At 32.9% G+C, this 240,177-nt stretch overlaps 26 protein-coding genes, 1 non-coding gene and 1 pseudogene across 56 annotated transcripts; 9 read left to right on the forward strand and 19 right to left on the reverse strand.

Annotated features, from left to right (window-relative positions):
• Positions 1–17,202: 17,202 nt before the first annotated feature.
• Positions 17,203–19,437, reverse strand: LOC123916773 (protein XRI1-like). The gene is made up of 5 exons (XM_045968302.1): positions 19,067–19,437; positions 18,789–18,973; positions 18,599–18,686; positions 18,062–18,238; positions 17,203–17,719 (listed from the first exon to the last, which is right to left on the reverse strand). Exons 1-5 carry the CDS (start codon positions 19,179–19,181, stop codon positions 17,406–17,408), a joined length of 879 nt encoding a protein of 292 aa, XP_045824258.1. The 5' UTR covers positions 19,182–19,437; the 3' UTR covers positions 17,203–17,405.
• Positions 19,438–22,153: 2,716 nt separating this feature from the next.
• Positions 22,154–25,357, reverse strand: LOC123916774 (histone-lysine N-methyltransferase ASHR2-like). The gene is made up of 2 exons (XM_045968303.1): positions 23,738–25,357; positions 22,154–22,555 (listed from the first exon to the last, which is right to left on the reverse strand). Exon 1 carries the CDS (start codon positions 24,973–24,975, stop codon positions 23,758–23,760), a length of 1,218 nt encoding a protein of 405 aa, XP_045824259.1. The 5' UTR covers positions 24,976–25,357; the 3' UTR covers positions 22,154–22,555; positions 23,738–23,757.
• Positions 25,358–30,467: 5,110 nt separating this feature from the next.
• Positions 30,468–33,583, reverse strand: LOC123918833 (protein NRT1/ PTR FAMILY 8.3-like). Of its 2 annotated transcripts, XM_045970989.1 has the most exons (5): positions 33,404–33,569; positions 33,047–33,149; positions 32,714–32,931; positions 32,123–32,628; positions 30,621–31,823 (listed from the first exon to the last, which is right to left on the reverse strand). In XM_045970989.1, exons 1-5 carry the CDS (start codon positions 33,452–33,454, stop codon positions 30,986–30,988), a joined length of 1,716 nt encoding a protein of 571 aa, XP_045826945.1. In that variant the 5' UTR covers positions 33,455–33,569; the 3' UTR covers positions 30,621–30,985. The 2 variants fall into 2 exon arrangements, with proteins under 2 accessions (XP_045826944.1, XP_045826945.1); XM_045970988.1 differs by having other exon boundaries at positions 30,468–31,823; positions 33,047–33,583.
• A 357-nt stretch (positions 33,584–33,940) lies between these two features.
• LOC123918834 (protein NRT1/ PTR FAMILY 8.3-like) lies at positions 33,941–36,281 on the reverse strand. The gene is made up of 4 exons (XM_045970991.1): positions 36,179–36,281; positions 35,860–36,077; positions 35,207–35,739; positions 33,941–34,778 (listed from the first exon to the last, which is right to left on the reverse strand). Exons 3-4 carry the CDS (start codon positions 35,338–35,340, stop codon positions 33,941–33,943), a joined length of 972 nt encoding a protein of 323 aa, XP_045826947.1. The 5' UTR covers positions 35,341–35,739; positions 35,860–36,077; positions 36,179–36,281.
• Positions 36,282–37,042: 761 nt separating this feature from the next.
• LOC123918832 (protein NRT1/ PTR FAMILY 8.3-like) lies at positions 37,043–41,139 on the reverse strand. 2 transcript variants are annotated; one of them, XM_045970987.1, is made up of 6 exons: positions 40,513–41,139; positions 39,759–39,864; positions 39,460–39,677; positions 38,809–39,365; positions 38,577–38,677; positions 37,043–38,488 (listed from the first exon to the last, which is right to left on the reverse strand). In XM_045970987.1, exons 1-6 carry the CDS (start codon positions 40,573–40,575, stop codon positions 38,367–38,369), a joined length of 1,167 nt encoding a protein of 388 aa, XP_045826943.1. In that variant the 5' UTR covers positions 40,576–41,139; the 3' UTR covers positions 37,043–38,366. The 2 variants fall into 2 exon arrangements, with proteins under 2 accessions (XP_045826943.1, XP_045826942.1); XM_045970986.1 differs by lacking the exon at positions 38,577–38,677 and having other exon boundaries at positions 37,043–38,576; positions 40,513–40,969.
• A 1,384-nt stretch (positions 41,140–42,523) lies between these two features.
• Positions 42,524–47,180, reverse strand: LOC123918830 (protein NRT1/ PTR FAMILY 8.3-like). The gene is made up of 5 exons (XM_045970985.1): positions 47,021–47,180; positions 46,057–46,162; positions 45,762–45,979; positions 45,082–45,638; positions 42,524–44,159 (listed from the first exon to the last, which is right to left on the reverse strand). Exons 1-5 carry the CDS (start codon positions 47,078–47,080, stop codon positions 43,337–43,339), a joined length of 1,764 nt encoding a protein of 587 aa, XP_045826941.1. The 5' UTR covers positions 47,081–47,180; the 3' UTR covers positions 42,524–43,336.
• Positions 47,181–50,186: 3,006 nt separating this feature from the next.
• Positions 50,187–55,225, reverse strand: LOC123913726 (protein NRT1/ PTR FAMILY 8.3-like). The gene is made up of 5 exons (XM_045964562.1): positions 54,631–55,225; positions 54,050–54,155; positions 53,749–53,966; positions 52,692–53,248; positions 50,187–51,283 (listed from the first exon to the last, which is right to left on the reverse strand). Exons 1-5 carry the CDS (start codon positions 54,679–54,681, stop codon positions 50,461–50,463), a joined length of 1,755 nt encoding a protein of 584 aa, XP_045820518.1. The 5' UTR covers positions 54,682–55,225; the 3' UTR covers positions 50,187–50,460.
• A 10,168-nt stretch (positions 55,226–65,393) lies between these two features.
• On the forward strand, positions 65,394–68,636 carry LOC123915807 (glutamate decarboxylase 4-like). Its single transcript, XM_045967055.1, has 6 exons — positions 65,394–65,596; positions 66,595–66,799; positions 66,915–67,330; positions 67,426–67,679; positions 67,779–67,831; positions 67,934–68,636. Exons 1-6 carry the CDS (start codon positions 65,511–65,513, stop codon positions 68,366–68,368), a joined length of 1,449 nt encoding a protein of 482 aa, XP_045823011.1. The 5' UTR covers positions 65,394–65,510; the 3' UTR covers positions 68,369–68,636.
• A 116-nt stretch (positions 68,637–68,752) lies between these two features.
• LOC123916689 (protein NRT1/ PTR FAMILY 8.3-like) lies at positions 68,753–72,187 on the reverse strand. 2 transcript variants are annotated; one of them, XM_045968203.1, is made up of 5 exons: positions 71,937–72,187; positions 71,364–71,469; positions 71,054–71,271; positions 69,990–70,546; positions 68,753–69,812 (listed from the first exon to the last, which is right to left on the reverse strand). In XM_045968203.1, the coding sequence occupies exons 1-5, from the start codon at positions 71,988–71,990 to the stop codon at positions 68,987–68,989; spliced, it is 1,761 nt and encodes a 586-aa protein (XP_045824159.1). In that variant the 5' UTR covers positions 71,991–72,187; the 3' UTR covers positions 68,753–68,986. The 2 variants fall into 2 exon arrangements, with proteins under 2 accessions (XP_045824159.1, XP_045824160.1); XM_045968204.1 differs by lacking the exons at positions 71,364–71,469; positions 71,937–72,187 and having other exon boundaries at positions 71,152–71,265.
• A 3,729-nt stretch (positions 72,188–75,916) lies between these two features.
• On the forward strand, positions 75,917–80,989 carry LOC123917902 (SWR1 complex subunit 2-like). Its single transcript, XM_045969814.1, has 8 exons — positions 75,917–76,264; positions 76,355–76,660; positions 77,375–77,453; positions 77,560–77,679; positions 77,797–77,865; positions 78,775–78,817; positions 79,573–79,638; positions 80,379–80,989. Exons 1-8 carry the CDS (start codon positions 76,040–76,042, stop codon positions 80,566–80,568), a joined length of 1,098 nt encoding a protein of 365 aa, XP_045825770.1. The 5' UTR covers positions 75,917–76,039; the 3' UTR covers positions 80,569–80,989.
• A 2,150-nt stretch (positions 80,990–83,139) lies between these two features.
• Positions 83,140–85,636, forward strand: LOC123917904 (pentatricopeptide repeat-containing protein At1g62914, mitochondrial-like). 3 transcript variants are annotated; one of them, XR_006812620.1, is made up of 4 exons: positions 83,140–85,125; positions 85,252–85,274; positions 85,356–85,409; positions 85,499–85,636. XR_006812620.1 is itself a non-coding variant. In XM_045969822.1 (2 exons), exon 1 carries the CDS (start codon positions 83,140–83,142, stop codon positions 85,123–85,125), a length of 1,986 nt encoding a protein of 661 aa, XP_045825778.1. In that variant the 3' UTR covers positions 85,499–85,636. The 3 variants fall into 3 exon arrangements, 1 of the variants encoding a protein (XP_045825778.1); XR_006812619.1 differs by having other exon boundaries at positions 85,252–85,360; XM_045969822.1 differs by lacking the exons at positions 85,252–85,274; positions 85,356–85,409.
• Positions 85,500–92,322, forward strand: LOC123917906 (SWR1 complex subunit 2-like). 2 transcript variants are annotated; one of them, XM_045969826.1, is made up of 9 exons: positions 85,500–85,587; positions 85,910–85,983; positions 86,406–86,460; positions 88,592–88,670; positions 88,804–88,923; positions 89,041–89,109; positions 90,027–90,069; positions 90,797–90,862; positions 91,605–92,322. In XM_045969826.1, the coding sequence occupies exons 4-9, from the start codon at positions 88,631–88,633 to the stop codon at positions 91,792–91,794; spliced, it is 528 nt and encodes a 175-aa protein (XP_045825782.1). In that variant the 5' UTR covers positions 85,500–85,587; positions 85,910–85,983; positions 86,406–86,460; positions 88,592–88,630; the 3' UTR covers positions 91,795–92,322. The 2 variants fall into 2 exon arrangements, with proteins under 2 accessions (XP_045825782.1, XP_045825781.1); XM_045969825.1 differs by lacking the exon at positions 86,406–86,460.
• Positions 92,323–93,958: 1,636 nt separating this feature from the next.
• Positions 93,959–106,401, forward strand: LOC123917903 (pentatricopeptide repeat-containing protein At1g63330-like). 21 transcript variants are annotated; one of them, XR_006812606.1, is made up of 6 exons: positions 94,030–95,864; positions 103,907–104,832; positions 104,959–105,116; positions 105,205–105,293; positions 105,615–105,688; positions 105,819–106,015. XR_006812606.1 is itself a non-coding variant. In XM_045969815.1 (3 exons), exons 1-2 carry the CDS (start codon positions 94,382–94,384, stop codon positions 104,830–104,832), a joined length of 2,409 nt encoding a protein of 802 aa, XP_045825771.1. In that variant the 5' UTR covers positions 94,030–94,381; the 3' UTR covers positions 104,959–105,342. The 21 variants fall into 21 exon arrangements, 6 of the variants coding, with proteins under 6 accessions (XP_045825774.1, XP_045825771.1, XP_045825772.1 ...); XR_006812607.1 differs by having other exon boundaries at positions 104,959–105,067; XR_006812613.1 differs by having other exon boundaries at positions 103,907–104,244; positions 104,350–104,832; positions 104,959–105,293.
• LOC123917905 (SWR1 complex subunit 2-like) lies at positions 97,068–101,531 on the forward strand. Its single transcript, XM_045969823.1, has 7 exons — positions 97,068–97,199; positions 97,843–97,921; positions 98,055–98,174; positions 98,450–98,518; positions 99,428–99,470; positions 100,218–100,283; positions 100,816–101,531. Exons 1-7 carry the CDS (start codon positions 97,113–97,115, stop codon positions 101,003–101,005), a joined length of 654 nt encoding a protein of 217 aa, XP_045825779.1. The 5' UTR covers positions 97,068–97,112; the 3' UTR covers positions 101,006–101,531.
• Positions 106,402–106,991: 590 nt separating the features above from the next.
• LOC123914597 lies at positions 106,992–110,940 on the reverse strand (annotated as a pseudogene).
• An 820-nt stretch (positions 110,941–111,760) lies between these two features.
• On the forward strand, positions 111,761–117,458 carry LOC123913743 (tobamovirus multiplication protein 3). Its single transcript, XM_045964586.1, has 11 exons — positions 111,761–112,257; positions 112,340–112,430; positions 112,532–112,584; positions 112,698–112,790; positions 112,898–112,969; positions 115,195–115,267; positions 115,378–115,423; positions 115,973–116,036; positions 116,142–116,195; positions 116,278–116,355; positions 116,972–117,458. Exons 1-11 carry the CDS (start codon positions 112,087–112,089, stop codon positions 117,062–117,064), a joined length of 888 nt encoding a protein of 295 aa, XP_045820542.1. The 5' UTR covers positions 111,761–112,086; the 3' UTR covers positions 117,065–117,458.
• Positions 117,459–123,773: 6,315 nt separating this feature from the next.
• On the reverse strand, positions 123,774–127,567 carry LOC123914345 (zinc finger CCCH domain-containing protein 17). The gene is made up of 3 exons (XM_045965465.1): positions 127,130–127,567; positions 126,024–126,134; positions 123,774–125,891 (listed from the first exon to the last, which is right to left on the reverse strand). The coding sequence occupies exons 1-3, from the start codon at positions 127,253–127,255 to the stop codon at positions 124,035–124,037; spliced, it is 2,094 nt and encodes a 697-aa protein (XP_045821421.1). The 5' UTR covers positions 127,256–127,567; the 3' UTR covers positions 123,774–124,034.
• A 12,286-nt stretch (positions 127,568–139,853) lies between these two features.
• Positions 139,854–143,950, reverse strand: LOC123916843 (remorin 4.1). 2 transcript variants are annotated; one of them, XM_045968407.1, is made up of 7 exons: positions 143,528–143,884; positions 143,374–143,444; positions 143,161–143,290; positions 142,174–142,740; positions 140,659–141,148; positions 140,327–140,408; positions 139,854–140,227 (listed from the first exon to the last, which is right to left on the reverse strand). In XM_045968407.1, the coding sequence occupies exons 3-7, from the start codon at positions 143,252–143,254 to the stop codon at positions 140,015–140,017; spliced, it is 1,446 nt and encodes a 481-aa protein (XP_045824363.1). In that variant the 5' UTR covers positions 143,255–143,290; positions 143,374–143,444; positions 143,528–143,884; the 3' UTR covers positions 139,854–140,014. The 2 variants fall into 2 exon arrangements, with proteins under 2 accessions (XP_045824363.1, XP_045824362.1); XM_045968406.1 differs by lacking the exon at positions 143,374–143,444 and having other exon boundaries at positions 143,528–143,950.
• A 4,028-nt stretch (positions 143,951–147,978) lies between these two features.
• LOC123917077 (putative pentatricopeptide repeat-containing protein At2g02150) lies at positions 147,979–151,585 on the forward strand. 2 transcript variants are annotated; one of them, XM_045968698.1, is made up of 3 exons: positions 147,979–150,730; positions 150,821–150,977; positions 151,092–151,585. In XM_045968698.1, the coding sequence occupies exon 1, from the start codon at positions 148,159–148,161 to the stop codon at positions 150,382–150,384; it is 2,226 nt and encodes a 741-aa protein (XP_045824654.1). In that variant the 5' UTR covers positions 147,979–148,158; the 3' UTR covers positions 150,385–150,730; positions 150,821–150,977; positions 151,092–151,585. The 2 variants fall into 2 exon arrangements, with proteins under 2 accessions (XP_045824654.1, XP_045824655.1); XM_045968699.1 differs by having other exon boundaries at positions 147,979–150,726.
• A 1,150-nt stretch (positions 151,586–152,735) lies between these two features.
• On the reverse strand, positions 152,736–152,840 carry LOC123919170. Its single transcript, XR_006813084.1, has one exon. It is a non-coding gene; the product is annotated as a U6 spliceosomal RNA (small nuclear RNA).
• Positions 152,841–153,480: 640 nt separating this feature from the next.
• LOC123917399 (uncharacterized protein At2g02148) lies at positions 153,481–157,117 on the reverse strand. Its single transcript, XM_045969100.1, has 7 exons — positions 156,673–157,117; positions 156,253–156,588; positions 155,935–156,097; positions 155,381–155,504; positions 155,039–155,095; positions 154,379–154,633; positions 153,481–153,934 (listed from the first exon to the last, which is right to left on the reverse strand). Exons 1-7 carry the CDS (start codon positions 156,929–156,931, stop codon positions 153,833–153,835), a joined length of 1,296 nt encoding a protein of 431 aa, XP_045825056.1. The 5' UTR covers positions 156,932–157,117; the 3' UTR covers positions 153,481–153,832.
• A 1,102-nt stretch (positions 157,118–158,219) lies between these two features.
• Positions 158,220–162,233, reverse strand: LOC123917425 (V-type proton ATPase subunit F). Its single transcript, XM_045969133.1, has 5 exons — positions 162,076–162,233; positions 161,528–161,599; positions 159,850–159,931; positions 159,235–159,317; positions 158,220–158,614 (listed from the first exon to the last, which is right to left on the reverse strand). The coding sequence occupies exons 2-5, from the start codon at positions 161,588–161,590 to the stop codon at positions 158,450–158,452; spliced, it is 393 nt and encodes a 130-aa protein (XP_045825089.1). The 5' UTR covers positions 161,591–161,599; positions 162,076–162,233; the 3' UTR covers positions 158,220–158,449.
• Positions 162,234–164,452: 2,219 nt separating this feature from the next.
• Positions 164,453–166,037, forward strand: LOC123917410 (protein SLOW GREEN 1, chloroplastic). The gene has a single exon (XM_045969113.1). It carries the CDS (start codon positions 164,655–164,657, stop codon positions 165,612–165,614), a length of 960 nt encoding a protein of 319 aa, XP_045825069.1. The 5' UTR covers positions 164,453–164,654; the 3' UTR covers positions 165,615–166,037.
• A 2,644-nt stretch (positions 166,038–168,681) lies between these two features.
• On the reverse strand, positions 168,682–185,027 carry LOC123914598. Its single transcript, XM_045965798.1, has 14 exons — positions 184,896–185,027; positions 184,269–184,814; positions 182,731–183,951; positions 182,286–182,613; positions 177,253–177,508; positions 176,948–177,164; positions 176,508–176,860; positions 175,894–176,430; positions 173,777–174,977; positions 173,334–173,690; positions 172,804–173,041; positions 169,546–172,154; positions 169,307–169,443; positions 168,682–169,207 (listed from the first exon to the last, which is right to left on the reverse strand). Exons 1-14 carry the CDS (start codon positions 185,025–185,027, stop codon positions 168,949–168,951), a joined length of 8,391 nt encoding a protein of 2,796 aa, XP_045821754.1. The 3' UTR covers positions 168,682–168,948.
• A 3,145-nt stretch (positions 185,028–188,172) lies between these two features.
• LOC123914599 (putative F-box protein At1g33530) lies at positions 188,173–188,697 on the reverse strand. The gene has a single exon (XM_045965799.1). The coding sequence runs from the start codon at positions 188,695–188,697 to the stop codon at positions 188,173–188,175; it is 525 nt and encodes a 174-aa protein (XP_045821755.1).
• Positions 188,698–191,665: 2,968 nt separating this feature from the next.
• LOC123916414 lies at positions 191,666–200,614 on the reverse strand. The gene is made up of 12 exons (XM_045967868.1): positions 200,149–200,614; positions 199,521–200,060; positions 197,994–199,208; positions 197,545–197,872; positions 196,848–197,103; positions 196,543–196,759; positions 196,066–196,418; positions 195,462–195,986; positions 193,919–195,086; positions 193,482–193,835; positions 192,923–193,160; positions 191,666–192,059 (listed from the first exon to the last, which is right to left on the reverse strand). Exons 1-12 carry the CDS (start codon positions 200,281–200,283, stop codon positions 191,794–191,796), a joined length of 5,595 nt encoding a protein of 1,864 aa, XP_045823824.1. The 5' UTR covers positions 200,284–200,614; the 3' UTR covers positions 191,666–191,793.
• Positions 200,615–204,079: 3,465 nt separating this feature from the next.
• LOC123916542 lies at positions 204,080–217,659 on the reverse strand. Of its 2 annotated transcripts, XM_045968016.1 has the most exons (14): positions 217,352–217,659; positions 216,716–217,255; positions 215,187–216,410; positions 214,747–215,059; positions 214,059–214,314; positions 213,748–213,964; positions 213,308–213,660; positions 212,699–213,229; positions 211,014–212,214; positions 210,573–210,926; positions 210,120–210,357; positions 205,205–207,819; positions 204,957–205,087; positions 204,080–204,778 (listed from the first exon to the last, which is right to left on the reverse strand). In XM_045968016.1, the coding sequence occupies exons 1-14, from the start codon at positions 217,481–217,483 to the stop codon at positions 204,466–204,468; spliced, it is 8,418 nt and encodes a 2,805-aa protein (XP_045823972.1). In that variant the 5' UTR covers positions 217,484–217,659; the 3' UTR covers positions 204,080–204,465. The 2 variants fall into 2 exon arrangements, with proteins under 2 accessions (XP_045823972.1, XP_045823971.1); XM_045968015.1 differs by having other exon boundaries at positions 204,957–207,819.
• A 4,293-nt stretch (positions 217,660–221,952) lies between these two features.
• LOC123916544 lies at positions 221,953–234,454 on the reverse strand. Its single transcript, XM_045968017.1, has 14 exons — positions 234,126–234,454; positions 233,473–234,036; positions 231,879–233,096; positions 231,426–231,753; positions 230,742–230,997; positions 230,440–230,656; positions 230,000–230,352; positions 229,391–229,921; positions 227,545–228,745; positions 227,102–227,455; positions 226,674–226,911; positions 222,958–225,548; positions 222,714–222,844; positions 221,953–222,567 (listed from the first exon to the last, which is right to left on the reverse strand). Exons 1-14 carry the CDS (start codon positions 234,261–234,263, stop codon positions 222,258–222,260), a joined length of 8,430 nt encoding a protein of 2,809 aa, XP_045823973.1. The 5' UTR covers positions 234,264–234,454; the 3' UTR covers positions 221,953–222,257.
• Between the last annotated feature and the right edge of the window lie 5,723 nt (positions 234,455–240,177).

A 240,177-nucleotide genomic window follows, 5' to 3' on the forward strand; every position in this document is an offset into this window, starting at 1 on the left:
CATGAACCCAACTTTAAAGTAAAATTCCACAAGAAAATATTGAGGAAAAAAATAGCGGAATAATTATTTCTCTAGTCAAATAGTGCTAGTGAAACTCTTTTTTCATCAATGCTACGTAATATTCATTCTCTATAATTGTTGAAATGTGTCTTTTTTTTTTCATTAGAGAGTGTGTTTAATAAAGTGTTGATAGCATGAATTTCTTTAAATTTTATATTAGGTCTAACTCATTTAGTTCTTACAAAATCAGTGTTTCTATTTATAAAACTTTTATAAGGTTTCATATATTTTATAGGTGGAATTTAAGATTTTTCCAATACACTTCTCATCCGACACTATTGAACTTATTCATGGATATAAATGATAGATAGTTTGATCGGTTGACTATAATAATACTATAATACAATTCTTAATATATAACTCATCGATATATAAGAGAAAAGTGAAATCGTTGTTCAGAAATAATTTGTCTTAGCTAGTGATGATTCAGCTAGTAGGAGGGTTGAATGGTGATGATGAGATGATTTCTTGGTCTTTATGGGGGAAAAGGTACCGGCAAAAATGTTAGTACTCCAACCATTGTTTTTAAAACCGGACCGGACCGGCCGGTCGGACCGGTCCGGCCAGGAACCGGTGATCAGTCTGGGTTGGTCTGTATGTACAACCGGTTCAGTGCCAAACCGGCATAAACCGCTTTGAACCGGCCGGGTCTATGGTCGAACCGGTAAACCGATGAAACCGCGCCGTGAACCGGACCTGAACCGAGCCCGGTTTTAGAGATTCACTAAATATTTCAAAAAATATTTGAAATTAGCTCCCAATGAGGATTGAACCACGTTCAGCTGGATAATAGTACTGCCCACTACCACTAGGTCATCTTAATTTTCTGTATTACTATTACATCTTAATATTATATATTAGTTTAAAACAAATGAGCTATATAATCATGCGTTGTCACATATATAACCATTATGATAAAATTCTTCCCCCATTTTTTTTTTCTTTACAAAAGATAAAATGCATTATTAATTAATTTAAAAAACATACATTATCCATTTGGATTTTCTTATATATATATATATATATATATATATATATATATATATATATATATATATATATATATATATATATATTTGACTCAAAAAATATTTTTAAATAAATTATAATATTATATGTTGTATATATGTGAATCAAAATGAAAACATAATTTTTTTTAAATGTAGGAATTCTTATTAATTTAGGTCATGAATATTTTTAAGTTTTTTTATAGGCCGGTTTGACAATCAGGCGGTTCGACCAGTGACCCATTGGTCCGACCAGTAAACCAGTAACCCACCATCTTGACCGGGTCAGTCACCGGTCCGGGTTTTAAAACTATGTCTCCAACGCTCAAGTCAGTATTTGAAAGATGTAAAAGGAGTGTGGAATTGGAGGCGCGGATATTTCATACATAGACATTGATTGATGTATGAATGCTTATATATAGGAGAATATTAGGGTTTACATTGTAGTAGAGTCCTCCGTGTGTAGATGATCTGCCACATATAACACATGAATTGACCTTTGTTTTGGGAGCACGTTTGGATATTGAGGGCGTTTGGCCTCTATCCGTGCTCATAGCTTGATACTGTGGACATTATGCCACATGATTATTCTTATCCCATTATAATATGGGTCTTGACGTACATTGGACTTTTAGTTGGTCCAGGACAAAAAGTATAGAAATGTAATGAAGAAATATTATTAATTATTTGACAAATTGATTAACCATGAATACAATTTTTTCCCAATTGATTTAGAAAATATTATTAATTATGAACAAATTAAACTTACTACCTCCACGCAACTTCTTATAAAAACTCAATTTAGGATGTCCACCTAAAAAAGAAAAACACAATTTAGGATTGCGTTTGGGAGTTTGATTCTCATCAAACCTCAATTTTCCATAAATTAGTGTTAATTAGTGATTGAGATTGATAGCTAACTCCAACCTTAATCAAAAGTACTATCATATAAGTGGAAGACTCAGACGGTATATAAGTGGAAGACTTGACTTGAGGATAGTAATTAGTAAAGGAGTAAGATATCGCTTGCTTAAATTCCACATTCCTATTGAGTGAGTCTCACTTCTTAAATTAATCCAACTAAAAAGGACCCATTACTACAAGAAATTTAATTTTTGTCAGCGCCTTTCTTATTACAAGTCGTTGACAAAACTACTAAAAGCGCTGCCAAAAATTAAATTTCTTGTAGTTTATAGTGGTTTATTCAAATTCAAATAAAGCATCCTACACAAACTTATTCACTGAGTTGTTTTTATGGTTTACTCCCTCTATCTTATACTGAGCATCACTTCTCCAACAAAAAAAAAATCTCAAAATAAGGGTTGTTTTTATTTAATTTTTATAGTAGTAATTATTGTATTCTTTTGTATTAGATGTAACTGACACATAAATAAAAGATTTTTAATTAAGCTATGTTGAAGAGTTTGGAGAAAATAATGGATCAATGTTTCGGATTCACAAGTGAATGAGACATCACATCTTCAACCAAAAATATGTTCTTCTCATTCATAGTTAATGTGAGATTTAACGGCGTACACTTAAAATTCAATGTAATTGTCGTATTCTAATTCTACCCCAGACCCAACCTATATAAAAAAAATTAAAAATCGAACCGGAGATCGAATTGGTGTGACCTCCGAATCATGATTCAATGGGTTCAACCGGTCCAACCGCTATTGAGCCGATTAAACCGAATATTAAATAAATAACATGTTTAGTACTAATATTTATACATAATTATTTAAAATATTAACAAAAATGACCAAACAATTTTTAACAAGATTGGTAAATTCTAAAAATATACATTTTGTACCTTGAAAAAACGTTTTATGTTAATAAAAGACACAAAATTATTTATTTTTATTATCTTAAGTCCTTTTTTTTATAAGCTTATTATCTTAAGTCTTAATAGGCCTTTATGAAAAAACTTGCAAGGCCTATGGTTCAAGAAACAGCACAAGCCCAATATAAGATAACCTTAAATTTTCTACCTAATAAGTAATAACAACTCAAAAAACAACACATTTTCTCTTCTTTCACAGCAACAACAACATGCTGCTATCACCTCTTCATTAACTCCTACTTTGTTATTTTACTTTCTTCTAAAACATTGAGAGAGCAAATTGTTGCTTTGAAGATGGTAGTGAATAGTGGGATATGGTTTGATTGCAGTGAATTAAACTGCATGTAGTTATTCATTTTCACCACCGATCTTAATCGAACTTTTCAAAGTTTAAGTTCAGATTTTGATTAATTTAAAATATAAATTTGTGTAAAATTTAGACTGTCCGATTTTAATCAGACGACTTAAAAGTTATTGATTGCAGTGCAGATTGGGCGGTCCAAAATTTAAGTTCAAATTTTGGTTAATTTAAAATATAAATTTGAGTTTAACATTTAGACGGTCCAATTTTAATCAGACATCTCAAAGGCGGCCGACTGCAATGCAGATCGTACAATCCAAAGTTTAACTTCAGATTTTGGTTAATTTAAAACATAAATTGGAGTATAACATTTCGATCATCAATATCCGTTAATAATGATGATTAATGAGCTCCTAATCCTACGACACATGCAAGAAAAATTCAACATCTCATAAATTCAGAGATTTGAAGGGTTTTTTATTTTATTTTTTTCTATTGTTGAATCTGAAGCGAGAAAGAAAAAATAGAAAAAAATATATCATTTTTGAACAATATTTTTTGGACCATCCAGTTTACCAAAACCGCGTCCAATTCGCCGGTTTGTTCCAATTTTTTTACCGATTTTGTAAGAGTGTCAAGACCGATATCTAGTCCGGTTCACGGTCTAACCAATTGAACCGATCAGCGTTGTTCGATTTTTAAACATTGCTATATACATATCCCCGATCAGCCAATTATTCCCATTAGTGTCTTTTGGCTTAAGTAAGTATCACAAGTGATTGAATTTGACATTGTCAATACATGAAATTCAGTTCTTTCTTTGCTCCATTCCATTTAGTACTTTTATTGTTGTCAAAATTGATGCATGGATTGCATGCTTAATGGAGTAAATGACTTGTTGATTAGTCAAGTTTAGAGTAAACATAAACAGAGAGTAAAATTCATTTGGTCGGTGAAGTAGTAGTACTGGTAGAATAGAATGTACTGAGTTAGTAGTGTCCAGCTGTTTGTTTTGTCTTGTGCCCCAAACATGATCCCACGACGAATCAACCACCAACACTGCTGCTAAAGCATAGTCAAACAATAGCAACAAATTAAACAACAACAATATATAATTAAAGCTTAGTTAGTAAAATGGTCCCTTAAAGACATTTTTGTGTTTTAGATTGGTCCCTTAAAAAAAAAAAAGGTCCAAATAGGTCCCTTAAAGAAAAAAAAAGTCCGAATAGATCCCTTAAAGACATCTCCGTTAATCAGTTTGGTCCTTAAAAAGAGGTCTAAATAGGACCAAACTGATTAACGGAGATGTCTTTAAGGGACCTATTCGGACTTTTTTTTCTTTAAGGGACCTATTTGGACCTTTTTTTCTTTAAGGGACCAATCTAAAACCAAAAATGTCTTTAAGAGACCATTTTACTAATTAAGCCTATAATTAATTAATAATTATACTTTGCTTTTATTTAAAATATAAAATATATACTCTCCCCGTTTCAATTTATAATAGAAAAAACTCACTTTTAATGTCTCAAATTATAAGTAAAAAAGATTAATTTGTATTTTTTTAAGAATTGCTTTTACTTATTATTCCTGAAAAATCAAATGTAAATTGTATTTAATTTGTTTTCTCCCTCATTTTCGCTTTAATTTTACATCTTTACATTGAACTTAAGCCAAAGAAAAGACAAAAAGACATGCTTTAAAAAGTTAAGGCTTGGCGAACTAGATGCTTTTCTGCATCGTAGGTTTCTTAGGTTAATTCATGGTCACTTGTTTGTTGTTGTTGTTGTTGTTGCAGTGAGTTGTGATGAGTGGATTTGTTCTCCGTGTTGACGGTCGGTCTCACACGTTTAATGATCAACTAAAGTTAATAGTAGTATCATAGTTGATTTCGAACCGTTCTTAATATCCCTATCATTTTCCGCTTTGATATTGGACTGATTGTCTCGAAAGAGTAATTGATTGATTGTTGTTGTTGCAGGGAGTTGTTGGTTTTTGGACTCGGTTTATGTTGATGATCGATCAATTCACCAGTTTCTATACTTTTTATTCTGTGTTAGAATGAAATGTTGAATTTTTATGGATAACATTAACTAATTAAAATTTAACATATTATATCAATTATGAATCGTTGTTGAACTTAGGTGAAGTATATATTGAATATTGTATGACCCATAATGGGTTGAGTCTTTTGTTTGGTTAGCTCATATGTCCCTCCCTCTACCGGTGGCTATATAAATTTTGGCTATCCCATTGGGTTAGTATCATTCACATGCATAATATCAACCATCAGGATTATGGCAGAAAGCCAAAAACTATCATACTCAAAGTCAGGTTGATTTCTCTTTCAAGTCAATCTGTGTATGAGAAATTAGCGGTCTACAAATGCGTTTTCGGGAGCAAATACAAGGTACTATTTTATTCTACAATATGCTATACACATATATCTATGATTTAGGTTCACTATTAATTTTCCAACATGAAATAGAGGCGACTTGACATATGTTTAAGTGTTTGTATTACCAGTTTGTGTTGACCTTGTGTAGCATTATTGGGTTAGGTTTTATGTAGGCGACTTGAAATAGGTTTTAGGTTTTATGTCCCCCACTTTATTTCTCTTGTAATTTTTTTTCTTCCTATTTATATTATATTATTATGAGAATATGTTAGACTGTTGTAAATTGCCTTGAAAACGAGGAAGACAGCAAAAATTACTGGTTTGGCGCCTCGGGCGAAAAATGGTGCCTCAGGCGAAAATTTCAGCAGAGAAAGAGCCGACTTGCTATTTTTCCGCCCCAGGCAAAAATTCCTGTGCTCCGGGCGGAAAACTGTGGAGTAATATATATATGTGTCACATTTTCTGATATTTGTAAGGTGATTTTAGAGTTTCTAAAGCCAACAAAAGACTATGGTTTATTAGAGAACTTCTCTTTGGCATACTCTAGGGTTGGGGATTGATTTTTCAACATGTAAACACTTATTGATTGAATCTCTTGGTCACGGAGAGAGATTCGGGAAAATGGTAGAATTTAGGATCAAGGCTAAATTCTTGCAACTCTTGTATTGAATCTTTGTAATCAAGCTTTTCATTGATAGTGGAACGGAGAGTGGCTCTCTCCCCCAACTTTTCATTGATAGTGGAACTAGTTGGAGGTGGAGTTTGTTCATCTTGGAGACGGGAAAGCTTAAGGTTCAAGGTATGATTTTCAATTTGTCTTACAAGGTTTGACAATTGTGGTTGTTTCTTTGTTACATGATGTGAGGTATATTCTTGAACTTAAATGCAAAGATAGTTGGTTCTACTATTGGTTATGCATTTATTACTAGTTGTGATTCTCATGATGTGAATAAGTTGTAGAACTTCGGTTGGTTGTTAGTGACATTGGTTGGTTTTAGTTGGACTAGTGGAATGAAGTTTACTAGGTGGTGGAACTAAACCGGAAAGTGTTGGAAACTAACAATGACTTGAAGTGCGTTTTGGAGTAGTTGAAAAGTTTTACGTTATAAAATGGAAGACATAGTGGATATACCGGTTTGAGGCTTTGGTGGAGAAAACTCGGTTTGAGGTGGAGGTACACCAAAGTGGTATGGCTATGGAGATCTTGTGTGGAAGCAAAGCAATGGTGATCAAACTTGGTAACTTGAAGGACTATTGGAGGTAGTTGGATGCAAGGAGAGTTTGATATTGCGGCTTGTGGAACCACCTAAAATTTCAAGGTTGGTTAGAGGCAAACAAATCTTCAATAGTACGGAAAACTACAATCCGGGGTTTGAAGAGGGTATGGTTTAGCTTGTGGATTGTCCTAAAAATCCAAGGGCAATTGTTAAATATGATTGGATCTGATTCCCAAAAGTTACCTCAAAGGGTGAGGTTACCCTCACATATTTATACACCCAACAGCCCGGAAACCTAAGCAAAGCAATGTGAGACTTCAAACAAATTCCAACAACACAAACTACATATTCAATACCCACCCTCACGCCTAGCGTGCCCAGGTAAAATGTCCAACATTGCAGTCTTTAACCCGACTCTGATACCATGTTAAAATATGTTTGGATCTCACTCCCAAAAACTTAAAGAGTTACATATTTATGCATGCAACAATCTGAAAACCTAAGTAATGTACAAACTACATATGATCAATATCAATATACTATTTGACATTGTACTCCTATCACCTAACCAATCCAATACTAATGTACTTAAAAGATTTTAATTATCTGCTTATCAAGTCAATAGATAAAAAAAAAAAAAAATATCGTGTTGATTAACATAATACCATGTTGATTGTTAAGGAGAGAGAAGAAAGAAAGGCATGAGCATGACTTGTTCAAACCCCACCCACGTAGTACAAAACAAAGGAGACCGTGTCGTTCCATAATCATTTATCGATGAATAAAGCAACCGAGTAGTGACTTTAATTTGGTGGAGACACAAAAGCGTTAATTACCCAAAACATCAAACAGGACCCATTCAAATAAATTGAGCTCAAAGGCAGAGCAAGAAAAACATAGGAGGGTATGGTCCTACAGACTCCTACTCCTACTACAAGGATTAAATACCAACCAAACTAACATTGTACGTACTAATAATAATGATTGAAAGAAGAGTCTTCCTAATTTGTACTGGAAGGACATATGTTAAGAAATTCAAAAGCAAAAGTTTTGCATTGAGAAAAACTCTCACACCTGTATTATTGGTCATAAACGATGGATAGTCTGATAATGAAAATCTAGTAACATATAATCCAAAAAATCTTACAAGAGACTAATATCATCTCAAAATTTGAGCGGGACTTAACTCGACTATATTGTGGAATTAGATCACCTCCGGCCACAACACTACAATGTGTAATTTTATGTGAGTGAGGAGAGAAATCAAATAAAATAAATAAGTAGATAATCATGTGAGAGGAAAATGATGAGAGAGATAAATACATAAAAGACCAACAGGAAGAACATAAGGGAAAATGACAACAGATAGTTCAAATTCCTCTATTGTCCGCACTTACAAATATACTGTTAAGTTATCTTTAAACTAATATGAGACTCTTAAGCGTTAGCGTCATCTTTTAGAAGAAAATTAAAATGGACATCTTGTTTGGTAAATAGAAGGACTTTAGAATGGGTCGTCTTGATCTTACACATGACATGAATTTATATTTATTTCCAACTCAACTAATTTCTTCTCTAAGTCCTCTTCTAGACACACACACGCTTGAATTCTCGTTACTCGGTTTACGCGGTTCTAACACATTACATTATTTAAACTACGTCGGCACTAATCAACATTCGCTCTCACATTATTATTCACTTTCTCATCATCATCATCATCATCATCAACAACAACAACATCATGGCTACAACTTCAACACCACCAAGATTGATACCTCAACGTGGTCGTGTTCTAAAAAGGGTCCTAAAAATAGTGCTGTCTTATGTCTTATGTTCTGCTTCTGCAACCACCTCATTTCCCAATTACCATAATCTCAAAACAAAAACAAAATCTTCTGTGTTCCCAGAAGCTCCTTGATGCATGAATCATGATCACTTATAGATAATAAATAACTCGTCAAAATGGAGAATATTACCACCAAGTTTAATTTTCTAGTATTCTTCAAAACATTTTTTGTCTGCATTTTGTGTGTTTCTATTTTTGTACTTGTGACCCCCAAAATTTTGTTTACCATTTTGTATGTTATTGTGTTGTAACAATATTGATTGATAGTCAGGAAAAATTGTTGTTAGTTGCAAATATGAGTTTGTGGGGATAATTGGGATTGGAATTGCATGCAGTTAGGACGATTTGGTCGTCCTTTAAGATCAGATGGTCCAGATGTAAATCAGTCATACAGTTGATTATATTTTCTTTATATCTGGACCGTCCAATCTTAATTGGACGACCATATTTTTTTCCGACTGCATGGAATCCATATCCGAATAATTGAAATGTGCTCAATAATTGGAAAATGATTCTGTCTCTCGAGTGTTTTTGTTGATTCAAGCTACATTTGAAAGTTGCAGTTGACTTAATAAATTAATTAATTATGTTGAACAAAAAAACCATTTTAGAGTATAGAACACACATTTTCATTCTCCTATGATACTATTACTAAAGCCATAACATGAATATAAAAATATGGATGATTTTAATTTTATAATCCAAGGGAACCCACTTACAAGTGAGATGCTAATGATTGGTGGGGAAGAGATCCTCTCCGGTGTCTAGTTGAGTTCAGTGAAATCTGGACCACATATTTATTTTTGTTACAAACTGTCCATCCAATTAAAAATGCATTGAAGGGCCAGGATTCAAACGTTAATCCCTTCCGTTAAAAGTACACGGGAGAGGATCCTTTCGCTGATTGGTGGTAGTGTCACATTTGAGCGTGACATAAGTCTTTTTAAAATATAAAAAATAAAAATAAAAATGGGGTTGATGTATTTTGATAGTGAGAATTGTAAATAAACAAAAATTAGTGAAAAGTTCAACAGAGACAATCTAGTCTCTCCAATTCCATTCCAATTCAACTTAGGACCTGTTTGGATTAACTTATTTTCAAGCTTATGTAAATAGCTTATATAATTTTTATGTATTATTATAAGTTTGTCAAGGTAGTTTATAAAAAAATAGTTTATAAAAATACAATTTTCACTAGTGTGAACTTATAAAATAACATAAAACCTAATTTATATTACATAAGTTGCTTGCATAAGCTCAAAAATAAGTCAATCGAAACATGGCCTTAATTAATTTGATCATGTCAATTGATTGAACATGGAGATGGATTCTCTCTTGTGAATAATATCTTTAGCGTAATAGTATAGACAATGTAATGAAAAGAGAGAATAAAAATATATAAAAAGTGAAGGGAAATAGAGTTTAAATTTTAATCCATGTTTGATTGGTAGTAGAAAAGTTAGTAAAATGTGTCCTCGTGAGCTTAGCTCAGTTGGTAGGGACATCACACTATATGTGCGGGAACAGATGTTCGAACTCCGGACACTCCGTTTATTCACCTTTAAGGTGGATTTTCTAGCCACTAAACTACTTGAAAAAAAATAGTAAGATGTTTCAAAAAAATAAGGAAGCTATGATTATAAAATAACAAAAGTATTCTTGAGCCAACTACAAAGTGAAGTCAATGGATAAAAGTATAGTACTTTCTAATTTCTAATAAAAGACCTTCCCATAAAGCTTTGGACTGAGTCACACAATAGGTTTCTTACCAATATAACTAAAGGATCGCGTATTGTTTTTAACCGTCCGATCTAAATTGATGTTTGAGATTGTTTATAGTTGATTTTATTAATATGTAATTTGAGTCGTTCGATTATAAATGAACGATCAGGATTCAAAACAGTGTGAAAATGCATGATTTTTTTTACAACAGACAATCATGAACCCGAGACAATCATGTTTTTAATTTTAACACACATTATTTAGAAACTACTGGGTTGAGTTTATTAAGAGACAAACCAATAAGATCGTTCATGTATATATTAGCAAGAGAGACAATATCTTTAACTAGTTTTTACATTTTCATTGATGTTCTCCTTTATATTTATGATATTATTATAAATGAAATGCAATACATATTTTACTTAAAAAATTAAAAAAAAACATTGTCATATCATATTTGTTTTCATGAGATGTTCTTAAAATGAAGCGTTTTGAACAAGATGAAAATATGATTCTTGTGTGTTTTGAAAAGAGAGTATTTCAGGAGAAAAACTAATTGATTTATTGTTCAATGGCATGGCTTGGCATGTCCAATAAGTTGGGCCAATATATTAATCTTACTATCTTAGGGCTTTTTTTGGAATCAGCAAATTGGGCTCATAACGTTTCAGTGAAGAGAAATGAAAATTTCTTTTACCACCCTTTCAATTTTCTCACGCTTCCTACCAAAATATTTATGTCCGCTACTTAATTAGTAGCAGAAGTTATAAAAATGAGAAATTTGAGATAAAAATACCTTCCTAACATGAAAATTTCAAGATTTTACACGTTCTCTACTTAAGTAACGATAAAATAGAAAACTAAAAGGATGCATAGTAGGGTGACAAAAAAAATTCACAAGAGACAAAGAAAGTCCTGAACCAATTCTTAGACACAAAGAAAGTCCTTTTGTTATTTTGACAATTTTTGACACAAAGTCTTGAACCTTTGACTGTTTTTTAGTCAAATAATTTAGTGATTAGACTCACACTTTTACGTATGAGAAGCATTCGTCAAAAAAAAAAATAAGAAGCAAAAAAATTGGGTTCAAATGCTTGCTCTTAATATTTATGATAGCTATCAACTGACAAACACAACTCAATGTCATCAACAACACCGAGCCTCCAAATTTTGAGTACTCAAAATTTTGTGGTCCTACAATATATACTGTTAATCTTCGTTATATATATATATATATATATATATATATATATATATATATTAGTGGTAGACTATGATGCTTGTTTGCACAAGGTAATTGGTTCAGATATCAACATTGCCATTTTTTTAGGAGAAAGCTAACATATAGAAATATTCGCCTAAAAATTCGTAAATTCAACTTTGTAAAAGTCAATATATTACTTTTATAGATGTATTTTTTACACTTTTAAGTTACTTAACATGTGCCCTAAGTCCTTAAAAAAAAACAGTACACCCTAAGAGCACATGTTAGCAAGATTTTTGTTTTTTTTTTTTGTAATTTTAGTTAGTCTTTTCAAATTAAATTAAAACCATTAAATTCAAATTCAATCTGTCTAACCAATTTAATCTTTGTAATTTTTTATAATATTTACTGTTTAAACAGAGGATGATTTTTAATTTTATATATATATATATATATATATATATATATATATATATATATATATATATTTTATTATAAGTCTATTTTTAATATTTAAATATGACCATTAAATACTCAAAGTTATCCTACCAACTAAGCTATGTACACGGGACTTGAAATTTGACATCAATAAACAAATGTGTAATTAATTAATTTCAAAAGGATTGATTTTGTCATACAAAAAAGTCTCGTTTGTCTTTCACTCATAATTATTTTGAAATATATATACAAAAGTTTCCAAAAAAAAAATAATAATAAAATAAACAAATAGCAAAATCAAAATTTAAACTCTAAATTTTATTCTTTCTGTGAGTGACGTGCATGTAAGACGTTTCACACGTCATTAAGTCATTAAGACATTTTTGTTTCTTTTTATAAAAAACAAAATTTGGTTAATTCTGGAGACCATTATGAAAATCAAAAGTGAATGAAACCATTTTCCACCGCTAACGCAAAGGTTCTGAAAAAGGAAAAGCTATAACATTCTCACATATATTTTGGATTTTTCTTCGACAATTAATTTTTTTTTTTTTACCAATTCCTTTCCCATATATTATATTATATTATATGTGTTCACACACTGTATGTATAAAGAGGACACCAAAAACTAAATGTTAGGGAAATGGGAAATGTATTATTAAAAAAAAAAAAGGAAAATGGCAAATGTGACTATATAATACTACTATATATTACAAATAAAAAAGCTAAGAAAACTCCTGATGCTGCAAATGTGTAATTTATTTTTAAAAGCTGTTCAAAATAACTTATATATAAACACTTACATAATAAATATTTATAGTATATTAAAATATGAGTCAGGATCCGTTGACACCAACTAGTTTGACACCAAATGTTACACCTCTCAATAACGTTTTAACCGATATAAATTTTATAAAATCCACCGTTGGATTGAAAGTTCACATCATATAGATTATTTGTGTAAAATTTCAGACAAATCCAAAATCATTTGATATGTTATTGAGATACATAAAGATTAACGGCATTTAAAAAAATACAAAAACCGTTAATTTTGATGTATCTCAATAACATATCAAATGATTTTGGATTTATTTGAAATTTTACACAAATGATCTATATGATGTAAACTTTCAATCCAACGGTGGATTTTATAAAATTTATATCGGTTAAAACGTTATTGAGAGGTGTAACATTTGGTGTCAAACTAGTTGGTGTCAACGGATCCTGACTCTTAAAATATATACTGTATTAATTGTAAACTAATATACAATTTATGTACAAAAATTATAATACTAGTACAAATACTTTTCAATGTACGTGGTTCCGTTAAATTAATTTTTTATGTAAAATGAAAATTATATAGCAGATCGGTGTGTAAAAGTCATACTACTATAATCTGTTAAATTGAACACCAATGATACATAACATGGTTGGTTTGCATTCTTTGACTTAAAATCCTAGAAAAGCTGCAATTGTCAAACAATTGAATCCTCACTTTTTGTCCACCAATGAGTTTGATGGTTGATTCACCAAAGTGATATTACAACATCATCATAACTTCAACGACTTTTAAATTTCAACATGAACGTGCAAAAGCATATTAAATTTTTTTCTAACTTTCTTTGTAGCTATATAATGTTTAAGTTTTTAAAAAATTATTATAGCTAATATCATATAATTTTAAATGTGTATAAAAAGCCCAAGTCTATCATCATATTTGCCATGCGATTACTCAATTAAATTATATGACGATGACCAAATAATTGTCTCAAACATAAGGACAAAGGATTTTTTTTTTTTTAAGACGTCGATTGTTAGAATTTTTAAATAATAATTACCGTGCACCGTAAATCTCGCTTTAAACCCTTAATGTACTTTCTGATGTCAATCTCGAACTGAGTACCATAAAATTGTAGTATACAAACAATCAAGTGAGCTCTCAGAATTCTGGCAAAATAATATATAACATTTTCCTTCCTAGCCTATGTTAGAGTTTGCAAGCCGAAGGTAAGAGAAAAAGTTGAGAGATTGAGAGAGGATAAGGGAAAGTTTGTAATTGCATTCATTACCTTAATGAGAGAGGTGTTACACCGTTAGTTATATACAAAATTATGTTACTTGCACACTAAGTAACAACTAACTAACAGACACAACTACTGTAATCGTAACTAATTTTTCTAAACTAACTTCCCTAACTGTCATAGACAATTATTAACTGTGAACATGTGAATTGCACATATATTAAACCATCTTGTATGACATTCAGATTATGTACAAATATTACATCATCTGGTAGAACATTTGAATTACATTTCAACATAATAAACGAAAATCACAAAATTTCAAATTGTGGTAATTAATCTAATTTTTTAATTTTTTTTATAAAATTCACATGACAAAACGGTCCAAAAATTGCATAAGAATGGTCCATGAAGAAAAATATAAAGGGTAAAAGTTAAGACAACTTTTTTCATCTAAATAATGACAATATATGGTTGCTATAGGAGACAAAACCATCCATAATATCTTATAAATAAATAAAAACCATACATAATATATGTCTCTTATTCAATGACTCAACAATCCCCACCAAATACATATAAAGTTCTGATTAGATGTTGAGTGAGAATACTTTTGCCGTACAGTGTGTTCCTCTCAATTGGGGTAGGTCTACAACTTGAGGGTACCACTAATTATTTGTATGTGCCATTCAATTTAATTTTGCAGCACCCACACTACCAAAAGAATATACATATTAAATTACATGTATAGTGATGAATCTACACAGCATGAAGAGACTATGATTTGTGAGTACATGCATATACAAATTTGATTTTGAAATTAGTACTAATAATTCAATTATTTTTTAATGGGGCCCAAGTTAGATACTCTAAAATCTACAATGTTTAAAAATTTAGTTAGTGTTTGACCTATGAGGAAAATGCCACAACATATCAAAACAAAACTAGGCATGAAAAAATTAATTTGGTGCATTTGTGGTAACCACTACATATATGATATAATTAACATATTGTTTACTAGATTCAGTGAAAGAAACTATTCTCCTTATTTGTCATATATTGTTGTTCTCTAGTGTGAACATATATATTGTGAGAATCTATGTCAATATCTTTCACTAACTATAATTGGATTATACTAATACTATAGCAAGTTTTATAATTTAGCTTAAATAAGAAAGATTAATTCTACCAACATGGTCCAAGTGGTAAGAGACTTAATCCCTTAAGTATGTATTCAGTGGTTTGATTCCTGACTTATATGTATGAGAAAATTTGGTTAGGATGAGAGAATTCACCTTGTGTATCCTACAGGTTCCCTGATGGAGATTAGTCTTTCTAACAGCGGTGAAAACTTCGTACCAATACGATCATAACTATATATGGTGTTAAATTTAAGTTTTAGCTTTAATTTCTTAATTAAGAAAAGGTAAAAGTCTTATGGTAGCTATAAGTTGTCTTTATATTAGAAAAAGTCAAATTAAAACCTTTGAAGTTGGTAATTAAGTATAGGTCTGCGCATTATAAATTTATAATAATCTCTTCTGTCTGTTTGTATTGTAAAAGTAGTATTAACATATCAATAAAGATTAAAGAGAAAAGAAAGAAAGGAAAAACAAAAAAGAGAAAAGAGAAAGAATACTTGCTTCTATGTTCAGCAATCATTTATTCTTGTTCCTTGTATTTTTGGCATTTTGTTAGTGTCACACTGAATCTCTCTTATTTTTTAAGTGTTAATTTGTATGATGTATTGATTAAAACTATGTTATATTTGGCTAGTCTATTATTTCAAAATATTTTACCATAGTTAAGATGTAAATGAATTACACATTTCTATACCTTACTTTAAATTCAACCATATAATATATAGTACACATATTTACCTTCCAACACCAATAATAAAGTGAGTGTACTGAAATAATGCCACCAAATGCCACCAATTGGTTATGTCTTTATCAAAGTCCTAAATAGTGGCAGAAAAGCTTAACTTCATTGTGCTATCTTGTATGTTTGTGTTATTTTTCTCCATTTCTCTTTTTTATTTTTTGCAAAAATCCAAGTGCTACATTCAAAAGAGATAAGACTTAATCGTTTAAAATGAGTAAAGAGTGGTATTCATTTCCTTACAAAACAATTTTGTAAGAATGAATTCAAAACAGGTTAAATTTTAAGATGATATTACTGAAAATCTATTGGACCACATATTATCGGTGAAAGAATGTGTTAATAACTCTACATTACATGTGATAAAATCAAAAGTATATTTATAAGTGGTTTGCAGTTCTCACCTTACAAACCAGTTTTAAACACAGTTTTAGATCTTAATTATTTTCTCCAATATCTATTGTGGCAAGTGTGAGGTTAAGTCTCACGTTGCTTAGAAAAGTGGAGGTTGAACACTTTATAAGTGAGATAACTCATAAACCTAATGCCTTAAGATTTTAGGTTAAGATGTGATATCCAACCCACTTGTATAGTTGTTTTGAGTCCAATGTGGATGATTCTCCGGTTGGTCTTCCTGACAAAGGTGAAAGTGATCAAGCGGTGTGTCCCGTTGAGTTCAGCGGCAACGATAACACAAGTATATGGATGAAGATGGATGATTCCTCGACCGTCCCACGTGACCCAACATTGTCTTACTCTTTAACATTATTCTTATTATTTATTTCCCATATACATATGTTACTTTTTAAAATTTCCATTTCCTAGCTAGACAAAATGAAAATAATCAGCTGAGCTAAAATACTTTTCCATACATGTTTGGTGTGACCCTCTTATAAGTTATACTCCCTCTAGTCCTTATTATAAGAAGAAGTTTACATTTTAGATTCATAAAACGTTGGAGGTATCTGCTTTAGCAAACATATATATTACCTCCGTCCTTAATTATAAGATCATGTTTGACAAAAATGTATTATTTATTTACCTTGTTTTGACCGTATTTTCTTAATAATATATAAATATAAATATTAGCATATAAGATCTTGTTCAATTTGTTTTGATGAGTATTTTCAAAATATATTTTTATAATTTTTACTAATAGACAATTAAATATATTAGTGATCAAAATTGTGCATTGGCGTACGTACAGTGGCCAAACAAGGTCTTATAATTAGAGACGAATGTAGTATATTAAAGAGAAGTATATACATAAGATTAATTGAACTATAATATTTTATACACATGATGTATATAGCTAGAGATAGAATACAAAAATATTATACATCACTTTCCATCTTTATACAATTTAGAAGGACATGAAAACAAAGCAATAAGTCTCAAAAAAGCTGCTACACTACAATACAAGTAACATAACAATTCACAAAGAGTGTGAATTTATGAAATATTTAGAAATTAGCCTTTGGTTCTGATAATAGTGATAGTGCCTCTTCTACCTTGAGTGTGGATTCTAGTAAGGGCCACCACTGCTTTCCCTGAAAGGCCTGGACCTGTTGCAGATACGCATGGCCGACATGCAAAGTCACCAACTGGATGCCTTACTGGCCTTGTTGGTGCCATTAGTATCCTCTCATTTATGTCATTCAATGTCACATCACCTTCTTCACCTCCTGGTTTCACTAGTGCAAATGGATATACTACTCTTGTTCTTCTTAATTCCTTCTTTTTCTCAATCATCTCTTCACTACTACTACTACTACTTCTTCTTCCTGTTTTCAATCCACATCATTAATTAATCATCACATAATATTAACAAGCATATAATATATAGTTTTAAATTGCAGTCTGCAGCCGTAGTTGTAGTAACAATATAAATGCATGTTTGATATCACTGTAGAGTGATTCTGGTAAATTCACCGTGATATCAAACATACATTAAGAGTATTAGAGGTTTTCGCAGTGCCTTTGCGGTCTACAATTGCGGCCACCGTATAACGGTTTTAGAAGTGTTCGTAGTGGAACTGAAATTGTGGCCGCATCAGCTACAACTGTTTGCATTGTGACAGTAACTGCAATTTAAAACCATACATAAAAGGGGTGTATAAAAGTACCAAGTGGGGTGTCTCTAGTGGTTTTGGAACATGTCACTGGTAATAATTCATTGTATGAAGATGAAGAGGAATTTGGAGATTCAGAGGCTGATATTGTTTCTTCTGTTGTTTTAGTGTCTTCTAGAAGAATACTTGGTTGGACATTGATGCTACTCCTCAATGTGCTTATATGCTCATCTAAATTATATCATCAATCATGTGCCAATTAGCATAATTAAAATAATAACAACAACAAAAACAAAAAGAAACAATATTAATCATTAATTATATCAACATTGTACTTTTCCTTTATTCTTTTCTTTTTATTTCTTTGGGATCCTTTTTCAATTCTCAATTAATTTACAAAGGAAACATTAACTTTTTATGTTTTAATTGCAAATACAATCTATGTAACACTGACACTTCATATTAAAGACATGTCCGGTATCTGATACGACTATAACACATATGTCAGTATCATGTCCAATGTCCCTTTCTGTCTGTGTCAATGCTTCATACATAACAAAATATAAATCAAATTCATCAAATCATATATACCTGAAAATCCACAAATCTTTTCTATCTGGTCCATGCAGTAGAAATTCTCCACTGGTTGGTGCCAAATGAGGTTGGAATTCCAGAAATTCTGAAGTTACATATAACAATGAGTCTCATCTCCAAGAACAACTTATACAATTTCAAACATAAAGCTAAAATGAAAACATATAATTCTACTATATATATATACCTTGTCAAAATCATCAACGGAAATAGTACTCTTGCTTTGCTCATCATCAGTAGAAGCATCAGTAGTATATGGCAGCAACCGTCTTCTTTTTGAACTTTCACCAAACTCAATCAAAGCATCTTCTAGATAACCAGTTGAAAAATCAGACTCTTGAGTTGAAAAAGAAGCTGCACTTGCATCCATAACTGTCACAAAACATAATTGAACATCAACATTAATCATTATGGAAAGAAATAAATATACTATATAGTATAAAGTGTATGGCTATAGTATAGTACTTAAAGACATGTTGTCTGATGCATTGAAATTTTGAAGAGTGTGATAATCCCAAACTAGGGAAGAACCATAGATAAGGCTATTAGTATAAGCTAGGGAATTATGAAGATCATTCATTTTGTTGTGTGTACAGTGTGTTACAAAAAATGATGAGAAAGGGTCTATTTATGTACAAGTTATGGAAGAAAATAGAAAAAGCATATGGAAACTTAGATGAGTATATAGTTGGAGTCAGTCAATGCAGGCCAAAGGATAATAAAAGTGAATGTTTCTAGGGATTCTGAAAATTTAGTGGTAGTAGTAGGGAATTGGATTTGCCGCAGTAACAGCAGGACACTATATTTGATTTGGGCCGTCCGATTTCCAATAGATGGTTGAGACCTTTTTACAGTGTAAAATTGAAATTTAAATATGAACCGTCTGATCTAAAAATCAACGACCGTGATTGATTATGGTACCTTGTAGTTGTAGTACTATGCTAGTAATATTCACTTTATTTTTTAAAATTTATTTGATTTGGTTACATATGTGGGGGACTAAATAATTGCTATGGTTATCATATTGTGTTTCTGGTCTAAATGTAAAAGTAATATATATACTATTAAGTGTGTCAAAAAGACATAATTCAAATTTCAGCTTTTTCTTTTGTGTTTTTTTTCTTCTTCATTGATATGGACCCTTTGTATGGTATATGGTTACCAACTGTTTCTCTATTGGACCTTGCTTTTCTTTTTTGTTTTTGTTTTTGTTTTTCAAACTGTCATTTTCAATTTTCATATTGATATTAATATTTTTTTTTCAATTAATATATTATCTAATTAATATTTTATACATCACTCTCAATTTAATATATTTTATTTTATATTTATCATAATGGTAAATACATCAACATCAATATTTAATAAGAATAATTTAGTAAAAATAAAATTTTATCTCTTTCGCTTATAGAGTGTATATATTTTTTTTAATCTGTATGAAATAATTAAATAGATCAATTATTATGCGATTGATGAAATATAATTTTTCTTGCATGTTTTCTCACTCATGAGTGAAAATCATATATGCTAATCTAGTTTTCTTAATCAGTATGAAATAATTAAATAGATAAATTATTATACGAGAAATCAAATATAATTTTTCATGCATATTTTCTCAATCATGGGTGAGGTCATATAATAAGCTAATCTATTTTCCACCACCACATGGAAAAATCTTCTTGGTGGGTGCAAAATAACAAAAGGTCCCACACTAAGATGGCATGCTATATTGAGGGGCCCATGTAAAAAGATGACTAGAAGAAGAAGAAGAAGATGGAATAAATCATGGGTTTTGGTTTTAGGGACCATCTTTTAGATTCTTGGGGTTTGAATTTGTTTAATTGTGTGGAATTTTGTTACTCACAAACAGGCATTGTAGTTTGTGAGGATATTGATTGTTGCACTCACAATCTAATGCCAGCCTATGTCTAAAATCTGTGTGGTTCTTTGTGTCAAAATTGATTGAATTCTAACAGAGGATTTCTGTTGTTCAGTGTTCTGTTCACCATAATAATAATATAAAGTCTTTTGATTCAATTGTGTGAAAGAAACTATTATTTTTTGGATAAAAAAATTAGAATAGTAGAGACACAAAAACCGCAAAGTCACTAAGACTTACAAACATCAACAATAATTTAGATGTAGTTTAAGTATAATAATCTACTAACAAAAGGAATTCTCAATTATAACATGAGTTATTAGTCAAATAGTGCGAGCAAAAAGTCCAACCAACTATGTCAACTCCATGAAAGGAACATTAATGTTTATGGTTTACTGATTAAGAGAATAAATGATATAGTGGAAATTTGAATTCATAAGTTTCAAAACTGCAATTTCTATTTACATTCATAGCAAGACTTTATGAGTGCTTAGATAAAACAGGCAAAAATTTATGATGTTCATGAAAAAAGTTTAATGCTTCAATGCAGGCAGGAGACATCATGGGTTGGTAGATTATGCTAATTGAATTCAAAACGCGGAATTATTTTTGGTAGACAGAAGAAATGACAAAGTCATTATAGAAGAAATGACAAAGTCATTATAAACTTAAACACATAAGTAGAGAAGCTGGGATTCGAACCTCGTTCATGACATTCGAGCTAACAATTTCAACATTTTTTGTCGGTTGAGTTAGGACTTGTGGACTCAAAACGTCGAATCTAGCATAGAAAATAAATCTTAATTGCTTACAATAATAGAAAATAAAAGAATAATTTCTTTAATATCCATTTTCATTAAAAATAGTAATTCATTCATATCATGTAAAAAAAAAAAGAGACACTCTACACTAAAAACCCTAGAGTCCTTTAAATAAACCTAAAAAGGTAAATCGCATGCTATAGACTCTCATGAATAAGCACTCAACTCATCATCTTAATTTTTAAACTTTTTCTTTTAGAATAACCTTTAAATTAATAAATGCATGTACATCATCTCAATTTAGTTTTTCTTTCATAGTTTTTGACCTAATATGATGATAGAAATGATGGGTCAACATATGAATAGTGTGACCTAGTTATAAATGATTCTATAATTAAATATATTTAAAAGATTTGGTATCATTAAAGTAATGCTGATAAGTTGCTTTGTATTAATGCAGTGGTAATTTTTTGAAATTATATTAAGTCATTAATCAGCAGGGAATTAGAATTCAAGTGTAAGTTTGGTTAAAGTTAGTTATAGTGTCCTAGTTGCAGGTATGATTAATGTTGATTTCCTACCAGGTTCTTATGATTAATGTTGATTAAGGTTTACTTAATGTGTAAGGAGGGTTTTCCCTTCAAAATTTATACATCTTGGTGCAATTTTTTTTATGTGAAAATATAAAATTTGAAAGGAAAAAAGCACATATTCCGTAAACTTTACCAAAGATATGCGCAAGTGTCCATTAATCCACATCCTTTTAAAAAAAGAAATTAAAATATCTCATTTATCCAAATACTTTATTTTTTTGAAATTAAAGTATCTCATTTATCTACATCCTTTATTTTTTGGAATTAAAATAGGAGTACCTTTTTTATGAGGAAAAAAAAGGGAGACAAGTTAAAGATAGAACCAATCAACCTGTGAAGAATTTAAGAAGAAATTTTAGTATAGTCTACAACAGAAGAACTGTTAAAACACACTCAAATTAACAAATTAACTTAACTTATCTAAATTACGAAATAACATAAAAAAATCACTATAAAACATTGTCCTCAAGCAAGAGACTATTGTGATCTAAAATAAAAGTACATTTCAAAAATGGAGATCCTGATATTTTGCCGGCAAAATTTTAAAGCAGAATTTCGAATAAAGCAACAAACCACAGCATAGAACATACCATTACACTCTTAAAAAACATAAGTAAAAGTATAATTTGATTCCTGAGCTTTAAGCATTTGTCTCAGCTTGTAAATAGTGCAATATGCAGAAAATCTAGGAAGAGTTCCCTCCATCTGCATGCAACAATGCCTGCAAATAACCCCATGACCCAATTAGAGAAAATGGTGAACCATACATGTATATAATTGAACAGAGACAAGTAATGGGACACTCATCACGTTCAAAGAATATGAGGACACAAGCATAATAAAGAAGAGATAGAAATTTTAGCGATAATTTCAAAATTCTAAATATAACAGATAATGAAAACGGGTTGGTAGGTGTGATAAACAAGCCACTTATGAAAGGGTGTAAAAGGAGACAAACCAGACAACTTTCTGTTTGAATTGATTACAACTATTCAACAAAAGGGTTACATTTCTTTTATTTTTTGGCATTGGCATGTATACCAATTCTTTTTATTTGCTACTCTGCATTTCTTCCCTTGTTATGATATTTGATAATCAAGCATCGTGCATTATCTTTCCCTTAAGACATGACTTGAACAGAGACCAAAGATTAATGGTTTGACAGCAATTTTCGTTAACTAATAACATAGGAACAAAACCAGACCAGAAAGACTAATCATTGTTTCTTTCTTCTTTGGCAACCAATAACTTCATATCTTAAATAACTAAGGTAGATACATTTTATATGAAAGAGAAAAGAAAAAAAAAATGCATCAAAAATTAAACGGAAAAAACTTTCAGGGAGTAAAGATAAAGAACATGTTTCAATTTCCTAAAATATGTTCTACAGTTGTAACAGTTCCATATGTTTTCCGCAACTGCAAGAAAACCTAAAAATTCACTTGAAAAATACTGCAAAACATTTAGCAGATAAATCATCTATTGCAAATAGTTTAGGATTTAAATCCTCCAATTCAATGAACTCGCTATAGAATTAGGGATAGGAGCTATAGTCATTCTTTGGAAAATCAACTGGTGAAATTTAAATAACCTTAGCTTATTATACATGTGTATGCATCGTTAGTGTCCCTACATTCTGTATAACTAAAATCCCTATTATTCAGATCTGTTGTATAGTCCATATCCTAGGTCTCCCTTTTTAACAGACATTATGACAAATTTTTAGGGAAACCAGAAATGATACCAAAGACCAAACAGGGGCACCATCTCTAATGAATTATTTAAAAAAATATATGTGTATGCATATGGTCACAATAATAACAACCCAATAATTTCAGCAGGCCAATACAGAGTTGTAGAAATGACAAAAAGATGATGCAATGAGGAATTCAGGTAGACTTACAAAAGCATCATTGTAACTGCTCAGTCCTCCATGGCAACTCCATCTTGCCTTTTATCATCAATATTCACGTCGTCATCGTCCCTCTTCAATTTACCACAGACATTACATTCCATAACATTAGATAATGCATCACCCTGTGGCGGTAGAGGAGCCAAAGTACCCCAGCAATTTGTTCTATCACACATGTATTTTAAAAAGAAATAAGCATGTGGGAAATCATTATTGTCATTGTCTGATGGTTCCATATTTTCATTTTGCTCCTCCTCCTCATCATCATCCATAACCATAACCTCTTGTCCATCATCCTCCTCCACATTTCCTTCAACGCTCTCATTATCCGACCAATTCGATTCAACAGTACATCGATCACAATTACACGCAAAACCATAGTCTTCCAACAATCTCTTCTGCCTACTAGAATAGTTTTCATTAACAGGAAAATAACTCAAACAAATCTCCCTACCTTGAGGAACATCATGAATCATCCTTATAACAAAGTCAGTATTATTAAGACCGTCGGCGTGATAAGGTGGATTAACATCAACATAATCAAATCTACACGCATTGGGAAGACAATCATGGTTAAAAAAGGATGCATAAGGGTAAATGCCATAAGCTCTAACAGACCTATTCTCATCATTTTCAGAGAAAGGATGCATTAAACCAAAAGCATTGAGCTTATCCTTAGCAAGGAGCGAAGACGTGAGTTGCAATGAAAACAACTCATTACGCGGGTATGAACCTGAAAATAGGGATGAAATAACGGAGTGTAGGAACTGAGCTGCATCATCATTATCATGAGAACCTTGTAGAGATAACAAAATTTGAAAATTTGACGGGGCGGTAACAGCAAGATTGTAAGCAGCAATAAGAAAACGAGCTTGTAGTTGGCGTTCGAGGGGTTGTTGAACAAGAACCGAATTGGTTTGGAGTTGAGATAATGATTGACAAACCCATGTTGAGTGCGAAGAACCGAGAGCTTTCGAGAGACAAATTGAATTGCAAAAACGATATTGGTGACACGAAGGACACGAAACAATTGAAGATTGATGCTGCAATGATTTGAAGCAATGATCACAAAAGGAAGATGAATGTGGAGTAAAGGGGGAAACAGGGTATAGAAGGATTGGTGAATCTGTGAGGATGATTTGGCCAGCTTTGAGAGGTTGAGATGCAACTATTCCTCTTCCTCTACCTTGAATTTCTTCTACCTTCAAAACTGAACTTGGAACAGCCATAATTTTTTAAAACAGATGATTCCTAAAATTAAATGCTACAATTTCATATAAGTTTCTACAGAATCAATCTGAATTTGAACAGGAATAGGATCAAAAAGAAATTGTGCAAGAAATTAGGGTTACAGAGTTAATTAATAAAGACACTGTAAATTACTACCAACTACGCCATTTTTTCTGTTCTGAGATAAATTCTATGTTGTGAATCGCAGCATTCCAGATAGAGAAAAAAGAAGGAAAACCTGGATGGGTTTGTCACTGTTGCTGGTGGACGACGAGAATCTCCGGCGCCGACTCCTATCTGTTTCTGATGCAATAAGGTGATGGAGTGTTGCTGAGTTTTGTTGATTTAGGGTTTTACATTTTTGTTCACAAATGCTTTAGGGTTTTACTTAACTAGAACATCGACCCGCGGCTCTGATTAATTGTAAGATATATAATGATTAAATAAGATATGATAATTCCAATAATGTAAGGTATATGAAAAAAGTTGAGTAGTATTAAATGATAGTTCAACAATAATTTTGGATAAATATTCATAGAAAGAAAATTATGTTATATTACAAAAGACTTCCTTATAGACCACATTTGAAGTCTTAGTCGTATCTTCACTGTCGTTATCGATGATCAATATTTTTAATCTTTTTCTAGAAGTAACTCTTGAAATTGCAACATACAACTGACCATATGAAAACACTGGCGACAGAAGATATATCCCAACATGCTTTAAAGATTGTCTCTGACTCTTATTAATAGTCATCGCAAAAGAAATCATTATAGGAAATTGTCTCCGTTGAAATTTAAAAGGAATTCTCACGTCAGATGGTATCAGAGAAAATCTAGGTATGAAAACCTGATCACCAATATTACTTTCTGAAATAATTTTTCCTTAAAGAGCACGTTTCCCAATCTCGTAATAATAAGTCTTGTTCCATTGCATAATCCTAATTTTTTATTCAAATTCCTTAATAGCATAACTGGAACTCCAACCTTAAGTCTCAACTTGTGATTTGGAAGTCCCGACGTAGAAATCGTGTTGAAAAATTCAGGAGTATGAACATCATCCACTGTTTGACTGTCTACATTTTGTGTGAGTGAAGTATCATAACTCAAATATGTTTTTTCTTCACCAGGAATTAAATCCAACATATAATCATATAATCATTTATTATGTCGACTATTGAATTTTTCTTCATCCCATATAATGAGCTTTGCTTTTTGTATTAATAGCGCTAAAGGGTTTTTAGGAACTATGGTACATGTTGAAAACTTGTCAATATTTAGAGGAATATACAAAACCTTGAATGTGATGTTCTACCGCCAGGTATAAGCAATGCAGCGGTCCCACTTGAGGCAACTGTTAAAACTATATCACCTTTTGAGCGTAATGCAGTTGACATGGCCCTCCAGATAAATGTCTTCCCTGTACCGCCATAACCATAAAGAAAAAACACATCAGGTTTGTTTTCGTTAACTCTTGTCATGATTGTTGAAAACTCGTCAACATTTAGAGGAATACAAAACCTTGAATGTGTTGTTCTACCGCCAGATATAAGCAATGCAGCGATCCCACTTGAGGCAATTGTTAAAACCGGGAACCGGGTTAACCCGCACGCGTGAACCGGACCGGTTTGAAGAGGAAATCAATTATTTCAAAAAAATTGTAAATATGTTGTATATGAGAGTTGAACTCAGGTCATTTGGATATAGGAGCATCACTACTACCACTAGGCCACTCACATTTATGTGATATTCTAAATAACTGAAATATATTTAATACTACTATACTACTATATTAGTTATAAAACATCATGGCATGTATTAATAAATACATTGATCATTTTTTTCCTTATTATTTTTAATTTAATATATATTCACTGTTTTATTTTAATATAAAATATTAAATTATGTATTATTTTTTTTGGACTTATAAATTATGTTGTTCTAATTAAAAATTATGATATGATAATACTTTTATTGATTAAATTATAATATTATACGGATAGATATGTGAATCAAAATATAAATAATGATGAAATGAAAAGCTTTTGTGTGTTTTTTTTTTAAATATATGAAATTTTATTGAAAAAAGTTTGAAAGAAGTTTTTTTTTTATTAAATTTTATTGTTATGAAATTCAAGTTAATATATTTAAATTTGTTATAAAAGCCGGGTCAATAGTCATGCGGTCTGACCAGTGACCCACTGGTCTGACCAGTGAACCAGTGACCCAGTGCTTTGACCGGGTCGATCACCGGTCCGAGTTTTAAAACATTGGTTAAAACTATCTCACCTTTTGAGCGTAATGCGGCTGACATGACCCTCCAGATAAATGTCTTCCCTGACCGCAATAACCATAAAGAAAAAACACACCAGATTTGTTTTCGTTAACTCCTGTCATGATTGTGTCATATACTTTACGTCGCTCTGAAGTCATAGTTGACATCAATCTAACATGTTCCTCAGCTAATGATTGTCTGTTATAATTCAATTCTTCGTGTATTAAACTATTTTGTATATCAGGAACTAATGATGTGTCTGCTCTAGGCATTGGAGGATAATCTTTTAAACTCTTCCCACAACTACGTAATATCATCTCAATATCTGCTAGTGCATATTGTATAAATTGATCATCGGTTAATATTAAATCTACAATGTTAAAATCAAAATAATGAATGTGATTAGTGACATGACTATGGTTGTGTTTGGTTGTATTGCAAAAAAAAATTGATGTAGCAGAATTGAGTTTGATAGATTTGATTTTGGTTAAAAGTGAGTTAAACATAATTGATTTATGTTTGGATACATTAACGTAAAAATAAAGGGTATTTATAAAAAATATCAATTCTTTTTTCCTTTTTTTTTGACAAAATTCTTTTTCCAATTTTAAGAAACTACAATTTAATAAACTGCATAATAAATAATTTAAAAAGTGATATAAGCAAGGTTACATAATGACATTGAAATGTGAAAGATGTTTTTTTTTTAATAGATTTTAATATTATTGAAGGTGTTATAGTATGAGAATATATATATATATATATATATATATATATATATATATATATATATATATATATATATATATATATATATATATATATATATATATATATATATAACTTTCCAAATCACAAGTGATAATAACTTTTCAAATCTCACATGATAATTATTCTCTAAATTTATGATCCGATAGAAAAAAAAATCATTGATCAGGAAAGTCATAAAAATATTTCGTGATGAATAATATAGTCAACAATAATTGATGGTGCTTATCAATTATTGCACATAATTTTAATCACAATTGATATATTTGTCATAGTAGTTGGAAATATTGCCTTGCATTGAAGGGTTGTGGGTTCCAATCTTAGTCATGACAAAATTATATTATTTTTTAATAAAAATTGCCTCATAAAATGGAGGGAAAACAGGAAAAACAAATTAGGGTTTAGAGTTTGGTTGTGTATACAAACTTATAATATAAAAGATTGTTAAAAAATAAATTAATAATACATTTTTTCCTGTCAAATAATTCTTACAATATTAATTAATTAATTAATGCAAGAATAGCCGGGAACAAAATAAGAATAATTAGGTGTATAATGAATAAAGAATAATCGATCGTTAGTTAGTTTAATGATTGGTGATTGACGTTGAACTTGGTAGAAAGGATCACGATTCGATCCCCACAACTGCGATTAAGAGGGTGTTGGAAGCCTAGAACCACTATATAAAGTTGACTTCACATGAGAATATGCCTTATGCTTCAAAAAAAAATGGTTATTATACTTTGAAACATAAATGTTGGAGTTATTTCAAACATGACATAAAAATTTCTCATGGGCGTAGCCCTTAATGGACTTAAAAAATTCAAGGCCCCATTAAAGAATCAAAGGAGCACTCCACATCTACAAAAATGCAGGGTAAAAAAATCTAGCATATCTCACTCCTACCAAGAGAAGAAAATTGCTTTTTTCACCCCCCATGTTCCTCTTAAACCCCCCAAAAATCCCAAAATAACCTTAAATTTGGGGGGTTCAGGAAGCTATGGATTCTAGGATCCGAAATACATTATGTGCGGTTTGTGGGATCCGAAACAAGGCAATTATAGATGGGAACACGTTTTTTTTTTTTGGGGGGGGGGGGGGGGGGGGGCGCAAAAATTTTGCTTATACGTTGGTTTGGAGTCTACAATCCAAACCAAATTATGTTTGGCCTCTGCGCTCCAGAAACGCAAACGTTCGGATTCTACAGTCCGAAGAGGAAATATATAAAAGAAATTTGCGTTGAAATTGCTTGGACTGTTTTAGACCGTCTAGGGTTTATCTGAAGCGATTACTTGGTTCTCTCAATCCCTTCAATTCTCACAACTTCGATTACTCGGTTCTCTCAATCTCAATCTCAATCCCTTCGATTCCCTTCCATTCTTACTCAAGTCAGACGCTAGTAGGGGAGTATTTGGATCGTAAATTCCAAATGAAAGACATTATAAGTAAGTTTTGAATCCCTTTCATTCTCTCAATCCATTCAATTGATGGTGGTGTTCGTTTGTGATCGAATCAATTTTCGTGATTCATTTTCTGTCTTAACCAAAATATTTGCGGGTTCAACTACATTAGGTTGTGCAATGTCGGGTTCATCGATGTTCGGTTTCATTTCAAACGGAGGTTCAGCCATCACAAACCCTACCTATCACAATAAATTTCAAAATTTTAAAAAGCTGTCCAGTTTGGCATGTGGGATCCGAAATGGGTTCGGATTGTATGAGCCAAACGCGACTGCGATTATAAAACCATGAAAATTGAAAAAACTAACGGTTTAAAGTGCTTATTACCTCTTGTATGACTCCGATTGAGTATTGCGCCCCTCTTTGAGTGAATAAACGTTGCTTTCAAGTCTCTGATACGCCAAAAAAATTGCCCTAGCTCCAAAGCTCCCAATTGAGTGTCCAAGAGGTTATGAAAGTGCAACTTCTGAAATATAGGCTATATAGACTCAATTCGGATCCTACACACCGAATATGAGCGTTTCCGGTTGGTAGAATCCAAATTGATGCAAAATTTTAAAAATCAAAGCATTTCGGATTGTACAGTCCAAAATCAAGTTTTCCTAGGCAAACTATCAACGATGTACAAGCCAGGCATAGCCAGTCAATGGCTTGTTTAAACAGGTTTCGGATTTCGGATTGTATGGTCCATATCAAACAAGTTTCGGCTTCCATACTCCAAAACCGTAAAAAATAAGGAAGTTCAGATTGTACAGTCCAAACCCAGGTTTTTCTGGCCAAAACATCACGTACAAGGCAGGCATAACCAGCCAATTGCTTGTTTAAACTGATTTCGGATTGTATGGACCATAAAAAACAAATTTCGGATTCTATAGTCCAAATGCATTTATAGGGTCAAAATGGTCATTTTGGGGGGCCTTGGAGGAAACAATGGGGGAAAAAGCAATTTTCCCAAGAGAAAAGGACTAAGGAAGATATGTAAAGATACATTTTGGACGAGTCATAAAACACATGAATTTATTTCCCAGTTGCAAGGCCTTGTAACTTGTGCAAGTTGTCACACACTTGAAACAAATATCTTCTTCATTTGTGGACAAACTATGGCCTATCCTAATCTCTGTTCCTTATTAACTAACTTCTTAAAAGAAATATTGTCTTGAGTTATTTAACATAAGATAAAACAATTTTAAAAAATATCACAATTCAAATCTTCTTTCTTTCTTGTGACATTTATTTACTACTTCAAGAGGATTCCTTCCCAAAGTTTTACTCCTCATATTCAAGCAAACAAACAAACATTTTCTACATCACCCTTATTTAGAAATTCTAATGGCTCTCAAGTATGATTCAATTGCTTTCGTCTTGCTTCCAAAGAAAATTGGAATTTGATCACAAGACCACAAGTTATATCCATCAAGGTCACTAACCTATATTATAGCCATCAATGTTACTAGCTTACTCTAGTTACACAAAAAGAAGTATCCCAAAAGCAAACACCACCCTACCCTTAAGGAAGACTTGTGTGACAAGCCTTCTTTGGTTTGTACTGTCTAGCATAAACAATGTATACAAACATATTCAAGAAACTAAGTCCAGCTAGAAGCCAGAAAAAGTAATCAAGATGACCCTTATTCAAATTATCTGTTATCCATCCACAATTTCCATCTTCTGTTGTGATGTAATAAACTATAGTGAGAATCAATGAGCTCAGATAATTCCCCATAGAGATTGTTAAAAGTCCCAATGCGCTGCAAAAACTGCGCATTGTATCCGGTGCTTGCTCATAGAAAAACTCGTGCTGTCCCACAAAATAGAATACCCCAGCAATGCCGAGCACAAAATATTGAGGTATCTGCCATAATATACTAAGTGGTACAGAGACATTTTCATCAACTAATCCATATTCTTTTGCAATTTGCAATCTCTTGGTCTCGACTAATGCAGCAGATGACATGCAAATAATTGAGAGAAAAAGACCAAATCCCATCCTTTGCAATTCTGTGAAACCTTTTACATCGTTAGTGATTTTACTTGCAATCGGAACAATTCCTTTTTCGTAAATTGGAACCCAAATAATGACAGCTATCATGTCAATAGCTATAAGAGAGGCTGCTGGGATTTTAAATGAAGCAATAGTTGTGTCCATCATTTTTCCTTGTTCAACAAACAATGATGACATTTGTGCATAAACAGTGCAGACGATTATTCCTGATGCCCAAATTGGAAAAAGACGGATCAAAATCTTCAATTCTTCCACCCGTGTAACTGTACAAAGCCTCCATGGACTGGTTGCTTCGGGTCTCTCTTTTTCTGCATCTGATATTACTGCAGCTTTATCAAGGAATCTGCACAAAGTAGAGAGTAATAAGTCATTTTGTAGGCATAAATAAAATGACAGAAGTTTCTCCCTCAATGTGTGAGACAATGTCACTATAGTCCTTGAATGTATTGAAATTAGAAAAACATCCCTGAGCGTGTCTTCTGATGGTAATTTTATGGATCAAACCGACTAACTAAAGACACATCAGAGAACAAAACTGACCTACGGAAGACATGTACGAGGACCAAATTGATTAAAAAAAAGACACATTAGATATGAAATGTATAACTAGATATGAAAAGATGTTTGAAGCTATGAAATAACCTCAATCCATCAGTATGCTCTAGTCTAGAACTTCCTTCAATGGAGGAATTTGTCACTCCTATTTCAAAGAGGAGACAATTGTCCTGAGGAACCTCCAATTTCCACTTGAATAATGCAGCCGAAATCACCTGACAAATTCTTGTAAGAGAACTTCCCGTCGGCCTTTGAAATCTATAGATTGGTGTGCCTAAAAAGAAAATTATGATTCCAATACCAATAAACAATGCAGAAATTCCATATCCAAGGCCCCACCCAACATTTTCTTCAGTCCATACCAATACAGTGGCTGATAAAAGTGCACCAATGTTAGCAGCAAAATAAATCCAATTAAAGAATGATCCTTTACTTTCTTTTTCCTTATGATCTGTATCATCAAATTGATCTGCTCCAAAGGGCACAATACATGGCTTTATTCCACCAGTCCCTAGTGCAATCAAATAGAGTCCAAGGAAGAACACAGCACTTTGAGCAGGAATGGTTTCCGAAAGAAACAATATGCATATTCCCTGGAAAAAAAAATTTATCACCTAAAAGTACTATTACGGAAGCTTTAATATGAGAAAATCATAAATAATAATTTTTAATTTTTACAATGAGATAGATTCCGTAGAGAACTGCAATTGTCCAGTATCTTCCCAAGTAAGCATCGGCAAAGAAGGAACCAATGAGAGGTGTAAGATAGCAAGTTCCTTGAAAAGTGGTAACATTTTTAGCGGCAGAAACAAGTCCTTGATGTAGTTTTGTAGTGAGATAAGTCACAAGATTCGTAGCAATCCCATAATACGCCAAACGTTCACAAAAGAGAGTACCTGTATTAGATATCATGTAGATATTTCACATGTCAAACAGAAAGAAAAAAAAAATGTTGGTTACATTACATGACATAAGCTCAACAGTCAACACATTTAACAGCTAAATAATCACCTAAAACAAAAAGGCATGATTTCCATGATCCAGTTTCTTTCTTGACAGCACGCTCTCCGTTTATGTTTACTGACCCATCTCCTGTGTGAAGACTGTCTTCAGACTGCAAAAGATAAAATAAAGTCAAAATGTTTCCATATAAGCTATAAGCTGTTTTCATAAGCTATTATGGAGAGCTTATAGAAATGAGTTGAAAACAGCATATGGACAACATATCATAAGCTGTTTTTATAACCTCTCTCAAATTGTCTCACAAGTGTTTATGCTATTTAGATAAACTCAAATAAATCAATCTAAATAGCCTCTAAAAACAAGTTGCATGCCATATGATGTTCAACTGATAGGCTAATTAGGAACCTGAAGAACATCTTCTAGAAGTAATCTGTTAGGTTCCTCTAAATGTTCCATTCTTAGTCTCCAGTGTCTCAAAATTGATGGTTCTAGTTATGAAGTCTCTTGAGAGTCACTCATTTACATTCTATTTTTATAACCATGATACCTACAAAAAATGGTAGGTAAAATTGTCGGTACCTACCTTTCTGAAATTTCCCTTTGGTCAGTTTGAAAAGTAGTTAGGAGTGCTTTTTCGCTTCACATTTTATGGCCTATAATTACCATAATATAGAAAAACCTGTTTAAAAGGCATATTTTGAACTGAACATAGCTTATAAGGCCTTAATGAACACTGTAGCACAGAAAAGCTATGACTTTGAAAAAGTGATATAAGTTTTTCCGAGTCAACATAAGTCAGTAAATACACTAAAGATAAATAGTACTGTAAGAAACATTAACTACAATCTTCATGGATTATATAGCCTTAAGAAAGTTTTGAATTCTACACTTGGAAAATAAAAATTACTATATGAATTCTACTGACAGTCACAAACACTTCCCTTAAGAATGACTTGTGTGACAAGCATTCTTTTGTTTGTACTTTCTAGCATAAAAAATGTATACCAACATATTTACAAAACTAAGTCCAGCTAGAAGCCAGAAAAAGTAATCAAGGTGACCCTCATTCAAGTTATCACTTATCCATCCAGAATTTCCATCTTTTGTTGTAATGCAATCAACAATAGTGACAATCAAAGAACTCAGATAATTCCCTAAAGAATTCGTTAAAAGTGCCAATGCGCTACAGAAACTGCGCATGGTATCCGGTGCTTGCTCATAGAAAAACTCATGTTGTCCGACAAAAGTGAACACTTCAGCAGCACCAAGCAAGAAATATTGAGGTATCTGCCATAATATACTAAGTGGTACAGGAACATTTTCATCAACCAATCCAAATTCTATTGCAATTTGCAATCTCTTGGTCTCTAATAATGCTGCAGCTGACATGCAAATAATGGAGAGAAAAAGGCCAATTCCCATCCTTTGCAATTCTGAGAAACCTCTTACATTGTTAGTGATTTTTCTTGCAATCGGAACAATTCCTCTATCATAAATTGGAACCCAAATAATGACAGCTATGATGTTAAAAGTTGAAAGAGAGGCTGCAGGAATTTTAAATGAATCAATGGTTGTGTCCATCATTTTTCCTTGTTCAACAAACAATGATGACATTTGTGCATAAACAGCACAGAAGATTATTCCTGATGCCCATATTGGAAAAATGCGGATCAATATCTTCAACTCTTCCACCTGTGTAACTGTACAAAGCCTCCATGGACTGGTCGCTTCGGCTGTTTCTTTATCTGCATTTGATATCACTGCTGCTTTATCGAGGAATCTGGATAAAGTAGAGTAATAAGTCATTTTGTAGGCAAAAAATCACAGAAAAGGTTCTTTCTTTACAAATATTTGAGTAATAAGTCATTTTGGTCCCTAAATGTGAGTCAGCAAGCGTGTCTTCTGTTAGCAATTTCATGGATCAAAGTGACTAATTAAAGACACATACGAGGACAAAACCGACCAATGAAAGACACTTACGAGAACCAAACTGACAAACAAAAGACACATTTGTACGGGTTTGTATTTTGATACATTCAAAGACTAGGGATAGTGCCTCATATATTCAATGACCAGTATGATTATATTCGCCAAATATTTCGGTATACATTATGGTTATTACACAAATAAAATTCTCTATGCATTAAGAAGAAATAGACAAGAATGGTATAATTGGATATGAAATGATGTTTGAAGCTATGAGATAACCTCAATCCATCACTATGCTCTAGTCTAGAACTTCCTGTTTCAAAGAGGAGACAATTGTCCTGAGGAACCTCCAATTTCCGCCTGAATATAGCAGCAGAAATCACCTGGCAAATTCTTGTAAGAGGACTTCCCATTGGCCTTTGAAATCTATAGATTGGTGTGCCTAAAAAGAAAATTATGATTCCAATAACAATAAACAATGCAGAAATTCCATATCCAAGACCCCATCCAACATTTTCTTCAGTCCATACCAATATAGTGACTGATAAAAGTGCACCGATGTTACTAGTGAAATAATTCCAATTGAAGAATGATCCTTTACTCGCTCTTTCCCTATGATCTGTATCATCAAACTGATCGGCTCCAAAGGGCCAAATACATGGCTTTACTCCACCGGTTCCTAGTGCAATTAAAAAGATTCCAAGGAAGAATACAACATTTTGAGCTAGAGTTGCCGATGGACAGACATAATTCACACATTCCGTTGGCTTCAATGCAGAAATGGTTGCTGAAAGAATCAATATGCAGATTCCCTGTAAAAATACTATTATGTTAAAAGACAGAAACAAATAAACATATAATACAGATAAAGAATGATAAAAACTATCAAATAAAATCCATGAAAAAACATAAATCGTTGTTTTAAATTTTACTATGAGATAGATTCCATAGAACACTGCAATTGTCCAGTATCTTCCCAAGTAAGCATCAGCGAAGAAGGATCCAACGAGAGGTGTAAGTTAACAAGTTCCTTGAAAAGTGGTAACATTTTTTGCGGCAGAAACAAGTCCTTGATGTAGTTTTGTGGTGAGATAAGTGACAAGATTTGTAGCAATCCCGTAATACGCCAAACGTTCACAAAAGAAAGTACCTATATTAGATATCATATAGATATGTTACATGCCAAAATGAAAAAAAATAAAAAATTGTTGGTTACATCTCATGAGAACAACACATAGAACAGTTAATCACCTAGAATAAAGGGGCATGCTTTCCATGTCCCAGTTTCGCTCTTGACAGCAAGCTCTCCTTTTATGTTCACCGAGCCATCTCCTGTGTGAAGACTTTGTTCAGACTGCAAAAAATAAAAATAAATAAACATGATAACACTCTGAATTAGTTACTACTTATGCAGATGATAAGCTAAATTGGAACCTGCAGAAGACTATCTTCCAGAAGTAATCTGGCAGGTTCCTCAAAATTTTCCATTCTTGTCTTCTTGTTTTCTACTGTCTAAAAGTTGATGAGGACAATTTTAATGTCTCTTGAGAGCCACTCATCTGCATTTTATTTTTATAATCATAGTGGCTACAAAGAATGGTAGGTAAAAAGTTGATACCCACCGTTCTGAAATTTCCCTTTAGAGAGTTTGAAAAGGAGTTGGGAGTGCTTTTTCACTTCACATTTTATGACTTAAAATTAGGAGAATCAATAAATGTATAATGAGGATGCTAAAGCATAGAAGAGAATATTGCTTTTAGCAGCTAAAGTAATCAAACATATCCTGTGGTAAAAATACAACAGTTGAGACCAAAATCAGAAAAATAATTTTTCGCACATAGACAATGAGTCCTACACAACTAGTTATATTCTATAAATTGGAATCAATCAATACATGTAAAATGCATAGTATTAGCTTTAAGATTTGATTTGTGTATGCTTGATATTTCATATTTTGTTTCTTTGTAATTAAGCAATTAGGACAGATTTACTAGAGTCTATATATTTGTATCAATGTTTCAAATTTGAAATAAGAGTACTTCCAAGTTTCCTTTTTCTGAGTTGTGATTACGGATTACCCTCTATTTTATTTATTCCTAGCAGCATATATATACCTTTTTGGATAAGGAAAATATATTAACATATATGAGTACAATAAAGGGGTGCCCTTATCCATATACATCAATTTGTGTTCGATTGCATTCAGTTGTACAGAATGGGAATTTTCTTTGCTTCGACGCGCCTTAGACACTCTTCTACCATTATGTAGCGTAACTGTGCTTACACCTGACCCAACTACAAATAACATTTTTTCCAAATGCAATGACACGTTACAAGTAAAGAATAAATGATCTGTGAATTCTACTTCGCTCTTGCAAAACACACACCAGTTTGATCAGCCAAGACTTCTCTTCTCAATAATTAAAAGCATGGAGTTTTTGAGGAGCTAAACTGAACCATAAGTTGTTGAATAGCTTCTTGTCTGCTCGATGATCGTGCATTTGAATGAGCTTATAAGCTTATTTTACTCAAAAGAATCTGCTTTTCAATGCCATAGGTTTAGCTGATCTTCTACTATAGTTGCACAGCTGAGAGCGCTAAGCATATTTCTCACTTAGCTCTTCTCCCATAAAAATAATTATCTACAACATGGTAAGTTTGATTCCATAACTCGGTCTCCAAAAACCCATATTATCCACCTTCCCAAACTCCATTTATAATTAGCATATGCATACTAAACTAAACATGCAGAAGAATATCCACAATGAAAGAAGGAAATATGGGAACATGCTTCCGCTCTTAAGAGCAATACATGCTTGAAAAATCTTAAGAAACCTACTTCTGCTTGTACATTTTTGCAGCAATTATGTACAGCAACATATTTAATAAACTAAGTCCAGATAGAACCAGAAAAAAGTAATCAAGATGTCCGTTGTTCAAGTTATCTGGAATCCATCCAGGCCTCCCACCTTGTGTAGTAAAGTAAGTTACCATAGTAAGAATGAAAGAGCTCAAGTAATTCCCCAATGAAAAATTAAGGAGCGGAAGGGCACCGCATAACGTCCGCATAGCATCTGGTGATTCGTCGTAGAAGAACTCAAGCTGGCCGATGAATGTGAATACCTCTGATGCGCCTAATAAGAAATATTGAGGTATTTGCCATAATACACTAAAGGGTACGGCAACGGGTTTATCAACAAGGTCAAGCTCTCTTGCAAGCTGCAAACGCTTAATCTCCACAACAGCAGCTGATAACATGCACAGCCCGGAAATAAAAAGGCCAATTCCCATTCTTTGAAAAACGGAAAGGCCGCTTTTCTTGCCTGTAAATTTCCTTGCAATAGGAACAAGTATCTTGTCGTAGACGGGGACCCAAAAAACAACACTTACTACATCAAAGGTTGAGAGAGAAGCTGGGGATAATTTGAAGGAACTAATATTAGTGTCCATCATAGTTCCTTGCTCCACAAACAGTGTTGACATCTGGGCGTAGACAGCAGAAAATATAATGCCTGAAGCCCAAATTGGAAACATGCGAATCAAGATTTTCAATTCCTCCACCTGTGTCACGGTGCAAAGCCTCCATGGATTAGAATAGTCACCACTATTGTTCTCTGAATCAGACACTACAGCGGCTCTATCAAAATACCTTTATTTAAACAAAGAAAGAAAAAAGAAAAAAGGAGTTTTAGAAGGTCGTGAAGAGGAAGCCCTGTTGTAGTTGAAAGCACTCTCAAGCTGGGGAGGATACTTCAGACATTATCAACAATAGATTATTAGTAGGAAGAAAACTTTACAAAAAAATGGCAAAACTTCAAATTTTAGCATACGATTTCACAGTGCAATAAAGACGGTAAGAAAGCTTGAAGTAAAAACATTACTTGAGATCATCATGATGCATCAGTTTGCGACTTCTTTCAACTCCGGAATTCTTGTCAGGCATCTCATACAGGAGACTACTATCCTCAGGCACAACCAAATTATGCTTCCGGACAGATGCTAACACAACCTGGCACATTCTTGTAATAGGGCTACCCCTTGGTTTTTGAAACCTGTAGAGAGAGGCGCCTAAAAAGAAGCTTCCAACGGATAACCCCATAAATAAAGCAGGAATGCCAAATCCAAGACCCCATCCTGCATTATCTTGAACCCACACAATGAAGCTACATGACACAAGGGCACCTAGGTAGATAGAAAAGTAATACCAGTTGAAAAAGGAAGCCTTCTTGGCCTTTTCCTTGGGATCAGTATCATCAAACTGATCGGCCCCAAAAGATGACACACATGCTTTTACACCGCCAGTCCCTAGTGCAATTACATAGAGACCAAAGTAGAGCACATAATATTGCATAGGACTAGCCGGAGGACATACCGAACCCAAACACTCAGCTGGCTTCAACGATGGAACAGATGCAGAAAGAGTCAAGATACACATTCCCTGCAAGAAACAACCATATCAGTATGACACAATAAAACAAACATTTAAAGACTATTACTGACTAGGAGAAGAAAATGTATCTTAAGTATATTACAACGAAATAAATCATAGAGAAAACAGCGATTGTCCAGTATCTTCCCCAGTAACCATCTGCCAGAACAGCTCCGATGAGAGGTGTAAGATAACAAGTTCCTTGCCAGATGCTGACATTTCTGGCAGCAGAGGCATTTCCTTCATGTAGTTTGGTGGTAAGATAGGTAACAAGGTTTGTTGCAATGCCAAAGAAAGCCAAACGTTCACAACATTCATTACCTGTGATTTATATACATAAATATGATACAAATGAAAATGGATCATTTAAAACATAAGGTCAATGTAAAAAGGCAAGCATACCTAGAATAAACGGACAAGCTCTCCAATTGCCAGTATTGTGCTTAATAGCAGGCTTCCCTCTAAAGTCAACCGAACCATCTCCTGTGTATTGTTCGGTCGTTTCATCCTTAAGAATTAAAATAAATTAACATATCACAAAGCAAAATACCACTTTTATTGGTCAACTCAGTTTCAACTAAAAGCAATTCAATCAAAATCAATTTTTCTCGTCCACAAATCCAGCTCAACCGGTAGATATGCCGAAATTGCTAGGTTGGACGCCATGAATAGGGTATGTTTCGTTCGGTGTTTTCCCACTCATTGTTGCTTTCCAAGGCAATTAAAAGGTCAATATGTAGAAGCTATAAATTGATGCACCAGATTAGACGCACGTTAACTAAAATTTTCAACTCCGAAACAAACATATACAAAATCATGGTAATTTAATTCAACGCAGTTGTCTGTGATTAATAATATTATGCTCAAGCTTCAGTTTGTGAGTGAGTGATATATATTTGTGATTCACATAAAGTGACATAGTTTTAGGCTAATTAAACCTAACAAGAAAATAAAGATATTATCACCTCTAATTAACATCTTGAAAATACATAGTGAAAGTGAAAACAAGCATACACTCATGAAACTAGCTATTAGGTGGTAGTTCTTGAGAAGGAGATGTAATTATTAAGCTAATTAAGCAGAGAATAAAACACATTTATCTTATCTATTTATGGAAAAAAGAAAGAAAAGTATGAATTCAGAAGGAGAAGAGAACCTGAAGAAGGCCTTGTTCTTCCAGTTGAGGAATATTGTGATCAACATCATCAATAGAACCCATGAATGAACAAATGACTCTTACTTCCCTGAGAAGTAGTGCAATGCAATGTATATATGGAGGGAGAGGGAATATAAGAAACAATATCAATTTTCAGTTATTATTGCTTGTTGGTACTTTCAAACCTTCTAGTCAACTTTTTCTAGAGACAACACTTTCAGCAGTTCATATAGTTATATAAGTAGATACATAAATTTTTATTTTTATTCTCAGAAACCACACAATAAATTACTGACTAGAAAAGACACATTCATCTCAACAAATATTTGTGAAGATAATCAAATTTTTTCTAATTCTTTGACTTCTTCTTTCTCTCAAACTTGTGACTTGTCAAGGTAAACAATTTTCATTTTCAATTATTGGATTGAATAATGTAACTTGTCCCTTTCTAATATGGATTACTTGTTATTATTGTATAATGTAACTTGTCCCTTTGCATATAAAATATTCCCTTTTTTTCAAACACTTATTTTTTTACGTCACGGCACTTTCAACTTGTGGGGTCGACCTGTTGGAGAGATGGGCATATCAATTTTTAAAGATTTTTTATTAGCTAAACAAAAAAAGTGAAAGCTGCACTTGTATGTCTTGGGCAGCTTATTTTTAAGCTTATGAAAATAGTTTATATAAATAATTAAAATTTTATGTTAATTCATAAGTTTTCACTAAAAAAATTGTATTTTTATAAGTTGTTTTTATCACAAATTACCTTGAAAAGCTTATATATAATGCATAAAAACTGATTTATTTGCATAAGTTGTTTTACATAAGCTCAAAAATTAAGTCAATTCAAAAGGACCCTTTTATGGTTTAATTTTTTTCCTTATAATTTTACGCAACAAGGTATTATCTTTTAGAAAAAATGTTTAACCAATTTCATCCCTATACAAGACGAGGGATTTCACCCCCAAATAATTTGAACTTTCTAATTTATTTATGAAAAATGTTAAACAGTATTCCCGAACACTAGTTAAACATACTAATAAGGAAGTTTTATCTTGAAACTTGTGCATTTAATACCTTAGAAATATAAAAAAAATTATCTTTCTAGCATTAACTTTATCCTTAACTTCTTTTTTAGGTATGCTTAACAATATGTGTTTATAGCATTTCATTACTCAAAATGTAGCCATCTTGACTAACTTACGGCCTTATGGGCAACCTCGTTTGTTTGTCTACTCAAATTCTACACGAGTTTTTATAAAAAGTAGAGAAAATTTGTTTGCAATGATTGATAATGTCTCTGAATTCAGTAACTTCCTATTCAAGCAACTTCTTCAAATCAAGTTCATAATCCACGGGTCCGTTGTAATTCATAAACCAAGTGTTTCTCCAGTATATATCTCGCATTTAGAAGTAAACCATTCAGTTTTAACCAAAATAAAAGCGCCAAACTATCTCTGGTATGTATACCCATACTTCCTTTATTATCATGGGATGAAAAAGAGACATCATCTATGTTGCAGTTTACTCAGCCAGCTGCATGTTTTTTCCACCTGGTCGTGCTAATTCCTCTGCATTTCGTCTCTGTCATGCTTGAAGCAGTCTGAACTGAATTTCAGTCCAGCAACAACTTTGAGCGCATATAAAAACAAGATGTTGTGCCTCAACAGTATTATTCCAGAGCTTACTATTACGTTGCTTCCATATACTCCACAACATACAAGCGAATAGTGATGCGTCGTCTGTAGAAAGCTGATGCAGACCTTGAAAATTTTCCTCAGCTGCAGAATTTGAACTAGCAGCCACGGCAGTAATGGTTCGTGAAAAGGCACACATACTCCAGATGTTTTTGCTACTGGGACATTTGAAAGTTGAAAAAGATGCAAGTGTTATCATCCTCATCATTTGCAGTACAAAGAGAGAGCACAGTTAGTAGGACAAGTATCTCCCTTATCGTGAAGCTGTAACTGTATTGGAAACACACCTTCGACATATTAGTCACAAAAGATTGTATACCTTCGAAGGAGCTTAAATCTTCCAAATCAATTCCCAATTACCCCATTCAGAGATGAGATGTATCAGCCAAATTTTGAGCACAAAGTCAATAAACATTTCTAACGGTATATTCTCCATTTCTCTCCACGCACCAGATTCTTTTATCATCTGTGACAGAGGGTTGTAACGGAGTACTAACAATCCTAGAGGATAATTGAGCTTTGATTGAGGTGTACAACAGAGTATTCTCCGTTTCTAAATTATGTTATTCATAGGATAATTGAGCTTAATTGTCATAAAGGCTCTGTTTGGTAAAATAAGCTATAAGCTAGTAAAAAAAACTTGTTACCAAACACCTCTAATTTTATGAAACAAGCTTATAAGCTACTACAATAAGCTATAAGCTAGCTTATTTGTGTTACCAAACACACCCAAAATAATTTCAAGAAGATCAAACTGAATGGATCTTTTATACCAGTGTGTCTTTTTTCTCAACTCTTTTATAAAATGACATAATAATAAAAAGAAAGAAAACTGATTTGGAAATTGTATAAAATAATAAAATATAATGTGGCTGCCAAATAATTGAAGTGTATAGTGTCATGCCATTTAATGAAATGCTAATAATAGGGGGGGACCAAAATTTTGTATTTTTTTTTTAAATGAGATAGAGGGACAAAAATTGCGAATTTAATAAATTAGGAGACCAACATTTGATCCTAATTATCTAGCAAAACTAGGTCTCCAAAAACCCATACAGAACAATATCCACAAAAAAATATGAGAACATGCTTCCACTCAAAGAGCAATACCTGCTTGAAAAATCTTAAGAAACCTTTTTCTGCTTGTACATTTTGGCAGCAATTATGTACAGCAACATATTTAATAAGCTAAGTCCAGATATAAGCAGAAAAAAGTAATCAAGATGTCCATTGTTCAAGTTATCTGGAATCCATCCGGGCCTCCCACCTTGTGTAGTGAAGTAAGTTACCATAGTAAGAATGAAAGAGCTCAAGTAATTCCCCAATGAAAAATTAAGGAGCGGAAGTGCGCCGCATAACGTCCGCATAGTATCTGGTGATTCTTCGTAGAAGAACTCAAGCTGCCCTATGAATGTGAATACTTCTGATGCGCCTAATAAGAAATATTGTGGTATTTGCCATAATACACTAAAGGGTACGGCAACGGGTTTATCTACAAGGTCAAGCTCTCTTGCAAGCTGCAAACGCTTAATCTCCACAACAGCAGCTGATAACATGCACATCCCGGAAATAAACAGGCCAATTCCCATTCTTTGAAACACGGAAAGGCCGCTTTTCTTGCCTGTAAATTTCCTTGCAAAAGGAACAAGTATCTTGTCGTAGACGGGGACCCAAAAAACTACACTTACTACATCAAAGGTTGAGAGAGAAGCTGGGGATAATTTGAAGGAACTAATATTCGTGTCCATCATAGTTCCTTGCTCCACAAACAATGTTGCCATCTGGGCGTAGACAGCAGAAAAAATAATGCCTGAAGCCCAAATTGGAAACATGCGAATCAAGATTTTCAATTCCTCCACCTGTGTCACGGTGCAAAGCCTCCATGGATTAGAATAATCACCACTTTTTTTCTCTGAATCAGACACTACAGCTGCTTTATCAAAATACCTTTATTTAAACACCAACAAAAAAAAAAAGTTTTAGAAGGTCGTGAAGAGGAAGCCCTGTTGTAGTTGAAAGCATTCTCAAGTTGGGGAGGATATTTCAGACATTATCAACAATATATCGTTAGTAGGAAGCGAACTTTAAAAAAAATGTCAACTTCAAATTTTAGCATGCAATTTCTCAGTGCAATAAAGAAGGTCTACAAGAAAAGTGTTGACAAAATCTATCCTACAAAACTGTCAAAGATGACAATGTTCTTTTAGTGGAGGAAAGGAGAAGCAAGAAACAAAGAATATTATTAAATACACTATTTCATCAATAGTATGCAAGAAAACACATACAATCATTTCTAGCAGTAAAGAAAGGGAACCAATTATATGCAAAATTGAGTCATTAAAGGAAAAATATCATTTTACGCACACTTGCATTCTCATGACTTAAAAAAAGTGATACAATACATGATACACAACTGGCGATCAGCCGTCTGCATTAAAATATATGCTTCCCTCCTTCTGCATCAAATGCTTATAAGTAATGTAAACTTAAATACAAAGTGAAGTGAAAATATTATCAAAAAAAAAAAAAGTGAAGTGAAAAACACAGAAGCATCTTTAAGCATGTAGATATCAAAATCACTATAATTCATACATAAATTAGGTTCAGTTATCATGTAAAGGAGGCAATTGGTTGTGGCTGTCAAATTAGAGCCAAACACAAACAACTCCTATATTATTGGAGCCAGTTTCACATCTCACATATTCCCTTAAACAACCAATTCCACATTCGGTATCAGACAAATATCACATCAACAAGAATACTTGGTAGAAATTGAATTTATACGAATTACTCCTTTGCTTAAATTGGAACAATGAAGAAAGCTAATAACAATAGGGTAGAAAAGAAAACTTAAAAGTAAAAGCATTACCTGAGATCATCATGATGCATCAGTTTGCGACTACTTTCAACTCCGGATTTCTTGTCAGGCGTCTCATACAGGAGACTACTATCCTCAGGCACAACCAGATTATGCTTCCGGACAGATGCTAACACAACCTGGCATATTCTTGTAATAGGGCTACCCCTTGGTTTTTGAAACCTGTAGAGCGGGGTGCCTAAAAAGAAACTTCCAACGGATAACCCCATGAATAAAGCAGGAATGCCAAATCCAAGACCCCAGCCAGCATTATCTTGAACCCAGACAATGAAACTACATGATACAATGGCACCTAGGTCGATAGAAAAGTAATACCAGTTGAAAAAGGAAGCCTTTTTGGCCTTTTCCTTGTTATCAGTATCATCAAACTGATCTGCCCCAAAAGATGGCACACATGCTTTTACACCACCAGTCCCTAGTGCAATTACATAGAGACCAAAGTAGAGCACATAATATTGCATAGGACTAGCCGGAGGACATACCGAACCCAAACACTCAGCTGGCTTCAATGATGGGACAGATGCAGAAAGAGTCAAGATAGACATCCCCTGCAAGAAACAACCATATCAGTATCACATATTAAAACATGTTAAAACAATTAAACACAAAGACATTTATATTGTTGTTCAAAAATTATTGAGTAGGGGAAGAAATATATGTAAATGTATTACAACAAAATAAATCATAGAGAAAACAGCTATTGTCCAGTATCGTCCCAAGTAACCATCTGCCAGAATAGCTCCAACGAGAGGTGTAAGATAACAAGTTCCTTGCCAGATGCTGACATTTCTCGCAGCAGTGACGTTTCCTTCGTGTAGTTTGGTGGTAAGATAGGTAACAAGGTTTGTTGCAATACCAAAAAATGCCAAACGTTCACAACATTCATTGCCTGTCATTTACATACATAAATACGATACTAACGAAAATGGATCATTTAAAACATAAGGTCAATTTAAAAAAACATACCTAGAATAAACGGACAAGCTCTCCAATTGCCAGTATTGTGCTTAATAGCAGGCCTCTGTCTATAGTCAACAGAACCATCTCCTGTGTATTGTTCGCTTCTTTCAACCTTGAAAATTAAAATAAACAATCATATCACACAAAGATACCACTTTAAGGACCCGGATTTGCTGACACGCAATTGCTACTGTCAATGGATCTCAGTCGTTTGATGAAGATTAGCTGACTCGTATTTTGAATTCGCCAAATCAATGTTAGAATACAAGTAAAAATTTGAACTGTCTTCATCCAACGGCTGAGATCAGTGACAACTGAAACAGCGACAAGCATCCAAATCCCTTTTTAAGGGTTCAGATATAGGAAATGACTGTAAACTACCTCTTTTTTATTCCAACAAATAAGACAATTATGAGAAAACCACAAAGTATATCAAGGGGAAAAAGTCAAAACAGATTGTTGTAAAAACAACTAAAAGTGCATTTCTGAAATCACATTTAGCAGAAAAGTGATTCTGAAGACTTAAAATTGATTTTTGTATGTATGGAGGTTCTTGATTAGAAATTATTTTTTTTTAACTGCAAATATATTAATAACCAGGTCTCTGCGCAAGACGAACAAAGACAGGTAAAACAAGGAACTACATAACAGAGGGTATATATGCGGAACACTAGAACCAAAACAAATTTACTGTTCATCTCACTTTTACCTTAAAATCAATGAAAATCAAAGCATATATACTCTCATGAAACCAAAACAAATTTGAAAGTGTAGTTTTTGACAAAATCACAAACACATCAACAATTCAAAGCATGGCAGTTGACAGACATTAATATCATGCATATATATATATACTCTCATGAAACTAATCACAGTGATTTAATTATTAAGATAAGCAAACAAATTACAATTAAAGACGTTTAACTATTTATGAAAAAACAGTGTTAGTAATTAGGAAGAAGAATAGAACCTGAAGAAGGGGTTGTTGTTCTAGTTCCGGAATATCATGATCAACATCAACAGAACTCATAACTCTTTCTCTGCACACGTGAAAATGAATTAGTAGTGCAAAGCGTATTATTGAAGTAGGGTTTAATTGGATTAGAGAGAAAGATTTTCAAATGAAGTACGATGATTTTAAATGCAACCATAAAGGTTAAATCAGTAAAATAACATAAAATAAATTATTAAAAATAAAATACTATTAAGTAATTTTTTTTTGGCTTTAATGCAGTTTTGGTCCCCCTATTTTCAATTTCTTGAAGTTTTGATCCCCCTATTTTAAAAACCAACTTTTTGGTCCCCCTATTTTAATTTTTCTTGAGTTTTGATCCCCCATTCCATTTTAGGGTCAATTTTGATGACATGTCAAGGTCATTAATGACATGACATTGCACACTTGGCAAAAACATTATCCATGTCATTATTTTTTTATTCTATTTTCAATAAATATGTTTTAGAAATTAGAAAATTTCTAAGAGGAAAAATAAAAAACGATTATGAATTACTATATAATAATAATAATTTATTTTTTTTACAAATTGTTATGTAAAAAAAAACTCATCTCAAATTGTTCATACCATATTATCGTTATCTTGAGAGAATCATCATTGATTCATCATCTTTGTCATTACTTCTAATCTTTGTTATTCAAATTAAAAAAAAAACCCTAATTGATTTATTCTCAAATTGATCTATTCCCAAATTGATGTTGAATCTAAGAAAAAATAAATCTAGAGTGAATGATGGTGTTGATAGAAAAATATGATGAAGGATGGCAATGGTGTTGAATATGATTAAAGAGAGAGATAAAAAATATCAATCACTAATTAATATATTTAACTTTTTTTATAAATTTTTTTAATTTTTTTAATATTTAAAATATATTTATTGAAATGTAAGAAAAAGTTTAATGACATGGATATTGTTTTGGCCAAGTATGCAATGCCATGTCATCAAAATTGACCATAAAATGGAGTGGGGGACCAAAACTCAAGAAAAACTAAAATAGGGGGACCAAAAAGTTGATTTTTGAAATAGGGGGATCAAAACTTTAAGAAATTGAAAATAGGGGGACTAAAACTGCATTAAAGCCTTTTTTTTTCTTTTCCTTATTATAAAAAACAACTAATTTTTTAGATTCATCAAAAATTTGATTTATTTGGTCCATAATACTCTCTTTGGTCCTATATATAAGAAAAAGTTTGATTGTTAGATTCATTATAAAATTGAGGTATTTAGACTACAATGTTGTCTAACTTTATAATAAATCTAAAAAATAAATTTCTTCTTATATAAGATTGGAGGGAGTACTAAATTTATTAATTATCAAATAAATCTAAAAAACCAATTATTGAAGTAGGACATGTATGGAGCAATGTAGAATAAAGAATAAAGAATATACATTTTCAGAGTTATTTATTCTTGGTTGGATTATATAGTTGCTGACACAATAGTTTATTTATTATGTAAAAAAAAAATTGTTTATTTATTAGTATTAATTTATTATTATATAATATATTGGATTGGATAAATTGAAACGTGTCCCCCTTTAACTTCAGTTCCAACTTCCAACTTCCAAACTTTTTTTTATAGAGTATAGTGTTATAAAAACCGGACCGGATCGATCGATTGAACCGGTTAAATCGGGAACCGAAGGTAAATCAGTCTGGTTTGGTTGTTGGGCTGGACATACTAATGAATCGGTGAAAATCGGAATGAACCGGAAAAATCGATGAACCGGCGGTTTTTTGAAAAAGGCTACTTTTCTTTTTAACAAAACTAGGTAAATTAATGGCCAAAGTATAAAAAAGCTACTTTTCTTTTTAACCAAATAAAAAAAAAATCAAGTATATTTGACATACAATTTTTTTTGTAAAATATACAATTATTATTTATTCTTTTAAAACCTATAAACATAATTTATTTGTATATGACATTCTTTATATAAAATTTTATTTATTATTATTAATGGTATATGTCCTTGTTTTATAGAATTTATGGCATTTTTTTTATGAAATTTTCATATTTTTTATACTTTTTTAAAGACTCGAGTTATCTGATTCAACCGGTTTAATAACTATATAGTCCTATCATAAATACCGGTTCATTCCACTGGTTTAATTCAGTTTTATCTTATTTGTCATGCGGTTCGACCAGTGACCCAATGGTTCGACCAATGAACCAGTGATCCAGTATCCTCGTCGGTTCGATGACTGGTCCAATCAGAGAGTTCCAAAAGTTCCAACTTCCAACCCCTTTTCAATCACTATTTCTTCAGATCTGAATTTGGTGCAGTTGGTACTCATGAGAGCACATGCAGTTAGTAACATTATTATCTTTCGATCACGATCGGACGGATTATATTTAAATATCAAAAAAATTATATTTCAAAATATAAAAACTGCATTTATATTTAAGAACAGATGCAGTATATGTTATCAAACTGCATACGAGTCTTTTTTATGATTTTGAAAAAAATCTTGTGGACTAGTGAGAGTAAGAAAGTTTATATAGTTGCTCACCTTATTAGATGTAATTTCAGTTCGCACCATCCAAAACAAAAAAGATGCGCCACATAAATACTACTTTTCATATTTGTGATTATAATATCATTAATCGTATGAATTTGAAGTTTAAATAATGGGTCATGCTAACCGGTGCCCCCGGGACACTGGTTAAGAAAACCAAAAAAAGAAAATTTTAAATAGAAAATAAACTTTTTAAACTTTTAAAGAGTTGACTGCACAAACTCCAATACCAAATTACCATTTTTACTTCCTTAACCAGTGCCCTGAGGCACTGTTTTGCATTTTCCTTAAAAGTATATATTTAACTTAACTTTTCTCTAAAAGCATTAATGTGTCTCAGAACCTGGGACCTCTCAGATCTAAAGACTAAACATTTTAATTATATATTTAAAAAATAATTAACATTTTTACATGATAATTAACCTTTCTCACAAGTGAAACAGTCACAAAAAAAGTGGTAAAACTTTTTTAGTTTAATGTACGTCATTGTAAACTATTTTTACAAGAACGTCTAATAAGAATTAGTTATTCCTCCACATCATATAAATAAAGTGGAGTGTGGTGATTTATCGAAATATATAGTTGGTATGACATTACAATGTAAAATTATCTTACATTATGGGTGCATGTCCCATTTTCAACTTCTCTGTATCAGAAGTTGCAAATGTATTTGTTGCAATGTAGACATGAGCATAAACAGACAGCCATCAGTCCATCACGAGACGGGGCAGGGACTACTTTGAACAAGGCATAACACAGATTTTCATTTACAAGTGAAAGAAAAATACATAAAATTGCATAATATCATTATATCGCATACAGAACAATGACGACAATGACAGAGACACGTGAAAACAAGGTACCGCTACTAACAAATGCCTTAAGAAGCCTTCTTTTGCTTGTATCTTTTGGCAGCAACTATGTACATCAGCATATTTAAGAAGCTAAGTCCAGCTAAAAGCCAGAAAAAGTTATCGAGACGACCTTGGTTTAAATTATCCGGAATCCATCCAGGTTTTCCCCCTCGTGTAGTGAAGTAAGTTACCAAAGTGAGAATAAAAGAACTCACGTAATTACCCAGTGAAGTAGTCAGAAGTGACAAAGCACTGCATAAACTTCGCATGGCATCTGGAGATTGGTCATAGAAGAACTCAAGCTGCCCCACAAATGTGAATACTTCTGCCGCTCCCAATAAGAAATACTGAGGGATTTGTAAAAGTATAGTGAGGGGTACAGGGACAGGTTTATCAACAAGCCCGAGTTCTTCCGCAACTTGCAGACGCTTAATCTCCAAAACAGCAGCTGCTGACATGCAGAAGACTGAAATAAAAAGACCAATTCCCATTCTTTGCAACTCCGAAAAGCCCCTTTCTTTGCCAGTAAATTTCCTTGCGATAGGAACTATAAATTTGTCATAGACAGGGACCCAGAAAATAACACTAATTACATCAAAAGTTGAGAGTGAAGCTGGTGGTATTCTGAAAGAACCAATACGAGTGTCCATCATAGTTCCTTGTTCAACAAACATTGTTGACATCTGGGCATAGACGGCCGAAAAAGCGATGCCAGTAGCCCAAACTGGAAACATGCGGATCAAAATTTTCAATTCCTCCACCTGTGTCACAGTGCAAAGTCTCCACAGGTTAGAATAGTCACCACTTTTCCTCTCATCATCAGAGACTACAGCTGCTCTGTCAAGACACCTTCAATAAAACAAAGGAATGTAGAAAGTTCAGTTGACGAGTGTCTGAAATCTTATGAAGCAAGTAAGCAAACTTGAGCTATTATTAATAACAGAACAAATATTATTAGGACAAGCTAAATATGAGAAATTTAGCAGAAGATTTCTAAACCTACTAAAGACTTTTTCTAAAAGAAAATTGGTTCATGCCTACAGAACTATCCACGACAATAAGTCAATAACACTCTTTCAAAATGGAAAAAGAGAAGCAATAAAACAATGAATCTGCCATTAACCTACTCAAAAGAGAAACCATGACAACAGTCTAATATTTTTTTCATCCCTCTTGAAAAATAACTAAATATAGCTAGTTCATCCTATGATGATATCTATATTAGACAAGTAACGTAAGCTTGTAAAGTCATTTCCCACAATCCATACAGGTAAATTATGTGCAGAGTCGAGTAATAAATGAAAATTCTAAAATGTTCAACATAAATGTCAAAACCGTGATTAGTTAGGCAACAAATTAGGGGACACAATAACATGATAAGCAACCATTGATCAGTCTTCAGGGTAAAAATATATGCTTTCATGTGAAATGCATACACAGGCAAATGTAAGGGCAAAAGACGACAACTTCCCCCCTAATCATATATCTCAAAAGCAATGCAATTCATACATAATGTGTGTGAAAGAAACATCATAGATCCAGTGACATTTATACCATCCAAAGGGTTCTTATCCCGTCCAGGGTTCCCCGTGACATTTTAAAACAGTGTTGCTGGTATTGGGCAGAAAAATCAAAGATGGTGATAGTTTAATTAGTGAAAATCTTGCGTAAAAAACTGGGGAAATCACACCTATTCAAATTTTGGATAAGAATGTGTAAAACCAAATTGCATGTTATCGCTAAATAGTACTCCAACTTTGATGATTGTGACAGATGTAGCGTTTAATAAGGAGGTGGCAACCTATGTGTAACAATAATGGAAAGAGTCCTTTAGAAAGAAATAGAGATGCAAGAAGGGCCGTAATAAGTGGGCCATTGCTCAATAGTGTCATATGCAAATCATCTGATGAGAGTGCATGGCCAGATAATGTTCAGCTATGCGTTATGAACTCCAAATACTAGAGAAAGTTAGAAGATATTAGTTATCCTATTCTATCAGCCCTTGTCAAGTAAGACAGACAACGCTTTGACCAACCAATCGGATCCTTACATATACAACTTCCAAGTTCCAATTCTATAACATTATAGCAGGGCTCATATTTGAAATTACATTACCCTGAACCAATGAAATTTGAATTTGAGGGAAGGAGCATTCCACTTTAACAGGAATATTGGGAGTAAGTTGTTATTATTCATAGAACATACTCCCTTGTTTTTCGCAAGTGCAACTGTAAATTCAAAGTAAGTGAACACTAACCTTAGTTCATCACTATGCTCTATTTTCCGACTTCCTTCAATTGCAGAGCTCTTGTCTGGTGTCTCATACAGGAGACTACTATCCTCAGGTACAGCCAGATTCCGCTTCCGAAAAGATGCTGCCACAACTTGGCACATTCTTGTAAGAGGGCTTCCCCCTGGTTTTTGAAACCTATAGAGGGGTGTGCCTAAAAAGAAGCTTCCGATAGCTAATCCCATAAATAAAGCAGGAATGCCAAATCCAAGACCCCAGCCTGCATTTTCTTGAATCCACACAATAAAACTGCTTGATACAAGGGCCCCTATGTTGATAGAAAAGTAAAACCAGTTGAAAAATGATCCCTTCTTAATCCTTTCCTGGGGATCAGTATCATCAAACTGATCTGCCCCAAAAGATGACACACATGGTTTAATACCACCAGTCCCAAGTGCAATCAGGTAGAGACCAATGAAGAACACGGCATATTGTGCAGGAGTAGCTGGAGGACATATAGCACCCAAACACTCAGCAGGCTTCAAAGCTGGAATAGATGCAGAAAGAGTCAATGTACCCATTCCCTGCATGAAACAGCCATGTTACAGATTAAAACGTGTAACGAAAATTGAATATAAAGCATGTAGATGGAAAGGATGCACAGAAAACCTAGATGATGGGAATACTATTATACCAACATGCTGATAAAGACGCATACTATTTCCTAATATTAACCCTGTAACTTTTCAAATGCGAGAACGAATTTGAATATTATAAAGCATTTAGATGGTAAGGATGAACAGAAAAACTAAATGATGGGAGAACTATTATACCAACATGCTGATAAAGACACATTCTATTCCTAATATTAACCCCATAACTTTTCAAATGTGAGAACGAATTTGAGTATTATAGTCGGTGCTCAAGTGGAGTCCATCAAAAGAATTTCTTACTTCCATGACAAGAAACTTAAACACGGAGTAGTAACTCTACAATAAATGGTGTAGGAAATATCCAGCAGTATATCATTGGAGAGATGTGTATAGAGAAATATTTGAATAAGAGAATAATTGTTTGTAATTACAATGAAATAAATTATGGAGAATATGGCAATTGTCCAGTATCGTCCCCAGTAAGAATCTGCTAGAACTGCTCCAATGAGAGGTGCAAGGTAACATGTGCCTTGCCAAGTGGTGACGTTTCTTGCCGCAGAGACATTTCCTTCATGTAGCTTGCGAGTAAGATAGGTAACAAGATTTGTTGCAATCCCGTAGTATGCCAAACGTTCACAGCACTCATTGCCTGTGTTCCATAATATCATGTAAAAATACAATTTTAAGAGACAGTAAAATTATTTGTTACATAAATGAAATGAAAAGACTTACCTAGGATAAATGGGCAAGCTTTCCAAGTGCCAGTATTCTGCTTAAGCACAGGTCTCCCTTTAAAGTCAACTGAGCCATCTCCTGTGTACAGCTTAGTCTCCACATCCTTCAGGTAAAAAAAACCAATAGTTCATCATAGAGGAAAATACCACTTCTTCAAAATGGTGCAAACAAGGAAGAGTGAAAAAGACACGGTCTAGGAAACATTCGACGCTATTTTAGGAAACTTTGAATATAAGCAGCTAAACTCACCCTGTTACATTGAATAATAAGGTGTCTTTTTTTTCGGTGGAGCTGAGTATCGAACGCACGACCTCTAGCAAACTACCCAAACCCCTCGTCAGTATACCAAACCTGGTGGCTTGTAATAATAAGGTGTCTTTAAACCATTAAACTTTCCACTTATAACTTAATTGTATTTATTCGATTTTCCAAATCCTAATAACCATAGTTTGAATGTACTAACCTAAGTGAAATAATTGGAAATTAACAAAATATCAATTAATCCGATTAAAATAAAACGTTCTACAAAGCCTAATTTGATGGTTGAAATAATGAATAGATTAATTAAGAGGAGGAACCTGAATAAGTGCTTCTTCCAAACGCGATGAATCTTCCTCTACGGAACCCATAGCTCTCCCTCTATGCTTCTAAATTGAGGGAGCTTGCGATTATTTATTTATGGATGATGATAATGATAAAATAAGATTAAATTAAATAAAATAAAATAAATCTTGGAATGCTCAATTTCACAACTACTACGCCGTAATTCTGTTGCTTGCATAAGCATAAGCAACCAACAACGTTGCGTGCGATAAGAGAGGTGCAAAGTTGATTTTTTTTTTTTTTTGTTGAGGTAGATGCAAAGTTGAATTGAATGAATAAATATTGGAATCCGGTCTAGGAACATGGCCAACGAAGCAAATCTATTTCTATATCGGATCACCGTGCGTCAATCCTCTATCTTCAGTTATTGTTGTACTATCAAACTGCAAATGATCTCAACCGTACAATGAAGTAGTTTATGCCAACTAATTGTGATGATCTGGATTATATAAGTAACAGCCGTTGGATTTATCTTCATCATTGTATTGATGTGCTTTCTTTGCTCTGTTCTGTTGTAAGTTGTAACAACGGACCTCATTCTTCCGTGGAATAAACAACTTCTCAAAACTAACCACACATCTCGCTTTCGCCTAACCGAACAAATTATTTATTTGTTGTTTTTTCTTTGGTGAAAAACTTTGTTGATTTTTATAAGGATTAAATATATTTGTAGTATCTTTTAACATAACCAAGTCACATGAGCTATTTGTCTCGTTTTGAGTGAAAAATTGCTTTTTCTAATTAAGTCATCTAAGCCATTAACATATTCCACATTTTCCCTCTCATTGTGAAATTCAAATTTTGAACTCAGATGTTAAAATTCAATGCTTTATTACCTTCCAACTGATATATAAATTTTAGCTATCGTATACGGGATAAATTATCACTGATAAAAATTCAAAATAATTATCATATGCGAGACAAATTCTTACTAATAAAAATTTCAAAAAAACTATTTTACACTAGGTAAATTCTAACTGATATATAAATTTTAACTATCATATATGAGATAAATTATCACCGATAAAAAATTTAAAATAATTGTCATATATGAGACAAGTTCTTACTAATAAAAATTTCAAATAAAAACTATTTTACACGGGATAAATTTTAACTATCCTATACGGGATAAATTATCAGTGATAAAAAATTCAAAATAGTTATCATATGTGAGACATTTGTTCTCACTAATAAAAATTTCAAAAAATCTATTTTACACGGGGTAAATTCTAACTGATATATAAATTTTAACTATCATATACAAGATAAATTATCACTGATAAAAAATTCAAAATAATTATCATATGCGAGATAAGTTCTTACTAATAAAAATTTCAAAAAACTATTTTACACTGGATAAATTTTAACTGATATATAAATATGTTTTATGTAATTGTTTCTTTCAATTCAAATATTTATAATTGCAACTAATTTTGATTACCAAATTATAACTTAAAAAAATATCGTCGTAACATTACGACCCGTGCGATAGCACTGGTCTATTACTAGTATTTATTTTTAATTATAACTATTAAATTTTAAGAAATATTTGACTATTATTGTAATTATTGTTAAACTGAACATGACAAAATAATTCTTGAAAGTTAATTACAAACTTTATTTTTCTTCAAGTATGTGATAGTATAAACTAGATAAGATAATAATTGCATTAGTGAAATCGTTTGCTTGTAGCTAGAATAAGTTATTTCAATGAGATATCAAAGTTTGATTTCACACTTCTCTCTATGTGTATATATGTTTCATTCCACTTTTACGCAGGTTACACTATATTTCAAGGTTGTCTATGTGAGTTTTCACATTTGTTTTGTAAAATGTGTCATATTGGGTTGAAGAATATGAGTGTTGTATATAAACTATTCTTGACCTCTATTTCTAAATAATGTGAGATTTTAAGGTGCATTGATATAGTTGCCTCCAATCAACGTTAAGGGGTTAAAGGACATGTAACTTATTCACTCATTCGTGTCAATGTTTTGATCATCCTCAAATACACTACACCATGTTTTGAAGTATTGTTTGTGTTGTGCAATGTTTTAAAACCTGGATCGGGATCGACCCGGTCAAGACATTGGATCACTGGTTCACTGCTCAGACTGCATGACTATTGACCCGGTTTATATAATAAATTTAAATATATTAACTTGAATTTGATAACAATAAAATTTAATAAAAAAAAAAAAAAATCCTTCAAACTTTTCTTCAAAAAAAATTCATATATTTAAAAGAAAAAATACAAAAGCTTCTCATTTCATCATTATTTATATTTTGATTCACATATCTAACCATATAATATTATAATTTAATCAATAAAAGTATTATTATATCATAATTTTTAATTGGAACAACATAATTACATTAAAATAAAACAATATATATATATATATATATATATATATATATATATATATATATATATATATATATATTTGTGTGTGTGTGTGAAAATTAAATTTAAAATAATAAGGAAAACAAATTATCAATGTTTTTATTAATAATGTCATGGTGTTTTATAACTAGTATTGTAGTTATTAAATATTCCAGTAATATAGAATATCACGTAAATGCAAGTGGCCTAGTGATAGTAGTTTTGCTGCTCTATCTAAATAACTTGGGTTTGATTCCCATATGCCACATATTTGATTTTTTCTTTTTAAATAATTGAGCCGGTTTTAAAGCAGTTTCTGCATGCTAACCGAGCCGAGCATCTCACCGGTTCCCGGTCCAATCAGTCCAGACCGATTTTTAAAACTATGGTGTTGGGTGTTGCATCAACCCTCACAATTTTATCTTTTATAAAAGGCATCTTGTTGGAGTGAAGAGTATGAGTATTGTATATAAACTATTTTTGGCCTCGATTTTCATGCAATGGGGGCCTTTAAAAGAAAAGTATACAAATAAGGGAAATAATACGAAAGAAGATGGGGGACATAAACCTTACCCTCAAAGGAAACTAACAAAATTTATAGTAGGACAAACCAAGTCTATCTCTAGCATAATCTACTTTAATCTGTTGGGGCATAGAAGTCCACCGACAAAAATAAGAAGATAAAGGTAAAGATAAACCCATATTAGTCATCGTGTCTGTTCAGTGGTTTTCGTCTCTGAAAATATGCGACACAATAATTTATGGAAGAGGTAAGATAGATATAATTTTTCCATTTGTTTCTTTGGATAAAAGGCACCATCTTAAAAGATTTAAAAACTAAAAGAATCAACATTGAATCAATTTTAAGGCACAATTGTTTCTAAACATTTCGATGAGCTATTTCTATGACTATTATTGCTCCCACAAGATCAGCAAAGCCGGCAGAATATTTTTTTTTTTACAATGGAATATCTCTTCTTTATTTTTAATGGAATATATCTCTTTGATATTATAATTTTAAAAAAAATAAAAACAAGTGAGGTTCTTGACACGTCAACTTTGATATTAACACCCCTTATTTTAATTATACTCCCATTTCTGTTAGTTTTCTTACGATTTTCCAAGAATACCTTTCTATAAGCTTAACTTTGAAACTAGGATATTATGAGTTGGGTAAATCTGATTTAAAAGTTATTTTCATAAAAATAGTTTTATTTTTCTTTTAAATTTAATTCAAAATTCCGTTTCAAAAAAATAAAAAAATAATTCAAAATTTATGAAGAGAAAATGAGACATGCAACCACGGCTAATGAAAATTCATATGAATTTAATAAAAAATGAATGGATAAAATTATCCAGAACCAAAAATTTAATTTTGTTGATTGAATTATTGGATTTGATTATTTAATTTAAAGAAATGGCCGTACTTAGTTCAAATAAAAATCATATTTCTCTATCAAAAAAATAAAAATCATATTTGTGTATTGTGCTTTGAGAAAAATTTGAGACTCGACATCATTTGATTCTCTCACCGGACAAATCAGTAACACTCAAGAAATCTTTTGCAAAAAAAAGTAACACTCAAAAAATTCATCTTAAAATGAGTGGGAGGAAAATTATAGTAGTAATATGAGGGACGGATTCAGACCTGTTAAACTGGTGTGTTTAAAAAAAATGTGTTCATAAACTTAAGTATCACACTTGTAGATTAGTTAAAAAAGTGATTTTATCTCTAGCAAAAACGGGGAAAAATAATAAAGAAATCAAATTTTTAGTTGTAAAGTTGAGACGAAAAAGGAAAGTAAACGAATCAAACCAAGATAGGAGAGAAAAACGAGATTCAGACAAGAGGTGGGTGAGGGATGTACCTCTAATGCAAGGTTGAGTTCAGTGGCGGAGCTAGACTAAAAATATAAATTAATTATGAAAATTCAGAGACCGTTTACGTTTAAACAATGTTGCATCGTTTAATAACATCTAATTTCATGCATCCAAAATAATGTTGCATCGTTCGATAACATTTGAAATAGATTAATATGTTGTTGAGATCAATTAAAATTAACGATGTTCAATAAAAATGTATAAACCCTTAATGTTATTGATTTTCAATAACATATAAAATGATTTTAAATTTTTGTAAGTTTTACATGAATTTACTTCTATATGATTTTAAATTTATACTCGTTAAACGCCAATCTATATGCATAAAATTACGTGTCCCTCTAAAGGATGTGGATAATTTCAAGAAATTCGATGCGAAAGAGGTTTGTGTGGCAAATAACATTATTTCACTGTATGATGGTAAATGACATCCTCAATACAATAAAATATTAATTTTATATTTTTATGTTTTAGGGTGTTTATAAGAGGTTTTCTACGAAGGTAGTCGCCAATAAAGAGACAATATGCCATGGAATGGTGATAGTGTGATATGGTAAATCTTCTGATGGAGTGTCGTATTGGATTTTGAAAAACTCATGGGGAACAAGATGGGGAATACATGGCTACATGTACTTTGTAAGAGGTTCCGGCAAAGGATTATACAGAATCAACAATCATGATGTCTATCATTGGTAGTACATTGGTTTAATCAATTTTTTTTTTCATTTGTGAGATATCTATTTGAAACTAGAAATATAGACACTCTCTAGCTCTTGAATAGGAACATCATATGACGAGTTCCAATCAGCATCAAATATTTCCCTAAGTTGAAATACAATGGCAGTGTTGTATGTTCCTTACATTACTAACTACATATTTTCCATTACTGACTCTTGTAAAATCAGGGTATATATATTTTCTGTACTATTTTCACCATGAATGGCAGGTCCTGTATTGTTGAAAACTTGGAACTACATAATATTTGATCTCAAATTTACCATAACATTTGTTGTAAACTGATGGCTAGAAAAAAAGTGTTCATAAACTTAAGTTCCACGCTTGCAAATTAGCTAAAAAAGTGGTTTTATCTCTAGCAAGAACCCAGAAAAATAACAAAGAAATCAAATTTTTAGTTGTAAAGTTGAGACGAAAAAGGAAAGTAAACGAATCAAACCAATATAGGAGAGAAAAACGAGACTCGAACAAGAGGTGAGTGAGGGATGTACCTCTAATACAAGGTTGAGTTCATTGGTGGTGCTAGACTAAAAATATAAATTAAATATGAAAATTAAGAGACCATTTACGTTTAAACAATGTTGCATCGTTTAATAACATCTAATTTCATCCAAAATAATGTTGCATCGTTCAATAACATCTGAAATAGATTAATATGTTGTTGAGATCAATTAAAATTAACGATGTTCAATAAAAATGTATAAACCCTTAATGTTGTTGAGTTTCAATAACATATAAAATGGTTTTAAATTTTTGTAAGTATTACATGAATTTTCTTCTATATGATTTTAAATTTTATACTCGTTAAAAAACATTGACCGACAGGGATCGAACTCATGCCACTCTCATCAAGTAGAGAGCACTTAACCGCTGCATCGAGAAGAGTCATTGTGCTAATGATTTACGGTTATACACCATCCGTGACAATATATAAGCAAAAATCATCTTTTTAGGTTCATTGCATATTCAATGTATCCGGTCTATATTATAGGTCAGATACAGTAATTATGCAATGAACCTAAAAAGATGATTTTTACTTATGTATTGTTACGGAAGGAGTATATATATATAAGAAATATATGTATATATACCTATTAAAAACCGAAAAATTCTGGTGTGGCTATAGCCACACTATTTCTCTACATAGATCCGTCCCTCGTAATATGAAACACTTCTACAAAGTGGTTCATTATGGATTAATCGTTAAAAAAATATTTAAAATTTTATCGACGACATTCGTTGTTGTTTGGAGTAACTTATACTGGTATAATTAAAACAATATGAAATAAAGATGAAACTCGTACTGAACTGACGTTCATTTCATTATCTTTGTTGGGTCACGAGGGGGCAACCCAAAGATCATCCACATTAGACTCAAAGCAACTATACAAGTAAGTTGGACACCACACCTTAACTTAAAATTTCAAGGCACTGTGTTTATGAGTCATCGCACTTATGTAGTGTTCAACCTCCACTTTCGTAAGCAATGTGAGATTTAACTCACCTCAACCTGCGACAACAATCTCTTCCCAAGTGTAAGTCATTCAATTTTTTATGCTCCCCCTCAAGCGGAAGTTTTTTACATCCATACACTTGCACCGTCGTTGTTATTATTCAAATGGGAGAATTACAAGTAGTTTTATACACAATGATGGGTTACTTGCTCTACGGGTAACTACACTAACTACCTATTTTAGTTGTAACAAACAAAACAAATTCTCTTATACATGATTCCGACTGTCATAAACAAAATTGATACGCTCACTTCGTCAAGCTAAGCTCGCTTAGCAAGAAGCTGCTCGCTAAGCCACCACTACTATACTTTAAATTACTCAACTAACTAACTAATGCCATTAGCTTCGATCTCTATCAACAACCAAGCTAAAACACATGGGTAAAGCATGGATTACAAACATCAATCTTAGCAGTAAAGACGAAAAAAGTTGTAAGTTTTCAATTTTAAAATTATTGACCATATTAAAAAAATCATAATTTCGAATACGGATTTACAATAAAGCACCTATAAAAGTGGTCTTATGTAATACTCCTTCCGTTATACTCTCTCCGGTCCTATATATAAAAAATATTTGGCTTTTTAGATTCATTGTAAAATTAATGTATCTAGACAATAATATAGTCTAAATACATAAATTTTATAATGAATCTAAAAAGTAAAATGTTTCTTATATATAGGACCAAAGGGAGTACTTTATAAGCAAAAATGCACTTTCTAGGTTTATTCTATATTTAATGTATCTGATTCATAATATAAACCAGATACATTAAATATACAATAAATCTAAAAAGTACATTTTTATTTATTTACGGAGGGAGTATTCACCATGGTTAAAATGGCGGTGTCTTTGGTTTATAAACCAAAAAATAAAAGACAGTGTCTTGGAGTTTGACCAATGATATGGCGAAATTTTTTGGCTTTCAATTCCCTAGTGAAAGACAAAAAATAAAAAATGCAAAGAAACTATCTCAATGGAATTAGATTGCAACTTTTAGTCTTTTATAAAGATAATTGATTGATAGAGTCAAAATGATTGTTTTAATCTTGGTTCATAAGTAGGAAGTGTAGAAATAAAACTTTGTTTAATCGGATCGGTGGCATAATTCATTATCTTGCATTCTTGTTTGTAAAGTGTTGTAATAAAAAAACTTTTTAGTATCTCTTGTGCTTACATCGATTCAATCTTATGAATTTTTTAAGTCATGTGTTTTTTATTTGTACATTTTTGTGGAGCTCTTTATCAACATGTTACATGTTTTTTTTTTGAACGTATGTTACATGTTGGTGAACACAGAACACCAATTCATTATTCTAAGGTTGTGTAAAAAAAAATTGAATAAATTGATTGACCTTTTCAACGTTCTTTTGTTGAACTCATAAAGAAATTGATCCAGCTAAGCTTACTTATTCCGATTGACTGCAACAAACATTTGGTCAACGCGCAAGTACATTTGTCTCCGTACACATTTGCAATTTGCAATAGCTAAGCTTACTAATTTTTTTTTTATTACCATGACTAATTTTTTTTATTACCATGATTGTTTTTCTCATTTATAACCTATAATTTATTTTTAGATTGATTTTATTTTTGGGTTGATATGATTTTCTCATTTATAACCTCTAAAATATGATTAGCTTTGATTTTAACCCAGAATTTATTTTTGGGTTGATTTTACTTTTATGGATTCAGTGAATTTTGGATTTTTAAAATTTTCAATGAAAAAAATTATCAAAAAATAAATAAATTCTTATGTGGCTTGCCAACTCATCATATTTAATATAAAAAAGGCAAAATTATACTGCAAGTCCTTTATCTTATTTTTTTTGTAACACTTTGATCCTTTATCTTTTATTTGTAACATTTTAGTCCTTTAACTTTCAAAATGTATACAATTTGGTCATTTTCGTAATTTTCTTGCACAAAAATGATGATGTGGCTATCCATCTAGGATTATCTTATTTTCTAATTTTGTTTATTGAAAGGGAAAAAAAAATCCAGAAAATGTATGAATTCGTATTCATGTGTTCATCACCCTATTCATCATATCTTCATCATCATTTTTTACCATAAGCCAAAATAAATTTTTACTCAAATACATCTCAAGTAGCTTGAATCTTTGTTTTATGTACTCTTTAATCTCCTGTTAAACTAAAAAATCAAAATCCTCAAATTCTCAATAAACCCTAGAAAATTATTTGAGCACAGTAAAACAAAGATCTAGAATCTCAATCTTTTGCAATCCCACATAACACATTATCACTACACTTTTGCAATTCCTATTCCTTCAATGTAGGACACTCTTCAACCACACTAAGCAAAACCCATTTCACTAGCACCAATCACTTGAACCCTTCTCAAATTAGGACACACATTCGCTAAAGCACTTAACCCATTATCAATAACCTCAACAGGAAGCATATTCTCCTAACAAAAAAACCAATTATGCGAACTAGGGTGATGAATACATGATCTTATTCATACGTTTTCTGAAAAAAAAATTCCTTTCAATAAAAAAAAGAAAGAAAATAAGATAATCCTAGATGGATAGCCACATCAGCATGCTTGTGCATGAAAATTACGAAAAGGACTAAATTATATGCATTTTAAGAGATAAATGACTAAAATGTTACAAAGAAAAGATAAAGGACTAAAGTGTTACAAAAAAATAAGATAAAGGACTTGCGGTGTAATTTTGCCTATAAAAAAAATGAAAAAGGACTAACTTGTACATTGGAAAAAAATAATATAAAGGACCAATATGTTACAAATAAATAAGATAAATGACTTGTAGTGTAATTTTGTCTTTTAATTACCATACATGACGTGTCGGTATATTATTGGACGCATAACAGTTATGCATGTAGCTAGCCGTCACCGCTTTTTTTCTTCTTCTTGATCTACTAGAGAGGGGTGATTTAGGGTCAATTTAGGCCTAAAATCACCCCTCCAAATCGTTTTTCTTTCTATTTTAATTAAATAAGTGTGATTTCTACATATATATTTAGTATTTCTTTTGTTTGTTTTTGTGATTTCATCATCCTTTGTTTTGATTTGCCCGTCTTAGTGCGGCATATTATTATCCCGTCTTGGTACGGTGTTCATTTGTTTCAAGTTGAAGGATCAAGGTTGATTCAGTGCAGATCCAATCAATGACTTTTGTGCCATCAACACTACAGATCCGGAGGTATGAATATTCCGGAAACTTCAATATAATCAACTATGTAGGCTTATGCAATATGTCGTTTTATGCTATTAACACGGATGCTGTGAGTTTGTTCGCAGATTCATCCTTTTTGTTTTTGGCGATTTTGAATTTGTATTGCATCGATGTACTCTTATCAATTTGAATGAATGAATAACTTTATTTAGTAAAAAAAAAGAAGAAGTTATGCATGTAAATTAAATCCATGTTTTTATCCCTATAAATATATCACTTTATACTTTGAATACATGAAAATATAAAAAGAAAATGCTTTTGGTTGTCTTATAAAAAAAATTCGTATGTGTATAATGTGTAATAATTTTTATAAAATTCTTATTCGAATTAGTCTTATAAAATATATGTAACATTCGTATGTGCATATAAGTGTAATTTTTATACACTCATTGTTAAATATGCACATACAAATATAAAATAAATGAAAATATATGCACATACATCATATGTCCCCCCCCCCCCCCCCCCCCCTGATTTGTCAAAAAAAATCATATGTCCCCTGTTCCCATCTCCTGGATTTTTCTATTTGGCCATTTGTCAAATGATATGTCCACATTATAGGAGACTAACAACAATAAAATACTCCCAAAAGAAGAATTTGAAACAAAGTCAAGTCAAAGTTGTAGCAAATAAAGTATGGCCATCAAATGAGATCAAACCCAACAGACTTTATTAGTGTTTGGCCAATAAATTTTTTCTCCTAGTCTAATTCTCTTAAAAAAAATTCAACTATTTGACATATATATATATTTTGTTCAAAGTGCCAAAATATTTGGAAAAAATGTGTTATAGTAGTAGCATGATAGTAGTAAATTGGAGGGGTACCCTACCCACTACCCAATAAATAAAACCGAATAAATTTCTTACATTCTTTTTATTTTCTAGAAAATTCAAATAATCAAAGAAAAAAGTTTGAGCAAAGTTTGGTTCAACTTTGGAATCCAAGAACAATTCTTCCCTTCCTACCTACCATCACCATGTATAAATACCATAGCTTGGATCTTTAACCTTACTCATTCTTCATCAAATTAAACACACAAAAAAGGCCAAGAAGAAAAAAAAACCTTACATTACATTTTTTTTCTCTCTCTAAAGTATTATTATACACTTCAATTCATCATGGTTTTTCCAAAACCAGCTTCTGAGTCTGACCTTTTTCTTCCCTATAACTTTACCTCTCCTCATAATGCAGACTCTCTTCCTAGGTAATACAAAGTGTTTTTAGTATCTTTATTTAGTCTCAAAATAATATAGTGACTTAGACAAAATTTAGTAGGACTAAACTTTGAAAATTTGTGAATTTTATAGACTAAATCACCACATACACCCCAAGAGCGCTTAGATGAGATGACACATGTCTCTTCTAGCTTAACCAAGGTTTTGGGTTCCATCTAGGGTTGGGAATAGGCCAGGCGGCCTACAGGCGCCTTCGGCCTGGCCTGTTTAAGCCTGGCCTAGCCTGGCCTGGCCTGTTTATTAAACATGCTAGGCTCAGGCTTTGAAAAGAGCCTATTTACATAAATAGGTCAGGCTCAGACCTTTAAAAAAGCCTACAAAGCCTGATAGGCCGGCCTGTGTATATTTAATAATTATTATTTATATAATATTATTATTTATATAGTAATTGTATTATTGCATTCTTAATAGACTTTGTCGTAATCGTATTTGTTATTTTATTAGTTTTTAATTCTTGTGTTAATCATTTTATTAGTTTTTTCTTAATATTGTAGAAATTATAAAAATTTAAATGTGAAATAGGCTTTAAGGCCTGTTTTAAAAAGACTATATAGAGACATTTATGTAACACAGACTTTTAAACAGGCTACAAGGCCAGGCCAAACTTTAAACAGGCTCAGGCCAGGCCAAAAAAAATTGCATTTGATAGGCCATAGGCCAGGCTTAGACTTGAAGAAAAATCGTAGGCCAGGCTCAGGCCTGTCAAAGCCTGGCCTGGCCCGGCCTATTCCCAACCCTAGTTCCATCCCTGACTTGGGCATGCAGCAACGTTAAAACTCTTAATGAGAGTTTTCCGCCCATTTGGGTCCCACAAGGCTCAAGGGGATTAGTCTCTGCAGTTGTGCGTAGAGGATACCTGGTTTACGCAAAAAAAAAAAAAAACACCTACTAAATATTTTATATGCTATTTGTTTTGGTTTTGTTTTTGTGGGGAAATAATGAGTGAAGAGTTTTGGTATTGGTACAGGTTCAGCATACCAGATAACTCAATGCCAAAGGAAGCTGCATACCAAAACATACACGATGAGTTGCAGCTGGATGCTATTCCAAAGTTGAACTTGGCTTCCTTTGTCACAACATCCATGGAAGAAGAATGCAATAAGCTTATTATGGAATCCATCAACAAGAACTATGTTGACATGGACGAATATCCAGCTACTACTGACCTTCATGTACTTCATCTCTTTCCCACCTTATAATCATAGCTAGCTATATTAGATCAACGAGTTCTTTCATGACCATTCCCCTCACCTCATTTATGTTTTGTTTTATCTGATTTGCAAACAGAATCGATGTGTGAACATGATAGCACGTTTGTTCAATGTTGAGATTGGAGAAAATGAGAGCGCAATTGGTGCAGGAACAGTTGGATCGTCCGAGGCCATAATGTTGGCAGGACTTGCATTCAAGAAGAAGTGGCAGAATAAACGCAAGGCCGAAGGCAAATCTTACGATAAGCCTAACTTGGTCACTGGTGCCAATGTGCAAGTATGTTGGGAGAAATTTGCTAGGTATTTTGAGGTGGAATTGAGGGAAGTAAATGTGAGAGAAGATTACTATGTAATGGACCCTGCGAAGGCCGTTGAGATGGTAGATGAGAACACGATTTGTGTGGCTGCAATCTTAGGTTCAACTTATAACGGAGAATTCGAAGATGTCAAGCTCTTGAATGATCTTTTGTTAGAAAAAAACAAGCAAACTGGGTAAGCAAAACATATACATAAGCCACTAAATATTCGCTCTCTTTATCTATTCAAACATCGATATACTGATATGCTTCACACTTGTCAATTTATAGATGGGATACACCTATTCATGTTGATGCCGCGAGTGGTGGCTTTATTGCTCCTTTCCTATATCCAGAGCTAGAGTGGGATTTCAGACTCCCATTAGTGAAGAGCATAAATGTTAGTGGCCATAAGTATGGACTTGTTTATGCCGGAATCGGCTGGGTTATATGGAGGACTAAAGAAGACTTGCCTGAAGACCTTATCTTCCATATTAATTATCTTGGAGCTGACCAACCCACCTTCACTCTAAATTTTTCAAAAGGTGAATAAAAATCATGTATCTTGATCTTTAGTTACTTTTTCTTGCACTATATAGAGTTATGTTATTCATCAAAGAACCTAAAAGATCTTTCACTTGCAGGTTCTAGTCAGATAATTGCTCAATATTATCAGCTAATTCGTCTTGGTCAAGAGGTGAGCATATCAAATGCAGCTTAATCATATTTTTAGAAACATTAATTGGCAATTCAATTAACTAACTTGTGTATGCATATTTGATCTGATTTGACTCACTAGGGGTACCGGCGTATAATGGAAGACTGTAGAGAAAATGCAATGGTGTTGAAGAAACATTTAGAAGGGACGGGATACTTTAACATACTCTCAAAAGATAACGGAGTTCCTGTAGTGGCTTTTTCTCTAAAGGACAGAAGCCAATACGATGAATTCAAGATATCAAAGATGCTGCGACGCCACGGTTGGGTTGTGCCGGCATATCCAATGCCACCAGGTGCTGAACACATTAAAGTGCTTCGTGTGGTCATTAGAGCTGAGTTTTCACGCACACTTGCTGAACGCCTTGCGCTTGACATAAAGAATGTGTTGCATGAGCTTCAAAAACTTCCCCTCAACATTAAGGATGAGAAGTCCATGGTTGACACTGCATTAGAAGCAAACAGGGAAATCATTGCTCAAGAATCTAACAAGCGTCAGAAAATTATGGCTGCCTAAGGAGCCTCAATTAATTAACCAGTTTTTGTTCTAACTCCAACCAAAGTAGAGCCTTCAACAATATTTGCTTTACTTTTTCAAATTATTAAGCTTATTTCATTATTGTTTTGTGTAACTAGATTTTTTTGTAATCAGTTTGATGAAATTTGAATGTATTTGATAGAAAAAATTGGATATTTGTTTTTGTTGGTCTTCTTGTTCCATGCACTTCTTTGTGTTTGAGTTCAGAAAGTAGATTGATGATATTTATAAAAAAAAAATTTAAAAAGAGAATTATATTTTGGTTTTTTGCATCTTTGTAATATTCCTAATTTTATTACTCAGAATAATTTTTTCACCAATGCATTGAGAGTTATAAATGAAACTGTTGTAACGTAGAGAAAATGACGAGTAATTGCCGATAGTTGACATAAATGAGGAGCAAGCAATCTTACAACTTACATATCACAAGATCAGGAATGAACAGTTTTGAACCAGATATTTTCCTATTGTAAGTGAAAGAAAGTACATAATAATTATAGAATATTCATATGTTATATATATACGAAACAATCACGATAATGACAGAAGGAAACATTAAAAAGTGGTTCCACGTTCCTAATCAATGCCTAAAAAATCCTACGAAGCTTTTTTCTTCCTGTACTTCTTGGCTGAAACTATGTACACCAACATATTTACGATGCTAAGTCCAGCTAAAAGCCAGAAAAAATAATCAAGATGACCTTTGTTCAAGTTATCTGCTGGAATCCACCCAGGGTTTCCGCCTTGAGTAGTGAAGTAAGTTACAACAGTAAGAATGAAAGAGCTCAAGTAATTCCCCAATGAAGTAGTCAAAAGTGCCAAAGCACTGCATAAACTCCGCATAGCATCTGGAGATTGGTCGTAAAAGAATTCAAGTTGTCCCACATTGGTGAACACTTCAGCTGCTCCAAATAAGAAATATTGAGGTATTTGCCAAAATACACTAAGTGGTATTGCAACAGGTTTATCAACAAGGTCAAGCTCTCTCGCAAGCTGCAGACGCTTAATCTCAACAATAGCAGCTGCTAACATGCTAAAGATTGAAATGAAAAGGCCAATTCCCATTCTTTGCAACTCCGAAAAGCCTCGTTCTTTGCCTGTAAATTTCCTTGCAATTGGAACTATAATCCTGTCGTAGACAGGAACCCAGAAAATAACACTTATTACATCAAAACTTGAGAGAGAAGCTGGAGGAATGTTGAATGAACTTATACTTGTGTCCATCATAGTTCCTTGTTCCACAAACAATGTTGACAGCTGGGCATAAAGAGAATTGAAAACGATTCCTGCTGCCCAAATAGGTAACATTCGGATCAAAGTTTTCAATTCCTCCACCTGTGTCACGGTGCAAAGTCTCCACAAGTTAGAATAGTTGCCGCTTTTCCTCTCAGCATCAGACAGTATAGCTGCTCTGTCGAGACACCTTCATGAAACCAATAGACATTGAAAAACATGAAGCAAAAGCCACCTTAATAGACAATATTAAAAGAAAATGTTAAATCTTCTGAATCAGGGAAGGATACTTGAGGCATCATCAATAATTGAACCAATTATTATCGGGACAAATTAACAGTAAACCCAAAGTAAAATAAACAATTACCTTAGCTCATCACTATGCTCCAGTTTTCGACTTCCTAGAATTGCAGATCTCTTGTCAGGTGTCTCATACAAGAGACTACTATCCTCAGGGACAACCAAATGCCGCTTCCTAAAAGATGCTACCACAACTTGGAATATTCTAGTAATAGGGCTTCCACCTGGTTTTTGAAATCTATAAAGGGGTGTGCCTAAAAAGAAGCTTCCTATAGCTAATCCCATAAATAAAGTAGGAATGCCAAATCCAATACCCCAGCCTACATTTTCTTGAATCCATACAATAAAAGTGCCTGATACAAGGGCACCTATGTTGATAGAAAAGTAAAACCAGTTGAAAAATGATCCTTTCTTAATCCTTTCTTGGAGATCAGTGTCATCAAACTGATCTGCCCCAAAAGATGACACACATGGTTTAATACCACCGGTCCCAAGTGCAATCAGGTAGAGACCAAAGAAGAAGGAAGTATATTGTGCAGGTGTAGCAGGAGGGCACGACGAACCAAAACAGTCTGCAGGCTTCAATACCGGAACAGATGCAGATAGAGTCAAAGTACACATTCCCTGCATGAATCAACCATGTTATAGATTAAAACATGTAAGTAAAGATAATTAAAAAACAAAACATATAGAAAGAAAATTATGCGCAGATAAACATTATGACAAAGAATACTGACAAGCTGATACAAATTCCAACTGTTTCTACTATTTACCCTATAATTTTTCATATCCTCACTTTTCCAATTTTCTTTGACAAAATTCACTTTTCTTCCATATCCTTTAACCATTATCTATTCGATTACTATGACATGTATAAAAGAATTTGTACTTTCCATGGAAACAATGAATCACATGATGCAAAATAATGTATAGTGCATATTCCTTGACTTTGCGCATAAATCTTTTGCAAAGATGAAATTCTGGCATAATGCAAAGCTTGTATTTTGTTTTAGCTGTCCAAGAATTTGTGTCAGGACTCAGGACATTTCCAGCACTATAGCAAGAATGAGATCATGTGTAAGGAGAATCATTAGACTATGAGAATAAAGCCTTATAATAGTTAGTAATTACCAAGAAATAAATTGCGGAGAAAACAGCGATTGTCCAGTATCGCCCCCAATAAGAATCTGCTAGAATGGCTCCAATAAGTGGTGTAAGATAACAAGTACCTTGCCAAGTGGTGACATTTCTTGCAGCAGAGACATTTCCTTCATGTAGTTTGCGGGTGAGATAGGTAACAAGATTTTTCGCAATGCCATAGTATGCCAAACGTTCGCAACACTCATTGCCTATTATTCATATTACACAGAAAATGTTACACACACCACACACACATTACTTGATGTACATAAGAGAAATGAAAAAAACAAAGCTTAATTACCTAGGATAAACGGACAAGCTTTCCAATTGCCGGTATTCTGCTTAAGAACAGGTCTCCCTTTAAAGTCAACCGAACCATCTCCTGTGTATTGTCTGCTCTCTTCATCCTTCATGTACAAAATAACCAATTGTTCATCACAAGCCATATACCATTTCTCAAATGTTCACACAAAGAAGAATCAATAAAGGCACTTGTCAAATATGTGGTTAATGGATATACCACTTCTTAGAATTCTGATTCCATATTAGAATCGAGAGTTTGACCTAACACAACCCTACAAAACCGGTTTGTAATGTGAGGATTGTCCTCACTTATAAACATATATTCAGGTTATCTCGCAACCGACAAGAGACTTCTTGACACCACTGGTTAAAACTCATTAACCATCTATGCAATTTTATCTATGCAATTTCATTCATTAATTATTATTTATAGAAAGAAATTACCACTATTTGAACAACCTTTACAACTTGAAAAGTTGTCTAACTAAAAAAAAAAGAAAAACGTTTCTCTTTCAACCTTCCACTTATATTCAACATATCCTAAAAACTATGATTAAAGAGAAAGGGGAACCTGAAGAAGAGATTCTTCTTGTGCAAGTGATGAATCATTCTGTATTGAACCCATAGCTCTGTTGAGAGTTGAGACGCTACAACTTCCTTTTCGATGTTTAATCAATGGAAGAAACAGAGAGGTGGAACACAAAAGCGTAGTTCAATCAGAGGTCAATGTGGACTACATAAGCAACAGACAAACAAACCAGAAGAAAAAATTGTGTATTTTATAAAATATTTTTGGCTAAATTGGACAATTCTCCGGTAATTAACTTATTTATCAATTTCAAATTAGTCTATTAACTAAGAAAAGTTATAACTAATTAACTATACAAATTAATCTCTTAATTTTAAATTTTAAATATCTTTGTATCCTTTATCCTTTTCGTTAGTTTTTTCCTCAAAAAAAAACATTAATTTTAGCTCCGGCATAAGAAAGTGATTCATAATCATATCATATTTTTTAACATACGTAAGAATATTACTCATAGAAAGACCATAATGTTTTTTAGTGACTAGAAGTTTCTCTGTTTATAAGTGGGAGGTTTTGGATTGAAACTCCACCTCGCGTATAAAATGTGACATACATATTTTAATTTTAGAAAAATACTAAACATTCATTATTAGCTTCCGACTGAGATGCTGTTTGTTATGGAAAATGATATATATCGCGAAAGACGGTTTCACGAAGCTTTCACGAATGAGTGTATTTTCAATAAATCTTCGGTGCATTATACAATACATACATGCATTTTAATTGGTGTTTCTTCCTCTCCAAATAACACATGTCTCATCTCTCCTGTGTAATCTCAAGAAGTGATTGTTTTCCTTTTCCCTATCCTCTTCCAATAAATATTAGTCTTTCCCGTTAATTTTATGGGTAAATTCTTTGGTAGACATGTTATATGGATATACGTCGGTATATTTGTTGAAGTAAATGATTTTGACGAGTTTACAAATAATATTTATTAATTTTTCTATATTAAATATTATTTGTGAACAATCACAATCAACCACATAAGCTGTGTACCAGTACATATTCACATAATATGTGCACCGGAATGTTCATCTCCAAATTTGATTTTTTGGTGTATTAGAAAAATGAGGTATTTTGTTTATAATATAGACCAGATACATATTTTTTAAATGTATCAGAAAAATCAAATTTACTTATAATAATAATAATCAAAGGGAATACCATTTATGTTCAAATAAAAAACATTTATGCATTTTGCTTTTTCTGGAGTTTAGCATAGTAGTTGAGCAAAACAATTAAATAAGTGGAGTTTATCAATTGTGAATGATTTGCCAAAAGTAAGAAGCGAAATGAAAAAAGGCAAACAATTAAAAACATGTAATAAGCCATTCGAGATGTTTCGCGAGGTATTGGTTCGCTGTATATAGTATAACTCGTTTGTTATAGTTTATTTAAAAAAAAAAATCATTTTTTTACACTACAAGAAAACATAATATTACTGACCAAACTTATTGAGGGCTAAAAGCCCTCAGTAATGCATTTGTGGGATATTGAAGGCTTATGGCCGTCAGTAAGTAGTCTTCAAGAACGGAAATAATTAAAAAATTAACTATTAAGCATTAGTGACGGTCCTGGGCCGTCAGTATTGCACTGCCTATTTCAGACGGTCCCAGGCCGTCAGTATCGCACTAGCCGTTAAGCATTTATGACGGTCCTGGGCCGTCAGTAACGCATGTGATTTATGACGGTCCCAGGCCGTCAGTAAGCACATTTCCGTTGGACAATTATGACGGCTTATGGCCGTCAGTAATTGCTTGATTTTGAATTTTAAATTGTAACGGTCAATTATGACTACTCCTATATATTACTACTCCTTGACTTCATTTTTTCATTTCCATTCTCTCTCTAAATTTTATCTAACTTCTCTCTTAAATTTTCTCTAATTTCATACTTTCAACTTAATCTCCATACAAAAAGTGGTAAGTGTTTGTGTTTTACTTTTACGAATTTAAAATTTTTACTTTGTTATTTAAATGTATATGTTCTAATATTTTTGTTTATTTCGAAAACAGAATTATTTTATTTAAATAAGTATTTTTTTTTTTCAAAAAAACAGTATATTTATATTATTTTTATTTAAAAACGAAATTTTTTTTTAAAAAATTTATAAAAGAAATTTTTTAACAGTTTGTGTATTTTTAAAAAAGTGATGTAATTTTCATATCTCCATCTAAAAAGTGGTAAGTGTTTGTGTTTTACTTTTAAAGTTAAAATTTTTACTTTGTTATTTAAATGTATATGTTCTAATAATTTGTTATTTACAATTTTTATTAGCAAATTCTCGTGGTCATCGGAGGTCGTGGGTTAGGAGCGGAGTTTGTGGTTAGGAGCGCGCGCCAAGTAAGACTCTACCCGGCACCCAAGTAAGTAATATATGTAATTTTAATTTATAATATTTAGTGATAGTTTTATTTTTACCGTACACTTAGAAATAGTTACTAGCATTTTATTATTACTATGTATTTAAAAAAAGAAAAACAATTATATTTTAAAAAATTATAATATATATGTTAAAAAGTCGGTAGTTTTGTCAACTAAAAAACTTAGTATTTTTTAGATTTAATAAACCATAAACTTTAAAAATAAAATGTTAAAAGTTTATATGTTATTGTTGAGTAGACATATATATATGTCCAAAATACTTTTGAAAAATAAAGTAATAAATTTAATACATATATCGATCTAATTATATATTAATTAAACTACACAGATATGGATTTTAGCAATCGTAATTGGATGTACGATAGACATAATCCTGGAAAGAGGGGCCGGGTTAAAGAGGAATTTAAAATAGGGGTCGAAATGTTTATCAATACAGTAAAATATAATGACATTGTGATACGTGAAGGGGGAATTAGATGTCCGTGTGTACTTTGTCGATGTACAAGAATACAGAGCGAAGATGAAATTAGGTCTCATTTATATAAAAAGGGATTCCAACCTAATTATTGGGTTTGGTCAAGTCATTTATATAAATTTTAATTTTAATATTTTTTAATTATTTATTATGCAGTATATTTTTTGTTTTAAAAAATTAATATTAATTTTTTTAAAAAAAAAATTAATAATTTAATTATTTAAAAATCAAATACTGATTTTTAAATAATTAAATTATTAATTTTTTTTTAAATCGTTCAACATTACTGACGGCTCCAGGCCGTCACAATGTGTGAAAAGAACATGTCATACTGACGGCTCCAGGCCGTCACAAATGTGTGGCCTTTTGAATTGACCGGTGTGTATTATTGACGGCTCCAGGCCGTCAGTAACGTTATTGACGGTCCTGGGCCGTCAGTAACCATTACTGGCGAGCTAATTACAGAGGGCCCAAGGCCGTCAGTAATGCATGCATTTTAGACGAAATTTGTGCATTACTGAGGGCCTTTGGCCCTCAGTAAATGCATGTTTTCTTGTAGTGTTATAAAAATAATCACTTTTAATTATTTTACATCTGTTTGTTACAGATTTTTAAAATAATCAGAAGCTAAAAATAAGCAGAAAATAGCTAAAAATGAGAAGCTACTAAGAGTAGCTTATAAAATAATAGATTTTTTAGAGGAGAGAGAAAAGAAATGTCAAAAGAAAAAAATTATTTATAATTAAAAAAATCACATTTATAAGTTGTATCCAAACAAACTAAAGATTATTTTATTTAAAAAAGTGAGTTTTATTATAATAAACAAATACAAAGTAAATTCAACTTTTCTAAAAATTTCTAAAAAATAATCTCTAAATTATTTTACATCAAAATCTCTAAAACCTGAGGACCAATTAAAAATGTGAATTGGATGAATCGATTTTTGCAAATTGATAAAATTGGATGGTCGAATTTTCCATATGCAGCCGTCACTGATTAAAAATTAATAAGAAAATTTTTGTTCTCATTAAAAAAAAGGAAATTTTTGTTTTTGGAATTTGTGCATCAAATATTTTAAAATTGTAAAAATGATCTCAACATTATTACTTTTAATATAAAAGAAATTTATATTGTGCCAAAAAAATATATTATTTTGTGACACCGATAGTGGGGGCAAAGACCATTTGGCATAGGTGGCAAACAGTAAACAGAAGAAGCAGAGTGAGCAATGGAGGAGAAGAATTCAGGCGAAGATGAGAGAGCGGCTCTTCTACTCCTGGATCGCGCATCTCGAGCTACAAGAGGCAAACGTCTCTCGAAGCTTCTCGACGACGAAGTTCAACAAGACGAATTATTCTGGAGCCAAGATGCTCTCAAAGAAGAAGCTGAAGACGATAACTATCAAGAAGAACCCGAAATCGCCGACGAATTCGATTCCGATTTCGACCAAGACGTATCTCTCTTTCTCATTCTCAAATTCACTCACAACAATTAATTGAAATTAACCTAATTCTGATTTCTTATTGCTTATTGATTTTCTCAGGAGCCTGAACCTGATGATGAACAACAGCAAAAGCAAATTGATGCAGATGAAAGAATGAATAAAAGGAAGCGATTGGTTTATCCTGGGAAGACATTGGCTAAGAAGAAGAAAAAGAAGAAAGCTTTAGCTAATTTGGATAATCCTTCCAAAAATGATGATGACGAAGATGATAATAATAAGAACAAAGCTACTGAGGATCATGATGATGCAAAGGAGATAATGATTAGGAAATCTACTAGAACTTCTGTCATTGTTCGACAAGCCGAAAGAGATGCTATTCGTGCTGCTATCCAAGCAACCAGCAAGGTCAACTCATCACAACTACTCAATTTTATCTATTTCTATGTGATTAGGGTTTAGGATCTGTTTCTATAAACAGCTTAATTAAGCATTTATAGCATAAGTGTTTATCATATACTCTCTCAGTAACACTTTATAAGCAAAAATGCACTTTCTAGGTTCATTGTATATTTAATGTATTTGGTCAATATAAAGTGTTACTGACGGAGTAAGCGGTTATGTATAAGCTATTTCTAGAAAGAAAGATAAAATAAAGTAGAATTGTTTTTGTATAAGCTATAAGTTGTTTTTCATAAGCTATTTTGGAGAGCTTATGAAAATAAGCTGAAAAAGAGATTATGGACATGTCATAAGTTGTTTACATAAGTTTTACCAAATAGTTTCACAAGTGCTTGTGTCAGTAGATAAGTTATTTTTGAGCTTATGAAAAATAGCTTATGCAAATAAACAAGCTTTTATGTTAGTTCATAAGTTATCACTATAGCGAAAATTGCATCTTCATAAGCTTGTTTTTCGTAAACTACCTTGACAAGCTTATGATTTATGAATAATGCATGAAAACTTATTTATTTGCATAAGCTGTTTTGCATAAGCTCAAAATTAAGCTAATCCAAACAGACACATATTTTTAGTTGTTCCTGTTACCTATTTTTTGAGTAATTATTATGGTCTGAAAATGTTCGTTTTTTCTTTGTTTTGTTTTGTTTTGTTTTGGCTCAGCCAGTGATAAAAAGGAAGAAAGAAGGTGAGGAGAAGAAAATGTCACAAGAGGAGATGCTTTTAGAAGCTGCTCAAACAGGTTAATATTATAAACACTTAACATCTACTTACTTAATACTGTAGCTTCCTTTGCTTGGTTGTTTGTTTTAATTTATAAATTTCCTTTCATGTTTTTGGCTCTGCAGAAATTATGAACTTGCGGAATTTGGAGCGAGTTTTAGCTAGAGAGGAAGAAGTTAAGAGGAGAGCAATTGTGCATAAAACTGTCTATAATGGTCCACAGATACATTACGTTTCAAAAAATGGTTGGTTTTTTTGTTTGTTTAAATGTGGAATGAAACTGTCTTTTGGATGCTGCATTTCTTGTGCATTTAGTTTGGTTGCTGTCATTTTACATAAAGCTGTCTGTTAATTTTTTCTAGGTTGTTCGTATTTGGAGTTTACTAAAGGGGCGTCATTTCACACAGATATTGCCACAACATCTCAAGAATGTGCGTCCCTCTTATGCTAGCACTATAATTTGGTTAATTTTTATGTTGAAGAATGTGATATATCATCTGTTTCTTTGTCTGTAAAGTTTACAAATATGTGAAATTAATTCCCAGATAAGCTGTGGCATTGATTTTCACAATAAATTATTTGTTTCGCTTATTATTATTAGTTGTTGTGATAGTCAAAATTACTGGACATTAAGTTTACAAAATTTAGTTAGGTTTAGGAAAGAAGGATGGATGGGAGTATATTAAGTGTGAAAGTACCCACAACTGAGTGTTTTAGATAATTAGGGTCTATCTTACAAAAGGACAGAAAGATTGATAATAATGTCACATGTAATATCCAAACAAGACGGTTGATGTAGAGAAATGTTTCAGGTGTTTATGTGACCTCTAAGTGCCTTACACTGAAAAGAAAGCTGCACCAAATCCTAGTTAGATTTGCAATCATATATGGATAAAAAATGCTGGGAAGTAAACTGCAATAATGAGCATAGATGAAGGTTGCAGAAATGAGAATGGAGTATGGGATGAGTGGCATACTGAGATGGATAGGGTTTTAAATGATTTTGTTCGAGAAAAAGATGAATAGCTTCAATACAAAAATAAAAAAACATGACGGCTTCATTAGGTTGAAAGTTAGGGTAGCTACTAAATGGATAATGATTGACAAATCATATATCAGTCTACCACCACATGCCTTCATAGGATGTGAAGTAAAGAATGACAAGTTGGCAACCTCTTACAGATGGGTAGGGGAAGACAAAAAAAATGTGACAAGACTTGAGAGACTATTGAGAAGAATTTAAAGTACCCAACTTCAGGAAATTCTATGTAGCTAAATAACAAGTTTTTTCAATTTTCTTTTTTTATTTACTTATACGATCTATCTATATTTCTTTTCAGATCCAGAACAACCTGTTTGCGTGATTACTGGTTTGCCTGCCAAGTAAGATCCTCACTTACCAATATTGTGGTTATTGATTTATTTTTCACTACCCTGGTTAGAATGACAGATACACAGTGTGCAATTTGGAACTACTTCATGATTGTTTATTTTCCCTACTATATCTATATCTTATGCACATATATAGCTTTCGGTTTTGGTTTCCTTTGTAAGTGATTTAATCTTCAAAAAATAGACAAATTGATACAATAGATTTAGGATTTTAAAGTCATTTCAAATTGGATATTTTTGGAAAATGCTAATGGAATCTTGCTTTAGAAATTGCTTTTTATAGATGGGCCATGGGGTTATATAGTTCAAAATGCACAGTATTTGGCAATCAGACGAGTCAAGCATTAACATGTATCAGGATGAGGAAAAAAGACATTCACAGTAGCTGTGTATCAGGATTATCCATTTATACATTATACATCAAAATTTGCCTTCTAGACTTCTAGTGTGTTTGTTGTAGTCAAACTTTAGGCGTGATGTCTAGGTTACTTTTCTGTGCATCTTCTGAATTTCTAAATTTCCCCCCCTTCTATTTTCTTCTCTGCCCAAACTTGATTTCCTGCCGAGACAGCATTATGGTTTCTCTCTCATTTAAAACTTGATTCTTATTATATTATCAAATTACATAATTTGGACTCTTATCTATTGCTGCGATTATCACTGATTATCAGTAGTTCAGTTGGAAGGTTTCCTTAGTCTATCCCGCTGTACTTCACATATTGTTAAGGAGTTCTCTCTTGATATAGGTATCGTGATCCAAAGACTGGGCTGCCATACGCTACAAAAGAGGCTTTTAAAATAATTCGACAACGGTATGACCATTCTTGATTGCAAATTTTCTCTGAATGTTAATTGAATTTGTCCTATTTTCCCTTTCCTAGTATTTTTTTTATAACTTTTTTCGATGCTGTTTTCTTGCTAATCTCTTGTTTTTGTTTTCCTGCAATGGTTTGGTCTAATTTCCATAGAAGGGTGGCTGCTGACCAGTTCTAACATAATGTTATTATTGAAATACTAATGCTATCAAATTTATTTTGAATGCAAAATAGAATAGCATGAAATTTCAAACCAATGAACCATATTGTCATCTTAAGAGGGAAAGAAGTGATTGGCAACAACTTGTGTGTCATTTGGATCTTATCTTTATTTATTCTTTTTCTTTTAATTAGTCTTGAAGTCCATGGCACGTCCTATTGTTGGAAAACTAATGATGGGTGTTATGTATAAAAATCATGCATGTGCCTTCACCCAATTGCTCAACCTTTTGGGAGAGATGGTTTAGACATAGTATCGTCTAGGAGATTGTGTTTGATCCTAGTTATCATTGTTCTTATAAATGTTGAAAAATTAAATTTCAACACAATGCTCTAAGGGCTCGTGCATGAGGGGTTGGGAAATAAAAAAAGCATTCATGTGAGAGTTGTTTTATGATAGTAGGATTAAGCTCTATTTAAGAAACGTGTTGATCATTGAATATGTTAAAGCATGTAATCAAGTGATTTTTTCGTAATTAAATTTATTTGACATTAATTAATGGGGGATTGTTTTGCAGCATTGCGGATGAAAGTGCCAACTCTAGAAAGGAGACATTTATGGGAGGCTTATATGATTCAGTTTCTGGATATGGTTTTCCAACCAAGCAAAAGAGATCGAAAACGCGAGACAAAAATATACATCCACATGATCGTTCCTTGGCTCGTTTTCGTAGAATTCCTACTTTTGAAGATGAAGATTCTGACTAACTGCCTTGGTGATTTTTTTCCTCCTATTTTAAGTTAGTCTTCTTTTATTGTTCACCCTCTTGTAATGAAAATGCATGAATCGTGATTTTAATCTTAGTGCCAAATCATGAAAGAAGTCATGGCTGTGCTTCGTTATCTGGACCTCAGGTTGGGATAATAGTAGAAATAGAGTGTGACGCCCATTTCAATATTAGCAAAGTAATCTTCGGTCTCCTGTGGTATGTATTTTTAAAATTGATCCTGGTCATTTTTTTAAAAGGAGAATTCACTACACATGAGTAAGATACATAATATGTCAAAACTTGCTATTGCTGAAGTATAGGAATATAACTTTGAAGTTCAAGGATAGTAGACTGAAATTTGTGGTTTTAGAACTATGTTTGGATATCTAATGATGAGTTGAGACCGGGTACAAAAGCAATTAGGTCTTTTTCCGTTAGCCGGGGATGGGTATGTAATCAATTGCGCCATAAACTCCTGTATATATTTGGTTCAAAGACAGATTTTTTAACTTCTAATCTTTCTTAATGGTTTGATTGATAGTTTTCTTTGGTCTTTCCTCATTCAGTCATTCTCTAATTATTAGAATATTCTCTACTCAGTCTTCTCTGCTTACTAATATTGTTGTCTATCTTCTTCGTACCATACTTGTCCAGAACAATTGAATACACAGAACAATTGTTTGTATTCATTCACCTTACATGAACCTTGTTACTCACCACCGTTCTCTTGATATGGGGACATATCTTATACCATGTTTTAACTTTTGTCATGCATTGATGTTTTCATTTTTGTTTTGATCGAAGTAGTTGTCTTGTCATGAAACTTATTGTTCGAGTTATAGTTTTGCATCCAAGCTTGCAATTTCATTTCATTTTCTTGAATCGTGAGATAATCTACTTTCTCTTTACACAATTTCTTTTGGTGGGAAAAACGGAATAAAAATCCCCAACAATAAAAACAACTAAAAATCACGAGGGAAACTTATCGTAGAAGTGCGGCAATTTTTTTGCAAGAGTATCAACAACTTAATTGTCTTCATGAAGAATGTGCGACCACAAATGATCGTGACATGAGATATCAGTATCTCTCAAAGCAATTGAAAGCTAGGGTGGGAATTTGGATTTGCTATAGTTACAAATTTTATTATAAACCTGCGAACGGTTCGTATCCGAATTGCTCTGGAAGATTTCTATTCAGAGAATACTTTTTGACATTATCACATACACATTTGTTAGTGATTTAAAATAATTTATAAGAATTTGGAGGCAAAAGCTAAGAGCCCTTTCCTACAAGTTAGGCTCTGTTTGGTAACACAAATAAGCTAGCTTATAGCTTATTATATGAGCTTATAAGCTTGTTTCAAAAAATTAGAGGTGTTTGGTAACAAGCTTTTTGTACTAGCTTATAGCTTTTTTTCAGATGCTATTTCAAGTAGCATTTAAGCTTATAACTTATAGCTTTTTACACTTTATTCCATTTTTACCCTTTAATTTAATAACTACCCACTCTAAAAAATAAACTACCAACTATCAATTATGTAATTTTATATTTAATAACCACTTTAAAAGCTAATTTTACCAAACACTTTAATTTCAATAAGCTAGCTTTTCAGCTATCAGCTATAAGCTAGCTTTTCAGCTATCAGCTAGCTTATCAGCTATCAGCTAGCTTATAGCTTATTTTTACCAAACAGACCCTTAGTAGTTCTTGTCTACGAAAATCCAGAACTATTATATCGGATTTGTGTTTTATTAGTAGTTAGAATATTTTGCGTCAAAAAAAAAGTAGTTGGAATATTTTTATTAGTGTTATTAAGAGTCATAACTGGCTATAAAATTGGTTATAAATCTGATTATGGGTATATGACCGGTTATTTTTACGGAACCAGTTTAAAAGTGGTTATTTTCTTAAATTCAATAAATTCAATTTTTAATCGGTTATTTTTAAATCCATATTAAAAATTGATTTTTTCTTAAATTCAATTTAAAAAATATAAATTATTTCTCGATTTGAAAATTGGTTATTTTCAAAATTCAACTTTTGAGACCAACTTTAAAAAAAAAACTAAATTTTTTCAATATTATATAATTAAAATTTAATTAATATTATTATAGTATCCTTTTCCAAAAACAATATTATTATAAAATAGAAATTAGTTCGTGAAAAAATAAATAAAAAATAGAGATAGAAATTAATAACTAAAAAACCTGAGCAAAATTCACCAAAAGTTATAGATCTGTGGACCTTCTCCACGGATATATGCATCAACGAAAGGAACAGAAAGAATACCCAAATTGATCATACACAAGTGGAAGAGAGTGGGTAAATTTATGTTGCAGATATAATAACTAAAAAATTGGAATACTTCAATTTAATTTTGGGAGAAATTCAGGGATTCGGATCTTCAACTTCCAACATATCTGCAGCGAGCTCTGCTGCAAAATACACAGCCATAAGATCAATCCAACGGATCCTCTTCTTCTTCTTCTTCTTCTTCTTCTTCTTCATACTCTCTTTCAATACCAAATTACCAACAACACAATCTCGTTTCACTTCAAACCAACAACAATGTCATTTTCAAACTTGACCTGTAATTTGCCAGTCACTCCCAAATTTCAACAACTTCCAAACCCTAATTTCAATCGTTCAAGAAACTCAACAAAAACAAGACTATACTCTAAATTTCATCATCAAGACCAACACACTGCTCTTGTTTCCTCATTCAATCAATTGCTCCATCAAAACAATCCTAAACCACCGATAATCCAATTTACAAAAATCTTAACTTCTCTTGTCAAACTGAAACACTACTCAACTGTTATTTCACTTCATCAACAGATGGAATTAAACGGAATTGAGTCAGGCTTCGTCACTTTCAACATCTTAATCAATTGTTTTTCTCAATTGGGTCAAATCTCTCTTTCATTTGCTGTATTTGCCACTATTCTCAAAAAGGGTTATCACCCAAATGTCATAACTTTTACTACACTCATCAATGGGTTATGTCAAGTTGGAGAAATCAACAATGCTAAGGATATACTCAACACTATGGCTAAGAATGGAGTGCCTCCTGAGGCTTGGAGCTACAGTATCTTGATTAATGGATTTTGTAAACTTAAAATGGTAGATGAAGCCGTCAATCTCTTCAATGAAATGCATCATAGAAAAATTATTCCTGATGTCGTGACTTACACTTCGCTTATTGATGGTTTGTGCAAATCAGGAAGAATCGAATATGCTTTGGAGCTTGTCGATGAAATGCGTTGTAGAAACATTATTCCTGATGTGGTGACTTACAGTTCACTTATTGATGGTTTGTGCAAGTTGGGAAGAGTCGAATATGCTTTGGAGCTTGTCGATGAAATGCGTTGTAGAAAAATTATTCCTAATGTGGTGACTTACAGTTCACTTATTGATGGTTTGTGCAAGTTGGGAAGAGTCGAATATGCTTTGGAGCTTGTCGATGAAATGCGTTGTAGAAAAATTATTCCTAATGTGGTGACTTACAATTCACTTATTGATGGATTGTGCAAATCAGGAAGAATCAAATATGCATTGGAGCTTCTCGATGAAATGCGTTGTAGAAAAATTATTCCTAATGTGGTGACTTACACTTCACTTATTGATGGTTTGTGCAAATCAGGAAGAATCGAATATGCATCGGAGCTTCTCGATGAAATGCATTGTAGAAAAATTATTCCTAATGTGGTGACTTACAATTCACTTATTGATGGTTTGTGCAAGTCAGGAAGAATCGAATATGCTTTGGAGCTTGTCAATGAAATGCGTTGTAGAAACATTATTCCTGATGTGGTGACTTACACTTCACTTATTGATGGTTTGTGCAAGTTGGGAAGAGTCGAATATGCTTTGGAGCTTGTCGATGAAATGCGTTGTAGAAACATTATTCCTAATGTGGTGACTTACACTTCACTTATTGATGGTTTGTGTAAATCGGGAAGCATCGAATATGCTTTGGAGCTTGTCGATGAAATGCGTTGTAGAAACATTATTCCTGATGTGGTAACCTACAGTTCACTCATTGATGGTTTGTGTAAAACAGGAAGAATTGAATATGCATTGGAGCTTGTCGATGAAATGCCTGATAGAGCTCAACCACCTAATTTGTTAACTTACAATTCTATATTGGATGCTTTGTTCAAAAACCATCATGTTGACGAGGCAATTGCATTATTAACCAAAATTATAGAGAAGGGTATTCAGCCAAACATGCATACGTACACTATTCTTATACATGGATTGTGTATAAATGGGAGACCGGAGGATGCAAGAAAGGTTTTTGAAGATCTTTTGGTCAAAGGCTACAATCTACATGTCTATACATATAACGCTATGATCAGGGGATTTTGCAACAAGGGCTTGTTTGACGAAGCATTTACCATGCTATCAAAAATGGAACCCAATCGTTGTATTCCGGATGATGAAACTTATGAAACAATTATTCTTTCCCTCTTGGAAAAAGGTGAAAATGATAAAGCAAATAAACTTCGTCATGAAATGATTGAGAGAGGTCTATTATATAATCAAAACTAGGTAAAGTTTTTTTTCTTTCTATTTATACATTAATACTATTTTCACTTTGTTTTAGCGTCATTTCATTTATGTAGCTGCTTAACCTAATGGGTAAAAAGGCTTTAGTTATTGTTGTTTCTTTTGTAGGGAAAAGTTTGTTACGTAGTTGGGTATGGATATTTTCTCTGGTCGTTGATGTTCTTTTATGATAAGAAGGGATAAATACATACTCACGCTGTATATTTTTACAGGATTGGTAGTGCATCTTATTCATGCTCCTCGATGAAAATCAATCTTTGAAAATGGTGTAACAAACTTGTTGAGAAAAAGCACAAAACATTTGTCTCACTTTGATTTTCAATTTTTTTTATGATCAGTTTTCTTTTGCTGCTAGATTGTCTGTTGAGAGTTGGATCTGTTGCAAGCTTCAAATGTTAAACCGGCCATGTTCTCCGATTCCAATTTTCTTGTTCAGAAGATAATGTAAATACCTGTTATATGATTTCTAAAGAACAAGTTCTATTCTTGTGAATTTTTTTTAAGGAGCGTGATTCTTATACCTCTCTTTTGTTCCAGTTTCATCTTAATCCTTTTTACAAGTGTTATTTGCGGTCATCTTTTTATCAATGTTGAACTACAAAGCTTCATAAAATTATCTGTCATGCTTTTTCAGCAGTGTATATTATTTCATAGTTGAGTTTTAAAACTAGGCTTTAGCCTTTTAATGACTGCGCTGTGAAACTGACAACAATTCAAGACCTTTTATGTCACCATTCACCAACAATAATTTCAAAATTAAATGCAGAAACAACATGTCAAGCTCTTCAATATTTGCCATAGTAAAATGGAGGAAGTTGTTCAAAGGAATGCCTCTGTTAGGTACTCACTTTCCCTTAACTTGCATCATCTCCTTGTTCTTATTTTGTGTTTAGAAACTAATGGTTGAAAATAAGAGATGTACTTGATTTAATTATACTCAGTGATATCTTTGGCATTCTTCGTTGAATAGATTTCTGGAACAAAAAGCTGTAATTTCAACTTGGTTTCAATTACATGAATCATGTAAAGAGTGAAGCATTTTGTATGAGTGGTTTTTTTTTTTGGATTACCACTTAACTTTTCTTGTATTTTTTCTACCTTGTTCTTGTGCACACCTTGTGCCAATGTCGAGGTAATTTAATATATTAATTGTATGTTGATCATGAAGATTGTTAACTGTAATCTAGGTATTGATTCCATTTATGTATTATTGGCTCAAAAAACATTTGTCACCGTTACTAATCGGTGCCTTACACGAACAGTTCCACATCTTAATTTGGGAAAATTGGCTAAAGAAAGCGAGCAATTTGGTTACCGGTAAGATTGAAAGTAAAGCTGCAGTTTTTTTAATTTTTTTGAACAAGAGCTGCAGTTGGTTTTTAACCAGATAACAACCAGTTTTGGGAAAATCAATTGGACGGATTTCCAACCATTTGGAATGGATCCGGTTGATAACCTTATACTTTTATCCGGATTTTTTAAAACGGATTTGGATCTGGTTATGAGTTTGGGCCTCCTAACCGGATATTTTGCACAGCCCTACAATCCTGTGTCTGAGATCCGGAGTTTCCATGGACAATGAGTCATTTCATTCTCTTATCGGCCAAAATGTAGACTACCTACAAGAAACACTTCGAGGAATGTATACATTTGAAAAATTAAGGTAAAAGCGAGAAGGGGAAAAAAGATATGTTAAGATTGAACTACTTACTATCTACGGAGACATGAAAAACCAACGTTAATGTCAATTTTATCTTCTTTTCTCTTTTTATAATTGTTAAGTATCAATAAGAATGATCAAAGGAATGATGAAATAGAGAAAATGTAAATAGTTAGTTTAGTTTTGTAACTAACTTGTAGTATAAGTTAGCATATGTTAGATATACACTAGCTTATCATAGATCCTAATCTACACTATATAAGGATCATGTACTTGTATTAGAATTCATTCAATTCAATACAATGAATCATTCTTTCTATTTTTCCCTCTCTTTTATATCTTAACATGGTATCAACCGCCTTAAGATCCACCGTAACCGTTTTTCCGCTGCCGTAACCGTTTTCTGTTTTCTGTTTCCGATCGTCTTCTCCGACGGAATCATGCCTCCTCGCAACGCTCCTGATCCCGTTCTTGATAATTCATCACCCTATTTCGTTCACCCTGGTGATGGACCTACTTCTGTTGTAGTTACTCCACTCCTCACCGGTTCTAACTACCAATCCTGGGCGCGTTCGATGAAACGTGCGTTAGGTGCTAAGATGAAGCTTGAATTTGTTGATGGTTCTCTTCCTATGCCTGAAGATGATTTTGATCCTGCGTTTCGTGCGTGGCACCGTTGCAATCAATTGATTTCTTCATGGATCTTGAATTCAGTTTCACCTTCAATTGCTCAATCTGTTGTTTTCCTTGAAAACGCCATTGACATCTGGAATGATCTTCGTGAACGCTTCTCTCAAGGTGACTTGATTCGAATTTCTGAATTGCAACAAGAAATTCATGCTTTGAAGCAAGAAAATCGTTCTGTTATTGATTTCTACTCTGATCTCAGAGTACTTTGGGAAGAATTGGAATTGTATCTTCCTTTTCCTTCATGTACTTGTCGTCAAAGATGTACTTGTGAGGCTATGCATTCTGCACGCAGGAATCACACTCTTCTCCAAACAATTCGTTTCATTACTGGTTTGAATGACAATTTCTCTACTGTAAAGTCACAGATCTTGCTCATTGATCCTCTCCCTCCAATCAACAAAGTTTTTCACATGGTGATTCAACATGAACGCCAAGGTAACTTCACTGAACCTGATGAATCTAAGATTCTTGTTAATGCTGCTAAGTCAAGCAAGGTTGCTTCTGGTTCCAAGCCTCCTCATAATTGCACTTATTGTGGCAAGGATAATCACTTTGTTGAGAATTGCTTCAAGAAAAATGGTGTTCCACCACATATGAAGAAGTTTGCATCTGCTCATGCTGCAACTGAGGGAGCCTCATCTGAACCTGTTGCAGCTACTCCTCCTTCAATTTCTCAGGAGCAGTATGATAAGCTAATGTCACTGCTTCAGAATTCTACTCTTGCTTCTACTTCTGCCTCTGCAAGCTCTATTAAGGTTGGTTCTTCTATGATCACTGATCATACATCAGTGATTAACAAAGGTATATCTCCCACCTCTCATAATGCATGTGTTCTTGGTACTTGGATTATTGATTCAGGTGCTAGTCACCACATATGCAACTCTTTATCTTGGCTTCAATCATATATTGAAATTAATCCTATCAATATTACTCTTCCCAATGGTAATTTTGCCATTGCAAAATTTTCTGGTGTTCCTATAAATATTACTCTTCCCAACACTTATTTTTAGTTGTTCCTGTTAACTATTTTTTGAGTAATTATTATGGTCTGAAAATGTTCGTTTATTCTTTATTTTGTCTTGTTTTGTTTTGGCTCAGCCAGTGATAAAAAGGAAGAAAGAAGGTGAGGAGAAGAAAATGTCACAAGAGGAGATGCTTTTAGAAGCTGCTCAAACAGGTTAATATTATAAACACTTAACATCTAATAACTTAGCTTGTTCAAAAACATCTACTAACTTAATACTGTAGCTTCCTTTTCTTGGTTGTTTGTTTTAATTTATAAATTTCCTTCCATGTTTTTGGCTCTGCAGAAATTATGAACTTGCGGAATTTGGAGCGAGTTTTAGCTAGAGAGGAAGAAGTTAAGAGGAGAGCAATTGTGCATAAAACTGTCTATAATGGTCCACAGATACATTACGTTTCAAAAAATGGTTGGTTTTTTTGTTTGTTTAAATGTGGAATGACACTGTCTTTTGGATGCTGCATTTCTTGTGCATTTAGTTTGGTTGCTGTCATTTTACATAAAGCTGTCTGTTAATTTTTTCTAGGTTGTTCGTATTTGGAGTTTACTAAAGGGGCGTCATTTCACCCAGATATTGCCACAACATCTCAAGAATGTGCGTCCCTCTTATGCTAGCACTATAATTTGGTTAATTTTTATGTTGAAGAATGTGATATATCATCTGTTTCTTTGTCTGTAAAGTTTACAAATATGTGAAATTAATTCCCAGATAAGCTGTGGCATTGATTTTCACAATAAATTATTTGTTTCGCTTATTATTATTAGTTGTTGTGATAGACAAAATTACTGGACATTAAGTTTACAAAATTTAGTTAGGTTTAGGAAAGAAGGATGGATGGGAGTATATTAAGTGTGAAAGTACCCACAACTGAGTGTTTTAGATAATTAGGGTCTATCTTACAAAAGGACAGAAAGATTGATAAAAATGTCACATGTAGTATCCAAACAAGACGGTTGAAGTAGAGAAATGTTTCAGGTGTTTATGTGACCTCTAAGTGCCTTACACTGAAAAGAAAGCTGTACCAAATCCTAGTTAGATTTGCAATCATATATGGATCAGAAATGCTGGGAAGTAAACTGCAATCATGAGCATAGATGAAGGTTGCAGAAATGAGAATGGAGTATGGGATGAGTGGCATTCTGAGATGGATAGGGTTTTAAATGATTTTGTTCGAGAAAAAGATGAATAGCTTCAATACAAAAATAAAAAATAAAAAAACATGACAGCTTCAGTAGGTTGAAAGTTAGGGTAGCTACTAAATGGATAATGATTGACAAATCATATATCAGTCTACCACCACATGCCTTCATAGGATGTGACGTAAAGAATGACAAGTTGGCAACCTCTTACAGATGGGTAGGGGAAGACAAAAAAAATGTGACAAGACTTGAGAGACTATTGAGAAGAATTTAAAGTACCCAACTTCAGGAAATTCTATGTAGCTAAATAACAAGTTTTTTCAAATGTTTTTATTTTTTTTACTTATACGATCTATTTATATTTCTTTTCAGATCCAGAACAACCTGTTTGCGTGATTACTGGTTTGCCTGCCAAGTATGATCCTCACTTACCAATATTGTGGTTATTGATTTATTTTTCACTACCCTGGTTAGAATGACAGATACACAGTGTGCAATTTGGAACTACTTCATTATTGTTTATTTTCCCTACTATATCTATATCTTATGCACATATATAGCTATCGGTTTTGGTTTCCTTTGTAAGTGATTTAATCTTAAAAAAATAGACAAATTGATACAATAGATTTAGGATTTTAAAGTCATTTCAAATTGGATATTTTTGGGAAAATGCTAATGGAATCTTGCTTTAGAAATTGCTTTTTATATGCACAGTATTTGGCAATCAGACGAGTCAAGCATTAACATGTATCAGGATGAGGAAAAAAGACATTCACAGTAGCTGTGTATCAGGATTATCCATTTATACATTATACATCAAAATTTGCCTTCTAGACTTCTAGTGTGTTTGTTGTAGTCAAACTTTAGGCGTGATGTCTAGGTTACTTTTCTGTGCATCTTCTGAATTTCTAAATTTTCCCCCCTTCTATTTTCTTCTCTGCCCAAACTTGATTTCCTGCCGAGACAGCATTATGGTTTCTCTCTCATTTAAAACTTGATTCTTATTATATTATCAAATTACATAATTTGGACTCTTATCTATTGCTGCGATTATCACTGATTATCAGTAGTTCAGTTGGAAGGTTTCCTTAGTCTATCCCGCTGTACTTCACATATTGTTAAGGAGTTCTCTCTTGATATAGGTATCGTGATCCAAAGACTGGGCTGCCATACGCTACAAAAGAGGCTTTTAAAATAATTCGACAACGGTATGACCATTCTTGATTGCAAATTTTCTCTGAATGTTTATTGAATTTGTCCTATTTTCCCTTTCCTAGTATTTTTTTTATAACTTTTTTCGATGCTGTTTTCTTGCTAATCTCTTGTTTTTGTTTTCCTGCAATGGTTTGGTCTAATTTCCATAGAAGGGTGGCTGCTGACCAGTTCTAACATAATGTTATTATTGAAATACTAATGCTATCAAATTTATTTTGAATGCAAAATAGAATAGCATGAAATTTCAAACCAATGAACCATATTGTCATCTTAAGAGGGAAAGAAGTGATTGGCAACAACTTGTGTGTCATTTGGATCTTATCTTTATTTATTCTTTTTCTTTTAATTAGTCTTGAAGTCCATGGCACGTCCTATTGTTGGAAAACTAATGATGGGTGTTATGTATAAAAATCATGCATGTGCCTTCACCCAATTGCTCAACCTTTTGGGAGAGATGGTTTAGACATAGTATCGTCTATGAGGTTGTGTTTGATCCTAGTTATCATTGTTCTTATAAATGTTGAAAAACTAAATTTCAACACAATGCTCTAAGGGCTCGTGCATGAGGGGTTGGGTTAAATAAAAAAAGCATTCATGTGAGAGTTGGTTTATGATAGTAGGATTTAGCTCTATTTAAGAAACGTGTTGATCATTGAATATGTTAAAGCATGTTATCAAGTGATTTTTTCGTAATTGATTTTATTTGACATTAATTAATGGGGGATTGTTTTGCAGCATTGCGGATGAAAGTGCCAACTCTAGAAAGGAGACATTTATGGAAGGCTTATATGATTCAGTTTCTGGATATGGTTTTCCAACCAAGCAAAAGAGATCGAAAACGCGAGACAAAAATATACATCCACATGATCGTTCCTTGGCTCGTTTTCGTAGAATTCCTACTTTTGATGATGAAGATTCTGACTAACTGCCTTTGGTGATTTTTTTCCTCCTATTTTAAGTTAGTCTTCTTTTATTGTTCACCCTCTTGTAATGAAAATGCATGAATCATGTTTTTAATCTTAGTGCCAAATCATGAAAAGAAGTCATGGCTGTGCTTCGTCGTGATCTGGACCTCAGGTTGGGATAATAGTAGAAATAGAGTGTGACGCTCATTTCAATATTAGCAAAGTAATCTTCGGTCTCCTGTGGTATGTATTTTTAAAATTGACCCTGGTCATTTTTTTAAAGGGAGAATTCACTACACATGAGTAAGATACATAATATGTCAAAACTTGCTATTGCTGAAGTATAGGAATATAACTTTGAGGTTCAAGGATAGTAGACTGAAATTTGTGGTTTTAGAACTATGTTTGGATGTCTAATGATGAGTTGAGACCAGGTACAAAAGCAATTAGGTCTTTTTCCGTTAGCCGGGGATGGGTATGTAAATCAATTGCGCCATAAACTCCTGTATATATTTGGTTCAAAGACAGATTTTTTAACTTCTAATCTTTCTTAATGGTTTGATTGATAGTTTTTTTTGGTCTTTCCTCATTCAGCCATTCTCTAATTATTAGAATATTCTCTACTCAGTCTTCTCTGCTTACTAATATTGTTGTCTATCTTCTCTGTACCATACTTGTCCAGAACAATTGAATACACAGAACAATTGTTTGTATTCATTCACCTTACATGAACCTTGTTACTCACCACCGTTCTCTTGATATGGTGACATATCTTATACCATGTTTTAACTTTTGTCATGCATTGATGTTTTCATTTTTGTTTTGATCGAAGTAGTTGTCTTGTCATGAAACTTATTGTTCGAGTTATAGTTTTGCATCCAAGCTTGCAATTTCATTTCCTTTTGTTGAATCGTGAGATAATGTACTTTCTCTTAACACAATTTCTTTGGTGGGAAAAACGGACTAAACATCCCCAACAATAAAAACAACTAAAAATCATGAGGGAAACTTATCGTAGAAGTGCGGCAATTTTTTTGCAAGAGTATCAACAACTTAATTGTCTTCATGAAGAATGTCTTAGAATTGAGTATTGTGTCTAACTCAATCTTACAAAACCGGCTTGTAAGGTGAGGATTGCCTCTAGTATATAAACACTTAGTCAGGTATCTCTGAACCGATGTGAGACTCTTAACACACCCCCTCACGCCTAGCACTATTGGGCTTGGTGCGTGGATATAAACGGTGGATGGCCCGATAGCGGAAACCAGATAACAGGTGGCCCAGCGGATCGTTGAGAGGCTCTGATACCATCTTAGAATTGAGTATTGGGCCTAACTCAACTTTACAAAATTGGCTTGTAAGGTGAGGATTGCCTCTAATATATAAACACTTAGTCAGACCATCTCTCAACTGATGTGGGATTCTTTGGTGGGAAAAACAGAATAAAAATACCCAACAATAAAAACAACTAAAAATCACGAGGGAAACTTATCGTAGAAGTGCGGCAATTTTTTTGCAAGAGTATCAACAACTTAATTGCCTTCATGAAGAATGTGCGACCACAAATGATTGTGACATGAGATATCAGTATCTCTCAAACCAATTAAAAGCTAGGGTGGGAATTTGGATTTGCTATGGTTACAAAGCGAACGGTTCGTATCCGAATTGCTCTGGAAGATTTCTATTCAGAGAATACTTTTCGACATTATCACATACACATTTGTTAGTGATTTAAAACAATTTATAAGAATTTGGAGGTAAAAGCTAAGAGCCCTTTCCTACAAGCTAGTAGTACTTGTTTATGAAAATCAAGAACTATTATATCGGATTTGTGTTTTATTAGTAGTTAGAATATTTTGCGTCAAAAAAAAAGTAGTTTGAATATTTTTATTAGTGTTATTAAGATTCATAACCGGCTATAAAATTGGTTATAAATCTGATTATGAGTATATGACTGGTTATTTTTACGGAACCAGTTTAAAAGTGGTTATTTTCTTAAATTCAATTTTTAACCGGTTATTTTTAAATCCAGATTAAAAATTGCTTTTTTCTTAAATTCAATTTGAAAAATATAAATTATTTCTCGGTTTAAAAATTGGTTATTTCCAAAATTCAACTTTTGAGACCAACTTTAAAGAAAAAACAATATTATTATAAAATAGAAATTAGTTCGTGAAAAAAAATAGAAAATAGAGATAGAAATTAATAACTAAAAAACCTGAGCAAAATTCACCAAAAGTTATAGATCTGTGGACCTTCTCCACGGATATATGGCATCAACGAGAGGAACAGAAAGAATACCCAAATTGATCATACACAAGTGGAAGAGAGTGGGTAAATTTATGTTGCAGATATAATAAATAAAAAATTGGAATACTTCAATTTAATTTTGGGAGAAATTCACGGATTCGGATCTTCAACTTCCAACATATCTGCAGCCAGCTCTGCTGCAAAATACACAGCCATACGATCAATCCAACGGATCCTCTTCTTCTTCTTCTTCTTCTTCTTCTTCTTCTTCTTCTTCTTCTTCTTCTTCTTCTTCTTACTCTCTTTCAATACCAAATTACCAACAACACAATTTCGTTTCACTTCAAACCACCAACAATGTCATTTTCACACTTGACCTGTAATTTTCCAGTCACTCCCAAATTTCAACAACTTCCAAACCCTAATTTCAATCGTTCAACAAACTCAACAAAAACAACAAGACTATACTCTAAATTTCATCATCAAGACCAACACACTGCTCTTGTTTCCTCATTCAATCAATTGCTCCATCAAAACAATCCTAAACCACCGATAATCCAATTTACAAAAATCTTAACTTCCCTTGTCAAACTGAAACACTACTCAACTGTTATTTCACTTCATCAACAGATGGAATTAAACGGAATTGAGTCAGGCTTAGTCACTTTCAACATCTTAAGCAATTGTTTTTCTCAATTGGGTCAAATCTCTCTTTCATTTGCTGTATTTGCCACTATTCTCAAAAAGGGTTATCACCCAAATGTCATAACTTTTACTACACTCATCAATGGGTTATGTCAAGTTGGAGAAATGAACAAAGCTAAGGATATACTCAACACTATGGCTAAGAATGGAGTGCCTCCTGAGGCTTGGAGCTACAATGTCTTGATTAATGGATTTTGTAAGCTTAAAATGGTAGATGAAGCCGTCAATCTCTTCAATGAAATGCATCATAGAAAAATTATTCCTGATGTGGTGACTTACACTTCACTTATTGATGGTTTGTGCAAATCAGGAAGAATCGAATATGCTTTGGAGCTTGTCGATGAAATGCGTTGTAGAAACATTATTCCTGATGTGGTGACTTACACTTCACTTATTGATGGTTTGTGCAAATCAGGAAGAATCGAATATGCATTGGAGCTTCTCGATGAAATGCGTTGTAAAAAAATTATTCCTGATGTGGTGACTTACAATTCACTTATTGATGGTTTGTGCAAATCAGGAAGAATCGAATATGCTTTGGAGCTTGTCGATGAAATGCGTTGTAGAAAAATTATTCCTAATGTGGTGACTTACAATTCACTTATTGATGGTTTGTGCAAGTTGGGAAGAGTCGAATATGCTTTGGAGCTTGTCGATGAAATGCGTTGTAGAAAAATTATTCCTGATGTGGTGACTTACAGTTCACTTATTGATGGTTTGTGCAAGTTGGGAAGAGTGGAATATGCTTTGGAGCTTGTCGATGAAATGCGTTGTAGAAAAATTATTCCTAATGTGGTGACTTACAATTCACTTATTGATGGTTTGTGCAAATCAGGAACAATCGAATATGCATTGGAGCTTCTCGATGAAATGCATTGTAGAAAAATTATTCCTAATGTGGTGACTTACACTTCACTTATTGATGGTTTGTGCAAATCAGGAAGAATCGAATATGCTTTGGAGCTTGTCGATGAAATGCGTTGTAGAAACATTATTCCTGATGTGGTGACTTACACTTCACTTATTGATGGTTTGTGTAAATCGGGAAGCATCGAATATGCTTTGGAGCTTGTCGATGAAATGCGTTGTAGAAACATTATTCCTGATGTGGTAACCTACAGTTCACTTATTGATGGTTTGTGTAAAACAGGAAGAATTGAATATGCATTGGAGCTTGTCGATGAAATGCCTGATAGAGGTCAACCACCTAATTTGTTAACTTACAATTCTATATTGGATGCTTTGTTCAAAAACCATCATGTTGACGAGGCAATTGCATTATTAACCAAAATTATAGAGAAGGGTATTCAGCCAAACATGCATACGTACACTATTCTTATACATGGATTGTGTATAAATGGGAGACCGGAGGATGCAAGAAAGGTTTTTGAAGATCTTTTGGTCAAAGACTACAATCTACATGTCTATACATATAATGCTATGATCAGGGGATTTTGCAACAAGGGCTTGTTTGACGAAGCATTTACCATGCTATCAAAAATGGAACCCAATCGTTGTATTCCAGATGATAAAACTTATGAAACAATTATTCTTTCCCTCTTTGAAAAAGGTGAAAATGATAAAGCAAATAAACTTCGTCATGAAATGATTGAGAGAGGTCTATTATATAATCAAAACTAGGTAAAGTTTTTTTTCTTTCTATTTATACATTAATACTATTTTCACTTTGTTTTAGCGTCATTTCATTTATGTAGATGCTTAACCTAATGGGTAAAAAGGCTTTAGTTATTGTTGTTTCTTTTGTAGGGAAAAGTTTGTTACGTAGTTGGGTATGGATATTTTCTCTGGTCGTTGATGTTCTTTTATGATAAGAAGGGATAAATACATACTCGCGCTGTATATTTTTACAGGATTGGTAGTGCATCTTATTCATGCTCCTCGATGAAAATCAATCTTTGAAAATGGTGTAACAAAACTTGTTGAGAAAAGCACAAAACATTTGTCTCACTTTGATTTTCAATTTTTTTTATGATCAGTTTTCTTTTGCTGCTAGATTGTCTGTTGAGAGTTGGATCTGTTGCAAGCTTCAAATGTTAAACCGGCCATGTTCTCCGATTCCAATTTTCTTGTTCAGAAGATAATGTAAATACCTGTTATATGATTTCTAAAGAACAAGTTCTATTCTTGTGAATTTTTTTAAGGAACGTGATTCTTATACCTCTCTTTTGTTCCAGTTTCATCTTAATCCTTTTTACAAGTGTTATTTGCAGTCATCTTTTTATCAATGTTGAACTACAAAGCTTCATAAAATTATCTGTCATGCTTTTTCAGCAGTGTATATTATTTCATAGTTGAGTTTTAGAACTAGGCTTTAGCCTTTTAATGACTGCGCTGTGAAACTGACAACAACCAGCAAGGGATAATGATTAGGAAATCTACTAGAACTTCTGTCATTGTTCGACAGGCCGAAAGGGATGCTATTCGTGCTGCTATCCATGCAACCAGCAAGGTCATCTCATCACCACTACTCAATTTTATCTATTTCTATGTGATTAGGGTTTAGGATCTGTTTCTATAAACAGCTTAATTAAGCATTTATAGCATAAACGTTTATCATATAAGTGGTTATGTATAAGCTATTTCTAGAACGAAATATAAAATAAAGTCGAATTGTTTTTGTATAAGCTATAAGTTGTTTTTCATAAGCTATTTTGGAGAGCTTTTGAAAATAAGCTGAAAAAGAGATTATGGACATGTCATAAGTTGTTTACATAAGTTTTACCAAATAGTTTCACAAGTGCTTGTGTCAGTAGATAAGTTATTTTTGAGCTTATGAAAAATAGCTTATGCAAATAAACAAGCTTTTATGTTAGTTCATAAGTTATCACTATAGCGAAAATTGCATCTTCATAAGCTTGTTTTTCATAAACTACCTTGACAAGCTTATGATTTATGAATAATGCATGAAAACTTATTTATTTGCATAAGCTGTTTTGCATAAGCTCAAAATTAAGCTAATCCAAACGGGCCAAATAAGTTAATCCAAACAGACACTTATTTTTAGTTGTTCCTGTTACCTATTTTTTGAGTAATTATTATGGTCTGAAAATGTTCGTTTTTTCTTTATTTTGTCTTGTTTTGTTTTAGCTCAGCCAGTGATAAAAAGGAAGAAAGAAGGTGAGGAGAAAAAAATGTCACAAGAGGAGATGCTTTTAGAAGCTGCTCAAACAGGTTAATATTATAAACACTTAACATCTAATAACTTAGCTTGTTCAAAAACATCTACTAACTTAATACTGTAGCTTCCTTTTCTAGGTTGTTTGTTTTAATTTATAAATTTCCTTTCATGTTTTTGGCTCTGCAGAAATTATGAACTTGCGGAATTTGGAGCGAGTTTTAGCTAGAGAGGAAGAAGTTAAGAGGAGAGCAATTGTGCATAAAACTGTCTATAATGGTCCACAGATACATTACGTTTCAAAAATTGGTTGGTTTTTTTGTTTGTTTAAATGTGGAATGACACTGTCTTTTGGATGCTGCATTTCTTGTGGAAATGGATTCCCTGCAGTCACTATTTGACTGCAGGTGAATCTCAGCCATCCATCTTTATATCTGAACCCATCAAAACTTAATCTAAAGGTGTGCAAAACATGACTGCATGAATGCATGGATATTTTGACTGCACTGAATCCTGGTCCATTTCTTGTGCATTTAGATTGGTTGCTGTCATTTTACATAAAGCTGTCTGTTAAGTTTTTCTAGGTTGTTCGTATTTGGAGTTTACTAAAGGGGCGTCATTTCACACCGATATTGCCACAACATCTCAAGAATGTGCGTCCCTCTTATGCTAGCACTATAATTTGGTTAATTTTTATGTTGAAGAATGTGATATATCATCTGTTTCTTTGTCTGTAAAGTTTACAAATATGTGAAATTAATTCCCAGATAAGCCGTGGCATTGATTTTCACAATAAATTATTTGTTTCGCTTATTTTTATTAGTTGTTGTGATAGTCAAAATTACTGGACATTAAGTTTACAAAATTTAGTTAGGTTTAGGAAAGAAGGATGGATGGGAGTATATTAAGTGTGAAAGTACCCACAACTGAGTGTTTTAGATAATTAGGGTCTATCTTACAAAAGGACAGAAAGATTGATAATAATGTCACATGTAGTATCCAAACAAGACGGTTGAAGTAGAGAAATGTTTCAGGTGTTTATGTGACCTCTAAGTGCCTTACACTGAAAAGAAAGCTGCACCAAATCCTAGTTAGATTTGCAATCATATATGGATCAAAAATGCTGGGAAGTAAACTGCAATAATGAGCATAGATGAAGGTTGCAGAAATGAGAATGGAGTATGGGATGAGTGGCATACTGAGATGGATAGGGTTTTAAATGTTTTTGTTCGAGAAAAAGATGAATAGCTTCAATACAAAAATAAAAAAACATGACGGCTTCATTAGGTTGAAAGTTAGGGTAGCTACTAAATGGATAATGATTGACAAATCATATATCAGTCTACCACCACATGCCTTCATAGGATGTGAAGTAAAGAATGACAAGTTGGCAACCTCTTACAGATGGGTAGGGGAAGACAAAAAAAATGTGACAAGACTTGAGAGACTATTGAGAAGAATTTAAAGTACCCAACTTCAGGAAATTCTATGTAGCTAAATAACAAGTTTTTTCAATTTTCTTTTTTTATTTACTTATACGATCTATTTATATTTCTTTTCAGATCCAGAACAACCTGTTTGCGTGATTACTGGTTTGCCTGCCAAGTAAGATCCTCACTTACCAATATTGTGGTTATTGATTTATTTTTCACTACCCTGGTTAGAATGACAGATACACAGTGTGCAATTTGGAACTACTTCATGATTGTTTATTTTCCCTACTATATCTATATCTTATGCACATATATAGCTTTCGGTTTTGGTTTCCTTTGTAAGTGATTTAATCTTCAAAAAATAGACAAATTGATACAATAGATTTAGGATTTTAAAGTCATTTCAAATTGGATATTTTTGGAAAATGCTAATGGAATCTTGCTTTAGAATTTTTTTTTTATAGATGGGCCATATAGTTCAAAATGCACAGTATTTGGCAATCAGACGAGTCAAGCATTAACATGTATCAGGATGAGGAAAAAAGACATTCACAGTAGCTGTGTATCAGGATTATCCATTTATACATTATACATCAAAATTTGCCTTCTAGACTTCTAGTGTGTTTATTGTAGTCAAACTTTAGGCGTGATGTCTAGCTTACTTTTCTGTGCATCTTCTGAATTTCTAAATTTCCCCCCCTTCTAATTTCTTCTCTGCCCAAACTTGATTTCCTGCCGAGACAGCATTATGGTTTCTCTCTCATTTAAAACTTGATTCTTATTATATTATCAAATTACATAATTTGGACTCTTATCTATTGCTGCGATTATCACTGATTATCAGTAGTTCAGTTGGAAGGTTTCCTTAGTCTATCCTGCTGTACTTCACATATTGTTAAGGAGTTCTCTCTTGATATAGGTATCGTGATCCAAAGACTGGGCTGCCATACGCTACAAAAGAGGCTTTTAAAATAATTCGACAACGGTATGACCATTCTTGATTGCAAATTTTCTCTGAATGTTTATTGAATTTGTCCTATTTTCCCTTTCCTAGTATTTTTTTATAACTTTTTTCGATGCTGTTTTCTTGCTAATCTCTTGTTTATTTATTCTTTTTCTTTTAATTAGTCTTGAAGTCCATGGCACGTCCTATTGTTGGAAAACTAATGATGGGTGTTATATATGTATAAAAATCATGCATGTGGCTTCACCCAATTGCTCAACCTTTTGGGAGAGATGGTTTAGACATAGTATCGTCTAGGAGATTGTGTTTGATCCTAGTTATCATTGTTCTTATAAATGTTGAAAAATTAAATTTCAACGCAATGCTCTAAGGGCTCGTGCATGAGGGGTTGGGTTAAATAAAAAAAGCATTCATGTGAGAGTTGGTTTATGATAGTAGGATTAAGCTCTATTTAAGAAACGTGTTGATCATTGAATATGTTAAAGCATGTAATCAAGTGATTTTTTCGTAATTGATTTTATTTGACATTAATTAATGGGGGATTATTTTGCAGCATTGCGGATGAAAGTGCCAACTCTAGAAAGGAGACATTTATGGAAGGCTTATATGATTCAGTTTCTGGATATGGTTTTCCAACCAAGCAAAAGAGATCGAAAACGCGAGACAAAAATATACATCCACATGATCGTTCCTTGGCTCGTTTTCGTAGAATTCCTACTTTTGAGGATGAAGATTCTGACTAACTGCCTTGGTGATTTTTTTCCTCCTATTTTAAGTTAGTCTTCTTTTATTGTTCACCCTCTTGTAATGAAAATGCATGAATCGTGATTTTAATCTTAGTGCCAAATCATGAAAGAAGTCATGGCTGTGCTTCGTCGTGATCTGGACCTCAGGTTGGGATAATAGTAGAAATAGAGTGTGACGCCCATTTCAATATTAGCAAAGTAATCTTCGGTCTCTTGTGGTATGTATTTTTAAAATTGACCCTGGTCATTTTTTTAAAAGGAGAATTCACTACACATGAGTAAGATACATAATATTGTCAAAACTTGCTATTGCTGAAGTATAGGAATATAACTTTGAAGTTCAAGGATAGTAGACTGAAATTTGTGGTTTTAGACTATGTTTGGATATCTAATGATGAGTTGAGACCAGGTACAAAAGCAATTAGGTCTTTTTCCGTTAGCCGGGGATGGGTATGTAAATCAATTGCGCCATAAACTCCTGTATATATTTGGTTCAAAGACAGATTTTTTAACTTCTAATCTTTCTTAATGGTTTGATTCATAGTTTTCTTTGGTCTTTCCTCATTCAGCCATTCTCTAATTATTAGAATATTCTCTACTCAGTCTACGCTGCCTACTAATATTGTTGTCTTTCTTCTCCGTATTATACAAGATTTTAATATATTTTCTGTTATCCAAATTTTCTCTGAAATGATGAAAAAATTATTTGTATAACTATCCATTTGTTGTAACATTCTCATCTTTACAACACTAAGCTTCATTCTTTGTTTGATAAATTTTGCTTTTAATTTGAGAGATACCTGTCTGTCACATATTACACGGAACAATTGTTTGTATTCATTCACCTTACATGAACCTTGTTACTCACCACCGTTCTCTTGACATGGGGACATATCTTATACCATGTTTTAACTTTTGTCATGCATTGATGTTTTCATTTTTGTTTTGATCGAAGTAGTTGTCTTGTCATGAAACTTATAGTTCGAGTTATAGTTTTGCATCCAAGCTTGCAATTTCATTTCCTTTTCTTGAATCGTGAGATAATCTACTTTCTCTTTACACAATTTCTTTGGTGGGAAAAATGGACTAAATATCCCCAACAATAAAAACAACTAAAAATCTTGAGGGAAACTCATCGTAGAAGTGCCGGCAAGTTTTTTGACAGAGCATCAACAACTTAATTGTCTTCATGAAGAATATGCGACCACAAATGATCGTGACATGAGTCACCATAGAGTAAAATAACTTTACACTGACGGTGCATATAAATTAAATTCTATTTTTAAATCTAGTTTAAAAATTGATTTTTTCTTAAATTCAATTTAAAAAATATAAATTATTTCTCGATTTAAAAATTGATTACTTTCAAAATTCAACTTTTGAGACCAACTTTAAAGAAAAAACTAAATTTTTTCAATATTATATAATTAAAAGTTAATATTATTATAGTATCCTTTTTCAAAAACAATATTATTATAAAATAGAAATTAGTTCATGAAAAAAATATAGAAAATTAATAACTAAAAATCCTGAGCAAAATTCACCAAAAACTATAGATCTGTGCACCTTCTCCACGGATATATGCATCAACGAGAGGAACAGAAAGAATACCCAAATTTATGTTGCAGATATAATAAATAAAAAATTGGTATACTTTAATTTAAGGGTCTTGTTAACATGTGCATATAGGGCACATGATAAGGTATCTTAATATAGAAATTTAACATTTAATGATACAAGACATTTAATGCTTGAAAAGTTAAAATGCACAAATTCTAAGGCATAATTTCTATTTTTACTATCTTAACATGTGCCATATATGCACATGTTAACATTCTCCTTAATTTAATTTTGGGAGAAATTCAGGGATTCGGATCTTCAGCTGCCAACATATCTGCAACCAGCTCTGCTGCAAAATACACAGCCATAAGATCAATCCAACGGATTCTCTTCTTCTTCTTCTTCTTTATCTTCTTCTTCTTCATACTCTCTTTCAATACCAATTACCAACAAACAACACAATCTCATTTCACTTCAAAACACCAACAATGTCATTTTCAAACTTGACCTGTAATTTTCCAGTCACTCCCAAATTTCAACAACTTCCAAACCCTAATTTCAATCCTTCAACAAACTCAACAAAAACAAGACTATACTCTAAATTTCATCATCAAGACCAACACACTGCTCTTGTTTCCTCATTCAATCAATTACTCCATCAAAACAATCCTAAACCACCGATAATCCAATTTACAAAAATCATAACTTCCCTTGTCAAACTGAAACACTACTCAACTGTTATTTCACTTCATCAACAGATGGAATTAAACGGAATTGAGTCAGGCTTCGTCACTTTCAACATCTTAATCAATTGTTTTTCTCAATTGGGTCAAATCTCTCTTTCATTTGCTGTATTTGCCACTATTCTCAAAAAGGGTTATCACCCAAATGTCATAACTTTTACTACACTCATCAATGGGTTATGTCAAGTTGGAGAAATCAACAAAGCTAAGGATATACTCAACACTATGGCTAAGAATGGAGTGCCTCCTGAGGCTTGGAGCTACAATATCTTGATTAATGGATTTTGTAAGCTTAAAATGGTAGATGAAGCCGTCAATCTCTTCAATGAAATGCATCATACAAAAATTATTCCTGATGTGGTGACTTACACTTCGCTTATTGATGGTTTGTGCAAATCAGGAAGAATCGAATATGCATTGGAGCTTCTCGATGAAATGCGTTGTAGAAAAATTATTCCTGATGTGGTGACTTACAGTTCACTTATAGATGGTTTGTGCAAATCAGGAAGAATCGAATATGCTTTGGAGCTTGTCGATGAAATGCGTTGTAGAAACATTATCCCTGATGTGGTGACCTACAGTTCACTTATTGATGGTTTGTGCAAGTTGGGAAGAGTGGAATATGCTTTGGAGCTTGTCGATGAAATGCGTTGTAGAAAAATTATTCCTAATGTGGTGACTTACAATTCACTTATTAATGGTTTGTGCAAGTTGGGAAGAGTCGAAAATGCTTTGGAGCTTGTCGATGAAATGCGCAGTAGAAAAATTATTCCTAATGTGGTGACTTACAATTCACTTATTGATGGTTTGTGCAAATCAAGAAGAATCGAATATGCATTGGAGCTTCTCGATGAAATGCATTGTAGAAAAATTATTCCTAATGTGGTGACTTACACTTCACTTATTGATGGTTTGTGCAAATCAGGAAGAATCGAATATGCTTTGGAGCTTGTCGATGAAATGCGTTGTAGAAACATTATTCCTGATGTGGTGACCTACAGTTCACTTATTGATGGTTTGTGTAAATCGGGAAGCATTGAATATGCATTGGAGCTTGTCGATGAAATGCCTGATAGAGGTCAACCACCTAATTTGTTAACTTACAATTCTATATTGGATGCTTTGTTCAAAAACCATCATGTTGACGAGGCAATTGCATTATTAACCAAAATTATAGAGAAGGGTATTCAGCCAAACATGCATACGTACACTATTCTTATACATGGATTGTGTATAAATGGGAGACCGGAGGATGCAAGAAAGGTTTTTGAAGATCTTTTGGTCAAAGGCTACAATCTACATGTCTATACATATGATGCTATGATCAGGGGATTTTGCAACAAGGGCTTGTTTGACGAAGCATTTACCATGCTATCAAAAATGGAACCCAATCGTTGTATTCCGGATGATAAAACTTATGAAACAATTATTCTTTCCCTCTTTGAAAAAGGTGAAAATGATAAAGCAAATAAACTTCGTCAGGAAATGATTGAGAGAGGTCTATTATATAATCAAAACTAGGTAAAGTTTTTTTTCTTTCTATTTATACATTAATACTATTTTCACTTTGTATCAGCGTCATTTCATTTATGTAGCTGCTTAACCTAATGGGTAAAAAGGCTTTAGTTATTGTTGTTTCTTTTGTAGGGAAAAGTTTGTTACGTAGTTGGGTATGGATATTTTCTCTGGTCGTTGATGTTCTTTTATGATAAGAAGGGATAAATACATACTCGCGCTGTATATTTTTACAGGATTGGTAGTGCATCTTATTCATGCTCCTCGATGAAAATCAATCTTTGAAAATGGTGTAACAAACTTGTTGAGAAAAGCACAAAACATTTGTCTCACTTTGATTTTCAATTTTTTTTATGATCAGTTTTCTTTTGCTGCTAGATTGTCTGTTGAGAGTTGGATCTGTTGCAAGCTTCAAATGTTAAACCGGCCATGTTCTCCGATTCCAATTTTCTTGTTCAGAAGATAATGTAAATACCTGTTATATGATTTCTAAAGAACAAGTTCTATTCTTGTGAATTTTTTTAAGGAACGTGATTCTTATACCTCTCTTTTGTTCCAGTTTCATCTTAATCCTTTTTACAAGTGTTATTTGCAGTCATCTTTTTATCAATGTTGAACTACAAAGCTTCATAAAATTATCTGTCATGCTTTTTCAGCAGTGTATATTATTTCATAGTTGAGTTTTAGAACTAGGCTTTAGCCTTTTATTGACTGCGCTGTGAAACTGACAACAATTTAAGACCTTTTATGTCACCATTCACCAACAATAATTTCAAAATTAAATGCAGAAACAACATGTCAAGCTCTTCAATATTTGCCATAGTAAAATGGAGGAAGTTGTTCAAAGGAATGCCTCTGTTAGGTACTCACTTTCCCTTAGCTTGCATCATCTCCTTGTTCTTATTTTGTGTTTAGAAACTAATGGTTGAAAATAAGAGATGTACTTGATTTAATTATACTCAGTGATATCTTTGGCATTCTTCGTTGAATAGATTTCTGGAACAAAAAGCTGTAATTTCAACTTGGTTTCAATTACATGAATCATGTAAAGAGTGAAGCATTTTGTATGAGTGGTTTTTTTTTTTGGATTACCACTTAACTTTTCTTGTATTTTTTCTACCTTGTTCTTGTGCACACCTTGTGCCAATGTCGAGGTAATTTAATATATTAATTGTATGTTGATCATGAAGATTGTTAACTGTAATCTAGGTATTGATTCCATTTATGTATTATTGGCTCCAAAAACATTTGTCACCGTTACTAATCGGTGCCTTACACGAACAGTTCCACATCTTAATTTGGGAAAATTGGCCAAAGAAAGCGAGCAATTTGATTACCAGTAAGATTGAAAGTAAAGCTGCAGTTTTTTTAATTTTTTTGAACAAGAGCTGCAGTTGGTTTTTAACCAGATAACAACTAGTTTTGGGAAAATCAATTGGACGGATATCCGACCATTTGGAATGGATCCGGTTGATAACCATATACTTTTATCCGGATTTTTTAAAACGGATTTGGATCTGGTTATGAGTTTGGGCCTCCTAACCGGATATTTTGCATAGCCCTACAATCCTGTGTCTGAGATCCGGAGTTTCCGTGGACAATGAGTCATTTCATTCTCTTATTAGCCAAAATGTTGACTACCTACAAGAAACACTTCGAGGAATGTATACATTTGAAAAATTAAGGTAAAAGCAAGAAGGGGGAAAAAGATATGTTAAGATTGAACTTACTATCTACGGAGACATGAAAAACCAACGTTAATGTCAATTTTATCTTCTTTTCTCTTTTTATAATTACACCTCATATCATCTCACATGTAAATACAACTGATTATACGACTTTTTAATTTGGTCAAATCTATGTTACAGTCTCTTAGACTCTCATTGCATATTATCACGATGCTAATAAGATTCAATAATAAACTTCAAACCATATATATATCAACCGACTCTACTTTCATTTGATAAGATAATACTTTCACTCCAACTCAAGATTAATCCTTTATCTAATCAATTACTAGAACATCGACCCGTGCGGTGCCCGAGTCTGATTAGCTGTAAGATATATAATGATTAAATAAGATATGATAATTTCAATAATGTAAGGTATATGAAAAAAGTTGAGTAACATTAAACGATAGTTCATAAAAAAAATTATGATATATTACGGAAGACTTCCTTATAGACCACATTCGAAGTCTTAGTCGTATCTTCGCCGTTGTCATCGATGATCAATATTTTTAATCCTTTTCTAGAAGTAACTCTTGAAATTGCAACATACAACTGACCATGTGAAAACACTGGCGACGGAAGATATATCCCAACATGCTTTAAAGATTGTCCTTGACTCTTATTAATAGTCCTCAAAAGAAATATCATAGGAAATTGTCTCCGTTGAAATTTAAAAGGAATTCTCACGTCAGATGGTGTCAGAGAAAATCTAGGTATGAAAACCTGATCACCAATATTACTTCATGAAATAATTTTTCCTTCAAGAGCACGTTTTTCCAATCTCGTAATAATAAGTATTGTTCCATTGCATAATCCTAATTTTTTATTCAAATTCCTTTATAGCATAACTGGAACTCCAACTTTAAGTCTCAACTTGTGATTTGGAAGTCCCGACGTAGAAATCGTGTTCAAAAATTCGGGAGTATGAACATCATCCACTGTTTGACCGTCTGCATTTTATGTGAGTGGAGTATCATAACTCAAATATGTTTTTTCTTCACCATGAATTAAATCCAACATATAATCATTTATTGTGTCGACTATTGAATTTTTAGGAGCTAGTATAGCTCTATTTTTGAAATACGTTATATCGTTCATGTTTTGTAAAAGTTTGGGATAGGTGCTTTCAACGATAGAAGCAAGAGGATCACCTGAATTTGGAATCAATAAATCTGATGGAATGTCAAGTTCTAAATCATCGTCGTTGTCATCTTCAATTTCTCCATCGCCAACACCCAAAATTCATTCAGAAAACAATCTTCTTTGACCCGAAAAGGTTATGATAAATTGTTAGCAAAAGAAACAAATGTGAATCAGTGAATTTTTTTCGTAATTAATAATATAGTCACGTTGATATATATCTAGAGTCAACTACTATTTGCATAAATATCACCTTGATATATATTTGCAGTAATACGATCGACCATACTCCTCAACATGAACAAACTTTTAAGTTCATAAAGACATAAAAAAAAGTAAATTTTTCTTAACATGTTTAGTTAAAAAAAAAAACTTTTAAGTCCAATGATTTTTTTTTTCTTTTAAAAATCTTTAAAGCATACCAGTCATGCGTTAAATAAATATTATTGTTAATTCTTTCGACTAATACTTCAAATTGATTCGCAAACGGATCTACCAAAGTTGTGAAACGATAAATTTCCTGTCGAAAATCAGCATAAAACATCTTCAGAAGCATCATTGCACCCTATAAAATCAATGAACAATAGAAATGTTAGAAAAAAAGAAATTTGAGTTTTTTCCATTTAACAATGTTCTATGAAATGATGAATACTGCATATTATTTATTCCTTGTTAAGTATCAATCTAAATCTAAATATAATAGAAATCACTCACTAAATGCAAAATTGTGTCGTGTGTGAAAATCCTAATATCAGTACTCGGTATCATAATTTAATAGAAATAACATATAAAATAAAATTAAATATAAATAATTGAGAATTTTGGTGTAAAAAACAATCTATTAAAAAATTTGGAACTATACTAACTTCGGTTACGCAAAACTGAACGCAGTAGGTCCGATATCTAATTTGCAATTCATTAACCAACTTCTCCCGATCAGATAAAAGATTAGGATTCAAAGGACCTGTTTATATATATATATATATATATAAAGTTAGCATAAAGTTTTAAAACAATATCGATTTCAGGAATAAAGATAATAAATCACAAAACAGAATAAAAGTTTATACACACCTATGAGTAAATTAAGTCGAATTGCGGTGAAGTTGTTAACATGAGACATTGAAATATGAAAGATGTTTTTTTTTTAATAGATTTCATTATTGTTGAATGTATTATAGTATAATCACATGTGATAATAACTTTCCAAATCTCACATGATAATTATTTATGATCCGGTAGAAAAAAAATTATTGATCAGGAAAGACATAAAAATATTTCGTGATAAATAATATAGTCAACAATAATTTTGATATGATATACTTTTAAAATTGATGGTGCTTATTAATTATTGCACATAATTTTAATCACAATTGATATATTTGTCATAGTGGTTGGAAATATTGCCTTACATTGAAGGGTTGCGGGTTCAATTCCTAATCAAGACAAAATTGTATTATTTTTTAATAAAAATTGCAAGATAAAATGAAGGGAAAACAGATAAAACAAATTAGGATTTAGGATTTGCTTGTGTATACAAGCTTACTAGAACTTTGACCCATGCGGTGCATGGGTCTAATTAGGTGTAATATGTAATAATAAAAAATAAAATACAAAAATTCTAAGAGCATTTTCAATAAGAGTAGTATAGGGAATTTCATGGACTAATTATTCTATATTTGTTTATGTGCTTATTTTATATTTTATATATTTTATAAATAATTTTTGAACCTCATCATTTTGTTTACTTATTAAAAAAAAATTCTGATAACTAAAGGTTAAAAAATTGATGATAATTAAAGGTTAAAAAAAAAATTAAAGACGTAATCAAGAACATAAACTTAAGTAGACATCCATAAATAAATAAAAATTGTGATTAATTCCGCCGTTCAAATTTATTGAAAACAGGGTTAACATATTAGTATTCCTAAATTCTTTCATAATTGAAGCACATGTTTTAGCGGTTGAAAGGTTTTATTGTAAGTAAGAGATGCAGGTTCGATGACAAATCTGTATATTTTTAATATAAAGCTGCAATAAAAAGAAAGAGAAAATGAGGAGACAAAATTTGGTTTAGGGTTAGCTTATGTTAGCAAGCTCATAATATAAGAGATTATCGGTTTTTAATTGTTTAAATTGTGCAATGAAAATTGATGGTGCTTAATTGTCGTATGAAATCTTTCCTATGAAAGTTGATGGAGCTTAACACTTTGTGGACATAATTTAAATCACAATTGGTCTGCTAGTGCATATTATATCAATTAATCATCGGTTAATATTAAATCTGCAATATTAAAAACAAAATAATGAATGTGATTAGTGATATGACTATGGTTGTGTTTGGTTGTATTGCAAAAAAAAATGATTTAGTAGAATCGAGTTTGATAATAACTTTCCAAATTACACGTGATAATAACTTTCCAAATCTCACATGATAATTATTCTCTAAATTTATGATCCGGTAGAAAAAAAATCATTGATCAGGAAAGACATAAAAATATTTCGTGATGAATAACAATAATTTTGATATGATATACTTTTAAAATTGATGGTGCTTATCAATTATTGCACATAATTTTAATCACAATTGGTATACTTGCCATAATGGTTGGAAATATTGCCTTGCATTGAAGGGTTGGGGGTTTGAATCCTAGTCAAGACAAAATTCTATTATTTTTTAATAAAAATTACAAGATAAAATGGAGGGAAAATAGGGAAAACAAATTAGGGTTTAGAGTTTGCTTGTGTATACAAGCTTATAATATAAAAGATAATATAAAAGATTAGCCACATTCAACCGATTTCATTTACTATGATGTAAATGAGAGAAATAGTTTTATTCTAGCCCAAATAAATATGTACCGATTATTTTTTTTCAGCAAACACGAAATAATTTGATGATGCAAATTAGAGAAATAGTTTCATTCCATTTTTTCTAGAGTAAACATGAAATTATTTTATTCACATGACTTCAATGTATACATTTGAATCGATGGACAATGGCAACTCATTTTGCATGTGTCACGTGGTCCCTATAATAATTTTTAAATCCATACACGATTATGTCTTCTATTCACGTTGGCGCCCTTCTGTCTTCTCAGCTTTTGCTCCAACCAACCATCATCAATCTTATTTAGTTTTACTAATTTCAATTAACGGAGATCTTAATTATCCACTCATTTACGTCAAAGACACCCATATCTTCTACATAAGTACTCTCTTCGTCGCAAAATGAGTGAGTCATTTTGATTATATATACTATTCACATATCTTATTTTGACTTTGTTTTTCTACTAATAAATAAAAACAATTATTAACATATAAGATGTTGTTGGATTCATCTCGATAAGTACTGTATTTTCAAAATATCATATTTTTATAATTTTTACTATTATACAATTTAAAATATTAATCGTCAAAGTTATGCATTGACATGCGAGACGCAGTCAACCAGCTCACTCATTGTAAGACGGAGGGAGTATTTTCTTACAAACTCTCCCAAACTATAAGAGATCATTTTATTTAAGCTATTTTTTTTAATGAAAAATGCTAACCAGTTTTTCGCATCAGTTAAAAAAATTAAATATAATGAATTTATAATGAAACTCGTGTAGTTAATATTTGTATTGTAAAATATAAAAATGTTATTTTGAAATATAAAATTTATTATTTTTGTGTATTTGGACTGTGTAATAACTCTAGGAACTCAACTTTACCATGACTAACTTCAATACATAACCTATCGGTATCCCGTATTGTTTCTATCGACTGAACTAAGTCCGCAAATATAACTTTACTATTATTTTTTACTTCAAAAAATTATATATTTTTTAATAATATATAACTATAAAAATAAAATAAATTCAAATTTTTGACTCAATTGCATATAGCAATAAAAAGAATTTAATTTATATAAATGGACGGTGGAAACTTTTTTATACAACCATCCCAATAAATTATATCATATAGACATTTGAAAGAAATAATCATGATACTAATTTCATTTAAAATTTTTGGAAACAAATTCTAAATAAGTTGTTGAGGCTTGTTTTCTTGACTGAAAATATACAAAGCTGAGTTAATAATGACTTGTTTGGACTTTCCTTCATTAACATAACAAACCGTCCGTTCTCTCTCTCTCTCTCTCTAAATCCCAAATTATATTATTTCTCTTCTCTCTAATCTATATCGCCGGCCACAAAACAAAATCCAAACGAACAAAAGATAACAACAACACTGTTTAATATTATTTCTGATAATATTAAACGACAATAATAATTAAGATTAGAGGAATTCGTGTGTGTTGTTTCTATCTTTTGTTCAATTAAGATTATTTATTAAACAATACATACTTTAATTGTTTAATAAATAATCATTCTTCACCGATTCGATGGTGGCCAGAGGCGTACCGGAAGAAGCGGTTATGGCCGTCGTCGTCGCCGCCCTTGACTTCACCGAAACATCCAACTGGTGGCGAGACATCAACGCCTCTCCTCTCTGGCAGGACCGTACCTTCCATCTCCTCTCCGTTCTCTACGGAATCGTAGCCGCCATCGCTCTCGTATATATGCTTTTCCCCAATTTTCATTAGGGTTTTCTTTTTCAATCAAAATATTATTCATTTTTTGTTCTTGTAATTTTAGGTTCAACTTGTTAGAATACAATTGAGAGTACCTGAATATGGTTGGACCACGCAGAAGGTCTTTCATTTTCTCAATTTTTTCGTGAATGGGGGTTTGTATCATTCAAATCATTTTCAATTATTTATTTTTTTTAAAATTTTTTTTGCTTTTGATATTTTTATGAATTTTTCTTGTTCAATTATGGTTTTGCAGTTAGATGTTTTGTTTTCGTGTTCCGGCGAGATGTGCAGAAATTACAGCCAGAGGTAGGAACATCCAATTTCAATTCTATTGTATTATATAATAAATTTCACTATCAATTTCAATGATATATTATAGCATTTAATTCTAATGGTTAAACATTATTTTGTGTATGTAGATTGTGCAACATATCTTACTTGACATGCCAAGTCTTGCTTTCTTTACCACATATGCACTTTTGGTCCTCTTCTGGGCTGAGATTTATTATCAGGTAAGTTTAATTTTTTTGTGCTGGTATTATTTACATATTTAAAAAGCATTTTGTGTTGTTAATTTGTTGTTTCGGGGTCTGATTTCGTCTTTGATCATGTTTTGCAGGCACGAGCTGTATCTACTGATGGTCTTAGACCAAGTTTCTACACGATTAATGCCGTGGTTTATGTTATTCAGGTGAAAATTCTTTTTTTTTTTAGGCAGTGCAGCCTGTTATTCATCTTGTATTTCTTAGCTAATGTAGAAACACTTACAGTATGTTTCCAAGTGCTCCGTTATCATCGTTCACATGGCTCTTTTTCGTCTGTAGAGTGTAACCTTTTCTGATGGAGCTCTAAGATCCGCTTGGTTGCTTTGTCAGATCTGACTAGTAGAATCCCTCCATCTGTCCTCATGTTCTTCCCCAACCCTAGAAAACCGTTACTGCTCCGACTCTCATATTTTATCATTAGTTATCAAATAGAGATGATGAATTTTCTGGTGTATCAAACATTATCACATTCTCTGACTCTAGTAGATAATGAAGTTGTTGCTTCATGTCCAATTTAGAAGTTGCTGTTTTGAAGGAGTTTCTGTGGCAGATTCACTTGCAGTGTTGTAAAATAGCCGTGTTTGTGGCACCTGCTCTAGGATATGTCCATTAAGTATGTAGTACGTTTTACAATACTTAGGGAAAATAAGATATGGACTCAGCACACCTACAAGCTGCTAGACAACCTTTCTTGGACCAGAAAAGCACCAGCCCAGATATGAAACGCACCAAAAGGAACTAAAAACACATCAAAACAAGCCAGATTACACCCGAAAGGCTTAAATCACCATGCTGGAATGTTGACATACCATACGTCTGGTCACCAACACACCCTACCTACCACTTACATTTTTGTTTTATCAACAAAAAAAGACGAGATAAAGTACAAATAGTACTCTACCAAGAGATTGGAAAAGTACAAGGGGCACTCTAATCACATAACCAAGAAAATAAAAACATCATATCATTTCCTATGAATACAATCTATAGGATTAACCACCCACTCATAAAAATAAAAGTCCCTTGTTCTTTAGCTAGGAGCCAACTCCAAGAGACTCTCCCCACCTCTTCCACCACTTCAATAGGCGAAGAAATCTTTGAAGAGAAAATTGCATCATTTCTTGCCTTCCAAATTAACCAAACCATTACATGCCAAATAACAAGCAAGCCTCTTGTTTCGCCCACGACACAAACCCAAGAATGATTCAAGATGACTGAAAATATCTCCCGGTATTGCCATTGAAATTCCCAACCAATTGAGGATTAGATACCAAATTGCCCCCCCCCCCCCCCCCCCCCCCCCCCCCAAACTTACAATAGCAAAAGACATGTTCTTCCGATTCCACTTCCGAGACACACCACACACACTTGGACAACTCCAAGTCTCTAATGATTTTCCTCTTGAAAAGGTTCATCCTAGATGGCACCCTTTGGAGCGACACCTTCCAAGAAAACCACCACTTTTGATGGAGCCAAGCTTTGCCAAATTTGACCCAAGGCAAAACATTTTTCAATACCCAAGGCCGATGAATTCACTATTTTAGCATTAAATCCTCATAGGCTTGCTTAACTGAAAACCCTCCTTCCCCATTCATCCAAATCCACGAGTCTTTAGCCTACTACTTACGTACTTCTCTGTGTTGGAACTGAGTCCCCAGCCACCCCGTCTCTAGAACTCTGTGCATCTCCCTCTGTTAAAAAACAACATAATGCATTGCTTAGCTGCACCTACACTGCCACCGGCCTTCTAACTGATGCTATTCAACCATGAGCGCAGTTGATCACTTAGACAACTTCTTGGAACTTACTCCATAGTATGTTACGTTAAACAAATAAGTAGAATATAAAAGAGTTCTATGGAACTTAACCCAGCAGAAGGAATAGACATTGAAGTTGGATGATACTGCTCTAATAAGAATAATTATTTATGGTACTAATAAGAATAATTATTTATGGTAGTGAAGAAGGAAACGAGAGAAAAAACAACTTCAGGTGATAAACTGAGAATATAATTGATAGAGGTACAATGTTCCAATATCTTAGCTTAATACTCATTTAAATTTTATACTAATAATTTGGTCAAGTATTAATAAGTCCTAGTCCACTAACCATAAAACCATCAACCTAATCTAAAATAATCTAAAAATACTCTTTAACACACTTTTACAGAATTGATTAAAAATTATTAAACACCTGCCTGTTTTTGACCTTTAATATTTGATACCTATCTGTGGTATCAGTTCTGTTTTTCTATAATATCTATTCAGAATTTGCTAGCTGCTACTTTCATGTTGACTTTTTTGTATTGGCGGTTTCTTTTTTATATATAATTTTTTATAAACTCTTTATTATTTTATTTAAAATGTTTCAGATTGCTTTGTGGTTGATATTATGGTGGAAACCTGTCAGCTTATTGGTCATTTTATCGAAGATGTTCTTTGCAGGTTTGTCTGTTTGAGCCTTTTGTTTCTTTCTCTGTGTGTTCAAACCACGGGTTAACTATCAGGTTTTATTGATCATATCATTAATCAGGATTTTCTGTGCATGTATGTAGGGGTGTCTTTGTTTGCAGCTCTTGGCTTTCTACTCTATGGTGGGAGGTAATTGTCTATCTTAATTTTCAACTGCATAAGATCTGTTTGGACCATTGAATGAAATTAACGCACATGGGTTACAGAATAACGGTGACTTAGTAATTTGCCTTGTATGAAGTGAGAAAATGAAAAAATAAAATAAAAATAACACAATAGCATATATATAGAAGCAATGTGAGTTCTTCAAATCTATGCTGGATTTTTGAACTGGTGAAGTTCCATTATCACAAAAACATGGTCTGTATGTATAAATATTTTGTTAACGGTCACTTTCTTTCATGAAGCATTTACTACCGTTATAATTCTTTATAGCAGCTAAAGTGTAACTCCAAAAGTTGTAAATGTTGATGTGGACTCTTCATTCAATGTAAATAGTTCGTTGTAATGTGCCGTTCAAAAAAAAAAATTTGTTGTAATGTTCCATGTAGGCACTGTACAAATGTATTTCTAATATTAAATTTTAAATGATATATGTTTGCTTGCATTATGCATATACTTTTTAGTATCCTTTCATTACCATACCCACTGTACTTTTCTGAGCGTGGTCTATGACAGATTATTCTTGATGCTACAACGCTTTCCTGTCGAATCTAAAGGTCGTCGCAAGAAGCTACAAGAGGTACTTAGTTTTACAACCGAGTTTTTCCAATTCATATCTTAAGGGTCTGTTCATTCCTCCCTCCTTTCTTTTTCCCTGAGTATCTGCCTTATCTTTCTAATGCAGGTTGGCTATGTGACTACCATATGCTTTTCATGTTTCCTTATCAGATGTGTTATGGTTAGTCCCTTTTTTCTTAAAATCTCTGTTATTCTTGTTGCTTGGTTTTTAAACTGAGTTTGATCGTATTTTACTGTGACAGATGTGCTTTAATGCTTTTGATAAAGCGGCTGACCTTGATGTCTTGGACCATCCTATTCTAAACCTTATATATTACTTGGTGAGTTGTTTATTACGTTCCTTTATTTTCACTTTTTGTTTGCCATATTCCCCTACTGTTGCTCCTTGTTGTGCTCTTCAAGGTATCATTTATATATTAGGTGTTTTTTGGGCTCATAAGGTTAATGATGTTTTGAACCCAGTGTTGAAAGCAGACATTCCCTACCTGAATTTTTTCCTACACCACTAAATGACGTATTAGTTTTATTAACCTTTCTAAATTAATTCTGTCTGGCATGTGATTTGAAGCTAGTCTTGGATTCTTGGTAAGATTGTTTTCTCACAAAACCCAAGTGGCGAGAGAATTTGTTAATCATAAAATCAACTCATTGTTTTTTCAAATTCCTTAAATTCATATTCTTAGGGGGTCTATCTTTAGCAACATTCCGACCTCAGAATTTTTTCTTGTGGAAAATGACTAATTTGTGTGTTGATGTCAATTTAAAAAGGAATTGAATTGCTGTTCTTAGTTTTTAATTAATAACTGCAATTTCTCCAATGCTTTTACTCGTTATGAACATTTTGGTCTCAAGAGTAAGCCATAGAAAAGGGTGTTTGTTTTCCATGTCATAAGTCTCTCAACTACAATTTGTACTAATTTCACATTTTTGCTGCAGTTGGTGGAAATATTGCCTTCTTCTTTGGTCCTTTTCATTTTGAGGAAGCTACCACCTAAGCGGGGCATCACACAATATCACCCAATTCGCTGAAAAGATTATGGCGAAAACTAAGAGGAGGCATCATTATAAATTTTTCTGTTGGATGTTTCTGCACTCCAAAGATAATTTCCAGAGGACAGAGAAGTCAATCTTTTGTATCGAGTGAGAAAGCTAATATCTTGGTTTTGAAGTTCTCCTTTATAAGATTTGTAGCTTATGAAAAAGTGACATTTGATGGATTGTCAAACGTGTTGGCTATGTTATGTATAATAAGATATATATTTGCATTGTCTATGGGAAAACAACTCAGGTTCAGCAGTTCAACACATCAAGCAAACTTTTTTGGGAAAACGGGACACTGATATATTTGTAAAATAGTTTTGAAGTTTCAATCTCTGTAACTGTTGCAAGTATTTTTAAGCCTCAATCTAAATATTTCATTCAATTATTGTGTATCCCTACTTTCCTTTTTTGTTAAGCTGAAATTTTCCTTTTGACATAGCCTTGAATTTCTATTGTTTTCCAATATACTGTGAATTTCATGGTTGAGCCTGATTATCCCTTAAAAATTATGGTGAAAAGGCTAATGAAATTTTTTGAAACGTTTTCTCTTTTGTCTAGCTATGTTTCTGGTTCCCCCTAAAGTTTTCAGTGTTTATGTTTTCCTAGTTAAGTTCCTACCTGATGACAAACCAAGTTTGATTACTATGGAATGAACAAGATTATAAACATACCAGACAAAACAGATGAATTCAAAATCCAGAACACACTTCATCTAGAACCTTAGAAGATCAAAGGGTTCATACCTGGGGACTATTTGCTGGAATTTGATGATGAAGTTAATCAAAATTCTGCTTCTTGGTTTGATGGATCTTGAGGCTCTAACATGATGAAGGGTTGGTTCTGTGTTGTGAATTTGCTTCTTTGTCATAACATTCTGGTTTCAACTTGTATTATTAGCAAATGTCAGAAACAGTATTTGAATGTTTGGTTTGACTTCACTCAGTGAAAGAATGGTAGGTTTTTATAGTATAAGGAAAAAGAATGGTAGGTTTGAATTATTGGCCATAGACCTTTGATAGGAAAACAATAGTAAAAGAAAAGATAGTATTCTTTCTCTTATTGATTGTGTAGAACATTATTTTTTATAAAATAAATAATATAAGTCTTTCGACACACTTGAAGTGTTTACTCAATAGTAAGTGTTTATACTTATAACCTTAGTTTCATTCTCTCGAAGACGGTTGTAAAATGGTCATTACTCATTAGTGCTACTTAATAAATTTTTCCTATCTCAATTTTATTTAAAAATAGAATAAAAGTTACTGGATAGAAAACCCAAAATCCATTTTTTTAATTATTTGGTAGATGCAAACATGTGAGATCCGATTGAAGACATTCAGTAGTGCTGAATTGATCCCTCTTTATTTATTTGTTTTTGTTGGATATCCCTCTTAGTCTTACCTCATAATGATTAATGACAAGGAATTAAGCCCCCCTTCCATACAAATAAGAAGGCAAAAAATTATTGAAGTAATATTAAGCTTAAAGGTTGAAGAACTCTCTTGAAAATGATCCTTCAACATTTTATTTTTTTCATAATGTTTTTACTAGAACAGTGCTGAAGGAGCACAGAAGGCAAAATAATATGCCTTAAATAAGATTACTTTTAGTGGAAGAAAATTTAGAAAATCGAAAACAAAAAATTTACGATTCATTTATTCAATTTTATTGGTCCATATGAGTATAGGTGTTGGAATGGAATTCAAATATGTGCTTGTGCCATGTAAATTTTCCTTTTTCTATGTTTAATTTCCCCAAATTATTCCAAAATAAAAAGCCTTTAATTTTCATTTGATTTCATTTAATTAGGAGATAACATAACCGTAATTTTTTGCTTGCAAATCCCTAATGTTTATCTTTAGGTTTGTATTTGGGTTATCCCTAATGTTTAAAGACAGGCATTTTTTTAAAATTTAAGAAAAAGAGAATGCAAATGAGGTTTTTCACAGCCATATTCACTTTTAATATTTATAAGGTTTTATTTGGGTTAGTTTTCTAAAAAGCTTTTGCCTTTTGGTACTTAAATATAGGCCAGATTGAATTATTTTTTAACTTACGTAAATAAATAAGTTTTTATGCATTATTATAATTTTTTTAATATAATTTATGAGAAAAACAACTTTAAAAAATATAATTTTTGTTCATGAAAACTTATAAATTATCATAAAACTTTATTTATTTTCATAAGTTATTTTCATAAGCTCAAAAATAAGCCAAATCCATAAAGGCCCATAATATATGTATAATTTTCACCAAACACTAAAAAAAAATATTGAAAATGATAATATTATTTTTTTACATTTTTAAAATATTAACTGCATAAATTTTAAAATAATTTCCCCTAATTCACAGATTATTCATCACTTTGATCTTGGTTCCATCACCAATCCCCTACCTACATCCAAGATTAAGCACGCAATTTCTATAAACTTCTCCGAGCATAACTTGTTTTATGACCAAAGGTAGCTTCTAAAAATGATGAGTGGGGAAAGTACCTTGCTTTAAAGATTCTAGCCACCATTGTGTTCGGATTTGTCATCATATTTCACCCTTGTTTTGCCACCATTGTCATATTAAAAGCATTGAAATCACAAAAGTCTAGCCCCCCTTCCATCTTAGAACACGCCACCCTCTCTCTCTCTCGTGCCAACCACTTCTTTTCTTTGATGTTATTAGATTGTGTGATTCATATTTTTATGCTTAGATTTTTTTGACAACTGACAATTATAATTCGAGTAAAATTATATTTTAGGGTAGAAAATCTGAAAAATATTTAAAATTGACGAGGACAAATTATATAACTTGCTAGCAATACTTTTAATATATTGGAGTCCAACCGACATGCAACTCAACGACTGGTGTCATGGACTTGTCCGGAGGAAGGTATTGTGTGTCTTAATGTTGATGGGAGCATGTTGGGTTCGACACAAACCGCAGGTTTTGGGGGTCTGTTACGGAACAACTTTGGAACGTTTCTGAAAGGGTTTTATGGCGTAGCGTCGCAGTCAAGTGTTCTTTATGCTGAGATCATGACGATTATCCATGGCCTTGAGCTTTCTTGGGCTAATGGGTTCAGAAACATAGCTTGTTATTCTGACTCCTTGCAAGCAGTTTCTTTGATTAGAGACGGTGTTTCGGCATTTCACCAATACGCGAATGAGATTCAAAAAATTCGGCAATTGTTAAGTAGAGATTGGAACGTTGTCATAAACCACACCTTTCGGGAAGGTAATGCGTGTGCAGACTTTTTGGCCAAGATGGGAGCCTCCATGAACTTGCCGCTGGTATTATTAGATGAACCTCTTGCTCAGTTGTCCAGTGCTCTTTGCACGGATGCTTGGGGAGTAGCAATTCCTTTATTTTCTCCTTTTTTGCTTTGTTTTTTCTCTCTCATGTAACCAAAAAATAATAATGAAGGATATAAAATTTAGTTTCGCATCCGCACGTGGGTTTGCCGAATAGTGTATGTGATTAGAGTGCATTTACTTCTGTTTTTAAAAGACGACTTTTGTTGTATTTTGATTATCTGTATACCCGTTTAGGGCTGAATATGTGGTTTAACTGGGTTTTGGTTTTTGTCCCCCCGATTTTATGTATTATATTTTATTTTCATTTTAATATATTTAGGTAGTTGCATAGGGTTATACCCTCTGCACGCCATTTGCTTAATATATATATATATATAGGGAGGGATCAAATTACACCGGTGTAACATTTGAGTAATGTTACACCGCTCAATAACGCTTCAACGAATACAAATTTTACAAAATCCACCGTTGGATTGAAAGCTTATATCGTCTAGATCATCTATGTTAAATTTTATAAAATTCTAAAATCGTTTGATATGTTTTTTAGATAGATCAAAATTAATGGTTTATGCGTTTTTATTGAATACCGTTAATCTTGATCTATCTAAAAAACATATCAAACGATTTTAGAATTTTGTAAAATTTAACATGGATGATCTATACGATATAAGCTTTCAATCCGACGGTCGATTTTGTAAAATTTGTATTCGTTAAAGCGTTATTGAGCGGTGTAACATTACTCAAATGTTACACCGGTGTAATTTGATCCCTCCCTCTATATATATATATATATATATATATGTATATATATATATATATAATTTGGAATATTATTAAAACTAATAAGAACAAATTAATAAATTTAATAGTAATCAATTTATTATATTTTTTGACCGAATCAATTTATTATATTAGAATTAGAAAGATTTATCTTTTCATCGAAAAAAAATTGTTACTACGGGTATCATGGTGTTCTCTACTACTTGCTCAAAACCCTTCTCTGGGTGGATTATAGAGTGGACACTTTTTCTGTTTTACATAATTAAGACAAAAAACAAAAACTCTTTTTGGGACTTGGTGGATTACAAAGCACCGTAATTGTTAACGAAAATATGAATGTATTCTTGACAAAATCAAATCCTTTCTGCACAAAAAATAAATCAGATCTTTTTAATAAATTGTTTGAATCCTGATGACTTCGACAAGAGATTCATTTGAACTGGCATTAAAATAGATTATAGTCGAATTACGCGTGATTAAAGCGGCTATATATATTTGGTCTAAAAATAAAACAAAAACATGTTTTTTTTATGAATGATTATTAAATATCACCCAAGATTGTATAAGCGAAACTCTAATAAAATATTTATAATCATTAATTCATTACTAACGTTTTAAATCCTAAAACTTTGATAAGCTGAATATATGAGAATCACTCCCGGTACTATGACGTCTTGTGAGTTTCCTAGCTTCATCAACAAGGACACCTTCATTTTTAATCTCTTTTATTTTTAACGCAAAGTCACTCTTCAACTTATTTTTGTTATCATCATCGTTTGTCTTCTCTTTTGGCTTGATATCATCATCGTTTGTCTTCTCTTTAGGCTTGGAGCAACAACTTCCCATATCTTAAAATTGTTAAGGAAAAAGGAAAAAACTATGTTTTGCAATATTATAGTAAAAGATAAACTTCAACTACTTAGCTACAATTATGTGTATCTTAATCTCAATTTTTGGTTAATTTGGATTTTTCTGATAAAATATTGGTGACCCATATTTTTTTTTTATAGAGGTGAGATATACTTTATTTATATGGCTAATTTTTATTAGTTGTTAGATAAACTAACCACAATTTTTTAAGAATAGTCTACAAAACTTATTTTTTTTATCTCACTAACAAACTTTGGTAGATTTGTAAAAAAAATAAAAAATAAGGTAGATAGGGTCGGATAAATCGTTGTTGCGGAAGTGTAGGGGATTTGCATGGGACATAGAAAAATAGAAAATTGTGTGAAGGGTTTTAACTTTTAAGCAAATAATATAGGACAAGGACAAGACTGGTAACAACAATGTGATTCATCGAATTCGTGTAACTGTGGCGGGGAAGATCAAAAAAATAAGGAATCTCCGCAATCGAATTATGTTGTGTTTTTTCTTCCAGCTTGACGGCTGTCACCTGGTGTGACGATCTAACCATCATGTTTTTGATGATGTGAGTAGCGTTAGGGCAATCATTCCCGTGACGGGCGTCAAAAATAAGTCAATTCAAATGGCATTTAGGGATTTGTGTACATTAAAAATCATCTCAATTACAATTTCAATTTATTTATTTTTTTGAGAGGAAATTTTCAACTCTTTAGTATTTTTATTTTTTTTTAACAATTTGAGCTCTTTAGTCTTATGATTTTTTGCATTTATTAAAGGTTTAATTATTTCATAAATGTCTAGTTTGAAGAGTTTTTTAACCACTAAAATTAACATTAAATTTAGTCAAGTCACGACGTAATACTATTGATGTTATTCATAGTCTTGTTAAGGCGGCCACATCTTTAACTAATTTTCAAGTATCGGTTGACATATCATATTGTCTTGAACACTTTTTTTTAATACTAAAAATGACATTCATTCATCCATTCATTCAAATTGATAGAATCAATCGAATAATACAATTTCAAAATCGCTAAAAACACTTTCTTTTAATTTTTATAAATTACATATCCTTATTCTTAAAAGAAAATCTCACCACCAAAAATTTATTTTAACCAAATCTAAATTGGATCATGGAATTAACAAATCAAACACTAATGAGTACTACTAATTTGACGTGGACAGTAATAGAATCTCAAAAGTAACAAAAAAGATTGTTTATTAATCACTATTAAAATGAAATCTTTTGCCATTAAACTTACTAAAGATTCAGCTCAATCTAGCTCAGTGTGAACTAACACCAATGTCACGAGTGAAATTAAAATATGGAACACGCTTGTTTGTGGATCACTTTAATCCATTGGTAAAAAAGAGTTGTGCATCATACAAGACCTAACTTGCTTATGCATGTTGGAAAAAGCCATTATTCAAATGCTACATAATGAGAATCTATCTTTTTTTTGTTTACGATGTGACAACGAGAATTGAACCTAGGACCTCATGCATACTACCCAAATTCTCACCGGCTTAAATCTATCTTTTAAAGACTCGAGTACAATGACTTGGTAGTACAGTAACAATTAACATTAACTTGAGAATCCTGACAAAAAAAAAAACATTAACTTGGGAAATCCAAATCATTTAATTAAGAAAGTTATTATGTTTCAAAAACAATAAATTAAGCTCAGTTAAATTTATGTTTATAGAACTAACTGAAAAAAAATTGAAATACAAAGCTGCTATCATATAGAAAGAAACTGTATTGTAAATGCAAATCTTATTAACTCTCTAACGTTACAGGCTTGCACTCTGCATGAGAGTACAGCAAAATGCCCCCACTTTCTTACAATAAGAATATCCACTCAATCAGATTCAAAAACACTGTAAAAATTAATACAAAGAAAATAAATTGAGATGCCCCAATTCAGTTCTACATGCAAAAGCATAAAAATGCTGCTAAGTCATCATAGAGAGAGACATGTTTATGAACTTCTCCATAATAATTATGAAAGAACAACACCAATCTTCTTGGCAAAGTCATCCCCATCTTCATCTTCCATATATTCTTGCTCTTGATTTTCGCCTTCCTCGACTTGTTCGTAGTCGTACTCCTCATCACCTTGCTCATATTCATAGTCTCCCTCCTCTCTTTGATCATCACCTTCATACTCCTGATCTTCGGCAGCTTCGTCGTATATCATTCCATCTTCGGATGATTGACCGTGAGTTGCATCAGTATTTTCAACTCCGTCAGCAGCCTGAATCTTGGATTCGTCTTCCTTGGTTTCGGTTTCGGGCAATGCTCCGTTTTCGGTAATTCCTTCATTGTTATTGAAGGCTGATTTTTGACTCTGGGAGGAGGCTTCGCCAGCTCCGACCCCTTTCTTTTCCTTCAGAATTTCACTAAGAGGTTTTGGACCTTCAAATGGTACATCATCTTCATATTGCTGGTGATCCCTGAAGCTTTTTCTCTTTCCTAATGATTGTTGCTCATTATTATCAGTGCTCCTCCCATATTTAAGTTCAGCAAGACTTTTAGGCGCAGAGAACCCACTTCGGTCCCCCATCGATCGGCCTCTGAAGTTTCCCCTCTCTCCCTTCTCATCATCTGACAACCTTCCTCTCATTCTATCGTGGAACCTTCCCTCGGGAGGGGTTCGCAGCCTTCCAGATGATAGCCTGCTACTGATTCTTCCTCTGTCTGAGTCTCTTCCTCTCTCTATGTCCCTTCCTCTGTCTAAGTCCCTCTCTAGGTGACCGTCCCCACCATTTGGTGGAAGTGTTATTCTCCCTCGGAAACGATTATTGACAGGTCTCTCATTCGAAGGTAACCGGTGTGAATCCTTCCGAGGGAATCGATGACTTCGCTCCTCACCATGGCTCTCAAGGGCATAATCATGAGCAACGACAGATTTTAGACCATTGCCCTTCCTGCGCTTGGATAAACGGTGTCGAAGATCTGACACCTCAACACTGTCAGGAGGACTGCCAGATCTGTGATGAGTTCTTCTTTCTATATGGGCTGATGCCTTTCTAGGATCCCAACCATATGGCTCTTGCAAGTGATCATACGAGTCATAACCTTGAGGCCCACGAAATCTTTCTCGATCAATATCAGCGGCTAAACTATAATCAGAAGAATGCCCTACATCGAATTCATTCAGAGAGTCTAGGCCTCTTTCATCTTGACCTCTTGCTTTGCCAAATTCATCTTCCCCATGATAGTAATCAGAATTCCTAAGCTCATCAGCTACAAGAACATCAAACCCAGGAGACGATTCTCTGAGAAACTCGTCGCTGTCCTTACCACTATGGAAACTGTGATCATCCGGCACACGAGGTTGATGCACACGATTAGACCGGGATACATTTGGCCCGTTGGCCGGCGGTGGAGAACTAGGTGTCTTAAATCTCGAAGCATCACTATCAAACCCTGCAGGTGGCGGTGCCACACGCTTCTCCAATTTAAATATATTTTTCTGCGGAGCAGTTTCAAATTTTTGGACAGGTTTAGCTTCAGCACCTCCAAAAGTTGCAACGTTTCCTTGTGAAGTTTTCCTTTCCTGCGTATGTTTTTCAATACTGCCAAAAGGTTTCTTAAAACTTGGATTCTCAGCTCCTTGGTTGGTCAGTGAGCCCTGTGTAGCTAATTTACTGCCATTGTTAGGAATCGGTCCGTGCTGGAAGGCACATCTGTCACCTTTTAAGCAATACCCCTTTTGGAAGAAAATGCAAGGGACGGCTTGTTTACTAGAATTGTAAGGTGCATGCGCTGCAGATGTCGCTGCAATCTGTGGCGCGGGTACCGATGTTCCAGCAGGAGTGGTTGCTGTTGGTGTTCCTAACAACCCGTCAAGAGGCTGAATGTGAAAACAAAATGCCGTTAGTAAAAGCCATATAAACAAGTCAAAAACATAGGATCAAATGGAAGTAATTAATTCATAATTCAACAAAAAACTGAAAGGAAAACTAGTGCTCATAAAGAAACTCACCGGATGACGAAATGAACATTTGGGATTCAAGCAGTTACCATTCAACCAATAGTAGCAATCTCTAGGATTGACTCGAGCATACTCACTATGGCGGTACTCACATTCATTTCCCTGTTTCAATAGAGAAGAGAACAAATCAAAATGACGTCAGAAACGAAATCAAATGATGTATCAGGTTTCAATGAATAGATAACCTTATATTCTTGATAACAGATACACATTATTGTATCAAGGAAAAAAGCAAAAACTAATAATTGCCACATGATTCACACGACCGGACAAAATAAAAGCAGCATTTATTAGAACTATTCTACAAAAACGTAGTTAGTTCAAGTAGAAAGTTGAAATCTAGTTATTCAAAAAACACAACTACTAACAAACACTATACAGGCTAACCTATAATCAAGACTCAAATAATCTAGCCAAAACTTTCACACTTTCATTTTAATAAAAGATAATTCACTATACCAATTAATGTTGATTTCAGATGCAATCAGAAAGTGGACTCTAAACTTAATGAAAAGGTCATCCACTACACTATACACATGGTTTCAAATGCTAAATTGATCTTAGCTTATGATTTTGTAGCTGGATTCATGCAATTGATCTAATCTAATTAAATAACATAAATTATGGTCCTAACAATCATAATAGGGTTCAAGAGCTCGTTCATCCTAATTCCCTTACCCACTAAATGTCAATTACAAAAGAAAGGGTCAAACAGAGAGACAAAAATAACTCTCAGATAGATCCAATCCAATCAAAAACATGATAATCAATTAGGTTTTCAGATAAGATGCCAAGAAACGCAAATTCATCAAAAAACAACAAAATTCACAATCTAACAACAAAATTCTTCATTGAATATCTACAATTAAACAATTCAAGAGAATTCAGACACAAACTTTAATTAATCTAAAAAAAAACCAACCCCCTTTAATCAAAATTCAATTTTTAATTTCAAATCAATAATCAAAATCCAGAATAACCTAATCCAATTCCCCAAACAAACGAATCTGAAACCCTAAAAGATAAAATTCCCAAAAGAAAGAAAAAAAGGGGTTTTTTAATTAATAGATAAAGAAAAAGTGAATTAAAAAAAGAACCTTTTTGCATGTCAAAGGAGAAGCAAGAAAGTAAACACAATCGGTGTTCCTCTTCAAAGCTTCATCTTGAGGAGAAGGTGTAGGTTGCTGAGTCTGAATCTGAAGTTGCGGCTGTTGGGCAACCATGGCTATGAAATTGAAACCCAACCCAATAAAGAGATCGGGTGAAGAAGAACAAGAAGAAGGGAAATTGATGGATCCAAATCTCAATCTGAGAAGAGAATTAGTAGAGAGAGAGCCGCCACAGAAATTGGGAATTGGGATGAGAGAGAGAGAGAGAGAGAGAGAGAGAGAGAGTATGTAATGTAAGTGAATGAATGTGATTATTATGGGCTTTAATGCAATTTTGATTTTTTGACAAGAAATTTTAAGATTAAAGATTTACTACATCATATTGTATGTGTTTGTTTGTGTTCTGTTGTTGTACTTTTAATGGTTAGATTTGTATGTGTGGAAGATCCACCCTTAACTAAATTTTACTAATAGGACACTTGTCTTGTTTCTGTTGACTAACTTGTTATCATCTTCTTCAATTCTCTCTCTTTCTAACGGTATTATTATTATTATTATTATTATTATTATTATTATTATTATTATTGTGAAAATTTCACAATACCATAGGTTGGGCTTAACCTCAAAGGCTCATTTTCCATTTGGTTTTGGGTTTTTCCATTTGCTTTTGGATTGGATGGATAGCTCATTTGATTAAGGGGTGGAAGTTTCAGGGTTAAGTCAGAGAAAAATTAACATGTAATATACTAATAATTTGTTATTTAAAAAAAAAAAATCAATTTGGTTTTGGGTTTTTAGGTTTTGGGTCTCAATTGACAATTCATGTTTGTATATAGTAATTAATAGGCTTAATTAATAAAATGGTCCCTTAAAGATATTTTTGGTTTCAGATTGGTCCCTTAAAGAAAAAAAGGTCCAAATAGGTTCCTTAAAGAAAAAAATGTCCGAATAGGTCCCTTAACGGAGATGTCTTTAAGGGACCTATTCGGACATTTTTTTTCTTTAAAAGACCTATTTGGACCTTTTTTTTTCTTTAAGGGACCAATCTTAAACCAAAAATATCTTTAAGGGATCATTTTACTAATTAAGCCTAATTAATAAGATAGAAGTCGTTCTATTAATATTAGACGGTTCAAAATTTAAGAGTAGACTTCTTATACTAAAAAAAATGAAAATTGTATTAAAATCTGAGTTATATGATTTTGATCGAACAACTACGATTTTCTTTTAGCAATATAAATATTATTAAAAGATGTAAGAAAGTACAAAGACTACTCCGTCCACGATACAGGATGAAGTACAAACTACAAAGTGTACTCACCTCACCAAAAGAAGGTACCACCCTACACTAAAAAAAAGGAGGTTTACACAATTAGCTCAAAATTGAAAAAGCATTCAATCCATTTTCTTATGTTTACGATGCCAATGGTGAGGCTTAGAACAATATCTCCTAATAGGTACCTTCGGTTAGGGAGAAAAGAAAAATTGTTATTTGTGTAATATGCGTTACATGAAGCTCACTCTTTCTCTGCGAGACATGCTAATTTTAAATATTAAAATAATTTTTAATGTTAGAAATATGATTGTACAATTGTAATCTCATCTACCTTATGCCTCGTGCTTGCAGAGTTGTTTACTGTTTGAGCTAGTTGAGTTAAGAGTTTAAGTTTTCTGGTTTAAAGTTTTTGAGAAGAAAAACTAACATAACATTGTAATATGCTAACGATTAGTCATTCCAAAAAAAATTCATTTGGTTTTGGGTTTTTAGGTCTCGATTGAAATGCAGTTGAAATTCATGTTTGTATGTAGTTAAATTTAATTAAATATTTTTTATTAAAAAATATACACGGAACCATTATTTTTAATTGATATATAAAAATTGGATAAATATTTGTCATTGATAATTATGATCAAATTTATTCATTTAATAAGTTTTACAACAAATAGCATAATAATTTCACTTATATTTTAACAATATTATATAATAAATTTTAAATATTTTATTCCAAATAAAATGTTAACATTATAATAATGAAAATTTTAAATATTAAATAAAAGTTAATGGACTCGTATGCGACATTGTCACTTCATCGCGATCATAATTAAATCTACATCAACATTGTCACATCGTTAAATAACTGTACACGTCAGCATAAATGATCTTTTGGCTACAAATGTCTGCGGTCTAATTATATAAGGATATGAAATATGGAATATGATTTTAATTTTTTTTATCAATTCACACTAAAACTCTCATTTTCGATCTCACTATCACTACAAACACTTTTCATCGTACTAAATAAAATTTTGAATATGTGATCTCATGGTAAAATATGAAATAAGATTTTAATATGATTTGAATTTATTTTAAAATAAATCAACATAGAAATTAGACATGTAATTGAATGATTGGATAAGAGATAGTCCACACAAATTTTAGCCGAAGTGTTCACCTAATTGTTATATAAAAAATATATAATATTTAATTACGGATTAAATAAGTTTGTCATCCTTAAAAATATTACAAATTTTTAATTTACTCCCTCATAATTAAAATGAGATGTTATCATTCTTTCAAAATCTTCTATTTTGTTTTGATCCCTAATACCTTATTTTGTGTATGTGTCAAATAAAAAAATGGATAATTAGGAACAATCCATAGTATTTAACTTTCTTTAGACAACTAATATAGGATAGGATGCATCTTTCTACAACAATTTTACTACGTCAATAAAATAAGAATTAAGAATTAATATATTATTCAACTTTCAAATAACGACGAAGGTGGTTGAAGCCGACGAATATCATATTAGTTTCAAACTACCATAGCTGGTGGTCTAGTCCTTTGTTATGTTTGGGCCTTGTATGATTTGTCTGTGCTTGTATTTGCATTTCCTTGACTTTAGTGTAAACTTTTGTAGTCTACCTTGGTACGTCTTGTGCTGGGAAGACTGTTTGTGTTAATATATTCCATTTTGGCTTCTTCAAAAAAAAACTTTCAAATAAATCATCAACTAATTAAAAACATAGTTCGATTAATAGAAACATTAATAAAATAAAAATTTAGCATGGTGACTTTTGGCTTGAAACCATGTTTGGGTTGGTAAAGGCAGTAAATTTCCCAAGGCACTTGGTTCTCTCGGTAAGGTTCTTAATTTTGTTTGCCATCTTTAAATCAAAGGCTAGCTGTCTTAAAGATGAGAAGAAGATATGACTCTTTTTATTCTTCTTGTCTAGGGGCCTCAAGTCTTCTTTGGAAGATTCATCAAGCAAGTTATCAACATCATCAAGAGTACATTTTACTTTCTCGAGCCAGATTTTAACTTTGCGGGTGTTGGCAACGTTCTCTTTCTCTGCGCATTGAGCCTTGAATCGAATCTGTTGCATGTTAAGAACCAAATATGTAACGTTATGTCCTCTCAATCGCGCACAGCATTTTTCATCCACGGAATCTAGTTTCGTCATCAGTTGTTCAATCCTCTTAGACAGCTTAACTTCATCCATTTTTCGAAGGTGGGAGATACCGCTCACGCGAGGCAAGGGAAGGCAACAAATCAGCACTGTAGTAATGTGAAGAAGCAAACGCTAAATTAAATTGACATATGCATAAATGTGAACAAATAGCTGAAAATAAATTACATGAACTAATGGGAAAAAATTGTAATCAAACATGTAGTACAAAAGTAAAATAGAGCCAACAATAAAACAAAGTGAATTAATGTGTGGAACATCTAAAAAAACCCAAGTTCTGATCTTTACACGGACAAAGTTTTGTACAAGTGTTTTATAAGCTACGAAGCACGAACACATACGCGGACATCAAACATGACACTGACATGTCAATGCTTATATCATTTAAGAAAATGACATAATTCAATTAATCATAAGTGTCGGTGTCATGTTGGTGTCGGACATGCCTAATCTGAGGACAGATACAGATCCAAAATTTGTTAGAGTAAAAGAAAAAATAATAATTTTTTTAAACATCTGTCTTAGCTTTTCGACATACTATGTCATACGAATATTATAAGAGTGTCGGACACCGAAGTGTGTCAAAGACCACGACATGTCTGATCATAAAGTTGTCCGTACTTTTGCTTTCACTATCTAAAAGAGTGATAGAGGGAGTAATCACAAATTTAAAAAGTTTATAAGTCAGCCCTCTAAGGCTTCAACAGATAAAAAGCACATGTTCGTAATTGTCTAATGCAAATGCAAATTTCAATTATGGAATAATATATAACAGAACAAATATCATATCAAGAATATTTGTATAAACTTTCAACATAAACATAAATACACACTTGAACAATTTCACCGGCAAAAACAGTGGTTATTATGAAACAGTGGCAAAAAAAAAAAAAGCTAGCAAAGAAGAATTTGATCAAATCTCAAATAAAAATAAAAGTTAGTAACAGATTAGTAGAAGAACCTAGCAAAGAAGATATACTTTGAGAATGAATGTAAAGGTCAGAGGATACACGAGAGTGAGAGATATTGTGCCCAAGATACGGTGGGAGGTTGCTTGTGGTAGAAGTTTGAGCTTTCGTGAGGATTTTGAGAGCTCTCAACTTTGGTTGGTTTATAAAAATAACAGTTTACTTATAGGGTTATCTTATCTTAATTGTTTGTAACAAATTCGCCTTTATTTTCTTCATTCTAAACAATATTAGAATAATTTTAGGTTTAAAAAAAAACAATATTATTATATTAACATATTTTTAAAAATTTATATTTTGAGTCAATCTTAAACTTATATCTTATTATTTTTGTATGATTATTTTTTTCTACTTCATAATTACTACTTATCTTTTTAAAAAGATGCTTGAATCTCATCCCAAAAAACTAGCTCTAAGGGTGAGGTTGTCCTCACATATTTATACACTTAACCACCCTAGAACCTAAGCAATGTGGGACTTCAAACAAACTTTAACAACACAACAACATATTCAACAGTATCCACTTACATTTATTTGGTTAAATTACATTTTTGGTCCCCGAGTTTCAGAAAGTTGTGATATTAGCCCTCTATGTTTCAAAATAGCACTTTTGTCCCCCTATCTTTACCCGTTTTGCAAAAGGTTAATTTTGACTAAGTCAGATGTGGCAGGTCACTTAAATGACTCAGCTGCCACATCAACTTTTTTTCATCTAATAATTAAAATAAAATAAAAAAGGAGAGGAAGAGTTGCATTCCGTACCAATAACAAACCTTCATCCTATATTCTGAATATTTGCATGCCGTCAGAGATAATTCTTTTTCATATCACAGTTACAACCTTTTTTTTTAGCAGTAAAATGAATTATTATATAACAAAAACTCAAAACAATGGTATAAGACATACCAAAGTAGAGTATAGTGTTGGAATTAACTTAATAATTTAATCATATACATGCTCTTAATAATAAAGATTAAATCTATAATCTTACTTTAGTGCGGAAGCCAAATAAACACAAGCATGCATATAAAACAGGATCTACGACATGTTGATTTATCAAAGATCATAGTAATAGGAATACCTGGATAACGAATCCATTAGATGAACTAACCGTTGTAATCCTGAAACACAAAGAGAGAGACGGACGACGAGCATCCGTTGGCTTGTATGGTTCTTCCTCAACCGGTACCCTAATGCCTTGAGTTCTCTTCAGATGGGGAGAAGAGATTATTTGCTCATGTACGGTATATTGGGGACCATAGCCTATATATAAGGTGATGGCCAATTAGGGTTCCCATTATTCCGAAATGGGCCATCTTGACATCCACTCATATTGAGCCCATATCCAATTAATTAGTTAATTAATTCTAAATAGAAATCTAATTAGCCTTATAACTTTATTTGATCACTTAATCAATTAAGGCTCCTAATTGATAAATAGCTAATATAATTATATAAAGATATTTGCCCACATAATATTATTGGAATATTGTAAAATATTCCAACAATCTCCCACTTGGGCTACATATCGTTATAATTATATCATTGTTCCTTAGGCGCGCATCCGAATGCTATTTATCTTTAGATTTCAACTTTACAATCTGGTCCATCTCATACACCAATAATGGGACCACCGCGGCTGTCGTCACTGACGTATAACGTGACGGAACCCCGACGACCACCACATCAATGTACTTGACGACATAGATCTGATATGGATGAGTGGCATGGAAATTTCATGCAATGTGATCTCTATATCATGCCTATTTCCAACTGGTCCAACTGAAAACTTTAGTGAGATCAATCTGAAGTTTGCAAATTCAATATTTGCACAAAAGATACAGAACCGGTCATAATAATAATAACCTCAAACTTTATTTCTGCAGAAAACCTTAACAAAATCTGTATCAATATCAAAAACCAAAGTAAGAACATAACGAATGAGAGACTCCCACTAATCCAAGACATCCTTAGTGACAAAAATAATATGAAAGACCTTAGGTGTCACGTCTTTGATTAGTGAGTCAGCTAGCATAAACTTTATCTCTATATGTTCTATCATTCAACAACAACTAAAAGTCAACAAACTTTATATAATAGTTGCTGAAACATTATCCGACTGATGTGTGTCACAATATAACTTGAGTTGTCTTTCAAAATCTTTTACTTTATGCAACCAAGTGATATAAATACCAATAGTCATTTCTTGAGTTAGAATGTCCATTAAATATAGACATTCTAAAAGGATCGGAGTCGAACATCCTAATGATCTCCAAATTGTTAGATCTCCGATATGTGAGCACAAATTATTGTTCTCTATAACAATCCTTATGGTTGCCTATTTTCAACAAATTCAAATTATGAATTGCTCAAGTATCTGCCAAATGATCTTATTATATAAGCTATTTCCGAATGCATATAAATAAGATCATACATAAGTTTCTCAAAGCTGAAGCATATAGGAAAATACTTTATTTTCTAAATTTCCAGATTTTTCTTTTGAACAATGATTGAGACTAGATAGTCTCCCTTTATAATCAAGACAATTCCTTAGTTTATTGACTTTCATGTCAAATTTACTTTCAACTTTATTGATACGACTCTTTTGTTATACCCAAATGATACATTGAGAATAATCTCTAAGTATCAAAATGCCTAATACAAAAGAGATGTGCCCAAGATCTTTTGTCACTAAACTTTTGTTAGTGATTTTTTGGTTTCACACAACATATCAATGTTGACTAAATAAAATAAATTCGACACATTAAATTTAGAATATAAACAAACTCCCACTGAACCTGTATAATCCACAACTCTCCATAATATATATCTCAAAACCAAATGAGACAATCACCTTATGAGACTTTTGTGATACCAATAATGAGACAACTTTCTTAACAAATAAATGGATTTCTTTTGTTTGCACGTTATCTACTTTGTGCCTATTGACATAAAGTTTCATCTGATTGCACTTTATTGTGTTTCTTAATGTTGCCATTAAAAAACACTATCTTGATATCCACATTATTTAGCTACAAAAACTATAATAAATAACAAGTGTTGTGACTGTCCTAATAGAGTTTTCAAAATAAAACGAATATGATTTCTCTTTTCAGTCAATACTTTATGACACTTGATGCTTTAATTCTTGAAGGTATTGAGTTTGATCTTTATGAATTAATCTCTTAACTTAATTGAGAGAAAGAACACTAATGTCCTTATGAGGATCCAAATTTACTATATAAATAGTAACTATATGAATTGATTTAGAACCAATTCTTCCTCACTCAATTTTGTTCTTTTACCATATCCCTCCCCCAAACTCAATATCTTCAAGAGACTTTGCAATTTCTGTCTCATAATGTTCATTAACATGGGACCAAAGTTTATATTTCTCAAAATTTTCAACAATTCTAGATTGTCACAAGTCATAACTGAATTGACTATAATAATATTTGTATTTAAAAGACAAATTGAATCTCTCGATTTAAAATAATAATCAAGAATTTATAACAATAAAACAAAACTTAATTCAATTAATGATTCACCAAATTGTCTTTTAAATACAAATATAAGTTAGTAACAACAATCTAACAAATAGTTGAAAAACCATCAATCTTAACCGACTTATTTCCTCGCCAGATTGATGTGTCTTTCAACATCATTGGAAATTTGTCAGTTTAGATCAAATTTATTATTCTTTATTTGCCTTTATCCTTTGAGGTATTTACATAATGAACACTATTTTATTTTCTCTTGCTTCAACTGTTTCTTTATTGCACAGTTTATGAAATGATTCTATTAAAGAATCATTTCTAACTTTAATAGTTATAAGACTAATTGTGCAAATAGAACACTATATGCTAAATTTTCGACAAGATAACTTGATTGTCAAAATTATATCGCTTTATCAAGATTAAATAGTTACCTAATGTGCTCTTAAGATTTTCTTTGCTTAATAATCCGAATGAAATATTATCTCTCCGACGAGAGCTTATTTTTCGCTTTATTGCTTTAGAAGCACTTTAATTTAAGCAAAGAAAACATGACAAAAATTATGTCATCTTAAATAATACCTCAAATGTCTCTGGAATTCAAAACTTTATGATCATGACCTATGTCATTCGGAGTATACTCACATTTTATACTTGAGTCTCACTTTAAAGTTACCGAATAGTGAGAGAATTTGAGTTTTTCCATCTTGACATAAGTTTAGATCCAAGAACACGATGCTCTTCCTTTATTTCTAAGCGCTAGAATTTTAAGAATTACAATTCTAACATGATTTTGCAGATACATAAACTATATTAGTTTATAGAGAACTAAAAAATTACTCACCAAAATACCTAATGCACCATTGATGTCAAGCCCTTAAAAATAACATCAATTGCTAGTGGTATTTCATGACAATGATCAAACATTGACGATCAATATTAAAAAATAATAAATCCTTATAATCGTCACATGTTTACCGTTATAAGTGTGAATGCAATCCACTAAATACTTATATGGATTTACACTAACACGTCTTTATTAGGCACATCAATAAATTATGATAGAGACATGCTCAACTTTATTTGTAAATTATAAGACAAACAAGATACCAAACGCACCATCAATCCCCAATCTTTGATTGTAAGAATTAACTGCAAGCGGTACTCTCAACGTAATGATCAAATGTTGGTAATAAGTCCTGTCAGATAATGTGCGCCTTTGACACCAACCATTACCCACATGGATAAACTTAATAATTACCACACATTTACCATCACAGGTATGTATATTATTCGGCCAAACTGCACGTCTTCCTTTTGGCCGACTGTAACAGCTCGCATGAATAATCTCATACTACACCTTTTATAATTTCAATTGAATCTAGTCTACGCACCGGAGGTTGCTTTAGGCAACTTTTTGCTTCGACAAACTCAATCAAAATTACTAGACAATTTAATAAATTGAATATATATGTATGTAATTATTCGCCCGAACTGTGTCTACCTTTTGGTAGACCAAAATAGTTTGCATGAATAATTTTATACATCCTTATGTGATTCTAACTGAATCAAATCTACGCAACAGAGGTTACTTTTGCAACTTGTTGTTTCAACCAAGACAGTCAAAATCACCTGACAATTTATTAAATCAAATGGGAAAAGTCTTAAATTTACAAGACACTACTCACAAAATGTAGGCCATTTACCCTATGATGTCACCTGATAATCACAAGATTAAAAGACATCTCTTAGTGTGAGAACAAACTCACAAGCAACCTAAATTAGCATGAAATATATCCAAAGAGCATGATAAAAAAAAATTATTGTAGAAACTTATAACAATAAACTCAAACATCATAATCATGCTATAAATTAAATTTTTAATTTAAAATTAAATTAAATCTTTATATATACCAAAGAATATTCATGCCACAATTGATTCACATGTACTCAATGATTCTTTAAATAAATAAATAGAATTCTATAACTGTATTTTCCAAAATAGAAGGAAACCAAAAACTTTATATATATGTAATTAAAAAAATAATTATAGAATCAATATTTCCAAAAAAAAAAAAATTTAAAGAATCAAAACTTTAATTTCCGTACACACCAAATTTGATCAAAATATTTTGAGAATCCTTATTAATTTCTATAATACCCAAATATATATTTACCAAATCTTCATATACCTTATTTCTCAAAATTTCAGTTATCAACCGAGTCTCTAAAACCTTTGTACCATACCATAATTTCAATATTCAACACAACTGAAATTTAATTTTAACCGTAAAGCTTTTATCATAATTTAATTAAATGAGAGAGACTTGGCTGATTAACTGAAAATAACCGTATATGAGAACAAAACCAAATATAGAAGTGATTGACTTATATCTCAAAATAATCTTTTAAGTACAAAAATAATTTGTGAATCAATTATATAATTCCAAATCTAAGTACAATGCCCTGCGACAAACTGAATCATCTGAGAGATTTGATTTCAAAACTAAATCACCAAAATCAAATCTAAATCCTTATCCTTATTTTTAGAAAATAATCAAACTTTATAAATAAGGAAAACCAAATATCTGATTTATCTCTATTATAATACTGAAAATCATCATAGTCTTTACAAAAGTGATTTTATCCTGATATTATAACTCCCAAATATCAATCATGATTCAAAAGTAATTCTATTTTTATTTATTATAACTCCCAAATTAAATAAAAATAAAATTGCCAAACAATCGTGTATGTTCCACAAATTCTAACTTTATTTCTTCAATAGCCAATTGAAGCACAAACAAAGAAAACAGTATACCAACCATCGCTAACGTAACGATTCTTATATATGTTTAGCAAGCATGAAAAGAAAACTTAAGTTACAATATATATGCACACCGTAACAAACAAACCCCCAAGATTAATGAGTAGAAAATTGAAAATCAACCGAATCAAATTCATACTCAGATCCATATCGTTTATTTATAAAAACAAACCTAACACGCATGTCAATCTCGTCAAATTGATTTTAACAAAATAATTAAGAACAATATCACGTTCATTGATCCAAAGGTTTTGCAAAATCATGTATAAAAAAATAAAAAATTGATTGACGGACAAATAAAAATTATTGCTATCTTAAATATACAGTGAACACATAACTCTATATGCCTTTTATCCGAATGCATACAGACCACAAATTCATGTATAACTAATATGTTAGGCTTTGTCAAATTGAGCAGCAAGGACCAATCGCCAGAATTTATAAAAACATAATATATGGTTCATAAAATAGAATCCCAATAAATCAAACATGTAGACCTGCTCTGATACCACTTGTTGGAATTAACTTAATAATTTAATCATATACATGCTCTTAATAATAAAGATTAAATCTATAATCTTACTTTAGTGCGGAAGCCAAATAAACACAAGCATGCATATAAAACAGGATCTACGACATGTTGATTTATCAAAGATCATAGTAATAGGAATACCTGGATAACGAATCCATTAGATGAACTAACCGTTGTAATCCTGAAACACAAAGAGAGAGACGGACGACGAGCATCCGTTGGCTTGTATGGTTCTTCCTCAACCGGTACCCTAATGCCTTGAGTTCTCTTCAGATGGGGAGAAGAGATTATTTGCTCATGTACGGTATATTGGGGACCATAGCCTATATATAAGGTGATGGCCAATTAGGGTTCCCATTATTCCGAAATGGGCCATCTTGACATCCACTCATATTGAGCCCATATCCAATTAATTAGTTAATTAATTCTAAATAGAAATCTAATTAGCCTTATAACTTTATTTGATCACTTAATCAATTAAGGCTCCTAATTGATAAATAGCTAATATAATTATATAAAGATATTTGCCCACATAATATTATTGGAATATTGTAAAATATTCCAACATATAGGATACAGAGGAAAGAAACCAGAATAAAACACCAAAAAGTGCAGCACCAAAGAACACAGATCAGAGCACCAAGACACACAGGGCACCCTGAAGAGAAAAACATGCCAACTTTAATAATTTGACACTCTGATGTTACTAACCAAATAAAATTCTTTTAATCCCAATTATTTTTTTATCTTTCTAACATGATTTTGAATCACAAGGTCATGAGAATTTGAAGTGAATCATTCACTAAAGCAAAATGAAAGACTTTGTTGGAGGTGAGTGTGTGATGGATATTTTCATGCAACGATGGAAAGAAGGAAAAAAATTAAAGAGACATGAGTGGAATCAGAGGAGGTGAAGATGAATTAGTGAGATATGAGAGATGATCTCACGTGACTTATTCCTCTCCTTTTATTTTTATTTTTTATTTTAATTATTATTAGATAAAAAAAAGTTGACGTGGCAGCTGAGTCACTTAAGTGACCTGCCACATCAACATTGGTTTGGTCAAAAAAATTAACCTTTTGCAAAAGGGATAAAGATATGAGGCCAAAAGTACTATTTTAAAACATAGAGGCTAAAATCGCAATATTCTAAAACTTATGGGCCAAAAATGCAATTTAACCTATATATTTTTATGCAAATCGTCAATCTTAAAATTATATTTGCTTATAGCTAATTTATATCTAAACTTAAGCATGAAATGCTTCAATACAGACCAGATTTGGTTTGTAACAATGTTCTAACTCATACTCAACAAATTTCTCAGTGTTTGACAAGTAAGTCGGCGCGGAAGAAAACACTAGACTTCATTCATGATTTTGTACGAATAATTATCAAACAAAAACTGGACAAAATAGCAACTCTTCCAACTGACAATTTCTTATGCAGAAAATGTAATATCATTTTACAGCATGAGGAAAATACAACAAGCATATATTTAACATGCTTGGACATAGACAGCAAAAGAAAATGAACACCTATAGAGAAACAAAACATTAACAAGAAACAAGGAATAGCTCTCTTTAAGAGCACCAAGTGCAGCAAGAAAATGAAAAATATGAAGAAGGTACATGACCAGTTCTTCTGATATATTCTGCTTGCTCCTCAGTTTTAGTAGCTTGATGATTTCTATTGGCTTCTGCTGCTGCTCGCTTTTCCTCAGCTTTGTGCCTCGCAGCTGCTAATTTGTTCATCAGCTTGTCATGCGACTTGCTCCGTATTCTTTCAACCTCTACCTGCAAACAATACATTATTAGCATTAGCATTTTTCTGATGGGGGAGGTGATATAAAATAGTATTTTCATAACTGATGAAAATAAATCAGATGTACACACCTCAACTTTTCTCATCTTGGCTTCCGTTTTTGCTTTCTGATGATTTTCCCATGCCTGAATTTTCATCTCCTCGCGCCTAAATCTGCATAATCAACACCATGCCCCTATTAGAAGAATGTTAACGATAAGATTAAAAGGAGTTATTATTAGGTAAGAATGAAAATCTTCTAGAGGTCGATTATGTAATCCTTGTTTTTTTAATCTTGAATTGCTATTTGCTATAGATCAAAGACTTTAGGGCACTTAAGTGCTTCATTGCAGTTTATAGCATTAATATTTTTTGATTTGGCCATGGAAGTGATAAGATTCATAATAATTGAGATTAAACTTACCTGGCCATATATTTGGCCTTCTCAGCCTCCTCCCATGCTGTTGCACGTGCTTCAACGACACTCTTCACTGGTTGTTCACTTGTTTTTATTTTCAGTGAAGTGGATGCATCCTTGTCCTCTTCTTCTTTGCTAGCCCAGGCGGCAATGTTCATTTTACCTAGTTGTGTCCCTAGGACCATTATTTCTCGCCTGGTTTTCATTTGTAGCTCCTTTTCAGACAACTCGTTCTTGTTATTGTCATTACGTGGATCGATTAAATTTGATGAAGGGGCGGCTCTAGTGGGAGTAGAAGGCCGGGAAGAATTAGGACTCCGCATTGGTGTTGTTGCCCCTACTGGTGTACCTGTTCTTGATGGCTCTTGGCTAGCAATAGGTGTCATTTCTGTTCCCATATCTCTCATCGATACAGATCGAGCTGTTGAAGGGGGGGGAACAAATGTTGTTGCACTCTGGGCAGCAATGGATGAATTATGCTGGCTGAGACTCACCCCTGATATCAAATAGCCGAACGAAAACAGCAGAACAAAGATGAATTAGTTAATAGTTAGTCACATGTACTATAATTACTAAATTAAACTAGTCTATTTATTTAAATGCTTCAAATAATCAAATCCAATTACATCCATAGTTTTAACATTTAGTCATAGGATATCATTTAGTCAATTTCATATCCATGCATGTCTCCCACGTCGCAAAATATTTGCCCAAGTAAAATCCAATGTGCTTACTCAAATGACTTTGCTGTTACCGTTAGGACTTAGTTTAAAAGTCTTTTAAAACATGATTTCTTAAGTTTTCGTAAGTAACAAGAATTGAGCAAAACTATAAACAAATCAACATAATTATCTTTAACCATCGGTGAATGTGCATGGAAAATCTAATTCAAGAAGCCAAAGGTCTACGACACACACTAGCAGAGTCTTTGGATGACATATAATGGAGTAAGTCATAAGGAGTAATAGTAGATGAAAAATAACTGTAAAAAGGTCTCCATGTGAGGCAGCAGGAGGTGTTGCCGGGATAGAAGCTGAAGGTATCGCTCTGATAAGACATTATTTATCAGAGGAGGAAGAGGAATGCAAGGAGAAACTAAAGCTTTAGAGCTTGAAAATTGAGTAAAACTTGTAGGGAATCATGTTGAAGATATGTGAAATGAAGGATACAAATGGATTATTTATAGAGACTAATCTATTATAATTGGGTTCCTGTAACACTTCCTACCAAAAGAATAATAATAAAAGACCGGAAACACCTCGGCATCTCAGTAGCTCACCTATAATTCTCAGAAATTACACTGAATAAATTTATATACCAGCTTTTTAGTGCTGAAAAAGTGGATATTCCTACCACTCCATTTCTGGTTAAATTCTTAGCTACCTTTTTATTTTATAATTACTACACTCTGACCATGTTATAAAATGTCTTGAAAAAAATTGAATGGCAGTAATAGAACCCTTTATTTCAGTACTACTGAAGGGATCGGTAAAGTGATCAAAATCAAAATCAAAAGTTTACCATAAGCATTTGCAATTGCATAGGGGTCATCATCCCAATTCACAAACTTCTGTCCATCACCTTCCATCTTAGTTTGATTTGCATCAATTTGCTTAGTATCCGGTTCATCTAAAGCAATTTCTTTTTGATCTGGAACTTCAACGACAACCTTCATTGAAGGTTGCCGGCTTCCAAGACCACCAACCTTTCGCGGTATTGCATGTCCACCTTGCCCCTGGTTCTGTGCAGTCTTTGGCCTGTTTGATGTCGGACTTGCTATCCACTTCTGCGCATCATCCCATTTAGATGGTGCTGGTTTTGAGAAAGGCCCCACAGGTACTCTTGGTGGGGCACGCTCAGCCTTTTGAAATTCAAACATTGATGGCGACATGATCATATTATCATACCCGCTATCATAATCTAAAGAAGGGTCTTCCAGGATTCTATTCCTTGAAGCCACAACTGCATTAGCTTTCGCCAAACGATCATTACTATCTGCCTCTACGCTACAGGTTCGATCTGTCGAAGTTGAATATTCCGGATGAACACTCACAACATCTACATATTTACAATCGGAACTGCTACCACCTGTAAAAGATACGTCAAACAGAAGTGAGCTTACCGAAATCAAAATAAAAAACACCAGCCACTCTATCATGATAAGTTAGTAACAAACACCGGCATGTTTGGATTGGCTTATTTGAGCTTGTCTACTGGCATAAGCACTCGTGAGACTGTTTGGAAGAGCTTATGAAAACAACTTATGATATGACCATAAGCTATTTTCAACATGTTTTCATAAGCTCTTCCAAACAGTCTATTGGCATAAGCACTTGTGAGACTGTTTGGAAGAGCTTATGATATGACCATAAGCTATTTTCAACTTTTTTTCATAAGCTCTCTAGAATAGCAGAGCTTATGAAAACAGTGGCATATTAAGATTCACTATTTCTGAGCAGCATTATATTTTCAAGTGAACAAGAACAAAAATCACATGAAAGAACATACCAGATTCATCCATGTCTGAACTTTGAGATCTCGGAGTGAAATTAGAATCAAGTTCTTCCTCTTGTTTCCTCTTCTTCTCCACACCCAATAGCATGCTCCTCAATTTTCCAGGTGAAAATCCACCACCACCCTACAAACCCAAGTTCCCAATAAGACCAAAAAATTTTTTTTTTAAAGAACCCCAGAATCAAACAGATCAGAAAGAAGTGTTACACTTTGCAGCAAACTCGAGAAAAGTAAACAACTTTAACATTGATATATGAGTTTCCAAATAGCACAGAACACTGGTAATAAGAGTGAAATGTTAAAAACTTCAAATCAAGCTAAAAGGGGTGTTAGAACAAATGAGATATAGATAGAAATGAACCTGAGGCTTTTGAATCCTTTCATAATCCATATTTGAGAAATGGGTTTGTACTTGATGATGAAAAAAATGCAATCTTTACATAATGTTCTTGATTTGTATGTTTTCTGTGGTGAATGGAAGCATGTACTTGTTGAGATGGTGACAATGTTGTTTGTTCTTTCTTTCTGTTATGATGATGATTGATGAATGAAAGTTTGAATGAACAAAGAGAGAGAGAGTGGAAAGAGAAGAAGATGCAGCAATGAAAGTTGTCTGTCAACTGTTGTACTGCCCTCTCTTAGCTCCCATCAGATGCTTTTGTGGTCCACTTCTACACTCCTCCTATGATGTTGTAATTGTAATCACTTTTATATTTTTTTTGACAAATAATTGTAATCACTCTTGTTAAGTGCTTCTCACTAATTATCACTTTGTCTTGTTTGTGATGCAAAGTATAATTAGAGTAGAGTTTAACTTAGATGATAACCCTAATCATGTTGACACGTGCTTGCCTGCTTGCATATCATACCGTACTTAACCAAAGCCAAATTTAAAGTAGAAAATTGAATTTATTTTGTCAGAAGAAATCTATAAATTCTAGTTGAATTGAAATAAATATTGAAATTGTTAAGTTGATCGTAATGATTGAAGTTCGAGAGGAGAAACGTTGCGCGACTCATATTATATAGGGCAATGTTTCGCATTTTAAATTGTAAACTAGTCAACTAGTTTGCATTTTAAAATGTGAACTGCTTCAAAGGGGTTCGCGCGTTAAGTAGCAATCCCGTGTTTTTTCAAACAAATGTGTTATGTCAAACACTTTCATCTGGGGGATGTAACAGGTTGATAAAGAGGATTTGAGCATATCCTCATACAATAGTATGTCGGTTTATCAAGATAAAATATCAAATCTACAGGGACTCGTGCAATATTAGAATCGTTCAACAACTAATATTGTTTTAAGTAAAATAAAGACTTAACTATATATTTGGTCCTTTACGTTTATTTTAGGTTTCAATTTGGTCTCTTACGTTTAAAAAGTATCAATTTGGTCGCTTACGTTTATTTTAGGTTTCAAGTTAGTCCTTTCCGTCAATTTTGTCATATGTGGCAGCCAATTTGCATATGTGGACTGACACGTGGCACTTGGACACACTGACACGTGTACTGTTCAAACGGTGTTAGTGGCAAAACTAACGGAAAGGACTAACTTGAAACCTAAAATAAACGTAAGGGGCCAAATTGATACTTTTTAAACGTAAGGGACCAAATTAAAAACAAAAATAAACGTAAGGGACCAAATTAAAAACAAAAATAAACGTAAGGGACCAAATATGTAGTTAAGCCTAAAATAAACATGGTAACATGATCTCAATAACCATGGTAACCTTACAATATATCCTAAGAAGAGATGAAAATATGATGGAAGTTGATTCCTCTGCTCCCTTTTTGGTTACCATTTATCTCCTCTGCCTTTTCTCCTTGATTTCTAGTGTTCTGGTTGTGGGAGAATGAATTTGATGCTTAAAGTTATGTTTTGAGCTTTATTTATCGTGTTTAGGGTCTCACAATTTTTTTTGTGATGCTTAAATAAAATGCTTGTGTAGCATTATATTTTATCAACTTCTTATTTTCGAATACTCCTATTCAATATCTTTCTATGGATGAAGAAAAATTATGGTTCAAAGGTTGAAAGATTGTGGAGTCTTTTCGATGAGGGTAATAACTGGTTTTTATTTTAGATACCAATATATAACTACAAGTCTTATAAATTGATGCCCTTATTGTTGTGATACATCGATACAAAACTGAGTATATGACTGTTACTCAAGTGTTTAATTGTGTTAAGGCTAATATGCTTGTGAAACATATTTTGTATCCGAGGATTGAGGAAGCCCTTTCAACTCGATACAGAAAATTATTGAATGACAAAAAATGTCCAGCTCTACGTAATTCCAAGGTTCGACCTACATTTGGATCTCAATCTCTTCGAGGACCTGTTGGTAGTAATGTAGTTGGACCTTCAGTGAAAAAGACTTGGAGTGGACTTAACAACAAAGATCAAGCTAGACTAGTTGGAGCATTTGGTAGTAATGGTGATGGAACTTCAGTGAAAAAGAGCGGTGGTGCTGGGAATGGGAAAATGTCTAGGAGGGGACTTAACAATGAAACTGATCTAGCTGGAGCATTTGGTAGTAATGGTGTTGGTGGTGTTGGAAATGGGAAAAAGACTTGGAGTGGACTTAGCAACCAAGATCATGCTAGACTTGTTGGAGCATTTGGTAGTAATATGGTGATGGAACATCAGTGAAAAAGAGTGGTGCTGCTGGGAATGGAAAAAAGTCTGGGAGTGGACTTAACAATGAACCTAATCTAGCTGGAGCATTTGGTAGTAATGGTGGTGCAAGGAATGAGAAAAAGACTTGGAGTGGACTTATCAACCAAGATCATGCTAGACTAGTTGGAGCATTTGGTAGTAATGGTGATGGAGCATCAGTGAAAAAGAGTGGTGCTGCTGGGAATGGGAAAAAGACTAAGAGTGAACTTAACAATGAACCTGATATAGGTGGGGCATTTGATAGTAATGATGATGGTGGTGTTGGGAATGTGAAAAAAGACCTGGAGTGAACTTAGCAACCAAGATCATGGTAGACTAGTTGGAGCATTTGGTAGTAATGGTAATGGAACATATATAAACGGTTAGACATTACAATTATTTTCTATTTCTAACACACACACATATATTATCACATGACATGCATGAATTTAAGAGTTATTTAATACATGAGATTTTTTTTATTGATAAAATTAATACACGAGGAATTAGATAAAAGGAATTAATTTTTAAAATATATTTGTGGTGTTATGCATGCGGTTAGTTGGTGTTGTGTATCCAGTTATTATTATAAAATAAAAAAACAAAAAAACACAGCACTATTAGACCATCTCCAATGCTAGTACCTATTAGGTACTTAGAGCATTCATAATGGAGCACTCTATTTTTTAGTATTTAAATGGTCCCACATAGACACATCATCAATTTATTATTTTTTTAATAATAGTACCTAATAGGTACTCAACCCCTCCAATGGAGCATTTCTTAAAAAGTTCTAAAATGGGTCCCATCAATAACTCCACATCATTAAAATTTGAAATTTAATTTAAAATAATATTGCCAAATTAAATTTTTTTAATATATTAAATAAAGTGGGTCTCATAAAAAGAAGAGAGAGAGAGTTCTTATATTAGAAGTGGTACCTATTAGGTACTAAAATGTGTTGTGCTCCAATGGTAGTACCTAATAAGTACCATGAGTACCTAATAGGTACTACACCATTGGAGATGGTCTTATAAGTATCTAATGGGTACTACCATTAGAGCAAAACTCATTGAGTACCTAATAGATACTGTTTCTCAAATAGGTACCCTCTCTCCTCATTATAATATATTTTTGTGTGACCTACTTATAAAAATGTAGTATTATTAATAAGATATAAAGTTATTAGTGAGACAATTTAAATTTTTTTAAGAGGTGCTAAGTTAGAGTTATTAGACCATCCACAATGGAGCACTCCAACTTTGAGTACTTAAATGGGTCCCACATTGACACATCACTAATTTATTATTTTTTAATAATAGTACCTAATAGGTACTCAACCCCTCCAATAGAGCACTTCTTAAAAAGTTCTAAAATGGGTCCTATCAATAATTTCACATCATTACAATAACTTATTATTTAATTATATATTTTATAATATAAATTGATTGAATGATAAAATTACAAAATTAGTATGTACTATTTTTTTATAATTCGAAAAATAATTAAAATTCAAAATTTAATTTAAAATAATATTGCCAAATTTTAAGAATTAGATAATTAAAAAATAATTTAAAATAACATTACATAATTTTAAAAACAATTAATTTTGTTGATCATCATGCCCAAAACGTTGCCAAATATGCTCGACAAGATCATGTTGAAGTTGAAGATGAGTTCGCCTATCTTGAATTTGTGCTCTTCTTGACAAGTGTAGCCCATTATGGATAAATATCATCGGCTAAATAATACCCCATATTATATTAGGTTCTATTTACCGAATATTGCACCAACGTCTATATGGTTGACATTAAATTTTTTTAGAGGCATGCCAATTCAAAAATTATGCTTTTGTGATGTACAAAAATAAAATTGTGTTTTTGTACCATTAATTCAAATTGAATATAAAAAATAAAGTGGGCTGATGAAAATAATATTTTAATGAAAAATAAGGTGGGTCCAACAGGAGAGAGATGATTCTTATTTTAGAAGTAGTACCTAATAGGTACTCAAATGGATGATACTCCAATGGTAGTACCTAATAAGTACCATAAGTACCTAATAGGTACTACACCATTGGAGATGGTCTTAGATATTATTATTAAAAAATAAGAAATGAAGACACAGTTAAATACTCAAATATTATAAACCTCGATTGAACAAAACCGAAACCCTAAACCCTTACAACAAAATCAACATGCATTCTTTGTTCTACTCATTCATCTTCATCGTTCCATTCCATCACAAGGATCAAACTTTGTAATGTCCCAATCCCAATTTTCAGTCTTCTCAATATGAAAAATCAGAATCCAATTGAATCTATTTTGACCAAATCATGTTGCATTTTGGGCGCAACCTCTTCCACATCACTGGTGTTCGAGTAAGCTCATTTCATCCAAACCCATTTCCCCTTTTGTTCAATCTATCATCCCCATCTTCTCAAAATTCAATTTTTTGTTCCCCCATGATTTTTTTCACTAGTTTTATTTGTGTTATTAGATACCCTTTTAGCTCAAAACCTTCTTTTGATGACATTGTATCAGAATCGGTGCGTAGTTTCTCGCAGATTAATGCCCCTCATTTGTTTGATTCAGCACTTGCACCCATTTGGGTGTCTAAGGTTTTGGTTAATTTGAAAGAGGACCCAAAATCGGCATTGAAGTTTTTTTATAGTAGTGCAGGGAATCAAGTTGGTTTTCGCCACACTAATGAATCTTATTGTATTCTTGTTCATATTTTATTCTGTGGAATGTTTTATTTTGATGCCAAAAATGTTATTAAAGAGTGGATTTTACTGAGGAGGGAAATTCCGGGGTGTGATTGGTTTGATATGTTGTGGTCGACTAGGAATGTTTTTAGGACAAATTTTAGGGTGTTTGATGCTTTGTTTGGTGTTTTGGTTGAATTGGGGATGCTTGAGGAAGCTAGGCAATGCTTTTGGAAGATGAAAAAATTTAGGGTTCTGCCAAAAGTGCGGTCATGTAATGAGCTTCTTCACAAGCTTTCAAAATCAGGTAAAGGGAAATTGTCCTTGAGTTTTTTCAATGAGATGGTTGGAGCTGGTCTTTCGCCCTCGGTTTTCACATATAATATAGTGATAGACTATTTGAGCAAAGAAGGGGAGTTAGAAACTGCTAGGATTTTGTTTGAACGGATGAAACAAATGGGCCTTAAGCCGGATGTAGTCACTTATAATTGTCTTATTGATGGGTATGGAAAGGTGGGATTATTGACCGAAGCGGTTATTGTTTTTGAGGAAATGAAGGATGCAGGGTGTGAACCTGATGTGATAACATTTAATTCTTTAATCAATTGTTTCTGTAAATTTGAAAGAATTCCTCAAGCTTTTTGTTATCTGCGTGAGATGAAGGAAAGAGGGTTGAAGCCAAATGTCGTAACTTATAGTACAGTGATAGACGCATTTTGCAAGGCCGGCATGATGCTGGAAGCAATTAAGTTTTTTGTTGACATGATACGAGTTGGTCTTCAACCTAATGAGTTTACATATACGTCTCTGATTGATGCAAATTGTAAAATAGGAGATCTGAGTGAAGCATATAAACTGGCAAATGAGATGTTGCAGGCTGGCCTTAGCCTAAATATCGTTACATATACTGCATTACTGGATGGCCTTTGTGAAGATGGTAGAATGAAAGAAGCGGAAGAATTATTCAGATCATTGTTGGATGATGGAGTGGCTCTTAATCTGCAAATTTATACTTCCCTTATTCATGGATATACCAAAGCCAAGATGATGGAGAAAGCCATGGATATTTTGGAGGAAATTAACAAGAAAAACTTCAAACTAGACCCTACACTCTATGGAACCAAAATATGGGGCCTTTGCAGCCAAAATAAAATAGAAGAATCTGAAGCTGTAATACGCGAGATGAAGGATCATGGTCTGACAGCAAACAGTTATATATACACATCCCTTATGGATGCATATTTTAAGTTTGGAAAAACCACAACGGCTGTTAATCTATTACAAGAGATGCAGGAATTAGGTGTCGATATAACGGTCGTAACCTACGGTGTACTAATTGATGGTTTATGCAAAAAAGGTTTGGTTCAACAGGCTGTCGGTTACTTCGACCACATGACTAAAACTGGTTTGCAACCTAATATTATGACATTCACTGCACTAATTGATGGCCTTTATAAAAATGATTGTGTCGAAGCAGCCAATAAGCTGTTCAATGAGATGTTGGATAAGGGAATCAGGCCGGATAAGTTAGTCTATACTGCTTTAATTGATGGGAACCTGAAACATGGTAATCCTGAAGAAGCTTTGAGTTTGCTAAATAGAATGGTTGAATCGGGTATGGAGCTCGATCTGCATGCTTATACTTCGTTGGTTTGGGGTTTGTCGTATTGCGGTGAGGTACAACAGGCAAAGTCGTTTCTAAACGAGATGCTCAATAAGGGCATTATTCCTGACCAGGTTCTCTGTATTCGTCTTTTGAGAAAATATTATGAGCTAGGAGACATAAATGAAGCAAAGGAACTTCATAATGATATGCTGAGGATGGGCCTAGTTGATTCGAAAATGGAGACATAACAAGTCCCTCTAATACACACTTGAGAAGAAAAACCTGTTTTTCAAACTTGGTTTGGTTCAGTCTTATTTTTGTGGCACAAAATGTTGATTCTTTCATTTATTTATTTCTTTTGCCAAAGTTCAGTAACTTCATTGAAATGAATTTGATGCATCATTATATACTGGCAATTGCCTGCTCTAATTGATGCATTCTCATTCTCAAGGAGTTTGTTTAGGTGTGCCTTTCAATATTTATGTTTCTCATGTGATCATCAAGATTCAAGAAACCATAAAATGAGGCTATCCTGGTTCGAAAAAGTCTTGATATTCTTTGGTTGAATTCTAATTACAAAGCTCATAATTGTAGGTATGGCTGCTGGATACTTTTTTTTGTATATAGACAGATTTCTCTATATATTTGATGCAATTTGACTCAGTCTCTGTTCCTTTGCTACAGCACATTCACTTCTATACTCGTGTTTCATAATTCCTCCGGTTTAGTGCATCCCACCCAAGGACTGATTCTTGCTCGATAGTGAATCCTCGTTATAGTAGATGCAGAAGAGTTCAGCCATAGTGGAAGCACATTTTACTGCTTAAACATATTAGACAAGGTATAAGATACTTTCTTGCTATTTTATATTGTCAACACATACAACTTTAGTAGTGATCTCAACTCAACTCTCTCTATTAGACATAGCTCTTATACAGCAAGTTTCTCTACGTAGGCCGGACATACAGGGATTCCAACATTTGATGGCATTGAGAAGGGGTAATCTATAGTCGTGGCTCTCTTAGAAAGCGAGCAACCAAAATGCAAACTCTTCCAATAAAATCTTCATTCAGTGTCGTAGAGCTACACGCTCATATTCTATGAATGAGGCTGTTCCAAGGAATTGACAGTAGAAGGGTTTGTGATCCTAGTCGATATTACATGATGACGATTGTTGCTTATCAAGTTTTACAATATTAAACCATGGGGCCCCACTGAGACTATTTTGAATCAGTTTAGGGAAATATTAGTTAGGCTTAGTTACAGTCTTACAGATTGGTTATGTTGTATATAATTAATCAGGAGTGAGAGTGAAAAATTTCTTGTCATTTGAGAGAAGATCGCAGCCTTCAGGCATAGGGAGATACAGACCCCCGAAGTAGTGTTCAATCTTTGTAATTAGGTTTTTATCCACATTTCTTTCTAATAAAACACATTTTCTACTCCTTATAATTCATCTTTTGCTTATCAAAAAAATAAAAATAAAACACATTTTCCTTACACATGATTTTGTGCTTCTTTCTATACATTTCACATTGTAATAATAATAATAATCAGCAGTAATATGTAAAATTTTCCAGTTGGTTGATAAAAGTTTCAAAGCAAGTTGTTATTTTGGCAATTGCCGGCATTGTCATTTATTAATTTATTACATTGTGGTGTTAGTTTCTGCTTCTGTTTCAAAGAATGTGGGAGTTTCTGCAATTGCCACCATTGTCATTTCTTAATTTATTACATTGGTCCTTGTTTCACTGAAGTTATTATAACTTTTCCTTATTCATCTACAGCTGGAGTTGGTAGTTATTATCCCATCTGGAACCTGCTGTTACTTATAAGTTAATGAAGAATGTCTTTCTGTCATGGATTTTGCTTTTCACCATTTAGTGTGATGTAGTCAGTCCACTTATTTTGGAGATTTAAATTTAAATCCTATATATAATCAACATGGCAGGGTACATGTGCAGTTGACTAGATTTTTGTTAGCTGAAATAAATTCAGCCCATAAAAACCCCATATTCAATCTCTATCTACCATTTTCCATATGATAACTAACAACCATTGCCAAGTGAAGTGCAGTGTAGGACTTAGCAATGAGATCAAAATAAAAATTGGACCGCAGGAAATTAATGAGAGGTGGAATCCAAAGGAAAAAGTAGCAGAGATTGAACACTCATAATAATGAATGTCATGTAGAACATATCATCATGTATCTAAATACCACAACAAATCTGATCCGTTTTTGGACCAGTTTGTTTTTAGCTTTAAAAAATGATGTTTTCTTTGTATTTTAAAAAATATTTTTTATGGTAACTTAATTAAAAATGGTAAAATAAAAATCATTTTTTAAAAAGTTAAAACAAATGGACTCTATTTTTTTTTTTTGTCAAGTGGCTGGGAATTTCAACTTAAAGATGAATAAGAGTGTCCGGAATTCGAACCCTGGTTCCTGCGCATACAGTGCAATGTCTCTACCAACTGATCTAATCTCACATGGATGACTCTATTCTTTCTTTTTCCAACTTTCTTATTTTTCTTTCCTTTTATATTTCTTTCTTCCCTACACCTTATTTAAATTTATCCAATGAGATAATCAATTAACATGTATTTGTGAAAGTTTATTTATTTTTGTCCGTTCATCCTTGTGCAGGGGCCATGTTAATTTTCTCTGTATTGTTAAAATTTTATCGGATGTCCGCGAAGGGACTATTTAATAAAGAGTTTATAAAAACATATTATAACATGTCCACAAGCAGGAACACCTTTGAGCTAATTTTGATAAGTTATTAAAACAATTTGACTGCATTTTCTTTTTTCTATAGCAATAAGTTAAATATAAACCCTTAATTTAATTGTGTATATATATATATATATATATATATATATATATATATATATATATATATATATATATATATATATCTAAAGAGACTTATTTTTTTGGACAGATCTAAAGAAACTCTTAGTGTGTAATAGAATTGTAATTATAATATCAAGTTGTGGTAGTAGCACCAACTAAAAATAATGATTGATTGGGGTGACAATAATAGGTGAAATGAGTGGTGGCAAATAATGAAGGAGATGACAATAGCCAAGATAGGAGTAGAAGGTTAATTCAATTAATTGTCTATAGCAACTCTAACAATGGCAAGAGTATGACCGTATGAGTATGATTAAAGACAAACAACACTGATATGATAATGATAGCTCAGTTTGGTCATGGTGGGGTATTATAAACTATTCAGTTACTCTACATGATGGTGATGGTTTTTATTTTTGTTTTTTTAACAGCAAACATGATGGTGATAGTAATAATGATTAGGATGATCTAGCTGAAATTGTGGTAGTACTAGTAGAAGATATTTTGATTCCAATAAGGTCAGTAACATACTGTTACAAAAACAGCAAAAAGCCAAAAATGTAAGTAAAATTGTCATTTTCAGCTTCTTGAAGTTCTATATTCACAAAACTGGCACAAGTGCAAACCAGGTTGATAGTATTTACACAGGCTACATATTCAAGTCAAAACTGCACTCTTTTTCTATTTATCCTAAATACATTTCTAAAACATAAGAATACTATGTAAAACTAGTCATATCATGAAAAACTATGAAATTCATGAATACACCAGTGATAAAAAAGAATGATGAGGGTGAATCGCAAAACAATGGATGGATTACTTAGGCTTGTACAAATCTGTCATATTCCTAACCTCTTTGAACCACATTCAGAACAAAACTTGGATGTTTCCCTCAAATATGGAGCGCCACATTCATCACAAAACTTCGCAGGACTTGGTGGCTGTGCAACATCATACATTCAGCATAAGATAAAATAGTTTTATGAAATATCAAACAACCAAAATCATTCAAACCAATTAGTTTAGTCATGTGTTTCAGATAGCATTATAGAAACATACTATATTCATTATTCAATCTGCCCCATATCAGACTGAAATGATTAAATAAGGTCGGTCTAATGACATTTCAAACTAGTAAGCAGTCCTTTTGAGGTTTGAGAAATGCAAAACACATTTAATTTCAGAGCTGTCTAAATATTGAAAAACATGCAAGGGAAAGGATAACCTCAGAGCAAACACTATAATAGCTAAGTATTAGCCCAGCGTGCAATTAGAGAAATGACACAAACGGTGCGTAAATGCAAATTGAATAGCAACAACATTATACTCACTTTATAAAAAGTTTCATCGTCCACATTAAAACAGAACCTATCCAATAAACTCACCAGCATGTGCATGCGTCCTGCAACATGGCCACCTGTGAAGGATTGTAAGCAATTCATGTGTTGCGGTATTGATGGCTGGTGAGAATGAGAAATTTCAGATAGGTGCGAAGGGGAACCATTTTGATGGTTATGAGAATAGGGCCCCACATGCTGACTTTGGTGCATAGTTTGATTGCTCTGGAGAACAGGGTGAAACTGTGGTTGATGTAGTGATTGCAAGTGATGTTTGCCAGGGGTTTGCTGCTGACTCTGTGGCTGGAAAATAAAGTCCCATGTCATTATAAAAACATTGTTAGAACTTAGAAGTAGCCAAAAAAGTCTCAAGACCCGCCCCATGCTAGAATGCAATAGCACAATCAAGGCATGGACATGAAAACGCGATGAACAAACTCAACAGAGCTGAGAGAGAAGAAAAAGTTAACATCAAGTGCTAATTATAATTTTATTGTGATTTTATTATCAAGGAGTGACATTAACCACCACAAGGACCAAGTCTATATTTGAGCCAACTTAAATTTAATGGAATCATTGCCTTCGTCTACATTTCTTCAGTCCACACGCGAAAGTTATACTTAAGTGACAAAAACAGCATCCACTAACCATCCCATCTGATGACAAACTAACAAAGATAATAATATAAATTAACTTTATATTACTTACTGAGCGATATCCTTGAGTAGTGGTCAATGTTGTAGAACTGTCTGCTCCAGGATAACCCTGTAAAAATAAATCAAAAAAGTCAACACCATAAAGTTTGGAAACAAGGAACTGCTGAGCAATTACCATTTATGCCACCTTTAATAGTATTACAATCTCATTTTTATAATATATCAAGACATATCAAACATTATATTGTAAGGCAGCAGATGCCAAATCACATTCTATTCATAATCAGCACATGCTAGTAATAGCATTTTTGGTAAAGCACAATTTCAAAGTTACAGTTTAAACATTGCACGTAAACAGCACTTCATTTTCTGAAGTGAGGCAAATCATGCTTACAGGCATATCTGCGATATTTGGAAGTGACATTGATGCACCACGCCTATACTTGTGTCTTGGAGAGTAAAATTTGTAATCACCAGCTGAAATTGCTACTTCATTTCGACCTGTTAATTTTTTAAACCTAAAACAAAAAACAAAGCAAATGATACCAGGGCTATACTCCTTACAAATAAAAAATATATGCTCAATCAGTCTCATCGTAACGAATTTTGTTATTATGCTGATCTGTAGCTTGAGAATATAGTCATCCATGTTAAACTGGAACAGGCAAGCCGAGCATTAGAGAGAATTGTTTTAACAGTGACATGATAAAATTATGGTATGAGAACTAATCGCACCTACAAACATCCCACATATATGCATATATGGCTTATGAAATAAAAATCAACAGATTAAATTCAAGCATAGCAGTAATAGCAGATCTTCAGCTAAAGAGAAAACATATTAGAAAAGAAAACACATTGTCAATCATAAAAGGCCACCGCAACTAAAAGAATCTTTAAGTAAACGAACAATAAACACTACACTACACAACACAACACTCAACTCACCACTCAGCATCATCAATAGGCACGGAATTTGGTTTTTCAACAATTCTTAATCCATTAACTACCACAAAGCGAACACGCTTCTCTTCTTGTATAACTAGTTCCGGAAACCTAGTCCTCGTTTCCATCGAAGTTGCCAATTCTCTTCTCTTATACGTACATGGTCCTGTTGACGAACAACATAGAAGACATTAAATGTTACAGCCAATACATTATACGATACATAATAGAACAATTCTTCTTCAAACACTAAATGGCTAAAACCAAAAAACGCAAGTGAAATCTAATCTACATCGAAAATAGAAAGGACATGTTAAAAACCTTTTTTAGGAAATTTCTTAGCAAGTCTTCTATACAAACCACCAGCAGCTTCAAGAGCAACACCAATAGACTTATCGCGAATACCATTCAAAGAAGCAAGCCTAATATTAACATCATTAACTAAACTCTCATACATATTCGCTACATACATCAAAGGCAGTGCGTAATTCGGATCTCCTTCATACTGAATCTCTCTAGTCCTTCTCTTATTCATTTTATCTTGATCACCATAATCAAGATCAGAAGGATCAACAACTTCAATTACCCGATCCTCGATAAAATAATCCATCAAAATTTGAATAAACCTCGCCCTAGCTGATTCAATTGGAAAAACATCTACTTCCACAAATTCAACAACAAAAATCAATTAACCTCAATTCAATTTTAGCACATGAATTATACATCATTACAGAATGTTACCTTCAACGGTTAAGATATCGTAGAGTCCTCTAGAAGATTCGTTGGTTTCGAGACTGGACCGATCTTCATCGACTTCAACACTGTGAAGGGGCAAACAGACTGTAGCATCGTGGTCGTCGGAGGTGGTGATGTCGTCGATGGAGGAGGCGGCAGTTCTGGCGTCGACGGAGTTGAGGACGTGGAGAGGACTGTCGATGAAGGAAGTGGGAGAGTTGAGATTGTAGTGTTGTTGCTGCTGCACCGGAACCCTAGCGCTCATTTTTTTATTTTTTTTTGGAAATTTTTGCGGTGGTTCGGAAAATTGGTGGGGGAATAACGGATATCCGGACTTGGGGTTAGGAGAGAGGTAGGGGAAGAGTGGTGAGTCCAAACCTGAGGTTTCTGGTGCTCAAAGCAGTAACCAAACCTCGCACCCTTTCCACAGCAAGAGCCTTTGACTCTTATTACCTCATTTATTTTCATTTTCTTAATAAAAAAAAGGACAAAACTTACATGCATTTTCATACATGCATTTCTTACTTTTCCTCTCACAAAGAGGTAGTTTTTTTTTTATTAAAAAATAATTTTCTTTTATTTTTTCAAAATAAAAAAACACAAATAACCAACCTCTTTGTGAGTGGAAAAGTAAGAAATGCATGTAAGTTTTGTCCTAAAAAAAATTATTTACTTTTTTTTGTTCTAATTTTTTTTACTCTTTTCTTTTTCAATGAGTTTTTTTACTTTTTGTTTTGTAATAATTTACTGCTCTAAATCATTTTTTTATGTATAATGCTTTAAATCATTGAATGCACTTGTAGTTACTTTTTCTTTGACTTGTTTTAGTTTATTCAAGATTTTATCTCTATTATTTCTAAAAGTTTAAAAATGAAAATTTAGTCTACCAATTTTAAAATATATAAATAGGTCATTTCTTATTCTAGTCGCTATATATTTAAGTTGTTACCTCCTTATATTGCACATTTCTTATTTAATGAAATGATGCGAGTTTGCTTTTCTAATATATATAAAAAGTCAAAGACTTATTGAGAGTATTATATAGAAAAGGATCAACTTGATGATTTACTCAATAATTCACTCACAACTAACTCAATCATATGACAATTCTCTTGTAACTCAATCATGACATTTTTGTCGTTGTTTTGTACTTCATCCATGTGCGTATATTTTTCAAGCTTCAAATCTATGATATTCTATGCATGAGGTCGTAAGTTCCTCATTGATTCCATATTGTAAAAAAAAAAAATAAACTATGCTTTTCTTTTATGGCATAAGATATATTTATATTGAAATCGAACAAGGAAAAAGAAACTATAAATTTGAAGTTTGAAATTCATGTCCAAACATGAAAAAAGAACTCAAATGTTATAAAAAAAATGATAAAGCACTTCTCTGTTTTAAATAATATTGTTACACAAACATACCGTTCTTATTACAGGTATTCTAGTCAAGATTTTGGTGTTTGTTTGAAGAGAACGATGATGCGCTAGATGAAAACAATGCATCATTAAAGAACACTATGTCATAACATGCAATCTTCAATCAGATAGTTGAAACTTGAAATTAATCGGAGAGCAATCATATAAGTTCATATTTGCTAATATTTAATCCGAGGTGACAATATATTAGCCAATCTTGAATATCTATGACAGGATTTTTAAATTATAATCAAACAGTACAAATTATTCAAGCTTCTACTCATGAATTTCAAGAGAAGATTATTGGACCCTAATGTACAAAGAAAACAATAAACACCCAAAAAGCTGCAACAAACGGCGATTCAGCGTCTATCACCTGCCACTGATTCAGTATTGAAGAGATACTTAACCCGAGAAAGAACAGAATCATGAGCAGGATCATAAGGGTGGTCTTTTGAAGGGATTTCAAGAATTGCAGGAACAGGCTTGTTATAACTATCAACCAAAAACCTTATCATATTTGCAACCTGCACAGTTAAAGAAATTATAAGATCTTTGACTTAATAAATAACCCAAGACTGCAAAAGGCAAATAAGCAAGAAGGTTTCCCAAATATGAACTGGGTGCATGAAATAGTTTTTAAATCCCAAGTAGGATATTACAATGGCTGAATGAGCTAAAAAGGACGGATCCAAGTATCCAACTAATAACTGAACCAACTGTGAGAGACCATATAACTTGTCCACATTTTTTTTTTGCAATAATATAATTTGCCAACATTTAAACCCAAAGGGTGACTATCAAAAGAAGTGCCAATTTATGAGCGAGTCCCATTGGTACTGTCACATTAGTCTGTCCAATAAAATCTCCAGTAATATAGCATTATTCATTAACCTCATGTAAGTTTTGGAACCTGCCGCAGTAGATGATTAAAATATTCCCTCCAGGATTTTTCACAACACTAGAGAGCATGTGCTCAACCATAATAGGTAAGGATAAGTAAAAAGTATTTTGGAACTAATTACTTTGGATGTCTCAGGCCCTAGGAAGTAGGAACTAACAGTGCCAGAAAAGATATAGTGTTTTACTTAATTAAGAAGCAAGAACAAAGCCCGAGTCAATTTTATGGCCATGAAATATGACTTACAAATTGGCTAATCAGCACAATTGCGATATCATCCCGTGATGTGAATTCTTTGAATGCGTCCTCGATTTGTTTGACAGTTGTTTCTGAAAATCAAAATCAAGAGATGAAACAAAAAGTTATAGTCAAACAATTTGATTTCAAACTGATGAAGAAATTAGCAGGCCTTTTTCATAACTTGACACATTATCCAGAGTAAAAAAAAAATGGTATGTTATCACTCTGTAGTGAGTAATCGAAGTACTACCCGAGGTTCAAGTACCAATCAACCTCGGATACCTACTAATAACCATTATAAAAAATAGCCCATACACAAAATAAATATGCTATGAATTTTTTTGGGACTGTCTAAGCTATGAAATGTGCTAAAGAATTAAAGATAAGGGTCATGGAAATCATTCGGATTATTTCTACGCATGTCTTCAATAGAAAACAATTAAGTCTTTATAAAACATAAAAGAACACATGTACTTTCCTATCGGGGTATCTACCACAATCTGAAAATTAGTTAAACAAGCAAGGAGTCTCTTCATGGACAAGATGTATAAGTTAACAAGAAAAATTGTATGGGGGAACCTTCATAAATAATAGTGAGTAAAATATAGTTGAGTGACCTACTTGAATCCACAATAAGGTAATTTGTCTTCCTACGTATGTCAACGTTTCCCACTCCAGCCAAAAGAAACCCAACTATGGTATCCTGTGTAAAATAAAATAGAAATCAAAAGCTCATAACATTTAATAATTTCAATCATAATGAATACCAGTTACAAAAAATTAAATCTAAAGTGGAACGTGGGCAACATTGGAATATAAAAAGGAGAAGCTCAAACAAAGAAATATCTCACTAGTTAAATTCAAATTAATTTGGACCAATTCTAATGTTCAATTTTCCGACTAAATTATATTTGATTTTAGTTATAAAGATTAAAAAACTTCAAATGACAATTATATTTTCATTTTTCAGCCTTATGGATATTTTAGTGCATTGCTGCTAGGATGGTATAGTCAAAGTATGTACTCATGTGAGTCATTTCCAACACTCCAACGGTCATTGTATGGATTTAAGCTTTGGGGGGAGTTTATTTTTTATTTTCTTATTTCAGGGTTCCATTTATATTAGACATTGACCGGGTCTGATTTAGGTTAATTGGACCCGCAGTTTAAGACTACTTGGTACAAATCATAGGGTAATGATACTACTATTTCATTGACAAATTTGGCTATCAAAATATCAATAAAATATTAGCTTATATGATATGGAAGTAAATTGCGCCTCCTTGACTGTATGTGATGCAATCAAACTAAATGGATGATGCCCAACAACCATGAGTATGACATCTTGGTGATTTTTTTCTTTTCCTATGATTTCTAAATCCCTTTCTTCAATTTTATCAGAGTGACAAATTTAATTTCTTTGAATGAGGACGGCCTGAATTCCCTCTTTTATACACATCCTGTTAATTTTTGCTAGAATCAATATAAGGAAAATCAATTCATAAAACACGAAATTAGTGTCTATTTGCAGCATCTAAAATGTCGTCAATCTGACTCCTTAATCCATCTTATGGCCCACAGTTCCTTCCTCGAGAACCTATGAATCCACTTATTTTCTAAAACCCCTAAATTTGAACCATCCAAGAAACCCGAAACCTAACCTACACCAGGAATATTTACAATAGTTACTATAGTTTATTTTCTTAATTAGTCTGTGGTGGTGCATTCACTTGTATGCCAATAGCAAAATAGATCTTCAAAATATCACAAATTTCTCTAGCATCAATATATTAACCACAATGATTTCACAGCTAAAACCTATTGAACTTTCATGCATCCTAGTTATCATTTGCTTTGACAGTCTTTTCGACAACATGATCACATGAATTACATTTCACAAAACCTATAAGAGAGGGCTATGAACACTCTCTTTCCAACACTCTCTCTAAGACTCATTGTTTTATTGGATGAAATCAATGTAGGTCTCACTTTGGAAACAAGTCCCACAAAAAGTGGTAGGATCTATATTGATTTCACCCAATAAGTGAGCGAGTGTTAAAGAGAGTGTTCTTTGCACTCCTTAACCTATAAATAGAGTCACAACCAGAATATTTCAACTTAGCATACTCTACTTTGCAAGTCACAAATCAAAGTAGAGGTAGTGAACTAAGAATATTGAAGTTAGTAACCTCAATAATTATCCCAACCTTGACAAACTAAAGATTTTAAATATACTTCTAAGGAAAATCCAAAAATTGCCCACAATAAGAAAGTATATACAACATGGCCGCACTCTTACCTCGTCAGCAATCATGGCAATAAGCGATGAATTGTTGGTAGGAACTTGAGCTCTGTTAGCCATTTGGTATCACTGAAAAACATAAACAAGGAAACACTAAAACACAGAGACAATGAATAATAATAGCATTGATCAATAAAATGCATAGTATCTATTTATTACTACGAATCAATTCAGCATCTACTTCAAATTTGAGTTGGAATTTCAACAATAAGTTTATACATACAAAATCGCAATTCTGATTAAATTAGATCATAAATTAATCACGGATCTTAAACCCTTTCTATGCGACAGATTAAAATTATGATCCATTACTCGCATTGATCTAAATCGAAACAAAATCAGCATAAAATACAAATTAAGATCTATAAATTGAGAACATAATTCGAATATGAACAACTTGATCGGAGATTAAAGTGATGATCTAAATGAATTACGAGTTGAAAAATTCTTATAAGAGGATCGAGATCGAGGTAACCAGTGTCAGCATCAAAAGAACTGAATTAAAAAATTTACAAGTTGGAAAGCAAAGGGTAAATAGAACGCACCAGATGGGAAGAACGGCGACGGATGCGATGGAGACGGCGGAGCGTGACGGAGATAGGGAGGAATCCGGTCTGTGTTGGAGCAACTGTTATTGCTACACGCAGGTAGAGTATAGTACCTCTCTCTCACAAACACGTTTTTCACTCTTATCTTTTTCTTTATTTTTGTTTTATTTATTTTGAGTACATGTTTTTTTAATTAATTCATTTAGTAAAAAAAAATAACATTGCCATTAAACATGAAAATAAACTAGGTACCATTTGACCTAACTTTTTTTTTTAGATGTAGAAGCTTTCCTAATCATAAAGGTAGAAATAATAACTTTAAAACTAAAATTGAAGTTGTTTGGTAAATCTTATTTTTTTTATTAAAAAAAAGGTTAAAAGTTGTTTTTTATTTTATTATAATAAGATTAAAAGAAGTGTTTGATAATATATTATAATTTTTCTTAAAATATGGAAGCTATTTTTTTCTTAGTAGAACTTTTAAAAATTGTTGTATGGCCTAGCTTCTTACTTCTAAGGAAAAATAAGAGGATAAAAAACTAGGTCAAACGGTACCTTAGTCATTACAGACATTTTTTAGGATTGAAATATGAATTTTTTTTATAGAAACAAAAATTAAAATATACAACTTTTATTGACACAAAAAATATATTAAACCTTATCTCAAATGTCACCCATTTAAGCCACTGAGTTTGGTCTAGTGATAAGGAGTTTAGATAGTAACTCTATAAATCATGGGTTCGATCCCCAACTCATTGTAAAAAAAAATAAAATTCCACCCATATTTTTAGTAAATGTTAGTAAAAGTTATAGTTCCCCAAATTCATTCATGGTCATATGTCCTATTTAGTTAGGAATGAATTGAGCTAATTGTATTTCAATAAAAATAAAAAGAGTTAAATAAGTTTTTATCACTATAAATATCTAAAATTTCACTTAGTCATACTTTAAATTTCTTGAATGTTTTTTTTTCTTCACAACTTACTACTTTTAATCATTCAAAATTTTAAGAGAATCCTTAAGAAATGTTAAGAAGATAAATATGGAAAACATTTATTGAACGTGTGGTGTATTTAATTTTCTAAACATTAAATTTTTTGTATCATTAAATGTTATATTTCTATTTTTAGGTAGCTTAAGGGCACAAGTTAACATGACACAAATTTTAAATATATCTCAGTCTTATTTAGTATAGTACTACATTATAAAAATATCTTTTACAAAAATTTAAAATTATTAAGTCGCTAGATTTGATTTAATGGTAATTGATTTGAATAGTATGCATGAGGTGATGATTTCGATTATCTGTTTTTTTAAAGGGATTCTCTTAATCTCTTCTCCTTTGGAAACTAAAAGAAATTTAAAATTATTTTTTAGAAACATTACTACCTCTCTGTCCCAAAACAATGTCCTTATGCATACCAATGCATAATTTGAATCATTAATATATTTATTTTTCTTTCATGAAAAATTATAAAAATTTAATATTATAAAAATATTAATCGAGACAAATCAAACAAGATTTTATTTGCTAATATTTGTCTTTATATATTAATAAAAAAATACGATCAAAATCAACAAGAACAATTCTTTTGGAGCGGACGGAGTAATAAAAATCAAGATGAAAAATATTTAAGAACTAATGAGTTCAATATTTTTTGGTATTTTTTGACTACTCTTGATTCGATTACTATCGATAATGCGGAGCACCTTATTTGACATTCTCAGGTTCCATTGAAGGTCTCCATATTTGCGTGGCGTTTATTGCGTGACAGGTTGCCCACAAAGTCAAACCTGGTTTTCGAGGCATTTTATCTTCTGCAGCACATTTATGCATTTCTGGATGTGGGGAGGCAGAGTCGGCTCATCACTTATTCATCTCTTGCAGTTTTTTTGGTTCTCTTTGGGCTTTAGTTTGCACTTGCATTGACATTCCATCGACGAGTTCTACTACTTCGTTCAGTTCACTTATTTAGCCGGTGGATCTCGAGCACGTTGGTCTTTTTGCAACTTATTTGGCTCGCTAGTGTGTGAGTTATATGGACAGAAAGAAACCACATATTATTTAGAGGCTCAACCAGTACTACTTATCAGTTGTTGGACAAGATCAAACTTTTTTCCTATAGGTGGTTGAAGACGACTAGTGTTACTTTAGTTTCAAACTACCATAGTTGGGGGTCTAGTCCCTTGTTATGTATGAGCTTTGTATGATTTTGATTGTTGTTTTTCTTTCTATGTTCCGTTGTAAACTTTGGTAGTCTATCTTGACACACATGTTGAGAGGCTATTTTTTCAATTAATATATATTTTGGCTCGTTAATTTTTCTTTTTTTTGGTATTAACCTTCATATAAAAAAAGCAACGGTCCAAGAGGAGCCACACCTACCCGGAGCTCTAAACCCATGTGTTTCTCGCTTTCTTTATTTTAAAACTCTTAAACCCCTCACAAATCAACTCATCATAACTCATAACCTAACCACTTCCATTGCATATTCTTCTCCTTCACCATTCATTCATTGTTCTCTCCACCCACTCACATTTTCAATCAAATTCAAACCCTAAATTCAAATTCCACCATGATTTCAACTTCATCATCATTCTCCACCCTCTCCTTCAATCCCACCATCACCAACACCCCTTCTCAATTCCCCCCTAATCTCCCTCTCCGCCCCCGCCACCGTCAACTCACCGTCAAATCCCACTCTTCCACCAACTCCCCCGTTATCCACCACCTCAAAAACCTCGCCGGAGCAGCACTCTTTACCGCCGCAACCGCCACCGCCGCACTCACATTCCCATCCTCCCCCGCCAGAGCCGAACCACCTGAAACACTCACCGAAGTCCTCCCCGAAACCGAAACCATTATCACCGACACCGTTATCGCCGACGCCGGAACAACATCCACACCGTCAGAATCCCTCGAAACAAACGATGGATCAGTAGAAGCTCTGAAGTCTCTACTTCATCAGAAGCTAGAACTCGGCGAAGACGAAGAAGCACTGAAGATTCTCAAAAGCTTAATCTCATCACAACCGGAGGTAACCGATTGGAAATTCATCGCGGCGAGGTTAACAATCGAAATGGGAGACACTGATGCCGCGCGTAGTTTCTACGACGAAATCTTGAAGTCAAATCCGCTTTCTTTCGAAGCGCTTTTCGAAAACGCGCTTTTAATGGACCGTGTTGGAGAAGGGGATGTTGTAATTGAGAAGCTTGAAGATGCTTTTAGAGTTGCGCTTGAAGACAATAAGGAAAAAGAAGCTAGAGATGTGAAGTTGATAATGGCTCAGATTCTGTTTTTGCAGAAGAATGTTGATGAAGCTTTGGGTATGTATGAGTTATTAATCAAAGAAGATCCTAATGATTTTAGACCTTATTTTTGCAGGGGAATGATTTATACATTGCTTGATAAGAATGATGAAGCTAAGGAACAGTTTGCTAAGTATAAGGAATTGTCACCTAAGAAATTTGAGGTTGATGGTTACTTGAGAACCCCTTTGTCAAAGATCAAAGATTTTGGTACAGAACAAAGCTGAAATAGTGATAGTGAATTATTGTTATAGTTTATAGTAATATTAATTATAAATCTGAGGTCTTTTTTGCAATTGGAATAAAACAAGGATCGATGGTGTATACTACCAACACAAGTCTAATCTATTTAGACGATTCTTCTCTTTACATGCACCCGAGTGGCCGAGTTAAATTATTTAACTTTAGCAATGCTGAAGTAAAATAATTGGTGGGTGTTAAAAGAGCTTAAATTGCATGTTTAGTGAGAATGATAGAGAAATAATAAGGATGACAATTGAGTTAGTTATACTAAACTAGATTTTGAGGATGATTTGTCGTCTGCATTTGGAGGGGTAGTTCCCAATTCTATGTTGTAATAAACGGCTTGTTTTGTTGCCAAGCTAATATGTATTAAGGAAACTTTATGACAACTGAATTACTTTTTTGCATGCTGCTTTGTGTTAATGTTGGATATTGCTGTGTCAGTATCACCTATAGAATACATCATCTTGCTGATTAATTTTTGCTGCTTCTTTCCCTTTATCTGATTTTGTGCAAGATACCTGCATTCTTTCTCTTTCATAGTCTCTCTGTCAAAGTTTTGGAACATTTTGCTTCGTTTGCTACCAGTCTGGTTATCAACTCAGGTCAATGAGTTATTAGTTGTTATGGATTTATTTGGATTCAACCTATGTCAAACAAAGAACACAATACACAAACAGATAGAAGAAAAAGGAAAAAGTGCTTGAGGAGTTCTAACAGGCATCAACACTTACTCTAACGTTCTTTTTCCCAACATTCTCTCTTTATTGAGTGAATTTCATGAAAGTCTCACCATTTTGAGAATAGGTTCCATATAAAATGGTGGGATCTACATGAATTTCACCTTAACAAGAAAGTGAATGTTGAAAAAGAGTATTAAAGCAAGTGTTGCTAACACTTTTCAAAGCATTTAACGCCTATTTGGGACCTGGTGAATAAGAAAGATAGGATGCGTTAAGTTTAGGAAAAGGTAGAGGAAGTTAAAATTTTATCATAGAAAATTCTTAAATTGAAGGCAAAAGGATTTCCGTATTATTTGACAGAACGGTACATTAATCCTTTATTTTGTCTTCGCCTTGTTTGGAATATAAATCTTCTTAATGTTCATCTGTCTTGTTGCATGACATATCCGCCTTGGTCTATGTTAATTGTGGATTAGAACATTATGGATGGCTAGCATTATGTAGCAGTGGTTTGTAAAGTTTATTCGGTACAAAATTCTCAAGTACAGGAGGTGCTGCAATGCATCAGTAGTTGGGCATGCCACTAATGCAGGTTGAACTGTAACCTTAAGTAATCCGAATTATGCAGATGAATTGGACTTAAAGAGGAAAACAGTATTGACAAATTTTCAAGGGAAGAAGAAAGGCTTGTGTGAGGCAGACATGTGGAAGCGGCATGTAATTCTGTTTCTACATTTATGCAGGAATTGACGTAAGGTTTTTTTGTGAAAGAAGGAAACAATATTTTTTGTATGATGTTTTTGGAGTGGTTGTGGAACTTGTGTATTCGTGTATTTTGGTTGATACATGTCTTGAGTGTTAATGTTTAAAAAAGGGAACACCTTGTGTAAGTGTATGTCTACTTGGAGCACCTCTTATGCTCTCAAGTAGAGATTAATAAGATTTTGCCTTGTAGAAGAAATGGAGGTTAGAGTCACAAAAATAGATGAAAGGGTTGAAGAAAAAAGATAAGAGGAATAATATTTGAAGGATTGACATGTGAGGGAGATGAATGGCGTGCTCATCAAAGGGAGATGGTTTTGGTTATTGAGAGAATGTGTTTCTCAAACATAATTTTTGTAGTTTTTGTAGGTGTTATGGTGAGGAAGAAATATATATATATATATATATATATATATATATATATATATATATATATATATATATATATATATATATGCAAATTTATAGGTTATGTGTCAATTACAAACTAGCCGTGCGAATACATGAATATTATTTTTTTCACTACTAGTGATCTGGTCCACTGGACCGCCTAATCTGGTTCGGCGGTCAGTTCTGACATCAAATGGTTTCAACCCCCTCCTGATCGCAGTTGCAAGGGATTAAACCGTGATCCTCCTATCAAGTCCAGCGTCAATTATCATTGAACTCACTAGTGAATATTTTGTTGTTAGTTATGTTTTGGATAAAAAGACTTGTACAAAACAAACATCCAGTGTGACAAAGGATACATTTTCTTGTCAATAATAAATCTTCAAAATACTTTTCATAAGTTTACTGTCAAGATTCCACAATCAGAAAATACCATAACCAATAACCATACAGTTAGAACTTAGAAGTGTAAGCACAAAAATTACTACATTTACAAAAGACCTGGAATATTTTTCTCTATTATTATATCACCTGATCTGCTATAGAACCATTACCAAGCTTTTGAGAAGGAAAAATGAATTTTCTATCTTTAATCTGTCAAGAATAAGAAACATCACACAAGTATAAGCCTGCTAAGACATTTCCCACTAACAAATATAAGCTTCAAGTTGGATTAGTAGGATGGTGGAATGTATTGGTCCATCACAACTATAAATTTTGGCAGAAGCACCTCAAAACTTTATTCCAAACCATACATGAGTAACTCAGGAGTCAATGACATGAGTTGATCCTAATGAACTTCCTAGTTGCTTGACTCAATAAACAAAAATGGAATGACATGGATTTCTACAGTTGGTTCACAAACAAGGATGGTTGCTACTTACAAGAAATGTTCTGAAGCCTAAACAACTTCGTTTTAAGCCCCTGGCTGTTTGACATGTGGTAACTGGTAAGTGATGAGTTAATGAGTTGGATAGATGTGTAGGAAGAATGGAAAGAAAGATATTTATATATCTTTTGCAAATTTGTAGGTGATGAGTCGATTACAAACTAGCCTTCCTATGCGAATAGACATGCTCAAATATTTTGTTAGATATCTGATGACATGAATTTCTATGATGTTTTTAGGTTAGTATTTAGTTATTATTTTAGTAGTCTTTTGATAGTCAAAGCATGAAAAATATCTAAGGAATGAAGTTACTTGATGAAAAAGCAAAGAATTGAAGAAATTACACAAAAAGGAGCAAAAAAGGAGAAAAAGCCCAGTTATATCGTGCCACGATGGACCTGTATCGTGTCACGATGAGGAATTATTTAATCCCCATGGAGACCATCTTACCTACTTACTATATTACTTGATACTAAATTCGGGGATGCATGCTTTGGCATAAGAAGGTACACCTTAGTTATAGTAAACTCATTTTGAATTTTGTATATAAAATTCTCTTAATTTACATAACAATTCTGAATTTCTTTTCTTTTTTCAAATATTGAGTCGCCTATAACGATTTGGTTCACTTGCAACATAGTCTTCAATATCATTAAATATCGAATATTTTCCATCTTGGCCTAGTACAATACTTATTTTCTTATCATGTTTTTTTTTGCCTGAATTATTGGACCAGATATCTTCTGGTTCCTTCCAAACATCTGGCTTATACAGGAACCGTGCTATTTCAGATCGTCTTGAAAGAATTTTCTTTGAAAGTACAATTAGAGTGACCTTATCAAGCCTCGCACCACTGCAGATGAATGAGACAACAAAAAGATTAAGCAGTAATTAAAGCAAAAACAGAAAACCATATTGCAATTATTTATTACAAGCTTCTTATATAACTTACAGTATGCTTGCAGTGATTCGAAATTGGCTGAATAATTCATCCAAGCTCACCAACACCTCCATATCCTTTTTGTTTTCCATCATAACAGGGTTTTTCATTAACTCTTTCACAAGTACACGGTGGGTTGAAAAATAATCCTGGAGAGAATGATAAAAGTTAAGGAATATAAATATTAACTGTTTGATATAAGCACATTTTATTCAAAGTTATTTCAAACACAAAAAAAAAAATTAGCTGACCATCATCCTTAAGTATTCAGGTGAAAAATCAGCAAGACGCGAAAGATCTGCTGATGGAGATGTCACTTTTTCCAACCAATGCCAGAATAAGTCAGCATACATAGACGTGTCAGTTTCATCTTTTATCTGTCCATCGGATGTCTGATGTGAAACAGAAGCAGAGCTTTCATTTGGAAGGTTTGAAGAAAACTCTTTAGATGTTGAAGAATCAAAGGCTTCTGTTGTGGTTTCCTCTCCTGCAGTGTCAACTCTACTTGAAAATAATGTTTCTAATATGAGCTCTCTTTTTTGGCATACCGTTAAATCCACAAACAAGGCATCTGAACAAACAATTTCAGAAGAATTGTTCTGAAGCTTAGCAATCACCAAGGGGTTGTCAATCGCTTTAAATGCCTCAGCAAAGACTTCCAAACCCATGTGTTTCTTTCCTTTTTGAAGAACATTGCAAAATTCTAATGGCAGTTGAACGGTTATATCTCTCTTCCCCAACAAATTGCGAAGTAATTTGATATGCTTCTTACTCCCGGAGCCGAGATGAAGCAAACATATCGAAACAATCAATCGCAGGAAAAGTGATGGAAAATAATTCTCCACAACCAAGTTTGAATATTTTTCAATCCAGAATTTGGTACCATATTGATCACAAACAAACTCACTGAGGATATTGGCAAGAAAATCATGCACAATGTCTAATTTATCAGGCATGAAGCTCAAATTTGAAAGGGAATTTTCATCCTGGCAAATAAGCCACTCAGTGAAAGATGATTTTGTCGCATACATGAACCCCTTCCTGCATGATGTCAACAGAAGTAGTCGTTCAACAAGATACATAAAGCAACCAGGAGATATATACTCAAGTCGCCTTATCCAAGTCAAACTGAATGTATATTGCAATGCTACATAAAGCTTAAAAGTGGGATGCATCTCTAAAACCGCTATACTGCGCGATTCATCTCCTGAATACAACCGTATGCTTTGAATGAAATCTTTCCAGTGTTCATTATCTTTAAACCTTTTCATAACTTGAACGAGCAGATCATCTTTTACATTAGCTGTTCCAAGAATCATAACTACCACCCTTCCAATTTCACCAAAGGTCAATCTATCTTTCCGTTTAGTGGTTTCATAGATGACCTCTTTCATCATATCATGCCAAGTTTCAGTTATTCTTTGATAAACTATTTCTTTATCCAGTGATTTCTTCCAGTCAAGGGGAACTACATGATGTGATAAACACTCAATTTGTCTCCAAAATGACTCCAATGTTTTCAAGTTAACGTGGCCAAGGCTAAACCATTTGGAATTGAGAAGAAACTTTGAGACCTCATAGATATGCAATAAAGACTGTACTTGACAGAATTCGGAAAAAGCTTTATTAACTGAGAACTTGTAGAGTGCATCGAGGTTGCGCAAGACATCCATGCCAACAGAAAGTAATTCTGAACTCCAATAACTCTGAGCAAAAGAAATTAAAGGTTGAACATCGACGGAAACTATCTTCCCATTCTTCTTTAGCAATCTGTCTCCCAGTTTCATCACCCAGTTAGCATCAGGGATGAGCAAAAGGTAAATGTCATTTAGATTATAAATCCGCTTCTGAACACCCAAATAATTCAATGCAAACTTTACATATCTGTTATGCTGATGAGGCTCTTGAGTTTTGAAATTTGAAAGGGATTCCAGCACATGAACAATGTTATCCTTCCAACATGTCCAACAATAAAACAATGTCTCCACAGAAAATTGATTCTTCATAATCATGCCTTCAGCTGAAACATCAAATAAATTGTCTTGCCAGACATACTTAGAAGAGTTCAACCTAAAATGAGAATTCAGCAGTTTCCACAAACATAGCATTTCCCCTCTAATACTACTATGGATGCGAGAAGATTGCAATTGATTCATTACTTCAAATTTGCTGTCATGCTTATTTGACAGTATTTCTGCTTCTGTAGATGCAAGCTCATAAAAGCTGCTTGAAACTTCCTTCGCAAATATCAGCCCCTTTCCCAAAAGCTCGGCCTTCTGTGTAAATGGCTTTAAGGGCCATGCTTTGCTTCCTCCAGACCAAAGAGATTGTGCAAGTACATATAAAAACATAAGTTCGTATGCTTCAAAGAACTCACCAGCTTTTCCTAGCAAATCAGCCTCACGGAGAATATCACCCATCATCTTAGCAATGCTTGCAGCCTCCATAAAGTTGCCCGATTCCTCTTCCAATTCAAGAAGCTCATCAAGTAAGCATAGTGATTGTAAGAACTCACGCTTCAAATCCATTGAATGAAAATCTCTAACAAATTTCATCATGGATTTGATATCTTTGTTGCCAAAATATTTCCGAGCACAATTTTCCAAAAATTTCTGTTCAATTGTGTACAAATCATGACCATTAGCCCAACCAGGATCAGCACTTTCATTTTGTTTCCAGTGCTGAATGTAATGCAAGCCAGTGTCAAACAATCCACCTTTTGCACAAATATTCAAACAATCCGAGAAGAAACTTCCTCTAGCATACATTTGTGCTGCCATTTCATGACAACCAGCTAAATAAAAGCAATCCCCTGCCCTTTTCAAATCAGGCTCTTCACTTTTTTCCAAGTAAAGCTTCCCTGTTATCAGAAATACAATTAATTTTGAAGAGTAAAAGTTCACAATACAAAAACTATTATAAACATGATAATCAATTAAAATGTTTGTTAGATTTGGTGAACTCGTTAGGGGTCTAAAAAAGATTATTACCCTATAATATTTGCTTTTACAACAAAATAAGTCAAATCCCTATCTCGAATAAAAAAGATTCATCAACAAAAAAAAAAATTACATGATATATTTAGATATGCTTCAATAGTGAAAGAACAGTTTTATGAGTTGAAGGCACATGGGATTGATGCTCCATTATACACTTCTTGCATAGAATTACTGTTGCTTAGTGTTAAACTGTTAATGTTTACATCGAAGAAGAAATTTATTAAGGTATGTAGAAAAGAGGAATTCTCATAAACAAGATAGAACAAAGCATCCCAATACCAATTTGTATTACGAGTTTTGATATGTATATTCATTAGTTCAACGAACTTTCTTCATCATTTAATATTCTTGAGCAGATTCAAACTACGGTCAGAGCAACCTCGGCAAATAAACATAAGACCGAACCATGCAAGGTAAACTGCTATTTATGTTCTAAAAGGATATGCTAATATTTTTCAATATAAAATGACATAAAGGTATAGACAAAGATGCCAAATCTGAAGTTCATACCTGCTCTTTCATAATCCCCCAAATCAGAAAAACATTGGGCAGCAGACTCAGCCATTCCTATGCTTTCAAAAATTTCAGCAGCTTCCCTAAGCATTGCATTTGCATCTCCAGGATTCAAGTCATGTACACGGCGTGCAGTTGCCCTAAGACCAGCTGCCTTAGACTTTCTTTCCCAATAAGAGTCCCCGGCTCTTTCAAAACACATTGTTGCCATCTCATAGTTATTTTGATAATATAACTGCAAAAGGTACAGTCAAAATAATATATCATTTGGAGCAAAAAGAATATTAGACAAAAGCGGCACATCTAAAACCTTGCTCTATGCATTACACAATAATAAGAGTATAATCTATTTGCAATATTGTTTCAAAAAAAAATCTATTTGCAATATAACAAAATATCACCTATGAGGTATTTAGGTGACAGAATTAACACTGCTTAATGATTAAAAATAATAAAAAAGGAAACATATTAATAAAATCCATTAGTATGAAAGCACAACGAATATAATGGTCGACTATTAAAAGAACCTTCTTGCCACGTGACTTCCATTCTTCTGGACTACTTGCAACTTTCATTGTCTGAGCAAGTGAATCATCCAGTTCTTTGAATTGTACAAGACATTTCCTTTTCCAATAATCAAACATAGGTCTGCAATATTCTTCTGTATTCTCACATATCCACAATCTCTGTCTTGTACGAGTGATAGACACATATAGCTGTTTCAGCTCAGAGCACAAAATATTGTGTTTGGAATCATTGAAACTTGGATAAGACTTTGATTCTGCAGGTTCCAGCATATCTTGTTCATTCATGTACTCATCATAAATCACCCTCCATCGATTTTGCAAAGGTGAAGTTCCAAAAAAGTTGTACAACAGTACATCCTGCAAAAGAACATAGATGACCATTAAAATAAATAATCATAACATTCAAAACAAAAATAAATCAGATATGATACTGTTTAAACTACCTGAAACTCAAGCCCTTTGCACTCCAAAATAGTTAGAACAAGAGCTTGTTTCCCTACATATTCCAAAATTTCTTTTCGTGCATAATCATCACGTACCAAAATTACTTGCTCCGCTCCAAAGCCAACAATTTCCCCACTCTTATGTCCAGTGGTGCCAAAAATAGTTACAATTGCATTCTTTTTGCTCTCACACTCAAGAACAACCGGAGCTTCCCCGTATAACAAACTGGTCTCAGGCTTCAAAACATCAATAGAATAAGGGAAAAAGCGGAAAAGAAGCTCAATGATGCTCTGGGATAACTTCAACACTCCAGCATGAGTCCGAAAGTTTTGATTCAGCAAAAATGTTTCTGAAACTTTCAATTTCTCCTTTCCTTTGTTATAAACACCTCTCTTTGATTCTTGCACAAACTCCTTGTAAAAGAGAGATTTGATATCCTGGAACCTAAAATCAATTCCCCTTGCTACGGTTTGTGCAGTATCCCCACAGAAAACAAAACCCTCTTCTACATTTTGACAAACATATTTAAATAAAGCAATTTGACTCATGGTTAGATCCTGCACTTCGTCTATGTATACAAAGTGCATTTCATCACCCTCATATTTGTTAATTCTGAGTCGGCGATGAATGTCAGCAACAATATCAGCCAAATCAAATTCCCCTCTGTCCATCTTCATATGTTCATAACTTTGATACATATCATATATGATCTCCCTTTTCTGCTTGCTTAAACTTGAGGATCGGTTTTCAGACAAGGAAAGATAATCTTGACGGCTTAACTTCCCTTCACCAGGCTCCAAAGATTGCATGCCCCCTTTTATATGAGACACTATTTCAGTGAACACTCTGGATGAATCTAGTGTCTTGGTATATTGGGAATTGAAATGTGGCCAATATAACGAGTCAAACCTCTCATAAGTCACCTGCTTCTTCCTTATAAAAGTCTCAAAAGCAACAGATCTTACACCAATGTTCTCACTTAGAGAAGATAGTTCACTAAATCTTTCAAAATAAGAATTCCCCACAGTCCCATCAAGCATCATTAGAAACTTCTGAAATGTAATCACAAGTGGATATGATTCGGCAGGAATATTAACAAAAGTATCTGGTATATTCTTAAACTGTATTGATGTATCAACATCAACTATATCTTCCTCAATAGAACACCTATCTGCGGAAATAACCCCACCACATATGAATCTGTGTGCACAATATAAATAATATTAGATACCAATTAAATATTGCATAGAAAACTCTGAATTAAGGGAACTCAGTGAACAAACATGTGATACTACAATGGTTACTAAAATTAAGGAGTTACAATAGTGTATCTTCAACACCATTACTTAATTTCTTAAGATGAAGAGCCAAAAACTTACTATTAGTGGGGCCAGTTAACACTAAGCATAGGACATACAAAGAGGGTTAGTAGTCAAAACACACCAAGCTAAAGTACACTCATCATGCATTTCACTATATAAAATGATGTATACATCCAACAATAACTATATGAAAATCAATTCAACGCAGATAAAGCAACATTAAACTATATGAATTGTTTGGGGGGTGGACATCCGCCTATGTATTCATTTATCATGCATTTCACTATTGAAATTGCAATTCAGGAATCAAATGTTGGGGTGAAATTATTCATGTTTAAAAAATGAGTGATTTTTTCCTTCAATAATATTAAACATATTTTAGTTTAAAAAATGTGTGTATTCCTAAAATGAATATTGGTTAGTAAATACGCATGATAAAAACTAACAAAACTGTACCATTCATGATAAAAACCAACATAATAGATCACAAAATAATTACAAGAAGAAAGCTATAAAATGATGTTTACAACCAACAAAAACTATATGAAGATCAATTCAACAGATATAGTCAGGACAATGAAATTTAACATGAATTTATTAAAAATCAACAGACAATAACGTTAAAAGAATCCAATAAAGTCCTAGTATTATAGACCACACTTTTAGCTTTTGAAAGTAATAAGTAGGTGAAGATTTTCTTTTTACAGATAAATAGGGTTCAACAATCCATTTTAACAGTAATTTATCTAACAAGAAGAAAGAAAAGCTTATAGTCTGAAATAGAAGTTCCATACCTTTTCATTTTAACAACCTGATGTTTCACTGCTTGACAAAGTATAGGACTCACTGTTACAAATAATTGGTGTAAGACAGGCACAGGCCTGCCATTTACAGTAGAACTGTCTTTGTACTCTTTAACATAATTCAAACAAGGAACTTCAACACTCTTAATTCCATAAGTCTGCTCAACAACCGAATGGTGCAATTCCTCCTGTTTTAATAACTTCATGGTCAGAACAGTCGTTTTCCCGGTACCAGAGCGACCCAATACAAATGTACTTCTAGGAAAGAGTATTACATCATGTTCTTCATCTGATACTTCAAATGGAAGTTCCAGTTGATTACTATTATGATCAGAAAGCAAGTGGTTAACCACAACAGATGATAAAGAATAGAATTTCATCAGCAATAAACTCTCCTCAACCTTTGAAATCTCAACATATATTCTTTGATCGAAAGAAGCTGATTCATCTTCATTTCCATTTTTATCAAGATTCTTAATTTTGTTGATTTCTGTTGATTTTTCCCAAGTCAATGGGACCTCCATCTTCCTAGAAAAGATGTAAAACACAGCTATCAGTTAGCTAAAGCATCTTAGGTGTAATAAAATACAAATCGAACTACTTACCCCTCAAAACATTGCTCACTGCAGCGACTTATAAAATCATCAGTATATCTTCCAAAAATACTATCAAGATGCTTCACTACTTTTGGAATATCCTCTGGAGGAAGAACATCCCATATCCTTAAAACTTGAGTGAAATCCGATTCTTTTACTATGTCCGTTGAACAAACAACAAAGTAACCTTCAACTTTATATTGCTTTAACATCTGGGATGAATTTCCACAAAGCAAGTCCACTTTAATCCTTTTTGGTCTCCACCCACTAGAGAGTTTGAGTAAGAGGCCAATGACCGACTTCTTTGTCCGCTTTGATGGAAGATTTTTAAATGACTTTAGAAACTTATCACTGAAAAGAACCTGCACAAATGTTGAAAGAGGAACATGAACTAAAGGTCAAGTATATGATCACAATAAGTAATATTACTAGATCGGCAAACCAAATACCTTCCACCTAGAGTTTCTAAATATGACACTCTCAGCATTAAGTAAATCATCAAGTTGGTCCAGCTCTTTCTTGGCATCCCATATACCTTTCGCTAAATCCTTGTCTTCATCCGCATTAAAGAAACATTGACGTTTTTTAGCATCAAGCACCAAAGTTTTCCATGCATTTTCCTGACTTACTAGGGTCCTTTCATTTCCCAATATCCATAGACAATGCCTGTTGAGAATAAAAGCAATAGCGTTGTTGCAAATATTCAATTTGGACAAAAACAAATGCAATTGTAACAGCACACAATAGGTTTTACCTAGCCCTGGTAAGAGCAACATTAGTCCTCTGATTATTTGAGATGAACCCAGGTGAAGTACTGCAATCAGTTCTAACGGTTGATAAGATAATAACGTCCTGCTCTCCACCCTGGAAACCATCTATTGTTTTCACCTTCACATCGAAACCTTCGTGCTTATCATACTTCTGTCCAAGCTTATCCTGAATTGCAACAACTTGGGCAGAATATGGAGACACTACACCTATACTGAGGTTCTGGTTTGAGTCAAACCATGCTGCGTCGTTACAGGTACAAGAATTAAGCAGGAAGTAATTTTCTATTAGAAAATATGTTCACACTAATAAAGCATTAAATAAAAATCATAGTACTAGTTTATAGTATACATCATTTTTATCATGTAGGAAAAAATCATTTTAAAATAAAAAAAACATTGTATTCCAGACAAAGTTCATCACATTATAAATATGATTATACTTTCAGCAAATTGTAACCATGCAGTTTTAAAACTATAAAAAAAATTTATCTTCTTATTATTGTTAATACATTAATCAATGCTTTAAATGTTACCTAAAATCAAATATTAATCCAATCACAATCTCAAGGAATATTTTTCTACTGAATAATATATTACTGTGCAGGCAATGAGTAATTTATAACATGATAAATCACAACATAGGATTCATATGCATATATTTCACACACATACTGTAGAAATAAGTGAATACTGTTATATGTTATTCCTCAGCTCAAGGCTGGTTTAAATAGGAAGAGTACAAACATAAAAGGAAATAATAGATAGGCTTAGAATCTCCTAGAAATAACAAACTAGGAAACTAAATATTTTCCAACACCCCCCCTCAAGTTGGTGCATAGATATCTATCATGCCCAACTTGCCGATGAAATGCTCAAAGGTGGGTCTTGCTAAGCTTTTGGTCAAGATATCTGCAGTTTGCTGACTCGAAGTTACAAAAGGTAGACATATGATTCCGGCATCTAACTTCTCTTTTATGAAATGCCGATCGATCTCAATATGCTTGGTTCTGTCATGTTGAACTGGGTTATGAGCTATGCTAATAGCGGCTTTACTGTCAGAGTATAATTTCAATGGAAGCTCAATTTTCATCTTAAGCTCTTCTAGGACTTTGTGGATCCATAATCCTTCACAAATACCTTGAGCCATAGCTCTAAACTCAGCTTCTGCACTACTTCTTGCTACAACTCCTTGTTTCTTGCTCCTCCATGTCACAAGATTACCCCAAACATAGGTACAATATCCGGAGGTTGATCTTCTGTCAGTGACTGAACCTGCCCAATCAGCATCGGTAAAGATAGACACATTTCTTTCATTAGTCTTCTTAAAAAATAATCCCTTTCCAGGATTTGCTTTCAAATATCGCAGTATCCTATAGACTGCCTCAAGATGTTCCTCAAAAGGAGAATGCATAAACTGACTTACTACACTAACCGAGAAAGCAATGTCAGGTCTAGTGTGTGCCAAATAAATCAGTTTCCCAACCAATCTCTGGTACCTTCCAGTATCAACAGGAACACTACCTTCTTCCCAAAGTTTTGCATTAGGATCCATGGGAGTATCTGCTGGTCGACATCCACTCATTCCTGTTTCTTTCAATAAATCTAGAATGTATTTTTGCTGGGAAACTACAATACCATCTTTTGATCGAGCAACCTCCATACCAAGAAAATATCTCATGGATCCCAAGTCCTTGATTTCAAAGTCTAATGCTAATTTCTCTTTTACTCTTGCCATTTCAACTATATCATCTCCAGTAAGGACGATATCATCAACATAAACAATTAGGACAGCAATTTTTCCATCTTGGGAGAACTTTGTGAACAAGGTGTGGTCAGCTTGTCCTTGAATGTACCCTTGTTTCTTCATGGAATAAGTGAACTTTTCAAACCAAGCTCTAGGAGACTGCTTTAATCCATACAAAGACTTATTTAGTTTGCATACATTTGATCCAAACTTGTCTTCAAAGCCAGGAGGAATGTCCATATATACTTCTTCTTCTAAATCACCATTGAGAAAAGCATTCTTAACATCCAACTGATGTAGGGGCCAATCTAAGTTAGCAGCAAGAGACAAGAGAATTCTGACAGTGTTCAATTTTGCAACAGGAGCAAAAGTCTCTGAGTAGTCTATACCATAAGTTTGGGTAAAACCCTTAGCCACCAATCGAGCCTTGTACCTTTCGATTGACCCATCTGAATTATACTTCACAGTAAACACCCATTTGCATCCAACCGTCTTCTTGCCATCCGGTAGTGTCATAACACTCCAGGTTTTGTTCTTTTCAAGAGCTTTCATCTCCTCAAGTACAGCTTCCCTCCACTTTGGAACTTCTAGAGCAACCTGTACATTTTTTGGAATCTCTACACTAGACAATTTTGAGGTAAAGGCAGAAAAAGACGAAGACAAATTTGAATATGATATAAAATTGGACAATGGGTATTTAGTGCAAGATCTAACAGGTTTTCTAACAGCCACAGGATCATCGATATCGGGATACAAAATACGACTCTCAGAAACAGAGATAGACTTACCTTTTCTTTTTTTAGGAAGTTGATCATCCCCCGGTTCAGATTCATGACAGTGTTGAGATGTGGACTCATCACTTTCTTTGTGATTCTTTCTCACAAAAACCTTTCCTTTCCAAGTCTTGTTTCCTGCTTCAAACCTATTATCTTTATATGACTCATTATTTTGTGGCATTTCAATTAGATCATCATTATCATTGTTTTCAAGATTCTCATTGTTTTCTTCATGAGAAAATGTAGGCTCGGATTCACCAAGCTCACTACTCATAACAGGAGTAGGATTAGATAAAGAATCATGACCATTTTTCGTTGGTGCAGAAGTATAAGTCTTAGAACTTTGTGATACCGGCAAAGATAAATTATTAAAAAAACTCATGTCCTCAGTTTGAAACGAGTTAAAAAAACTCATGTCCTCAGTTTGAGACGAATCTTCATTTAAATTTCCCCCCTGAAGATGCGTGTCAAAAAAAGGTTTGTTTTCAAAGAATGTAACATCCATGGTGACAAACATTTTCTGATTTTTTGGATCAAAACATTTATATCCTTTCTGGGTTGGAGAATACCCAACAAAAACACATTTTATAGCACGCGGTTCAAGTTTGCTAATATTCTTATGTTCATGAACAAATGCAGTGCAACCAAAGATTTTTAAGGTCAAATCGTTTGAAACACGATCATTAGGAAAACATTCTTTGAAAATATGAATTGGAGTTTTAAAATTAAGAACTTTGGAGGGCACTCTGTTAATTAAGTATGCAGCAGTTAAAACTGCTTCACCCCACAAATAATTTGGTACTTTACTTGCGAAAAGTAAAGCTCTAGCCACCTCCAACAAGTGCCTATTTTTTCTTTCTGCAACTCCATTTTGTTGGGGAGTGTTAGGGCATGAACTTTGATGCACAATTCCATTTTCACGAAAAAAATCACTCAACATTGTGTTAAAATATTCTTTGCCGTTATCACTTCTAAATACTTGAATATTTGTTTGAAATTGATTTTGCACCATTTTAACAAAATCTTTTACGGCCTGACAAACGTCAGATTTCCCCTTTAACAAGTACACCCAACAAACTCTTGAGTGATCATCTATAAATGTGATAAACCATTTTTTATGAGAAAGTGTACTCGTTCGGTTAGGGCCCCAAACATCACTGTGAATAACAGAAAAAGGTTTTGATGGTTTGTAGGGCTGTAATGGAAAATGAGAACGATGATGTTTTGCAAATTCACATGCTTCACATTTAAACAAAGATAAATCCTTATTACGAAATAACTCAGGAAATAAGTGTTTTAAATAAGGAAAACTAGGATGACCTAATCGTGAATGCCATAACATAACATCATCATTATTATTATTCAGAACTAAAAAAGATTCAAAGCATGAACTTATTGGTTTGGAAGGTAGTTGTGATTCAGGTTCAATGTCGAAGTAGTAGAGTCCTCCACTCTCCTTAGCACTACCAATCATCTTCCCCGAGTTCAAATCCTGAAAAACACAATGAGTACGAAAAAAATTAGTTTGACAATTTCTATCTTGGGCTAATTTACTGACAGACATGAGACTACAAGATAGATTTGGGACATGAAGAACATCTTTAAGGGTTAGACTTGGAGACAACACAACCGAACCTTTACCCGCAATGGCTGAAAAGGATCCATCCGCAATTTTTATTTTATGGTTACCTGCACATGGACTATAAGAAGAAAACAGAGTAGAATCACCTGTCATGTGATCACTTGCACCCGAATCTACTATCCAAGCACGACTGGGACTGACACTAAAAAGGGCAGAAGTACCTTTGGGGGCAACAGAGCCAGAAAGAGTGTTAGATTCAAGAATTTTGTACAGTCTGTCTAGTTGTTCCATCGTGAATGAAAGCTGAATTGAAGAAGACTGATGCTCTTGATCAGAATTACTGGCTTGGAATGTATGACCCTCACCTCCACCTTTGTTCTTCTGATTTGAAGGTCGCGGAAGACCATGTAATTTCCAACATTGAAAAATAGTATGTCCCAAACGATGACAATATTTGCATTCACGACGGTATTTGAAAGTGGAATATCGTCGTCGAGAATAAAAAAACGTCATAATTAATAATCTTAGCCAAGTAGTACCGGAAGCAGCAAAGAAAAATAAACACCGGTGAACAGTGTGCGTGAACAGTAACCGCGTGAACAGTAACCGCGTGAACAGTGCGCGTGAACAGTGTCACCGTGAACAGTACCACGGGTGAACAATGCCGCACACAAAATCAGTTGTCGTGGTCAGATTGTAAACACGACGGCGGCTAGGGTTTTGCGGAAGCGAGACCCCCAAAATCGGGAGCTCTCGATACCATGTAGAAATAAGTGAATACTGTTATATGTTATTCCTCAGCTCAAGGCTGGTTTAAATAGGAAGAGTACAAACATAAAAGGAAATAATAGATAGGCTTAGAATCTCCTAGAAATAACAAACTAGGAAACTAAATATTTTCCAACACATACAAACCTCTAAAACAATTTCTAATTATTTTCATCACGACCGCCACTTCAACCATATTTTTCCCGTTTCGTCCAGCATCATCAAACTCTTCGGTGCCACCAATTATATTTATAAAGGAGTATGGACCAAACATTTGCCCTGGGAGATATTGTTTCCTGTATTTCTTTGCAATAACATTTGGAGCATCAAGAATTTGGTTCAAATAGAAGCATGAATTTGGAAAGGAACTAATTGATGGATGCATCCTGTACTGCATATTGAGGAAGTGATTACGATGACCCAATGTGCTCAGTCTCGCAAATAAACTTCTTCCAAAACCAACTTCACAAGAAACCTTAGACATATCAAGGACGAGCATTAGTATTAATTGTCAATAAAAAACTTAACATTTGTGAAAATGTAGGTACTGTGGTACTAAATTAACTAAATAAGACATTTTTAGAATACATACTCTACTTTCAACCAATGCTGGCAGCTGGCGTTCATCTCCAACAAGAATAGCATGGTTTATGTCCGGAAGTAGTAGAGGTATGATGGATTCACATTCCTTCAACTGTGCAGCTTCATCAATCACTAAAATGTCTAGAGGTTCCATGGGAACAGAATGCAGCATAAATGAGCTGGAAGCAGTGGAAAATATTAATGAAGACGCTTGTAAACAGAACTCTCTGATTGACTCTTCAGTCACAACATCTGGAAGTTTGAGGTCACCAAGTGAAACTTTAAGGGTTCTTAATAGAGAAAGGCTTTCAGTTCTGCTCTGGTGCAATGAGTATCTAGCGGCACTTACAACAACCGAATCAAGAGAACTATCTTGACTTTCTGGAGGAGAGAAAAGTTCTTCCAGTTTTTCAGAAGAAATATTATTTTCAAACAACAAAGCTTGAAATGAACCGAGAGAGTAAATAAGCCTGGAAAAATCTTTCAAGTTATGTTCCATAATACAATTTCTGGATATATGAGTACATAAGATGGAAATACAGTTTCTGAGTGGCAATGCAATAGACAGAAACCTCTCTCTGACAAACTCGATGAATGATTTGTGCATCCTCACACCAGAATCGGAAGGATTGTCAACTTTTTCCCCATTAGAATTATTAACATCAATTTGCGCTTGTTCTTTTCTCATCTCGTTCTCAATGAATATATCATAATCGGAAACACAATTTTCGAGAAGATCAATCATTGAACCAAAACAATATTTCCAACCATTAGGTGGGGTGAAACATAGCATGAGCTGCTTGACACGATAGTCCAAATATATTTCTTCAATTTCTGCACCAACTTTGAGCCGCTCTTGATTCCCAAACAGTAGCATGTCTCCTAAATTACAGAACAAAGCATCAGAGTTTCCATCAAATGATTTCCTCACCATGCTCAAGACACGCAATGCCACTTCCTTAATGGCAACATTAGTTGGAGCACAAACAAGAGTCCTACAGTTCATTTTGAATAGAGCGAAAAGCAGTGTGCCCAAAGTTTTTGTTTTACCTGTTCCCGGTGGTCCCCAAATAAGATCCACCGTAGACTTATGATTACACTGAAAGGAAGAAAGGCAAGCACAAATTGCCTTGTTTTGAGACTCATTCAACTCGGATGACAACCTTTGATATGTTTTATCATCCCTAAGAGTGTCAGTCTTCGTTGAACAGTAATAACAGTTTTTGTCAATCTGCACACCAAGATACATCGGCAAAAACTAAATGTCAAAATATGTCATACTTAGAAATAGCCAGACTCAATAACAATAAACTGGAAAATGTCATTCACAAATTCATAAATAACTAAGCAATACAACTTCTAACTACATTCTTTGTTTCTAAAAAAGTGTTAAAATAACTATAACTATAACAAACAATCAACAACAAATATCAAGATAACCAAAACTTCACTACAGTGATTATGCTTCATTATAGTACAAGTTAACAATACAAATTTTCACGGGAACAACTAACTCAAATCCTTAACATATAAAGATAACGTTCTTACCACATCAGTAGCACATAAAATCCTCTCAATGAGCTTCGAATCTCCACCCATATGCAGGGCGTTCCATATCCATCTATTAGGCGTTATATTCATCAAGAATATAATAAACAAAGACTTTTGCCCCATTTCATCAATGTCTTTAGAAGCAATCACTTTAAAAGTAGTATCATCACCACTATTCTTAATCTCTTCACCAAGAATCCCAGTGGACAACACAAAACTCCACATCTTTCCTGACCTTGTTAAATCATTAACAGTTTCAGGTTTAAAATCCGCCAAAATAAAAACATCTCCAAACAATGTTTTATATAACTCTTTTCCATAACTAGAAGAGGCATTTTTCCAAGTATCAGTTTTAACAACATAGTGATTTCTACCACATGAATGTGAGAGTTTCTTTTCAAGAGAAACCACTTGAGCATAAGGTGAACTAGACAAATTCTCCATAGAAGAACATAGATTTGCTCGTGTTTCTTCCAACAAAGGATACACAAATGACTTAAAATATTTTTCAGGAGATTTGAAATATAAATCAATATATTCCACCTACAAAAACAAATATAAAAAACAAATTAAAATGCAATGAAAAAAAAAAAAAGTGTGAGAGTAAGAGAATAAAAATGAAACCTTGTTTTTGTAAAGATCTTCGTTGAAGATATCTTGAAGAGACCATGAAAAAATGGTGTTAATGAAGTTGTGATCTTCACGGTAACTAGTTTTCTTGTTCCTCTTTCTTGAAGTTGAACTTGAAGGATTCATTGTGTTTTCTTTCTTGAGGTTTCACAGAGCTAAGTAGAAACTACACACACAGTGAAATTTACTAGAGCAAATGCATTTCTCTTTCTTCTAACCAAGAATTTGTTTCAAGAGGTTTTGAGAGAAAACAAATGCATAACACACTACACACACACACACAGTGGAATATACTAGAACACTACTAATGCATTTTATTTTTTCATTTATTTTATCTTAACAAGTTTGTTGTACTGGATTTTGTCTCATTGTAACCAGTAGGCAGTAACCACTAACCATACTCTTCGCCACTCACTCTCTAGGCGTGTCCTTTCTTTCTTTCTTTCTTATCCGCCAAAGCAGAGCAAAATTCAGTATTGAAATTTTTTAGTACACATCTAAATAAATTTACTTTTTGTTGAGGTAGACAATTTTTTTCTTTGTTATCCCGAATTTTCTCTATACGCTTGAGTCAAAAATCGAACATCTGACCACAAGCTTAAGAGAGCTGACACCCTTACCACTTGTACCAATTGATTGTTGCTGAAGTGGACAATTCTAATAGATTAGTTTTTTTTTGACAAAATTCTAATAGATTATTAAAAACAATTATATTAAACACTATTTATGAACTTATTAGAATTATCCACATTAGAACCTCCTTAATGTAATACATTCAAAATAAATGCTTGTTTGGTAAAGCTAGATTTTAAGCTTATAGCTTATATAAGCTCGTATGACAAAAAATACTTGTTTGGTAAACTTTTTCCAAAAAGCTTATAGTTTATTTTATTAGTTTATAGTTTATTTTTAAATGCTATTTTATGTTGCTTGTACCTTATAATTTTTTATTTCAATTTTACCCTTATTATCTTACTTGAAAAAATGTTTAAATACAATTTTTATCCTTGTAAAAAATTAAATATTATTAAACATATTTTATTTTTATTTCTTTTCATACTTATAAGCTAATTCAACCGTTAATTTAAAAAAAAAACAAAAATACAAATTCAACCCATTTATTAGCTAAAAATTAACCTATAAACCAGTAAGTATTAACTTATTATTATCCCTTAGCTAATTCACCTTCACCTGTACTCTATTATAGAGTCTTACTCACTACCATGTCATGTCACATTAAAATATTATATATATTTTTGCCATTTCTAGCTTCTCCAGTCCCTTATTCACTGGCAAACGCAAAACACAACCGAAATGGTGAAAGTTGACTCTCTTCATGTAATCTCTGTAATGTAACCCCCAATCCCAACACACAATTCCTTAATAATGCTACGTTGTTTCTCACTTTATCCTTCTCCATTATCCAATATCTGCAAACTTTCCACTTTGCAACCATCAAAACTGCATTGAAATATGAAGAAGCCTTTTAAAAAAAAAAAAATGTCCCTAAATATACCAATACTTTACAAATTTTTAGGTGTAATTATTACTTTTTTTTTTTCAAATATATACCCCTAATTAATAGTACTACCATTAACTTTCATTGAAATATGCAAAAGTAACATTGAATACATTAATTATAAAGGGAAATTAATAAAAATCTCACATATGTCAAACAAAATTAGTATTATCCTAACAATTTTTCTTAATACCCATGTTTTTTTTGTAATGGTTACAGGATTATATTTAGGGACGGAGGGAGTATGGTTAGCAACCTTCCGGTATCAAACTACACAACAAAGGTTTCACACGTCATGATTGTAATGGTAAGGAATAAAAGAAACAAATAAAAGAAATTAAGGTTTAAATGTAATTTAGGTATGTTTATTTTCAATTTTTTAAATTTTGATCTCCCTATTTTCAACAATTGCAGGATTGACGGAAATAAAAATATAACACCTTAATCTATAAAATCATAGATCCATGACTGACGCGGATTTTCTTTTTAATAGTGTCATTTTGGACACAACCAACATCAATAAAAATAGAAATGTGCTATATAAACACAAAAAGGTTGGAGAATATGCTATAAACTAAATAAGCTATAAACTCTTTAAAAAATGTTTACCAAACTGATTTTTTTTGTTATAAATTATAAGTTATAAGCTCAAAATCTAACCTTACCAAACAAAAACAAAGCCTTAACCTTATCATTTGCCCTGTTAAACTCTTCCACAAAATCACAAGCTTAATTGAATTAACAAATATTTTCCTTTTAAACAAGAAGTTCTTATGAATGTAATGACTTGCTCACTTTTTCCATTTTCCACTTTTCTGTCTCACAAAACACCATAGTACTATGCTATTTAAAAATGTTGCAAACTCTATCCAAGAGATACGAGAACAGAATATAACTGTTTTTCCTAAGTTCACCACAAACTCCATCCAACACTCATTTCTGAAAACGATGGATGTAAAGATCAAAGCACTAATAACAGAAAAGGCTAAATATAAACAAAACAATCTGCAAAAGGCTAGATACTAAGTGCAATCATTAAACAACAATCTGTAAACAAGTAATGTAGTTAGTTAATGTTAGGTGTGTGTGTGTATGTTAGGCTTGCGAGGCTTGTGGCATGCCTAGGCCTGTGCTTGTGTGCAGCGTGCGTAGCCTGCAAGGCTGCAAGGTCGGGCTTGGCTTGGCTTGGCGCGCAAGGCAACTTGTGTTTGTTACTTGTATTGACCATATGGTTTGTAACTCTATATAAAGGCATTGCCTATGTGATGAATAAACTAGAGAACACCATTTGGAATTAACAATCGGTATCAGAGCCTGGTTGCTAGCAAGTACATCAAACAGTTAATAGCGATATCGAATAAAAAACAAAAATACCAAATAGTTCCAAAATGTCAAACCAGTTATAACAATACAACTGTGTAAAGAAAGTTGCAACAAATTCACAGAATGGAGTAAATAAAAAGCAATGTTTGTAAAACCTGGAAGACTCCACTCTACAAATGTGGTGATACAAGACTCTCATGGTAAATATGTTGACCAGACAAATCACCATAACAAATCCGGGGACAATCCAAGTTACCATTATTTTTTTTTACCCAATTTAGAGTGCCACTCACAAATTTTCCATTATATCTAGTGGATTGACAAAGGAAATCTTGAATAGTTTTCCAAGAATTTTCACCAAAAGTATAAAGTTTGGTCACATTTTCATAACGCAAAACTACTAGTACTTTGTACTTTTCATTAACATGATCATAGCCAAATCCATGATACGAGATCAAAGAATCTAAGAGTTGGAGAATTTTTGGATTCATATCTGATAGAAGGGTTCCATAATTTAACATAACCTCCTTCCGTATCAAACAGACACAGCAACCCATTGCATGAACCAAGAATACGGAACCTGTGTTCCATGCTGAACTCAACCGGATCAGTAGGTTTTGATGGATTTTCGAACATTGGTTTAACAGCGAAAGATATGATTTTGCCTAATTTACCAGTAAGACGAGAAGAGAATAATCGTTGATGGGTTATGCTTGTTATGCTCCGAAGGTGAGTCTTTGCAAATTTGGGATCGGAAATTAGGGTTTTCCATGATTTGCTCACACACTTCAGTTGTACAAGGAATTTCACCGGAAGACACAAAAGGATCTGAAAGATGAGTTCATCGGGTAAAAATGGCGGATGAAGTAAACCGTCGGTTGTCGGAGAAAGATGGCGGTGGGGCCTCTTGGCGGTGTTATTTTGTTCAACGATCTTCTTAACATTGTCAGACATTTTTGTATTCATACCGTGTATTTGAGGTGTTATATGGTGAGAAAATTGGTAGAAGTGTTTGTAAGAATAGAAATAAAGATGTATTTAATATTTTGTTAGTTATCACAAAACAACTAAGATGAAATGACTTGTACAAAACAAACACCCAACAGTTTAACAAAAGGATACAAATTATATCATTTGCTATAACAATAACAAAATCTTCAAAATACTTTTCAAAAGTTTACTGCAAAAATTCCACAAAATTTACTATAACCAGACAGTTTGAAATGTAAGCTCAGAAATTACTACATCATTTGCATGTACGATGAAAATTTTCATTTCTTACCCTTTTTCCCTCCCTTGTTTTTCTTCCCCTTGTCATATTTTGATTCCTTCCAAACATTACGCTTATACAAGAGGCGCACTACTTCTGATCGTCTTGAAAGAATTTTCTTTGAAAGTGCAATTAGAGTGTCCTTCTCAATCATCCATAAACCACTGCAGATGAGACAACAAAAAGATTAACAAGTAAAGCAAAAACAGAAAATCATATTGCAATTATTTATTACAAGTTACTTATATAGCTTACGTCATGCTCATAGAGCCTCGAAGTTGCATCATGTCTTCAAACAAGCTCACCAACACTTCCATATCATTTTTGTTTTCCATCTCAGCAGGGTTTTGTATTAACACTTTCAACAGTAGAATGTGGGCTTCCAAACATTCCTGGAAAGAATGAAAAAAGTTAAGAAAAACAAACTTGACCATTTGATATAAGCACATTTTATTCAAAGTTATTTGAAACACAAAACAAATTCGCTGACCTTTATCGCCATGGAAGCAAGACGTGATACATCTGCTGATGCAGATCCCACATTTTCCAACCATTTCCAGAAAAAGTCAGCATCCACAGGCATGTTAACTTCATCTTTTATCTGTCCATCTGATGCCTGATCTGAGACAGAAGCAGATCTTTCATTTGGAAGGTTTGAAGAAAACTCCTTATATGTTGAATCAGAGGCTTCAGTTGTGGTTTCCTCTCCCGCAGTGTCAACTCTACTTGGAAATAATGTTTCTAATATGAGCTCTCTTTTTTGGCATATCGTTAAATCCACAAACACAGCATCTGAACACACAATTTCGGAAGAATTGTTCTGAACCTTAGCAATCACCAAGGGGTTGCCAATCACTTTAAAAGCCTCAGAAATGACTTCCAAACCCATTTGTTTCTTTCCTTTTTGAAGAATGTGGAAAAATTTTGATGGCAGTTGAGCGGCTATATATCTCTGCCTCAACAAATTGCGAAGTAATTTGATATAATTGTCACTTCCAGAGCCGAGATGAAGCAAACACATCGAAACAGCGAATCGCAGGAGAAGCGATGGAAAATAATCCTTCACATCCAAGTTTGATTTTTTAATCCAGGTTTTGATACCATTTTCATCACAAACAAACTTATGGAGGATATAGGCAATAAAATCATGGGCAGACTCGAATCGGAACTCTGTGAAGCTCAAATTTGAAAGGGAATTTTCATCCTGGCAAATAAGCCACTCAGTGAAAGATGATTTTGTCGCATACATGAACCCCTGCCAGCATGATGTCAACAGCAGTAGCCGTTCAACAAGATACATAAAGCAACTAGGAGATATATAGTCAACTTCCTGTATCCAATTCACATTGAAAGTATATTGCAATGCTACATAAAGCTTAATTAACTTGGGATCTAAAACCTCTTCATTATGTGATTCATCTCCTGAATACAAACATATGCTTTGAATGAAATCTTTCCAGGGTTCGTTATCTTCAAACCTTTCCACAACTTGCACGAGCAGATCATCTTTAATGTTAGTTGTACCAAGAATCATTATTACCGCCCTTCCAATTTGACCATAGGTCAATGGATCTTTCCGTTTAGTGTTTGCACCGATGACTTCTTTCATAATATCCTGCCAAGATTCAGTTATTCTTTGATAAACCATTTCTTTTGCCAGTGATTTCTTCCAGTCAAGGGGAACTACATGATGGGATAAACACCCAATTGTCTGTCTGTAAAATCTCTCCAATGTTTTCAAGTCACCGTGGCCATGGCTAAAACATTTGGACTTGAGAAGGAATTTGGAGACCTCATAGATATGCAATAAAGACCGTACTTGACAAAATTCGGAAAAAGCTTTATTAACTGAAAACTTGTAGAGTGCATCAAGGTTGCGCAAGACATCCATGCCAACAGAAAGTAGCTGTGAACACCAATAACTCTGAGCAAAAGAAACTAAAGGTTGAACATCAACAGAGACTATCTTACCATTCTTCTTTAGCAATCTGTCTCCCAGTTTCATCACCCAGTTAGCATCAGGGATGAGCAAAAGGTAAATGTCATTTAGATTATAAATCCACTTTTGAACTCCCAAATAATTCAATGCAAACTTTACATAACTGCAGTGCTGATGAAGGTCTTGAGTTTTGAAATTTGAAAGGGATTCCAGCATATGAACAATGTTATCCTTCCAACATGTCCAACAATAAAACAATGTCTCCACAGAAAATTGATTCTTCATAATCATGCCTTCGACTGAAACATAAAATATATAATCTTGCCAGACATACTTAGAGGAGTTCAACCGAAAATGAGAATCCAGCAGTTTCCACAAACATAGCATTTCCCCTCTTATACTACTATGGATGTGAGAAGATTGCAAATGATTCATTATTTCAAAGTTGTTGCCATGCTTATTTGACAGTATTTCTGCTTCTGTAGATGCAAGCTCATAAAAGTTGCTTGACACTTCCTTTGCAAATATCAACGCTCTTCCCAAAAGCTCGGCCTTCTGTGTAAACTGCTTTAAGGGCCACGCTTTGCTTCCTCCAGACCAAAGAGATTTTGCAAGTATATAGAAAAACATAAGTTCATATGCTTCCAAGAATTCACCAGCTTTTCCTAGCAAATCAGCCTCGCGAAGAATATCACCCATCATCTTAGCAATGTTTGCAGCCTCCATAAAGTTGCCCGATTCCTCTTCTAATTCAAGAAGCTCATCAAGTAAGCATAGTGATTGTAAGAACTCACGCTTCAAATCCATTGAATGAAAAGCTCTAACAAATTTCATCATGGATTTAATATCTTTGTTGCAAAAATATTTCCGAGCACAATTCATGACTATTAGCCCAACCAGGGTCAGCACTTTCATTTTGTTTCCAGTGTTGAATGTAATGCAAGCCAGTGTCAAACAATCCACCTTTTGCACAAATATTCAAACAATCCGAGAAGAAACTTCCTCTAGCATACACTTGAGCTGCCATTTCGTGACAACCAGCTAAATAAAAGCAATCCCCTGCCCTTTTCAAATCAGTCTCTTCACATTTTTCCAAGTAAAGCTTACCTGTTAGCAAAAATACGATTAATTTTGAAGAGTAAAAGTTCATTATGCAAAAACTAGCCTAAGTATGACAATCAATTAAAATGTTTGTAAACAGCCTAATATTTGCTTGTACAACTAAATAAGTCAAATCCCTAAGTCAAATCCCTAATATTTGCTTGTACAACTAAATAACTCAAATTAAATAGATTCATCAACAAAAACAAATTACGTGGTGTATTTAGATGAAAGTTAGGTATAGATATCATTAACTAAAACAAAAGTTAGGTATAGATGAAAGTTGAGAATATATATAATGAAAGGTGTAATGTTTACACTAATCTGCATAAGCCTTTTGTATCTGGCAGCGCTTAGCCATAAAAATGGTCTAGGTACAGATTATATATTAGTTTGATTGAATTTCATCTACAAACATAAAATAAAAATAAATATTAACCCAAGCATGTGGCTATAATAAGTAAGAACATCCATATCAAGTGAGCTGATTTCGGTACTTCTTATTGAAAATGAATGATCAGTGCTTTATGGTAAATATAATCATTTTCTTAACTTGAGAAATAGTTCTTAAAAAGGGTAAACTAAAGAAACATTGAAAATACAAAGATGTGAACATAGGCCCAGGAGTGAAATATTCCCATGATTACTAGATTGCCCTCTCCCCCTAAACAACTTTTCAATAAAGATGTGAGCATAGACATGAGCATCGAATAAGAAAAGGACAAAAACATTACAGAAAAAAGCATCCCAATGAAGACAGAACCATGCAACGTAAACTTGTTATTCATGTTCTAAACTAATATCCTAATATTTTTCAATATAAAATGACATAAAGGTATAGCCAAAAATGCCAAAGCTGAAGTTCATACCAGCTCTTTCATAATCCCCCAAATCAGAAAAACATTGGGCAGCAGACTCAGCCATCCCTATGCTTTCAAAAATTTCAGCAGCTTCCCTAAGCACAGCATTTGCATCTTCAGGATTCAAGTCATGTAAACGGTGTGCAGTTTCCCTAAGACCAGCTGCCTTAGACTTTTTTTCCCAATAAGAGTCCCCGGCTCTTTCAAAACACATTGTTGCCATCTCATAGTTATTTTGATAATATAACTACAAAAGGAACAGTTTAAATAATATATCATTTGGAGTAAAAAGTATATTATACAAAAGCGGCACATCTAAAAGCTTGCTCTATGCATTACACAATAATAAGAGAATAAACTATTTGCAATATAGCATAATCACCTATGAGGTATTTAGGTATAAGAATAATTTCAGTTGCAAACAATATTATAGTAAAAAGTTAACAAGTAAAACTATTTTTTATGTTGACAAAATGAACACTGCTTAATATTTCAAAATAATAATAGAAAAAAAAGGAGACATTAATAAAATCAATCACTATGAAAGCACAATGAATATTAAAACAACCTTTTTGCCACGTGACTTCCATTCTTCAGGACTACTTGCAACTTTCATTGCCCGAGCAAGTGAATCATCCAGTTCCTTGAATTGTACAAGGCACTTCCTTTTCCAATAATCAAACATAGGTCTACAATATTCTTCTGTATTCTCGCATATCCAAAATCTCTGTCTTGTACGGGTTATAGCCACATATAGCTGTTTCAGCTCAGAGCACAAAATATTGTGTTTGGAATCATTGAAACTTGGACAAGACTTTGATTCTGCAGGTTCCAGCATATCTTGTTCATTCATGTACTCATAAATCACCCTCCAACGACTTTTCAAAGCTGAAGCGCCGAAAAAGTTGTAGAGCAACACATCCTGGGAAAGAACAAAGAATACCATCACAAAAAAGACGTAAAAAATAACAGAATTTGAATTACATATCATGATATTTTAACAACCTGAAACTCGAGGCCTTTGCACTCTAAAATGGTTAAAACAAGAGCTTGTTTCCCAACATAGCTTAAAATTTCCTTCCGCGCCGAATCATCACGTACCAAAATTACTTGCTCCGCTCCAAAGCCAACAACTTTCCCGTCCACATGTCCACTATTGCCGAAAATAGTTACCATTGCATTTTCCCTATTTCCACATTCAAGAACAACTGGAGCTTCCCCATAAATGAGGCTGGTCTCAGGCTTGAGAGAATCAATAGAATGAGGAAAAAATCGAGAAAGAAGCTCAATGATGCTTTGTGATAATTTCAGCACTCCAGCATGAGTCCGAAAGTTTTGATTCAATAAAAAAGTATCTGAAACCAGTCCTTTTTCATTTCCCTGATTATATGAACTTTTCATGGAATCCAGAACAAACTTGTTGTAAAAGAGAGATTTTATATCCTGGAACCTAAAATCAATTCCCCTTGCTATTGTCTGTGCAGTATCCCCGCAGAAAACAAAACCCTCTTCTATATTTGGGCATACATATTTAAACAAAGCTATTTGGCTCATGGTTAGATCCTGCACCTCATCAATATACACAAAATGAAGCTCATCACCCTCGTATCTTGTAGTCCTGAGTCTAAGATGAAGATCAGCTACAATATCAGCTAAATCAAAATCCCCTCTAAGCATCTTCATTTTTTCATAACTTTGATAAAGATTATATATCATCTCTCTTTTCTGTTTGCTCAAACTTGATGCTCGGTTTTCAGATAAGGAAACATAACTCTCACGACTTAGCTTACCATCATCATGCTCCAGTGCTTGCATACCCCCTTTTATATGAGACATGATTTCAGAGAACACTCTAGATGGATCTAGAGTCTTAGTAAACTGGGAATTGAAATGCGGCCAATATAATGAATCAAACCTGTCATAAGTCACCTCCTTCTTCCTCATCAAGGTCTCTAAAGCAACATATGGTACACCAAACCTTTCAAAATATGAATTCCCCAAAGTCCCATCAAGCATCATTAGAAACTTCTGAAATGTTATCACAAGTGGATATGAGTTGGCTGGAAGATTTATCAATGAATCTGGTATATTCTTAAACTGAACTGATGTATCAACATTAACATCTTCCTCAATAGGATTACTTTCAGCAGAGACATTGCTTCCACATATGGATCTGCATGCAAAACATGATGATCTATCAATACCAGATATCAATCCAATTAGTTCTCTATCCTGATGAAAACAAATTCAACGATCAACGTGTAAAAAAGGACAGAAATATAATAAAAAAAACTTTCAACAAGTTCGTTTCTACCTTGAAGATATGTATAAAATACAATGATAATTAAATAGTTCAGTTTTAATAAATCCGAAGAACATCAAAAGTCAAACATATAGACACATGCAAATAATGGTCAGATAGACTATAAAGGAGATTATTCCAAAGTTAGCCAGCTCGTGCCTAATTCAAACAATATTTTTCACGTTATTTATATTGAAAAGGAAAGAAACAAAGAAATAAAGATAGTTTGAAGTAGAGGCTGCACACCTTTTCAATCGAACAACATGATCTTTTACTGCCTGACATAGTTTAGGACTCACTGTCACAAATAATTGGCGTAAGATAGGTTTGTCATTCCCATTAGAGCTTTCTTCATGCTCTTTATCATGATTCAAACAAGGAAATGCACCACTTTTAATTCCATATGTTGCTTCAAGAGCCATATGGTGCAAGTTCTCTTTTTGACATAACTTCATGGTCAATATAGTGGTTTTGCCGGTACCAGAGCGCCCCAATATAAATGTACTTCTAGAAAAGTTAATTATCGCACGCTCTTCATCAGATACTTCAAATGGAAAATCTAATTCATCAATGTTACGATCAGAAAGCAAGTGGCTAACCACAACTGGTGATAATGAGTAGAATTTCATCAATAAAAAGCTCTCCTCAACTTTTGAATTCTCAACATAAATTCTTTCATCACAATAACAAGCTTCATTTCCAAGATTATCAATGTTCTTAAACTTGATGATATCTGTTGTTTTTTCCCAGGTCATGGGGGCCTCAATTTTCCTAGAAAAGAATCAAAACACATTCTATGAGTTAGTTAAAAACAGCTCTGGTGATATAGAATATAGCTCAAAGAACTTACCCCTCTAAACATTGCTCACTGCAGCGTTTAATAAAATCATCAGTGTAGCTTGCAAATATATTATCAAGACTCTTCGCTACTTTTGGGATATCCTCTAGAGGCAAGATGTCCCATATCTTCCAAACTTGAGTGTACCTTGATTCTTTTATGATATCCTTTGAACAAACAATAAAGAGACCTTCAACTTTGAATTGTTTTAACATATGTGATGAACTTCCACAATGTAAGTCCACTTCAATCCTTTTCGGTGTCCATCCACTAGAAAGTTTATATAAGAGTCCAATGATAGACTTCTTTTTCTGCTCGGATCGCAGTCTTTTAAATGATTTAAGGAAGTTGTCACTGAAAAGAACCTAAAAAATTGTGGAAGGTGAGAATGAAAACTGAAGGTCAAGTAGATGGTTAGGATATCAAGAACATGAAAACTGAATGAAAACTGAACAATTAGTAAAATTACAAGATTTATAATCCGAGTACCTTCCACATGGAGTTTCTGAAAATGACACTATCTGCATTAAGCAAATCATCAAGTTGATCCAGCTCTTTCTTGGCATCCCTTATACCTTTCACTAAATCCTTGTCTTCATCCGCATTAAAGAAACATTGACGTTTTTTAGCATCAAGCACCAAAGTTTTCCATACATTTTCCTGACTTACAAGGGCCCTTTCATTTCCCAATATCCATAGACAATGCCTGTTGAGTATAAAAGCAATAGCGTTGATGCAAATATTCTTTTTGGACAAAAACAAATGCAATGGTAACAGCACATAGTATGTTTTACCTAGCCCTGGTAAGAGCAACATTAGTCCTCTGGTTATTTGAGATGAACCCAGGTGAAGTATTGCAATCAGTTCTAACGGTTGATAAGATAATAACGTCCTGTTCTCCACCCTGGAAACCATCTATTGTTTTCACCTTCACATCGAAACCTACGTGCTTATCATACTTCTGTCCAAGCATATCCTGAATTGCAACAACTTGGGCAGCATATGGAGACACTACACCTATACTGAGGTTCTGGTTTGAGTCAAACCATGCTGCGTCGTTACAGGTACAAGAATTAAGCAGGGAGTATTTTTCTATTAGATAATATGTTCACACGAATAAAGCATTAAATAAAAATCATAGTAGCTAGTTTATAGTATACATCATTTTTATCATATTAGAAAAAATAATTTTAAAATTAAAAAAAAACATTGTATTCCAGACAAAGTTCATCACATTATAAATATGATTATACTTTCAGCAAATTGTAACCATGCAGTTTAAAAAACTATAAAAAAAATTTATCTTCTTATTATTGTTAATACATTACTTAATGCTTTAAATGTTACCTAAAATCAAATATTAATCCAATCACAATCTCAAGGAATATTTTCTCTACTGAATAATATATTACTGTGCAGGCAATGAGTAATTTATAACAAGATAAATCACAACATAGGATTCATATGTATATATTTCACACACATACAAACCTCTAAAACAATTTCTAATTATTTTCATCACGACCGCCACTTCAACCATATTTTTCCCGTTTCGTCCAGCATCATCAAACTCTTCGGTGCCACCAATTATATTTATAAAGGAGTATGGACCAAACATTTTCCCTGGGAGATATTGTTTCCTGTATTTCTTTGCAATAACATTTGGTGCATCAAGAATTTGGTTCAAATAGAAGCTTGAATTTGGAAAGGAACTAATTGCTGGATGCATCCTGTACTGTATATTGAGGAAGTGATTCGGATGACCCAATGTGCTCAGTCTCGCAAATAAACTTCTCCCAAAACCGACTTCCAAAGAAACCTTAGACATATCAAGGACGAGCATATTAGTGTTAATTGTCAATAAAAAAAACTTAACATTTGTGAAAATGTAGGTGCCGTGATACTAAATTAAATAAATAAGACATTTTTAGAATACATACACTACTTTCAACCATTGCCGGTAGCTGGCGTTCATCTCCAACAAGAATAACATGGTTTATGTCCGGAAGTAGTAGAGGTATGATGGATTCACATTCCTTCAACTGTGCAGCTTCATCAATCACTAAAATGTCTAGAGGTTCCATGGGAACAGAATGCAGCTTAAAGGAGCTGGAAGCGGTGGAAAATATTAATGAAGATGTTTGAAAACAGAACTCTCTGATTGACTCTTCTGTCACAACATCTGGAAGGTCGAGGTCACCAAGTGAAACTTTAAGGGTTCGTAATAGAGAAAGGCATTCAGTTCTGCTCTGGTGCAATGAGTATTCAGCAGCACTTACTACTACCGACTCAAAAGAACTATCTTGACTCTCTGGAGGAGAGAAAAGTTCTTCCAGTTTTTCAGAAGAAATATTATTTGCAAACAACAAAGCTTGAAATGAACCGAGAGAGTGAATAAGACAAGCCAAATCTTTCAAGTTATGTTCCATAATACAACTTCTGGATATATGAGTACATAAGATGGAAATACAGTCTCTGAGTGGCAATGCTATAGACAGAAACCTCTCTCTGACAAACTCGATGAAAGATTTGTACATCCTCACACCAGAAATGGAAGGCTTGTCAACTTTTGCCCCATTAAAATTATTATCATCAATTTGCGCCTTTTCTTTTCTCATCTCGTTCTCAATGAATTTATGATAATCGGAAACACAAATTTCAAGAAGATCAATCATTGAACCAAAACAATATATCCAACCATTAGGTGGGGTGAAACAAAGGATCAGCTGCTTGACACGATAGTCCAAATATATCTCTTCAATTTCTGCACCAACTTTGAGCCGCACATGATTCCCAAACAATAGCATGTCTCCTAAGTTACAGAACAAAGCATCGGAATTTCCATCAAATGATTCTCTCACAATGCTCAAGACACGCGATGCCACTTCCTTAATGGCAACATTTGTTGGGGCACAAACAAGCGTTCTACAGTTCATTTTGAATAGAGCGAAAAGCAGTGTGCTCAAAGTTTTTGTTTTTCCAGTTCCTGGTGGACCCCAAATAAGATCCACAGTAGACTTATGATTGCAATGAATGGAAGAAAGGCAAGCACAAATTGCCTTGGTTTGCGACTCATTCAATTCAGATGACAACCTTTGATATGTTTTATCATCCTTAAGAGCATCAGTCTTCGGAGAACAGTAATCACAGCTCACCTGCGCCCCAACATACATCGGCAAAAACTAAATGTCAAAATGTCATACTTGGAAATAGTCACAGACTCGATAACAATAAATTAGAAAATGTCCTTCACAAATTCATAAATAATTAAGCAATATATACAACTTCTAACGACATACTTTCTTTCAACAAATGTGTTACAAATAACTATCACAAACAATCAACAATAAATTTAAAATAACCATAACTTCACTACAGTGATTATCCTATTTCATAGTAGAAATTAACACTACAAATGTTTGATGAGAACAACTCAAATCCTTAACATATAAAGATAATGTTCTTACCACATCAGTAGCACATAAAATCCTCTCAATGAGCTTCGAATCTCCACCCATATGCAGGGCGTTCCATATCCATCTATTAGGCGTTATATTCGTCAAGAATATAATAAACATAGACTTTTTCCCCATCTCATCTACGTCAATGTCTTTAGAAGCAATCACTTTAAAAGTAGACATAAGTTCAGTATCATGAAGAACACCGGCTGACAACACAAAGCTCCACGTCTTTCCTGACCTTGTTAAATCATTAACAGTTTCGGGTTTAAAATCGGCCAAAATAAAAACATCTCCAGACAATGTTTTGTTCAGCTCTTTTCCATAACCAGAAGAGGTATTTTTCCAAGTATCAGTTTTAACAACATAGTGATTTCTACCACATGAATGTGAGAGTTTCTTTTCAAGAGAAACCACTTGAGCATAAGGTGAACTAGACAAATTCTCCATAGAAGAACATAGATTTGCTCGTGTTTCTTCCAACAAAGGATACACAAATGACTTAAAATATTGCTCAAAAGATTTGAAGTATAAATCAATATAATCCACCTAAAAAAAATATTAAAAAAAAAATTATTAAAATGTAATGAAACCTTGTTAAAATGCGTGTGATAGAGTAAGAGAATAAAGATGAAACCTTGTTTTTGTAAAGATCTTCATTGAAGATGTCTTGAAGAGACCATGAAAAAATGGTGTTAATGAAGTTGTGATCTTCATAGTAAGTAACTTTCTTCTTCTTCTTTCTTCTTGAAGTTGAAGTTGAAGGATTCATTGTGTTTTCTTTTCTTCCTAACAAACTTGAAAATGCATAACACACTGACACTACAAAGGGCACAGCTACAAAGGGTTCTATGAATCTTGAAAATACAAAGGTCTCTCCTTTTTGTTTTCTTTTTTTTTTATTATGAAATGATTCTGGTACACGGTAAAGATTGGACTGGGGTGTCTGTGAATTTTGGGAAAAAAAAGTAACTTTTCAAATAAAAAGATCTTTTTGTTAATTTTGCAGTACTATTTTTCATTAAAATATTATTGGATTTATTAATATATTTTTAATGTAAAAAAGATGAAGGTAATTTGGGTTCCTTTCCTAACAAGTTTGCAGGATTGTGTTGTACTGGATTTTGTCTCATTCAAAGTTCCATCCATCCACTGACCACAGTACTCGCCACCACGCTCAAGGTGGGTGGGACTTTTCATTTCTTTTCCTTACCTCTTCTCCGAACAAAATGGAAAAAGCTGATTAAATGTTAATCAGTGATTATTATGGTAAACTAAGTTCTTCTAGTTTAATTAAGTTTATCTTTGACTTGAATTTTAACATGTTACTAGTTGGTTCAGTGGTGATTGACACTGAATTTAGTATAGAGGATCACGGATCGATCTCCCAACTGCGATCAAGTGAGGGTTGAAATTACTTGATGGCAGAACTAACCGCAAAACCAAACCAAATTAGACAGTCCAGTAGATCGGATACTTTTGCTAAAAGAAGAAAAACAAATTAGGGAGAATTTGTTCACTTTGATCTCATGAGACTCGATGGATTAGTCTCTAGGGATAGAGGATACCTGGTTTATGTAAAACAATAATAATCTTAGAATTCAATTTCTTTAAATACAAAAAATGTTATTTTTAATACAAAATTTACATTTTTGTTTGTTTTCTTAAGGTCAAATGTATCAAAGGTACTTTAAGTTTTGCATTTGTTATATATAAGTCATTTAAGTTTTTTAGGTATCAAATATATCTTTTAAGTTTCTAACTTATTGTATTATTATTCTTCAAGTTATTCTTCATTATAACAACATTGAAGTAACATATTGATACAGTAGTGAACACTGCATTTTGACTTCCAAATAACAAGAAGCAATTGTCAATGCAAGTTAACAGTTATTTTAGTGTTTTTATAACGGCGGTTGAAGGGTAACAATAGAATAAATTAGAAACTTAAAGACCTATTTATTACCTAAAAAAAGTTAAAGATATAAATTTAAATGATATATTTGTTATAAACGTGAAACTTAAAGGATACCTGAAAGTATTATGTCTTTTTGTAACTTGTGGCTCAAATCCTATGAAGCCCCGATACGCGACACGATATCGATACAATACGACACCGATACTGGAAAATTTTCAAAATTCTCGATGCGATACGGCCGCGATACGTTATTTAAAAATTAAATTTAAAATTAAATATATATAAATGCACAATATACAAACATAACTAAAATCGATAATGATAAAAAATTAACATTCAAATTACTCAAATTGAGCAAACAAGTAACAATTACATATCTTAAGTTAAGTACTATCCAAAAAGAGGAGTGAAATTGATAACTTAACTGGTTAATTAGTTGAACTAAGAGTTAAGGAGTTGGATATTCAGGGTTCAAGTCCTGACAAGGAGAAAAACTAACATAACAATATAATATACTAACAATTTGCTTATAAAAAAAATACGTACTACCAAAAGACATAATTGGTAACATCATATTCTAACATTCAATACTTAAAAGAAAACACGAATTGTATCAGTCTCCTTTCCTATGTTTTAATCATCAAAGAGCATTAATTGTCCGATATTTTTCCGATACACGTATCGGAGAAGTATCCGACATGTATCGGTTATATTTTTTTAAAAAAATAATATTAATTTCCGATACGTGTATCGGATAGTATCGAGCGAGTATCGGTATCGAGTACGTATCAGACACGATGCTTTGTCATTTAAATTTAAGTTTAAAATAGATTGATCCCATTAGTTTTTTAAGTTTGAAATTGATAATTAACTTTGTAAAAAATTACACTGTTACCGTTTTATTGACAGTTCATTACAAAAATGTTTATGTGATCGTTTACCAAGTAGCATGACATTGTATGCTTACGTGACCATTACAAAAATGCTTACATGGCCGTTAGCTAGGAGGATCTATGTAAACAGAATTTCATAAAATGCAGACCATTCATTGAGTATGATGAACGTTTTAAAAAGGATATTTTGGTGATACGATACCTGTGGTTGGTAATGATCCAAATGATAAAAAATAGTATATGTTGAAGGGTGACAACAACAAACATTTTTGTAAGGAAGGGTCATTCAACACATCTATTTTTTTTATGTATATGTGATATATTTGTCCCGTGTTCGATAAACATTTATATCACAATTTTATTTTTTTATTTATCAATACATTTTCCTGTATTTTTCATATAAGAATAAATAAAAATAGAGTAAAATTGATGAAAAATAAGTTTTGTTTATTTAGTGGAAAGAAGAGTTTAATTGATATGCACCGACGATGTAAAATAGTTTTACACGATCGTCCAATAAAAAACTATCATCTTACACTAATGTGTCAATTTATTAAATTGCGAATTTTAAGAGTAAAATTACATAAAAGGTTAAAAAGAAATTGAAGATTATTAAGATTGATGAGGACAAATTAGATAACTTGGTAGTAATTAATTTTATTAGATTATATATATATATATATATAAATTTGTAAAATTTGTATTCGTTAAAACGTTATTGAGCGGTGTAACATTACTCAAATGTTACACCGGTGTAATTTGATCCCTCCCCATATATATATATATATATATATTTTGAAGGATATATTATATTAGTAGTAAGTCAATGGAGACTTACTCCTGGAGTCAACGGATGCCACCTCTTTCTTAAAACAGACTTTATTTTTGACAACGTAAAATAGATTTTCTAATTACCAATTTTTTTTTTTTTGTCAAATAACCTAATTGCTAAAAAAGTTATCCCTTAAAATGAATAAATGTGGTGCACGACAATCTCATATCCCTACATATATAATGTCAATACCCCTACCAACTAAACTGAACTTACAAAAAATATTACCAAAATATTTTAAATTGTATCTAACATAAGTAATTTCAACACGTCACTTTTTAATAAATAAAATACTCAATAAGAAATCGATCCTAGTTTAGATAAAATATTACAGTAAAGTACTATTGCAAAATTCGAACTAAATAACGAGCTAATGAATCTCCTTCTTTTTGCCATTGAACTTCCCAATCAAATTCATCGTAACACTCATAATTATCAACTTTACGTAGATCCCACTGTATTCCGGAAAACTTTTAGTCATAATTGAATGACATGTCAAGAGTTGCATCTAGCATGTTGGCAACTACAAAATTGTTCCTCACATTGTCTGTTCCTGTCAAAGTATTGATCTAACCCCAAACAACAGATGAACAAAATGTACCATGTGAATATTTCTCTTCCCCTTGGGACCTAAACATGATTGGTTATTACATATTAGGCATTCATAACCATCGATACATGGAAAAAGATAGGCTAGTGAGTCAATATAGAGGGGAAGAATATTCTGTCTTACACATTTTAATATTTCCAATTCCAGAATCCAGAAACAAGTTCTGAAGAAATAAGCAAACTAAAAAACTTTAGTTACTCCCTTCTTCCAATTATAAAATCAGAAGGCTTGCAATAGAAGGAATACAGTCTGAAAATTCTAATTCATATTAATATTGGCGATATATAGCAAGCGCAAATTTTAAGAATCACAGGCATGATCAACCCTCTAGTATCAAACTAGTTTAATTTAACAAAAGAAACTACCATTTTCTGAGCTTTTATAGACAACAAAGGTTTCACATGATTGTTCCAATCTCACCAAAGAAAGACCAAGGATAGTAGATAATACTAGTGTGTCTTACATCGGTTTGATTACACACATTGTTTGCCTACCAACGCTATCTATATAAAGAATGCTAAGCCTTTGACAAAATTACACCAACCTTGCTCGATGACAAAAGGATGCATTTTCATATTAATAATAAATCTTCAAAAGTTTGTTGCAAAGATTCCAAATTCAGCTAATACCATAACCAGACGGTTTGAAGTGTAAAAACAAAAATTACTACAGCATTTGCATGTACATAAACCTGACAATTTTCATTTCTTACCCTTTTTCTTGTTTTTCTTGGATTTGCTTTTCTTCCCCTTGGCCTTTCCATGTCCTGAATTACCTGCACCTTGAGAATTATTGGGCATTTCATCTTTTGATTCCTTCAAAATATTTTGCTCGTGTTGGTCATCATTGCCTACTTCAGCCCTGGCTTGTGATGGATCTGACTCTGACTCAACATTGGTATTTCTCTTTTGGCAGGCCAAATTCAGTTTAGACAAGATGTGCGCTACTTTTGATCGTCTAGAAAGAATTTTCTTTGAAAGTACAATTAGAGTGTTCTTCTCAATCATTGAATCACTGTATAAGAGACAACAAAAAGATTAATAAATAAAGCAAAAACAGAAAATCATATAGCAATCAATGTCTTAAAGTGCTGATAAGTATTGGAGAACTACCAAAATATTGTTTACGATTAGTTATGACAAGTTACTTAAGTAAAAAAAAAAAATTATGACAAGTTACTTATATTACTTACCTCGTGTTCAATGCGGCTCGAAGCTGCTTCATTTCATCAAGCAAGCACGCCAACTCCTCCACAACATTTTTGTTTTCCATCTTAATAGGGTTTGACAATTTCAAAAGTTGAATATAATGATCCAAAACTTCCTGGAGAGAATAGAAAAAAGTGAAGGAAAGAAAATCTTGTGATAAAAGAATATAAATATTAATTGTTTGAAATAAGCACATTTTATTCGGAAAAAAATAAAAATAAAATTGGCTGACCTTTATCATTAAGGAATCAGGTGAGACACTGTTAAGACATGATACATCAGTTGCAGACCCGAAATTTTCCAACCAATTCCAGAAGAAGTCAGCATTCATAGATCTGTTAACTTCATCTTTTATCTGTCCATCTGATTCCTGATGTGAAACAGAAGAGCATTCATTTGGAAGGTTTGAAGAAAACTCCTTAGATGTTGAATCAGAGGCTACTGTTGTGGTTTCCTCTCCCACACTGTCAACTCTACTTGGAAATAATGTTTCTAATATGAGCTCCTTCTTTTGGCATATCGTTAAATCCACAAACACAGCATCTGAACACCCAATTTCGGGAGAATTGTCCTGAAGCTTAGCAATCACCAAGGGGTTGCCAATCACTTTAAATGCCTTAGCAAAGACTTTCAAACCCGTGCGTTTCTTTTGAAGAACATTTAAAAAGTCTAATGGAAGTTGAGAGGATACATTGCTCTTCCCCAACAAACTGCGAAGTAACGCCAAATACTTCCCACTCCCAGAGGTGAGAAGAAGCAAACACATTGAAACAATCAACCTCAGGAGAAGCGATGGAAAGTAATTCTTCACATGCAAGCTTGATTTTTCAATCCAGGTTTTGGTGCCATTTTCATCAGAAACAAACTCAAGGAGGATATTCGCAATGAAATCATAGACATCTCCCATGTCTCGCCGTTGTGAAGCAAAAAAGCCCAAATTTGTAAGGGAATCTTCATTTTGTGAAATAAGCCATTCAGTGAAAGATGACTTTGTCGCATAAATGAACCCGTTCAAGCCTGAGGTCCACAGCAATAGACGTTCAACAAGATACATAAAGCAACTAGGAGACAGATAGTCAACTTCTGTTTTCCAATTCCCACTGCAAGTATGCTGCAATGCACTATGAAGCTTACAAATGCGATTTATCTCTAAAACCACTCCATGTCCTAAACACAACCATAAGCTATGAATGAAATCTTTCCAGGGTTGGTTATCTTCAAACTTTGTCATAATTTGCCGAAACAGATCATTTTTTACATTAGATGTACCAAGAATCATAACTACCACCCTTCCGATTAGACCATAGGTCAATCTATCTTTCCGTTTAGTGTTTTCATCTTTCCGTTTGGTGTTTTCATAGATGACTTCTTTCATAATATCCTGCCAAGATTCAGTTATCCTTTGATAAACCATTTCTTTTGCCAGTGATTTCTTCCAGTCAAGGGGAACTACATGATGGGATAAACACTCAATTGTCTGTCTGTAAAATCTCTCCAATGTTCTCAAGTCACTGTGGCCATGGCTAAAACATTTGGACTTGAGAAGGAATTTTGAGACCTCATAGATATGCAATAAAGACTGTACTTGACAGAATTTGGAAAAAGCTTTATTAACTGAAAAATTGTAGAGTGCATCTAGGTTGCGCAAGACATCCATGCCAACAGAAAGTAACTCTGAACTCCAGTAAATCTGAGCAGAAGAAACTAAAGGTTGAACATCAACAGAGACTATCTTACCATTCTTCTTTAGCAATCTATCTCCTAGTTTCATCACCCAGTTAGCATCAGGGATGAGCAAAAGGTAAATCTCATTTAGATTATACATCCGCTTCTGAACACCCAAATAATTTAATGCAAACTTTACATAACTGTTGTGCTGATGAAGCTGCTCTTGAGTTTTGAAATTTGAAAGGGATTCCAGCATATGAACAATGTTATCCTTCCAACATGTCCAACAATAAAACAAGGTCTCCACAGAAAATTGACTCTTCATAATCATGCCTTCAACTGAAACATCAAATATATTCTCTCGCCAGACATACTTAGAGGAGTTCAACCGAAAATGAGAGTCCAGCAGTTTCCACAAACATAGCACTTCCCCTCTTGTACTATTATGGATGCGAGAAGATTGCAAATGATTCATTATTTCAATGATGGTGTCATGCTTATTTGACAGTATCTTTGCTTCTGTAGATGCAAGCTCATAAAAGCTGCTTGACACTTCTTTTGCAAATATCAACGCTCTTCCCAAAAGCTCGGCCTTCTGTGTAAACTGCTTTAAGGGCCACGCTTTGCTTCCTCCAGACCAAAGAGATTGTGCAAGTACATAGAAAAACATAAGTTCACATGCTTCCAAGAATTCACCAGCTTTTCCTAGCAAATCAGCCTCGCGAAGAATATCACCCATCATCTTAGCAATGTTTACAGCCTCCACAAAGTTGCCCGATTCCTCTTCTAATTCAAGACGTTCATCAAGTAAGCTTAATGATTGTAAAAACTTACGCTTCAAATCCATCGAATGAAAAGCTCTAACAAATTTCATCATCGATTTGATATCTTTGCTGCTAAAATATTTATGGGCACACGTTTCCAGAAATTTTTGTTCAATTATGTAGAGATCATGACTATTAGCCCAACCAGGATCAGCACTTTCATATTGTTTCCATTGCTGAATGTAATGTAAGCCAGTGTCAAACAATCCACCTTTTGCACAAATATTCAAACAATCCGAGAAGAAACTTCCTCTAGCATACACTTGAGCTGCCATTTCGTGACAACCAGCTAAATAAAAGCAATCTCCTGCCCTTTTCAAATCGGGCTCTTCACATTTTTCCAAGTAAAGCTTCCCTGTTAGCAGAAATAAGATTAATTTTGAAGATTAAAAGTTCATAATGCAAAAACTTGCCTAAACAGACAATCAATTAAAATGTTTGTACAATAAAATAAGTCAAATCCCTAAAAAATCAAATGGATTCATCAACAAAAAAAGAACTTACATGCACTCACATAACCTGATGTCAATTAAATAGTACCAGTAACTAAAACAAAAGTTAGGTATCATTGAAAGTAGTGAATAGTTATAATTAAAGCTTTGTCGGGAATATTTAAGTCTATAACAAAAGCTATATTTAGATGAAAGGTGTAATTTTTAAACGAATATGCATAAATCTTTTGTATCTTCAAGCTCTTTAGTCATAAAAATAATCTTGGTACAGATTATATATTAATACAGATTATATCTTGAAGCTCTTGAGCAAAGCATGTGGCTTAATATACAACTCCTCCATAAATGATTTCAGGGATGATTATAATAAGTAATAACATCTAAAAAAATTCAAGCAAGTTTACTTTGACACTTTCTTGTCAGTGTAAATGAATGATCAGTGCTTTATGGTAAATAAAATCATTTTTTTAACTATATGAAATAGTTCTTAAAAAGGGTAAAGTACGTAGGTGCGGGTACGGTACCGGTACCCGATACGGTACGTGGTACGGCATTTTTAGAAAAACTAATGTACGTGTATGGGCATAAATTAAGGTACAGGTATGTAGCCGGTACTGGTACGTACGCAGTACTGGCACTCTCCCTCAAATGGAGTACCCGTGCATCATAGGGGTAAACTAAAGAAACAGTAACATGAAAATAATTTTCTAATTATTATTCTAAATTTGAGGATTGCAAAAAACTTGGTAGATAGATTTAGATACTCTGCTATATTTACAATACTACAAAGATGCCAACATAAGCCCTCTAGCAACTTTTCAATAAAGATGTGTAGTACTGTTGTTTAGTGTTCAACTGTTAAGGTGGTTAGAAAAGAGGAATCCTCTTAAACAAAAGGACTAAAAAAATGACAGAAACAAGCATCCCAATACCACAACATATAAAATCAAAATTAACGCCAACAGCTATGTTGGATATGCCTTGAAATCTCGGTAACAAGAAGTTAGAAAATCATGTTTTTGAGAGATTCTGCCTGCTCACGCCCAGGCGTGGGAGCTGGCGCCCAGGCATGCAGAACTGGGATCAATTCTGTCTTCTCACGCCCAGGCGTAGGAGCTCACGCCCAGGCGCAGCGCGTTTTCACAGCATGTGTTGTTTTGCTGTTTTTTTGGGAAAAATCTTTTCTTGGAGGATATTCTGACTTGGATTTGTTTTATTTTAAAACAGATTTGTTACTAATTTTTTGGCATATATTTTTCTATAAATAGGGATCACTTTATTCATAGAAAAATTGAGTAGAGATGTAGAGACAAGGATTAGGGTTTGCCACCACACAAGGGCTAGGGTTTTAGAGAGGAAAAAGAGTTTTCTCTTGGTACAACTCTAGAGTGGGCAAACTATCTTTGTGGTACACCTTGGGAAACACTTATCAAATTGAGTCTCTTGGCCACGGGAAGAGATTCGGGTTTTTGGGTAGAATTAGGATTAATTCTTGTAACTCAATTGGAACTCTTTGTAAAGTTACTTGTTTGATATAGTGGAACGGAGGGGCTGCTCTCTCCCCCAGACTAGGTCATTATTGGACCGAACTGGGTAAACAAATTATCGTGTTCTTTCTTCTCCTTTATCTTGTTTATCGGTTATTATTATTATTGCTTATTCCACTTAATTATTGGTTGCCGTTCTATTGCTCCACACATCAAGTTCTTTTATTGGTGTGATTTTAAGATGAATTCACAACAAGCTACAAATGTTGGTGTCCAATTTTATATCACAGAAACACTTGTTATAAATTTTACTAAGAGTTTTAATTTCTATATTCATTAGTTAAATGAACTTTATTCATTTTATATTCTTGAGAAGATTCAAACTACAGTCACAGCAACCACGGCAAATGAGCATAAATGTACACTTGCTATTTATGTTCTAAAATGATTGGTCGAGTGGTGTTGGTTTGGGTCCTTGGAGTATGCTCCTCTCAAGGTCTCAGGATCGATTCCCACTGGTGCCAATTTCGGTGGGCTAAGTCCATACAGAGCAAAAAAAAACTCTGCCTTTAAATGGGGCCCCCGCAAGTGGGCGGTGGGATTGGTCCCCTTAGATTAGTCGGTCCTAAGGCCGGATACCAAATTTTCAAAAAAATACTTTTCAATATAACATGACATAAAGGTACAGACATAGATGCAAAAGCTGAAGTTCATACCTGCTCTTTCATAGTCCCCCAAATCAGAAAAACATTGGGCAGCAGACTCGGCCATTCCTATGCTTTCAAAAATTTCAGCAGCTTCCCTAAGCACTGCATTTGCATCTTCAGGATTCAAGTCATGTAAACGGTTTGCAGTTGCCCTAAGGCCAGCAGCCTTAGACCTTTTTTCCCAATAAGAGTCCCCAGCTCTTTCAAAACACGTTGTAGCCATCTCAAAGTTATTTTGATAATATAACTGCAAAGAATCAGTCACAATAATATATCATTTGGAGCAAAACGAATAGTAGACAAAAGAGACACATCTAAAACCTTGGTTTTATGCTTTACACAATAATAAAAGTATAAAATTATTAGCGATATAGCATAATATCACCTATGAGGTATTTAGATATAGGATAAATCACATTACTAGGAAAGCAAAATGAATATAATGGTAGACATTAAAACAACCTTTTTGCCACGTGACTTCCATTCATCTGGGCTACTAGCAACTTTCATTGCCTGAGCAAGTGAATCATCCAGTTCTTTGAACTGTACAAGACACTTTTTTTTCCAATAATCAAACATAGGTTGACAAAAGTCCTCTGTATTCTCGCATATCCACAATCTCTGTCTTGTACGAGTGACAGCCACATATAGCTGCTTTAGCTCTGAGCACAAAATATTGTGTTTGGAATCATTGAAACTTGGAAAAGACTTGGATTCTGTATGTTCCAGCATATCTTGTTCATTCATATACTCGTAAACCACCCTCCATCGATTTTGCAAGGGTGAAGTGCCAAAAAAGTTGTACAACAATACATCCTGCAAAAGAACACATGGCCAATAAAACAAATAAACACAACATTTTTAAAAAAATGAATCAGATTAATGTAATGATTTTTAAACTACCTGAAACTCAAGCCCTTTGCACTCCAAAATAGTTAGAACAAGAGCTTGTTTCCCAACATATTCCAAAATTTCTTTTCGCGCATAATCATCACGTACCAAAATTACTTGCTCCGCTCCAAAGCCAACAATTTTACCACTTTCATGTCCAGTGGTGCCAAAAATAGTTACAATTGCATTTTTTTTGCTCTCACACTCAAGAACAACAGGAGCTTCCCCGTATATCAAACTGGTCTCAGGCTTCAAAACATCAATAGAATGAGGGAAAAAAAGGAAAAGAAGCTCAATGATGCTCTGGGATAACTTCAACACTCCAGCATGAGTCCGAAAGTTTTGATTCAGTAAAAATGTTTCTGAAACTTTCATTTTATCCTTTCCTTTGTTATAAGCACCTCTCTTCGATTCTTGCACAAACTTCTTGTAAAAGAGAGATTTGATATCTTGGAACCTAAAATCAATTCCCCTTGCTATGGTTTGTGCAGTATCCCCACAAAAAACAAAACCCTCTTCTACATTTTGACAAACATATTTAAATAAAGCAATTTGACTCATGGTTAGATCCTGCACTTCGTCAATATATACAAAGTGCATTTCATCACCCTCATATTTGTTAATTCTGAGTCGGCGATGAATGTCAGCAACAATATCAGCCAAATCAAATTCCCCTTTATCCATCTTCATATTTTCATAACTTTGATAAATATCATATATGATCTCCCTTTTCTGCTTGCTTAAACTTGAGGATCGGTTTTCAGACAAGGAAAGATAATCTTGACGGCTTAACTTCCCTTCACCAGGCTCCAAAGATTGCATGCCCCCTTTTATATGAGACACTATTTCTGTGAACACTCTGGATGAATCTAATGTCTTGGTATATTGGAAATTGAAATGTGGCCAATATAATGAGTCAAATCTCTCATAAGTCACCTGCTTCTTCCTTATAAAAGTCTCCAAAGCAACAGATTTTACACCAATGTTCTCACTTAGAGAAGACAGATCATTAAATCTTTCCAAATAAGAATTTCCCACAGTCCCATCAAGCATCATTAGAAACTTCTGAAATGTTATCACAAGTGGATATGATTCGGCAGGAATATTAACAAAAGAATCTGGTATATTCTTAAATTGTATTGATGTATCAACATCAACAATATCTTCCTCAATAGAACACCTATCAGCGGAAATATCCCCATCACATATGAATCTGTATGCACAATATAAACAAACATGAGAGACAGATTTATTTCAAAATACCCGCACATGTGGTGATACTACAATGGTTACTAAAATTAAGGAGTTACAACAGTGTATCTTCATTACCATTACCTAATTTCTTAATTAGAAAGCAAACTTAAATACTATTAGGGGCGCCAGTTAACACTAAGCAAAGGACAACAAGGAGGGTTAGTAGTCAAAACACGCCAAGCTAAAGTACACTCATCATGCATTTCACTCTATAAAATGATGTATACATCCAACAAAAACTATATGAAAATCAATTCAACGCAGATAAAACAATAACAAATAAGATATTCCTAGTATTATGGACCTCACTTTTAGCTTTTGAAAGTAACAAGTAGGTGAAGATATTCCTTTGACAAACAAATAGGGATCAACAATCCATTTTAACAGTAAATTATCTAACAAGAAGAAAGAAAAGCTTATAGTCTGAAGTAGAAGTTCCATACCTTTTCATTCTAACAATCTGATGTTTCACTGCTTGACAAAGTTTAGGACTCACTGTTACAAATAATTGGTGTAAGACAGGCCTGCCATTTACAGTAGAACTGTCTTTGTACTCTTTATCATAATTCAAACAAGGAACTTCAACACTCTTAATTCCATAAGTTTGTTCAAGAGCCGAATGGTGCAATTCCTCCTTTTTTAATAACTTCATGGTCAAAACAGTGGTTTTGCCGGTACCAGAGCGACCCAATACAAATGTACTTCGAGAAAAGAGTATTATGTCACGTTCTTCATCCGATACTTCAAATGGAAGTTCCAGTTCATTACTATTACAATCAGAAAGCAATTGGCTAACCACAACAGATGATAAAGAATAGAATTTCATCAGCAAAAAACTCTCCTCAACCTTTGAATTCTCAACATATATTCTTTGATCTAAATAAGCAGATTCACCTTCATTTCCATTATTATCAAGATTCTTAATTTTGATGATTTCTGTTGATTTTTTCCATGTCATTGGGACCTCCATCTTCCTAAAAAAGATGTAAAACACAATCAGTTAGCTAAAGCATCTTAGGTGTAATAAAATACAAATCAATCGAAGTACTTACCCCTCAAAACATTGCTCACTGCAGCGACTTATAAAATCATTAGTATATCTTCCGAAAATACTATCAAGCCGCTTCACTACCTTGGGAATATCCTCTGGAGGAAGAACATCCCATATCCTTAAAACTTGAGTGAAATTCGACTCTTTTACTATGTCCTTTGAACAAACAACAAAGAGACCTTCAACTTTATATTGCTTTAACATCTGGGATGAATTTCCACAAAGCAAGTCCACTTTTATCCTTTTTGGTCTCCACCCACTAGAGAGTTTGAGTAAGAGGCTAATGACCAACTTCTTTGTCTGCTTTGATGGAAGACTTTTAAATGACTTTAGAAAGTTATCACTGAAAAGAACCTGCACAAATATTGAAAGAGGAATATGAACTAAAGGTCAAGTATATGATCACAATAAGTAATATCACTAGATGGGCAAACCAAATACCTTCCACCTAGAGTTTCTAAAAATGACACTGTTGGCATTAAGCAAATCATCAAGTTTGTCCAGCTCTTTCCTAGCATCCCATATAGTTTTCACTAAATCCATGTCTTCATCCGCATTAAAGAAACATTGACGTTTTTTAGCATCAAGCACCAAAGTTTTCCATACATTTTTCTGACTTACTAGGGTCCTTTCATTTCCCAATATCCATAGACAATGCCTGTTGAATATAAAAGCAATAGCATTATTGCATACATTCTTTTTGGACAAAAACAAATGCAAACGCAATCGTAACAGCATATGGTAGGTTTTACCTAGCCCTGGTAAGAGCAACATTGGTCCTCTGGTTATTGGAGATGAACCCAAGAGAAGTACTGCAGTCAGTTCCAACGGTTGATAAGATAATAACGTCCTGCTCTCCACCCTGGAAACCATCTATGGTTTTCACCTTCACATCAAAACCTTCGTGCTTATCATACTTCTGTCCAAGAATATCCTGAATTGCATCAACTTGGGCAGCATATGGAGACACTACACCTATACTAAGGTTCTCATTTGAGTCAAGCCATGCTGCACCATTCCAGCAAAAGCATTAAGCAGGAAGTATTTTTATATTAGTAAATATGTTCACACAAACAAATCATAATAGCATACTCGGCAAGGAAAAATAAATTTATTCCAGACAAAGTTCACCACATTATAAATACTTTAAGCAACCATACAGTTTAAAAAACACAATAACATAAATTTGTATCTTCGTATTAGCATACCCGGCAAGGAAAAATAAAACACAATAACATACATGATTTTTTCCAAAAAAAAATGATACAGGATTGTTATTATATTAATTAATGCTTGAAATGTTACCTAAAATCAAACATTAAGCCTATCACAATCTCAAGGAATATTTTCTCAATTGACAAGTAATTTCTAACATGATAAATCACCACAGAGGATTCATATATGTATATTACCCACACACACACACACACACACACAAACCTCTAAAACAATTTCTGATTATTTTCATCACAACCGCCACTTCAATAATATTTTCATCATCAAACTCTTCGGTACCACCATCTATATTTATAAAGGAATATGGACCAAACATTTGCCCTGGGAGATATTGTTTGCTGTAGTTCTTTGCAATAACATTTGGTGCATCAAGAATTTGGTTCAAATAGAAGCATGAATTTGGAAAGGAACTAATTGCTGGATGCATCCTGTACTGTATATTGAGGAAGTGATTTGGATGACCCAATGTGCTCAGTCTCGCAAATAAACTTCTTCCAAAACCGACTTCCGAAGAAACCTTAGACATATCAAGGACGAGCATTAGTATTAATTGTCAATAAAAAAAAAAAAAAAACTTAACATTTGTGAAAATGTAGGTACCGTGGTACTAAATTAACTAAATAAGACATGTTTAGAATACATACACTACTTTCAACCATTGCCGGTAGCTGGCGTTCATCTCCAACAAGAATAACATGCTTTATGTCCGGAAGTAGTAGAGGTATGATGGATTCACATTCCTTCAACTGTGCAGCTTCATCAATCACTAAAATGTCTAGAGGTTCCATGGGAACAGAATGCAGCTTAAAGGAGCTGGAAGCAGTGGAAAATATTAATGAAGATGTTTGAAAACAGAACTCTCTGATTGACTCTTCTGTCACAACATCTGGAAGGTCGAGGTCACCAAGTGAAACTTTAAGGGTTCGTAGTAGAGAAAGGCATTCAGTTCTGCTCTGGTGCAATGAGTATTCAGCAGCACTTACTACTACCGACTCAAAAGAACTATCTTGACTCTCTGGAGGAGAGAAAAGTTCTTCCAGTTTTTCAGAAGAAATATTATTTTCAAACAACAAAGCTTGAAATGTACTGAGAGAGTAAATAAGATGAGCCAAATCGTTCAAGTTATGTTCCATAATACAACTTCTGGATATATGAGTACTTAAGATGGAAATACAGTCTCTGAGTGGCAATGCTATAGACAGAAACCTCTCTCTGACAAACTCGATGAAAGATTTGTGCATCATCCTCACACCAGAATTGGAAGGATTGTCAACTTTTGCCCCATTAGAATTTTTATCATCAATTTGCGCCTGTTCTTTTCTCATCTCGTTCTCAATGAATATATGATAATCGGAAACACAAATTTCCAGAAGATCAATCATTGAACCAAAACAATATTTCCAGCCATTAGGTGGGGTGAAACACAGTATGAGCTGCTTGACACGATAGTCCAAATATATCTCTTCAATTTCTGCACCAACTTTGAGCCGCTCATGATTCCCAAACAATAGCATGTCTCCTAAGTTACAGAACAAAGCATCGGAATTTCCATCAAATGATTCTCTCACCATGCTCAAGACACGTGATGCCACTTCCTTAATGGCAACATTAGTTGGAGCACAAACAAGCGTCCTACAGTTCATTTTGAATAGAGCGAAAAGCAGTGTGCCCAAAGTTTTTGTTTTTCCGGTTCCTGGTGGACCCCAAATAAGATCCACAGTAGACTTATGATTGCAATGAATGAAAGAAAGGCAAGCACAAATTGCCTTGGTTTGTGATTCATTCAACTCAGAAGACAACCTTTGATATGTTTCATCATCCTTAAGAGCATCAGTCTTCGGAGAACAGTAATCACAGCTTTTGTCAACCTGCACCCCAACATACATCGGCAAAAACAAAATGTCATACTTGGAAATCATCACAGACTCGATAACAATAAACTAGAAAATGTCATTCACAAATTCATAAATAATTAAGCAATACATACTACTTCTAAAGACATACTTTCTTTCAACAAATGTGTGACAAATAACTATAGCAAACAATCAAAAATAAATTTAAAAATAACCATAACTTCACTACAGTGATTATCCTTTGTCATAGTAGAAATTAACACTAAAAATGTTTGATGAGAACAACTCAAATCCTTAACATATAAAGATAATGTTCTTACCACATCAGTAGCACATAAAATCCTCTCAATCAGCTTCGAATCTCCACCCATATGCAGGGCGTTCCATATCCATCTATTAGGCGTTATATTCGTCAAGAATATAATAAACATAGACTTTTTCCCCATCTCATCTACGTCAATGTCTTTAGAAGCAATCACTTTAAAAGTAGACATAAGTTCAGTATCATGAAGAACACCGGCTGACAACACAAAGCTCCACGTCTTTCCTGACCTTGTTAAATCATTAACAGTTTCGGGTTTAAAATCGGCCAAAATAAAAACATTTCCAGGCAATGTTTTGTTCAGCTCTTTTCCATAACCAGAAGAGGTATTTTTCCAAGTATCAGTGTTAACAACATAGTGATTTCTACCACATGAATGTGAGAGTTTCTTTTCAAGAGAAACCACTTGAGCATAAGGTGAACCAGACAAATACTCCATGGAAGAACATAGATTTGCTCGTGTTTCTTCCAACAAAGGATACACAAATGACTTAAAATATTGCTCAAAAGATTTGAAGTACAAATCAATATAATCCACCTAAAAAAAATATAAAAAATAAAAATAAAAAATTATTAAAATGTAAGGAAACCTTGTTAAAATGCGTGTGATGGAGTAAGAGAATAAAGATGAAACCTTGTTTTTGTAAAGATCTTCATTGAAGATGTCTTGAAGAGACCATGAAAAAATGGTGTTAATGAAGTTGTGATCATCATAGTAAGTAGCTTTCTTCTTCTTCTTTCTTGAACTTGAACTTGAAGGATTCATTGTGTTTTCTTCTTAACAAAGTTGAAAATGGTTTTGAGTGAAGTGAAGTAGAAACTTTGAAAATGCAGGAAAGGGCAGTAGGGCACAGCTGAAAGGGCTCTTCAGAAAGAAAAGTTTTAGACAACAAAGGTCTCTCTTTTTTGTTTTCTTTTTTTATGAAATGATTTTGGTACGGTAAAGATTGGAGTGGGATATTGGAGTGCATCTTTGCTCCATTTTGCTGAGCTCCTTTTACTCCTTTTCGATCCATAGATGTGTGACACATGGCAACAATGAATCTAAGGGCTGACATTAAAAATGTTACTCCCTCCGTCCCAAATATAAGAACTACTTTGACTACTGCATGCATGTATGCCAACGCACAATTTTGATCACTAATATCTTTAATTCTCTATTAGTAAAAATTATAAAAACTTGATATTTTGAAAATACTCATCAAAATAAATCAAACAAAATCTTATATGCTAATATTTAAATCTATATACTATTAAAAAAATATGGTCAAAACAAAGATAAGTGAATAGTGTCATTTAGTCAAATTGGCTCTTATAAACAAGTGGGGAAATGTCTTCTCTTCTTTTTTGCTACTATAGTACTCCTTCCGGCCTCATATGTAAGCAAAAATAATTTTTTTAGATTCATTGAAAAAGTGATATATTTAGTCTATATTTTAGACTGAATACATTCATTTTTCAATGAATCTAAAAAAAAACTATTTTTGCTTACATATAAGGCCGAAAGGAGTATACAACAATACGCTCCACCCCTCTTCCTCATCACTAAAGTGCCACACCGCCGAACACCGCCACCGTTCTCCATCTCTTCTGTTCCACACACGTTCTTCTTCGTCACACCGCCGTCGTTATGTGCAAATCTCACTGCCAAAGAAAAGGAGAATATTTTTTAGTTTTTGAATCCTTTTTTTTCAAATAAAAAATATTTCATTTTAAATTATTATTTTTTTGAAAATTTGGTATCCGGATCTAAGACCGACTAATCTAAAGAGACCAATCTCACCGTCCACTTGCAAGGTCCCATTTAATTAATTTTAAAATTGTACTCGAAAAGTATTGAAAAGAAGTAATATGAGCCCTTAGATTGATGGTTGCTATGTGTCACACATCTATGTATTGAAAAGGAGTAAAAGGAGCTAAGCAAAATGGAGCGAAGCTACACATCTATTGGAGTACCGGATTTTGTCTCATTCCACAGGAGTATTCGCTACCACGGTCAAGGTGGGTCTTTTCGTTTTTTTTCCTTACCTGTTCTCCGCCGAAGCAACAAAATGGAAAAAGCTGATTAAATGTTAACTAGTAGTAGTAATATGGTAAAATAAGGTATATTTCAATAAGTTAGCTTAGAGCTTAGACGTGTTTGATAACAACTAACAAGTTTATCTAAGTCTTGTTAAAAAAAACTAACAAGTTTAACTAAGTAGCTTATAGCATTTTTTGAGATATTATTTCAAGTAGTCCATGAGCTTATAAAGTTTTTTACATTTTAATCCATATTTACCCTTATTATTTTTATTTTTTTATTTTTTTGAAATTATAATAACTACCACTAAACATGTATTTTTATGTCATTTTATACTTACAACAGTTAAATTTGTCAAACACTTTAATTTTATTCTAGTAGCTTTTCAGTCATAAATTACCAGCTATAAGCTAGTTTTTCAGTTATAAGTTAGCTTATCAGCTATCAGCTAGCTTATAACTTATTTTTACTAAATAGAGCCTAAGTTCTTCTAGTTTAATCAAGTTTTTGTGTACGATAGTATATTGTAGAGTTAAAAAATTTCGGGAGAATTTGTTCATTTGGGTCTCACGAGACTCGATGGATTAACATCTAGGAACAGAGGATACCTGGTTTATGTAATAAAAAAAAACTTAGAACTCAATTTTTTTAAATATAAAAAATGTTATTTTTAATACAAAATTTACATTTTTGTTTGTGAAATGCATTCAAAAGTACTTTAAGTTTTGGGTTTGTAATATATAAGTTTTAAGTTTCTAATTTATTGTAATGTTACCTTCAAGTTATTCTCCATTACAACAATAACTTAATGAGGCAATAGTAAACACTATATTTTAGCTTTCAAGAAGCATCGGTCGGTGCAAGTTAACGGTTATTATTTTAGTGTGTGTTTGGTTCCACTTCTAGAGAGGCCAAAATTGATTCTAACGTGTAGAATTGGTTTTGAGCTTAGAATCCATTCTAGCTAAAGCAACTATTCCTAGCTTTTGAGTCTGGCCAAAATCTTGAAGGCTTTTTATGTATGTTGAAGAGAGGGTACACCCATTTCCTTTAATAATTAACAAAAATAAAGTGGTTACCAGTATATTATTATAAATTACATTATTATTTATATTATAATTTTAATCCAAAATATCTAAACATAAATTGATAAGAATATTAAAAAGTTTTTTTTTTACGGAGAGAATATTAAAAAGTTGGTAAATATTAAAAGTTCAAAATAATAAAGTTAGATGACATGCAAAAGGATTTTTCTATTATATGCAAATTTATACATATTAAAAAGTTTAAAATAATAAATTTTTATTTTAAAATTTGGGCATTTTATATTAAATGTATGATTTTTTAATAAATAATTGTTGTTTTTTTAATACAAAATTACTAATTTGAGTTGCTTTAACATGTGTAATGTTATTTCAAAAAAAAAAAAAAGAAAGTGTAATGTTGCACATGTTTGACAAACTCAAATAAGAATAATGTATACGAATTTATCGATGCCCATTATGATAATTCTACACCCAAAAACAATTTTGTTTAACATTATCCAAACAACATGGATTGATAAGAATCAAAATCAATTCTGTCAAAATCAATTTTGTCCATCGTAGAATCAAACACATACTTAGTGTTTTTATAACGGCAGTTGGAAGGCTAACAGTACAATAAATTAGAGACTTAAAGATTTATTTGTTACCTAAAAAACTTAAATGATATATATGTTATAAACGCGAAACTTAAAAGATCTTTGAAAGCATTATATCTTTTCGTAACTTGTGGCTCCAATGTATTCAGGGTCATTTAAATTTAAGTTTATAATAGATTGATAGAGAAAGATTGGATATGCGATTTAAAATTCGTCCTTTTAGTTTTTTGAGTTTCAAATTGATCATTAATTTTGTAAGAGATTACACTGTTACCCTTTTAATGACTATTACAAAAATGTTCATGTGATCGTTTATTAAGTGACATGACGCTATATGCTTACGCAATCATTATAGAAATGCTTACATGCCCATTAGCTAGGAGGATCTATACGTGGCTTGAAGGCTATAAATAGAATTTCTTAAAATGTGTTGTGAACCATTCAATCGGCTTCATGAATTGTTTTTAAAAGGATATTTTGGTGATACATATTTGTGGTTGTTGGTAGTGATCCAACTGATCAAATACTGCTAGTAACAATAGATGTTAAAGGGTGACAACAACATAAGCATTTTTGTAACGAAGGGTCATTGCAAAACACATTCTTTTTAAATTGTAATCCCTCCGTCTTATATTATAAGAGAAAAAAAATTATTTTTTTATGTCCTAAATTATAAGCATAAAAACCAATTTTTATCATTTTTAAGATAGACTTCTACATAATTTACTCTATCTTCTTTTCCTCATAATCAATAATCAATAAAAACTCTTTTTACATCTTTCCGTGAAATTATTTCAACAAAAACACAAAAAATTATCCTTAAAATTATCATATTTTACATTTCTTAATAAGTGTGAATTTTTTTTTATGAAACGGAGGGAGTATCTAATATGAATTATGTATCAGGGACATGTTTCATGTTTGTCCCGTGTATGATAAACATTTATCCCACGATTTTATTTTTATATTTATCAATATATTTCTCCTGTATTTTTCATATAGAGTAAATAAAAATAGAGTAAAATTGAATGAAAAATAAAAAAAAATGTTTGTTTCTAAAATTAAAATAAAGATAAACTTTTGTTAATTTAGTGGGAAAAAAATTGAAAATCTAGGTCTAGTTGAGTTATTTTTAACAAAATATCTCATCTTACGTTTTAAGTCAAAAAAAAATCTCATCTTACATTCTAGTGTCAATTTATTAAATTGCAAATTTTAAGAGTAAAATTACATAAAAGGTAGAAAATTTTGAAGATTAGCCGTAGATATTTCTTAAAATAGACTCTTTTTTTGAAAAACTTAAAATGCATTTTTAATTACCATTTTTTTTTTGTCAAATAGCCTAGTAACTAGAAATTTTACCCTTAAAATAAATAAGTGGGATGTCCGAGATTCAAACTCATATTCCAACATATATAATGCCGATATCCCTACCAACTAAACTAAACTCAACAAAAATATTACCAAAATATTTTAACAGATACCATTTTAACATTTCCAATCCCAGAAACAAGATGCTTCACAGAAGGTTAACAGATACCATTTTAACATTTCCAATCCCATAAACAAGTTTTGAAGAAAATTCTATTTCATATTAATATTGGTGATATATATAGAAAGCACCATTTAAGTATCAAACTAGTTTTGATTACAACATTGTTTACCTCCCAACACTATCTATATAAAGAGTGGTGAGACTTTGACAAAATTACACCAACCTTTCTCGATGACAAAAGGATACATTTTCATATTAATAATAAATCTTCAAAAGTTTGTTGCAAAGATTCCAAATTCAGCTAATACCATAACCAGACAGTTTGAAGTGTAAAAACAAAAATTACTACAGCATTTGCATGTACTAAAACCTGACAATTTTCACTTCTTATTCTTACCCTTTTTCCCTCCCTTGTTTTTCTTGAATTTGTTTTTCCTCCCCTTGGCGTTTCCATGTCCTGAATTACCAGCACCTTGAGAATTATCATCTTTTGATTCCTTCAAAATATTTTGCTTGTGTTGGTCATCATTGCCTGCTTCAACGCTGGCTTGTGATGGATCTGACTCAACATTGGTATTACTCTTTTGGCAAGCCGAATTCAGTTGATACAAGACGTGTGATACTTTTGATCGTCTCGAAAGAATTTTCTTTGAAATTACAATTAGAGTGTTCTTCTCGATCATCGAATCGCTGGAGAAGAGACAACAAAAAGATTAATAAGTTAAGCAAAAACAGAAAATCATATAGCAATCAATGTCTTAAAGAGCTGATAAGTATTGGAGAACAACCTAAATATTGTTTACAATTATTTCTGACAAGTTACTTATATAACTCACCTCATGCTCATAGCAGCTCGAAGCTGCTTCATTTCATCAAGCAAGCACGCCAACTCCTCCACAACATTTTTGTTTCCCATCTTAATAGGGCTTGACAAATTCAAAAGTTGAATATAATGATCCAAAGCATCCTGGAGAGAATGGAAAAAAGTGAAGGAAAGAAAATCTTGTTATAAAAGAATATAAATATTAACTGTTTGATATAAGCACATTTTATTCGTACATAACAAAAAAATTGGCTGACCTTTATCATTAAGGAATCAGGTGAAACACTATTAAAACATGACACATCAGTTGCAGACACGAAATTTTCCAGCCGATTCCAAAAGCAGTCAGCATTCATAGACCTGTTAATTTCATCTTTTATCTGTCCATCTGATGCCTGATCTGAGACAGAAGCAGAGCTTTCATTTGGAAGGTTTGAAGAAAACTCCTTAGATGTTGAATCCAAGGCTTCTGTTGTGGTGTTCTCTCCCACACTGTCAACTCTAATTGGAAATAACGTTTCTAATATGAGCTCTCTTTTTTGGCATATCGTTAAATCCACAAACACAGCTTCTGAACACACAATTTCGGGAGAATCGTTCTGAAGCTTAGCAATGACCAAGGGGTTGCCAATCACATTAAATGCCTCAGCAAAGACTTCCAAACCCATCTGTTTCTTTCCTTTTTGAAGAACATTGCAGAATTCTAATGGCAGATGACGGGTTATATATCTCTTCCCCAACGAATTGCGAAGTATTTTGATATAATTCTCACTTCCAGAGCCGAGATGAAGCAAACACATCGAAACAACACATCGCAGGAGAAGTGATGGAAAATAATTCTTCACATCCAAGTTTGAATATTTAATCCAGGTTATGGTATCATCATGATCACAAACAAACGCCTGTAGGATTGTGCCAATAAAATCATGGGCAATGTCTAATTCATCAGACATGAAGGTCAAATTTGAAAGGGAATTTTCATCCTGGCAAATAAGCCACTCAGTGAAAGATGATTTTGTCGCATACATGAACCCCTTCCAGCAAGATGTCAACAGCAGTAGCCGTTCAACAAGATACATAAAGCAACTAGGAGATATATAGTCAACTTGCTGTTTCCAATTCACACTGAAAGTATATTGCAAAGCTACGTAAAGCTTAAAAGTGCAATCCATCTCTAAAACTGCTTTATTGTGCGATTCATCTCCTGAATACAACCGTATGCTTTGAATGAAATCTTTCCAGGGTTCGTTGTCTTCAAACCTTGAAATAACTGGTACAAGCACATCATCTTTTACATTAGCTTTACAAAGAACCATAACTACTGCCCTTCCAATTTGACCATAGGTCAATGGATCTTTCCGTTTAGTGTTTTCACGGATGACTTCTTTCATAATATCTTGCCAAGCTTCGGTTATCCTTTGATAAACCATTTCTTTTTCCAGTGATTTCTTCCAGTCAAGGGGAACTACATGGTGGAATAAACACTCAATTGGCAGTCTGTAACTTCTCTCCAATGTTTTCAAGTTACTGTGGCCGTGGCTAAAACATTTGGACTTGAGAAGGAATTTTGAAACCTCATAGATATGCAATAAAGACTGTACTTGACAGAATTTGGAAAAAGCTTTATTAACTGAAAACTTGTAGAGTGCATCTAGGTTGCGCAAGACATCCATGCCAACAGAAAGTAACTCTGAACTCCAATAACTCTGAGCAGAAGAAACTAAAGGTTGAACATCAACAGAGACTATCTTACCATTCTTCTTTAGCAATCTATCTCCTAGTTTCATCACCCAGTTAGCATCAGGGATGAGCAAAAGGTAAATGTCATTTAGATTATAAATACGCTTCAGAACACCCAAATAATTCAATGCAAACTTTACATAACTGCTGTGCTGATGAAGCTGCTCTTGAGTTTTGAAATTTGAAAGGGATTCCAGCATACGAACAATGTTATCCTTCCAACATGTCCAACAATAAAACAATGTCTCCACAGAAAATTGATTCTTCATAATCATGCCATCGACCGAAGCATCAAATATATTCTCTTGCCAGACATACTTAGAGGAGTTCAACCGAAAATGCGAATCCAGCAGTTTCCTCAAACATAGCACTTCCCCTCTGATACTACTATGGATGCGTGAAGATTGCAACTGATTCATTATTTCAAAGTTGTTGTCATGCTTATTTGACAGTATTTCTGCTTCTGTAAATGCAAGCTCATAAAAGTTGCTTGACACTTCCTTTGCAAATGTCAGCGCTCGTCCCAAAAGCTCGGCCTTAGGTGTAAACTGCTTTAAGGGCCATGCTTTGCTTCCTCCAGACCAAAGAGATTTTGCAAGTACATAGAAAAACATAAGTTCATATGCTTCCAAGAATTCACCAGCTTTTCCTAGCAAATCAGCCTCGCGAAGAATATCACCCATCATCTTAGCAATATTTACAGCCTCCATAAAGTTTCCCGATTCCTCTTCTAATTCAAGAAGCTCATCAAGTAAGCTTAATGATTGTAAGAATCCACGCTTCAAATCCATCGAATGAAAAGCTCTAACAAATTTCATCATGGATTTGATATCTTTGTTGCCAAAATATTTCCGGGCACAATTTTCCAGAAAATTCTGTTCAATTGCGTACAGATCACGACTATTAGCACTTTCATTTTGTTTCCAATGCTGAATGTAATGTAAGCCAGTGTCAAACAATCCACCTTTTGCACAAATATTCAAACAATCCGAGAAGAAACTTCCTCTAGCATACACTTGAGCTGCCATTTCATGACAACCAGCTAAATAAAAGCAATCGCCTGCCCTTTTCAAATCGGGCTCTTCACATTTTTCCAAGTAAAGCTTCCCTGTTAGCAGAAATAAGATTAATTTTGAAGAGTAAAAGTTCATAATGCAAAAACTATCCTAAACATGACAATCAATTAAAATGTCTGTAGAACAAAATAAGTGAATTCCCTAAAAAATCAAATGGATTCATCAACAAAAAAAAGAAATTACATGCACTCACATAACCAGAAGTCAATTAAATAGTATCAGTAACTAAAACAAAAGTTAGGCATTATTGAAAATAGTGAATAGTTTTAATTAAAGATTTGTCTGGAAAATTTAAGTCTATAACAAAAGCTATATTTAGATGTAAGGTGTAATTTTTAAACGAATATGCATATATCTATTGTATCTTGAAGCTCTTAGTCATAAAAATAATCTTGGTACAGATTATATACTAGTACAGATTATATCTTGAAGCTCTTAAGCAAAGCATGTGGCTTAATATACAATTCCCTTCCATAAATGATTTCAGGGATGATTATAATAGGTAATAACATCTAAAATATTCAAGCGAGCTTACTTTGATACTTGTTAGTGTAAATGAATTATCAGTGCTTTATGGTAAATCTAATCATTTTTTAACTACATGAAATAGTTCTTAAAAAGGGTAAACTAAAGAAACAGTAAAATGAAAATAACTTTCTAATTATTATTCTAAATTGAGGATTGCAAAACTTGGAAGAAAGATGCCCTGCTATATTTACAATACAACAAAGATGCGAACATAAGCCCTCTGACCCTTTCTCCCTAAACAACCTTTCAATAAAGATGGGAGCATAGAAGTGTAGTCCTGTTGTTTAGTGTTCAACTGTTAATGTTAACATTGAAGAAGAAATTTATTAAGCATCCCAATACCACAACACATAAAATCAAAATCAACGAGAACAGCTTCCAAATGTTGGTGTCCAATTTTATATCACAGAAACACTCGTTACAAATATTTATTACGTGTTTTGATTTGTATATTTATTAGTTAAATTAAATGAACTTTCTTCATTTTATATTCTTGAGAAGATTCAAACTACCGTCACAGCAATCACCGCAAATGACCATAAAGGTACACTTACTATTTATGTTCTAATATGATATCCTAATACTTTTCAATATCCTACCACCGCAAATGCTAAAGCTGAATTTCATACCTGCTCTTTCATAGTCCCCCAAATCAGAAAAACATTGGGCAGCAGACTCGGCCATTCCTATGCTTTCAAAAATTTCAGCAGCTTCCCTAAGCACTGCATTTGCATCTTCAGGATTCAAGTCATGTAAACGGTTTGCAGTTGCCCTAAGGCCAGCAGCCTTAGACTTTTTTTCCCAATAAGAGTCCCCGGCTCTTTCAAAACACATTGTAGCCATCTCAAAGTTATTTTGATAATATAACTGCAAAGAATCAGTCACAATAATATATCATTTGGAGCAACAGAATAGTAGACAAAAGAGGCAAATCTAAAACCTTGGCATTATGCTTTACACATAATAAAAGTATAAAATTATTAGCGATATAGCATAAAAGTATAAATCACAATACTAGGAAAGCGAAATGAATATAATGGTCGACTATTAAAACAACCTTTTTGCCACGTGACTTCCATTCTTCTGGACTACTTGCAACTTTCATTGCCTGAGCAAGTGAATCATCCAGTTCTTTGAACTGTACAAGACATTTCCTTTTCCAATAATCAAACATAGGTCTGCAATATTCTTCTGTAGTCTCGCATATCCACAATCTCTGTCTTGTACGAGTTATAGCCACATATAGCTGCTTCAGCTCTGAGCACAAAATATTGTGTTTGGAATCATTGAAACTTGGAAAAGACTTGGATTCTGTATGTTCCAACATATCTTGTTCATTCATATACTCATAAATCACCCTCCATCGATTTTGCAAAGGTGAAGTGCCAAAAAAGTTGTACAACAATACATCCTTCAAAAGAACACACATGGCCATTAAAAAAAATAAACATAACATTTTTACAAAAATGAATCAGATTAATATAATGATTTTTAAACTACCTGAAACTCTAGCCCTTTGCACTCCACAATAGTTAGAACAAGAGCTTGTTTCCCAACATATTCCAAAATTTCTTTTCGCGCATAATCATCGCGTACCAAAATTACTTGCTCCGCTCCAAAGCCAACAATTTTCCCGCTCTGATGTCCAGTGTTGCCAAAAATAGTTACAATTGCATTTTTTCTGCTCCCACACTCAAGAATAACTGGAGCTTCCCCGTATATCAAACTGGTCTCAGGCTTCAAAACATCAATAGAATGAGGGAAAAATCGGAAAAGAAGCTCAATGGTGCTTTGTGATAATTTCAATACTCCAGCATGAGTCCGAAAGTTTTGATTCAACAAAAATGTTTCTGAAACTTTCATTTTATCTTTTCCTTTGTTATAAGCACTGCTTTTTGATTCTTGCACAAACTTCTTGTAAAAGAGAGATTTTATATCCTGGAACCTAAAATCAATTCCCCTTGCTATGGTTTGAGCAGTATCCCCACAAAAAACAAAGCCCTGATCAACATTTCGACACACATATTTAAATAAAGCAATTTGACTCATGGTTAGATCCTGCACTTCGTCTATATATACAAAGTGAATTTCATCACCCTCATATTTGTTAATTCTGAGTCGGCGATGAATGTCAGCAACAATATCAGCCAAATCAAAATCCCCTTTATCCATCTTCATTTTTTCATAACTTTGATAAATATCATATATGATTTCCCTTTTCTGCTTGCTTAAACTTGAGGATCGGTTTTCAGACAAGGAAAGATAATCTTGACGGCTTAACTTCCCTTCACCAGGCTCCAAAGATTGCATGCCCCCTTTTATATGAGACACTATTTCAGTGAACACTCTGGATGAATCTAGTGTCTTAGTATATTGGGAATTGAAATGTGGCCAATATAACGAGTCAAACCTCTCATAAGTCACCTGCTTCTTCCTTATAAAAGTCTCAAAAGCAACAGATCTTACACCAATGTTCTCACTTAGAGAAGATAGATCACTAAATCTTTCAAAATAAGAATTCCCCACAGTCCCATCAAGCATCATTAGAAATTTCTGAAATGTAATCACAAGTGGATATGATTCGGCAGGAATATTAACAAAAGAATCTGGTAAATTCTTAAACTGTATTGATGTATCAACATCAACTATATCTTCCTCAATAGAACAGCTTTCTGCAGAAATATCCCCACCACAGATGAATCTGTATGTACATCATAAGTAATATTAGACACCAATTAAATACTAAATAGAAGCCTCTAAAATAAATGAAATTAAAGTGAACTCAGCAAACACACATGAGGGACATAATTATTTCAAAAGACATGTAATACTATAGTAGTTACTAAAATTAGAGAGTTACAACAGTGTATCTTTAACACCATTACCTAAATTATTGTAATTAGGGTGGCAGGTAACAAAGTGGGTTAGTAGTCAAAAGATACAAAGCTAAAGATTGAAACCTGTGTATACACCTTATCGTGCATTTCACCACTGAAATTACAATTCATGAACCAAAAGTTTGGGTGAAATCATTTATATTTAAAAAATGAGTAGAATTTTTATTCAATAGTAAACATATTTTGGTCTAAAAATCCGTATTATTAAAAAGAATATTGGTTGGTAAATATGTATGATAAAAACCACAAAATCAACGTAATAAATCACAAAACAATTACAAGGAAACTATAAAATGATGTAGGCAACCAACAAAAATTATAAGAAAATGAAATCAATTAAACAGAAATTGTCAGCACAATGATAATTAACGTGGATATATTAAAGGTACAATAACACAGGTTAAATAATTACAAGAATTCAATAAGGTCCTTATGTTATAGTTACATACCTTTTCATTCTAACAACCTGATGTTTCACTGCTTGACAAAGTTTAGGACTCACTGTTACAAATAGTTGGTGTAAGACAGGCCTGTCATTCACAGTAGAACTGTCCTTATACTCTTTATCATAATTCAAACAAGGAACTTCAACACTCTTAATTCCATATGCTTGTTCAAGAATCGCATGGTGCAATTCCTCCTTTTTAAATAACTTCATGGTCAAAACAGTGGTTTTCCCGGTTCCAGAGCGACCCAATACAAATGTACTTCTAGGAAAGAGTATTATATCATGTTCTTCATCTGATACTTCAAAAGGAAGTTCCAGTTCATTACTATTACTATCTGAGAGAAGGTGGCTAACCACAACAGATGATAAAGAATAGAATTTCATCAGCAAAAAACTCTCCTCAACTTTCGAATTCTCAACATATATTCTTTGATCGCAACAACCTGATCCAGCTTCATTTCCATTATCATCAAGATTCTTAATTTTGATGATTTCTGTTGATTTTTCCCAAATCATTGGGACCTCCATCTTCCTAGAAAAGATGTAAAACACAAGCTATTAGTCAGCTAAAGCTTTTTAGGTGTAATAAAATGCAAATCAAAGTACTTACCCATCAAAACATTGCTCACTGCAGCGACTTATAAAATCATCAGTATAGCTTCCAAAAATACTATCAAGACGCTTCACTACTTTAGGAATATCCTCTGGAGGAAGAACATCCCATATCCTTAAAACTTGAGTGAAATTCGATTCTTTTACTACGTCCTTTGAACAAACAACAAAGAGACCTTCAACTTTATATTGCTTTAACATCTGGGACGAATTTCCACAAAGCAAGTCTACTTTTATCCTTTTTGGTCTCCACCCAGTAGAGAGTTTGAGTAAGAGGCTAATGACCGACTTCTTTGTCCTCTTTGATGGAAGATTTTTAAAAGACTTTAGAAAGTTATCACTGAAAAGAACCTGCACAAACATAGAAGGAGGAATATGAACTGCAGGTCAAGAAAATGATCACAATACGTAATATTACAAGATCGGAAATCCAAATACCTTCCATCTAGAGTTTCTAAAAATGACACTGTCGGCATTAAGCAAATCATCAAGTTGGTCCAGCTCTTTCTTGGCATCCCATATACCTTTTGCTAAATCCTTGTCTTCGTCAGCATTAAAGAAACATTGACGTTTTTTAGCATCAAGAACCAAAGATTTCCATACGTTTTCCTGACTTACTAGGGTCCTTTCATTTCCCAATATCCATAAACAATGCCTGTTGAATATGAAAGCAATAGAATTGAGGCCAAAAAAAATGAACAAAAACAAATGCAATTGTAACAGTGCATAGTAGGGTCTACCTTGCCCTTGTAAGAGCAACATTAGTTCTCTGGTTATTGAAGATGAACCGGAGTGAAGTACTGCAATCAGTTCTAACTGTTGATAAGATGATTATGTCTTGCTCTCCACCCTGAAAACCATCAATTGTTTTTACTTTCACATCAAAACCTTCGTATTTATCATACTTCTGTCTCAGCATATCCTGAATTGCAACAACTTGGGCAGCATATGGACACACTACACCTATACTGAGGTTCTCGTTTGAGTCAAACCATGCTGCATCATTCCAGGTAAAAGCATTAAGAGGGGCATATTTTTCTATTAGAAAATATGTTCACTCTAATAAAGCATTAAATCTTTTTGATAATATCATGTACCTTTTTGTCATTTGATCGAGGGTTCTTATAGGAAAAAACCATTTAAAATATAAAACATTGTTTTCCCGAGACAGTTCATCACATTATAAATACTAACATCACTTTAAAAAAACACTAAAAAAAATTACTCCTCTTATTAACCTGCTATGCGAGGAAAATGAAAACACTAACATGATACACATTGTTAATACTTGAAATGTCACCTAAAAGCAAATTCTAGGAATATTTTCTCTACAGACTAGTATAGTCCTGTGCAGGGAATGAGTAAATTCTAACATGACAAATCACAGCAGAGGATTTATATATATATATATTACACATACAAACCTCTAAAGCAATTTCTGATTATTTTCATCACAACTGCCACTTCAACCATATTTTTCAGGCTTCGTCCAGCATCATCAACCTCTTCGGTGCCACCAATTATATTTATAAAGGAATATGGACCAAACATTGGCCCTGGGAGATATTGTTTCCTGTAGTTCTTTGCGATAACATTTGGAGCATCCAGAATTTGGTTCAAATAGAAGCATGAATTAGGAAAGGAACTAATTGCTGGATGCATCCTGTACTGTATATTGAGGAGGTGATTTGGATGACCCAATGTGCTCAGTCTCGCAAATAAACTTCTTCCAAAACCGACTTCAGAAGAAACCTTTAGACATATCAAGGACGAGCAATTAGTATTAATTGTCAATAAAATAAAAAACTTAAACATTTGTGAAAATGTAGGTACTGTGGTACTAAATTAACTAAATAAGACATTTTTAGAATACATACACTACTTTCAACCAATGCTGGAAGCTGCCGTTCATCTCCAACAAGAATAGCATGGTTTATGTCTGGAAGTAGTAGAGGTATGATGGATTCACATTCCTTCAACTGTGCGGCTTCATCAATCACTAAAACATCTAGAGGTTCCATGGGAACAGAATGCAGCATAAAGGAGCTGGTAGCAGTGGAAAATATTAATGAAGACGCTTGTAAACAGAACTCTCTGATTGACTCTTCAGTCACAACATCTGGAAGGTCGAGGGCACCAAGTGAAACTTTAAGGGTTCGTAATAGAGAAAGGCATTCAGTTCTGCTCTGGTGTAATGAGTATTCAGCAGCACTTACTACTACCGACTCAAAAGAACTATCTTGACTCTCTGGAGGAGAGAAAAGTTCTTCCAGTTTTTCAGAATAAATATTATTTTCAAACAACAAAGCTTGAAATGAACCGAGTGAGTAAATAAGACGGGCCAAATCTTTCAAGTTATGTTCCATAATACAACTTCTGGCTATATGAGTACATAAAATGGAAATACAGTCTCTGAGGGGCAAAGCTATAGACAGAAACCTTTGTCTGACAAACTCGATGAAAGATTTGTGCATCCCCACACCAGATTCCGAAGGATTGTCATCTTTTGATCCGTTAGAATTATTAACATCAATTTCTTGTTCCTTTCTCATCTCATTCTCAATGAATATATGATAATCGGAAACACAGTTTTCCAGAAGAGTAATCATTGAACCAAAACAATATTTCCAACCATTAGGTGGGGTGAAACACAGTATGAGCTGCTTGACACGATGGTCCAAATATATCTCTTCAATTTCTGCACCAATTTTGAGCCGCTCATGATTCCCAAACAATAGCATGTCTCCTAAATTACAGAACAAAGCATCGGAATTTCCATCAAATGATTCTCTCACCATGCTCAAGACACGCAATGCCACTTCCTTAATGGCAATATTAGTTGGAGCACAAACAAGAGTCCTACAATTCATTTTGAATAAAGCAAAAAGCAGTGTGCCCAAAGTTTTTGTTTTTCCAGTTCCTGGTGGTCCCCAAATAAGATCTACGGTAGACTTATGATTGCAATGAAAGGAAGAAAGGCAAGCAGAAATTGCCTTGTTCTGCGACTCATTCAACTCAGATGACAACCTTTGATATGTTTCATCATCTCTAAGAGCGTCAGTCTTTGGTGAACAGTAATCACAACTTTCGTCAATCTGCACCCCAACATTCATCGGCAAAAACTAAATGTCAAATTATGTCATACTTAGAAATAGTCACAGACTCGATAAAAATAAACTAGAAAAATTAATTCACATATTCATAAATAATTAAGCAATAATACTTCTAACCACATGCTTTCTGCAAAAGTGTTACAAATAACTATAAAAAACAATCAACAGTGAATATCAAAATAACAACCATATAAAACAGATACTGTATTCTTACAATGCATTAATCAGCTTACAATAAAAACATGAAGGTTGTTGCATTATAACAATGAACTTCACTACAGTAATTATGCTCTCAAGTTAACAATCAACAAAAATTAACAATCAACTCAAATCCTTAACATAAAGACAACTTTCTTACCACATCACTAGCGCACAAAATCCTCTCAATCAGCTTTGAATCTCCATTCATATGCAGTGCTTTCCATATCCTTCTATTAGGCGTTATATTCGTCAAGAATATAATAAACAAAGACTTTTGCCCCATTTCATCAATGTCAATGTCCTTAGAAGCAATCACTTTAAAAGTAGACATAAGTTTAGTATCATCGTCATCCTCCTTAATCTCCTCATCAAGAATCCCGGCAGACAACACAAAACTCCACATCTTTCCTGACCTTGTTAAATCATTAACATTTTCGGGTTTAAAATCGGCCAAAATAAAAACATCTCCAAACAATGTTTTGTATAACTCTTTTCCATGACCAGCAGACCTATTTTTCCAAGTATCAGTTTTAACAACATAGTGATTCCTACCATATGAATGTGACAGTTTCTGTTCAAGAGAAACCACTTCAGCATAAGGTGAACTAGACAAAATCTCCATACAAGAACATAGTTGTGCTCTAGTATCATCCAACAATGGATACACAAAAGACTGAAAATATTGTTCAATAGATTTGAACGATAAATCAATATGATCCACCTAAAAAAAAAATTAATTTTTTTCATTAAAAAAATAAATAAATAAAAAAAGATAATGTGTGTGATAGAGTAAGAGAAGAAAGATGAAACCTTGTGCTTGTAAAGATCTTCGTTGATGATGTCTTGAAGAGACCAAGAAAACATGGTGTTAATGAAGGTGTGATCATTATAGTAAGTAGGTTTCTTCTTCTTCTTTCTTGAACTTGAAGTTGAACTTGAAGGGTTCATTGTGTTTTCTTCCTAATCAAGAATTTGAAGAGGTTTTGAGTGAAGTAAGTAGAAACTTGAAAATGGAGAACACAGACAGTGAACTTTACTAGTTAGACCAAATGCATTTCTTAATGACTAAGAACAGGAATAGAGCAAATAAAAAGGTCTCTCCTTTCTTTCTCTTTTCCCGAAATGATTTTGGTACGGTAAAGATTTGAGTGGGATAGTGTGTGTGTTTTGGAAAAATAAAGTAAGTTTTCAAATAAGGATAAGTTTCTTTACCGGTGTAAAACTATTTTTTTTAACCCCACACGATAAGATTTAGCGAAATAATTCATGGATATATACAGAAGCGACCCCATAGGTTTTCGCTATCGCGTCTCTATAAGATAGATAATTGTGATTATTGTGGTTTGAACTTCGGTCACTGCATATATAATGTAATGTCTCTGTCAACTGATAAGTTCGTAGTACTTAGTAGTACCATTTAACCTATATTTTTCTCCTATTCTTTTTCCTTAAAAGTAGTTAAGGCAAACAACAATTTTTCAAAGCTTTAGTAAAAATAAAACAGCTTCTTTAAAAAAAACATATCTTTTAATCTTATTATAATAAAAAAAAACTTTTTTAAAATAATTTATCAAACAACTTTAATTTTAGTTTTAAAGCTATTATTTTTAGCTTTATGATTAAAATAACTTCTACATCTAAAAAAAATTGGGTCAAACGGTACCTAAAACTATTTTACATTGAGGTATATTGTATGTCCATTAAACTCTTATATTAATTTTATTAGATTTTTTGCGTTTGTGTTTGCTTTTTCCGATCGTTTGGTTGCTACACTCACACACTAGTACGAAGAATTTGGGTTTAATGTCTAAACTCTATAATACTCCTGCTATAAATATAAAATGCAATATCTCTATTAAGTGAGTATTGTACCATTTTTTAATTAAGAAAAATGTAAAACTTGTTGAAAATTCATTTTTGGATTTAATTAAAAAAATTAAGAAAAAAAACAGACCGTTTCGATTCCTTCATTAACAAGTTTGTATGATTTTTGTCTCATCCGTAAGTTATAAAGTTGTAACCAGCAACATCGCCACGTCGAGGTGAGTCGTTTCTTTTCCTTACCTTTTCAACTTCTCAGCCAAAAAACGTTTTTCTTTTTCTGTGGTGACATTGGTTTTTTTTGGTGGTGCTTCACACCCAAAGCAAACAAAATATATTAGTATTCTGAGCTAGTTAGGATCCTCTTCATTTTCAATTCTTTCCATTTCGTTTATTATTATATAGTTTTGAGAATATAAATGCAAAAATGTGACATTAAGTGAGTCTAAATATCTTTTATACACACTATAATATTTAAAAACTTTGGTAATGAAAGAAATGAAAATAATGGAAAATGGAGAGGATCCCAACTATGAGCACATTGTTAAAGAAATTAAAAAATAAAAAATTTTAAGTTGAAAATAATAATTTAAAAAGTATTCAATTTTTAAGACAGTATTTTCATTTTGAGTTTATTGACGGATTTGAAATAAACAACTTCTGTTTGGTAAAAATAAGCTATAAGCTAGCTGATAAGCTAGCTTATAGCTGAAAAGCTAGCTTATAGCTGATGGCTGGTAGCTTATAGCTGAAAAGCTAGTAGGATAAAATTAAAGTGTTTGGCAAATTTAGCTGTTGTAAGTACAAAATGACATAAAAATACATGGTTAGTGGGTAGTTTTTTTTTTTTGGTAAGTGTTAGTGGGTAGTTATTATAATTTTTAAAAAATAAATAAATAAAATTAATGAGGGTAAATATGGAATAAAATGAAAAAACTATAAGCTATAAGCTCATACGCTACTTGAAATAGCATCTCAAAAAACACTATAAGCTAGTTAGAGAAGCTTGTTACCAAACACTTCATATTTTTTTCAAACAAGCTTATAAGCTAGTTCAATAAGCTATAAGCTAGCTTATTGGACTTACCAAACAGATTACTTGTCTTAGTGCGTTTGATCCGCTAAAAAATAAGGGATTGGGCAGGACAAATTCTGTTGTACTGTATTTGGTTTTAAATCTGTTACTGGTACTGGACAAAATGGGAGTCAAGGGACAGAACAAAAACTGAAATTCTTGTCCCTCACAGAACCATAGGACAACTTTTTGTCATCAGCACAACTTGTCTAAAATACCAAAATAACTTTTTTTTCCACCAAACATCGTACAACACAAATTTTGTGCAATATCTTAAACGTTTGCTCTGTGTTTTTCTGTCTTGTATTATTCTGTCCAGTATTTATATTTTGCAGATCAAACGGACTCTTAATCATCTTATCTATAATTGATTATCAAAATTAATTATAGTTAAAAAAAAAATTTGGTAAGTGATTATAGCTAAATTTATGAATATATAACTAAACTGTTAGGTTTTTTTAATTCATATTTATAATATTATAAGAACTTCTCCTATAAAAATTTATAATTTTTTAACACAAAATTAATTATATACTATGAATTTTTAAACACAAAGCACTAAAAAATTCATATTTAATTCATTTATAGAAAAAAAAATCTACGGGAGAGATTCCAATAATGATTGTGGAAAAAAAAGTAAATTTTGAATGACATATAACATACACAAAATGATTGAAAAACATGAATAAAAAATCATGATGAAAAATATTTGAGAGATAGAACTTACTAAAAAAATTATAAGAATAAAATTTAAAATATTTATAAGAATCAAAAATATATATAATCCTTCATTTTATTTTTCGGTGAAAATTAGTTACCACTAAATTCAGTTAAGAAAAAAAAAAAAAAAAAAAAAACAGAATTCATTTTATTTCTTAAATCAACATGTTCGTCCTTTATTATTTCGTGCAAGGTGCCTTGTTCACGATGAAAATGCTGTGTGAGAGGGAAAGCAAAGCAGACACGTGGCACTCATCTATTATTTATATATTTAGGAGTTTCTCTCTCATGGTCTTATTCCTATGTGGCACAATTTCCTTGATCCATGTCTTACGTGGCATTCTAATATTTCTCCAATTCCTATGTGGCTAACTATGAAGGCCTTTACAATTTCTCTAATACATGATGATATCATTTTACTTAGAATCTTTGGCTAATTTGGAAATTCAATCATTTCTCAAATTGTATATGATATTTTGAATTAGTTGTCAATTGCATAATAATTAGTACATGTTTTTCGGATGAAAGACACATTATAAATGTCATAATTTTATTCTAAATAATTGTATATAATAAAAAAATAATATTTCTATTTTGAATAATTGTATACTATTATTGCACTGAAAGAAACAATAAACATATAATTTTTTTGGTAATTTATAGTCATAATAATACTTTCTGTAGCAAAAAAAAATAGTAATCATAATAATAATAATAATTTTATATACACGTTTTTTCTAATATTAATTCACACGAAAATAATTCTTTTATAATGTAAAAAGAAAATAATCTAACATTTATATTAATTATTCGCGTAATATATAAGTTTTTGAATTATTTAAATGAAATATTTAAAATAAATTCAATAAAAAATAATTGTAGAATGCCATTTATTATTTCGAATTTTCTTATAATTTTTTTATCAATTTCGAAAAATTACTGTTTCAGTATTAATTATTGATATTGATTCATGAAAAGAATCGGTTTATTTTACACATTATTAGCATTCAATATATTCCAATTTTACGAGATTCTTAGCTTATTTAAAAAAATTAATTATTAATTATTGTCTTACTATATAAGTTTTTGCATTAGCTAGATCAAAATGGTTAAAATAAAAAAAATTATAGATTATAATATATTATTTCAAAAAAAAAAAATCAATTTTTTATGAATTTCGAAAAATTACTAATTTCTATATTTTTTTTGTTTTCACCACCAATTTAATCTGGTTCGGGACAAGTTCAACGTCAATCACCACTGACCAACTAACTATTGGTCTAATTTCTATATTAATTAGTTATGCAAATATAATATTTTTTTTATTCATGTACATCCAAATAATTCATTTGTGTGAAATTTTTATTTTTATTTTGTGTAAAACATTGATATATTCCAAAAAAGGAATCAATATATTTTTAATTAATTTTAGTAATGGTTTTAACTACACATTTTGGGCAAATTACTTATATACCCATGTTTATTATTCTATATAAGAGGTCTTTTGATGAACATTACAAATCACATTTCAGGTATGTCTCTTTGTTATTCTATAAGAGGTCTTTGGATGAACATTACACATGTTTATAATTTTCGTGACTCTTCATTGTTTTATTTGTAGTAGTTAAGTCGACGATCCAAATTGCAATGTCTTGGTATATATCTTTAATTTACATCTTTCTACTACATTTTTTTGTTGATATAAGTTTTGTACTTAAATGATGTTTATAAATAATTATAATCGTACTAATTTTGAGATATAATTTTTATTTGCAAATCCATGTAGAAGAATGACAATATTCCTTATACAAATTAGACTTTAGTAGTATCAACTATTGTTATTGTTCTATTAATATAAGTAAAATAAATCTGTCTATTTTATTTTTATATGCAAAATAAACCTGTTTATTATTCACATAGAAAAAAACTTGATAAAAAAGAACATCGAAACATGGCACGCTATGAGTCATCTATGGTTCTGAAATTTTAAATTCAAAGTTAATGGAAAGAATGTTTTTTTGTTACAAGAATGAAAATTTTCAATTAATTAGAAAACATATTAATACCAATTTTGAAACACATACACTTAAATGAATTCAAATTAAATACCATAATGATTAAATACATTAATTATAAAACGTATCAATCTAATATTAACAGGGTCCATGATTTATTTCCTATTAGGTTTTTTCTTGGGTACAATGGCTATAAAAAAATAAAATACGTTGAAGACATAACCAAAATGAATCATGATTATATGTGATGTGATAATAATATTATTCTATGATTTTGAAATTTAATTTTAAATTCAAAATAAATTGAGAGAATATTTTATTTTAATAAAAAATATATTAGAGAATATTTTATTTTAATATAAAATATATTAATGGCAATTTTGAAATATTTCTATTTAAATGAATTCAATTCTTTAGAAAATATAACATAATTTTTTTTGGAAAAGCAATTTTTTTAATTAAATAGAGAAAAGAGCACAAGAAGTGCTAAAACACAATTCAAGCAAAGTGTGGTACATAAGAGCCTCAAAAAAACCAAAGCTCAACTTTAAGCATGGAGCTCATAAGCTCAGTCCTGTCCTTATATGATAGCAGAACATCAAAGAGATACAACATGTCCAGAATAAAACTAAAAAACACCAAAAAAACAATATAGAAAAGATAACATTTTCGTTAATATTCATATCGTGTCAATAAAACATTAGTCAAAGCAAATATGAATTCACATAAAAGGAAAAAAAGAATGAAATAATTATCATTAAAATTATTGCACAAAATAATTAAGAGATCATTAAGATGGTCAATGAAAATTTGAATCCATCTAGAAAAATTCGTAGGTGAGTACTCACCCAACAATTAATGGTTAGGCACATTCAATAAGATAATTACATGTAATAAAACCATAATAATAAACAAATATGTTAAAATTAAAAAGACAATAGACATAAATGCATTGTTTATCTTTTTTATCAAATAGCTCACTACTAATCAACCACTCTTATTTTATTATTATTTGTTTCAAATTCAATTAAGCTCTTCTGTAATTTTTTTGTTCCAATTTTTTTTTTAAATCATTAATTCTATATTTCTAAGCAGGCAATTTCAATCACACTTATATATTTGTTCTCTTTTTATACACAATTGAAAAAAATACCAAAAGAATATGTACCACAATATTATTTTAATATTATTGTGTTGTTATAGATTGACATGAGGGAGAATTTGTTAAGAA

The sequence above is a fragment of the Trifolium pratense genome, linkage group LG3 (assembly GCF_020283565.1).
Source record: "Trifolium pratense cultivar HEN17-A07 linkage group LG3, ARS_RC_1.1, whole genome shotgun sequence".
Classification (NCBI taxonomy): Eukaryota; Viridiplantae; Streptophyta; class Magnoliopsida; order Fabales; family Fabaceae; genus Trifolium; species Trifolium pratense.

Coding starts and splice junctions, on each gene's coding strand:
- LOC123917399 (XM_045969100.1), bottom strand. CDS start 156,931: ATGAGCGCTAGGGTTCCGGTGCAGCAGCAACAACACTACAATCTCAAC. Junction 154,634..155,038: donor CTACTCAAGGATATCGCTCA/GTAAGTAATATA, acceptor TTTATTTTCCAG/CCACAGAGTCAGCAGCAAAC. Junction 153,935..154,378: donor CAGGACGCATGCACATGCTG/GTGAGTTTATTG, acceptor GATGTTGCACAG/CCACCAAGTCCTGCGAAGTT.
- LOC123917425 (XM_045969133.1), bottom strand. CDS start 161,590: ATGGCTAACAGAGCTCAAGTTCCTACCAACAATTCATCGCTTATTGCC. Junction 159,932..161,527: donor TTGCCATGATTGCTGACGAG/GTAAGAGTGCGG, acceptor TATTTTACACAG/GATACCATAGTTGGGTTTCT. Junction 159,318..159,849: donor TTACCTTATTGTGGATTCAA/GTAGGTCACTCA, acceptor TTTGATTTTCAG/AAACAACTGTCAAACAAATC.
- LOC123917902 (XM_045969814.1), top strand. CDS start 76,040: ATGGAGGAGAAGAATTCAGGCGAAGATGAGAGAGCGGCTCTTCTACTC. Junction 77,454..77,559: donor TTTAGAAGCTGCTCAAACAG/GTTAATATTATA, acceptor TTGGCTCTGCAG/AAATTATGAACTTGCGGAAT. Junction 78,818..79,572: donor ATTACTGGTTTGCCTGCCAA/GTAAGATCCTCA, acceptor CTCTTGATATAG/GTATCGTGATCCAAAGACTG.
- LOC123918832 (XM_045970986.1), bottom strand. CDS start 40,575: ATGGGTTCTATTGATGATGTTGATCACAATATTCCTCAACTGGAAGAA. Junction 39,865..40,512: donor AAGAACAAGGCCTTCTTCAG/GTTCTCTTCTCC, acceptor TTAATTCTTAAG/GATGAAACGACCGAACAATA. Junction 38,577..38,808: donor ATGCATCATGATGATCTCAA/GTAATGTTTTTA, acceptor GTTTAAATAAAG/GTATTTTGATAGAGCCGCTG.
- LOC123917077 (XM_045968698.1), top strand. CDS start 148,159: ATGTTGCATTTTGGGCGCAACCTCTTCCACATCACTGGTGTTCGAGTA.
- LOC123916843 (XM_045968406.1), bottom strand. CDS start 143,557: ATGGATTATGAAAGGATTCAAAAGCCTCAG. Junction 142,741..143,160: donor TTCAGACATGGATGAATCTG/GTATGTTCTTTC, acceptor TATCTTTTACAG/GTGGTAGCAGTTCCGATTGT. Junction 140,228..140,326: donor CCAAGATGAGAAAAGTTGAG/GTGTGTACATCT, acceptor TATTGTTTGCAG/GTAGAGGTTGAAAGAATACG.
- LOC123917905 (XM_045969823.1), top strand. CDS start 97,113: ATGATTAGGAAATCTACTAGAACTTCTGTCATTGTTCGACAGGCCGAA. Junction 98,175..98,449: donor ACATTACGTTTCAAAAATTG/GTTGGTTTTTTT, acceptor AAGTTTTTCTAG/GTTGTTCGTATTTGGAGTTT. Junction 99,471..100,217: donor ATTACTGGTTTGCCTGCCAA/GTAAGATCCTCA, acceptor CTCTTGATATAG/GTATCGTGATCCAAAGACTG.
- LOC123916689 (XM_045968203.1), bottom strand. CDS start 71,990: ATGGGTTCAATACAGAATGATTCATCACTTGCACAAGAAGAATCTCTT. Junction 71,470..71,936: donor AAGAAGAATCTCTTCTTCAG/GTTCCCCTTTCT, acceptor TTGTACATGAAG/GATGAAGAGAGCAGACAATA. Junction 69,813..69,989: donor GAGCATAGTGATGAGCTAAG/GTAATTGTTTAT, acceptor GGTTTCATGAAG/GTGTCTCGACAGAGCAGCTA.
- LOC123913726 (XM_045964562.1), bottom strand. CDS start 54,681: ATGGGTTCCGTAGAGGAAGATTCATCGCGTTTGGAAGAAGCACTTATT. Junction 54,156..54,630: donor TGGAAGAAGCACTTATTCAG/GTTCCTCCTCTT, acceptor TTTTACCTGAAG/GATGTGGAGACTAAGCTGTA. Junction 53,967..54,049: donor AGCTTGCCCATTTATCCTAG/GTAAGTCTTTTC, acceptor TATGGAACACAG/GCAATGAGTGCTGTGAACGT.
- LOC123914599 (XM_045965799.1), bottom strand. CDS start 188,697: ATGTCTGACAATGTTAAGAAGATCGTTGAACAAAATAACACCGCCAAG.
- LOC123918830 (XM_045970985.1), bottom strand. CDS start 47,080: ATGAGTTCTGTTGATGTTGATCATGATATTCCGGAACTAGAACAACAA. Junction 46,163..47,020: donor AACAACAACCCCTTCTTCAG/GTTCTATTCTTC, acceptor TTAATTTTCAAG/GTTGAAAGAAGCGAACAATA. Junction 44,160..45,081: donor ATGCATCATGATGATCTCAG/GTAATGCTTTTA, acceptor GTTTAAATAAAG/GTATTTTGATAAAGCAGCTG.
- LOC123916542 (XM_045968015.1), bottom strand. CDS start 217,483: ATGAATCCTTCAAGTTCAAGTTCAAGAAAGAAGAAGAAGAAAGCTACT. Junction 210,927..211,013: donor GCAAAGGGCTTGAGTTTCAG/GTAGTTTAAAAA, acceptor GTTCTTTTGCAG/GATGTATTGTTGTACAACTT. Junction 207,820..210,119: donor GGGGGACTATGAAAGAGCAG/GTATGAACTTCA, acceptor TTCTGCTAACAG/GGAAGCTTTACTTGGAAAAA.
- LOC123914598 (XM_045965798.1), bottom strand. CDS start 185,027: ATGAATCCTTCAAGTTCAACTTCAAGAAAGAGGAACAAGAAAACTAGT. Junction 177,165..177,252: donor GTTGCTCTTACCAGGGCTAG/GTAAAACCTATT, acceptor TATTCTCAACAG/GCATTGTCTATGGATATTGG. Junction 176,431..176,507: donor AGTGAGCAATGTTTTGAGGG/GTAAGTAGTTCG, acceptor CATCTTTTCTAG/GAAGATGGAGGTCCCATTGA.
- LOC123916773 (XM_045968302.1), bottom strand. CDS start 19,181: ATGAATGATCTTCATAATTCCCTAGCTTATACTAATAGCCTTATCTAT. Junction 18,239..18,598: donor AAAGATTTGTGGATTTTCAG/GTATATATGATT, acceptor GATATAATTTAG/ATGAGCATATAAGCACATTG. Junction 17,720..18,061: donor CACTAGAGACACCCCACTTG/GTACTTTTATAC, acceptor GATTGAAAACAG/GAAGAAGAAGTAGTAGTAGT.
- LOC123915807 (XM_045967055.1), top strand. CDS start 65,511: ATGGTTTTTCCAAAACCAGCTTCTGAGTCTGACCTTTTTCTTCCCTAT. Junction 66,800..66,914: donor CAGCTACTACTGACCTTCAT/GTACTTCATCTC, acceptor ATTTGCAAACAG/AATCGATGTGTGAACATGAT. Junction 67,680..67,778: donor CACTCTAAATTTTTCAAAAG/GTGAATAAAAAT, acceptor TTTCACTTGCAG/GTTCTAGTCAGATAATTGCT.
- LOC123917906 (XM_045969826.1), top strand. CDS start 88,631: ATGTCACAAGAGGAGATGCTTTTAGAAGCTGCTCAAACAG. Junction 88,671..88,803: donor TTTAGAAGCTGCTCAAACAG/GTTAATATTATA, acceptor TTGGCTCTGCAG/AAATTATGAACTTGCGGAAT. Junction 90,863..91,604: donor TTTAAAATAATTCGACAACG/GTATGACCATTC, acceptor ATTGTTTTGCAG/CATTGCGGATGAAAGTGCCA.
- LOC123918834 (XM_045970991.1), bottom strand. CDS start 35,340: ATGGGAAGTCCTCTTACAAGAATTTGCCAGGTGATTTCTGCTGCTATA. Junction 34,779..35,206: donor GAGCATAGTGATGGATTGAG/GTTATCTCATAG, acceptor TACTTTATCCAG/ATTCCTCGATAAAGCAGCAG.
- LOC123917903 (XM_045969815.1), top strand. CDS start 94,382: ATGTCATTTTCACACTTGACCTGTAATTTTCCAGTCACTCCCAAATTT. Junction 95,865..103,906: donor CTACAGTTCACTTATTGATG/GTTTGTGTAAAA, acceptor CACTTATTGATG/GTTTGTGCAAGTTGGGAAGA.
- LOC123917410 (XM_045969113.1), top strand. CDS start 164,655: ATGATTTCAACTTCATCATCATTCTCCACCCTCTCCTTCAATCCCACC.
- LOC123913743 (XM_045964586.1), top strand. CDS start 112,087: ATGGTGGCCAGAGGCGTACCGGAAGAAGCGGTTATGGCCGTCGTCGTC. Junction 112,258..112,339: donor TCGTAGCCGCCATCGCTCTC/GTATATATGCTT, acceptor TTGTAATTTTAG/GTTCAACTTGTTAGAATACA. Junction 116,356..116,971: donor TAAACCTTATATATTACTTG/GTGAGTTGTTTA, acceptor TTTTTGCTGCAG/TTGGTGGAAATATTGCCTTC.
- LOC123916544 (XM_045968017.1), bottom strand. CDS start 234,263: ATGAACCCTTCAAGTTCAACTTCAAGTTCAAGAAAGAAGAAGAAGAAA. Junction 230,657..230,741: donor GTTGCTCTTACAAGGGCAAG/GTAGACCCTACT, acceptor CATATTCAACAG/GCATTGTTTATGGATATTGG. Junction 229,922..229,999: donor AGTGAGCAATGTTTTGATGG/GTAAGTACTTTG, acceptor CATCTTTTCTAG/GAAGATGGAGGTCCCAATGA.
- LOC123914345 (XM_045965465.1), bottom strand. CDS start 127,255: ATGGTTGCCCAACAGCCGCAACTTCAGATTCAGACTCAGCAACCTACA. Junction 126,135..127,129: donor CTCCTTTGACATGCAAAAAG/GTTCTTTTTTTA, acceptor CTATTGAAACAG/GGAAATGAATGTGAGTACCG. Junction 125,892..126,023: donor AATGTTCATTTCGTCATCCG/GTGAGTTTCTTT, acceptor TTTCACATTCAG/CCTCTTGACGGGTTGTTAGG.
- LOC123917904 (XM_045969822.1), top strand. CDS start 83,140: ATGTCATTTTCAAACTTGACCTGTAATTTGCCAGTCACTCCCAAATTT.
- LOC123916414 (XM_045967868.1), bottom strand. CDS start 200,283: ATGAATCCTTCAACTTCAACTTCAAGAAGAAAGAAGAAGAAGAAAGTT. Junction 199,209..199,520: donor TTTTATGTGCTACTGATGTG/GTAAGAACATTA, acceptor GTTGGGGCGCAG/GTGAGCTGTGATTACTGTTC. Junction 192,060..192,922: donor GGGGGATTATGAAAGAGCTG/GTATGAACTTCA, acceptor TTTTGCTAACAG/GTAAGCTTTACTTGGAAAAA.
- LOC123916774 (XM_045968303.1), bottom strand. CDS start 24,975: ATGGCTGTTCCAAGTTCAGTTTTGAAGGTAGAAGAAATTCAAGGTAGA.
- LOC123918833 (XM_045970988.1), bottom strand. CDS start 33,206: ATGAAAACAGCTTATAGCTTATATGGAAACATTTTGACTTTATTTTAT. Junction 32,932..33,046: donor ATCATGCCTTTTTGTTTTAG/GTGATTATTTAG, acceptor TATCTAATACAG/GTACTCTCTTTTGTGAACGT. Junction 32,629..32,713: donor TCTACGGAATCTATCTCATT/GTAAAAATTAAA, acceptor TTTTTTTTCCAG/GGAATATGCATATTGTTTCT.